The sequence below is a fragment of the Oryctolagus cuniculus genome, chromosome 19, assembly GCF_051225735.1.
Source record: "Oryctolagus cuniculus isolate XC-2025 breed Fujian yellow rabbit chromosome 19, ASM5122573v1, whole genome shotgun sequence".
Lineage (NCBI taxonomy): Eukaryota > Metazoa > Chordata > Mammalia > Lagomorpha > Leporidae > Oryctolagus > Oryctolagus cuniculus.
The window spans coordinates 69,991,274-70,225,936 of record NC_142885.1 but is presented as its reverse complement, the minus strand read 5'-3'; the positions used below and the strand labels follow the sequence as shown (position 1 = coordinate 70,225,936).

The following is a 234,663-nucleotide window of genomic DNA, read 5'->3' as shown; positions in this document are numbered from 1 at the left end:
GCTCTAGGTTGGACACACAACCAAGGGGCAGCTGAGGGTGTGAGGTCTCTGGGGAGGCCGATACTCTGCCCACCTTACCCTGTGGACGGGCCCAGGGCCGACAGCCAGTCCTGGAGGAGACACCGGCTCCCTGCCCTCACCCCTCTCGGCAGTGTTGGGGGTTGTCCGCCACGGGCGCCCTGACCGGCCTTTAGCATTAGCCTGCTCTAGGGCGGGGCTGCTCGCCCTCACACCCACGTGTGTCTCCCGGCACAGCTGACGCAGGAGCATGTCTGCCCAGGTGGCTGGAAACACACTGGCTCCCTTGGCTGTCCATCCCGCACCCACGCAGCCGCAGACACGCTGGGGGCCCAGGCCTCGTGGCCAGGGCCTCGGGCAGAGGCGGGAGGGCAGGCTGGAGTCCGCGGCTCTCTGCTCCCCCAGCCTGTGTGCCCACCTCCAGAGCCCCCTGAGCAGCTGTGGGTCGAGGTGGGAGACCCGCCATGGGCAGCCGCCCGCCCGGCTTTCTGACCCAGGGCCTGCCCGTCTGCTTCTGTCTCCTAGCTGTGGGTGGCGTCCTGGCTCTGGGCTTGGCCAGCTGTGGGAACCAGCCCCTCCCCTCGATGTCTAGTCCTGGGATTCAAACCCTGTGTAGGCCCCTCCCACATTCCAGCAGGATGGGGCATTCTCTGTGACGCAAGGCAATTTTAGAAGGGACGGCATAGCCTCCCGGGGTTGGGTACAAGAGACACTGGTTTGGGGCACGGGTGTGTGCTGTGTGTCTCCCCTTGCCCCCTCCCCCCATCACTAGGGGCTAGGGGGCGGTAGTGGTGGCGTGCAGACAGACCACCCTGAAGGAGAGGCCCACGGGCAGGAATGGAGGCCTCCAGCCCTCAGCCTAAAATGAGCCATGGTGGCAGCTGCCCCTCCAGATGCCACCCCTGGAGCCCTGATGGCAGCTGCCCGCGCCTCGTGCTGGTCCACCCAGCCCAGCTACTGGCCCCAGAAGCCGGGAGAGGATGCGTGTTGCCGGTTTCGTGCGTCTGAGTTCAGGATGGTTTGTTCTACACCAGCAGATGCCCGGTACCTGGCGGTGTGGCGCGAGGCCTGCTCCCCAGCCTCGGGGTCCCGCTTTCCTCTTGTGTGGGGAGAGGCAGCGGCCAGCCCCTCCTGGGGTGCCTGTCCCTCCTGCCCTGCCCTGGGAGGAGTGTGACCTCACAATGTCAGGCCAAGTCACTGGTCCACCCTTGGGCCGTGGGCAGGGGCTCTGGGCCGGTGAGAGCTGGGTGCCGTCCGTGTGACCGTCCAGGTCGGCTGCCAGTGAGCCGTGCAGGGCCAGGTGAGCCCGTGTCCCGGTGCCCTTCGTCCTGGCCCGGGGCGGCGGTGGGGGGTCTGCCTGGCCTGAGGGCCCCTGCCCGCCCCTCCCCGCCCCTCCTCCTCCTCCTCGGGCTGCCCCGGCCCTGCTGCCCACACAGCTGCCATCCTCGGAATGAGGGGCTCCTCCACCGCTGCTCCCTGGGCTCTGGCCTTGGCCACCTACTGTCCTCAAGCTTGGTCTCTGAATGGTTCTTTGTCAAGAACTACCCGGCGTGCTACTCAGCTTGTCATCGCCATAGCGAGACAGCTGACAGGCTCCTGCCGAAGCGGACAGGTCTGTGTCGGCTCTGGGTTCTGAGGTTCAAAGTCCGAGGGCTGGGGGGTGGGCGCAGGGTCAGCCTCTGATGAGAGGTGGGGGAAGCGGAGTGGTGGTCCCTGCTCTGTTTCCGTGACCGCCCCTCTCCTGAGGGCAGTGGCTCCAGAGGCTGGGCCCTCACACTAGGGCCGTGTCCCAAACCCTGAAGTAGGGTTCGGATCCTTCCCTCCCGGTACCCCTGGTGATAACAGCCGTGCAGGGGCAGGTGTCTGGGACAGCTGCGTCCCGGCTCAGAGCGCCGGCTCTCGGGGCTGCTCCACTCCCTCTGCAGCTTGCTGCTGGTGCACACCGTGGGCGTCTACACCTGCTGGGGCCCTGCGCCCACAGGGGACACCTGGATGGAGCTGCAGGCTCCTGGCTTCAGCCTGGCCCAGCCCCAGCTGTTGTGGACCTTCACATCTCTCTCTGCTTTTCAAGTGAAAAGTAAACAAGTAGAAACTTAGAGAAATCCCTTGGGGCATCTGCAGCCCACACCAGAGTCTCGGTGTGAGTCTCTGCTCCTGATTCCACTTCCTGCGGATGCAGAACCTGGAAGGCAGTAGGTCCCCGCACTCACACGGGAGACCTGGATTGGGTTCCAGGATCCTGGTCTCAGCCTGGCCCAGCTAGGCTGTTGCAGGCATTTGAGTGGTGAACCAGTAGGATGGAAAGTATCTGTCTCTACCTTTTAAATAAAAAATGAAAATAAAAATGTAAAAAAACTCTCAAGAGCCCAGTCCGTGTGATGGGCATTTAGCTTCGTGGTTACGATTGCCATGTCCTGGTCCCGCATTGTGGCGCAGCCGGTGAAGCCACTGCCTGTGGCACTGGTGTCCCATATGGGCGCCGGCTCATGTCCTGGCTGCTCCACTTCCGATCCAGCTCCCTGCTAATGGCCTGGGAAAGCACTGGAGGGTGGCCTAAGTGCTTGGGCCCCAGCACCCATGTGGGAGACCTGGAAAAAGCTGGCCCCGTCCTGGCCGATGTGGCCATCTGGGAAGTGAACTGGTGGGTAGAAGATTTCTGTCTGCAACTCTTTCAAATAAATGAATGTCACAAGAACAACAAGGAAGGAGCCCCAGGTTGCACGCTGGAGCGCCTGGGTGTGGCCCCCGCTCCAGCTCCGGCCTCCAGCCCCCTGCTGGAGCTGACCCTGGCAAGCAGCAGCGATGGCTCAGGATTTGGGTCCCTGCCGCCCGTGTGGGAGACCCAGATTAATTACCTGGCCCGGCCCTGCCTGTTGTGGATATTTGGGGAGCAAGCAGATGGGGTTCCCCCGCCTCCAAAACCCAAAACAAAAGCAGCGCACCCGCAGTGGGAACGTGGTCGCTGTGTGGCGCGTCCTTCTGCCAGCCTCGGGTGCGCGTGGGGTTATCTGAAGCCATTCACTTGGCCTCTCGCTGCCTCCTGCACTCCCCAGTGCTGCAGCGCTGCCTCTTCTCTCACGCTCGTCCTCACGCTGGCTCCGTGGTAAAGCTGTGCGGCCTTGGCCGTCCTTGCCTTCTCGCTTTCCACTCAGGAGTGAGAGCCGAGACTGCCAGGAAGACCGGCCCTGGTCCCTGCTCTTCATCGGTCACGGAGGAGGGCAGGCGGCTCTGAGGCTCTGAGAGGCTGTAAGGGAAGGCGTGGTTCAGCCTTGCCCCTTTATTTTTTTATTTTTTATTTAATTTTTTTTTTTGACAGGCAGAGTGGACAGTGAGGGAGAGAGACAGAGAGAAAGGTCTTCCCTTACTGTTGATTCACCCTCCAATGGCCACCGCGGCCAGCCCGCTGCAGCCGGTGCACCGCGCTGATCCGAAGCCAGGAACCAGGTGCTTCTCCTGGTCTCCCATGGGGTGCAGGGCCCAAGCACTTGGGCCATCCTCCACTGCACTCCCGGGCCACAGCAGAGAGCTGGCCTGGAAGAGGAACAACCGGGACAGAATCCGGAGCTCCGACCAGGACTAGAACCCGGGGTGCCAGTGCCACAGGCAGAGGATTAACCTAGTGAGTCACAGCGCCGGCCAGCCTTGCCCCTTTATACCCACACCCCCGTGCCACAGCCGACAGCCTGGTCCCTGCACGCCCACACCCCCGTGCCACAGCCGACAGCCCTGTCCCTGCATGCCCACACCCCCGTGCCACAGCAGAAGACGGCCCGGTCCATGCACACCCACACCCCCGTGCCACAGCAGAAGGCCCGGTCCCTGCACGCCCACACCCCCGTGCCACAGCAGAAGATGGCCCGGTCCATGCACGCCCACACCCCCGTGCCACAGCAGAAGACGGGCTGGGCCGGGCTGAAGCCAGGAGCCAGGAACGTCACTGGGTCTCTCACTGGTGCCAGGGACCCACATCTGTGCCGTCACCTGCTCCTCCCAGATGCACTATCAGGAAGCTGGAGCAGAAGCACAGAGCAGCCGGGACTTGAACCAGGCACTCAGTCTAGGACGCAGGAGCCCCTCACGGCGACGTCACCCACCGTGCCGCGTGCCCGCCCTATATCCTGGACGCCATCACCGTTTGTGGTCCTTACCTGTTGCCTGGCTGGCGGAAGAGGTGAGGATCCGGCTTTGCCAGCCCATCTCCCCGGTGGCTGCCGCTGATGGCTGCCGACGTCACTCAGAGCTGAGACACGGAGCTGGGTGGCGGGCGGGGAGCCTGCGTCGTTCCCGGCACAGCTGTTTTCTGGAGTTTTCCCGTCTCCTCTGTCAGCTTCCCGGTTCAACTCTGGCGAGAATCCGGCGAGACATCCCCTGGAAGTCTGCTCTGCTTGGGCCTGGTGCTCCCTGCTGAAGCGCTGACCTGGGTGGCTCTCCCATCAATCTAAACTTGTGCCCCTTCCCGGCACCCCGGGACCCCACTTCCCAGACTTCCTCCCTTCCTTTCGATTCATTTATTTACTTGAAAGAATTGCAGAGAGAAAAGAGAGCTCTTCCACCCACTGGTCCACTCCAGACGGCGCAGCCGCCAGGGCTGGGCCGGGCTGAAGCCAGGAGCCAGGAGCTCCCTCCGGCCTCCCCCAGGAGTGGCAGGGGCCCAGGCGTGTGGGCTGCCTTCCACCACCTTTCCCAGGCCATTGGCAGGGAGTTGGATTGGAAGCGGTGCAGCCAGGACACAGACCAGCGCCCATAAAGGATTCTGGCATTGAAGGCAAGTGACTTCCTGCGAAGCCACAGGCCGCGCCTGGTCGTCTTTCTCCTGCGGCTTGGTGATGCCCTACCGCTGGAAGATTTGCTCTCTTCCTGCACTGCTGCCGGCGTGCTGGGCTTCTACGAGGGTGGAGACTTTGGTGTTCCGTCCACTGATGAATCGCCAGCGTGCACGCCAGTGCTTGCAGCCGAGGGGATGCAGGGAATGTGTTGCATGGGCAAGTCCTGGGACCTGTCCCCACTCCTGGGCCGCCTTCGTGTCTCCCTGTCCCTTGGACCTGTGTCTCCGTTCTTGGGTCACGTCCTCACGTGGTGAAGCACACTCTGCAGTGACTTTCTGAGACAGGGTTGCGAGATACAGATCTGTCTGTCTATTGATTTACCTATCTGTATCGATAGAGATCTTTTTACAGATTTGTTTTATTTATTTGAAAGAGAGAGAGCAAGACAGAGAGACAGAGAGACAGAGAGAGAGAGAGAGAGATCTTCCATCTGCTGGTTCACATCCCAAGTGGCTGCAATGGCCAGAGCTGGGCCAATCTGGAGCCAGGAGCTGCTTCTGCATCTCCCACGTGGGTGCAGGGCCCAAGGAGCTGGGCCTCCTCCGCCGCTTTCCCAGGTGCATTAGCAGGGAGCTGGATCTGAAGTGGAGCAGCCGGGACTCAAACTGGTGTCCATATGGGGTCCGGCGCCACAGGTGGCAGCTTTACCTGCTGCGCCACAGCACTGGCCCATATAGAGATGTCTGTATCGTGCAATTTCACATGATTTATTTATTTATTTTTTCAAGAGCTGGAGAGCAAGAATGAGAGAGAAAGAGCGTTGCCCTGCAGAAATGCACTAGTGAGATGCCCACAGGCTCCAGGGCTGGGCCAGGCTGAAGCTGGGAGCACTGACTCCATCCAGGTCTCCCACGAGCGTGGCAGGGCCCCACCTACTGCTTCCAGGGTGTGCACCAGCAGCGAGCTGGAGCCAAGGGCCAGAGCAGGGCTAGCGCCCATATTCTGACGTGCGCCTCGCTGCCTGAGTCCCGTGTACGTGTTTGTCCCACGGGCAACGTGTTGTCTGGCAAACGTCTTCACATGTAAGACGCAGCAGAGACGGCACCTATGGCAGAAAGCCGCAACGAGAAGTAAGAGGCCGGCATTCGCAGGACAAACGAGAGGGTCGTGGGAGGCAGTCGAGTGTGGAGGTGGAGAGGGGCAGCGGCGTGGGGCAGGGTCTGGTTTTGAGTCCCGTGCGCTGGGACCTACAAATTTGATGACTGAAGATACACAAGTCACTGAAGCCTCGGTTTCCTGCTGCAACAACGGGAATGAGGAGCTGGCGCGGTGGCGTAGTGGGCTGAGCCTCCGCCTGTGGCACCGCCATCCCGTGTGGGCACTGGTTTGAGTCCCGGTCGATCCACGTCTGACCCAGCTCCCTGTTAATGTGCCTAGGAAAGCAGCAGAGGATGGCCCAAGTCCCTGGGCCCCTGCACCCATGTGGGAGACCCGGGAGAGGCTCCTGGCTTCGTCCTGGCCCAGCCCCAGCTATAGTGGTCATTTCGGGGGGTGAACCAGTGGATGGAATTTCTCTCTCCCTGTCTCTCCGTCTCTAATTCTGCCTTTCATGTAAATAAATCAATCTTTTTAAAAGATTGATTTATTTATTCAGAAGTCAGAGTTACACAGAGAAAGGAGAGGCAGAGAGAGAGAGAGAGAGAGAGAGAGAGAGAGAGAGGTCTTCCACCCGCTCGCTCACTCCCCAGTTGACCGCAGCCCCAGCGGTGCGTCTGAGTTCCAGTTCTGACTGCTCCCACTTCCCGCTTCCTGCACGTGCACACTGGGAGGCGGCAGCTGCTGGCTCAGGTAGTTGGGTCCCCGGCGTACATGGGAGACCTGACTGAATTCTAGGTTGCTGGCTTTGGCCTGGCCCAGAGTTCTCCATCTCTGTCTGTCTCTCTCAGCCTCTGTAAAAGCAAATGGGGGCCGGCACCGCAGCTCACTAGGCTAATCCTCCGCCTGCGGCACCAGCACCCCGGGTTCTAGTCCCGGTCGGGGCGCCGGATTCTGTCCCGGTTGCCCCTCTTCCAGGCCAGCTCTCTGGGCCTTTGTTCACGAGGAAACAAAACAAACGCGGGAATCATTTCAGTGTTTCTGGGTGGGAGCTTGACCCGGGCGAGGATCCGTAAACATCCGTCCCGTCCTTGGGTGTTCCTCCAGTGTACTCCCCTGGCGCCCTCGGCGCTGAGGAGGACAGGGAGCCGACGTCAGGGCAGGCACGAGAGACACGGGGCGGGAGGAGCTCCTGGGCTAGGAGGGGTCACACCTGCCTTGCTGTTGCAGCTGTTTGAGAGCAGCATCTATGTACAGGAGGCCGGAGGACGCATGGCGGGCAAGTTCAGGACTGTCCCCTGCTTCGGTTTCCTATCTGAAATGCAGGGAACGGTATCAGCTGCGTCTGTGTGAAGAGATTAGGCCTGGAGCTGGCGCCGTGCCACAGTAGGTTAAGCCACCACCTGCAGCACCGTGTCCCATGTGTGCGCCGGTTCCAGTCCTGGCTGCTCCACTTCCGACCCAGCTCTCTGCTGTGGCCTGGGAAAGCAGCAGAAGATGGCCAAGTCCTTGGGCCCCTGCACCCGCGTGGGAGACCCGGATGGAGCTCCTGGCTCCTGGCTTCAGATGGGCACAGCTCTGGCTGTTGCAGCCAACTGGGCAGTGAACCAGCAGATGGTTCTCTCTCTCTCTCTCTCTCTCCCTCTGTCTCTCTCTCTCTGCTTCCTTGTAATTCTGCCTTTCAAATAAATAAATAAATCTTAAAAAAAAAAAAAAAGAGAGAGGCGTTAGGCCTGCCCATTCCTCACGCAGAGAAACGTGGGTAAATGTTAGTGCCTGTTATTTTCTCTGGTGTTCAGCAGTTCATTCTGCCCACACAGATCCATGTATCATCTTATTCTTCTTTCTCTGTGTTATCTACATTTTTATTTCATTTATTTATTTTTATGTTTTAAATTTGAAAGACAGTTGCAGAGAGACATAGAAACAGAAAGAGGGGTCTTCCATCTGCTGGTTCACTCTCCAAATGGCTGCAACAGCTGAAGCTAGGCCAATCCGAAGCCAGGAGCCAGGAGCTTCTTCCGGGTCTCCCATGCAGGTGCCGGGGTCCAAGGACTTGGACCATCTTCTATGGCTTTCCCAGGCGCATTAGCAGGGAACTGGATCAGAAGTGGAGCAGCTGGGACTCAAACTGGTGCCCGTGTGGGACCACAGCACTGCAGGCTGGGGCTTTAACCTGCTGTGCCACAGTGCCAGCTGCTCATTTATTTATTTTTAAGGATTTATTTGGAAGGGGGAGAGAGAGAGAGAAACAGAGAGCTCTTCTATCCGTTCACTCCCCAAATGGCTGCAACAGCTGGATCTGGTCCAGGTGAAGCCAGGAGCCAGGAACTCCGTTCAGGTTTCCCACGCGGGTGCAGGGACTCAAGCAGTTGGGCCGTCTTCCACTGCCTTCCCAGGTGCATTAGCAGGGAGCTGGTTGGGAAGGGGAGCAGCTGGGTCTCTGACCGGCACTGTGATATGGGATGCTGTGCCACAGCCTCTGCCCCCTAAATTTTTATTTTAAAAAATAAAGATGGGGGGGCAGTGCTGTGGTGTAGCAGGTAAAGCCACTGCCTGCAGTGCCGGCATCCCGTATGGACACTGGTTTGAGTCCTGGATGCTCCACTTCGATCCAGCTTCCTGTAGCCGCAGCGCCGGCCATCTGGGGACTAAACCAGTGATGGGGAGTTCTCTCTGTCTCTGCCTCCCAAATAAATAAAGAAAAATTGAACTGTGTCGCTTTTGGAAATAGAAAAAAGGGGCCAGTGCCGTGGCTCAATAGGCTAATCCTCTGCCTGCGGCGCCAGCACACTGGGTTCTAGTCCCAGTCGGGGTGCCGGATTCTGTCCCGGTAACCCCTCTTCCAGGCCAGCTCTCTGCTGTGGCCCGGGAAGGCAGTGGAGGATGGCCCAAGTGCTTGGGCCCTGCACCCGCATGGGGACCAGGAGAAGCACCTGGCTCCTGGCTTTGGATCAGCGCAGCGCGCCGGCCGTGGCAGCCATTGGAGGGTGAACCAACGGCAAAAAGGAAGACCTTTCTCTCTGTCTCTCTCTCTCACTGTCCACTCTGCCTGTCAAAAAAAAAAAAAAAAAAAAGGTTATTTACAAATATGCAAACCAGGGGTGTGTTAAGCCCCTGCCCGTGGCTGGCATCCCATACGAACACTGGTTCAAGTCCTGGCTGCTCCACTTCAGCTCCAGCTTCCTGCTAAAGGGCCTGGGCCCGAGTGCTTGGGCCCCTGCCACCTGTGTGGGACCCAGATGAAGCTGCTGGGTCCTGCGTTTGGTCTGGCCCAAGCTTGGTCACTGCAGCCATTTGGGTCAGCCCAGGAAGATCTCTCTGTCTCTGTCTCCCTCTCTGACTGCATGTGGCCGGTGCTGTGGCATAGCGGCAAAGCCACCGCCTGTGCCGCCCGCATCCCATACGGGCGTTAGTTTGTATCCCAGCTGCTCCTCTTCTGCTCCTGCTCCCCGCTATGGCCTGGGGAGGCAGCAGAAGATGTCCTGGTGCTTGAGTCCCTGCACCCACAGGGGAGACCCGGATGGAGCTCCTGGCTGCTGGCTTTGGCCTGGCTTGGCTCCAGGCGGTGTGGCCATGTGGGAGAGAGCCAGGGGATGGAAGGGAGATCTCCCTCTCTGTTTCAAATAAATAAGTAAATTTTTTTTTTTTTTTTAAGAAACGCACACACCCACACAGCGAACCTTCAGTAAAAAGAGGAAGGTGGGATCGTGGCGCGCCAGCGTGAAGGTACTTACTGTAGCCGAACTGTGCACCTGACGGGGTCACATGGTCAGCTTCGTGTGTACCTGCCCCCGTAAAAACCCCTCCTGCCCCGCATGAGCGCCTGCAGCGAGCAGAGGAGCCCAGGACACGCTCAGGCGTGGGTGTTCGGAGGGTGGCCCCGGGGTGCCCGGGCGACGCGGGCCTGTTCCCTTCCGCAAACGCTTAGCACCTGGGAAACCAGTGCCGGAGCAGGCTGCAGCCCAGCCCCGCTGCCGCCTGGGGCCTGACTCTGGGCCCGAGCCCCCGGGCCTCAGTTTCCCCGTCTGGGAGCTGGGGATGACAGCTAGCCATGCCCCGCCCCGCTAGCTCCAGGATTGGCTGGCGCGGCGTCGCCCTTCCCTAGCGGGGCAGGGCCGCTCCCGTCAGTCGAGCCCTAACCCGGAAATGCGGCTCCGGGGGTCGGGGCGGGGTCCGCCCGGGAGCCGCGGAGCGACGACCGGCTCAGCCAATGGGCGTGGGCGGCGGCGGCGGCGCGGCGGAAGTCCTGCCCGGCGTCGCGCGGGGGCGGGGCGGTGCCGGGGGCGGCGGGCGGCGGGGCGGGCGCAGGATGAGGGCGGCCATTGCTGGGGCTCCGCCGCGGGGAAGAGGACGGCGAGGAGGCGCCGAGTAGCGCAGCGGGGCGGAGGAGGCTCCCGCGCCGACGGGGGCCCATGGCCAGGACCACCAGCCACTTGGTGAGTGCGCCGCGGCGGGCGGGGCGCTCCGGCCCGTTACACCGCGGAGCGCGGCGGCCTCCCGGGACCGGCGAGGCGGGGCGGCCCGGGGTCCCGAGGGCCGGGCGGCGCCTTCACTGCGACGGCCGGCCGGGCCGGGGCGGTCGGTTCCAGCCGGGCTCTCTCCTCGGCCGCCGCGGGCAGCCCTGGCCCTGGCGGCGGCGGACGCCGGCCCGGCCGGGGGCGCTGACAGGCGCGGAGGGCGGGGGAGGCCTGGAGGTGTCACCTGGCCGGGCGGGGTGGAAGTGCCTGGAAAGTTTGTTTTCGAGTCGGCGCAGCCTGGAGCGAGCCTCTGGGGCCACCTTTCCGCTCGGTCTCCCGAGGAGCCGCCCTAGGCCTCCGCCTGGAACGGCTTCCCAGCGCCTCCGCCTGCAGAAGGGGGCTCGTTCTTGGGCCGGGCACCTGATGCTCGCGGCCCCGCCAGCGAATTCTCGACCCGGGGCGGGGAGTGCGGAGGGTCTGGTCGCCCCTGCTTTCGCGGCCCTGCGGGAGGCATTTGGATGCTTTTGCGGCCGGTGGCCGTGTTCCGTGCGGGGGGGAGCTGCTGGGAGGCGGGCCTCGAAGCATCGCCGAGGGGAAGTGAGCCTGACAGGTAGAGGGGACCCCGGGGCAGCAGAGCGGAGCAGGCCACTTGTTTGTCGAGCGTCTCTGTTTTCCCCGCGTTCCTGGTGTCTGGATGTGCTCTGAGGTCTTGGGACGTGCGTGGCGATTTAGCCCTGTGTGCGGTGGTGATGGTCGGACGTCACTCGCAGAGGAAGTCCTGGGCATGAAGGCAGGCCCGGGGCGCAGCTGGACGCTCGTCTGCCAGGCTAGGCCGTCGCGGCTGCAGTCGCAGTCCCGGGGGGCCGGGGCCTGGCAGGGCCCCTTGGCGTGGCCGAGGTGGGAGCCCGTGGCTGAGAAAGCGCGCGGCTGCACTGGATTCTGCGACTGTGTCAGGAGGCCCTTGGACCTTCCGCAGCTGCTCCTTGGTGATCATTAAACCGAAACCTGCAGGCTGAGAACGGGGTGGGGGTGTCCGCGTGTTGGGGGTGTGGCTGCACCCCGGCGCCCGGCAGAGTGAGCTTCCGCACGGTCTGTGCAGGCTAGAAAGGGGTGGGGGTGTCCGCGTGTTGGGGGTGTGGCTGCACCCCGGCACGGTCTGTGCAGACTGAGAACGGGGTGGGGGTGTCCGCGTGTTGGGGGTGTGGCTGCACCCCGGCGCCCGGCAGAGTGAGCTTCCGCACGGTCTGTGCAGCGCCGGGTGTGTATGAGGCTCTGTGGAACAGGGAGCTCGGGGTTTCGCGGTCTTGTCATCCACACGATGGACTCTGACATGCAGTGTCTTCATGCGAGGCAGCGTGGCATCCCGTGAGCAGAAGTGGCCTTCCCGGGGAGGGAGTGAGTGGCAGGCCCCGCGGCTTTGGCAGCTGGAGTCCCTGTGGCCCCGTGTGGAGGAGGCCGTGTTTCCTGTCAGTGGTGCCGCAGACCGCCTGCCCCAGAGGCACCTGATGGGTCTAAGGGGTCTGCACGCAGACTTCAGGGTGGCACTGCAGGCGTGTGGGAGATGCCTCTGCCAGTGGGAAACCAGCAGGGGGAGCAGTCTGCGCTCTGGCCTCTCCTGCCGGCAGTCCCAGGTGGGCCAGAGTCCGATGAGGGCAGGTGCCTTGCCAGGTACCTCCTGTGGTGGTGTGGGCAGTGTTGCTCCCTTGCACTGATGCCTTGAGGTGCAGAGGGGTTTGGCAGGGACCCCAGTGTGAGGGCCGCCAGGGAGGGAGGGAGGGTGGGCAGCTCAGCCCGGCTCTGTGTGTGGGGTGTGAGGAGTCCTCAGTGCGTCTACCCAGGATGTCTTCCCGGGAATGGAGCCCCATGGAGGCAGAGAGAGTGTCTTGGCCTGCAGGGACAGCGCACGTGTGTCTCTGGGCAGATGGCTGAACTCTGTGACCCCTGGGGCCTGTAGCGGCCTCCTGCTGTCAGCAGCTGTTTGGAGAGCGGCTCCGGCTCCGCACTGAGGGCTGATAGTCTGGGTGAGGCTTGGGGTCCCTCTGGAAGAAGGACATGTCTCTGTGGGGTTAAGGGTGGAATTGGGGGTTCGGCGGGCCTTTTGCGAGGCTGGCTGTGTCTGTCGGGAAAGGCTGGGGAAAGCAGAGAGCGTCAGAAAAAGCGGCTTGTGGTTTTCTGGCTGCGCTCCGCCTGCCGCCTGCCGTGGCTGGTGTGTGTGGAGCAGGGTGACCCCGCCCGGTGACACCCGGGAGGCAGCAGTCTGCAAGCGAGTGGAGAGCGGCAGGGTGAGTGCTGATGCCCCAGCTGGGGCTGAGGTCTGCTCTGCTCTTGGGTGTGTGTCGTGGGGAGGCCACAGGGCATCCTGTGGAGAGGAGGAGCGGACAGCTCCTTTTCTGTGGCCTCAGCCTCTCAGCTGCCTCGGCTGGGTTTGGGTGCTTGTGGGTGGCTGACGGACACTGGTGAGAGATGGGGTTGGGCACGGGTGCTGGCCTGGGAGGTGTTGTAGGAATGAGGGGTGAACGTGGCCAGTTCCTTCTGAGGTGATGCCTTTGAGGAGGGTGGCTCCCCAGCACGGCACTTTGTTTTGCATGGGATCGGATTAGGGCAGAGCCCACCTGCTTTTTCAGCTCAGCGGTGGCTGTTGCTCCCAGGAACGCTGGTGCGGGAATGCCTCTCCCTTGGCAGCTGTGTGCTCCAGGCCTGCTGGTGGATGGCCGGTGGCGACGGGGGCCCATTGCCCGCCGTGTGGCAGACAGGTTCAAGGGGCGTTTCGCCAGGGAGGAAGTGCTGCTGTGGCTCTGGACAAGTGGCGCTCAGGTCCCTTCAGTTTTTCACTTGTTCAGTGTGAACCAGGCCCTTTAAAAATCGTTTGGATATTGAGAACAGGCGATGTGTTCAGTATCTACTGTGAGATCACAGGCAGGGTGTGTGTTTTCAGGGAATGTGGGGAAAGCGTTCTGATGTGTTCTCAAGAGAGGAGAAGGCTGTCTGGGTTCCCAGTGGTTGTTGGGGTGTGACGTGGATGACACGTACGTGGTTTCCAACCTCTCAGTCTAGAACATTTTCTTCTTTTATTTATTTATTTTTTTATTTTTTTGACAGGCAGAGTGGACAGAGAGAGAGAGAGAAAGGTCTTCCTTTGCCGTTGGTTCACCCTCCAATGGCCACCGCGGCCGGCGTGCTGTGGCTGGTGCACCGCACAGATCCGATGGCAGGAGCCAGGAGCCAGGTGCTTCTTCCTGGTCTCCCATGGGGTGCAGGGCCCAAGCACTTGGGCCATCCTCCACTGCACTCCCTGGCCACAGCAGAGAGCTGGCCTGGAAGAGGGGCAACCGGGACAGAATCTGGCACCCCGACCGGGACTAGAACCTGGTGTGCCGGCGCCGCTAGGCAGAGGATTAGCCTAGTGAGCCGCGGCGCCGGCCCTAACATTTTCTTCTTAATCCAAGAGATTCCAGGTGGTTTTGAATGTGTTAGGAGAACTAGCTCATTGCAAAGAAAGGACTTGTCCAGGCACTAAATTTCTTACCAGCGCACTTGATTGAGAATTCTGTTTGAACGGAGATGTTAGTATACAGAAGCTCAGGACGTCCAGAGCTGACAGGATATAAAGGTGGGCCTTGGTGGCCCCTGCGGAAGAGATGAGTGTGTGCTTTCCATCTGGAGTTTGCCCAGGGGCCTGGTGAAGGAGGGTGTGTGGTGGTGTCCTTTCTCCCCCAGACAGGATCAGGTACCCTCTGTACCGGCAGCTAGGCTGGGGCTGACCCGTGTGCATTTCAGATCAGCCTGCAGCCCGCAGGGAGTGGGAGTGTTGAAGGCCCGTCTGGGGGTCAGGGAGGTGCCTTGTGCAGGGCTGTATCCTCCCGGTGTTTGTGGAGCTGCAGGCCTCTGTGTCTGCCCTCTCTCCCAGAACTCACCTGTGCGCCATCGTTGTTACAGGCCCGCTCTCCAGCCGGTTTTTCTCTCGAATTGATTTTCTCGCAGTCAGGAGTGTTGCAGCTCCTGGTGACAGCTGTGTGTTTTGGAGTCTGTCAGAGGCCGATGTGGTTGGCAGGGAAGGCTTGAAGCCTCACCGACGTTCTCTGAGCTCGCTCTCCACTTCTCCCTTTGTGTTCCTGGTGCTGGGGACAGGACCTGCAAATGGCCCTCGGACCCTCTGACCTTGCTGCTGAGCCTGCGAGCCGCCTGGCTGCGGTCTCGGTCTAGCGTGGCCAGGGCCTCTGTCGCTGGCTCTGCTGGGAGCTGGGAGCTGGGCACTGTGGACTCGCCATCCTCATCCCTGCACTCTGGCCCTGCCCTTCCCCCTTTCTTGGGTCCCGGGTGCCTCACCCCTTCTCCTAAGCCTGTCACTTTGTCCCTCCTCTGTGGAGGCCCTGCCTCAGGTGCTCTGCCCTCCTGGGCTCTCCTGTCCAGGCTGTCCACGCTGCCCTGTTCTCAGTGACTCTGTTTTCTCCCGCTCTTCCTCTTTGCCTGAAGAAACTTCCCTGGGTGGAAACCCCCAGAGGTCGTACAGCCTTTTCTGACCAACCCACTTCTTGGTGGCTGCCTTCCCCCTGGCCTTTGGTCTGCGCCGATTCTGTTGCGTGGTGCGTGTTCTCTACCTTGCTGTGTCCTTATCTTTCTCAGCCTGCAGTCTCTAGTGACTTCGGTTATTTTTCATGTTTTCTGCTCAAAGTTCTCATACCTGGGCTTCCTGTGGTATATTGGTCACACATCTGCTTGTCTTACCATTTTGAGTATTCAAAAACATGTCTGCATCCTGCATCTGGCTTTCCCTAGATCTTTTTTCTTAAATTAGTCCCCCCCCCCCTTTTTTTTTTTAAGATTTATTTATTTATTTGGCTAGAGCTGCGGCTCACTAGGCTAATCCTCCCCCTGCGGCGCCGGCACACTGGGTTCTAGTCCCGGTCGGGGTGCCGGATTCTGTCCTGGTTGCCCCTCTTCCAGGCCAGCTCTCTGCTGTGGCCCGGGAGTGCAGTGGAGGATGGCCCAAGTGCTTGGGCCCTGCACCCCATGGGAGACCAGGAGAAGCACCTGGCTCCTGGCTTCAGATCAGTGCAGTGCGGCAGCCATTGGAGGGTGAACCAACGGCAAAGGAAAACCTTTCTCTCTCTTACTGTCCACTCTGCCTGTCAAAAAAAATAATAAAAAATAAAAAAAAGATTTATTTATTTATTTGAAGGAAAGATTGACGGAAGAAGAGGTAGAGCTTCCATCTGCTGGTTCACTCCCCAAGTGGCCACAGCAGCCAGAAGCCCAGAACTGCAGACGAGTGTCCCGTGTGAGTGGGAGCAGGAAGCTGGAGGAGAAGCAGCGCACCTGGGACTCAGACTGGCACTCTGACGAGGAGTGCTGGTGTTGCCGCAATGCCTGCCGCAGCTGTTTTTTTAAAAGTTTTGTTTATTTTATTTGAAAGGCATAACAGGGAGATACAGACATCTGTCTTCCCTCTGCTGGTTCATTCCCCAGATGTCTACAGTAGCCAGGGCTGGGCCGGCTGAAGCCAGGTTCCCGGAGCTCTACCCAGGTCTCCAGTGTTTTTGGCAGGGACTCAACTACTTGTGCCGTCACCGCTGCTTTCCAGGGTGCACAGTAGCAGGGAGTTGGGTCTGAAACAGAGCAGAAATTTGCATCCATGTCACCTAAAATGAGATGCGGGTGTCCCAAGCAGTATCTTGACTGTTATGCCACAATACCAATCCCTGTTGCCTATTTATTTGACAGGCAGAGAGAGGGAGAGGAGAGGAGGGGGGGGGATAGAAAACACACTCTGATCCATTCACCAAATGCCTGCAGCAGCTGGGACTGAGTTGGGGCCAAAGCTGGGAGCTGGAAACCCAAACGAGGCTTTCCCTGTGGGTGTGGGTGGCAGACACTCAGCCGCTAGATCATCACTGCTGCCTCTCGGGCTTGGTATCAGCAGGAAGCTGGATTGAGGCGCCACAGCTGGGCCTCCAGCCTGAACTCTGATACGGGATGCAAACATCTGTAACCACTAGGCCAAACCCTGCCTCTGGTGCTTGGTTAGTGCCAACATGCAGGCCTTCCTTTACTTTTTTTTTTTTTTTTTTTTTTTTTATCTTTTATTTTATTTTTGACAGGCAGAGTGGACAGTGAGAGAGAAAGACAGAGAGAAAGGTCTTCCTTTTTGCCGTTGGTTCACCCTCCAATGGCCGCCGTGGCCGGCGTGCTGCGGCCGGCGCATCGTGCTGATCCGATGGCAGGAGCCAGGAGCCAGGAGCCAGGTACTTATCCTGGTCTCCCATGGGGTGCAGGGCCCAAGCACTTGGGCCATCCTCCACTGCACTCCCGGGCCACAGCAGAGGGCTGGCCTGGAAGAGGGGCAACCGGGACAGAATCTGGCGCCCCGACTGGACTAGAATCTGGTGTGCCGGCGCTGCAAGTGGAGGATTAGCCTAGTGAGCCGAGGCACCGGCCTTTGTTTTTGTTTTAAATATTGATTCATTTATTTGAAAGGCAGGATTACAGAGAGACAGAGTGAGAGATCTTCCATTGCTGGTTCACTCCTCCCATGGCCAGGGCTGGGCCAGGCTGAAGCCAGGGGCCTGGAACTCCATCTAGGGACCCAAATACTTGGGCCATCTTCGGCTGCCTTTGCTGGCACATTGGAAGTGCAGCAGCCGAGACTTGAACTGGCACTCATATAGGATGCTGGTGTTGCAGGCAGTGGCTGCATAACCTCCTGTGCCACAGCACCTGCCCTGTGAATCTGTCTTGAAGCAGGAGGTGTCTTGTTCGGGGCCCTGACTGAAGGGTGATCTCAGGTGTGGGGAGGGCAGTGCTGGGCTGGCTGGACCAGCTTGCGGCCCCAGGAAGCTTGCCCAGAGCTGGCTGTTGCTGTGGTGCCGGCGCCTGCCCCTGTGTGAGCACTTCGCAGCCCAGCTTCTGTGCCTGAGAGAGCTGTATCTTTGCACAGGCCCTGTCCTTGCGAGAGTGAGTGCGTGGCCTGGGCTTATAGTTTTGGAGCTGCAGCTGGGGAAAAGTGAGTCAGACAGTCAGTCCTGAGCCCGGCAGATGAATGGGGGTGTTCCTACGCCTCTCAATCTGGAAATTTTTCTTTTTGCTCTTTAGGACCTACCTGGCCCTTGACAGGTTTTATTTCAGTCATTGATTTTACCTAAGGTCCTTCTAGGGAAGTTTTGAGTCTTAAATGTTGGGTCAAATCGGGGGTGCAGAATTGGGTGTTGTGTGTCTAGTGTCTTGAGCTGAGGCTCCCTGCATTGGTGGTGAGGCCTGCCTAAACCACTGTCTGTACAGGACCCTACCTGAGTCCCTAACCTGTACAGGAGCCTTGTCTGGGAGGCGCCTTTGCAGGCAGCCACCCTGGGGATGTGGGAGCGCCGTTACTTTGAACACTCTGTGGGGGAGATCGCTCTAGTGGCCCCCCTCCCCCAAAGCTGCTTTACTCCCTTGGAGAACCCTACTCTGGTGGTCTCTGCTGCTTTGGGCAACGTCTAACTAGCAGGGCTCTTCTGAGGCCTTGACTGTACTCTTCATTGCTAAGGTATCCCATGGTGGCTCCAGGGCACGTGTTCTGCACAACCACGACCAAGTGGGCCTTGCCCCATGGACCTCAGCCCTTGGGCTCCATACAGCTCAGTGAGAGAATCCACCATCCTAGGGATGGGGAGGGAAGGGGTAGGTCAGACCCCATGTGTGGGGGGGCACTTCAGCAGGTGGTGCAACCTGGGCTTCCCCTTCGGGAACCGTGGGAGGGTGGTCTTTGGGAGAGATACCACAGTGCTGGCCTCGGAGCTTGTCTCTGGAGAGCCCCAGCAGCCGGACCCTGGGGGGCGGGGACGTTACCAAGCTTCGAAGCTTGACAGCTGCTCCTTGCCGGCTGAGCCATGGTGGCCCTGCGTCCTTTCTTGAAGATGAGCACAGCCGGTTTACACTTCTCCTCTAGTGCGTGAGAGCCACGCTGCGCCAGGCCAAGGGAGACACTGCGCCTCAGTGCAGCCTCAGAAGCTCCTGGCACTGGCCGCTTGCTTTTTCCATCGTGAACTCATTTTCCTTCCTGCACTTTCTTTTCCTTGCATGCGACTTTTTTTTCCATTGCTTAAAATTATAGTCTTCTACTGATTACATGTACATAGCTGGTTATTATCAGATACAGTTTTTAAAATGTACACCTAAATATAGATTTATTTGTGAATACATTTTATTCTCATTAAAAAAAATCTTGTGATCTAAATTATGTTTTCTTGGTTTGTTTGTTTGGTAAATCTTGCCATACTGTCCTGTAGGGACATGGCTGGTTGGGGCAGAAGGGGTGAGGATGGCTATTGGGTGGGTGATTGAGGAGAGGCAACCACTAGTAGATCTAGTTCTGTGCTCCTTGCCTGAAGACTTTGTTGGGTAGAAAAAGACTTGTGTGGCTTGGTCGGGGGCCGCTGTCTGGTGTTCAGCCCCTCTGTGAGCCCTGAGGGCTGATGGGAAACAGTGATCTGCTCAGCTGTGATAGGTGGTTCCCAGGGGGAGGGTTGTGCCTAGCAGAGGGGGCCCTTTGTGGGGATGCTCCAGGGGGACCCCAGGGCTGACCAGAGAGAGAAGAGCTCTCCTGAAGGGGAGGCCAGGGAGGCGGGGTGTGGAGGGTGCTGCCTGCCACTTCACAGGGCCCAGCAGGCCCCGCTGGCTTAGGCAGGGTGCGCTCACCAACTGCAGCTGGATTTTGCATGGTGCCAGGTTTGTCTGCAAGCTTTGAAACCTTTTGGGTGATATAAACTACAAAAGCTGGTGGTATAAGTATTAGGAAATTCATATTATACTTTCCCTATGTTATTTTTTTCCTTCAGTAGTTCAGTATTTTTCAGTGTTTTAATGTTGAACATTGACTCTGAGTCTTCTATTTATTTGAAAGGCAGAATTATGCAGAGACGGAAAGAGATCTTTCATCCACTGGATCATGCCCCAAATGGCCACAGTGGTTGGGGCTGGGCCAGGCTGAAGTCAGGAATCTGGAACTTTGTCAGGGTCTCCAGTGTGGGTGCAGGGACCCAGGCACTTGGGCCATCTTCCCTTGCCTTCCCTAGTGCATTAGCAGGGAGCTGGATCAGAAGTGGTGCAGCCAGGACTCAAACTGGTGCCCTGATACAGGATGCTGGCGTTGCAGGCAATGACTTTTTTTTTTTTTTTTTTTTTTTTTTTGGACAGGTAGAGTTAGACAGTGAGAGAGAGCGAGAGAAAGGTCTTCCTTCCGTTGGTTCATTCCCCAAATGGCCGCCACAGCTAGCGCTACGCCGATCCGAAGCCAGGAGCCAGGTGCTTCTTCCTGGTCTCCCATGTGGGTGCAGGGGCCCAAGCACTTGGGCCATCCTCCACTGCCTTCCCAGGCCATAGCAGAGAGCTGGACTGGAAAAGGAGCACCTGGGACTAGAACCTGGCACCCATATGGGGTGCAGGTGGAGGATTAACCAAGTGCGCCATGGTGCCGGCCCGCAGGCAGTGACTTAATCTGCGCCACAGCGCTGGCCCGTGAACCAGAAGCAAGCCTGCTGCCCTGCTCTGCTCCCCGATTTCTGCAGTTGGTGAGCCATATTTCATAGGTTTTAATACTTTGGAAGGAACTTTCCTGCCTACCCACTTGGAGACAGTGGAAACTGGGAGGGCTTCTTACGTATATACAGGGTCAGAGCTGGTGTGCTGTCTCACCACCTTCCTGCTCAGACCACTGTCTGCAGGCACAGACACATTCTCTCTCTCTCTTAAAGATTTTTAAATTTATTTTAAAGGCAGAGTTACAGAGAGAGAGAGAGAAAATCTTCTTTCTGTTGGTTCACTCCCCAAATGGCTGAAATAGCCGGAGCTGGGACAGTCTGAAGCCAGGAGCCAGGAGCTTCTTCCAGGTCTCCCCCTTGGGTGCAAGGGCCCAAGTACTTGAGCCATCCTCTACTGCTTCCCCAGGCTCATTAGCAGGGAGTTGGATCAGGACTGGAGCAGGCGGGATTTAAAACAGTGCCAATATGGGATGCCAGCTCTGCAAGGCCTTGGCTTTAACCTGCTGTGCCACAGTGCCCGGGCCTGCCTGCCTCTCTCTCTCTCTCTCTCTCTCTCTCTCTCTCTCTCTTTCTCGTTAAGACTCGCTTTATTTGGGGCTGGCACTGTGGCACAGCAGCTTAACACCCTGGCCTGAAGCACCGGCATCCCACATGGATGCCAGTTCGAGACCTGGCTGCCCCATTTCCAATGCAGCTCTGTGCTATGGCCTGGAAAAGCAGTAGAGGATGGCCCAAGTCCTTGGGCTCCTGCACCCATGTGGGAGACCTGGAGGAGGCTCCTGGCTCCTGGCTTCGGATTGGCGCAGCTTTGGCCATTGTGGCCGACTGGGGAGTGAACCATCGGATGGAAGACACCCCCCTCCCCTTCTCTCTCTCTCTGCCTCTCTTCTCTCTGTGTAACTCTTTCAAATAAATCAATATTTAAAAAAAAATATTTGCTTTATTTGTTTGGAAGGTAGAGTTACAGGGTGGGGTGAGGGAGGGGATCTTTCATCCTCTGGTTCACTCCCCAAATACCCTCAATGGTTAAGGCTGGGCTCAACCAGAGCCAGGAGCCAGGAGCTGCTTCTAGACCTCCCATGTGGGTGCAGGGGCCCAAGGACTTGGGCTTTCCCAGGAGCATCAGTAGGGAGCTGGATTGGATGTGGAGCAGCCAGGACTCGAATCGATGCCCATTTGGGATGCTGGCATTGCAGGAGGCAGCCTAACCCATTGTGCCACAGTGCTGGCCTCAAGCATGGATATGCTGAAGACAGTGCAGAGACGATGACAGTGACAAGAACTGGTTTCGTTTTCTTTCTTTTCTTTTTTCTCCCCCCCCTTCTCCCTCCCTCCCTCCCTCCCTTGAAAGGCAGAGAGAGAATAGAGAGATCTGCATCTGCTGGGGTTTACTCCGCAGACGGCCGCAGTAGCCAGGGGCGGGTCAGTCCAGACAGGAGCCAGGAACTCCACCCGGGTCTCCCGTGTGGGTGCAGGGACTCAAGCGCTTGGCCATCATCTGCTGCCTCCCTGGTGCTTTAGCAGGGAGCTGGATCAGAAGCAGAAGCAGCGGGGAGTTGGGCGAGCACTCCAGTGTGGAGCATCGGCATCCAGGTGCTGCTTAGCCTGACGCGGCACAGCCCTGTCCTTCCTTGTTTTGGAGGGGTGAGGGGAGATCTTAATCTTCAGTATGTGTTCGTTGCCCAGGTGCCCCTGACAGTGGGAGCCAGGGCAAGCCGAAACCAGGAGCTCTGATCTCAGTCTGTTTCTCCCGCAGATGACTGGGACCCAAGTACTCGAGCCGTCCTCTGCTGCCTGCTAGGGTGTGCATTATCTGGAAGCTGGGGTTGGTAGCAGAGCTGGGACTGGAACTCAGGCGCCCTGCAACAGAGCGCAGGCATCCTAAGTGGCACCCTAACTGCTGTACCATAGGCCAACCCCGACAGAACTGGTTTCTGGTGAGAGGCAGGCTCAGCTCTCTCGGCAGGATTTGGAGGTGGCCTCTGTGGCCAGTCTCCTTTGCCATTTGCTGGGTCTCCTCAGCTTTATTGGCAGTGCAGAGCATGGATTTGTGTCAGTTACCTGGCCTTTGTGAAAGTGGGTGGTCAGTTTTGATACCTTCTGTAGCTTTTTTCCCTTCAGGCAAAGCTACAGTGTTGTTGATGGTCTGGAGATCTTTGGAGTCACAGACTGACTGCGGTGCTGTTACTTTGTTTGTGCTTTTAGATGGAACCGATAGCCGGCTTTGTGCTTAGGTGTCTGAGAAAGTCCTGAGCCTGCCCTGCCCCAGCATCCCTGAGTTGGTGTTGTGCTCTCCTTTCCAGCAGAGAGGGGGACAGTTAGGAAGGCAGGGCTGGGTGGAGCAGGAAGACACCTTTAGGGACCTGTCGTCATTGTCCTCTTTTTTTTTTTTAAAGATTTATTCTATTTTTTGAAAGAGTTACAGAGAGAGGTAGAGACAGAGAGAGAGGTAGGTCTTCCATCCACTGGTTCACTCCCCAGATGGCCGCAACGACTGGAGCTGTGCCAATCTGAAGCCAGGAGCCAGGAGCTTCCTCTAGGTCTCCCATGCAGGTGCAGGGGCCCAAGCACTTGGGCCATCCTCTACTACTTTCCCAGGCCATAGCAGAGAGCTGGATTGGAAGAGGAGCAGCCGGGGCTCGAACCGGCACCCTTATGGGCTGCCGGCACTGCAAGCCAGGGCTTTAACCCACTGCGCCACAGTTCTGGCGCCACGGGACATGTCTTCTGACAGTTGATATTTGGGGCTGTGGGCTCATGTGCCCTAAAGCCTGGAGCCCACCCTGGGCCCCTGGCCTGGAAATGTGTGGTTAGGTGCTTGGAGCTCGTGATAAGAAGTAAAATCCCAGACTGGCCTAGCACCCTCCCTCTCCTTGTTTCTGATAACTAAGTTAGTGACTGGCGCAGATGCAGGTGAATCATCCTCTGATAGGCGTGCTGTGTGGCGTTCTCAGTCAGCCACTGAAGTTGGGAGAGTCTCTGTGTCTCCTAAGAAACTGTTCCAGATGTGCAGGTTGGGAGCCCAGGAAGGGAGAACGTCTGCTTCTGGAGCCTCTTCACACGTGAGGCAGCCTCATGGGGAGCCTGCGGCGGAGGCGGTCCAGCCAGATGCCTCATTCATACTGCTAGCGGTATTTTTTTATTTACTGGAAAATCAGTTACACAGAGAGGGAGAGACAGAGTGCTCTGTCTTCCCTAATTCACTCCCAAGATGGCGGCAGTGGTCTGGCCAACGCCGGGAACTTCTGGGTCTCCCTTGCTGGTGGCAGGGCCCAAGCGTGTGGGCCATCCTCCACTGCCTGTCCCTGGCCATTAGCAGGGATCTGAGTTAGAAGTGGGGCAGGCAGGACTTGAACTGGCACTCTGAGGGGATGCGTCACGCTTTGCCAGCTATGCCACAGTGCTGGTCCTGGAGTAAGGCTTCGAAGTGCCGTGTGCATTCATTCTGAGAAATCTGTGAAAACAGCTTTTTTTTTTTTAAAGATTTGTTTGAAAGGTAGCGTGACAGAGGGGAAGGGAGGGAGACGCAGAGAGAGAGAGAGAGAGAGAGAGAGAGATCAATCTTGCGTTGTTGGTTTATTCCCCAAATGGCCAGAAAAACTGGGTCTTGGGCCACGCCGAAGCCAGGGGCTTGGAACTCCACTGAGTCTTCGTGGGTGGTGGGGGCCCAAATACTTGAGCTGTGACCTTCTGGCTCCCAAGAGCATTTGCAGGTAGCTGAATCAGAAGTGGGGCATCCGGGACACCAAGTTGTGCCCATTTGGGAAGCCCCCCTGCTTTGTGGGAACACCTGCCCCCCAGTAGCTTCAGTTGTAATTCTTTCTGCCCTCCTGTTCTCAGGTAGCTCTCATCCTGATTTCAATGTTAGTCGAATTAATGGTACAGCTTTAGGCCCTTCCAGAGTTCAGGAAGCGAGCACAGGCCCTGCTGGGGCCTTGGGAACCTGCCTGGAAGCTGCCCATCCTCTCACCTTCCCGGGCCTCACAGACAGCTGACTCCCCTTTCCACGCAGGGTGGGACAAGTGGCTGCCAGTCTTCTGTGAGCCAGGTCCCTGAGGTCAGTGGTCAAGAGCCGCTGTGGATAGAGTGTTGGGAGCATGACGACCTGGGATCCTCTCCTGCCATGAGGTCTGTGTGTGAGCTGCACGCTAGACTCCACAAAGCGAGCTCTCCAAGGCGCACTCGTTGTCCTGGTGGATGGTGTCCAGCAGTTCTCTCAGGGTGGGCCCATGCTGTCAGTCCCACTTAGTGGAAGACTAAGTTATGGCTTGGAGAGCCTGACTTCCCCGTGGATAAACTGCAAACTTGGAATTTAGGTCTGGTTTGTTACTTTGCTGTTACTTCCTGGTGCAAGCCTCTGGCTGAGGAAGTAGTGGTGCTCCCCTGATAAGCTCTGCCTCTGTCTGGCTTTGTGGGACTTTCTGGGGTGAGAGTTCTTGTTGAGTGGCACAGGTGACCTGAGAGCAGTGTCCTTTTGAGGATGAGCTGGTTGGATTGGGTGGCAGCCTCCCACAACTTTTGTGCAGGGGCCTAGAGGGAGGTGGTCCTGCTTGCTGGATTTGTGTGTGTGTGTGTGTGTGTGTGTGTGTGTGTGTGTGTGGTGTATCTGTTGCAGCATATTCCCATGCTCCAGGGCTCCAGAGCACACTTGGACACAAAAACCTATATAGTATTTTGGGTTTGGGATCCTTGCCTTGCTGAAATGTTGAGCTGTGTGACAGCATCTTGGCATAGAAAGCTCTGGTTTCCATTTGAGTTCTTTCCCGCGTCAGGGACCCCTTCCTGCAGGTTTCTGTTCTGGTTAGAGCCGAGCCTCCTGCTTCAGTAGGTGGTTGGGGGAAGCTCTGCTCGGAGGTGAGTCAGCAGTGCGGGGGGCATGGCGGGCTTCAGTGTGGTCCGGAAGGCTCATTTTATGGTATGACGCTCCTTGGTTGGAAACAGCTGGTGTGTCTTGTGTGTGATTAGTCGTAGAAGCAACTGTAGCGCGCTCTGCAGATGAGCTCACTCAGTCCTCAGGCGAGGCTGGGTGGAACGTTCTTGTCCCTGGCTTTCAGATGAGGAGTCTGAGTCACAGACAGGCGACAGAGCCGTCAGGTGAGCCCTGGCGAGCGGCAGAGTGGGGGTTTTCGGTGGAACCTGTACCCCATCTGTGCTGTGGCCAAGTTTACAGTTCAGTAACTGATGGGTAAGCTGTTGGGTCTGTGCGCTCTGGTGACTTAGTGGACTTAGATTCTTCCTCGGTAGATTTGTAGGGGGAAAAAGCCACTGGAGAGCTAAGCCAGTTGGGCTCCGTGGCGCAGTGAGTTAAGTTCCTGCTTGTGGTGCTGAGTGCCCTGTGCCAGCATCGCATATTGGAGTACTGGTTTGAGTCCTAACCGTTCCTCTTCTGACCCAGCAGAGAATGCTGGCTCCAGTGCTTGGGTTCCTCTGCCCATGTGGGAAACCCTCATGGAGTTCCTGTCTGCTGGCTTCTACCTGGCCCAGTCTCAGCTGTTAAAGGCATTTGGGAGTTGAACCAGCAGATGGAAGAGTCTCCCTCTTTCTCTGTCCCCTCTCTTTGTCACTCTGCCTTTGAGTAAATACATAAATCTCAACGTAGAAAGCAGTAGGACCCAGCACTAAGGCCCAGCGGGTTAAGCAGCTGCCTGTGACAGTACCAGCATCCCACACAAGAGTGCCCGTTTGAGTTCCAGCTACTCTGCTTCCTGTCCAGCTTCCTGCGCTGGCCTGGGAAAGCAGCAGAGGACGGCCGCGTGGCCTGGGCCTCCGCCAGCGCCGTTGCAGACCTGGGCGTGGCGCTCCTGCCTTCAGCCTGGCTCTGTCCTGCCTGTTGCAGCCACCTGGGGAGTGAACCAGCAGATGGAAGATTCGTCCACTTATTCTCCCCTCCCCCCTCAGATGTCTCTCCCTGTCTCTGACGCTGTCCATCTCAAACAAACAAATAAATGCTTAAAGGAAAAAGAGCCAGGACACATTTATGTAATCTAGTTGCAGTTGCTCCAATATTTAAGTGTGTAGAGGGCAGCAGCCTCCCCCTGGGGGTCAGTGACCTTCTTGTTGTACGGACCCCGAGTCTCTAGCCTCCAGCTTCCCTAGGTCACTCTTTATATAACATCTTTGCTTAACTTGTATTCTTTCCTTCTTAGTGAGACAAAGATATACAGGATCTGAGAACCCCCTTTCTCCACATCTGAGCCCCTTGCCTTCCTGGTATTGACCTATGGGTCTTGTGTTTAGTTCTAGGCCTAGAAGTTTTGGAGTAGGTTCTCAGTTGGCATCTGCTAGGAGAAACGTGGATCAACCACTTGTTACTGTCGCAGTCCTTTAAACTACACTCTAAAGTAAAGGAGAAGAAACCCACGATTCCTCTGAAGCATTCTGGAGAAGAAAGTGCCTCTTCTGAAAAGTCCCATCCCCTGTATAGGCCTGACTACCCGGGGCATCGGGCTGCAGCCTCTCTCTCTCTCTCTCTCAAGATTTATTTATTTACTTGAAAGTCAGAGTTACACACAGACAGAAGGAGAGACAGAGAGCGAGGGAGAGTGAGAGGTCTTCCATCTGCTGGTTCACTCCCCAGATGGCTGCAACAGCCGGAGCTGCACCGATCCGGAGCCAGGAGCCAGGAGCCAGGATCATCTTCTGGGTCTCCCATGCGGGTGCAAGGGCCCAAGACTTGGGCCATCTTCTGCTTTCCCAGGCCATAGCAGAGAGCTGGATTGGAAGTGGAGCAGCCTGGTCTCAAACTGGCGCCCATATGGGAAGCCGGCACTGCAGGTGGCAGCTTTACCCGCTACGCCACCGCGCCGGCCCCTGCAGCTTCTCTTTAGGATGCTTGCAGCGTCCTCCTGAAGCTGGTGAGTCACAAGTCCTCTCTATCTCCCCATCTGGCCCATGCAAGGCTGGCCTGACCAGGTGATTAAGGACTGTGGGGTGTGCCTCAAAAACACAGGGCTCTGCGTTTTAAAAAAATAAGCTTCAGTCTACCTGGAAATTAGTCCCAAAGAGTTAGTGAAAGTGTTGTGTGTGGCTTTGGAAGACCTGAGGCAATTGCTGTGCCAGACTTTATGGGAGGTGGGAAGGAACTCTGTGGGCCATTTGTTTTGTTTTGACCCTAAATCCATTTGTCAATCAAATGTTTGTTGCATTTAGTTTCGAATGTTGGACACTGGCCATGTGGATACTGGCATTTTTCTAAACACTCTCATCAGTGACTGAGAAATGTCATCAGATCAGAAAATAATTTTCCCTTGAGAGTTTCGAACAGCAGGAGGAGACTGCTGAACTTGAAGTCAAAGAAGTTGAAGCTCTTACATTCTATTTTTTTTTTTTTTTGACAGGCAGAGTGGACAGTGAGAGAGAGAGACAGAGAGAAAGGTCCTCCTTTGCCGTTGGTTCACCCTCCAATGGCCGCCGCGGCCTGCGCACCGCGCTGATCCGATGGCAGGAGCCAGGTGCTCCTCCTGGTCTCCCATGCGGGTGCAGGGCCCAAGCACTTGGGCCATCCTCCACTGCACTCCCGGGCCACAGCAGAGGGCTGGCCTGGAAGAGGGGCAACCGGGACAGAATCCGGCGCCCCGACCGGGACTAGAACCTGGTGTGCTGGCGCCGCAAGGCGGAGGATTAGCCTAGCGAGCCGCGGCGCCGGCCCAGCTCTTACATTCTTAAATGGAAATTACATGAGGGCTGGCACCGCGGCTCACTAGGCTAATCCTTGCGGCGCCGGCACACCAGGTTCTAGTCCCTGTCGGGGCGCCGGATTCTGTCCCGGTTGCCCCTCTTCCAGGCCAGCCCTCTGCTGTGGCCAGGGAGTGCAGTGGAGGATGGCCCAAGTGCTTGGGCCCTGCACCCACATGGGAGACTAGGAGGAGCACCTGGCTCCTGCCATCGGATCAGCGCGGTGCGCAGGCCACGGTGGCCATTGGAGGGTGAACCAACGGCAAAGGAGGACCTTTCTCTCTCTCTCACTGTCCACTCTGCCTGTAAAACAAACAAACAAGCAAAAAAAGAAGGCAGTCATTTAAATCTCAGATGCGGAGCAGTGATGGGATTCTTGCTAGAACCCCCAGCACCTGCCCTGGAACAGCACGTGGCCCTCCCACTCATGCAGTTGGCAGGAAACTGAAAGCAGGAGCAGAGTCCTGTTAGGAGGGTCTAGTGAACACATACACACACACACACACACACACACACGCAGGAGCAGAGTCCTGTTAGGAGGGTCTAGTGAACACACACACACACACACACGCAGGAGCAGAGTCCTGTTAGGAGGGTCTAGTGAACACACACACACACACACACACACGCAGGAGCAGAGTCCTGTTAGGAGGGTCTAGTGAACACACACACACACACACACATACACACGCAGGAGCAGAGTCCTGTTAGGAGGGTCTAGTGAACACACACACACACACACACGCAGGAGCAGAGTCCTGTTAGGAGGGTCTAGTGAACACACACACACACACACACACACGCAGGAGCAGAGTCCTGTTAGGAGGGTCTAGTGAACACACACACACACACACACACGCAGGAGCAGAGTCCTGTTAGGAGGGTCTAGTGAACACACACACACACACACACACACGCAGGAGCAGAGTCCTGTTAGGAGGGTCTAGTGAACACACACACACACACGCAGGAGCAGAGTCCTGTTAGGAGGGTCTAGTGAACACACACACACACACACACACGCAGGAGCAGAGTCCTGTTAGGAGGGTCTAGTGAACACACACACACACACACACACGCAGGAGCAGAGTCCTGTTAGGAGGGTCTAGTGAACACACACACACACACACACACACGCAGGAGCAGAGTCCTGTTAGGAGGGTAGTGGTGAACACACACACACACACACACACACGCAGGAGCAGAGTCCTGTTAGGAGGCTAGTGGTGAACACACACACACACGCACACACACGCAGGAGCAGATTCCTGTTAAGAGGCTAGTGGTGAACACACACACACACACACGCACACGCAGGAGCAGATTCCTGTTAAGAGGCTAGTGGTGAACACACACACACACACACACACACACGCAGGAGCAGAGTCCTGTTAGGAGGGTAGTGGTGAACACACACACACACACACACACGCAGGAGCAGATTCCTGTTTTTTTTTTTTTTTTTTTTTTTTTTTTTGACAGGCAGAGTGGACAGTGAGAGAGAGAGAGACAGAGAGAAAGGTCTTCCTTTGCCGTTGGTTCACCCTCCAATGGCCGCCGCGGCCAGCGCGCTGCGGCCGGCGCACCGCGCTGATCCGATGGCAGGAGCCAGGAGCCAGGTGCTTTTCCTGGTCTCCCATGGGGTGCAGGGCCCAAGCACCTGGGCCATCCTCCACTGCACTCCCTGGCCACAGCAGAGGGCTGGCCTGGAAGAGGGGCAACCGGGACAGAATCCGGCGCCCCGACCGGGACTAGAACCCGGTGTGCCGGCGCCGCAAGGCGGAGGATTAGCCTAGTGAGCCGCGGCGCCGGCCCTCCTGTTAAGAGGCTAGTGGTGAACACACACACACACGCACACGCAGGAGCAGATTCCTGTTAAGAGGCTAGTGGTGAACACACACACACACACACGCACACGCAGGAGCAGATTCCTGTTAAGAGGCTAGTGGTGAACACACACACACACACACACACACACGCAGGAGCAGATTCCTGTTAAGAGGCTAGTGGTGAACACACACACACACACACACACGCAGGAGCAGAGTCCTGTTAGGAGGGTAGTGGTGAACACACACACACACACACACACACAGGAGCAGAGTCCTGTTAGGAGGGTAGTGGTGAACACACACACACACACACACACACGCAGGAGCAGAGTCCTGTTAGGAGGGTCTAGTGAACACACACACACACACACACACACACGCAGGAGCAGAGTCCTGTTAGGAGGGTCTAGTGAACACACACACACACACACACGCAGGAGCAGAGTCCTGTTAGGAGGCTAGTGGTGAACACACACACACACGCACACACACGCAGGAGCAGATTCCTGTTAAGAGGCTAGTGGTGAACACACACACACACACACACACACGCAGGAGCAGATTCCTGTTAAGAGGCTAGTGGTGAACACACACACACACACACACGCAGGAGCAGATTCCTGTTAAGAGGCTAGTGGTGAACACACACACACACACACACGCACGCGCGCGCAGGCTTTGCGTGTGGACGGTGCGCATTCTCCTAGGCGAATCAGCACCCTTGGGTCCTCCCTCATTCTCGTACAAGAGGGCCTTGGGCAGGCCGTCACCCTCCTCAGCAGCGCTGCACTTAAGCTGCACAGGAGACAGAGGCGAGGACAGCAGGGCCCCAGCCATGGAGGGATGGGGATGGGTATGGAAAGGCGGGTTTTGGACCTGGAGGGTGGAAGGCTGCTGGAGAGACGGAGCCCTATTCTGGGCAGGCTTTGGCCAGAGCCACAGGTGGCCATGGGTATGAGGCTTGGCAGGCCACTGCCCCCAGTCCCACAGGTGAGATCGTCACTGGGGGGTTTCAGGGTAATGCTGCACCTGTGGGATGGGCGGAGGGTGGGACTCTATTCTGTTAGGGAGGGAGTGGGTGGTAGACCAGCGCATGCAGGGTTTTGTTGATTTATATTTCTCCAGGGATTTCAATTCAGAAGCTGTCGAGTAACCAGAAGTATTTACTTATCATAGTTTTGGGTCACCAAGAGCACGACAAACTGATTGGGCTGTGGAGTGAATGACTCCCTGGCCTGGAGTAGGCTGGGCTCTCTGGCAGCCTCCATGGGCCAGCAGCTGAGCACTCAGAGCCTGCAGGACCCCCTCCCAGCGTCTGGGCCTCCAGGCAGCACGTGTCCTCCACATCATGGCACCGTTTCAGAGTGCTGTTTACACAGTTTAATCACCACCTAAAAATGCCACAAAGGGTGTTTTACCAGCTGTAGTACAAAACATTTTAGATTTTTTCACTGGAAGAAGGCTTTCTTAAACTCAGGCTTCTTATTTCACAACTGGTGCCTAAAAATACTGTAAGGGTCATATTGCAATCATAATTCTCTTAAACTGCAAAATTCAGTTACTCTTTAAAATATGGCAGCAGCTCTGTGTGGGTCCTTGGGCAGCTTATCCCTGGCTTCACAGCAGCCTGAGGTCTGCCGTGGGTCCTCCCAGCACTCACCCGCGTCTGCACTCCCCTCTAGGAGGTTCTCTGATGGGACGTGAGCTGTCATGGCCAGGGGCCCACATCTCCCAGCCTCACCAGCAGACCAAGCATTTTGGATGAGGAATGGGTGAAGGAGCAGTTAATTTACCTCCGTTAAGAAACTTTGATGAGGGGCCAGTGCTGTGGCGTAGCAGGTAAAGCCACCACCTGCAGTGCCGGCATCCCACATGGGCATTGCTGGTTCAAGTCTTGGCTGCTCCACTTCCGATCCAGCTCTCTGCTGTGGCTTGGGAAAGCAGTAGAAGATGGCCCAAATCATTGGGCCCCCGCACCCGCATGGGAGACCCAGAAGAAGCTCCTGGCTTCGGATCAGCGCAGCTCTGGCCATTGCAGCCAATTGGGGAGTGAACCAGCAGGTGGAAGACCTCTCTCTGTGCCTCTGCCTCTCTCTCTCTGTAACTCTGCCTTTCAAATAAATAAATCTTTAAAAAAAAAAAAAAAAAAGAAATTTGATGAGCAAAATGAGTGAATGTGTTGTGGTAACAGAAACACTGGCTTTGCAGAGTGCGGTGTGCTCACAGCGATCGCTCTGTGCTTAGTTGTATGCAGTGGACAAGCTCAGGGTTCCAGGCTTCCCCAACCCCTCTCGGACCCTGGACACAGGGTTGCTAGGTGAGTGGCATAACCGTGGCTGTGGACAGGCTGAAGAGGTTCCTTAGGGGGAAGGCAGACGGAGTCAGTGGCCATGTCCTTGAGGTGCTGCCCCCGCAGGTGTCTTCTCCCCGTCCATCCTGCTTGGCATAGGCCACTTCAGACACCCTGCGTCTCATTGGTTTGCACTGTCGAGGACAGTGATGTTACTGGCTTTTTTCTTTTTAAAGATTTATTTATTTTCTTTGAAAGAGAGAGAGCTGCTCTCCCATCCGCTGGTTCACTCCCCAAATGCTCGCAACAGCTAGGGCTGGATCAGGCCAAAACCAGGAGCAGGTGTTTTCGTCCAGGTCTCCCGTGTGGGTGCAGGAGCCCAGGGAGTTGGATCAGAATCGGAGCAGTGGGACTTGAACCGGTGCCCATATTGGGTGCTGGGATTGCAGCCAGTGGTTAGCCTGCTATGCCACAATGCCAGCCCCACCGACCATTTTTAAAGATGAGTTAGCAGTAGGTGCATTCATGTTCACAGACGGTAGACCTGGCTGAAACAGTCCTCTCTGCCAGGCTCTGGGAAGCGTGTGAAGCACAGGGTTCCTCTAACTTTTGTCTTGGTCGTAGTTCATAGATGCCCTTGAATACTTGGAGTCTAAGAACATAACCATGGCATTAACTGGAGCTTTCCTGTCCCTTTCCCTGCTGCTGGGGGCTGGGGTCCTCCTGGGAAAGGTGATTCCCTTGCAGCAGACAGCTGGACACTCCCCGGCTGCGGGCCAGGTGGCCTCAGCCTGCACTTCTGGCGTTGCAGTTTTTTGTCTGGTCCTGTTCCCATTCTGCAGCAGCTTGCTGTACCATGAAGAAACAGCAGTCAGACCAGGTTCCTACGTGAGCTTTTCATCACTGCTCAGTGTTTGAGTTTGTTAGGGAAAAAAAAATCTTTTTTTTAAAATAAAGATTTATTTCCTTATTTGAAAGTCGGAGTTATACAGAGAGAGGAGAGGCAGAGAGAGAGAGAGGTCTTCCATCCGATGGTTCACTCCCCAATAGGCTGCAACGGCTGGAGCTGCGCTGATCCTAAGTAGGAGCCAGGAGCTTTTTCTGGGTCTCCCACGTGGGTGCAGGGGCCCCAGGACCTGGGCCATCTTCCACTGTTTTCCCAGGCCATAGCAGAGAGCTGGATCAGAAGTGGAGCAGCCAGGTCTCAAACCGGTGCCCATATGGGATGCCGGCACTTCTGGCCAGGGCATGAACCCACTGCACCACAGTGCTGGGCCTGAAAAAAGAATCTTAAATCAGAAATTATTGAGTATAACTGTGCAGCAAGCAATGTCAAAGGCTGCCATTTGGAAACAGCATTGTCCAGCAGAGTCCAGCCAAAGCCAGTGTTGTGGCCAGCTGAGCCAGCAGTCCTGCACACTGAGAAGGAAGGGCTGGTGCCTGGCGGTGTTTCCTGGCTGTGGGTCCTGTGCGTCTTGCGGTGGCGACTGCTCTCCTGCAGGCATGGCATCCTGGGCAGCCTCGCAGAGGGGCGTTTGGAGCAGGGGCTCGCTGCTGACGACCCTGGAGCGCTGTGCTCTCCCTCTTATCCGAACATGCCCTCAGTGTTTGCAGCTCTGCTTCCTCCAGCTGCCCATGTCCTCTCTTCCTGGATCCTGCCAGGGTCTCCCAGGGTTTGAGTCTGTGCAGGGTTGAGTTGGGTTCTGCCCTGGCTCAGTATTTCTCAACTTAAATCGCAGGCCTGTGTTTGGGGCGTTGCAGACTGCCTAAACTGTGGGTCTTGGTGCTTGGTTTTCCCAGACCAGCAGTAGGATTTTCTTCTTCCCACCGTTTTCAGACTGGTTAGTAGTTCACCCTCCCTGTGGACCCCAGCTTCCCATGCTCCTGCCTTGGGGGACCACATCCTTCCTTGTGGGGGCGTCCTGCTGACTGGAGGGTGCTTAGCAGAGCCCTGTCTTGGCCCACTTGATGCCAACAGCACTTCTCCCTTCCCCAGTTGGGACAAAAAAGAGCATCTTGGGACATTGTCTGGCGTACTGGGGAGCGGGTAAAGTTGTCCTGACTGAGGGCCTGTGTGTGTCAGGCCCTAAGTTCCTGGCCCTGGGAGCTTGCTGGCAGTGGTGGTGGTTGTGCTGCATCCCTGCTGGCTGAGTCTTGGTGGTCCTGTGCCTGGGACCCCCAGGAGGAGCTCCATGTGGAAGCTGTCACTGAGCTGCACTGTGACTGACTGGCCAGTTGTGGGCCTCACACTTAACCACTCGCGGACTGGATACATGCCCTCGCCTTCGGGAGGATCTGCAGTGAAGCATCTGGGTTGACCGGATGTTTGGGACTGGATCTGGCATGCTCCGGGCTGACACGCTGGATGCTTCAGTCCTGTGGTGAAGGTGGCCAGCTGAACTGCCATCTCAGTGGCTATTTTTTGACTGGATTGTGTCTCACTCTGCTACCCCTAACAGATAGCACAAGTAACAACGAAACACACTCTGCCTGTCCTCCCATGCGTGTGCTCTGCTGACCTGGGCATTTTCTCCGGCCTTCACCCTCTCCATATGCGGATGGGTGCTGAAGAGACAGTGGGCAGGCTTTGTCCACAGGGACGCTCCGCTTCCTCCCGGGTTGGTGTATCCCAGGGGCTGCCCGGTAATAGGGGTTCTGTTGGGTCAGGTTGAGCTCTGTTGAGATCCCAGTAGTTTCCAGTGAGCCCACAGACTGGCCAGCAGCTGCCACAGTCTGGGAGCTGAGACCATGTGGCTGGGTTGGTGCCTGGACAGGAGCTCACACGTCTGGAGCCAGTGCTCTCTTTGGAGGAACATTTCGGGAGATGTTTGTTGTAATCGTGAAAGCAACTTTGATAGAAAGAAAAGAATACTCCCTACGACACCAAAACCTTGTCATACTTGGTCTTACAGTTGTCTGGTTAGGAAGTTTGAAGTGAGAGAAAAACTTGAATTTTTCTTTGTGAGCTCCTGAATTCAGCCTGAGCATTCCTTGCTGTTTTATGTCCTTTCAAGGGTTATTTGATATCAGGGTTGTCTGTCCCCAGAATACCCAATTTGATGATGGACGTGTGACCCATTTCTTCAGTGCACCTTGGCCTCCTGATGACGTGGGTGCCTGCTGCCTGTGGGCCCTGTCTGACCCTGTGGGAATGTCCTTGTTGCGCTTGGACAATGCTTACACTGCAGACAGCGCTGAGGTCCTGTCTGCCACAAAGAAGCCCAGCATGTCTGTGTGACAGCTGAGCAGGCACCTCTGCCCACCGGCGTTGGTGGAGAAGCCGGTGGGTGTACAGTTGTGCCAGGTTTGTGAATCAGCCTGCTGCGTTCTGCTACTTCAAAAGTTGATGTGTGTTTGCAATTTTGCTTAGTAGCTTGCTTTTCAGTGTTGAAGGGGCAGCAGCACATTCCTTTGGATCTTTGATTACATGGAAGCTTCTTTGGCCAGCTGAGCCCTGCACATCCCTGGGTGCTGTTCTGCAGGGCCTGTGCTTGGGCCTGGCTGTGACTGTGAGGTCAGGGTCACCTGGTGGAGAAGCAGTATCTGCCACTGTCCTGTGTGCTCCTGCACTGTCTCCCTGAGTCTTGCCTGGCAGGCAGGTGGGTGGGTGCACAGTGAATTTAGGAGTGCCTGGAGGCCGGTGCCGCGGCTCAGTAGACTAATCCTCCGCCTTGCGGCGCCGGCACCAGATTCTGTCCCGGTTGCCCCTCTTCCAGGCCAGCTCTCTGCTGTGGCCCAGGAGTGCAGTGGAGGATGGCCCAAGTGCTTGGGCCCTGCACCCCATGGGAGACCAGGAAAAGCACCTGCCTCCTGCCTTCGGATCAGCGCGGTGCGCCGGCCGCAGCGTGCCGGCCATGGCAGCCATTGGAGGGTGAACCAACGGCATAGGAAGACCTTTCTTTTTTATTTATTTTTTTATTTTTATTTATTTATTTATTTTTTTGACAGGCAGAGTGGACAGTGAGAGAGAGACAGAGAGAAAGGTCTTCCTTTGTCATTGGTTCACCCTCCAATGGCTGCCGCGGCCGGTGCGCTGCGGCCGGCGCACCGCGCTGATCCGATGGCAGGAGCCAGGAGCCAGGTGCTTTTCCTGGTCTCCCATGGGGTGCAGGGCCCAAGCACCTGGGCCATCCTCCACTGCACTCCCTGGCCACAGCAGAGAGCTGGCCTGGAAGAGGGGCAACCGGGACAGAATCCGGCGCCCCAACCGGGACTAGAACCCGGTGTGCCGGCGCCGCTAGGTGGAGGATTAGCCTAGTGGCGTCGGCCAAAAGGAAGACCTTTCTCTCTGTCTCTCTCTCTCACTGTCCACTCTGCCTATTAAAAAAAAAAAAATGAGAACTTCTTAAAAAAAAAAAAAAAAAAAAAAAAAAGGAGTGCCTGGAAACACGACCGAATTGGTCTTTGTTCCACATGTGGTGGGGATGGGCATGACCAAGACAGGTGCTGTCCTCCCCTCTACAGGTGTGGCCAGGTCAGTGTGCAGCCATGCTGTGGTACCTGGGTCTGCTCAGGATGAAGTGTTGGCTCCGCTGCCTCCTGTCCCTCAGTTGTGTCCTTGCAGGCTGGAGGTCTGCTCCCTACATGGCGCTAGAGGCCCCTGATGCTCTGTCCAGCAGCCTTGTACGATGCGCACAGGGCTGCACTCTGCAAGCCCACTCCTCATGTTCTGTCCAGGAGCCTTGTACGATGCGCACAGGGCTGCACTCTGCAAGCCCACTCCTCATGTTCTGTCCAGGAGCCTTGTACGATGCGCACAGGGCTGCACTCTGCAAGCCCACTCCTCATGTTCTGTCCAGGAGCCTTGTACGATGCGCACAGGGCTGCACTCTGCAAGCCCACTCCTCATGTTCTGTCCAGGAGCCTTGTACGATGCGCACAGGGCTGCACTCTGCAAGCCCACTCCTCATGTTCTGACGGGTCCTAGGAGGATGGTCCAGGCTGATTGCAGAACTAGCTGGCCTCAGGTGATGGTCACGCCTTCTTCCTGTTCACCACTGCCTCTGAAGACGGAAAGTTCTTGCTCGTCTCCAGGGGAGAGTTGTTGTGTTACGTCCTAGCTTTGGTTGTAGGGACACATCACTGAGATACTGACTGGGCCCAGGATTCTGGGGACCCTTAGTTCCTCTTGTGACGTGGAGCACTTGTGGATTCTCTAGGGAGCACCTGCCTTAGTGCTGGGCATTAGGAACTTCCGGAGACCAACAGCTTCCTGAGATTAATGGAGCATCTTGGGTGCCTGCTCCAGCTGCACGTTCTGTGTTGCTGCCACATTTGCCCCACGTGCCGGCGGCCCTGGGAGCTCACTCAGGAAGTTTTTAGTCACTGAGCATGCAGGCTGATTGGAGGCCATGGCCTTCCCACTGCGTCCTTGAGGCCTAGTGCTCCAGGACCAAGCGCAGCTACTGCCCTGCCTGCCGAGCCAGCGCCGGGGCGCCTGAGTGGGATTTCCCCCAAAGCTGACTCAGCCCACCTTTTCACCTGCACACAGCTTGCACCCTTTGCCTTCAAACTGTATTTAGCTTGGGTTCTTTTTTGGGAGGGTGAGGTGGTGGTGTGGAATGCTAAGATTCTAGTAAATATGTGGCCGGACGGACAAATCCATGATCCTGCTGTTTGAACACTCAGTTTTCATTGTGTCATTTTCTTCTCATTCTCTGTGTAGGTATAGTGTTTGTAACATTCCTCCACTCTTAGTTTTTTGTGTTTTTTTTTTTTTTTTTTTTTTTTTTTTGATAGGCAGAGTGGACAGTGAGAGAGAGAGACAGAGAGAAAGGTCTTCCTTTTGCCGTTGGTTCACCCTCCAAAGGCCGCCGCGGCCGGCGCATTGCGCTGATCCGAAGCCAGGAGTCAGCTGCTTCTCCTGGTCTCCCATGCGGGTGCAGGGCCCAAGCACTTGGGCCATCCTCCACTGCACTGCCGGGCCACAGCAGAGAGCTGGCCTGGAAGAGGGGCAACCGGGACAGAATCCGGCGCCCCGACCGGGACTAGAACCTGGTGTGCCGGTGCCGCAGGCAGAGGATTAGCCTATTGAGCCGTGGTGCCGGCCCACTGTTAGTATTCATTTCATCTTGCACTTGTTGTACATGTATCTCTCTCTCTGTCTCTCTCTCTTTTTTTTTTTTTTTTGAAAAACTACTTATTTGAAAGGCAGGTTAGAGAGAGACAGAGACAGAGACAGAGATCGACCGACCTTGCATCCACTGGTTTACTCCCCAAATGGCCCAAAACAGCCAGGGCTGGGTCAGCCCAAGCCAGGACCATGGAGTTCCATCTGGGTCTCCCACAAGGGTGTAGGCACCCAAGCACTGGGGCCATCTTCTGCTGCTTTCCCAGGCGCACTAGCAGAGAGCTGGATTGGAAGTGGAGCAGTGGGTGCTTAAACTGGTGCTGATGCAAGATGCCAGCATTGCAGATGGCCTAATGCACAGTGCCGCAATGCCAGCCCCATGTTTCACCTTATAATCAGAAGTAATTTCGAATTGATAGAAGCTATAAGAAGAGTCCAGAAAATTCCAGCATACCCTCAAGCCCTGCATCAGCAGTTGCCTTAACTTTGTGACCTTTTTTTCACGGCCCTTTGGTCTGTCTTGAAGGGCTGCACAGTATTCCTGTACATGAAATAGCCTGGTTTGCTTAGATCTCTGCAGCGAGCGTCTCCAATCTGTTCTAAGCGTTTGCTGTAATCCTCAAACCGCAGTGAGTGTTGTAAGTGTGGCTTTAAATACAATTGAACCATTCTCTCAACTGAGTTTCTAGGAGTAATTATTCTGTGTCCGAGGGTCTTTCTGTATGGGGCACACCTGCTAGAATTTGAGTTTTCCTTTATATTTAGCTTATTAAACTTTTCTACCTGCTAAAGATTTTATTGAGCATTTAATTAGAAAACAAACACTTGCACATTTTGTTGATCAGATCTTTGAGGTATTTATTACAAAGTCAATTGGTCATATTTCATTGACACTGTTTCATTGCCTATTTATTTATAAGAGACCTATTTATTTATTTGAAGGAGCAACAGAGGGAGAGGGAGAGACAAAGATCTTCTGTCAGCTGGCTTATTCCCCAGATGTAACATGCAGGTTTGGCCAGACTGAAGCCAGGATCCAGGAACTCCATACTGTTCTCCCACATGGTGGCATGGGCCCGAGTACTTGGTCCATCGTCTCCTGCCTTTGCAAGTGGCAGCTCTGCCTGCTGCACTACCACTGTGGCCCTGTTTTTATGCATTTGAAAAATGTTTATTTTAAAATATATTTTCACCTACTTGAAAGGCAGGACCCACAAACATAGATAGAAACAGAAAGATCTTGCATCTGCCACATCATTCCCCAGACGCCCTCCACAGCTGGGCTGGGCCAGGCTGAGCCTAGCAGGCTGTAACTCCCGCTGGGTCTGCCCCAAGTGGTGGTCACACTCTGGCTCCTGGGATGCCTCAGCAGGAAGCTGCGTTGAAAGCGGAGTAGCTGGGACTCCCGGAGCTCTGATAAGGATGTCAGCATTGCAGGTGACAGTTTACCTCAGTGAGCTGCAAGGCCTGTCCCTGTATGTGTCTTTATTCCTTGCCTGGAGTTAGTTAACAGACTTGTAAGAAATAGAGGCCTGCGTTCTCCAGCTGTGGTTCAGGTGCAGGGTTATTTGATGCTGGCTCCTTGGTTGGAAGAGGAGATGAGGTGTATCTTCTGGGGTGACCCTGCCCGAGACTGCCTGCTGGGCTGGTCCTGCCTGCAGCCAGGGCTCGCTCCACACTCTGGGGCTCCCAGCTGTCTGCCGGTTCTTGCTGCCTCCCCTTTCCATCCCTGTGTTTGTCTTGTTTGGGTCTCAGGATGTGTTTCCAGATGAGCTTTTGTCTTTGTTACACATTTTGCCATCTCGAGATGAGTATCTCTTAGCTCTGCGTCGGAGCTGTCATCCGCCGCACACCCTCGGTTCTGTGTGCCCACCCTTCTTTTCTCTTAGCTTAGCGTCTGAGCCATCATCCACTGCACACTATCGGTTGCTGTGTGTCCACCTTTTTTTTTTTTTGTAAAGGTTTATTTATTTATTTGAAAGAGTTACACAGGGTGTGTGGGGGAGTCTTCCATCTGCTGGTTCACTCCCCAGTTGGCCGCAATGGTCAGAGCTGTGCCAAACCGGAGCCAGGAGCCAGGAGCTTCTTCCAGGTCTCCCACGTGGGTGCAGGGGCCCAAGACTTGGGCCATCTTCTGCTTCCCCAGGTCATAGCAGAGAGCTGGATTGGAAGTGGAGCAGCTGAGTCTTGAACCGGCATCAGCGTCCAGAGCGTTAACCCGCTGCTCCACAGTGCCGGCCCCACCCACCTTTCTTTTCCTGGTATAGTTTCTTTTTTTCCAAAATTCTGACTTCTTCCTAGTTCTCTATGTGCATCCTTCCCTGTTTACGTGGAGAAGGAACATCCTTATCTATGCTTTTAACATGTACAGCAGGATACATGTACAGCAGCTCTTCGGAGCCACACTCTGTTGTTTATTTGAATGAATAATTTGAATTTGAATTAATAAAATTAAGCATTCCATTGTGTTCTACTTTTCATTTATGTATATGTGTATATTTTCTTGCTACCCTTGGGTATCATTGCAGATTCTTGAGTTTTCCCTTTTTCACGTATCTAATGACTGTACTTTTAGTGTTTGAAAGGGCACAACTTGACTGCTGACGGCCCCTTAAAGCCAGTGGAGGGAGCTCCTTCTTTTCCGACCACCGTGGCCCCAGGGCCATACTGAGACGCGGGCCGGGTGCCCTTCTGTGTTCTTTAGCGGAGGTAGTGTTGCACACCAGCAGCTTGGGTGCCCCAGGTTTATTTTTGTTGTTCTACCGCAGTGTTAGTGGGTGAGCCGGGCTGCTGAGAGCGTGCAAGGGCAGAGCTGGAGAGTGGTTGTGGAGGCTGTGGCACAACTCTGACAAGTGGCAGTTCAGCTTGGAGTACTGTGCTGTCCTTTCCTGGTGCCACTTGTTGTCTGTGTTTCACAGAACCTCATCTCTGTTGTGTTCCTGTGCATCTCATTGACAGCTGCTCTGCAGTCACCTTGTTGACATTGCCAAACTGCTCTCCAGAAACATTTTAACAGCAGTACCGGTGTTTGGTGCCAGCTGCATCGTATCGTGTGCTTGCTTTACCCGACCTTGCCAGCATTGAGTGTCTCTGTGTGTTGTAAACACACTTAATCATCGCTCTTATCGATTCATCCCCATAATTAAACATGTGCACTGCTGCCTCATTGCTTTAATTTGGCCTGACGGGGGGAGGAGGGCAGGAGTTGGTTGGAGACTTGTGTGGAGTGAGGAGCAGGGTGGGGGCAGTGGAAGCTGTGGTATGCAGGGCACAGGAGCAGGGTGCACGGGCGGGCACCTGCACTTGGCAGTGCCCGTTCAGTGTGAGTCTTACCTCTCTTCTTCTGTGTCCACCAGTATGACGCCGTCCCCATCCAGTCCAGCGTGGTGTTATGTTCCTGCCCATCCCCATCCATGGTGAGAACCCAGACTGAGTCCAGCGCAGCCCCTGGCATCCCCAGCGGTGGCAGCAGGCAGAGCCCCACCATGGAGGGCACCACAGCCGAGGCCCGGCCCAGTGCCAACGCCCTGCAGCATGCTCCCCAGCCACCGCCACAGCCTCGGAAGAAACGGCCTGAAGACTTCAAATTTGGGAAGATTCTGGGCGAAGGCTCCTTCTCAACCGTAAGTACTCGCTGCTGCCATCGAACCTGCCGCGGTACGTGGAGCAGAAGACCAGACCCACCTGTGCTCGTCCTGCGGGGGTCCCAGGCCCTCCTGGAAGCTCCTGCCGTGAAGGCTCTGAGTGCGAGAAAACAGCGCAGCCTGACTTTGGAGATGAAGCCTTGAGAAGCATTTCTTAGTATTTTATGGTTTTTTTAAAAAATGTGATGGATTCCATTCCAAGCTGGCATCAGCACGTCACCTGCAGTATCTTTGGGTCCCGCTGGCTAGGCCCTAGGAAGCTTTCTGTTCCTTAGGTTAAAAGTTAGTGCCTGCACTCGTGTCTCCTCAGAGGTGCTGGTAACATCTAATGATGGTTTTCATTTCTTTTTATGCCTGGGCGTCTGCCAGTCTTGAAGCCTGCACACTCTGTGTCTTCAGTTTCGTGTCATCACAGCGCTGTCGGCTCACACGCGTGAGACTTCCCCATCTTGGGTTGTTTCCTCTTGAGGCAAAGGAGTGAAGGCTCCCCGCAGCAGCCCCTGCTGAGGCAGAGCCACGCAGCCGAGGTGGCCGTGGCCACGTCTCCACCGGCTCTGAGGGCTGCAGCACGCGTCCTCCCACACTGGCCCAGGGCGGCAGTCCCAGTCTGCCTCTGTGAAACAGCAGATTCCTGCTGTGGCCTGGGCTGGGGCTGCTCTGGTGGCCCTGGAGGCACCTCCCTGGCAGAGTTCCTGAATAACCAGGCTCTCTTGCCTGGCCTTTGTGAAGAAACCACGTGTGAAAGTTGTATTCCTTTTCTCTTTTTTACATTTATGAAATATTTATTTCTTAAAGATTTATTTGAAAGGCAAAGTGACAGTGAGAGAGGGAAAGACAGACGCAGAGAGAGATCTTTAATCTGTTGGTTCACTCTCCAAAATGGCTGTAATAGCTGGGCCTGGGAGCTGAAGCCAGGAGCCAGGAGCTCAGTTGCAGTCTCCCACGTGGGTGGCAGGGTCCCAAGGACTTGAGCCATCATCTGCTGCTTCCCAGGCACACGAGCAGGAAGCTGGGTCAGAAGTGGAGAGCGCCTGTGACTCAAACTGGGCACTCAGTCTGGAATGTGGGTATGCCACGCAGCCCATGAGATACTGTAAGACACGAAGAACCCAAAACATTGTGGTTCACCTGTATTCTCAACGTCTTCTTTAATGTTAACTTTTGCTGCCCTTAAACCTTTAAAAAAAACTTTTTTTGGTTATGTGTTTGAGAGGCAGAGTGACAGAGATAGATTGCTTCCATCGGCTGGTTTACTCCCCAGATGCCCACAGCAGGTTGAAAGCGGGATCCAGGGCTCCCGTGTGGCTGGTGGAACCTAATTACTTGAGCCCTCACTGCTGTCTCCCAGGGTCTGTCTGCGTTAGTAGGAAGCTGGAGTCGAGCCCGAACCGGGGATCCCACCCACGTGCCTCAGCAGCGTTAATTGCTGGGCCAGATTCCTACCCCCTGGATTTTGTGTAGCAGCAACTTTTATGAAAGAATTTTGTATAAACAAAAGGATTGTACCCTCGTTTTAAAAAACCTTCTCTCTCTCTTTTTTTTTTTTTTTTTTTTTTTTGGACAGGCAGAGTGGACAGTGAGAGAGAGAGACAGACAGAAAGGTCTTCCTTTGCCGTTGGTTCAACCTCCAATGGCTGCCGCGGCTGGCGTGCTGTGGCCAGCGCACCGCACTGATCCGATGGCAGGAGCCAGGTACTTATCCTGGTCTCCCATGGGGTGCAGGGCCCAAGCACTTGGGCCATCCTCCACTGTACTCCCTGGCCACAGCAGAGAGCTGGCCTGGAAGAGGGGCAACCGGGACAGAGTCCGGTGTGCCGGTGCCGCAGGCGGAAAATTAGCCTATTGAGCCGCGGCGCCGGCCTAAAAAGCCTTGTACCGTGAGGTTAGCCCCTAGTAGTTCTGGTACTCACAAATCCTTCCAGAAGGAAGAAACTTCTCTTGAAAGAAGCCTGGGTGTGCTGTGCTGTTACTGAGCGTAGTCTAGTCTAGGAATAACTCTCTTTTAACCGACTGGTAAGCGAGGGCTGATTCGTGACATGGCAGGTAGATGATGCAGCTGTTATTCTCATCAGCCCCTGCTTTTTTGAACCTAGACACAGAGCCACCAGCTCCTTCCTGGGCCTTGGGAATTCGCAGCCCTGGTCTCGGGTTCTGTGTGGTACTCAGTTCTTTCTCATCATTCCTGAGATGGGAACCACATGGCATGAGGTTTGCAGGGCTGGGGAAAAAACACAGTGCAGCTACAAGGCTGTGCAGGGTCTCGACTTGGCAGAGCCTGACGCTGGTGCGTGAGAGCTGGAGGATGGGTGAGGTCCAGCGTAGCCTGGCCGGTGCCTGGGTGATAGGAAGACAGACACCTGCATTGGGATAGCACAAGGGTGATGGAAGTGTCTCCTTAGAGAAGATTCCAGGACACATCAGCACTTGGGAACGGTTCTTCCTCACCTGCCCTACTTAAGTAGTGAGCGTTGCAGAAGGACTAAGTGCCTTGCCACTGCCCCTCACACCCCTGCAGCTGAGAGCCATCCTCGGGAAAGGTCTCTGGGGTCTTTCCACTGGAGTGTGTGTGATCTGACGTTGTTCTTGATAACTGCAATGCTAGTCCGGGTTTACCTCTGGTGAGTTCTGTGAAGAATCCTTCATGGGGCTAACTCCCAGCCCCGGCCAGCTGATCCCGGCACTTTGGCCTCCTGAGATCTTCCCACCAGGTCCAAGATTTCCCAGGAACAAGTCACGGTGGTCCCGTGCAGGTTTCTTCCAAGATGCCTTGGCCTGCACTGGGAGATGGGGCCTTCCCGCGTCAGGGCTGCCCGCAGCATGTCCTGTGCTCAGCTGGGAGACCTTTGGGTGTTTTCAGTTTGGTGCTCAGTATGCCAGGGTTTGCTTGTGCAGAATGGTCTTTCCCATGTTGGCGGTGCCACTCTGGAGGGCCCTGTCCCTGAAGGGAGTCTCAGTCCGACGCTCGGATGTGCTGTGGGAGGGCCTCCAGGGAAGGTGGCTGGCTCCTTTGCGTGGGGCTCCGGGAGGCTTTATTGCAAGGACGTTCACAGTCATGACTGTATTTATGGTGTCTGACTTTGTCTGAAAGTGAAATGTGTGGTAACAGTTAGCCCAATCCAGGGCAGCTTTGTGCAGTGGCCGTATCCTAGAAGGGTGTGCTCTTGAGGTTATTTTTTAAAGAAGTTCCTAGGGGCTGGTGCTGTGGCGTAGCAGGTAAAGCCGCTGCCTGCAGTGCCGGCATCCCATATGGGTGCTAGTTCATGTCCTGGCTGCTCTTCTTCCGATCCAGCTCTCTTCTCTGGCCTGGGAAAGCAGTAGAAGATGGCCTAAGTCCTTGGGCCCCTCCACTGGCATGGGAGACCTGGAGGAAGCTCCTGGCTCCTGGCTTCGGATCTGCCCAGCTCCGGCCCTTGCAGCCATTTGGGGAGTGAACCAGCGTGGATGGAAGTCGTCTCTCTCTCTCTCTGCCTCTGTGTCTCTGTGGCTCTGCCTTTCAAATAAATAAATAAAAATCTTAAAAAAAAAAAAAAAAGGTCCTAGCACCCACATGTGGTGGTGTTTGCCGTCACTCTGCTCTCCATGATGGGTGTGTTAGTCTGCAGGGCTCCTGGATTTGCACTTCCACTGCGTCATGAGCACTATTGGCAGCTGATGAAGAACCTTCTAGAAACAAGAGACTTTCATGTTTGCTGTTAACGATTGGAGCACATTAACATGCGTGTTGGATTTTTGTCAGTGTAACTGCACACTGCAAGTGGGCTGGGGGGCCTGCATGGTGTTACGGTGGGACCTGTGAGACGGTGCCTGGTTATTACAGTGTCTTTTTTCCTTTCTGTCCTCCCTAACCCCCCAAACCAGGTTGTCCTGGCTCGAGAACTGGCAACCTCCAGAGAATATGCTAGTAAGTACTGACTCAAGTGAGCTGTGTCTGGGGTGAGGGCAGCACAGCTGTGCGTGAGCAGCCTGGGTGGCAGGCCCCGAGGTGTCTGTGCCGCCTCGAGGGGTCGGAACACTTCTGGGCTCAGGTGCCACGAAGCTGGGATGTGCGATGTCTAAGAACTTCGGTTGGTACCAGTTCCCTTTATGAGCTGTGTGTGTGTAGTATTATTGCCTTTTCCGATTGTAGTAACTCACTTCTCTCTCGCCTTAAGTTAAAATCCTGGAGAAGCGGCATATTATAAAAGAGAACAAGGTTCCGTATGTGACCAGAGAGCGGGATGTGATGTCGCGCCTGGATCACCCCTTCTTTGTTAAGCTTTACTTCACTTTTCAGGACGACGAAAAGCTCTGTATCCTTTGTGTGGTCAGCGCCGTCTGCGTCACATGGATCACCCTCTTGCTTGGAGGAAAAGGCACAGTGCGATTCCCGTCCCTGCTTCCCTGGGACTCCTTGGGCTGCTGACATCCTCAGAGGCAGGAGCCAGCGGTGCCAGTGCAGGGCTGAGGCTTGCGAACCTCAGGGGAGGTTAAGGGGAGCCCACAGGACAGCGTTGAGACGCTTTTGATAGGCGGTGCATCTAGGGGGTTGCTGTTTATGATTCTGGCCCTCCCCTAACCAGTGTCCTTGGAGGACTGGTTACTGCCAAATCCCGTGCTCAGAGGCAGTAGGGCCCTGACACTGCAGGAGTGGTCGTGGGCCCCCGGAGGGTCCTAGGTTCCTTCTGGCCTCTTCGGCCCTGGGTGTGTGATCTGGTGGGGAAGGATGTGTCCAGAGAGTGACTCGGGGGAGCCTGAACTGGCGGCTGTCCACCCCTCCTCTGGAGCTCGTTCAGCTCCTTGCTGCCCAGAACTGTCCAAGCTGCTTGTCCAGCAGAGGCTGTGGCCATCCCTTGCTCCGCTGATCTTGCATGGAGCCCTTGTGGCGTTGTCTTGTTGCCTTTTGAACTGAGGAGACAGGGCCCGGTGGAAGTTGGCGTGGGCCGTAACTTGCGTGTCTAGCTTACCTCAGGCCTTTAGCCTGGCTGGTGAGCCGGGGTTCTTGACCCGCTGCTCTTTCCTCCCACCTTCTCCCTCCCTGTACCTTCCAGGGAGGGTGCCTGTCGCTCTCTGTGACAGCTTTGCTTCTTCACCCCTACCCTTTTATCTCCCCTCCCCTCCCCTCCCCTCCCACCTCTCTCCCTCCCTCTCCCTCTCTCCCTCCCTCCCTCCCTCCCTCTCCCTCCCTCCCTCCCTCTCCCTCTCTCCCTCTCTCTCTTTCTTTCCTTCTTTCCTTCTTTCCTTCTTTCTTTCTTTCTTTCTTTCTTTCTTTCTTTCTTTCTTTCTTTCTTTCTTTCTTTCTTTCTTTCTTTCTTTTCTTTCTTTCTTTCTTTCTTTCCTTCTTTCTTTCTCTCTTTCTTTCTTTCTTTCTTTCTTCCTCTCCTTCTTTCCTTCTCTCCTTCTCTCCTTCTTTCTTTCTTTCTTTCTTTCTCTCTTTCTTTCCTTCTCTCTTTCTCTCTTTCTTTCTTTCTCTCTTTCCCTCCTTCTTTCCTTCTTTCCTTCTTTCTTTCTCTCTTTCTCTCTCTCTTTCTTTCTTTCCTTCTCTCTTTCTCTCCTCTCCTTCTCTCCTTTCCTTCTTTCCTTCTTTCCTTCTCTCTTTCTTTCTTTCTTTCTTTCTTTCTTTCTTTCTTTCTTTCTTTCTTTCCTTCTCTCTTTCTCTCTCTCTTTCTCTCTCTCTCTTTCTCTCTTTCTCTCTCTCTTTCTCTCTTTCTTTCTTTCTCTGATTTATTTGTTTGTTTGGCCAGGCCGAAGCCAGGAGTCAGAACTCCATCCCGGTCTCCCACATGAGAGTCAGAGGCCCAAGCATTCCACTGCCTTCCCAGGCACATTAACAAGGAGCTGGCTTAGGAATGGAACTTGAATTGGTGCTCTTATGGGATACCAGTGTCGCAGGTGGTAGCTTAACCCACTGTAGCACAGTGCCAGCTCCCCAGCCTCCGCTCTCAGCGCCTTCCCCGCAGGGCAGGGCAGAGCTGAGGGGTAGGGAGACTGTCTGCTTGGAGCTCACCCTTCAGTGTGGGAGTTAGAGGTGCACGGGTATCCTGAAGCACAGCAGACTGCAAGAGGCACCTCCCACAGTGGGAAGGCTGGAGCAACGTGTCTGGACACGGGGAAGGGACTGCTGGGTGGGAGCCTGCATGGTGGAGTGTGAGGGCCAGCTGGAAGTCCTCATCTGGAGCCATGGGCCTGACCCCAGCTCTGTTTTCACAGAGCATGGTGGGAGAATGGGGCCCCCGCTGCCTTTTGCTACCATGTTCCTAGCTGGGACCAGAATGCGGCAGTGGGGCTGGACAGAAGAGGGCAGTGGGGCCACTCCAGGGTGCTCACTGTCCCTCAGAGGCTGGGGTACAGCGGTGTTTGTTACTGAGCTGGGGTGGCATTTAAGGTCCCTGCTGGTGCTGGCTGTGCAAGGCCACTGCCGGCGAGGCTCCAGTTTGTCGGGGTCTGGCTGCCCTCCTGTGCCCCCCTCCCACCCTGAGGTTAGAGCCTGAGCTCCCCACACACAAAGCTGGCACAAGCAGGGGCCACTTCAGCACTGTGGGGTGTTGCCAGAGAGCTTGGAGGATGTGGACCTGGAGACTGGGATCGCGTGGTTTCAGAGGGAGGGTGCTAATGCCCAGCCAGACACCACACAGCCTGGGGTTGGCCAGAGGATCTGTCCCTTGCAAGCTCTTGAAGTGGCCAGTTACCCAGGGACAAGGGTCAAGCAGGAGGGAGAGGTGAGAAAGCATGGGCAGAGCCACCCTTCCTGGAGGTTTGGTTTGGAGAGGAGCACAGGGGCGTCAGAGCTGTGGGCAGGTAGTCTGGGGTGAGGATTTGTTTTTTATCTGACACGTTCTTCAGGGCCCTGCCTGCTGTATTCCAGTGTCATTCTGTGTCCATTCCTTTGTCCCCACCTGTCTGCTGGTGTGGCTCATTCAGCAGCCATCAGTGCCCCTTGATGCTGTGTTCTGTGTCTTCCTTCTCCCAGGCTGCCTCTGCCTCCATTGTCATGCCCTGGGGCCCTGTGACCGTGAGCCTGTTTGTGCCCATGGGGTCTGGCCTGTGCTTCCTGCAGAGCTATTGGCTTGACTTCATGTTTTCCCAGGGCCACGGGTGGGAGTGGCCATAGCCAGGCAGGGAGAGAGACTGTGGGTATTCATTGGGTAGCCCGTTGCCCTTGATTACGAATACACATTCCAAAGTGCTACTCACCTGCCACAGGAGTGGGACCCAGGACTCCTGCCCCACTCAGAATCTTTGGTGTACGTTGTGTTGAGAAACAGGAGGAGGAACCCTTTGCATGCAGGGTGCCCAGCTGTGTGCTGTCCTCCTCTCAGCTGTCACTGCAGTGCAGCAGGGGGAGTGGATGGTCACGTGCGTTCATTGACCTGTCACTGCCCTCCAGGGACTACAGGCAAACCATGGGGACATCCCCGCAGCAGCCTGAGAACAGGCACCAGGCTCAGTGCCTGCTCCCAGGACGGGAGCTGAGCGGGGTGAGGCCAAACGCAGGCCCACCTCCCTTCCTGGGATGCATTGCTGATTGGACCACCGGAGCCTCAGCAGCCAGGGGCCTTCTCCTCTGGCCTGGGGAAGGCAGCTGTGGTAGCTTGGCGGTTTGGTGGTCTTCCTTCTCTTCCCACTGAGGCCAGCGTATGCCTGCTTGTCCGTGGAGAGCACAGGGATGGAATCACCACTGCGTGCTTCAGGAGGCTGGGCCTGGGCCTGTCCTGCCTTGGCTTAGTCTTTCTGGGCAGGTTGGTTGTGTGCTTCCTCCCTGGAACTCCTGGTCTGTGGGAGTGTGCAGCCTGCCCTTTTCACTGGCCCACAGGGAGGTGGAGAGCATTGAGAACTCAGAGGGCACCGATGCAGTCGGACAAGTTCATCCGGGACGCGCGAGCCAGTAGGCTAGAGCAGTAATGGAGCAGTGATCCTGGGCATCCCCTGTGCTCAGTCCTACAGCCAGGCAGAGAGCTGTGTGTCTGCTGAGGAAGGCAGGAGCCGGGGAACGGGGAGATACGGAGTGAGACACCTCCCCGCGTCTGTGACGGTCAGATCTTCACAGCCCGGCTCCTTGTGGTGAGGCTCTGGCCGGGGTAAGGGCCTGTACTGGCAGCTCCATGGCCTATGCCAGCAAGGTGCTCATGATGGAGATGCTGGGTGAAGAGCTCGTGGACACTGGGATGGGGTAAGGTGAGGAAGGCCTGGCTGAGACCCCGTGCATTCTCTAAGGAGAGGACTGGTTTTTGTTTCAGGTTCCTCAAACAAATGTTGAACTTTGTCCAGAGTGAGAGGACCTTGCATTCCTTTTCCCTCTGGGTTTGTCCTCACTGTCCTGAGGCTTCCGCTCCACCCTTGGTGGTAGGAGGCAGTGTTTTGAGATAGCACAGAGTGGAGCAGCCTGACGCCCAGGCATGAACTGCCCTCCCCGTCCCGAGAGCTGCTGCTCAGGGCCTGTGTCCTGGGCTGCTGGGACAGATACGTACCTGGAGACAGCTGATAACAGGCACAGGTGTTCCGTGTTCCTGGGAGAAAGCATTGCATGGGGTCCGTTCCTTGTCTTAAATCCTCTCGGTAAAAAACAAACTCAGTGCAGTGTAGTGGTCCTGGGAGGGAGGAGAAGAGGTTGTCCTTGCTGTCTCTCCCCAGTGAGTGCCTTACAAATAGATGAGTTGAGGAGTTGGTAAAATGGCTTTTTGTGTCACTTGTCTATGGAAGGAGCGCTCATATAAGGAGTAGGTGGGCCGTGAGCATGCATGGAGGGTGTGGAGAGCCTTGGGCAAGTTTAGCAGTGGCTCTGGTGCGGTCCCAGCACTTGCAGTGTGTTGGAGGCCTCCTGTCTGCCCTCCTGAGGCCACTGCTTTGCAGCCTACACGCATGTGTCTGCTGTCTGTGCACTTGCAGCCGCACAAGTGTGTGTTGTGCACTGGTGGCCTGGGCTGCAGGCCTGATAGTCGTCTCGTGATGCCCTCTGTTGATGCCTTTGCTGTGGTCCAGGGGCAATCCAAGCTGGGAGTTGCTGTCCACTCTTCCAGGGACTGAGTCATTGTGGTCCTGGTCAGGAGCCCCATCCTGGCACCAGGTCTCAGAGCCGGCCTGGGATTCCTGTCCTGACTCCAAAAAGGGTGACTGTCTTGGGACACTAGTACCTACCCTTTGCATTTATTTGGAAAAACAATTTTTGTTGGGTTGTTAAGGCTAGTGTTTAAAATGGCTTTTATACTCTTCCTTAACTGTATAATAATCAGATTTTGGTCTTAGTTATGCCAAAAATGGAGAACTACTTAAATACATTCGCAAAATCGGTTCCTTTGATGAGACCTGTACGCGATTTTACACTGCCGAGATTGTGTGTGCTTTAGAGTACTTGCATGGCAAGGGCGTCATCCACAGGTAACCGGGGACGCCGTGGGCGGCCTTGGCAAGAGTCACTTCAGTAACTAGGCAGGACTGTTGGGCTTGTTGCTGCCATCGATGTCGTCACTGGGGTTGGCTCCCTCTGGGGTCTGTTCTGGTTGACTTCATGGAAGGTGCAACTGAGATGCCAGGTGGTGGTGCCTCGCTATGAGAGCCGAGGAGGGAGATGCCAGCCCCTTGCAGGCTCCTGGCTGAGCCGAAACTCAACTATAAATGTCAAAGCAGATGGGCCAAGTGTCTTTCCTGCCGAGCGAACAGGTCCTTCAGCTTCTTGACTGATACTTTTATTTTGTCACTTGTAGCTTTTGTGTGTACTTATTTCTGGTCTTTTTTTTTCTGAGAAAGCCAAATTGGAAATGTGTATGAGCCCTTTGTTTTATGAGCTAAAAGTGACAGATTGTACTTCTGTGTGAAGTTCACGAGATGGTAGGTGTGGTCGTGAAGTGACGCGACTTGACCGTCCTTTTGTTCTGTGGACTTGAGACTGTGCTCTCGGTGGTGCGGTATGGAGATGCACCGCTCATCAGATTGCTTCGCTTCCAGCCAAGTTTAGAGCATGTAGTGAGCCTCCTCTTCAAGTGTTTCATTTCCAGTGTCAACTTCTTTTGCAGGGACCTGAAACCGGAGAACATCCTGTTGAATGAAGACATGCACATCCAGATCACAGACTTCGGAACAGCAAAGGTGTTGTCTCCGGCGAGCAAGCAAGGTGCGTGAGTGCTGTGGACCGCGCGTGGCCCCGTGGAAGTGTTCTGCTTGGCTGTCTTCCTTGCTGAAGGGTCTGTGAGGCCTTGGCTGCGATCAGACAGGTGTTGGGCCCTGCTGTGGCTGTGGATTCTGCTTAGGGATCCCAGACTCTGTGTGCTTGGCCTTGTGGGTGGAGGGAGGGAGGTCTCTGAGTGCCGTGAGCGCCCCGTGGCTCTTCCTGCCCCGTCTGCTTCCTAGATGGTCGGGCTGCCACGTTGTACCCAGCTACAAGTGCACGGGGCATGGGGTTGGTGTGGTCAGCTCCCGCTGCAGTCCCCAGGGGGAGCTTGTTCCTGAACCTTAGTGCCATCTGGTGTGTGCAGCCTCTGTGCTGGCCCAAGCACTCTGATTGTAGGGAGGTTTTGGAAAACGGCAGAATGAATGTGAGTCTGCTGTTGGCCAAGTGCATGCGGACAGTCACAAAAGCCCCGGCCCCTGCCCCTTTGCAGCGTGTCCTGTCTTGGCTTGTGCTGTGGTGAATCCATTGGCGGCCTGGCTGTCTTAGCAGCTGGGGAGATCTTACTGCCGGGAATCATGGACTCTGAGGATGTGGAGTGGCGTTTTAACGTGGGAAGAGGCGGCCTAGGGAAGGGAAGCTGGTGTGTAGTTACTAAGCAGTCTTGAAAGCGCATGGAGGTCCTGAGCTGTGTGAGGCCTCTGTGCAGTGCTCTGGGCTCTGGGCCTGCATCGGGGCGCCTGTGAGAGAAAGCCTCTGATAGAAGGTACCAGCCAGACGAGTCTGTACTCCGGCTGGGAGTGAGTGTGAGTTTGTTGATGGAAGAAGGGTTCAGACAGATGTTTCTCATGCTGCAGCTGTTCATGCAAGGAAGGGAACCAGGAGCACAGGGCATCGGCTCTGGCTCGGACCCTGCACCCTCAGCGAGTGGGTTCATGACAGCTAGAGAGGAGTATGGTTGGGATGGGTAGATGGGAGTTGATCTCAGGCAAGTGAGTTATGTCTACACAGTGTGCTGTCAGGTCGCTGGCCGGCACCTGACTGGGTCCTCCTGACACCTCCCAATGCTTGTTTCACTGTACTGAGCCTTCCTCTCCTTCCCTAGGGTCTTGCCAGCCCTGAGTTTTATTTTTAGTGTTTGCTTCTTTATTTTACTTGAAAGGCGGAGTGTGTGTGAGAGAGATCTTCCATCTGCTAGTTTACTTCCCAGATGCCTGCAGCAGCCAGGCCGTGCCAGCTTGAAACCAGGAGCACAGGATCTCATTTGGGTCTCCCACATGGGTGGCAGGGACCCAGGTATTTGGACCATCATTCGCTGCCTTTGCAGGCCCAGTAACAGGAAGCTGCGTAGGAAGTGGAGCAGCTGGGACTGGAACTGGCCCTCTGATATGGGATGCCAGCCTTGCACATGGTGGCTTCGCCTGCTACACTGTGTTGCCAGCCCTGTGTACTGTTTGAAGTCGTCCAGAGTCTTAGAATTTATTCGTGCTTAGGTATGGTTGCCCCAGGAGATCTTGAGAACTTAAAGAAGAACAAGGCCCAACAGGTGCACTGAACGTCACACCACCCTCCTGAGGAGGCTCAGTCCTGTTGTCGTGAACCTGTCCCAGTGAGTCAGGCAGTCCCCCAATCTGAGGGACATGATGGCTGGATTGGGACATCTGCTGAGGGACTTGGTACCAGAGAGGGTTCTGAGTCCTTGCCTCACCCAAGGTGCCCCTAGCTGTGTCCTTCCCGGGGCAGCTGGATCCTAGGGATGGTGGATCCCAGGGATAGTGCGTCCTGGGGACTGCGAGTCCCAGGGATGGTGGCTCCTAGGGACGGTGGCTCCTAGGGACGGTGGGTCCCAGGGATGGTGGCTCCTAGGAACACTGGGTCCTAGGGATGGTGGCTCCTAGGGACGGTGGGTCCTAGGGATGGCAGTTCCTAGGGATGGTGGCTCCTAGGAACGCTGGGTCCTAGGGATGGCAGATCCTAGGGATGGTGGCTCCTAGGGACGGTGGCTCCTAGGGACGGTGCCCTCATCTTTGGCTATGGCCCTGGTTTTGCCCTCTTTTTGAGACTCTTGGTGGAACTTGGGGTGACTTGGAGGTTCATATTTGGGGTTTGTTTCTGGAAACTGCTAAACTGTGCAGGCTTTCTGGAGTGTGGAGACTCCAGCAGTTAAACAGGAGGAGGAAGAGGGCCTGAGGTGTGGGTGGGCAGCCGGCGGAGGGAGAGGGCTCCGACTGCAGCACACTGCAGAGAGCTGCCATGTCCCTCCTGCAGTGCTGTGGAATTTTTTTTTTAAAGATTTATTTATTTTATTTGAAAAGCAGAATTAGGGAGAGGAGAGATGAGAGAGAGATCTTCCACCTGCTGGTTCACTTTCCACGGAGCTACAGTGGCCGGGGGCTGGACCAGGCCAAAGCAAAGAACTCAAAGCTTCTTCCAGGTCTCTCACGTGGGTGTAGAACCCCAAGCACTTGGGCCATCTTCTATTACTTTCCCAGGCGCACTAGTGGCGAGCTGAAACAGAAGTGGAGCAGCCGGATCTGGAACCAGCACCCATATGGGTTGTTGGCAGTGCAGGTGGAGGCTTAACCTGCTACACCACAGTGTCAATCCCAGTGCTGTGGATTGAACCTTGTCACCACTGGTTGTTTGTTTTTTTTTTTTTTTTTTTTTTTTAAGATTTATTTATTTGAAAGTCAGAGTTACACAGAAAGAGAAGGAGAGGCAGAGAGAGAGAGAGAGGTCCTCCATCCACTTGTTCACTCCTCAGCTGGCTGCAGTGGCCGGAGCAGCGCCAATCCGAAGCCAGGAGCCAAGAGCTTCTTCTGTGTTTCCCATGTGGGTGCAGGGGCCCAAGGACTAGGGCCATCTTCTGCTTTCCCAGGCCATAGCAGAGAGCTGGATCAGAAGTGGAGAAGCCGCGTCTGGAACTGGCGCCCATATGGGATGCCAGCACTGCAGGCAGCGGCCCAGCCCACTACGCCACAGTGCCGGCCCCCCTTGCCACCACTCTTGCAGGGACAGGGCCGCCCACCGCCAGGACAGAGAGGGCCATCTTCCATCTTTCACGTGGCTCCTGCTGTGCTGTGAAAGTGGAGTTTGTGTGGCAGAGTGCTTGCGCTCAGCACCACATGAGTCTCCCTCCCTGATGGGACATCACTGGTCTTGTTCTTCCGGTTTAGGCATGGCTTTGATGCACCAATGGTTTTTATTTATTTATTTTTTTTTCATACAGAATAACTGCTGATTATTTTTTCAATTTACACCAAACCTGTGACCTGATTCAAAACACCATCAGTTTGCTTTTCCCTGTAAATATTTCTATACATGTTGTGAAAATATAAAGTTTCGGGGCCGGCACTGTGGTGTAGCAGGTGGGGCCGCCCCCTGCAGTGCTGGCATCCCATATGGACACCAGTTCAGGACCCGGCTGCTCTTCTTCCGATCCAGCTCTCTGCTGTGGCCTGGGAGAGCAGTAGAAGACGGCCTAAGTCCTTGGGCCCCTGCACGTACGTGGGAGACCGGAGGAGGCTCTTGACTTCTGGCTTCAGATCAGCCCAGCTCTGGCTGTTGTGGCCATCTGGGGAGCGGACCAGTGGATGGAAGACCTCTCTGTCTCTGCCTCTGGCTCTCTGTGGCTCTGCCTTTCAAATAAATTTAAAAAATATATTAAAGTTTCTTTTGAAAAACATAACCACAATACCATATGATTTCACATAAAAATTAACAGTAATTGCTTGATACCTGAAAATACTTGGTATTTTTCTTTCTTTCTTTTTTTTAATTTATTTATTTGAGAGGTAGAGTTAAGACAGAGGGAGAGAGAGAGAGAAAGGTCTTCCATCCTCTGCTTCACTCCTCAAATGGCTGTAGTGCCTGGAGCTGGGCCAGTCTGAAGTCAGCAGCTTTTTCCAGGTGTCTCACATGGGTGCACAAGCACTTGGGCCATCTTCCACTGCTTCCCCGGGCGCATTAGCAGGGAACAGAGTCGGAACTGGAGCAGCCAGGACTGGACTGTCACTCTGATGGGGGAACCAGCCTCGGCGGTGGCGCCAGCCTTCAGTCAGTGCTAGCCTTCTAGCTGTCTCACGCACAGGTGTCTGCTGCTGTTTACCTGACTCCGCGTCCACATAAGGTTCACACAGATTTCTTGTAGTATGTCGCTTCCCCTCATCTTTATTTTTTCCCTTGCAACACCAGGTCATTTGCCCTTTAGTGTTCTGTCTGTTTTTTGTTTATGTTTTTGTATCTTTTATTGTTTCTCTCCTTTTTTGTCCTGGGGAGTGTACCAGAGTTTTCTGAATGCGTCTCTGTGTGGAATCACGTGGCTTTCTTCTCTCCCCTGTATTTCTGGGGAGTCCCATCTGGCTACCAGGTCACACTCAGATCTGATGCCCTCCTCCCTCATGAGGACGTGCATGGTATCCAGGCTTCTCTGTGATGTTAACAGCCACTTAGAGGCCAAATAGCCTACAGTAATCCATTGGAGAATGCAGAGTGCTTATTGTAAAACTCTTTCATTCATGATGTATTTTTGTTTCTGTAAGGATTTATTTATTTGAAAGGCAGATGTTGGAGATGTGGAAAAAAGGGGAAAGAGATCTTCCATCCACTGGTTCACTCCCCAAATGGTCACAGTGATTTAGCTGAGCTGATCCAAAGCCGCGATCCAGGAGCTTCCTCCAGGTCTCTCTGGTGGGTGCAGGGGCCCAAGGACTTGGGCCATCTTCTGCTGCTTTTCCAAGCACATTATCAGGGAGCTGGATTGGAAGTGGAGCAGCCAGGACTCAAACCGTTGCTCTTAAGGGATGCCAACACTGCAGCCGATGGCTTTACTCACTAAGCCACACACCGGCCCCTAAAGAGAATTTTTTTTTTAAGATTTATTTTATGTATTTGAAAGACAGGGTTACAGAGAGAGGTACAGACAGAGAGAGAGGTCTTCCATCGGCTGGTTCACTCCCTAGATGGCCTCAACGGCTGAAGCTGCACCTATCTGAAGCCAGGAGCCAAGAGCTTCTTCCGGGTCTCCCACGTGGGTGCAGGGGCCCAAAGACTTGGGCCATCTTCCACTGCCATCCCAGGCCATAGCAGAGAGCTGGATCAGAAGAGGAACAGCCGGGACTAGAACCAGCGCCCATATGGGATGCTGGCGCTTCAGGCAGGGCTTTAACACATTGTGCCACAGCGCTAGCCCCTAAAGAGTATTCTTTAAAGAGAAATTTCCCCTTGGTGTTTTTGGTTAACCGGTGGTATCATTTTTATTTATTTATTTATTTATTTATTTATTTTTGACAGGTAGTTACAGACAGTGAGAGAGAGAGACAGAGAGAAAGGTCTTCCTTCCATTGGTTCACTCCCCAAATGGCCACTACGGCTCATCTGAAGCCAGGAGCTAGGTGCTTCTTCCTGGTCTCCCATGCGGGTGCAGGGCCCAAGCACTTGGACTATCCTCCACTGCCCTCCCAGGCCACAGCAGACAGCTGGACTGGAAGAGGAGTAACTGGGACAGAATCTAGCGCCCCAACCGGGACTAGAACCTGGCACCCATATGGGATGCCAGCACCGCAGGCAAAGGATTAACCAAGTGAGCCACGGCGCTGGCCCCAGTGGTATCATTTGTAAAGGACAAACAGGATAAATAGCTTGCCAGTTTTCCCTTTATTTGCCATTTTTGAGCCATGAATTGGTTTAGTATCCTATTCCATCGAAGACCAATGCATTTAAAAAATTATTACCCCTAGCTTATAGGAAACGCAAACATAACTCAAAACACATCAGATATCTGAATATAAGAGCAAAACCTTAACATTCTTAAATGATAATATAGAAGTAAATAAATATTCATGACCTTGGATCTGATGATGGTTTCTTATATGTAATTCCAAAAACACAAGTAGCAAAAACATAGATGTCAGTCTACATCAAGCTCAAGAACTCTTCTGCTGTAAGTAATAGTAAAAAATAAAAAGGAGGCGGCCAGTGCTGTTGCGTAGTGGGTTAAAGCCGCTATCTGCAGGGCCGCCATCCCATATGAACTCTGGTTCAAGTCCCGGCTGTTTCACTTCTGATCCAGCTCTCTGCTGTGGCCTGGAATGGCAGTGGAAGATGGCCCAATTCCTTGGGCCCCTGCACCCACGTGGGAGACCTGGAAGAAGCTCCTGTCTCCTGACTTCAGATCGGCGCAGCTCCAGCCGTTGCAGCCATCTGGGGCATGAACCAGTGGATGGAAGACCTCCCTCTCTCCCTCCCTCCTTCCCTCTCTCCCTCCTCTCCCTCCTTTCTCTGTGTAACTCTGACTTGAAAATAAATAAATAAATCTTAAAAAACAACACGCCGGCGCTAGGTGTCAGGAGGTGGAGGAACTGGACGCTCACACGTGGAGGTGGGCTTGTCGAGTGCGTTGCTGCTGTGGAAGATAGCCTTGCAGTCCCTCAGTAGAAAACGTAGTTGATGTAAGGCTCAGCGTCCGCACTCCTTGGCTTATACAGGAAGTAAATGAAGAGAGATGTTCACACCAAAATTTGTCTAAGGATGTTGATAGGACTGTTTGCAATAGCTAAAAAGTTTATCCGTTCAGCAGATGAGAATGGATAACAAATTGTGGTCAGCCATAGACCTGTGTGACAAGGTGGGTGGACCTACAGTACGGGTGCTTGGTGACAGCTGAGATGTGAATGTGGATTGCTGTCAGGGTTCCCCACGGAGAACAAGTAGGAGATGTGTAGACGGGTGAATTAATACAGGTATAGGTGTAAGCGCAGGGGATTTACTAGAGCCGTTGACTCCCCCGGTTTTGGAGCCTGAGCCGTCCCAGACAGGCTGCCTGCAAGCTGCACACCTGGTGTGTAACTAGTGTGCCTCAGCCCACATGGGAACCAGGGAAGGCGATGCCAGAGCCCTCACTCTAGGCTGAGGCGGAAGGCCTGAGAACCTGGAGTGGGTGCTGGTACGTGCGCTGGATCCCTGAGAGTCTGGGGTTCTGACACCCAGAGCAGGAGGTCATCTGCAGAGAGAGGGAGCGAAGTCTGCCTTCGCTCTGCTGGTTTGTTCACACGGCCTCAGCGGTCAATCTGCCTACACCGAGAGCGAAGTCTTCCCCGCTCAGGCCAGCTCATTCGTCAGGCTCCTCTTGGAACCCTCACAGACGCACCCAGAACGCTTCCATCATTCTCCCGGCATTCGTTGCTCCAGTCAAACTGACAACTAAAATTAACCACAACTGAGTGGAGGGTGTAGATCATTGAAGGATCTGCTGCCCCACAACTTGAGCACGCATCTGTTGATTCAAATCTTTAATTTCTGTCAAAAATGTCCTACAGTTTTTAGAATGGTTTATATTTCTTTTTTTATTTTTTATTATTATTATTTTTTTTGACAGGCAGAGTGGACAGTGAGAGAGAGAGAGACAAAGATCTTCCTTTTCAGTTGGCTCACCCTCCAATGGCTGCTGCAGCTGGCGCACCGCGCTGATCCGATGGCAGCAGCCAGGTGCTTCTCCTGGTCTCCCATGGGGTGCAGGGCCCAAGCACTTGGGCCATCCTCCACTGCACTCCCAGGACACAGCAGAGAGCTGGACTGGAAGAGGGGCAACCAGGACTAGAACCCAGTGTGCCAGCGCCGCAGGCGGAGGATTAGCCTAGTGAGCCGCGGCGCCGGCCAGAATGGTTTATATTTCTTTTGTTAAATTTATTTCTAAATACTTTTATTATATTGTCCATAGGATTTTTCTTAATTGCGTTTTCAGATTGTTCATGGGGAGTGTGTAGAATCCACACTTGTGGAGTTGGTTCAGGGGTTGCAGCAATGAGTTCTCAGTGGATTCCTCAACACTGCTTACACAGAGGATCGTGCTGTGGTCAGAACTAGTGTTAGCTTTTCTTTTCCAATCTGGATGCCTTTTATTTTGTTTTCTTGCTTAATTGCCCTGGCTAAGACCTCTAGTATGATGCTGAACAGGGTAGCAAGAGTGAGCATCCTTACCTTGTGCCTGGTCTTTGGGAAAGCTCTAGGTCTTCACTGTTGGGTATGATGTTGGCTGTGAGTTTAGTACATTCCCTGTGTCAGACTGAGGGTCGTGATGTTGGCTGTGGGCTTATTTTTATTTTATTTTATTATTTGATTTTATTTATTATTTGAAAATCAGGGTTACACAGAGAGAGGAGAGGCAGAGAGAGTGAGAGAGAGAGAGAGAGAGAGAGAGAGAGGTCTTCCATCTGATTCACTCCCCAGTTGGCTGCAATAGCCAGAGCTGCACTGATTTAAGCCAGGAGCCAGGAGCTTCCTCCAGGTCTCCCACGCGGGTGCAGGGGCCCAATGACTTGGGCCATCTTCTACTGCTTTCCCAGGCCGTAGCAGAGAGCTGGATCGGAAGTGGCGCAGCCAGGTCTTGAACTGGCGCCCATATGGGATGCCAGGGCGTTAACAGCGCCGGCCCTGGCTGTGGGTTTACTACATTCCCTGTGTCAGACTAAGGGTCATGATATTGGCTATGGGTTTAGTACATAACTTGTGTCAGACTGAGGGTATTTCCTTCTGTGCCTTGTTCTTTAATTATTTTTATCATACAGAAAGATTGAATTTTTGCTCTCTTATGATGAATTCTGCATCTGTTGTGATGATCATGCAAATTTTTTTGCCCTTTAGTCTAATGATGTGGTATCATACATTGACTTTTTTTAAAAAGACAAAAGATTTATTTATTTATTTTTATTAATTTATTTTTTTTCACAGGCAGAGTGGACAGTGAGAGAGAGAGACAGAGAGAAAGGTCTTCCTTTGCCGTTGGTTCACCCTCCAATGGCCGCCGCGGCCGGCGCGCTGCGGCCGGCGCACCGCGCTGATCCGATGGCAGGAGCCAGGAGCCAGGTGCTTTTCCTGGTCTCCCATGGGGTGCAGGGCCCAAGCACCTGGGCCATCCTCCACTGCACTCCCTGGCCACAGCAGAGGGCTGGCCTGGAAGAGGGGCAACTGGGACAGAATCCGGCGCCCCAACCGGGACTAGAACCCGGTGTGCCGGCGCCGCTAGGCGGAGGATTAGCCTAGTGAGCCACGTCGCCGGCCTTATTTATTTATTTGAAAGTCAGAGTTACGGGGCGGGGGTAGGGGGATGTCTTCCATACAGTGTTTCACTCCCCAAATGTCCACAATGGCCAGGGCTAGGCCAAGCTGAAGCCAGGAGCTTTTTCCAGATCTCCCACATAGGTGCATCCTGTGTGGGTCATCCTCCACTGCTTTCCCAGGAACATGGTCAGGGAGCTGGATGGGAAGTGGAGAAGCTGGGACTCGAACCAGTGCCCATATGGGATGCTGGCACTGGAGGTGGCAGCCTAACCCACCTGCCATACGCCAGCCCCCATGAATTGACTTTTTTTTTTTTTTTTTTTTTTTTTTTACAGGCAGAGTGGACAGTGAGAGAGAGAGACAGAGAGAAAGGTCTTCCTTTGCCGTTGGTTCACCCTCCAATGGCCGCCGCGGCTGGCGCGCTGCGGCCAGCGCACCGCGCTGATCTGATGGCAGGAGCCAGGAGCCAGGTGCTTTTCCTGGTCTCCCATGGGGTGCAGGGCCCAAGCACCTGGGCCATCCTCCACTGCACTCCCTGGCCACAGCAGAGGGCTGGCCTGGAAGAGGGGCAACCGGGACAGAATCCGGCGCCCCAACCGGGACTAGAACCCGGTGTGCCGGCGCCGCTAGGCAGAGGATTAGCCTAGTGAGCCGCGGCGCCGGCAGATGAATTGACTTTTGTGATCCAACCTTGCAGTCATGGGACCAGTCCTGCTCGAGGCGCCTGCTGCTTTGAGCAAGTTACTGCACAGGGTTCGCAAGTCCTGTGTGCTTGGCAGTCCTGTGTTGTGGAGTGCATTCTGTGCTTCAGCTGTGGGTCTGGGGGTAACGCGGCAGTCTGTACCCTTGACACTTGAGGAACGTGAGTGTCTGGAGAGTCAGGGTCATGTCTTCAGCTGCTACCTTGCAGATGAGGTTGGTGATACCAGGGTGGTCCTTGATCCAGGACACAGTGCCGTTTCTATGAACCACTGGTTTAGTTTTTTGACACTATGCCAAAGTGTCTCAGAGAAGCTGCTCACTAAAGATGGAAGCTTTGGGCGCACAGCTGTAGAGGGTCACAGTCCATGGGTAGGCAGGCCCCGTCGGTTTGGACTTCGCATGGTGAGGCTGGAGGATGGCTTGGTGGAGGGCGTGTGGAAGAGGGGTTACAGGAAACCCAGGAAGCAGAGAGCTCTTGGCTGAGCCCAGTTCAGGTTCTGTGACCGGTCCCTCAGCAGGACTGCCTTCTGAGGGCAGTGCCTCCAAGGAGCTAAGGACCTCTGCTTAGGCACACTTCCGCAATACCTTGTGGATTGTTTGCGCGCTCTCTCGCTTGCTTTCTAAAGATTTATTTATTTGAAAGGCAGAGTAACAGAGACATAGATAGACACACACACACACACACACAGATCAATTCATACATTGATCTTAAATGCACACAACAGGCTGGCGCTGTGGCATAGTGGGTAAAGCCGCAGCCTGCAGTGCTGGCATCCCATATGGGTACCAGTTTGAGACCTGGCTGCTCTGCTTCCGATCCAGCTCTCTGCTATAGCTGGGAAGGCAGTGGAGGATGGCCCAAGTCATTGGGCCCCTGCACCCACATGGGAGACCCAGAGGAGACTCCTGGCTCCTGGCTTTGGATCGGCGCAGCTCCAGCCGTTGTGGCCAATTGGGGAATGAACCAGAGGATGGAAGACCTCTCTCTCTCTCTCTCTCTCTCTCTGCTTCTCCTCTCTTTCAGTAACTCTGACTTTCAAATAAATGAATAAATCTTTAAAACAAAATGCTCACAACAGTCATGCTGGATCAGGCTGAAGCCAGGAGCTGGAACTCCTACATGAGTGGCAGGAGTCCAAATACTTGAGCTAACACTGCTGCCTCCTGGGTTTATCAGCAGGACGCTGGAGCAGAAGTAGTTCAGCTGGGACTCTACCTGGCACTTGGGTATGTGATGCGGGGTCACAAGTGGCGGCTTAACCTGCTTTGTCACAACACCTGCCCCAGTTTCCACTGTCTTGGACTATCGAGAATTTGGGATTTCGCCGTCTAAACAGGTTTCGTAGCCAATTTTTTTTTAAAGATTTATTTATTTATTTGAAAGAGTCAAAAAGAGAAGGAGAGTCAGAGAGAGAGAGAGAGAGCACTCCCCCATCACTCTGCAATGGCACAGAGCGTGTCCAAGTGCCCCCCCCATCACTCTGCAATGGCACTGTGTCCAAGCGCTCCCCCCCCCATCACTCTGCAATGGCACAGAGCGTGTCCGTGTGCCCCCTCATCACTCTGCAATGGCACTGAGTGTGTCCGTGTGCCCCCTCATCACTCTGCAATGGCACTGAGCGTGTCCAAGTGCCCCCCCCCATCACTCTGCAATGACACAGAGCGTGTCCGTGTGCCCCCCCCCATCACTCTGCAATGGCACAGAGCGTGTCCAAGTGCCCCCCCCATCACTCTGCAATGGCACTGAGCGTGTCCATGTGCCCCCCCATCACTCTGCAATGACACAGAGCGTGTCCAAGTGCCCCCCCCCCCCATCACTCTGCAATGGCACAGAGCGTGTCCAAGTGCCCCCCCCCATCACTCTGCAATGGCACTGAGCGTGTCCAAGCACTCTCCCCCCCATCACTCTGCAATGGCACTGAGTGTGTCCGTGTGCCCCCCCATCACTCTGCAATGACACAGAGCGTGTCCGTGTGCCCCCTCATCACTCTGCAATGGCACTGAGTGTGTCCGTGTGCCCCCCCATCACTCTGCAATGACACAGAGCGTGTCCAAGTGCCCCCCCCATCACTCTGCAATGGCACAGAGCGTGTCCAAGTGCCCCCCCCCATCACTCTGCAATGGCACTGAGCGTGTCCAAGTGCCCCCCCCCATCACTCTGCAATGGCACTGAGTGTGTCCAAGCACTCTCCCCCCCATCACTCTGCAATGGCACTGAGTGTGTCCGTGTGCCCCCCCCATCACTCTGCAATGGCACTGAGTGTGTCCGTGTGCCCCCCCATCACTCTGCAATGACACAGAGCGTGTCCGTGTGCCCCCTCATCACTCTGCAATGGCACTGAGTGTGTCCGTGTGACCCCCCATCACTCTACAATGGCACTGAGTGTGTCCGAGCACTCCCCCCCCCATTTCTCTGCATTGGCAGTGAGCTCAAATTGGTCGAGAGAGAGAGAGAGAGAAAGCCCTCCATCTGCTGGTTCACTCCCAAATTGGCCACAATGGCCAGAGCTGAGCTGCTCAGGAGCCAGGTGCCTCCTCCAGGTTTCCCGTGCGAGTGCAGGGCCCAAGGACTTGGGCCATCTTCCACTGCTTTCCCAGGCCGTAGCAGAGAGCTGGATTCGAAGTGGAGCAGCTGGTACTAAAACCAGCACCAACATGGGATGCCGGCACTGCAGGCAGCGGCTTTATCTGCTAAGCCACGGACTGGCCCCTCGGAGCCAAATCTTGTTCAAACTGCCGCAGCCACCTTGAGCGTGGAGGCAGCAGTGCAGCCTGAGACCCCAAGCTCTGAGTAGTCCTGTCATCTGGGCAGCAGCCTGGAGGAGCGCGGGCAATGATGGTTCGGGGCCTGAGCTGTCAGTGGGTGGAGAAGTTTGACCTTCTGCTGATCCCCAGGCTTCCAGGGAGAGGGTCTGGGTCATGTCCGTGGTTTTCAGTTAAACCGTCTGGGGCCCCAAACACAGGTGTCTCAGGTGGAAGTTGGCATTTGTGACCTTGGACAAAAGGAAATGGCTGATTTTCACTGAGTTGTCAACAAGTATCTCCCCAGGAGCCATCACAGGTGCGTTGGGGTTCTCCTGTGGCCATTAGAGAAATGGGGGGGCACTTGGACAGTGCTCAGTGCTATTGCAGAGTGATGGGGGGGCACACAGACACGCTCAGTGCCATTGCAGAGTGATGGGGGGGGGCGCTTGACATGCTCAGTGTCATTGCAGAGTGATGGGGGGGGCACACGGACACGCTCAGTGTCATTGCAGAGTGATGGGGGGGCACTTGGACACGCTCTGTGCCATTGCAGAGTGATGGGGGGGCACTTGGACACGCTCTGTGTCATTGCAGAGTGATGGGGGGGCACACGGACACGCTCAGTGTCATTGCAGAGTGATGGGGGGCACTTGGACACGCTCTGTGCCATTGCAGAGTGATGGGGGGGGAGTGCTTGGACACACTCAGTGCCATTGCAGAGTGATGGGGGAGGCACATGGACACGCTCAGTGCCATTGCAGAGTGATGGGGGGGGGCGCTTGACATGCTCAGTGCCATTGCAGAGTGATGGGGGGGGCACTTGGACACACTCTGTGCCATTGCAGAGTGATGGGGGGGCACTTGGACACACTCAGTGCCATTGCAGAGTGATGGGGGGGCACTTGGACACGCTCAGTGCCATTGCAGAGTGATGGGGGGGCACACGGACACACTCAGTGCCATTGCAGAGTGATGGGGGGGGAGTGCTTGGACACACTCAGTGCCATTGCAGAGTGATGGGGGGGGCGCTTGACATGCTCAGTGCCATTGCAGAGTGACCTAGACCAGCCCTGCTGGAGCCGGTCACCAGTGCCTCCAGTATTACTGTAATACTTTGGTCCTTCATTTCTTTATATTTGCTTTCCTCTTGGTTGTGTTTAGTTGTGTGCATCAAGGACATTACTCGAGAGGAGTCGTTTGTCTCTAGAGTAGCTAATGGGAGGGTGACTGCTCATCTTCGGGGAGGTGAGCAGAGGGAGCCCAGGCAGGCAGCCACTGAGAGGAGGGAGAGCTCAGACCACAGCAGCAGTCGTCACGCTCCATGGCCCCTGGCCAAGCACGAACATGAGGTGGGTGTGAGTATCCGTGTGTCACGTGGCTCTGCATATTGTTTGACAGCCTCAGTTAGTTATGCAAATACGGGAAAGTACTACACATTTTTGTGAGAAAATGATACAGAGAGGTAAATTAACTTTGGTGCAGGACAATTTTGAAATGCGTAGTTTTTTAATAAAATGCTTTTTCCATGAACTTAAAAAGTTTATTTATTTTGCGGAGATACAGCTCCCATCCACTGGTTAACGTCCCAAATGACTACAAAGGTTGGCTGGGCCAGGCCAAAGCCAGGAGCCAGGAGCTCAATTCAGGTCTCCCCTGTGAGAGGACCGAGTCACTGGAGTCCTCACCACAGCCTCGCGGGGTCTGCGTCAACAGGAAGCTGAATCCCGGCTCCTGAATGGGCCGCAGGCATCTCAGCTGTGTCCGAGATGGTAGCTACATGCCTGCCCCTCCATAAACTTTTTGAAGACCCTTTGTATCGGGGCCAGTGCTGTGGTACACCAGGTTAGTCCTCCACCTGCGGTGCCAGCATCCCATATGGGCGCCGGTTCTAGTCCTCATTGCTCGTCTTCCAGTCCAGCTCTCTGCTGTGGCCTGGGAGTGCAATGGAGGATGGTCCAGGTTCTTGGGCCCTGCACCTGTATGGGAGACCAGAAAGAAGCACCTGGCTCCTGTTTTAAGATTGGTGTAGCTCCAGCCATTGCAGCCATTTGGGGAGTGAACCAACGGAAGGAAGACCTTTCTCTCTGTCTCTCTCTCTCACTGTCTGTAACTCTACCTGTCAAAAACAGGTAGTAAAACAACAAAAAAACACTCTTTGTACATCTTTCCATATGAAAATGTATTTCAGGGCCATTGCCATGGCGTAGCAGGTAAGGCCACCGCCTGCAGTGCCACATCCCATATGGGTGCCTGTTCAAGTCCTGGCTGGTCTACTACTACTTTTTTTTTTTAATATTATTATTATTATTATTATTATTATTATTATTATTTTTGACAGGCAGAGTGGACGGTGAGAGAGAGAAACAGAAAGGTCTTCCTTTGCCGTTGGTTCACCCTCCAATGGCCGCCGCGGCCAGTGCACCACACTGATCCTAAGCCAGGAGCCAGGTGCTTCTGGTCTCCCATGCGGGTGCAGGGCCCACTGCACTCCCGGGCCACAGCAGAGAGCTGGACTGGAAGAGGGGCAACAGGGACAGAATCCGGTGCCCCAACCGGGACTAGAACCCTGGGTGCAGGCGCCGCAGGCGGAGGATTAGCCTAGTGAGCCGCGACGCCGGCCCAATATTATTTATTTTATTTGAAAAAGAGAAAGAGATAGATATTCCATCTGCCTGTTCACTTCCCAATTGGCTGCAATGGCCAGATCTTTGCCGATCTGACACCAGGAGCCAGGAGCTTCTTCCGGGTCTCCCATGTGGGTGCAGGGGCCCTAGCACCTGGGTCATCTTCTCCTGTTTTCCTGGCCATAGCAGAGAGCTGGATCAGAAGTGGAGCAGCCAGGACTCGAACCAGCACCCATAAGGGATGCTGGCACTGCAGGAGGCAGCTTTACCTGCTACTCCACAGTGCCAGCCCCCCAGCTGGTCTAGTTCTTTTTTTTTTTTTTTTAAGATTTTATTTATTTGAGAGGTGGAGTTACAGATAGTGAGAGGAAGAGACAGAGAGAAAGGTCTTCATTCTGCTGGTTCACTCCCCAAATGGCTGCAACGGCCAGAGCTGCGCCGATCTGAAGCCAGGAGCCAGGTGCTTCCTTTCGGTCTCCCATGCAGGTGCAGGGGCCCAAGGTCTTGGGCCATCTTCTACTGCTTTCCCAGGCCATAGCAGAGAGCTGGACTGGAAGAGGAGCAGCCAGGACTAGTACCGGCGCCCATATGGGATACGCACCCATATGGGATACCGGTGCCACAGGCGGAGGATTAACCTACTGCTCCATGGCGCTAGCCCCTGGTCTACTTCTGATCTAGCTCTCTGCTATGGCCTGGTAAAGCAAAAGTAGATGGTCCAAGTCCTTGGGCCCCTGCATTCACATGGGAGACCTGGAAGAAGCTCCAGGCTCTTGGCTTTGGATCGCCCAGCTCTGGCTGTTGTGGCCATCTGGGGAGTGAACCAGCAGATGATAGACCTCTCTCTCCCTCTCTTTCTGCTTCTCTGTAACTCTTTCAAATAAATGAAAAGTCTAAAAAGAGGAAATGTACTTCTAGAAATTTTTAGTAACGCCATTACAAAATGGAAGTCATCAAAGTCACTGAGCAGCAGAGAGCAGCACTGGAGGCAGGCGAGCACCAGTGGCAGTGCTGTTGGACCGTGTTGTGGTGACCGTGTCCTGCTGTTGTCCTGGTCGTCTCCTCACTGTCTTGTGTTAGTCCCTTAGGACCAGGGTCACTGTGTGGAAACGGAGTGTCTGAGGCAGGGCATCTCCATTGCATGTGACTTGATGATCGTGAGAAAGCCGCTCCCTGGAAGTCAGCCGTTCTCTGTCCCTGTCAGAAGTCCTGCGTCTGTGTCCCCAATCCCTGCTACACTGTTTTCTTCATTTTCTCATTGCCGGTTTGATGGGCTGTCATATTTTAATTTGCATTTCTTTGGTTCTTTGTGTGGTCGAATGACTTCAGTTGTTTTTGGTTCTTGGTTTGGTTTCTTGTCTCTCAGGAGTCTCCTTTTTGGTAGCATCGTTCAGGGTCCTGACTAGCTCCAAATGCAGCCATGCCCCCCCCCCCCTTTAAAAAAAAAGATTTGTCTGTCTGTCTACCTACCTATCTACCTATTTATTTATTTATTTTTGAAAGAATACAAAAAGATTTCCCATCCACTGGTTCACTCCTCATATGGTAGCAACATCCAGCTCTAGGCCAGGCCAAAGCCATGAGCTTCATTCGGTTCTCTCATGTGGGTGGTAGGGGCCCAGACACTTGGGCCATCCCCCGTTGCTTTTCCCAGACCATTAACAGGGAACTGGATCGGAAGTAGAGCAGCTGGGACAAAAGTTGGGCCCATATGGGATGCCGGCATCGTAGGTGGCAGCTTTACCTGCTACCCCACAGCGCCATGTCCACTGGTGGTCTTTACATGAAAATGGTTTACTGAAGGGAGCATTTACAGGCCTGGGTCTTTGCAGTGGGTTTGTGAGCATCCCTCGTCCCAACCCTTGGGAGCAGGCGGGACAGGCAGTACAGGGTGCCCATGGCTGCTGTGTAGAGGCCTGGGCAGCCTGTGCTGTTGGGCTGCTCCATCCATCAGGCTGTGTGGCAGCTGATAGATTTATTGGGGCCGTGGGCTGACATGGGTATTAGATTTATTGGGGCCGTGGGCTGACATGGGTATGTCCAAGGATGAGGGGGTCCAGAGGGTCTTGGCCCTCAATCTTGTGTCTCCTGGGAACTGTGGGGCCCTTGTGTAGCGTAAGTCAGGACTGGAGGCAGCATACCTGGGGGAGACTTTTTGGGTGCGGTGCCTGAGTCTTGCTCCCTTTGTGGGCTTGTAGTTCCTGAGGGTCATCTCTGGCCAGCGGCTGTTGCTAGTATGTCTGTGGCCTGTAGTGTGAGTTTTGAAGCACAAGTCTTAACAGACACGCCTTTGTCCTTTGCTCCATCCTGGCTGACGATAGGGGAGTGTGGTGAGCTGTGCGGCAGGCACGTGACAGGTGGGAAGGGCCAGGAAGGAGGAGCACAGTGCACAGGGCCAGGCAGGTGTCCTTGAGCAGAGGCCCTTGGAGGCAGCCACTGTGGGTGACCAACTGAGCGGAGAGGCCCGGCCCAGCTGTGTTGAGGCCATGTCTGTGGGACCACTGCGGGTGACCAGCTGAGCGGAGAGGTCTGGCCCAGCTGTGTTGAGGCCATGTCTGTGGGACCACTGCGGGTGACCAGCTGAGCGGAGAGGTCTGGCCCAGCTGTGTTGAGGCCATGTCTGTGGGACCACTGCGGGTGACCAGCTGAGCGGAGAGGTCTGGCCCAGCTGTGTTGAGGCCATGTCTGTGGGATGAGCCAGCGCCGGGCTGCTCTGCTGGTCCGGGAGGGCATCTCTGAGCGTGACCGTCTGTCCCCTCTGCTGGCCCGGGAGGGCATCTCTGAGCGTGACCTGTCCCTCTCTCCTCAGCCAGGGCCAACTCGTTCGTGGGAACGGCGCAGTATGTCTCTCCAGAGCTGCTCACGGAGAAGTCGGCCTGCAAAAGGTAACCAGCTCCGTCCGATACGAACCTCTCTCTTCTCCAGCATGCCTCGGGAGTTTTTGCATAAGAGAGAAATATTTGAAGGAGTAACTTTGGGGGCTTTTAAAATAGCCATGCATACTTTGTAAGAAGTTAGCGTTTTGCTTTTACCCTGTTTCCCTCTGACACACATGCTTGTTACTTCATTGTTGTATTTTATACTTCCTGGGTTGGTGGTTGCCTGTTGGTTACAGATTTGATCCTCTTCTTTAGTGGGGAGGAGTGTTTCTGCCATGTGCACGGAGCTGGGCCCCTCTGCCTGCTATGGGTCGCAGGGCAGAATTGGCTGGGCTGTAGGCACGGAGCTGGGCCCCTCTGCCTGCTATGGGTCGCAGGGCAGAATTGGCTGGGCTGTAGGCACGGAGCTGGGCCCCTCTGCCTGCTATGGGTCGCAGGGCAGAATTGGCTGGGCTGTAGGCACGGAGCTGGGCCCCTCTGCCTGCTATGGGTCGCAGGGCAGAATTGGCTGGGCTGTAGGGCTGTGGCAGCTGCAGCATCATGGGCTCTGCAGAATGGGAGAGGAACCTGGGGGCGGGAGGGGGGAGTGTCAGGCAAGGCTGAGTCAGCCCTGGGGAGGCCTGGGGAGGCTCTAGGTCTGCGGCTCTTGGAGAGAGACAGCTGTGCCTTGGTGTTGGTCCCAGTGGAGAAAATCAGAAGTGCTGGGTTGGGGTGGGGGTTGCAGGGGCTGGTGCTGGCCCAGGAGTGGGTTCTGTTTGTGAAATCAGAGGTTGGGAGACTGGAGGAGGGGTTAGTCCTTGGGGCATCTGAGGAGTACAAGAAGGAAGCTTGTTAAGTCCATGGCCAGGTGTGGGGAGAGGTAGAAGGGACTGTGTTGGGTGCATGTGATGCAGGAGAGGGACAAAAAGGTGATATTCGGATGTGGAATTAAAAAATGTGGGGAGCCGGGGTCAGCACTGTGGCCTAAGGGGTAAAGCTGCCACCTACAGTGCCAGCATCCCATCTGGCTGCCGGTTCATGTCCTGGCTGCCCCGCATCTGATCTAGCTCCTTGCCCATGTGTTTGGGAAAGCACAGAGGATGGCCCAAGTGTTTGGGCCCCTGCCACCCACACGGGAGATGCGGATGAAGCTCCTGCCTTTGGCCTGCTCCAGTCTTGGCCACTGTGGCAATTTGGAGGGTGAACCAGCAGATGGAGGATCTCTCTGTTTCTCTCTCCCTCTCTCTCTGACTTTTAAATAAATAGATCAAAAAAAAAAAAGTAAAGGTGTGGGGAGCACCTCCAGGATGACAGAGCCTGGCAGAAGGGATGACTTGGGCTCTTGTCCTGCGCCTGCTTCACCCAGCCTCTTGACCCATGGGCACCCTCTCCTGAGCTGACAGGGCCCACACGAGTCCCATGCTGTCAGCATCCTGCTCTGCCAGGTCCTCGCGTGTAATGGGCCACCTTGGAGTGAGTGAGAGAGTGTTTCTGGGTACAGTGGCTCGTTTTCACGCCTGAAAGCTTCAAAAAGAACCCAGGGGCAGGGAGCCCTGGGCAGAGACCTGGGGGCAGGACAACAGAGAATGCACAGCTGGGCTTGATGGCCTGAGCAGTCTCCGGGCTTTTAAATGTTTATTTTATTTTGATATTTGAATGGCAGGCAGACAGGGTAAGGCAGATCTTCTAGCGCTGGTTCACTCCCCAAATGGCCGCAATGACTGGAGTTGGGCCTGGGTGAAGGTAGGAGACTAGAGTTCTGTCCGGGTCTCCCTTGGGGCTGACAGGGGCCCAACCACTTGGGCAGTCTTCCACTGCCTTCCCAGAGCCAGCCCACTAGCCAGGAACAAGATCAGAAGCGGAACAGCTGGAACTTGAACTGGCTGTCATGTGGGATGCAGCATTGCAGGCCGTGGTATAACCCCACACATCACAGTGCTGACCCCTGGTTTTTAATTTTTAATCATATGATATTCATTTAGATACTTGAGCATTTTCTTCTTCTGATTTTCAAGACTTCATAATTGGCTGGTATACAGTGTGTTGGGTCAAGCTGCTACCTGTCATGCCGGCATCCCATGTGGACGCCAGTTCTTGTCTTGGCACACCACTTCTGATCCAGCTCCCTGCTAATGGCGTAGGAAAGCAGCCGAAGGTGACCCAAGTGCTGGGGCCCTGCCACGCACACAGGCGACCCAGAGGAAGCTCGTGCTTCCTGGCTTTAGCCTGGCCCAGCACTGGCCATCTGGTGAGTGAACTAGCATATGGGAGATCTGTCTCTTCCCCTTCCTCTAACTCTTTTGAATAAAGAAATACCTTAAAAAAAAAAGAATTCTTAGAAAATGAATCTCCATACTCATTCAGCAATTAGAGACATTTTGGTAGATTTGCTTCTGGTCATTTTGTTCCCTCCATTTTCTGTATTTTTAAGTAATTTTTATGCAGTTTTTGATTTTGAATCTGGCCATTGGCATTATATGATGAATATTTTCCCATGTGATTGAGATTATCAGCTATATGATTTTCTTTTCTTTTTTTTAAGATTTATTTATTTGAAAGGCAGAGTAACAGAGAAATGGAAGGAGAAAGAAAAAGAGATCTTTCATCTGCTGATGTACTCCCCACACGTCTGGGCCTGGGCCAGGCTGAAGCCTGAAGCCTGGAGCCTGGAATTCCGTCTGGGTCTACCCTGTGGGTGGCAGGGGCCTAAGCACTGGGAACATCTTTCCCTGCTTTCCCAGACACGATAACAAGGAGTAGATCAGAGCAGTTGGAAGTCAGATTGGCACTCCAGTATGGGATGCCGGCATTGCAGGTTTGGCGTAACCCATAGTGCCACCAACAACGCCTCTCATTGAATTGTTCCTTGCTGTTGGACACTGAGCAGCTTTCGTTTATCCCCCACGTGCCAGTGCATCTGTGCCAGCAGGCTGGGTGTTGCGGGAGAAGGGCTCTCTGCCCTGGCGCCTGGATACTGGGAAAAGGCTGGGGCTACCCTGAGTTTCAAGAGCTGACACAGCTTCTGACTGGGCACTTAGAGAATGCTCTGCACCTAGTGATTCCCGCACTTCTCCCCCGTTACCGTGTGAGATCATCTCTGGTACGTGTGTGTGGTGGAAATGCGGAGCACTGGGAGGCTGCCCCAGGTCCCTTCTGCCCGAATTCCCAGTCCTAGAGACGCTGTGGCCGCCATTGCCACCCACCGCCCCACCCCAGAGCAGAGGCTCTTTCTCTTGGCTTGTGTCCTTATCAGCGAGATGGAAACAGGAGTGGCGTCCACTCCTCACATCCCTGCTGCCTCCCAGGATACATTACTCGGAAGCTGGGTGGGAAGTGTGCATTAGCCGGGACTAGAACCAAAACCGATATGGGACGTGGTGACGCAGGTGGTGGCGTAACCTGCTGTGCCACAAGGCCTGCACCACAGTCTGCTGCAGCTGCTACCAGGCCTTGCAGGTGCTGGTGACCTGCGGAATGAGGGCATAGCCTTCCCCAGGATGCCGGACACTGTGCCGGTTTGTTGTTTGAGGAGTGGTTTTCCCACACCCTATGATTCATCTTCCAGAACCTGTGTTGGCAGCCCCTGAGCCCTGCGTAATCCCTGATGCTCAGAGGGAGGGGCCGGGAATGCAGGGAAACTCACAGCACAGATGTACCCATAAAGCCATCTCAGCCATGTCTGTCTCTCAGCAGGTGCTCTGAGCCTGGCACTGAGGGTAAAGAGGGGGAGTGGGAGTGAGTGAGTGTGAGAGGGAGAGCCACTGATGGTGGGTGAGGGTCTGCGGCAGCTGAAAGGAAATCCTGTATACCTAGCCACGTTCTGGAAGTGACTCACAGAAATCGATGAATGTGTTATATTTTAAAATAGATAACAGCAGTGTTTACAGAGGAGGAGCGGGTTTTTACACAGCTGAGGGTGGTCCTCCTCGTCCTGGGTGCTCTGGCACCTTCTAGAAGGGAGCCTGGCATGGTCAGGAGAGAATCTGACTTCAGTCTGAACTGTTCCAACTGCTATGGGTGGGGCAAGCCCGCCCTCCAACCCGCCTACCCCTTTTTGCCTCTCCCTCCCCCATTCCTCTCTCTTCCCCCTCTGCCTCCACAGAAGGGAAGGTGCTGTTCTGTCAGGTTCCCCCTGGAAACCACGTTAGGTCCTGTCTGTAACCTCCCATCCCATGCCTGATCGCAGCAGCCCAGCTCTTTACCTTCATGGACGTTTTCACACACCTTGGAGGCCATGGGACTTGGAGGGCAGTGGACGACCAGCCCTGGCCAGGTCCCCAGCTGACCCTAAAGGATGGAAGCAGTTTGGAGGCTACAGTTTGGGGTGCAGATGGAGGGAAGGGAACGTGAGCTGACTTGCTGCGTACATGTTACCAATGCCGTTTTTCTGTTTTTTCCCTACCTTAAAGTTCAGACCTTTGGGCTCTGGGATGCATAATATACCAGCTCGTGGCAGGACTACCACCGTTCCGAGCCGGGTAAGGAGATAGCCATCCCCAGGCTCCAGGCCTGGCACACGCACTGGCCACTGCTGTGCTGACTGTCCCTGCTGGAGTAGTGGGCTGTGGCTGGGCGCTGGGTGCTCCGGGGAGAGTGCTTGCAGCATGGTGAGGCGTGTGGGCTCCGCTCGAAATAACTGCTCTGTTTCTTTTTGAATTTCACAGAAATGAATATCTTATATTTCAGAAGATCATTAAATTGGAATATGACTTTCCAGAAAAATTCTTCCCTAAGGCAAGAGACCTTGTGGAAAAACTTTTGGTAAATATTTTGAGTTTTCTTCCAGAAGAGTGATCCGGGGCACACCTGAGCCCCACCAGCTCTGTGTACTAACGTGCTTTAGGATTGGTGGTGACTGTGACAGGCCCATCTTGCATTCTGTTTAATTCTAAGTCCCTTTCACTTCCCAACTCTCTGACTCTTGACTTTATTTTTTCTGAATTTGACTTTTGGTGAGGCTTTAACAGATTTAATATAGTTCCCGGATACAGACTATAATGATGCACCCCCCCCCGACTTCTGACTTCAGTAAGATGGATTGTTGTGTTGTGTGCGCTTGGTCCTTAGCATCGTAAGTGGCACCTGGAGTCACTGATGCCAGTAACTTGGGGTTTATCGAGGTGCCAGTGGCTCTGGACCCAGATCTGTGGAGGTCAGTTTTTGTTTTCAAAGACTTACTCGCTTACGTGGAAAGTGGACAACCAGAGGGAGAGAAGGAATAGACAGGGAGGCCTTCTGTCCATTGCTCACTCCCCAGAGGAGCTGGCCGGGCTAAAACCAGGAGCCAGGTACTCCATCCGCGTCTCCCAAGTGGTAGGGACTCAAGCACTTGGGCCTTCTTCCCTTGCCGTCTTAGGTGGATTAGCAGAGAGCTGGATCAGGAGCAGAGCAGCAGGGACTCGAACTGGCACTCTGGTATGGGATACCTGCATTGTGGATGGTGGCCTAATCTGTAGTGCTCATTTTTTCTTTCCTTCCTTCCTTCCTTCCTTCCTTCCTTCCTTCCTTCCTTCCTTCCTTCCTTCCTGAGTGGACAGTGAGAGAGAGAGAGACAGAGAGAGAAAGGTCTTCCTTTGCCGTTGGTTCACCCTCCAATGGCTGCCACACCGTGCTGATCCGAAGGCAGGAGCCAGGTGCTTCTCCTGGTCTCCCATGTGGGTGCAGAGCCCAAGCACTTGGGCCATCCTCTACTGCACTCCCTGGCCACAGCAGAGAGCTGGCCTCTGTAATTCTTTCAAATACGAAAATTAATCTTTAAAGAAAAAATGAGGCCCGCGCCCTGGCTCAACAGGCTAATTCTCGACCTGCGGCGCCGGCACACCGGGTTCTAGTCCCAGTCGGGGTGCCGGATTCTGTCCCGGTTGCCCCTCTTCCAGGCCAGCTCTCTGCTGTGGCCTGGGAGTGCAGTGGAGGATGGCCCAAGTGCTTGGGCCCTGCACCCCATGGGAGACCAGGAGAAGCACCTGGCTCCTGGCTTTGGATCAGCGCGGTGCACCAGCCGCAGCGCGCCGGCCATTGGAGGGTGAACCAATGGCAAAGGAAGATCTTTCTCTCTGTCTCTCTCTCTCACAGTCCACTCTGCCTGTAAAAAAAAAAAAAAAAAAAAAAAAAAAGAATTACAGAGAGATAGAAGAGGAGAGAGAGATCTCCATCTTGGGTTCACTCCCCAAATGGCCACAGTCGCCAGTGCTGGGCCACGGCTAAGCAGGGCTGGAACTTGATCTGGGTCTCTCGTGTGGGTGGCAGGAAGCACTTGGGCCTCTTCTGCTGCCTTCTCGGGTGTCTTAGCAAGAAGCTGGATTGGAAGTGGAGCAGCTGAGATTTGAACCAACATAGCAGGATGGCATACAAACGGTGCAAGCATTGGTTTAACCCACTATGCCACAGTGCTGACCCCTCTTTTTTTTTTTTTTTTTTTTTTAAAGATTTATTTACTTATTTGAAACACAGAGTACAGGAGAGACAGTGACAATGTCAATTTTAAGCAGAATAGGGGCTGGTATCGTGAAGTAGCAGGGTGAGCTGCCGCCTGTGATGCTGGCATCCCATATGAGTGTCTGTTCAAGTCTCGGCTTGATTTGCTGTTAGTCATTGTATTTTGAGATTGAGTTGGTATTTACCTGTGGGAGGAAAGGGTGGAGATGAGAGAGATGTGGAGCCCCAGGGTGGGCTTGGGGACAGCCATGGTGCTCTACTGTCTCTGGGAGAGAGTGAAGATTGAAGAGAGTTATTCAGAAAGGAATTTGGGAATCAGAATTACGTTTTAACCCTGATAGTGACTTTGTCTTGACTATTGCTTAAGGTTTTAGATGCCACAAAGCGGTTAGGCTGTGAAGAGATGGAAGGGTATGGCCCTCTCAAAGCTCATCCATTCTTCGAGTCCATCACGTGGGAGAATCTGCACCAGCAGACGCCTCCGAAGCTCACGGCCTACCTACCGGCCATGTCTGAGGATGACGAGGACTGCTATGGCAATGTAAGTGGCTCCTGTGGGGCACAGCCTTGTGGGGAGTTGTGTTTGAGCAAGACGCCTGCCTGCCGCCCCCAGTCTCTGCAGTCAGTGGGAATGGGGTGCGTCTGAGCCCGTGGTAGGGTAGACACCTTGCTGTATCACACAGTAGCTTCCAGCGGTCTTTGAAGGGTCAGTTCAGCCTTCTGCCCTCAGCAGAGGGTAGTGTGCTGAGTTTTCACCCTGGGGGATCGGACTGAAGCTGGCTGCTGGACGGGGGTCAGGCCAGTGGAATATTGCCTGCACCCACAGCTGGGCATGGCACAGTGCCGGCTGCCTCTACTCAGGGCTTTGCCAGTGTGTGTCCTGAGATCCTCCCAATCGCCACGGAGCTCTCCATTTGGTCTTTTTTTTTGACCGGCATAGTGGACAGTGAGAGAGAGACAGAGAGAAAGGTCTTCCTTTGCTGTTGGTTCACCCTCCAATGGCTGCCGTGGCTGGCGCGCTGCGGCTGTCGCACCGCGCTGATCCAAAGGCAGGAGCCAGGTGCTTCTCCTGGTCTCCCATGGGGTGCAGGGCCCAAGCACTTGGGCCATCCTCCGCTGCACTCCCTGGCCACAGCAGAGAGCTGGCCTGGAAGAGGGGCAACCAGGACAGAATCCGGCGCCCCGACTGGGACTAGAACCCGGTGTGCCGGCGCCGCAGGTGGAGGATTAGCCTAGTGAGCCGCGGCACCGGCCTCTGCCACGGAGCTCTCGAAGAGCGTCCCAGAGTGCTGCTGCTCGGGACGTCTGGACGCGTGATGTTGGAGGGCGCCCGCTGCTCCGTCACCTCCAGGCTCAGGGGGCCGAGGCCTGTAGGGCCCTGCGCTGAAGCACACCACTCCAGGACACTGGCGCTCCTCCGTCCTCCACTGCAGCCCCCCAAAGCACATGTGCTGTGGAAACTGTGTGTCGTCAGTGTGAATCTGTTCTGGTAGACTTCGGTCGTGTGGCCGTGTGTGGAGTTCACTGTAGCTGATGGAATAATTCTAGAGAGCGTTTGAAAATCTGCCAAAGCCAAGCTAAAATTGCTGGTTTCAGCTCTTGCAGAATAGGGTTTCTTTTCTTTTCTGTTCTGTTCTGTTCTTTTCTTTTTTAGATTTTATTTATTTATTTGAGAGGTAGAGTTTGTCAGTGAAAGGGAGAGGCAGAAAGATCTTCCTTCCATTGGTTCACTCCCCAGATGGCTGCAACGGCCAGAGCTGTGCCCATCCGAAGCCAGGAGCCAAGTGTTTCCTCCAGGTCTCCACAGAGGCCCAAGGACTTGGGCCATCTTCTACTGCTTTCCCAGGCCATAGCAGAGAGCTGTATTGGAAGAGGAGCAGCTGGGGCTAGACCTGGTGCCCATATGGGATGCTGGCGCCGCAGGTGGAGGGTTAACCCACTGTGCCACGGTGCCAGCCCCAGAGCAGGGTTTCTTATATCTCCGACCTGCAGTCTGGCACGGCCTCTGTCCTCTGTGCACAGTGCCCTTTGTGTCCAGACTCAGAGAGCTGGACCTGGAGAGCATCTTCCCCGCTCGGAGCTATCTTGATGCTCACCTGATGTTACCCTTATACGGCAGCTGGAGCCTGTGGGCCCCACTGGATCTTGTCATCCCTGCAAAAGGGTCACTGGGACTGGCAGGTGCATCTTGGTCTTTGGGTTCCGTGCCCTGTACCTAGTCACTCTGCAGCTGAGCTCTGAGAGAGCGCAGTGGGCTCAGGGGCTGGGAGTCTGTCTTTGTGGAGCAAGTGTGTGGGAATTCGCAGACTCCCACCCACGCCGAGCCTCCCTGCAGGCTTGTCTAAACGCCTGGCCTCACTGACTTCAGTCGCCCTCTGGAATCAGACTCCCCATGTTGCTGGCTTGCTGTTAGTTAGGTGGTTTGTGCTCAGCGTGTGGGCACGGTGGAAAATCTCTGGGCAGAGAGCTCCGTGTAGCAGACTTCTCATCGAGACAGGCTGGCAGAAGATGCCACCTTGGAAAGTGTCTCGCTGCGTGGGAGGGGTTGACCGTGCCCTCTGCAGCAGGAAGGAGCTTGGCCTAGCAGGTGAGTGTGAGGAAAGCAGGCACTTCTGTGTCTCCCGGTGTGCTGAGTGTGTGCTCACTACTAGTGTGGCATCTGTCCCTGGACTCGGGCTGGAGCGCCTTGGGGGAAGGGTCAGTGTTGGTCTAGGAGAATGGAATGTTTCCTCTCTGCACTGTGGAAACCTTGCTCCAGCCTCGGGCTCCGTCAGACCCACACCCCGCCTGGCCTTGGTGTGACCTGAGTGCCACTGAGGGAGGGCACAAGGAGCAGGACAGAGTGCAGGGAGCTTTCCAGGTGGAGGGGTGGTTAGCAGGACAGTGGCTATGGCTGTGAGGGAGGGAGGTGGCCCTGCGTGGTCCTGAAGTTAGCACTGACTGATGGGATGTGACCTTGGGCCAATTTCTCAGCCTCAGTTTCCCCGTGTTAGAAATGGAGACAGTAGTGACAGCCACTTCGGTGGCTTTGCAAGCCAGGGCCTGTGCAGACAGTCTTATGCCAGCAGAGCATAAGTACTCTCTGGCAGCAGAGAGTGGCTGGGGACTGTCTGGAGTTTCTGCCGGTGGGAACAGCAAGGTAGAGCAGACTGGGGCTGGGCAGCGTGAGCTGTTGGGGGACCTGTATGGGTGAGGCTGGCCTTGCTGGAGTACAGCAGCTAGGACAGGTGCACTGTATTCTCATCTCCGCCTTTGCTAGTGGCATCTTGTCTTCTCCTTTGTCCCTGGCTCTGGCAAGGCTCAGGCTTGGGGCCTGCACCTGTCCAGGAGTCAGTGCTGGTGGTTCTTCAACCCTGTTGCCTGCCAGCAGTCCCAAAGTGACTGGCACATCTATAAGATTCCATTTTCTTTTTCGTTAAGGTTTGTCTTACTTATTTGACAGGCATAGTGACTTAGAGAGAGGGAGAATTCCATCAGGGTCTCCCACGTGGGTGCAGGGGCTCAAGGACTCAGGCACCCTCTACTGCTTTCCCAGGAGCATCAGCAGGGAGCTGGATCGGAAGTGGAGCAGCCGGGACTCGAACCCAGTGCGGCTTACCCTGCTGCACCACAGCACTGGCCCTGAGCGATTGCATTTTCTGTGTCCATGCTGGTTTGCAGTTTTCTTGAGTATAACAGGCAACTTGTGTTCATATCAAGTCCGGTCTTTGCTGAGATAAGAAGGAAGACTTTTTTCAAACTTGACTACAGGTGATAACTTTGGGATTCATAGTGCTGGCCGGCGCCGTGGCTCAATAGGCCAATTCTCCACCTTGCGGTACCGGCACCCCGGGTTCTAGTCCCAGTCGGGGCGCCGGATTCTGTCCCGGTTGCCCCTCTTCCAGGCCAGCTCTCTGCTGTGGCCAGGGAGTGCAGTGGAGGATGGCCCAAGTGCTTGGGCCCTGCACCCCATGGGAGACCAGGAGAAGCACCTGGTTCCTGGCTTCGGATCAGCACGGTGCTCCGGCCGCGGCGGCCTTTGGAGGGTGAACCAACGGCAAAAGGAAGACCTTTCTCTCTGTCTCTCTCTCTCACTGTCCACTCTGCCTGTCTAAAAAAAAAAAAAAAAAAAAGATTCGTAGTGCCTCCCATAGAGTCAGGAGCGGGGGCTGCAGGACCCATAGCTCACTCATGCCAAGTGTGATTGTCCTGCTGGCCTGGCCTGAGCTGTGGTCATCCCTCTGCACTGACACATTGGACACGCTCTGGTCGCTTCTCTCTCTAGCAAGTCCCACTCCATGGGAGCAGCATGAGGACTTGCAAGACTGGCAGGTCTCATGCTACTCTTGTCCTGTTGGTGCCACACTTACTGAGGGTCCTAGGCCCCCTCTGGGAGTGAAAACTGGAGCTTAGCTCCTCTTTTGCCCCTCTTTCCACTGGAAAGGGGCCTAGACTAGGCAGGACCCAGGCCTGCCTCAGTTTGGTGGCCAGATACCCAGAGGAGCGGGGTCAGAGCGGCCCCACCCTCCCCAGGGAGAAATAGCATGAGCACCCTGGGTGTGTGAGGGCAGGGGGAGGAGTGTGTGTGTGGCCTGTGGAGGCACAGTGTGTGGGGCAGGGGGAGGAGTGTGTGTGTGGCCTGTGGAGGCACAGTGTGGGGCAGTGGGAGGAGTGTGTGTGTGGCCTGTGGAGGCACAGTGTGGGGCAGGGGGAGGAGTGTGTGTGTGGCCTGTGGAGGCACAGTGTGGGGCAGGGGGAGGAGTGTGTGTGTGGCCTGTGGAGGCACAGTGTGGGGCAGGGGGAGGAGTGTGTGTGTGGCCTGTGGAGGCACAGTGTGGGGCAGGGGGAGGAGTGTGTGTGTGGCCTGTGGAGGCACAGTGTGGGGCAGGGGGAGGAGTGTGTGTGTGGCCTGTGGAGGCACAGTGTGGGGCAGGGGGAGGAGTGTGTGTGCCTGTGGAGGCACAGTGTGGGGCAGGGGGAGGAGTGTGTGTGTGGCCTGTGGAGGCACAGTGTGGGGCAGTGGGAGGAGTGTGTGTGTGGCCTGTGGAGGCACAGTGTGGGGCAGGGGGAGGAGTGTGTGTGCCTGTGGAGGCACAGTGTGGGGCAGGGGGAGGAGTGTGTGTGTGGCCTGTGGAGGCACAGTGTGGGGCAGGGGGAGGAGTGTGTGTGCCTGTGGAGGCACAGTGTGGGGCTGGGGGAGGAGTGTGTGTGTGGCCTGTGGAGGCACAGTGTGGGGCAGGGGGAGGAGTGTGTGTGTGGCCTGTGGAGGCACAGTGTGGGGCAGGGGGAGGAGTGTGTGTGTGGCCTGTGGAGGCACAGTGTGGGGCAGTGGGAGGAGTGTGTGTGTGGCCTGTGGAGGCACAGTGTGTGGGCAGGGGGAGGAGTGTGTGTGTGGCCTGTGGAGGCACAGTGTGGGGGCAGGGGGAGGAGTGTGTGTGTGGCCTGTGGAGGCACAGTGTGGGGGCAGGGAGAGCAGTGTGTGTGTGGCCTGTGGAGGCACAGTGTGGGGCAGGGGGAGGAGTGTGTGTGTGGCCTGTGGAGGCACAGTGTGGGGCAGTGGGAGGAGTGTGTGTGGCCTGTGGAGGCACAGTGTGTGGGCAGGGAGAGCAGTGTGTGTGTGGCCTGTGGAGGCACAGTGTGGGGCAGGGGGAGGAGTGTGTGTGCCTGTGGAGGCACAGTGTGGGGCAGGGGGAGGAGTGTGTGTGTGGCCTGTGGAGGCACAGTGTGGGGCAGGGGGAGGAGTGTGTGTGTGGCCTGTGGAGGCACAGTGTGGGGGCAGGGGGAGAGTGTGTGTGTGGCCTGTGGAGGCACAGTGTGGGGCAGGGGGAGGAGTGTGTGTGCCTGTGGAGGCACAGTGTGGGGCAGGGGGAGCAGTGTGTGTGTGGCCTGTGGAGGCACAGTGTGGGGCAGGGGGAGGAGTGTGTGTGTGGCCTGTGGAGGCACAGTGTGGGGCAGGGGGAGGAGTGTGCCTGTGGCTCACATCGAGGTGCTCTGTGCTCTCTCTCACATCGAGGTGCTCTGTGCTCTCTCTCACATCGAGGTGCTCTGTGCTCTCTCTCACATTGAGGTGCTCTGTGCTCTCTCTCACATCGGGGTGCTCTGTGCTCTCTCTCACATCGAGGTGCTCTGTGCTCTCTCTGCAGTATGACAACCTCCTGAGCCAGTTTGGCTGCTTGCAGGTGTCGGCGTCGTCCTCCTCGCACTCCCTGTCCGCAGCAGATGCCGGCCCGCCCCAGAGGTCAGGCAGCAACATAGAGCAGTACATCCACGACTTGGACACTAATTCTTTTGAACTGGACCTGCAGTTTTCTGAAGATGAGAAGAAGTTGTTACTGGAGAAGCAGGCTGGTGGAAACCCCTGGTAAGGCCCCCAGACCTCAGCAGCAGTCTGTTTAGGAAGGTGTGGCCTGTGGGACAGTGGGACAGCCCAGTGCCTGTGGGTCAGCCCTGCTCCCACTTCCCCCGCTGCCTCCAGTGCTCCAGAAGGAAGTGGGTGTTGAGGGCAGTGGCCCCGGGCTTGAGGGCTCTGGGAACTTTCTGCTCCGCTCACAGACCAGGTGACTGGGCGTTCCCAGTGAGCGTGCAGAGCCACTGCTGGCACCTCGGAGACACCGGGCTTCCCTGAGGTCTGTGCCGGGAGTCATCATCTTCACCTCACCTCTCCCGCAGCCCTGGGGTGTCCCGTGTCTGGGCACGTGCCCCTCAGGAAGGCTGGTGATCTGGACCAGCAGTGCCGGGAATCTGTGTTTCTTGGTGGGCTTGGCTGCCCCTCAGTGTTTTGATGCCCTAAAAAGGGGCTCTTACAAATTTTCATTTTTGTTTATTATTTGAATGATTGAGTGGTGGAGAGACAGAGGTCTTCCATCTGCTGGTTCACTCCCAAAATGCCTGCAGCGGCGGGGCTGGGCCAGGAGCTGCAGCTGGGTCTCGATGTGGGTGGCAGGGACCGGCGCGCTTGAGGAGCTGCTGCCGCCTCTCAAGCTACATGTGAGCGGGCGCCGGCTCAGACTCAGGCAGCATCCAAGCCCAGGCGCTGCGGCGCGCGACCGGCGGTCACGGCACTCACCCCGTGTTCGTCCTTCCTGGGAAGACATCTTGTATGGTCGTTGGCTATTTGTGTAATTTTGCTTGTATTAATCATCTATTTTAGAGGCATAGACACACGCACAATCTTCTGTCTACTGGTTCACATCCTGAATGCTTGAAACAGCTGGGCCTGGGACAGGCTGAAGCAGGGAGGCCGGCACTCACATTGGGTCACCTCTGTGAGCGGCAGGAACCCAAGTACTTCAGCCACCACTTGCTGCCTTCCAGGGTGTGCAGGAAGCTGGACTTGGGAGCCAGGACTCGGGTCAGGTGCTCTAATAAGGGGTGGAGGCATTTCACAGGGCATCGCAAATGCTGGACCTGGTGCCCACCCCTTGTGTTACATCCTCTTTCCATGGAATTTAGGAGACATACATAGGTGTATAGAAGACGTTTTCTTTAGTGTGCTGCGCTTCTCCTGGGGAGGCGCAGGTTCTGGCGCACCCTACTCCATCCCTGTTCCTGCTGCAGGTCTTCCATCTCTGCTAGTTGGCGAGGGCGTCTCCACTGCGGCCTTCGTGCCTGAAGCTGCGTGTGTTCTGTGCTTCCACCCTCTGTGTAGCAGGGAAGCACCAGGGTTCTGGGGTTCTGTGTATAGATGGAATAAGGCAGGAGGGACAACACACAGGACTCAGGGAACTTAGTGGGGAGGGGATGAGCACTCAGCTACGCCCCCGCTGAGGATGGAGAAGGAAGTCACATGTGGAGATTAGCATTTCATGTAGAAAAAGTGAGCATTAGCCGGCGCCGCGGCTCAGTAGGCTAATCCTCCGCCTAGCGGCGCCGGCACACCGGGTTCTAGTCCCGGTCGGGGCGCCGGATTCTGTCCCGGTTGCCCCTCTTCCAGGCCAGCCCTCTGCTGTGGCCAGGGAGTGCAGTGGAGGATGGCCCAGGTGCTTGGGCCCTGCACCCCATGGGAGACCAGGAAAAGCACCTGGCTCCTGGCTCCTGCCATCGGATCAGCGCGGTGCGCCGGCCGCAGCGCGCCGGCCGCGGCGGCCGTTGGAGGGTGAACCAACGGCAAAGGAAGACCTTTCTCTCTGTCTCTCTCTCTCACTGTCCACTCTGCCTGTCAAAAAAAAAAAAAAAAAAAAAAAGAAAAAGTGAGCATTATTTTACGATTCTGGGAGTTTGTTTGTCCTTGAACTTATGTTTCCTAATGTGAGTACATACTGAGCAGGAAGAAAGGATTTTGGTCAAAACAGATGGAGCAGTGCGGGGCGCAGCTTCCGGGGCCGTGTGCACAGTGGGGCAGCTGTCAGTCTAGTGTGGGGCTGCAGCCCTTCTGAAGGCACCAGTGCCTCTCTGGCCTGCACTGGTGCTGAGTGGGCAGAGAACGTGGGCATCCAGTCAGGACACGCTTCTGCGATGGGACCCAGTCAGGACACGCTTCTACGATGGGACCCAGTCAGAACACGCTTCTACGATGGGACCCAGTCAGGACACGCTTCTACGATGGGACCCAGTCAGGACACGCTTCTACGATGGGACCCAGTCAGGACACGCTTCTACGATGGGACCCAGTCAGGACACGCTTCTACGATGGGACCCAGTCAGGACACGCTTCTACGATGAGATCCAGTCAGGACACGCTTCTACGATGAGACCCAGTCAGGAGTGTGTGTGACAGTGCTGAGCTGTGGCTCTAGTGCTCCCTGTCTGTCTCCTAGTACACAGGGGTTGTCCAGCAGTGTGTGTGACAGTGCTGAGCTGTGGCTCTAGTGCTCCCTGTCTCTCTCCTAGTACACAGGGGTTGTCCAGCAGTGTGTGTGACAGTGCTGAGCTGTGGCTCTAGTGCTCCCTGTCTGTCTCCTAGTACACAGGGGTTGTCCAGCAGTGTGTGTGACAGTGCTGAGCTGTGGCTCTAGTGCTCCCTGTCTCTCTCCTAGTACACAGGGGTTGTCCAGCAGTGTGTGTGACAGTGCTGAGCTGTGGCTCTAGTGCTCCCTGTCTGTCTCCTAGTACACAGGGGTTGTCCAGCAGTGTGTGTGACAGTGCTGAGCTGTGGCTCTAGTGCTCCCTGTCTGTCTCCTAGTACACAGGGGTTGTCCAGCAGTGTGTGTGACAGTACTGAGCTGTGGCTCTAGTGCTCCCTGTCTGTCTCCTAGTACACAGGGGTTGTCCAGCAGTGTGTGTGACAGTGCTGAGCTGTGGCTCTAGTGCTCCCTGTCTGTCTCCTAGTACACAGGGGTTGTCCAGGAGTGTGTGTGACAGTGCTGAGCTGTGGCTCTAGTGCTCCCTGTCTGTCTCCTAGTACACAGGGGTTGTCCAGCAGTGTGTGTGACAGTACTGAGCTGTGGCTCTAGTGCTCCCTGTCTGTCTCCTAGTACACAGGGGTTGTCCAGCAGTGTGTGTGACAGTGCTGAGCTGTGGCTCTTGTACTTCCTGTCTGTCTCCTAGTACACAGGGGTTGTCCAGCAGTGTGTGTGACAGTGCTGAGCTGTGGCTCTAGTGCTCCCTGTCTGTCTCCTAGTACACAGGGGTTGTCCACCAGCTACTTGCTGCAGTGTGGGCCCTGTCATTTTCACATCTGATGGGATATGTCTTCTCCTGTCGTTTCTAGAATTTTCTCAAGTTGGTTTATGGTATGAAAATGTGAATTTCTGGGAATTAATAAGTTTGTTCTCAGTATTGCTACACACTCCAGCGATCAATTCTCAGTGAAACCTGCTGTGATCTCTGTGACTTTGTCTAGTCAGTCACTGTATTGAAATCTTGATGTTTTCTTGGCCTGTGTGGAAATAGGAGCACAACAAGAGTCTGTGCATCTGTGGGCTTGCTTTGCAATCATTTTTTTTTTTTAAGATTTATTTTTTATTTATTTGAAAGGCACAGTTACATAGAGAGAGAGGGAGAGACAGAGATCTTCCATTCACTGGTTTATTTCTTTTTGAAAGGGAGAGTGACAGAGGGAGAGATTGATCTTTTTATTATTTTTTTTTTGTAAGATTTTATTTATTAGGCTGGCGCCACGGCTCAGTAGGTTAATCCTCCGCCTTGCGGCGCCGGCACCCCGGGTTCTAGTCCCGGTCGGGGCGCCGGATTCTGTCCCGGTTGCTCCTCTTCCAGGCCAGCTCTCTGCTGTGGCCAGGGAGTGCAGTGGAGGATGGCCCAGGTGCTTGGGCCCTGCACCCCATGGGAGACCAGGAAAAGCACCTGGCTCCTGGCTCCTGCCATCGGATAAGCGCAGTGCGCCGGCCGCGGCGGCCATTGGAGGGTGAACCAATGGCAAAGGAAGACCTTTCTCTCTGTCTCTCTCTCTCACTGTTCACTCTGCCTGTCAAAAAATAAATAAATAAATAAAATATTTTATTTATTTATTTGAGAGGTAGAGTTACACACAGTGAGAGGGAGAAACTGAGAGAAAGGTCTTCCATCCATTGGTTCATTCCCCAAATGGCCCAACGGTTGGAGCTGCGCTGATCTGAAGCCAGGAGCCAGTTGCTTCTTCCGAGTCTCCCATGTGGGTGCAGGGCCCAAGCACTTGGGCCATCTTCTACTGCTTTCCCAGGCCACAGCAGAGAGTTTGATCGGAAGAGGAGCAGCCGAGACTAGAACCGGCGCCCATATGGGATGATATGGCCGCAAGTGGAGGATTAACCTACTGCGCCACAGCGCTGGCCCCAGATTGATCTGTCATTTCCTGCTTCATCCCCTGAATGCCTGCAATAGCCTGGCCATGGAGCTGGCCCTGTGATGCGTGAGCCAGGGCCCATCGTGGTGTCTTAACCTTTGCACCAATGGCCACCCTGGAGCACTGTTTGAGTCTCATGGACTCTTGTTCTTGTTTGGAGCCATGTGGCAGAGGTGCTGTGTCGGAACACGTTGGGGAGGTGGCGCTGTGCCATAGCAGGTGAGGCTGCCACTTGCAGTGCTGGCATCCCATATGGGTGCCGGTTTGAGTCCCGGCTGCTCCACTTCTGATGCAGCTCTATGCTGTGACCTGGGAAAGCAGTGGAAGATGGCCCAAGTCCTTGGGCCCCTGCACCCACGTGGGAGACCTGGAAGAAGCTCCTGGCTCCTGGCTTCAAATCAGCACATCTCTGGCCATTGCGACCAATTGGGGAGTGAACCAGCAGATGGAAGACCTCTCTCTGCCTCTCCTTCTCTGTAACTCTGCCTTTCAAATAAATAAATCAATCTTTAAAAAAAAATAACACAGTTGGAGCCAATGGCACCAAGTAGAGCCAGGTGACCTGAGTTCTGTGAAGCCGTGTGCTTGTCAGAAGTGATGGCTTTTATTGACGTCTGTGTGGTGGTACGGGAGTTGTGGGTGGGCACTGGGGCTGCTAGCCCCGGTGTTGCTGACTGCTCGCCCTGCTCAGGGAACCCCAGACTGCGTGGCCGTATGGCCAGCACTTCTCTTGAACGTGCTAGGAACGAGCTTGTCACTTGGTCACTTCCAGGCAGACAACGGGTGGTATGTACATCATCACTACAATTGAAATCTGGAGGTGAAAATGGGGATTTTGGTAGATAGCACCCATCACTGTGAGCTTGACGTCTCCCCAGGGCTCGTCCTTGAGCAAGGCAGTGACAGCGGTGACGATCTTTCACAGGACAGGTGAGCCTCTTCCAGGTGGCGTGTGCGAGGCTGTGAACTGTGGCGAGTAGAGTGCAGGTGGCCTGAGCTCAGTGTCACTGCATCTGAGGCTCCAGTTCTGCATCACAGCTCATCTCCTTGAAGCTGCTGCTTAGTCTCGGTGCTTGTTAAAGATCGTTCGCAGAATCCCCTCACGCTAGTGAGCCGCGGCGCCGGCCAAGGTCTTCCTTTTGCTGTTGGTTCACCCTCCAGTGGGCGTGGTGGCCGGCGCACCGTGCTGATCCGAAGGCAGGAGCCAGGTGCTTCTCCTGGTCTCCCATGGGGTGCAGGGCCCAAGCACTTGGGCCATCCTCCACTGCACTCCTGGGCCACAGCAGAGAGCTGGACTGGAAGAGGGGCAACCGAGACAGAATCCGGTGCCCTGACTGGGACTAGAACCCGGTGTGCCAGTACCACAAGGTGGAGAATTAGCCTAGTGAGCCGCGGCGCCGGCCCCTGCTCCACTTCTGATCCAGCTCTCTGCTATGGCCTGGGAAAGCAGTAGAAGATGGCCCAAGTCTTTGGGCCCCTGCACCCACGTGGGAGACCTGGAAGAAGCTCCTGGCTCCTGGCTTCAAATAACCTCAGCTCTGGCAGTTGCTGCCATCTGGGGAGTGAACCAGCAGATGGAAGCCCTCTCTCTCTCTCTCTCTCTGCCTCTGTGTAGCTCTGCCTTTCAAATAAATAAATAAATGTTTAAAAATAGCAGAATGCTCAACAGTGCCATACTCTGTGTTAAATAATTGTCTTTGGAAAATACTGTTTTTTCTTAATATGTAATGGGTTTACTTTTTAAAAAAGTTTTATCTGTTTTAATTATTTGACCAGCAGAGACACAGATACCCTCCAACTGCTGGTTCTCTCCCCAGAAGCCTGCTGCAGCTGGCGCTGGGTCAGTCCAAGGCCAGAATCTTGGAATGCAGTCTGGGTCTCACACCTGGCGGCCGGGATCCAAATACTCGAGCCATCACATGCCACCTCCCAGGGTGTGCACTAGCAGGAAGCTGGAACTGGGAGTGGAGCCAGGACTCGAACCCAGGCTCTCGGATATGAGATGCAGTCGTCCCAAGTAACATCTTAACCACTGTGCCAAATGCTTCCCCCTATTTTTTTTTTTTTAATTTATTTGACAGGTAAAGTTATAGACTGAGAGACAGAAAGGTCTTCCTTCTGTTGGTTCATTCCTCAAATGGCCGCTATGGCTGGCGCTGTGCCAATCTGAAGCCAGGATCCAGGAGCCTCCTCCTGGTCTCCCATGCAGGTGCAGGGGCCCAAGCACTTGGGCCATCCTCCACTGCCCTCCCAGGCCACAACAGAGAGCTGGACTGGAAGAGAAACAACTGGGACTAGAACCCGGCACCCACACGGGATGCCAGTGCCGCAGGTGGAGGATTAACCAAGTGAGCCACGCACCCCGGTATTGTTTGTTAATGAATTAGATATCTGGAAATGTCTCTCTCAGCGTTCCATGTGGTGTCTGTCAATGGTTGTAGCCCAGAGAAGGGAAAGTTCTTTGGTGTCTTCCATGAAACTTGGGAGTGTGAAGGGCTCCTGAAGGTGGACAGCGGAGGGCTGGCACTGTAGAGCAGGTCAGTGGCCAGCGCCCATCCCCCACTGCACTCTGGGGTTGGGACCTTGCGTGTGGCCTGAGCTTTTTTGGGCATCTCAGGCTCAGGTACTTGAAAATGTCTTTTCAGGGTCTGGGTGGAGTAAGACAAGGGAGCACCCTGGCTTTGGACTTAGTGACAGGGATTCCACGTGGTCACCCCTCGTGAGCCATAAGGCCCTCGGCCCAGTGTCCTCGTCCACGCGGTGCCGGTGAGGAGTTGCCAGGTGGGAAGCCCTGTCTGTGCTGGCATACCAGATGTGGCTCTGAGTCTTCTACCCATGAGGAAGCCAGGACCAAGCCAGCGTGGGGCATCTCTTCAGGAGAGGACATTGACGATTTCAAAGTGAGAATGTGTGAAGTGTTTAACCTTTTGAGAGAAGATCAATAACCAGTGGCAGTTTATAAGCTAATTGGTTAATTAACCAAGCGAGTGGCCACAATGTTGGCAGCAGCATGGAGCCTATCGATCTCTCCCTGCAGCCACAGGGGAGCCGGCGAGCAGGCCGTGCCGGTCTGCCTCCCAGCGTGCAGCGAAGGCTGTGTTGCCTAATCTCTTGCGAGCTTCAGTTCTCTGTCTTGCTTTTTTCTTCCTTAGGCTGAATTTCCAGAACTGAAGCTGCCTCTGAGTACAGATTTCCAAGTCCCTGCTTTGGTGAGGCCTCACTGAGGCCCGGGGCCTGTGCAGGCGCTGCTGCCTTAGTACCCAGGCCGTAGCACTCTGAGCCCCAGGACAGCGGACAAGGGCTGGATTCCATTCCTGTGGGTTACGGCCACTGAGAGCTTCCTCGTGCCACCCATTTCTTCTTTGGAAGTTTTCCTTGCTCAGTTTTCAGTTGAGCTGCGCGACGCTGGGTGGCCCTGGCTGCCCATGCATTGTGCTGGGTCCTCTGTGGGCTGTCTGCTCAAGGTCTTTTCCCGCCTGTTCTCTGGATGATTTTGTTCTCAGCGATGGTTGTTGCTCGGTGTTTGGTGACTTGCTTTCATCTTGGAAGCTGACCCTCTCTTGAAGGTTGAGCAATACCCCATTATCTTCCTGTGGTTCCCTAGTTTGATTTAATGTCTTAAACCACTTGTGCATTGTGGAAGTGGTGACTATAACAACACCAGGAGGGTGCCTCTTTTTTTTTTTTTTTTTTAAGATTTATTTATTTATTTATTTGAAAGAGTTACAGAGAGGTCTTCCTTTTGCTGGTTCACTCCCCAAATGGCCACAATGGCTGGAGCTGGGCCGACCCAAAACCAGGAACCAGGAGCTTCCTCTGGGTCTCTCATGCGGGTGCAGGGGCCCAAGGACTTGGGCCATCTTCTACTGCTTTCCCAGGCCACAGCAGAGAGCTGGACTGGAAGTGGAGTAGCTGGGATTCAAACCAGCACCCATGTGGGATGCCAGCACTGCAGGTGGCGGCTTTCCCAGCTATGCCTCATTGCTGGGCCTGAGGGCTCCTTTTTCTGACCTGTATGGCAAATTTGCCTGGCCATTAGAATTTGGTGGCCGCAGCCCAGCAGTCAGTGAGAGCTTGAACCAGCCTATGCTTAGAGGGACCCTCTGCCTCCCATGTGGACCACCTCCCTATATGAGGTAATTCCTACATCTGCAGTTGGGTCATTTGTGATTATTTGCTTGACATTATATTCCTGTGAAACAGGGCTAATGGTTAGAATGGGCTTTTTGTTGGGCTCTGTGGTTTTATTCCACATATTTTTGTGTTTTGTACTTTCTTTAGTAAAAACCAAATTTTTGAAAACTCATTTATTTGAGAGTAGAGAGAGCATGGTCTTCCTTCTGCTGGTTTGCTCCCCAAACGCCTGCAGTGGCCGAGGGGGGCTAGAGCTGGGAGCCAGGAAATCATTCCAGGTCTCCCAGGTGGGTGGCAGGAGCCTGGCTCCTGGGACCATCGCTTCTGCCTCCTGGCACGTACGTGATGGGTGTTGAGACCTGACCAGGCAAGCCCAGTTGGTTCTGCAGCTCAGGCCCTGGGCGGGTCAGGTTAAGCTTGGTGGGCGGATCTGGTTCTACCAGCTGAGCTAGTCTTGGGCTAAGTGCCCTGACCCCTCAGGGTGTGCGGTAGCAGGAAGCTGGAGCCGGAGCAGGGGATTGAACTTGGGAGCTGTGATGGGAGAGGAGGCCCCACCCAGCCCTGCTTTGTGCTTCTGCTATTCAGCGTGTCCTCATCCTTCTTGGCACAAATCTCCTTGCTGGGTTTCCCTCACGGTCAGCGTTGTGTGAATGAGCGAGCATGTGCGCACGTATGCCTTCAGCACCGCTAAGAGGTGAACCGTGTTTGTCCTCCTGTGGGCCACAGTGCTTTTCTTGTTCAGAACCTCGGCTTGTGTCCTGCAGGCAGGTGCTGATGCTGAGGCCGTGGCGGGGGGGGGGGGGGGGGGGGTCCGGCTGAGCTGGTCCTGTGGCCAGCGCTGGCGGACACATGGGCTGTGCACAGGCGTTTGCAGGTGCTCACGCTGCCTCTCATGCCTTTTTGGATTCAAACGCAGGTTTCCCTAGTAGAGCCTCAGATCAGGAATTTCAGTCAAAGGAGACAGGACACAAGCCAGTAACTTAATTTTAGTCAGATGAGCTGATGCAGCCTATTAACTCTTAGCATTTGCTGGTAACATGTGTAAGCCAGAGTCTCTTCCAAATTCCTCCACACAAGCCAAGTCCAACTCAGCTCTCCCAGAGGGTTGTGACTTTGAACTGCCCTGAGCACTATACCAGTCTTGGCCTCGGGAAGTAACTCAAGGACTGTGATGTGCGTGTTGCCTGTTCCACTCTGCGGCGCCGTCTCCCACCACCTACTCCTGCCATGGAGGCACCGCCCGCAGAGAGGTGCCAGCAGGCACTGTTCCACTCTCTGTAGACTCTGGCCCCACTGCAGATGAGAAGCTCTGTAGGGGGCTGGGGGCTTGGACTGGGCTCCCTTTGGGGTTTTCCCTGCTGTGAAAGGGGGGGAGGGCAAGGGACTCGGGCAGGGGTGCAGTTTCTGAAGGCAGAGCTTTGGAGCCCATCTGCCTGTGGCTCTTGACACTCAATGATTCTTGTTTTCTTCTTTTCATAGGCATCAATTTGTAGAAAATAATTTAATACTAAAAATGGGTCCAGTGGATAAGCGAAAGGTGAGTTGGGGCCCTGCCCCTGGCAAAGGAACCTGTCTTCCTGCAGGCTGGGCCTGGGGTCCCTCCCTCCTTGGGCTCTGGGCGGACTTGCTGCCTGCGCTGCCCTTCCTCTGGAGAGCCTGGAGCCAGCGAGGCGGGGCAGGTTGGGACGACACCGGGCGCGAGTACAGCCAGGCTGCGGCCCTGTGGCTGGCCCAGCAGCCCGGCTGGTGATTTCTACACAAGGCTGGGCCCATTTTCGCAGTTCCTGCTGTGTTGAGGAGGCCGTGTCTCATTGCAAGTGGGGTTTGTTTTTGTTTTTATTTAAACACCTTAGTTTTGTTTCTTGTTAGGTTTTGTGTGTTAGGTGGGTTACTCATGTCAGAACACATGAGACTCAGCTGACACAGGCCCTGTCCAGGCCTGGGCGCCTCGCTGCCCGCTAGAACCCCTGTGACCTTACCTGGCCAAGCAGCAGGCCCGAGCCTCTGTGTCTGTCCACAGTTGCTCACGGGAGCTACGCTGGGCCTGGGTGAGAGGACAGCGACTCGGGGACCATCGAGGCCCGAGGACTGCCGCAGACGCTGCCAGGCCACTCCCGTGCCTTCCTAAAGCAGGGCCTTTCTTTCATGTCAGGGCTTATTTGCGCGACGAAGACAGTTGCTGCTCACAGAAGGGCCACATTTATATTACGTGGATCCTGTCAACAAAGTCCTGAAAGGTGAAATTCCATGGTCGCAGGAGCTCCGGCCAGAGGCCAAGAATTTTAAAACCTTCTTTGTGCACACGGTGAGTCACTCCCGAGGGACGGCAGTCGAGGCCTTGGCGCCTGCGCTGCCGTCACCCCGGGCTTTGGCTCGGGCCAGTCGTCTGCCCTTTCCCCACGTGCCCACGTCCCTGCATTCACAGCCTGGCTCAGGGGAGCTGCCCCGTGCCTCCACCTGGGGAGCCGGGCGGTGAGTCACTTGCCTGTGTGTGGTTTTTGCCCAGATAGGGGTAAAGAGCAGTGCCCTGCTCGTGTGCTTCCGCAAGGCTCTTGCGGTGGCTGGCGGCAGGCCAGGGCTGTCCCTCCCAGGCTGGGTGGGGATGTGGTGAGGCTGCCGAGGACACCGACCGGCTCTTTGTTTGCAGCCTAACAGGACGTATTACCTGATGGACCCGAGCGGCAACGCACATAAGTGGTGCAGGAAGATCCAGGAGGTCTGGAGGCAGCGGTACCAGAGCCACCCGGACGCCGCTGTGCAGTGACAGGGCCTGCGGCCGGGCTGCCCTTCGCTGCCAGGACACGTGCCCCAGCGCGGCTCGGCCGCCTCCCGGGACGCTTCCAGACCACCTGCCAGCCATCTCAAGGGAACGCAGACGGCGGGAACCTTGCAGCTTTTTTATTTAAAAGAAAAGAAGAAAAAAAATATCCAACCACACAAAGAACAAAATCAACAACTAAAAAGGAATTCAGGGTCGCTTCGCTTGCTCTCTGTGCATTATGGAGGCTCCCACGTGCCCTCATGGCCGTGGGGACCCAGCTCCGTGCACGGCAGCCACGTTCCTGGCCGGATTAGTGAACAGACGCAGCGCCTCCAGCTTCTCTTAGCGGCAGTCAGAGTGCACACCGCACCCCCTCTTCCCACGCCAGCCCCGGGCTGCTGCTGCTGTGGCTGAGGGCACAGATGTGTCATTGGTTCTTTCTGCCCCTCCCAGATCATCACAGAACCCCTCACCTGGGAGCTGCCCCGTGCCTCTGCTAGGTGGTCCCCAGCCCTCTGTGGGCTGCAGGGTTCTTTGCTTTTGTGCGTGTGCTCAGTTTCTTGCGTCCCTCGCATGTGGCCCTAGAGGTGTTGTTGGGCTCCTCTCGTGCCCCTGGCATAGCTCTGATGGCAGGATCTCTGTGGTTCCTGCTGTCTGTTGGGCAGGCAGGTTCTTGAGGTAACGTCTAGAGCAGGCTGCTCCAGGTGGGTGGTACTGAGAGTGCCCATTTTCCTCATCCTGTGGCATGGTGTCGGACTCTAGGGCTAGAGAGGGTGCTGTCCCATGTGGGCCTGACTAGTGTCCAGCTGGGTCACTGCACACGAGGTGCAAGCCTGTCCCTTGTGCAGGGGAGGCCAGCAGGTTCTGCAGAGGGTTCAACCAGAGTAGATGACCCAGTGCCTGGTATGGAGGGGCCTTCCTGGGAGTCTCTGGGAAGGCTTAATGAGCAGGCCTCCTGGACTGGCCACAGGAGGCCAAGAGAGAACCCTAGTGTTGGCCCGGGGTGCTTCACAGTCCCCTGCAGATGGCGCTGGGGAGCCAGGCACCCAGCATCACGCGCACCCTGTTACTGCTGTGGTTAAGTATTTGTCAGCTCGCTCAGTTTTTACATCTCCACGTTGAAAATGCAGAAACCTGCTTGTGCTGCCAGGCCATCTAGTCCCATCAGGGGAGACTTGCCCGGAACATTGTTCCTCCCCATCGCACAGGAGGCAAGAACGGCACACTTCGCCCAGGTGTGCCCAGCCTGGCGTCCCCTGCCGGCTTTAGGGCCACCCCCGTGGGGCCTTTGGTGAGGGGACTGCTCTGACACTGAGGCCTTGGGCGCCTCGGTCCTGTGCTTCCTGGCAGGGAGAGCTGCTGAGGTCCTGGCGTGGCTTGGTTGTCTCTCTCCTTCTCTAGGTTGTCCTGGAGGGCAGCCCTGAGTTGCCGAGGAGGGCAGCAGGTGCCGCTCATGGAAGCGCTGACTCATGGGTCCCCCGGGAGCGCCCGGCCTCGTTTCTCACTTCCACAGAGGCAGCCGCAGGGGTCTTCACGGAAGGTTCTCCCCTGACTCCCACCTCTTGTCTGTCGGGCCCAAGTTGAGAGGAAAGTTTATTCTCAAGCTGTTTACCAAGGGTGGCTTCTTGAAAACTGGGGGCTTGGGGGGGAGCCGAGGCGCCCCCAGGCTTCCCAGCCGTTTCTGCCTGGGTCTTGTCCACACTGTGTGTGAGCTGTGCGCCAGCTGGATTGTGTGGAAGCCTCACCTGCCCTTGGCGTGCCCCTGGGAGCAGGCCACCGAGAGGGCCTGTGGCTGGAGGCCCAGCTTCTCTCCTGGCTCTTGGAAAGGCTGTCCTGTGCTGGGTGAGTCTCCTTAGGAGTCTCTGTTCAAGCGCACTGCCCTGTCGTTTTGCTGTCTCAGAATGCCCTGTGTCTGTGTGCAGTGGCGGTGTTCCCACAGGCGCAGGAAGCTGCCGCCCCCGGGCCTCTGCTCGCAGAGCAGGCAGTGCCGGGAAGGCCACGGCTTTCACGAGAGCACTTGGCCAGCTCCTCGGGGGAAATCTGGTCGCATCCTTCCCTCTGGATAGCGCCACTACCTCCTGCGCTTCACCTCGGAAACCACAGACGTAGAGTTCAGGGGCGAGCTGACAGCTGAAGCGACCAGCCCTGCCTGTGCCGACGACGGCTGAGCCCTCCTCCGGCCGCTCTTCCTCAGAACCCCTCTCCCCAGCTTCTGTTTGAGTGTGCAAGGCCCACGCACATGTTCTTTCCCAGCTCTTCTCACTTTCACCCAGCCACCCGTAAGGCCTTGGCGGCACACAGGTGCCTTACACTATGAGTAGACACGGACGTGTGGACATACGAGTATGGATCAGTCCAAGATGAGAACGCAGTGCCCTGTAGTCTGATGGGTCAGGAGCCGGCAAGGACAGGTGTCCAGGCGAGAGCACACCCTCCCGGCCCCTCCTCAGAGGAGACTGGTCGCGGCGGCTGTAACAGCCCACTGTGCCTTGCCTTTCCCCAGGGACACAGAGGAAGCCGGGGTGGGAGTTGCTTCCTCCCCTCTTTCTGTGGTCCGGCCAGGGCGGTGACGCCCGTGTGGAGCACGGAGCTGCTCGGCCCCTGGAAGGGTGTGTGTGCTGCTGGAGTTTGTCCCACACTTGTTAAATGTGTGCTCTGAGAAAGAGGGCTCGTGTTGCCATGCCAAAGCTGATGGGGACTTCACCTCTGCCTGCCCCTTTGGGCCGCTTCTGTGGTATTTGTGGCCTGTGCCTGAAGGAATTGTGGAAATAGCCCCAGCCAGCACACGGGCTAATTCTGTGCTTTCTTAAAAGTGACATCTGTTTTTGCTTTTGTTTTTTGATCCACTGTGGGCTGTGCACCCAGGGAAGACCCCTGTGGATGCTGGTCTGCAGCCTGCCCCTCCCTGCCCCCACACGTTTGTCTGCTGAACTGAACTGGGGACACACAGCGCGTACCCTTTGTGTCCGGCTTCTCTCACAAGCTTGTCTCCAGCGTCTTCCCGCGGCAGGACCCATTCTCGGAAGACGGCTTCTGATTCCCGTGGAGCTGATGGCTGTCCATCTTACCCTGGCCGCTGCCCGCTCCCCTGTGAAACACTCAGATGGTTCCTTGTTGAAATAACGCTGTGACGAATGTGCTTACAGACCTTGGGTTTCCACTCCGCTTTCCCTCCCCTCGGTGCCTAGAAGTGGTATTTTTGGGTCAAAGAGTTCGTTCATTTCAAAGATGCTGCTCTCTCCTTGGACGCTTAGATGCCCAGAGTTCAGGAATAGAACCCCTTAGTTGTGTCCGACAGATTCTGAGCAGATGCTTTCTCATCAGCTGTGTGTTCCAAAGACCGCGTTTCGTTCATGCTCGGGCGCACCTGGGACAGGTTTTCCTGGAGCCGGCCCTTCTCAGTGCAGACCCCGTTAGGCGTGCATGCTGGTTCTCTTCCACCCTTGCTGCTGTGGCTTCCCAGGGCGTGGCGGTGTCTCCCATCCTGCACTTTGTGTCCACAACGGTACTGAATTTGCATCTGCACGGTCAGCAGAGATAACAAGTGTTGACCTGACCTCGCCGTGTGCTTGGTGGGTGACTTGTAATGGAGTTTATAGCCTCAGACAGTACACTGGGCCGTTTGGAACCCGTAGCAGAGCCAAGGCCCCCCTGGAAACCGTGCGGATGATGGGGCCTTACAAATGTGCATTTGTGTCCCCTCCCCCCGGAAGGTCCCTGGTCAGGCTTTCTCCAGCAGGTGCGGCTTCCGGGCCGCCTCCCCGCCCCCTGCCCACGGTGTTGCAGGCTGCCCCGTCGTCTTCAAGTCAAAACCACCCCAGTTTGGTTGCATCGGTTATTTCTCCGCATTAGCTGAGGCCCGTTGATTGCGTGAGATTCTTGAAGGCACCATGCTCAGTGCTGGTCGACTCCCTTGGCGCCTGGAGCCCCTTTTGCCGCTGGCCCACAGACCTCAGAGCCTGCAGCTGCTCAGAGAGTGGTGTGCAGACGCTGTGTCCTTGGAGAAGTCACCACACTTTGCATTGTGTCCTTTCACAGACGCTGACTCTACACACAAGCCCAGCATCAGGGCAGGCGGCACTCCCCAGCCTCTGGGGAGGGGACGGATTCCAGCAGGGAGCAGAGGAGCACGGTGGGGAGCGGGATGGGCCCGGCCTGCATGGTGCCTGCAGAACACACACACAGGGCAAACCGTGCGCCCAGGCTGTCCCAGCTTCTGGCTCAGCGTGAACAGGCCGTTCTGCTGGTGAAAGTTCTATGACGTTGGCAACAACTTAGCAACGTGGCGGGATGACCAGTGGCCTGCGAGCGGTCCCTCCGGTCAAGTGGCAGGCGGTCAGAACACGTGTAATATTCTCTACCTGGTCTGTAGCTGTAACTGTGATGTACAGGCAAAGCAAAAATTTTTAAAAAGTATGAAACAAATAATGCAATGATATTAGGATTTACACTTTTGTATTTTTATTCTTATATAAGGTTATTTGCCGGCTAGTGTTGGCCTCTAGTTCAGTCTGTTATTTAAATTCTAATATATGAATTATTTGGATTGAATTCATGTTCGGGGCCACGTTGTTGTATGTATTGATGTACAGCCTTGAATGTGAATAATTATTGTAAACTATATTTTACAATCTTTTTTTTCCTGGCTTTATTATATAAATTTTCTATTTGGTCATTGATTTAATCATCATAATTTAATGAGTCTGTTTATTCTTTCTTTCAAATATTTGTGCTGTAGATGTAGTTACTGGATGATGAATTTTCCTCGTATGCTCGGTAGTCTTGTAATAAAAAGCATGTAGCGTGTAGCCGTCCGCTGGCGTGCCTCTTCCTTGGGGCGGGGGCCGGGCCCCGACCCGCAGCCTGCGGCCGCGCGAGCCCGCCGCGAACTCGCCTCCGGACCACGCGCGCGCCGCGGCCGGAAGCGGGTACGGCCGGCTGCTTTTCCGGACCGGAACTTCCGCCTCCTGCGTGACGCCGCGGAGGGCGCTTTAGGAAGGCGGACCTGTGGGCGGGACGGAGCGCGGAGGACACTATTAAAGGCGGAACGCTTCCGGTGGAGGTGCGCTGTGGCGGGGCTTGCTGGGATCATGGCGGAGAATCACTGTGAGCTGCTGCCGCCGGCCCCGGGCGGCCTCGGGGCGGGGCTGGGAGGCGGCCTGTGCCGCCGCTGCAGCGCGGGGCTCGGCCCCCTAGCTCAGCGGCCCAGCTGCGTGTCCAAGTGGGTCCGGCTCAACGTCGGCGGCACCTATTTCCTCACCACCCGGCAGACGCTGTGCCGGGACCCGAAGTCCTTCCTGTACCGCCTGTGCCAGGCCGACCCCGACCTGGACTCGGACAAGGTGAGGGCCCGCGGGCCAGGGCGGCCGGGCCCCGCCTCACACCGCCACCCCACCCCCGCCCGGGCGGGCGCGGCCCGGAGCCCCCAGACCCGCCGCCCGGGAGCCTCTCCCTTTCCGGGTCTCGCACTCTGCGTGGATCTGCCTGGGGGGGGGGGGGCGCGGAGCCCTCGCGTTCGTCTCGTTTTCTCGCGTCCCGGACGCTCTGCCGGCGCGGGAGTGGACACGCGTGGCCTGCCCTCCCTGGTGACTTGCATTTAGCGAGTTGCGCCCCAGCTCTCGATGCGCGGCGCGCGCCCACTCGGCGGCCGGAGGCGACGGTGCTGCGGCTGAGGGCCGGGGGCTGTCGCGGGCGGGGGGAGCCTTTGCCAGAGCGGCTTCCCGAGCCGGCTGTCGTCTGCCTGCCCGCGCAGGGGGCCCGCGCCCGGCATAGTCGGCGGCTTCTTGTCCCTGCTGGGTTTGAACGCGCACGGTGCTGTGCAGGTGGCGCTGGACGCGGGCCGTGGGAGACACCTGGGGAGCTGTGCAGGGCTGAAGAGGGGTCGCCTGCCTCTTGCTAGGCAGCGCCCGGGTCTCCTGTGCCTTGCCAGCCTGGCGCTCGCCACGCGGGTGGCTTCCCAGAAACACGGGGACCCCTCTGAAGGTGCAGGAGCCTGGCAGAGACCGGGGCTAGCGTGGCGCCGCCGGACATCAGCAGACCCTCGGCCGTGGGTGCGGGTTCGGGCGAGACCCTGCTGCGACCAAGCCCTGTGCTCGGAGAAGTGGCCTCGCAGACGCCCGGCGGCTCCTCCACGGTGTGGGCGCGCGTTCTACTCCTGGTTTCTCTCGAAGCAGTCGCGTTCCGGGCTCATTCACTGGCCTTCCTGCGAGTGCTCCTGTGTGGTGAAGTTAGTCGGATTTTAAATTGCTCTTGGGGGCGGTGCCTGTCCAGTCCGCGCTGCCCATGTGTCTATTTCTTAAGACTGTGTAAAAATCACGCTGAACTCTGAGAGGAGCCCTCCGTGGGGCGGTCCTTGGTCTGCAAGGTTGTATCTCTGTTAGAGTTGCCCCCGCCCCATTCTTGTCCGTTTAACCAATTTGGTTTCCAGATTGTAAAACCGAAGTTCAGGACAAGGTGGCACTGTGGCGGCCGCAGCGGCCGGCGGCTGGGCGGTGGTCAGGAAGGGTCAGTCTCCCTGGCGGTGATGTTTGGAGGGAGCAGGGTGCTGAGGTGAGGAGACGCGGCTGTGATTAAGCCTCCCCGAGGTCCTGCAGGGTCATTAGATCCCGCGTGGGCAGAGGTGGAGTGGGAGGCCGTCAATGACAGCGCAGAAGGCAAACAGGATGTTGAATCAGGCCCGCGCTAATGGAAGGATGCCTGGCAGGTGTGTGGACCAGGCCTGCGATCGGGGGCAGGGAACTGGGTGCAGATTTGAGGGGGAGCCCCGCGAAGGCCGGGGTCACCGTAGGAGAGCTGGGTGGGGAGCCTGCAGACCCCCACTCTCCCACGCACACCCTGGGCCCGCTCCGGGCCACGCGGCCTTGATGCTCGCTCTGGATGGCTGGCGTGTGGCTTCTCGCTTCCTCCCGGCCTTCCTGCGGCGGGGACCGTGGCTCCTCCCAAGCTGCCCAGCACACTTTGTCAAGGCCTGGGACTGGTCTTGCTGGGGCCAGGCGTCGGGAGCGGGGCAGCTGGTTCTGGGAGCACCGCCCTGCTGCCCTGTGCTGCGCGTGAGGGGCGCAAGGGAAACGCGAGTGCCGCTCCTGCTGGGGCTCTCCTGCCTGGGGGTCGTGTCTGAGCCGGCTCTGCGGAACACGAACAGGGCCGCGGGCCCAGCTCCGGGCTGCAGCTGCAGCGGCGCCCTGGGTCTGGAGGATGGCGTGGGCACGGGTGGTGGTGGCAGGTGTAGAGGCAGCTTGGCTAGAGGACGGGTGGTGACCGAGGAAGGAAGTGGCACGTCCTGCTCCGTGTCGCCGACTCGGAAGTGACAAGCGCGCTTGTCCCCTGCCTGCCAGCGCCCTGCGTGCCAGGGAGAGTTGCGTGGGCCCAGTGTGCATCTGCGAGTGGGTGTCGGGCACGGATGCAAGGATGTGGCTGTCCCTGTGTCCTGGGCCTGCTTGGGGTCGGGCTGGTTTTCCCAGGGCCCGTGGTCGCCGTGGTGTCGGGCGCCTCCTGGGAAAGCCTCAAGACCTGAGCCAGGCCAGCGCGTGAGAAACTGGGCCTTTCTGGGACGTGGGGCTTGGCCTGAAGCAGTCTCCCCGCGTGTCTGAGGCACACGGTTCCCTTCTGCCTTGGGCCACGTGTGTCCAGCGGTGCCCGCGGCGGGCGTGTGGCTGACGCTGCTCTGCACGGGGAACCCAGACAGTGAGGTTCAAGCAGCAGAAATGGGTGAAAAGGTAGTGGACGTGTGCCGCGTGCCCCCAGAGTGCCCTCAGAGGGCCGTGGTGCTGGCGTCAGGGCAGGGAGGGAGCTGCCGGGTGCCTCACCTTGGCTGCACACTCAGCCAGGAGTCGTGGCTGCCATCCTGGGAGTCGACTCTGCCTGGCGCTGTTGGGGTGGGTGTCTGGGCCAGGGTGCCCACAGGCTGCCCCCGTCCTGTGGCTGCCATCCTGGGAGTCGACTCTGCCTGGCGCTGTTGGGGTGGGTGTCTGGGCCAGGGTGCCCAGAGGCTGCCCTGTCCTGTGCTTGAGTGGACAGTTCTCCGTGGACTGCAGCAGGCCCGGAAGAGTCCATGCCGAGTTCGGTGGGGTGGAGCCTTTTCCTGGTAGTGGATTAGACTTGGGGCTCGAGAAGCCTAGTTGAACTCTGCTGTGTGGCGTGGGGTGGGTGGATGGGCCTGTCTGAGCTTCAGCTTCTAAAGCTAAGGCGGTGCCCCCTCGCGGAGCGGTCGCCATAGCTGAGGAAGGAGGAGAGTGTCCACCCTCGTGCCCAGTGCCTGGCGCCGCGCGAGTGCAGCAGGGCCTGTGGGTGTCGGTTATGCGCACTCATCTCTGTAGACCTGGTGCTGGCGGCAGCTGCATCGTGTGTGGCAGAGTCGTCCCCCTTGCTTTACCTGCTGCCCCTCCCCTCCCTGGAGTCGCTGGACACCAGAGGGACAGCCCCCAAGGTGGACGCTTTGGGCCTCCGGGCCGCGGTTGCTGTGCGTGTTGGGGCAGTCACAGGTGTCTGGGAGGCGTCCCTGTCTGCGCAGTCTCATTCTGGTGGCATCTCGCTGCCCAGCAGCGGGGCCTCCCTGATCCTTGGCCGGCTGGGGAGGGGTCTGGAGGCGCTGTGCTGTGCACTCCGCGCTGCCGTTGGCCATGCCGGGTTTCTCGAACAGGAGGGGAGCGGCAGGAGTGCTGGGAAGTCCTGCGAGGGACGAGGGCTGGTGCTGTGGGGCTGCCATGAGGACAGCTGGTGGCGAGTGCCTGGGCACTGCTCGGCACCGGCGAGCACCCTGGCTGGGGCATCGTGCCAGCGTGGAGGGACTCAGACCTGGGCCAGGAGGAGCCTCACCGCGAGGCGGAGGCGTGTTTCTTGGATGCCGGCAGTCTGTGGTGCCGCACCCTCACACCAGCACCATGGGGTGCACCTTGAGTGTCCCTAGGGACAGAGCCACTGAGACGTTCAGCAGATGGACATCCCCTTGCCTTGTGACGGCAGCCTGCGCAGGTGGCCTGTGGCCCTGCCTGCGACATCCCCTCTCAGAGGCAGGCCCGGGGGCTGCCTCGGGGTGCGGTGCAGCTGAAGTCTCCTGCAAAGCAAGCAGTGTGCTGTGGGGCAGACCTCGGCGCTGCTGGGAGCCCTGGGAGCACGTCTGAGAAGCCCCGTGTCCCGGCATGAGCCCACTCCACGCTGTGCCCTGTTGAGCTTTGTCTGAGTCACGGAGACCACTCCTGCCGAAATTCTAGTTTTTCAGCTGCACCCAGTGGGGCGCCGGGGCCGCGGGAGGGCTGTGTGATCTGGAGCCCCTGCTGCCCTTCATTCCTCGTGCGCTGGGCAGGGCCGGTGTCTGGGTGCACACGGGCAGTGTGGACGCTCCCTCAGGAAGAGGCAGGAGGCCTGGGTGAGGCCAACGTGGTTGGGAGGAGGCGTAGGGCTGGGAGCTGCAGCCGGGGTCCCGGGGCCTGGAGTTCCGGCCCCGTCCGGCCCCGCTCTGCAGATCCAGGAGCTGGCCCGTGGGGCTCAGTGACCTCATTTATAATTGGAGACGTCTGAGGCCTCTTCTGGGTCAGGGAGATGACAGATCGGTACAAAGTGGAGGTGAAGGTTTAAGTGCAAATTAGAAATCAAGTGACTTGAAGTGGATCATTCCAGAATAACAACTGTTTTAATAGGGGTGACGACAGATTTTTTTTTTTTTTGAATTTTTGACAGGCAGAGTGGACAGAGAGAGACAGAGAGAGAAAGGTCTTCCTTTGCCGTTGGTTCACCCTCCAATGGCCGCCGCTGCAGCCGGCGCACCGTGCTGATCCGAAGGCAGGAGCCAGGATCCAGGTGCTTTTCCTGGTCTCCCATGGGGTGCAGGGCCCAAGCACCTGGGCCATCCTCCACTGCACTCCCTGGCCATAGCAGAGAGCTGGCCTGGAAGAGGGGCAACCGGGACAGAATCCGGCGCCCCAACTGGGACTAGAACCCGGTGTGCCGGCGCCGCAAGGTGGAGGATTAGCCTATTGAGCCACAGCGCCGGCTCGGGGTGACGACAGATTTTGACACAGAAAGTTGGTGCGTTTGGGTTTCAGCGGGGAGCTTGCTTGCAGAATGCATTTCCTCTGGGCTGGGCTCAGGCCTTGTCTCCTGCGGCCCACGGGCCTGATGTTTCTGGGCACAGGTGTCCCTGAAGCGTGTGTGGCCCCAGTGAGACGTGTCCAGTCGCTCCCCTGTAGGACCTTGCCCGAGAGCCCGGCTCCACACCCTCATTCTCAAGACCCTGGGGGGAACGGGCGGCCACGTGGGGTGGGGAGAGCTGTTGCCCAGAGGCTGATGGGGGGCGGGGGGGCACAGTGGCCCAGCCCTTACCTCTGAGTGATCCTGTGTTAGCCACGAACACGGACTCGGGAGGCTGGCTCGGCGGCTGCTGGTCAGGGTTCCTTGCGCCCCACCCTTGCCCACTAGCTACCCTCGAGGCACATCTGCAGGCCCCTCTTCTGTGTGACCAGGCTGCTAGCTGCGGCCTGGAAGTGGCCCTCCCCACCTGCTGACTCAGGGCCCTCCGTCGGCTTCCCGAAGACTGGTGCCCCCATGGGCCCAGGCGTCCCGCCCTTCCGGCATGTGGGTTGATAAGGGCGCAGGTGGTGGGGCTTGGCTCTCATTAAACGCTCAAGAGCTGAGTCCAGTAAGTCCTTTTCTTATGCCTTTGAGGGGAGGTGTGGTTTTCAAAGCCAGCACCACCACAAGTAGGTCAGATGCCAGTTCAGCGAGCGGCGGGCACAGCCAGGGAGGGAAAGGGATTGTCGAGACAGCGGTCTTCACTCCGGCTCTTTGACAAGACCCAGTTTGCCCCTCTGCAGACGCGGAGCACATGTTTGTTACATAAATCACAGGAAGGGCGGCGGAGACAGGGAGGGCTGTGGTCTGCCTGGGCACAGGAGCCCCGTGAGCTCGTCCTCCACGTGGCAGACTCTTGGAACACGGTGAGTCGGGGGCTGTGCCCCAGCTGGCCCTGTGTCCCGGGAGAGTCCTCTGGCAGCGTCTGTGTAAGCAGGAGACCCTCGTCCCGAGTGGCGATGCTTTCCGAGTTCTGTGTTTTTCTTCATCTGTGCATTAAGATGGCGGCCCCCCAGCTCCGTCCCTCACACCAGGACCCGAAGTGTCGAGGCCCCGGCTCCTGTGCCCAGTGTGCCCTGCAGCTCCGTCCTAGAGGGCAAGGCAGGGTGCAAGTGAGCGTCAGCCGTGGGGCGCGGTGCCCACTCCGGGCACATCTTGTGGATGTGCAGCCTCAGGAAGAGCCTGGTGAGGACAGGCGCTTCAGAAGGCCCCGCGGTCCCCTCCAGGCCCCACTGTCCCCTCCAGGCCCCGCTGTCCCCTCCAGGCCCCACTGTCCCCTCCAGGCCCCGCTCTCCCCTCCAGGCCCCGCTCTCCCCTCCAGGCCCCACTGTCCCCTCCAGGCCCCGCTGTCCCCTCCAGGCCCCACTGTCCCCTCCAGGCCCCGCTCTCCCCTCCAGGCCCCACTGTCCCCTCCAGGCCCCGCTCTCCCCTCCAGGCCCCGCTCTCCCCTCCAGGCCCCACTGTCCCCTCCAGGCCCCACTGTCCCGTCCAGGCCCCACTCTCCCCTCCAGGCCCCGCTGTCCCCTCCAGGCCCCGCTCTCCCCTCCAGGCCCCACTGTCCCCTCCAGGCCCCGCTCTCCCCTCCAGGCCCCACTCTCCCCTCCAGGCCCCACTGTCCCGTCCAGGCCCCACTGTCCCCTCCAGGCCCCGCTCTTCCCTCCAGGCCCCGCTCTCCCCTCCAGGCCCCGCGGTCCCCTCCAGGCCCCGCTGTCCCCTCCAGGCCCCGCTCTCCCCTCCAGGCCCCGCTCTCCCCTCCAGGCCCCACTGTCCCCTCCAGGCCTCCTGTCCCCTCCAGGCCCCGCTCTCCCCTCCAGGCCCCGCTGTCCCCTCCAGGCCCCGCTCTCCCCTCCGGGCCCCGCTCTCCCCTCCGGGCCCCACTGTCCCCTCCGGGCCCCACTGTCCCCTCCGGGCCCCGCTCTCCCCTCCGGGCCCCACTGTCCCCTCCAGGCCCCGCTGTCCCCTCCAGGCCCCGCTCTCCCCTCCAGGCCCCACTGTCCCCTCCAGGCCCGACTCTCCCCTCCAGGCCCCGCTGTCCCGTCCAGGCCTCGCTCTCCCCTCCAGGCCCCGCTCTCCCCTCCAGGCCCCGCTCTCCCCTCCAGGCCCCGCTGTCCCCTCCAGGCCCCACTGTCCCCTCCAGGCCCCGCTCTCCCCTCCAGGCCCCACTGTCCCCTCCAGGCCCCGCTGTCTCCTCCAGGCCCCGCTGTCTCCTCCAGGCCCCGCTGTCCCCTCCAGGCCTCCTGTCCCCTCCAGGCCCCGCTCTCCCCTCCAGGCCCCACTGTCCCCTCCGGGCCCCACTGTCCCCTCCGGGCCCCGCTCTCCCCTCCGGGCCCCGCTGTCCCCTCCAGGCCCCGCTGTCCCCTCCAGGCCCCGCTGTCCCCTCCAGGCCCCGCTGTCCCGTCCAGGCCCCGCGGTCCCCTCCAGGCCCCGCTCTCCCCTCCAGGCCCCGCTGTCCCCTCCAGGCCTCGCTGTCCCCTCCAGGCCCCGCTCTCCCCTCCAGGCCCCGCGGTCCCCTCCAGGCCTCGCTGTCCCCTCCAGGCCCCGCTCTCCTGTCCAGGCCCCACTGTCCCCTCCAGGCACCGCTGTCCCCTCCAGGCCCCACTGTCCCCTCCAGGCCCCGCTCTCCCCTCCAGGCCCCGCTGTCCCCTCCAGGCCTCGCTGTCCCCTCCAGGCCCCGCTCTCCTGTCCAGGCCCCACTGTCCCCTCCAGGCACCGCTGTCCCCTCCAGGCCCCACTGTCCCCTCCAGGGCCCGCTCTCCCGTCCAGGCCTCCTGTCCCCTCCAGGCCCCGCTGTCTCCTCCAGGCCCCGCTCTCCCGTCCAGGCCTCGCTCTCCCCTCCAGGCCCCGCTCTCCCCTCCAGGCCCCGCTCTCCCGTCCAGGCCCCACTGTCCCTTCCGGGCCCCGCTGTCCCTTCCAGGCCCCACTCTCCCATCCAGGCCTCCTGTCCCCTCCAGGCCCCGCTGTCCCGTCCAGGCCCCACGGTCCTGTTCAGGCCCCACTGTCCCCTCCAGGCCTCGCTGTCCCCTCTAGGCCCCACTGTCCCCTCCAGGCCCTGCTGTCCCGCTGTCCCCTCCAGGCCCCACTCTCCCGTCCAGACTCCGCTGTGCCCTCCAGGCCCTGCTGTCCAGGCCTGCTGCCCTGCTTAGGAAACCAGCCTACATTTGTAGAAATCTTCCTTTATTTTCATTTTATTTGGAAGACAGAGAGAGGGAGAAAGAGAAGGAAGGCAGGAGGGAAGAGGAGAGAGGGTCTACTGAGTCACTCACCAAATGGCCACCTGGCCTGGGCTGGACCAGGTCAAAGGCAGGAGCCTGGAGCTTCTCCCAGGAACTTAGACCATCGCCCTGGCCTCCCAGGCTGTAGAAGCTGGAGTTGGGAGCGGAGCCAGGAACTCTGATATGGGATGTAGGCATCCCAAGCATCACCTTAACTGCTACACTCAACACGCCATCCCCACCCCCACTCCCTGGGCCTGGTTTAAAAAAAATCTGTTTTACTTTTTGAAAAAATAGTTACTGATTCGAAAGGCGGAATGACAGAGAGGGAGACAGAAATCTTGCATCTGTTGGTTCACTCTCCACATGGCTGCAGCAGCCACATCTGGGCCAGGCTGCAGCTGGGGAACTGCATCCTGGCCCAAGCCCTGGCCCATCTGCCGCCGTCCCAGGCAGGTCAGCGGGAGCCGGGACTGAGGCGGGCACTGCCGGAGCGGCCAGTTTCACGAGCAGCAGTTTAACCTGCTGTGCCGCGATGTGCTTGTTTAAGAGGCGGCGAGACCAGAGTGAGCGCCTGTCAGCTGCTCGGCTCCTCAGATGCCCGCAGTGGCTAGGACCGCACTGGGGCCGGAGCCTGGAGCCGAGAACTCAGCCCGGGTCTCCCACAGGGTGGCGGGGACCCCGCTGCTTGAGCTGTCTCGTACTGCCTCCCGGGGTGCGCGTTAGCAGGAAGTGCAGCCAGGAGCCGCACTGGGAGCTGAACGCAGGCTCCGATGTAGGCTGCTGCTCGGCCTAGTTTCTGATGGAGCCCATCTGATGGCAAGGACTCCTCGAGAATCAGGCCAGAGGTGCCGCAGAGGGAGCAGCCTGCCAGAGGCCTTTTGCAGCCCAGCCTCCCTTGGCTCCCTCCGCTGGGTCCATCAGCTCCGGAGGCCTCGGGGCAGGCCCGGGGAAGCAGCGCCAGCCTCAGGCTCGGGAGTTGTGCCGTGTGGGAGGAGCGTGGTGTGGTGGGGGTCCAAGCTGAGGCCCACTCGTGGAGGTTGGGCAGAGCAGTGGTCAGTCTGGAGTGGCCCATTGAGCTGGGTTGGGTCTTGGGGTGGCTTCCTGGGAGGGTCTTTTTTGTGTCAAGATGGGTTTTTCAGGCAAGCCATGAACTGTTGGAGCTTATCTGAGGTGGGCTGGGAGCCTGGCTCTGGGCTTTGGAGCTGTCCTGATCCCCTCTTGGACAGAGGCCGGGCACGCTGACTGCTGGCTTTGGCTCCCTCTGCCAGCTCTGCGGCCAGGGTGTGTGCCTTCCTATCCCTTGGAATCTTTTAAAAATATTTATTTTTGTTTGAATGGTAGACAGAGGAAATCTTCCATCCACTGGTTCACTCCTTAAATTCCTGCAACAGCTGCAAAGCCAGGAGCCCAGCACTCAGCCTGGGTCTCCCATGTTGTAGCAGACACCCAAGCACTCGAGCTGTGACCTGCTGTCCCCTAGGAGTGTGTTAGCCGAAGGCTGGCACTCAGGCAGGGACTCTGGCATGGGGTGTGCACATCCCCAGTGGCACCTGGGCTGCTGCTCCATGCAACCCCTCGAGATGAATGTCTGCAGGTGAATGGGGGAGTGGAGGCCCAGCCAGGCCTGCGCCCCTGCCCAGTGCTGCCCTGGGTGGCGGGGGGAGCCGGTCCTCCCCTCTTCCACAGTGCCCTCACAGCGGATTGAGGTATCTGTGGGCCCCACACGCTGTCACTCTGGGCAGTGTCAGCAGAGGCGTTCTGAGGCTGCCTTGCTCTTCCCACCGCCAGGCCTGGCTCCCAGTGGGGCTAGCGGAGAGCATTGTGGACTCTTAGGAGTCTCTGGGAGGCTGCGTCTCAACTGGGTGCAGGTGGGAGTTCCCATGAGGTGACTGGGCTTTGGGCTTCCAAGCCACTGGTTGCAGGTTGAACCCTGCGGGAAGGCTGCAGGGTCGCTTCCCCACGCCCCGCCTTGGCTGTTGGCCGGTCTTAGGCACGGGGTCTGATCCCTCTGTGGGGCCCCAGCCCTGGGGATGAGAGAACGCAGGGCAGGGTCCAGGCCACCATGGTGAGAAGCTCGTGGTATGGCCGAGGCCTCACTTTGGGCTCTGTGTGTCCAGCGTCAGCTGTGTCCTGGGCTCAGAGGCCAGGTGGAGCAAGGGTTTCTGCGAAGCAGCCGGTGGGAAGGCCAGCTCCCAGAGCTGCCCGCAGCCTGTGAGCACCCTGGCGTGTCTGCGGGAGGCCACAGCCAGGGTCCTGCCTTGCAGCTGCCATTCCGTGCCTGCTTCCCTGTCACCTGCCCTGTACCTGTCCTGGAAAAGCCGTGTCCTCCCAGCAGGGTGCCTGGCTTGTGGTCATTGCAGAGGTCTTTGCTTGCCCAGGCTGTGCCGCAGGGGTGCAGCACCGCTGGCCGTTAGACGTGGGCCAGGGGAAAGGCCTGCCTCCAGCCGGGAGCTGACCGCACCCCTCCGCCTAAGGACTGAGGCTAGACCCTTAGGTCTCAGCGTGCGTATGGAGGGAGACTTCCTGGGCGGAGAAGAGCCCCGGCCCGCTATTCTTTCCTTCTTGACCCTCTCTGGTCCATGGGGAAGCAGCTGTGAGTAGCTCCGGTGCTTGGCTGCATACAGGTGCTTCAGGCTGTGGGCAGGGGTGCCAGGCCTTCCCTCTGACTTCAGCCTGGTGGGCACATGGAGGCTGCCTGCGCAGGGCAGGGCTGCTGCAGAAGCTGGCCTTGGAGTCCACGGGGTTGGGAGAAAGGGCGGGGGCAGGGCAGGAGGGCCCTTCGGGAACAGGTGGTGCTGGGGAGGGGCCGCCTGATGGCCTGGAAGGTACTTGCTCAGATGGGGATGTCTGGGGCTGGGACTCTGTCCTGGGGTGGAGCAGGGCGTGGGGGCCCTGCAGAGGGCAAAGCGGAGGTGCTGGCAGCCAGCAGCCCTGTGGTGTCATGAGCTGGGCTTGTCTTTTTTGATCCAAGAGCTCGAAGCAGGTTCTTGGAGCTCTTCAGCGAGGACTTTGGGCAGAGCCCTGGGCAGCGGCAGGCTGTCCTCCTCACAGTGCGGCCAGGGCTGCTGCCGGTGGCACCTGTGGCCGTGGGGCCAGGGCTGCTTCGCTGCTGAGGGCCTCGCGGAACTGTCTTCTGGTCAGGGACGTGGTGTCAGCCCGGCTGGAGTCAGCGTCCCCTCCTTGCTGAGGCAGCTGCGACCTTGGCACTCACTGCCCCCCGGGCACGCATGAGTGAGAGGCCAGGTGGGGGGCTGCCCACTCCTCATCAGTGTGTCAGCTGCTCACACGGAGGTCCCGGGGCCTGTCGGGCTCAGCCTTCATCAGGTGGACAGCCAGTCGGGGAGCCCCAGGCTTCTCCAGTGCCCCGTACCCCTGTGACTCCTCCCACTCACGTTGCCTGCCGCGGGCGCCTCCCTCTCCACAGTTGGGGTGGGCGGCTGTGGCCTGAGACATGGAGGAGCTGGGGTCACCCCAGGCCTGCAGCACACCCTAAAAATGGTTGGACCTGTGAACGGCTCAGCCCCTGAGAACTGCTGACCACGTGGCGAGGATTCCCCTGGTGGTGAGCAGGCCCAGGACGCCCTACATACACCAGAGCCCAGGTGCCTGCTGTCGGGTGTGCTGACGCAGCTCCACCCCGGGTGTGGGCCTGTTGGCTGGGTGGGCTCAGAGCCAGTGAGCAGGGTGGCATGCTTCGCCCCCCAAGAGGGCCCAGGGAGGGGTCTGTGTTAGCCCACTTGTGGGCTTCCTCAAATTCCCAGAGCTATGAGGGGAGTGGCCTGTATGTCGACGTCTCACCTCAGAGTAAATGAGGTTGTCTTGGTACAGACGACACCGGGACAGCTGGTAGGGCTCCCTGAGGGGCCGCAGGGTGGCCTGGTGTCGGTCCAGAGGCGGCTCTCGCTGCCTCAGCCGTCACAGGCCACAGGGCCCGGGGTCTCCTGTCCGGGACTCAGCTGTTGTGTTCTTTGCAGGATGAAACAGGTGCCTATTTAATCGACAGAGACCCCACCTACTTCGGGCCTGTGCTGAACTACTTGAGGCACGGGAAGCTGGTCATCAACAAGGACCTTGCGGAGGAAGGTGAGCTGATGCGGTGTGGACGGGGCACTGGGGCCGCAGGGCTGGGCTGCGGTCCTGGGTGCAGGGACCCTTGTCCCCCTGCTTCCTCAGAGACCTGCAAGCCTCTGGGAGACCAAGCCCATCACCGCGCTCCCTGGCACGGGCTGCTAGGTGGGCTTCCTGTTTCAGGAGGAGCCGGCGTATTTGGGGCTTCTCCCGTGGGAGACCGCTTCACGACCGCTTGGGCCCCAGAGTTGTGGGTGCGCCGTGGTATCTCACAGATCTGGGAGTCTGCTGTATTTCACAGACGGCTTGAGGGAGGCGGGCACCTGGGCACCCTCCCTGGGCTGTGCCCTTCACGCCTTTCCCACGAGCCACCTGTGTCCTGGAATTGTCTGTCAGGGAGGCCCAGGCAGGCTCCGGGCACCTTCGTGCGGGCAAGGCTCTGTCTGTGTGAGTGATGTTGCCTCTCTCCAGGCGTGTCCTCGTCTCCTGGCTTCACACGGGCCCTGGTCCCAGCTCAGAGATGGAGACGCGGGCTCTGCTCCACACCCTGAGCAGCCGCCCACCTAGCGGCAGCGTCTGCCCTACCTAGAGCAGTCTGTCACACACACCCACACGCGCCACACACGTTGCTGGGAACAGCCTTCCTCTGTCATCTGGGGCTGGACATTCGGGAAACACCTCATGCCACTGCCTGTTGCCTGTGTGATTTGCCTAGAAATGAGTACCAGGCACAGACCAGGCCCCTCTGCCGCTCGGTGCCGCCGCCACCACCGGGAGCTGGAAGTGTCTTGGCAGGAGCAGGTCGCTGGAGGGAGGGTGTGCCCTGTGGCCTGTGCGCTGGGCCAAAGCTCTTGGTGCTGTGCTCACCGGCAGGCGCCGGAGTGGCAGGCACCTGGTGATGTTCTCCATGTCACCGTGCCCTGAGCTGTCACCTCCTAGACAGATCTCCCCTGGGGGCTGAAGACTTGAGTTGTGCTCATGCGGCAAAGCCCTGAGAACCTGTTGTCTGGAATTCTGAGAGGCTTGGAGTCAGACTGTGACCCGTTACCGGTGCCCATCCTCAGGAGGAGCCTGGAGCTGGGGGCGACCCCTCTCCCCACCCCCCAGTCTTTGAATAGAGGCACAGAGGTGCACGTGGACTCAGCAGCTGTTCCGCACCCCCGGGTCCCCTGGAGGGACGCTGCTGACCCTCACTGTCAGGCCACTGGCCTCATCTGGGGCATGGATGAGCTCTGAGGACAGCAGTGGGACAGGCTGCGTGGCCACGTCGGGTGCGGGCCAGGAGGGAGGCGTTGGCCTCAGGAAAGTCACAGTTCCTTTTCTGTGTTGCAGGGGTGTTGGAGGAAGCAGAATTCTACAATATCACCTCACTAATAAAGCTTGTAAAGGATAAAATTAGAGAACGAGACAGCAAAACATCACAGGTGAGACGAATGGCTGATCTGCAGAAGGTTCCTAGGCCTGGGGGTGTGCAGGTGCAGCCCACCCGGGAGGCCTCTGGACGGGAGCTCTCCGCCTCGCCTAGCGCCTGCTGTCAGGCTGCTCCTGGGGGGCCCGTTCCAGTGAGCGGAGGGGTGCTTCTCACGGAAGGCAGTGAGGGCCGAGGAGGCTCTCTGATGGGAGGACTGTTCCAGGCCAGGTGTAGCCAGTGCGTAAGACCTGCGGGGGCGGGGGGGGGGGGGTTGGAAGGGGGAGGGGCAGGCGGGGCCGGGAAGGACCCTGTGCAGGTGTGGGAGGACCCTGTGCAGGTGCGGGAGGACCCTGTGCAGGTAGAGGAGGACCCTGTGCAGGTGTGGGAGGACCCTGTGCAGGTAGAGGAGGACCCTGTGCAGGTGCAGGGAGGACCCTGTGTAGGTAGAGGAGGACCCTGTGTAGGTGCAGGAGGACCCTGTGCAGGTGGGGGAGGACCCTGTGCAGGTGTGGGAGGACCCTGTGCAGGTGTGGGAGGACGCTGTGCAGGTGGGGGAGGACCGTGTTTAGGTAGAGGAGGACCCTGTGCGGCTGCAGGGAGGACCCTGTGCAGGTATGAGGAGGACCCTGTGTGGGTGCAGGGAGAACCCTGTGTGGGTGCGGGAGGACCCTGTGCAGGTGGGGGAGGACCTGGGTCTGCTCCAGGCGGCATGAGGAAGCTCTCTGTGGTGCCTGTGCCCTGGTCAGCAGTGGGACTGGCCATGGCTGGTACTGGCCCCGAGGGCTCCAGAGCATTGTTCTCGGCCCTGTGCTGGCACAGCCAGGCCCTCTTCAGGTCTCAGACCCCCTCCCCCGTCCTTGCCAGGCGCCTGACAGCCCCAAGCCCAAGCCCTTTCCATGTGCGGGGGCTCGTGGAGAGCTAGCCACGTCCACAGCTGGAGCAGCCCCAGCCCTCCCCTTCCTGCTGGAGGCTTCACTGCCTCCTCTGTGTGCTCTTGGTTGCACATTGGTTTGCCTGTCCCCGCCGCCTCAGTGACAGCTGTGACCCTCCCTCCCTGCCTCCGTCTGACCCCCAGTGCAGACGGAGGTTGGGGAGACGTGGCCCCATGGGAAGAGTCGCAGCGTGGGCTTCCTGCGACACGTCCCTGTAGCGCGCCCTGTCGCCCTGTGTCTGGTGGGAGCCAGGTGTTCTGGTTCCGCCCCGGGGCAGGGGCTGTCTGAGCTGCTGTGCCCAGTGACAGGTTTGGCCTGTCTGCCCTCTTGGGGCCGGGGCCAGTCCTTTCCCGGGCAGTGCACTGCACGATGTCCACGTTCGCATCAGCCACAGGTGCTCTGGGATTTCAGGAGCGTGAGTCATTTTATTTGGGAATTTAGAAATAGAAATATTTTGGAGGCGGAGATGGAGCAGTAACAGCAGCTGTTCCAGGCGGTGTGTTTGCTGGTGGGTGGCTCAAGGTTGTTCCCGACCTGAGCTGCCAGACGGGGTGGACACGGCAGGGCCGCTCGGGCTGCGCGTGCGGGGCGGGGGTGCAGCCAGTCTCACCGGTGGCCACTGTTGCAGGTGCCTGTGAAGCACGTGTACCGCGTGCTCCAGTGTCAGGAGGAGGAGCTCACGCAGATGGTGTCCACCATGTCTGACGGCTGGAAGTTTGAGCAGGTGAGGGGCCGGCCACCCCCGTGCTGACAGAGGCCTGCCTGTCACGCAGCTGAACTTCAATCACAAGGGATCTGGGTTCTCGGGGCTGGGCCCCCAGGGGTCAGGGAGGAGGCTCCTGCTGTGGGGCAGGGTTCGCGCAGTGCTGAGACTTCCCCAGACAGCACCTGTGCCCCACTCCGGCCCTCCCCCGCCTCCCTGACCCATTCTGCGCGGCGGCGGCTGGTCTCCTGTTTCGTCTGTCGTGTGTGCGTGTGTTTATGTGCATGTGTGTTGGGATGGACGTTCCAGGCCTATCCTTGCCTGGCCGGCGCAGGGCTGGTGGCCTGCTGGTCTCTGCAGCTCCCAGGGGCTGAGGGGCAGCTAACGAGTGCCCAGGGGTCAGCTGAGGTCTTGTCTGAGCTCCGGTGTTCTCGCGCTCTGACCCTGTCCTTCTTCCCGCTGATGACAGGAAACTGCCACTGCCAGTTCTGGATCTGCGAACTGGGTCATCTTTGTTTGGAGTTTAGTGCCTTGTGGCTTTTCTAGCCGGGGCTGAGGGTGGAGGGGTGGAAGAGAGCCTTCTGCCACGCATAGGTGTCCCCTCCCAGGACTGGCGTTGGGCTGCCCCAGCCCCCTGGGTGGGTCCCAAGTCGTCAGAGCGAATGGGCTTCCCCCCTCGACTCTGGCCTGCCTGGCACATCCTCCCTAGGGACCTCCCCGCCGCAGAGCCTGTCGTGCTGCGCCAGGAGGACGCACTCGCCTTCCTTGCGGGCCCGGCTGACCCATGCCTGGCTGCTGGGCCTGCAGAGACCTGGCTGAGCCCACAGTCCCCTCGCGGTCAGGATGGCCTTGAGAGAACACAGGACCTTGGCACCTGTCCCGCCCCTCCTCTGCCCAAGGCCAGCACCCCTCCATCTTCCGTACTGGTGGGACCACTCCCCGCCACTACACGCGACAGTGGTCTCTAGTGCTGCCCTCTGTCCTGACTCCTTATCCCCTGCGTCGGGGGGCGAAGGGAGCAGTTTTCTTTGGTTAGTTCTGTTTTACATTTAAAGGCACGGAAGAATCCAGTGGCTCCCGTGGTGTGCCTGATGACCCCGGGCCCTCTTGGAACAGCTGCGTGTATGCCTGTGGTCATTTCAGCTCTGTTTCTCCATCAGATGCTATTCAGACCACGGCGGGGCCCCCAGCCTCCCTTCCACTGCCCCGGGCCTGGCCCTTGAGTCAACCTGAGCCCTGCAGGGGTCCTGCTCCCCTCTGCTGACAGCCAGTACGGACGAGCTGAGCATCGGGCGGCCCCGCCCTCCCCCTCCCCCTCCCCCGGGGCACAGAGCCTGTCCTGGCATGTCGTGCGTGCGATCAGAGCACACAGGTGTGCGAGCGCATGCTCCTCTGGGGTTCTGGGGCTTGTTTTCTGCCAGTTCGTTAAAGTCCCTTGGCTGGAGCCTCCTCAGCCTCCTCCTCCTCCTCCTCCTCCTCCCCGGTGGGCAGGGCAGGCCCATGCACCTGTCACTCAGAGGTGGCTTCTTTCCAGCTGGTCAGCATCGGCTCCTCTTACAACTACGGAAATGAGGACCAGGCCGAGTTCCTCTGTGTGGTGTCCAAGGAGCTGCACAACACCCCGTACGGCACAGCCAGCGAGCCCAGCGAGAAGGCCAAGGTGAGTGATGGACGAGGCCGAGCTTGCCGGGGCAGCTGGGGCAGCGCTGTCTGCAGGGTGTGGAGACTTCTCTTCCCGGACTCACCCCCACCACCACCCCCTTTCCACGTATTTATTTGAAAGGCAGAGTGGCAGGGGAAGATCTTCATCTACTGGTTCGCTCCCCACATGACCATGGCAGCAGGGGCTGGACCGTGCTGAAGCCAGGAGCCAAGAGCTCCATCTGGGCTGCCCGTGTGAGCGGCAGGTGCTCGGGTGCTGGGCCGTCTGCTGCTGCCTAGGATGCATCAGCAGGGAGTCAGATCAGAAGTGGAGTAGCCAGGCCGCCGCTGTGGCATAGCGAGTAAAGCTGCCCCTGTGCCACCGGCCTCCCATATGGGCGCCAGTTCGAGTCCCAGATGCCCCCACTTCTGATCCAGCTCCCTGCTAATGTGCCTGAGAAAGCAGTGGAAGATGGTCCAAGTGCTTGGGCCCCTGCACCCGTGTGGGAGACTCGAAGAAGCTCCTGGCTCCTGGCTTCAGCCTGGCCCAGCTCTGTTGTGACCATTTGGGGAGTGAACCAGTGAGTGAAAGGTTCTCTGTCTCTCTCTCTCTTCACTCTGCCTTGCAAATAAATAAATAAATCTTAAGAAAAAAATAGTAGCTGGGACATGAATCCCCTCACTGATGTGGGATGTGCTAAACCCACTGAATCACCATACGCCCCCCCCCCCCCCGGTCTCATCACTCCTTGCCTGTGCTGTCAAGCCCCGCGCTGTCCAGGTCCCTGGGTGCCTGCCTGACTCGGGACAGTCTCCCAGACCACACAGCACGGTTCTCCGAAGTGTCCTCCAGGCTTCCGGTGTTAAGGAACCCACGGTTCCCAGGCAGCTGCTCATGCGTGGAGAGTTCAGGATGGGAGGCATCGGTGGCAAGCTTCAAGCACTTGACCTGTGCCACTGTGGCCTGGCCTGGGAGTCTTGCCTGCCACGTAGAGGGTGGCCACAGCGTGTGGTCAGCCTCCCAGGGGCCACACAGATCCGTGGCATGCCAGTCTTGACCGAGTGTAGGGAGCCGTGTTTACCCCAGATCAACTGTGTGGCCTGTGGGGTCAAGACCCAGATGGCATCTCCTCTGGCATGTTAAGGACAGGCATGTCCACTGTTGGCTGCGGCTGCTTCTGTCCAGCAGCACTCCCAGACCTTAGAGCTACGACTAGGGACCCCTGGACTCACGGTTCTTCAAGAATCAGGAAGGTGGGGACAGGGCCTGGGACAGCCAGCACTGGGAGTGGCCCTGGAGAAGTGCTAGGGCACGGCCACAGGGTGTTTTGGGAGGGTGTAGGAGGTCAGGACGGGGCCAGGGGGAGTTTAATGACAGCACTGTCCAGAGACTCCTGCTGGACCTCCCTCTTGGACAGTGGCCTCCAGTTGGCCACCAGCCCATGTCGTCTTTGGAGACGTGGCTTGGGAAGAGAGGCGTGGCCAGGCTCACTTGGGGTGTTACCATGCTGTGAGGTCATTCGTGCCTTTGCCAGGGCGCAGAGCCCCTTGCGTCCAGGTCCTGATCCCCACAGGGCACAGGATGGCATGGGGCAGGTGATGCCATGATGCTGGCAGCAGGCAGGGAAGCCAGGGTCTGTGTGCCGGGCTGCGCGTGCCTCCCCTTGAGTGTGGGGTCTAGAAGGCAGCTCTGCCTCCCTGAGAGCCCCTGAGCCAGTCCCAAGGAGGCCCCGTTTCTCTCCCTTGGAACAAGGCTCTCGTTTGAATTGTTTATTCTTAAAAAAAAAAGAGAACGATTTATTTATTTGTTTGAAAGGCGAGTTAGAGAGGCAGAGAGAAAGCGGTTTTTCCATCTGCTGGTTCACTCCCCGGTGGCCAGAGCTGTGCCGATCTGAAGCCAGGAGCTTCTTCCGGGTCTCCCACAAGGGTGTGGGGGCCCAAGCACTTGGTCAGTCTTCCACTGCTTTCCCGGGCCATAGCAGAGAGCTAGATCAAAAGAGGAGCAGCTGGGTCTTGAACCGGTGCCCATATGGGATACCGGCACTGTAGGCGGCAGCTTTACCCACTTTGCCACAGCGCTGGCCCCCAAACTGTTTATTCTTAAAATTTTGTTTTTTATTTTATTTATTTATTTTTTTTTTTTTTTTAATTTTTTTTTTTTGACAGGCAGAGTGGACAGTGAGAGAGAGAGACAGAGAGAAAGGTCTTCCTTTGCCGTTGGTTCACCCTCCAATGGCCGCCGCGGCCGGCTGCGGCCGGTGCACCGCGCTGATCCGATGGCAGGAGCCAGGAGCCAGGTGCTTTTCCTGGTCTCCCATGGGGTGCAGGGCCCAAGCACCTGGGCCATCCTCCACTGCACTCCCTGGCCACAGCAGAGAGCTGGCCTGGAAGAGGGGCAACCGGGACAGAATCCGGCGCCCCGACCAGGACTAGAACCCGGTGTGCCGGCGCTGCTAGGCAGAGGATTAGCCTAGTGAGCTGCGGCGCCGGCCCTGTTTTTTATTTTATTTTCTTAAAGACTTATTTACTGAAAGGGATAGTTACAGCGAGGCAGAGAGAGAAGTCTGCTGGTTCACTCCCCAGATGGCCACAGTGGCCGGAGCTGGGTCAAACCAAAGCCAGGAGCCAAGGACTTGGGCCACCTTCCCAGGCCGTAGCAGAGAGCTGGATCAGAAGTAGCGCAGCCAGGACTCGAACCGCGCCCATATGCCGGCTCTGCAGGCGGAGGCTTTAGCCACTACACCACAGGGCCAGCCCCCTTAAAAGTTTTCATTCAGTTTTCGTGAGCGCACTCTCCTTACTGGTTTCTCTCGGGGGCTTTACTGCCGCAAGAAACATGCACGCTGCGGCCAGGCGGCTGGAATGGGCCCCAGGGTTGCTTTGCTGTGGAAAATACTGCCCTGCCTCTCCAGAACACCTGGCTGTGAAGTGGGGTGGCCCGGGCCCTGCAGCCACAGGAGCGCGTGGGGCCCTGGCACCGCCTGGCTTGAGCAGGGCCGCCTGTGAGGGCCCCATCCGTGCTGAACCTTGATCCCTGTGTCCCTTGACCACTGGCTGGTCCCCTGGGAGTGAGGGAAGTCGAGGCCCCCGCAGCTGCAGTGGGTGCGGTGGGTGCTCCCGGGCCTGCCTCGCGGCACTCCAGCACTTGCTGTGAGGACTCGGGCCCCCGGGCAGTGGTGCTGCAGGGTCCCTGGTTATTCCATAGCGGTGAAGGTGGCTAGCGGTGAGCGTGGCGGGCACAGGTGCAGGGGCCAGGAGGCTCCTCTGCACGGAGGCCGGCTCTCCGTCCTGGCTCTGTGCGGCAGCACGTCAGGGAGGCCCGCTCAGGTGCCCAGAGGTTGCATCCCGGGAGCCCAGGCAGAGGCTGGGCCCCTTTTGGGTGGGACCAGCTCGGGAACTGTAGATCAGGCTGCCTGCCACAGGGGCCCCACGCCTTTAGGAGGTAATCAGAGCATCCCCCAGCCCGTGTTTTCCTTCCCGGGTGACCCTGTGGGCGTCCCTCACGCCTGCACGAGGCTGACGGCCATGTCTTCTTCTCCCCTCGCTGCACCTGCACTCCGGCCAGAGTGACGACGAGGAGACGGGGCACCAAGGGAATGCCTCAGATTAAGTGTAAAGGTCATGGTGAGCTCTCAGCCTTGAGATTGACCCACGCACCTTCATCTCCTCGACCCCGCGACCTTAGCCTCCTTGACCCTGTGACCTTAGTTGGCCCCACCCTCGGCCTTCCCCATGTGTCCGTCCATCCTGTGTCCATGGTTGATGAGAGGCCTGTGTGCTCAGTGCCAGCTGTGGGTCCCCGGAGGGCAGGGCACTGCTGCGCATCAGGTCCCCTCCACAGATGCCACAGGCAGGAGTGTGGGGCACTTGCACGAGTGTCCCAGAGCGTCCAGCAGGTGGACGTGCGGGCAGCTCCCGGGGCCAGGCATGGTGCGCACTCGAGCGCTCCCCGTGTCCACTGTGGGTAGGCTGCGGGCTCAGCGGTGGTCAGGGCCGTGCAGCAGATGCTGGGCCCGATCTTGGGCACCAGAGCCCTGCTCTGCTTTCGGCAGGCTGGGGCCTCCTTCCAACTGTCCTGCCAGACGGCCCCTCAGCTCCCAGCATCCCTCAGTCCCTGCCTCAGCTGGCCCAGGGCTCAGGTTGTCTGTGCTAGAACCTGGCCGTGTCTGTGGTAGCTGGGGTCGCCTGGCCAGCCCTCGTGAGGAAGTGGCCAGGCCACCGCAGGTGCACTTGCAGTCTTCTGGGGTGGGAGCCCCGCCTCTGCCCCGGGAGGAGCGCCCAGCTTAGAGGGGAACAGGAGGCACCCGGCCAGCAAAGAGCAGGGAGGAGCTGGCACCGCAGGCTGTGTGGCCTGGGGGCCAGCTGCCTGTTTGTCCACACCTGCGCGGAGTGGCTTTGCTTGTTTGCTGGTCAGTTGTTCTGCTGATTCTGTTAACACCTTCAGTTTTGCCTCTTGACCCGCAAAGCCTAAAGTACCTAATACCTGATCCTAGAAACAAAGTGCGGAAGAGCTCCATTGGCCTCTTAAATTCCCCAGCAGCTGTGTTGCAGTGTAAAAGAAAGGTGGAGCCTGATCCCGCAGCCTTCACCCTGTGCACGCAGGGCACAGCTGACACCCAGCCGCCTGCCCCTCCCTTCCCCTGAGGCCCGACTCGGGCGTGGGGTTGGTTTCCTGGCCACCTTGGTCAGGACCGCCTGGACAGGCTCTGCAGCCAGGTGGGCTGTGAGCGGACCCCACCCAGAGCCTTGTGGGATCCCTGGGGATACAGGAGAGCCACACCTGCCACCGGGGTGGGGTGCTCAGCTGCAGATGCCAGGAGCTGGGCCAGAAGGTGCCACCTGGGCCCCCCCCCCCGCCCCCGTGATGGGGTCTGGGCTGAGGGAGATCAGCGACACCGTGTTCACAAGGGCAGCTCTGGACTTCCCGGGTGGTGGCCTTGCCGGCCCTTCAGCTGGTCCCTGGTTGGATCCAGGCCTCCCTGTGGAAGGTGCCGGCCCTTCAGCTAGTCTCTGGTTGGATTCAGGCCCCCCCACCCCCGGCCCCCGTGATGGGGTCTGGGCTGAGGGAGATCGGCAACACCGTGTCACCGTGTTCACAAGGGCAGCTCTGGACTTCCTGGGTGGTGGCCTTGCCGGCCCTTCAGCTGGTCCCTGGTTGGATCCAGGCCTCCCTGTGGCAGGTGCCGGCCCTTCAGCTGGTCTCTGGTTGGATCCAGGCCTCCCTGTGGCAGGTGCCTGGATGGCACACACCCCAAGCTTGGTCTGGGGCCAGCGGTGCTGCCCAGCCTCTGGGACAGAGGAGAATGCTATCAGGAGAGGTCGCCACGCTCTCGCTCCCCCAGGATGGACATGGAGCTGGGTCTGTGACAGCTCCACGACTTAGCTCTGCCTGTGACCCCCTCCCTACGCTGCTGGCCCACAGCTCAGCGGTCACAGGACCCCGCCTGGAGAGGCCTCCTGAAACCCTGCATTGTGGGCAGGTGCTGTGGGCGGCTCTGCCTGTGGACGGGGGACTCCGGTGAACGTGGCTGTCCCATGGGCAACTGAACAGCCTCAGGGCCAGCTCTCCCCCACCAGCAAGGGGCCTTGGGCAGGGTGCCCACCGCGGTGCCCTCACCGGCCAGTGGCAGGCCCTCACCTGGTGCTGGGCAGCCCGTGTGCAGGGTCATGGAGGTCACTGCTGGATGACCCCAGAGAGACCTGCCAGCCCCAGGCTCCCAGCCAGGAGAGGCAGAGCTGTCGCCTGGCCCTCGGGCTGCCCCAGGCTCACTGGGGTTCAGCTTAGTGGTTTACCAGGGTTTGTCTGGGGGTGCACAGGTGATTCTGGGGAGTGCCAGGGAGGGTGCCCTGAGGGTGGACTCCAGAGCAGGGTGGGCACAGTGGCCAAGGGGCGGCACTGGCGAGGATCTGAGTCCATGCTGGCTACAGTGGGGAGGGACTGGCGGAGGTGCAGGACCTGGGGCAGCTGAGGACTATGGCTGGCCCTCTAGGCCCCAGCTGCACCTGCCTATCTGAGAAATTCTGGGGCTGGCGCCTGCCAGTGGGCCCTACCACCCGGGGAGAGCAGCAGGACAAGGTGGGGGACTCGAGGAGGAGAGTGGGATCCTGGGCCTCACCGGGAGGTCCCAGGGAACAGAGGCCGGACGGTGCTGCGTGGGAGCCTGGCAGGGCTGGTGGCTGCTCTGCTGGGCCTCGGATGGGGCTGGAGTGGGAAACAACACCCTGCCTGGGCCCTGCAGCTGGGCCCTGTCCTTGGACCCCGGCCTGCAGCTGGGGCCCTCAGGGCTGTGCCTTTGTCTCTGGGGCCAGGCGTTTGGTCAGGGCCTCCTGTCCAGCACCGGAGTCCTCATTCTGTGCATTTGGTGTTTTTCAGATTTTGCAAGAACGAGGTTCAAGGATGTGAGACTCTGCATTGACAGCTGAAGACATGATTTCCTTTTTCCCAAGACGCAGCGAGCCGCCATGTCCAGGAAGCTTGGCCGTGAGAAGAAATCTGCTTTTGATCATTTTTCTAGAGATCTGGGTGTGAATCCTTTTTTGCCTCTGAGGTGGGTGGTGAGAGACGGCCCAGCTGTCCAAGGCCGGGCCTCACCGCAGGGAGGAGGCACGGTGGCCGTCTGCTGGGGCCTCGCTCTGGTCCACGTGCCGGGTGGCACTGAGGCAGAGTGCTCCTGACCAGCCGTGTGACCCTGGAGACCCTGTCGAGGACGGCGTTCTTGGTGCTACACACAGTCTGGGTAAACAGCCTGGGCCTCGCGGCAGGACGTGGTGGCGGCCGTGGGGGTCTGGGTGCCGGCTCGCACTGCTGGGGCGCTGGGGCTCGTCCCGGCGCCATCCGTCTCCACCTCGGCAGAGACTCCTGACAGGAGGTGGCCTCCGTATCGTCACTGCTTCTGGGTGTGCGCCCTGCGCCCGGCTCCCCCAGCCAGGCCCGAGCGGCCCCAGGCTTCTCAGTTGAGTTTCCCCGGCGGGAGAACTCAGCATCCCTTCTTTGCAGCTGTGGACAGACCGCCCAGGGTTTGTGCTCTTCAGAGATGCCTGAGGCTGTGGCCCCTTGTGGACTGATGTGTGGAGCGCTGGGATGGGAGGCGGGAGTTTGGCCTGGCCGCCCCACCCGTGGGCTCCGGGGGAGCCGGCGCCCGCCAGTGCCTTTGTCGCCTGGGAGGGAGGCTGGGGGGCTGCTGGAGCCGGGGCTCCGGTCACGTTTACAGCGCGTCCCCGTCTCGCGCCCACTCTCGTTTCTTGGTGTAACTATGCAGTTCTCATGTTTCTGGGACGTTCGCAACTTCACACAGCCCGCACGGGCTCCGCCCACCCGACGTGCCGGTGCAGCCGCTGGGACTCTGCAGGCTGCTCCGCGTGCTTTGAAGACAGCCCTCCCCCGGCTCGCTCTGCTGCTCGCCCGCGGCTCCCGGCGGGCTGTGCACCCTGGCCCTGGGCAGGTGGGAGCGCGGACCCCGCCCTGGAGCCTGCCCCCCACTCCTTTGCCAGCAGCCTCGCCCCACGTCTCCAGCATCTGGGACTGACCTGCTCCCGTTCTAAGGTCTCTTGAATGGTGTTGAATGTTCGGCTTTAACCATTTATAATGGTCTTTTAGAGGGTGGACTAGACCCCTGTCTGGCCGCGTCCTGCCGGGGGAGCCCCGGGAGGAAGCTGGCCCTGGTGGGGGGGGCGTCCTGCCTGGAGATGCTGGCTGCCTAGCATTGTTTGATTTGTGACCCTGACATAATAGATAATAGGCTTGTGGTGGTGTTTTTTTTTTTTTTTTTTTTTAATTTAAAGACATTAAGACTTAATTCACTAAAATTTATTCTAAGGGGATATTTATACTTTTGTACTTTTTTAGGTATCCGTATTTTATCAGCTTACCGTTTAATGCCTAAGTTTCCCCTGAAAATAGCAAATAAATTGTGTATTTATGAAAGAGCACCGCGGCTGTTGGTGGCGTCCACTGCACGGAGAGGCCCTGCCTGGCCTGGGGCTGCTGCTTGTTTGGGACCGCCTCTTAGCTTGGACAGGGGCCGGGATGGAGCCAGTGTCCTTGTGTGTCCAGCAGGGGCTGGGGGCCTGGTGAATTAGAGCTCCCATGCCCCCTGCCGCTCTGGGCAGTCCCCATGGACACCTGCCAGCCTCCTGCTGCCATCACACTCCCTCTCCTGGAGGCAGGAGACCTCATAAAGAGTCACTGTCTGCCTCTCAGGCCTCTGCCTTGGCCCGAAGCGCCTGCCTTGAACTCAGGGCAGTGCCCCGGCTCGGGCCCCCCCGGCTGCTGCTCTGTGGAAGCCCAGGCCCTGGCTCCCTGCCTTGTCCCCGCGGCTTCCAGGTGTGGCCCCAGGGCCCTGGTGTGGGCTCAGAGCCAGTGGGAGCTGCCCGTGCAGGGACCGTGCTCAGCCTGGGGCACGGAGGGGGGACCCCAGATTCTGTTCTGCTCCAAAGGAACAGGGTCTTCAGCTGCCTAGTGCCAGCCAGGGGCTTAGATGCGTCTCGGGTTCCTTGGCCAAGCAGAGCTGCAGGCACGCAGAGGCCTCCATGTGGTGCCCCTGGCCAAGCCCGTAGCCCTTCTGTCTGCAAAGATCGGGAGGGAGTCAGCGTCCAGTCCAGACCCTGAGGCTGAGGCCCACAAGGAGCCCTGCCTGCCCGTGAGCTCCAGCAGACCTGTGCTCTGCGGTGTCTGGGGAGGGGCCGGGTGCGGCGTCAGAGCGGCTCTTGGCTCCCAGACAGGGCTCGAGCAGAGCAGGTTCCCCACGTGGGCCCCCAGCTGCTGGGCTTTGTGCAGAACCCATGGCTGGAACCTCCCAGGGGGCCACAGGAGCCTCTCTCCCCTTCCCACCAGCAGGGGCTCACAGAGGTGGGGGCAGGGGCTGACTGGTGCCCAGTGCCCCTCTGTTTCCAGGGTGCCAAGGCGCTGGCTGTCAGCACATGGGTGGGCATCCATGATGGGAACAGGCCACCCAGCACCTCTGGGCAGAAAGAAACCACAGACGGCAGTGCTGGCTCACCACCGCACAGGGCAGTGGGGGGTCCCTGGGTTTGGGGGCTCCTCTTCTCACACCTCCCACCTGTCTCACCTTTGAGCACCTGGGGCGTGCCATGGCATCAGGTAAGGGCCATTCGGTCCTGAGACCTTGCCCCGTCCCCCTGGCAGATGGCTCTGAGCTGCGTCCTCGGCCGGGGCGGGAGAGGGAGCCTGGCTACCTTGGCCGTCTTCACCCTCCCCACACTGAGCTCCGCGTGAACTGACAGCTGCTCGGGACAAGCCGGTCTCCCTTTACATGCTTGTCTTGGGGGAACGCTCCTCTTGTCTGCTTGTTCAGTGTCTGTCCTGGGGCTGGGGTGGGGCCATGTGCCCTGCGGCCCTGCGCTGTGACAGCAGCCAGTGTCACTGCCGGGGAGGCCTCCCGTGCTGGATGAGCCCTGTGTGTACCTGGGCACCCCCTTCCCTGGTGACCCCAGTGGACCCTCAGCAGACCTGTGCCCTGTAGAAAGGCCTCCCACCAAGAGCAAGGCCCAGTCCCTGCGGTCTCCAGGAGCAGCTTCGTCCTGGCTTCCCACCACACGGGTGACAGGCCAGCCTTCGGAAGGCACAGGGCTGTCCAGTGCCTGTCAGGGTGGCCTGGAGCTTTTCCTGGGACAGCCCTCAGGACCCACGACCTGGCCTGGGGAAGGTCCCTGGGATAGGGCTGGTCCTGAAAAGGCAGAGAGCACCAGGGGCAGGGAGTGGAGAGGACCCAGTGTCCCCTCCTTGCTGTCCCCAGCGGTCCCAGCAGGTGCCTGCATCTCCCTGGCCTGTGCATGCTCACACGTGGGCATGGGTGATACCAGTGCCTGCATGCCCAGACCCCCACGCTGCTGTGGACTCCCTGGGGTGCTGCTCCTGGCTGGGGCTGAGGCCCCAGCACAGCACGGACTGTGTGCAGGGTGGTTCCTGTGCTTTGTAGAGGAGTCTGGGGCGAGTGGGGGGACCTGCAGAGGAGGCCGTGCCCCTGACCCACGGCCATGCACAGCCCTGCTGCCTCCTGTGTGGGGCTTGTCTGTGGCCATGCCAGCATGGGGTGGCAGCAGGGATCTGGGGTGGTGATGGCCTGGCCTGGATGTGCCTCCACAGTTCCCTGCCCCCGCCATGGCGCCTTCCCCCACCCTGAGCCTCAGCCGCCACCCCCCAGATCTCCCAAGGGTCGCAGCCGGCCGCTGATCCTGAGCTGGGCTTTATACTGGAGGTGGACATAAATAAAAAGAACGGTCTGGGAGAGGGGAGGGCAGGAGCTATGTACAAACATACACCATGGGCCTGGCCCCAGCCTGGGCGGCTCAGAGGGCGGCCAGCAGTGCCGTGAGGCCCAGCAGGACTGCGTGGGCCGCCAGGCAGGGCGCGACGTTCCGGCCCGCAGGCTGCTGGCCCCGGCGGTCTCCCTTCTGGCCGCCCGACCTCGCCGGCTGGAACTGCAGATCCGGAATGATCCGACGGATCCAGGCGTGGTGGGAAGTGACCCGCACGTAGACGCCTGGGCGGTTCCGGCGGGCGCAGCCCTCGCCCCAGCTGATAACCCCGGCCTGCAGCCACGACTGGCCCACGAGGCACACCAGGGGGCCTCCTGAGTCGCCCTGTTGGGGGAGAGTGGGGAGCAGGGCCCCGTCAGTCCCCGGAGCCCAGGTGACCCACAGCTGGCTGCTGCAGGTGCCTCGTCTGCACTCCTTGCTGCCCCGCCCGGCACCCCGCTCACGCTGGCCCCTCTTCTCGATGGGGTCAGGCTGCCCACCCCCACCCCCTGCCGACCCGCCCGGCCCCCCGCTCACGCTGGCCCCTCTTGGCGGGGCCAGGCTGCCCACCCCCACCCCCTGCCGACCCGCCCGGCCCCCTGCTCACGCTGGCCCCTCTTCTCGGCGGGGCCAGGCTGCCCACCCCCACCCCCTGCCGACCCGCCCGGCCCCCCGCTCACGCTGGCCCCTCTTCTCGGCGGGGCCAGGCTGCCCACCCCCACCCCCTGCCGACCCGCCCGGCCCCCCGCTCACGCTGGCCCCTCTTCTCGGCGGGGCCAGGCTGCCCACCCCCACCCCCTGCCGACCCGCCCGGCCCCTCGCTCACGCTGGCCCCTCTTCTCGGCGGGGCCAGGCTGCCTACCCCCACCCCAGCCCACCAGCCGCTGGGGCTGTGCCTTTTCAAGCCAGATCCCTGGCAGAGTGCAGCGCCCGCACACCGGGGCCCTGGGTCAGGACCGGGCTCCCCGCCGGCCGTGCCCAGCCTACCTTGCAGGCGTCCTTCTTCCCCTCGGCAAAGCCGGCACAAAGCATGTCGGCCTCGATGGTCTTGGGCTGGAAGCCAGCCTCGGCGTCCTTGCTGTACAGCAGGTTGCACTTGGGGGTGTCGATGATGGGCACCGCAAGCTTCTGCAGGACCCGGGGGTTGGGCAGGCGGTCTGGGGGAGGGCGGAGCGGCCTGCAGCCAGCACAGCTCGGCCACAGAGCCATGGCTCTGTCCCGGCCAGGGTGTGCGTGTCCCGACCTCTTCTGGCTCGGGGCTTCGTGGGACCAAATCCCTTCTTCCCGCCTCCCGAGCGCCAGGCTGGGTCCCCATGGCCCGTGCCCCGCCGTGCGTGCCGACGTCGACTGAGAGACGTAATTGGTCAGCACACAGCCCCTGAGCTGCTGGGACTTGGGCGTGCCCCCCGTCCTCTGCTGACCCTGTCCCCTTACCTTGCTCACTGGGGCTGCCCCAGCCGGTGACCCAGCAGTTCGTCCCCGTCTCAAAGACCACCGAGGAGTCGGGCACACACACGGGAAGGATGTAGTTGGTGAAGGTCACGGGCTCCGCCAGCTCCACAAGGGCCAGGTCGGCACTGGAGGCCATGCCCTGGTACAGGGGGTTGCTCTCCACCCGCCGCACCCGGGCGTACTGGGCATGGGGCCCCGGCCGCACTAGCTGCCGTGCACCCAGCAGCACCCAGTAGAGGGATGTGTCCGAGGTGCTGGTGGGAGAAGGCAGAGGGTTGGCCTGGGGGGGGCCCAGCTCCGTGCAGAGGGGGGAGGGGTGTGTGCTCCCTGGCCCGGGGCCACTCCTAGGGGTGTGGAAGGCCTGACTACCTGCCTTCAGTGCCCAGCCCCTCCCAGGCAAGTCCCCCAGCACGTTCTCTGTGACTCAGTTTTGTCATCTGTGAAATGGAACAGTAACGCCTCCCACCCCCACAGGCCTGCGGGGAGAAGGGAGTTCTTGTGGACATGAGGGGTGGGATTTGAAAGAACCCAGCTGTGGTGAGGCAAGAGGGCCTCAGGCCACGTGGCTCAGAACCCGTGGTGGGTGACCTCCAAGCTCCTAACAGCACAGAGCTGCTACTTGGAGGCGTGCGTGGCAGGAGCCCACGGCGTGAGCAGGGCAGGGCCGAGGCGGGCCCCTCCTGGCTGGCAGGAGCAGTGACGGCAGCCGGAACTGCCCAGGGGAGGCTCTGGCCGGGCAGGCTGCCCGCAGGTCGGCCTGCCTGCGGGCGCTGTCCACAGTGCTGACCGGGCCGACTCACTCGGGGAAGCAGTGCGCGGCCGTCAGGACCCACTGCTCTGAGATGAGGCTGCCGCCGCAGAAGTGGCTCCCGTTGCGCTGGATGCTGACCTGCCAGGGCCACTCGCCCGCCAGGGCGTCCTGGCCGCCCACCATCCTGTTCAGCATCCTGGGGCGCCCACAGGCTGGAGGAACACAGTGGGGGGCGCTCGCTGAGGCCTGGCCGCACACACCGGCTCCCACTTCCTACTCCGTGCCTGGGCTCCCGCACCTGAGAGCGCGGAGGCCTGGGCCCGGGGTCAGTGTCCAATGCAGGCCCTGGCACAGGAGGGCTCCTGGGGAGGGTGGCTGCTGTGTCAGGCCCCCCCATGAGAGAGTTGACCCCGGGGGCACTGTCACTGAATGGGGGACGGGCTCAGACCCTGCCCTCCCTGCTTCTCCCAGCTCCTCCCTGGCTTCCCTGGTGACCTGCGCGTCCCCTCTGGCTCTCGGCCAGTCCTGCAGCTCGGAAGCTGAGCTGTCCCCACCCTGCCCAGGGCCCAGCTTACCTCTGGATGCCTTGGCCTCCTGAGTCCCTGGGAGGGAGAGGGTTGATCAGGGAATCATGCCGAAGCCCAGAGCTGCCATTCTCTCCCACCCTGCTGGTCAGTGCAGCTCCCCACCCCGGCCTCTGCCTCCTGGCAGGAGAGGCCAGTGACCACCGGCTCCCCCGGGCCTGGCTCTGCAACGTCCACAGGCCCAGGCCCGTGGGCAGGAGTTGGTCTGCTAGGACAGGTGGGTGGGCAGACTCCTGGGGAGGGGGCTTGGGGCAGGCGACTCCCTCCCCGGCCCTGCAGGCCTCTGCCTCCTCACCCCTCCCACACCCCTGACTGGAAGCTTTGGGGGAGTTGGCAGGGTCCAGGCTGAGCCGTGCACCGCCGTGGGGCCCAGGGACCCTGAGATCCTCCCTGCCGGACATCCGGGCCCAGGGACAGCTCCCAGAGCCACCTGGGGGAGGATGGGGGGGTTAGTGAGGTGGGGGCAGGAAGAGGAGGCTGAGAAGGCTCAGGGCTTGCCCAGGACTGCATCGGTGGTCGGGTGACAGGAGGCTCTTCCCGGCGCCACCTGGGCCAGTGTCCTGCAGCCCCGCTCAGTCGCACCCGTGACCTGGGCTGCTTGCAAATGCAGCTCCTGTTCCCACACAGGGCACACAGCACATGGTACACACTGCACACGTGCTACACGCCACCTACACATACAGTACACACAGCACACACCACCTGTATATACTAAACACATGGCACACAGCACACGGAACACACTGCACACATGCTACACACACAGCACACGCCACCTACACATACAGTACACACAGGGCACACAGCACACGGTACACACTGCACACATGCTACACGCCACCTACACATACAGTACACACAGGGCACACACCACCTATATATACTAAACACATGGCACACAGCACACGGAACACTGCACACGTGCTACACAGCACACACCACCTACACACACAGGGCACACGGTACACACTGCACACGTGCTACACAGCACACACCACCTACACATACAGTACACACAGGGCACACACCACCTACACATACTAAACACATGGCACACTGCACACGGTACACACTGCACACATGCTACACAGCACACACCACCTACACATACAGTACACACAGGGCACACACCACCTCTATATACTAAACACATGGCACACAGCACACGGTACACACTGCACACGTGCTACACAGCACACACCACCTACACATATAGTACACACAGGGCACACAGCACCTGTATATACTAGACACATGGCACACAGCACACGGAACACTGCACACGTGCTACACAGCACACACCACCTACACATACAGTACACACAGGGCACACACCACCTATATAGACTAGACACATAGCACACAGAACACTGTACAACACTACACACATGGCACACACCACTTACATGCCACGCATCACCTACATGCTACATAGATGGCACACACCAGCTACACATACTAAACACAACATGGCACACAGCACATGGTACATACTGCACACATGCTACATGCACAGCACACACCACCTACATGCTACATACCATGCACACTACATGCATGGCACACACCACCAATACATACTAGACACAGCACATGGTACACACTGCACACGTGCTACATGCACAGCACACAACACCTACACGCACTAAATACATGGCACACAGCACATACCACGTGCACGTAACTACACACAGCACAAACACAGGACACGGCACACACACGTGTGCCTGCATACCCTTTGCTCCAGTCTCAGACCCTAATCCAGATCAAGGCCTGATGGCAATGTTGTCACCCCTGGGAAGTCCTCCCGGCTGGCACGTCCACCTTGGGTGCCTCCTCGTCCCTCCTGAGCCCAGTCCACCTCACAGGCCGGGCGCTGTTTAAAGACCTGGCGCCCAAGGTCAGGGAGTGTGTGGGGGACGGCGTGCGCAGGGCTGTGGGCTGATCCCGATGGGCGTGCAGAGCTGGGACCCCGGGGAGACTTCCTGTCGGAGGCTGGCCCTGGCTAAGCCTCAGGTTCTAGGCGGGAGCAGCCCGGGCTGGGCCTCCCTGGGAGGTGGTGAGCGTGGCCTCCGGCAGTCCAGGCTCTGCTCACGGCCATCTGTGGCCCCAAGCAGGTCACCCTGGGCACTGTGGCAGGGACCTGTGGGAAGCCGGCCAGGGACAGCCGCGCGGGGCTGGGGCCCTGCACCCGCCTACCTCCCAGATGGAGAATGAGGAAGCCTGCAGCCCTGGCCCGGCCCCGGCCGAGGGTGACCTGGCCCGGCCCTGGGAGGTGCCCTGAGGACAGGGAAGTGCAGTGGCTGCCAGGCTGGCCAGGCTGGCCCAGGAATGCGGGAGGGCGTCCCTGGCAGAGGGCACCTGCTTTGCAGGGAGGGGCCGGGCACCTGCTGTCCCTGGGCTAGGCCCCTGTAGCCTGCACCCCTCGCCCTTTGCTCTGCTGGGCCCCACCAGCCCCTCAGGGCTCCCGGGTGTATCCCTGGCCCAGCTGACTGCCGTCCAGGTGTCCAGAGCCCAGGCCAGGTTCACAGCCTGCGCCCTCGGAGCCCTGGGTTTGGGTCCGGGAGCTGGCAGCAGGTGTGATGAGACCATTGAGGAGTCTGGGCCCCAAGCTTGGCTGTGATGCTGAGTTCTGTGCCGCGGGGTCCTCTCAGGCCTGCGCCCTCCCCAGGCTGGGCCACCAGGTGGGACACGTGACCCTTCCTCCCTGCCCTGGGGACCCCACCACCTGCAGCCAGGAGCCTGGTCCAGGGAGGAGGGGCCCCTCCAGGGAGGCGCCGGCAGCTCCTGCACCTGCCTCGGCCGGGACTCACCGAACAGCAGCAGCAGCAGGAGCAGCGCCGTGGCCGGGGGCTGCCTCATGTCCATGGGCCTAGCTGGGGGCACCGGGTCGGGGGCGGCGGCGGCGGCTTGGGAAGCACTGGCGAGGTGCAGGGCTCCATGAAGTGGGTTTTATCCCGGAGGTGGGTGTCGGCTCGGCTATGCCGCCCAACCCGTCAGCCCGGCCTGCCCAGCTCCTTTCCAGTGGGAAGGAGGCTCCCCAGAACCCCAGCTCCTCGGTGACCTGGCCCTGAACCCCCACACTGCCGGGAGGCTGGTGCCAGGACGCAGGTACCCCCGCAGGGCCGCGCGCGGGGTCCTTCGCTGAGTGCCCACAGCGCCTGCTCGCGCCTGGTTTCAGTGACCTAGACCCTGGGGGGCGTCGGGCGGGGCCGAGGGTCCCGCAGGCCCCGGCGCCTCGCAGCCCTCGTCCAGCAGAAGACCCCGGCCCTCCGACCGCGCGCCCAGGTGGACCCGAGCCCCGCTGAGCCGGGGCGGGCGGGGCGGAAGCCGGTTCCGGGAAGGCCCTGGGCGCGGCCGCGCGGAAGCAGCTCCGGCTGCGGGAAGAAGTTATTTGGGACACGGGACTGACGTCAGAGTCGGGGTCGGGGCGCGGGACCTGCAGCCCCCACAGAGCCCAGGTGGGCGCACGCTACTCCGGTTGCCGGACGCTCGGGGCGCGCCGTCCTGCCCCCTGGCGGCCGCGGAGAGCAGCGAGGGGCGGCGGGGACCCGGAGGGGGCGGGGCGTCCCGGCCCAGGCCCCGCCCCCCGGCTGGGGTCCGGTCGGCGGAGGGGGGGGGGGTCCCGCGAGGGCTGGCGGCAGGCGAAGGGCGGCCCCCGAGGGCTGGACGGGGCGAATGGCCGGGGCTCGGCACCTGGCTCCGCTCCTGCCTCCGGCTTTCTGCCCCTCCAGGCCCTGGGAGCCGGGATGGCGGCTCAGGCAGTGGGGTTCCTGCCACCCGCCTGCCAGACCTGGAGGGACGCCCAGCTCCGGGCTTTGGCCCAGTCGTTGGAGGTATTGGGGGAGTGAACCAGCGACGGGGAGCTCTCTCTTTCTCTCAAATCAATTAAAAATAAAATAGGAAGAAATTCTGCAGGAAATGTGGCCTAAAACGCTACTGGATCAGGAAGACAGCCCGGCCCTGCAGATGGGGCGGAGAAGTTCACAGACCAGTGGCCCGGGAGGGAACAGGTTGGGGGAGGCTAGCGGCTGGGCCCAGGGGGCAGCCCCCGGTGGGCCCAGCACCGGCCCCTCGTGCAGTCCGCCAGTCTGTGGCCTCAACTCCGGGAACCCCCACGGGAAGCCTCTCCAGTCCTAAATATGGAAAAGCATTTTGGCGCAAAGTGTTAGTGACCCGGCTCTGTTTGTAAAAATCAATTACGCGGGAGGGGCCTGTGTGGGGGCACAGGGGGCGAAGCTGCTGCCTGTGACGCCCCCACCCACTCGTGGTCCCAGCCCCAGCCACTCCACTGACGCAGCTCCCTGCTGTGGCCTGGGAGGGCAGCGGAGGACGGCCCAGTGCCTGGCCCCTCACCCACGTGGGAGGCCCAGATGGCTTTGGCCTGGCCCAGACCCTACTGTTGCGGCCATCAGGGGAGTGAACCAGTGGGTGGAAGATCTCTCTGTGTCTGTCTCCCCTCTCCCTGTAACTCTGCCTTCCAAATAAATTATTTAAAAAAATTATTTTATTTATTTGAAAGACAGAGTTACAGAGAGAGAGGTCTTCCATCCGCTGGTTCACTCCCCAGATGGCCACAACGGCCGGAGCTGCGCTGATCCGAAGCCAGGAGCCAGGAGCTTCTTCTGGGTCTCCCATGTGGGTGCAGGGGCCCGAGGGCTTGGGCCACTTTCTAATGCTTTCCCAGGCCACAGCAGAGAGCTGGATGAGAAGAGGAGCAGGTGGGACTAGAACCAGCACCCATATGGGATGCTGGCGCTTCAGGCAGGGCTTTAACACATCACACCACAGCGCTGGCCCCTCAAATAAATTATTATTATTTTTTTTTAATTAGCAGGGCAGAGGAAAGACAGCTCATCTGTGGAAGACGTTTTTACTTCCTGAGGAGGTCGGCCATGGCCGTTTGGCCTCGGCCGGTACGGACAGACTTTGTCACCGGCGCCGGGGCCGCCACCAGCGGCTACACCGTCCCCTCTGCTGGCAGGTCCCTGGGGCTTCCTCACCTCCCCGCCAGGGGCTGCCCGTCTGGCCCGGCTCACGGCGATGCCAGCTCCAAGTCTGCAGAGGTGTGTGTTTTGTGCCCATTCCTGTGTCCCCAGCATCTCAACCCGGTCCTGCAGAGTACAAGACGGACTCTGCGCCCCTGCGCGCCACCCTGCCCGGGGATCGGCCAGGAGAAGTGCTTCGACAGTGGAACCGTAACCACCTTGGAAACGCTCGTCTCCAAACAGCCCAGGAGCGGCTGGGCCACAAACCTGTGCGTTTCCTTCAAGGGCAGGTGGCAGGCTGCAGCCTGCCTTGGTGGTGGTGACTCCGTGTGCCAGGCACGCGGGCGCCGGCTGCTCTTCCTGGAGGAGTTCCCACTAGGAGGACCGGGGCTCCTCCCTGCCCTGATTCGCTCGGGCTGGTCACGTGGCCTCCCACGGGGCCACAGGACTGTTTGGTAACAACGGGGGGAGGGGCCCTGGCCGCGAGGAGCAGTCGCCACCGCAGTCCCGGTAGATAGGTCTCGCCAGACGCCTGCGCCGCCCCTGCACCCCGCACTGAGGGATGCCAGGGACTGACGGTCCTGGGAGGGAGGGACGCCCAGACCCCAACCTCCCGGCCTCCTCCTAACCTGAGGCGTCCCCTTAGGGGCGTCCACCAGGACAAGCCACAAGCGGAGAGCGAGGGAGCGGACCCAGGACCGACCGAGGACTCAAATGGGAGAAAGCAAAGGCGTTCCCAGGGCAGCGGTGGGGACTTGGGGGCAGCTGGCCCGGCTGTGGGGAAAGGGGGCAGCGAAGGAGAAAGCAAGAGGGGTGAGGGGCCCCGCCGGGGCAGCCTCAGGAACCAGCCGCAGTGCCCCACGAGGCCTGGCCAGGACCCCCGAGGGCTCCGTCCTGTGGCGCCAGGATCATGTGGTGGACGTGGTGCCCGTGGCACAGCGGTGGGAGCCACAGCAGCCACAGCCCCACGCGCAGTCGCGGCTCCAGATGCTGCCGATTCCTGCCGTGCGGTGAGCGGAGCTCAGCCTCCCTGCGCCCAGCCCCACTCCCCGGGCTCTCGGCTCTGCTGAGTCACCCATCCTTTGCCGGTAGCTTTCTCAGCTGCTTCCTGTCTGTGGAAAGTTGGAGCAGGCCTTGTGGCTCAGCAGGCTAAGCCACCCCTTAAACACAAGCATCCATGCCAGAGCGCTGGTTCAAGTCCCAGCGGCTCTACTTCCAGTCCAGCTTCCTGCTAACGCGCCCGGGAAGGCAGTGGAAGACGGCCCAAGTGCGTGGGCCCCTGCACCCTCGTGGGAGACCCGGAGGAAGTCCCAGGCGCCTGCTTCAGCCTGGCCCAGCTCTGGGCTGTTGTTGTGGCCATCTGGGGAGTGAACCAGTGGTTGAAACATCTCTCTCTCTCTCTCTTAAAAGGAGTATTTATTTATTTATTTATTTGAAAGGCAGAGACAGAGAGAGAGGTCTTCCATCTGCTGGCTCACTCCCCAGATGGCTGCAATGGCCGGAGCTGATCTGAAGCCAGGAGTTCTCTGTGCCTTCCCAGGCCACAGCAGAGAGCTGGATCAGAAGTGGAGCAGCTGGGACTAGAGCTGGCGCCCATATGGGATGCCAGTACTGCAGGCAGCGGCTTTACCCGCTGAGCCACAGTGCCGGCCCCAAAATATCTCTTTGTCTATGTCTGTCTCTGTCTATGTCTCATGTCTGTCTATGTCTATATGTCTATAATGTCTACGTCCATGTCTGTCTATGTCTGTCTTTATATCTCCCTCCCGGTCACCCTGCCTTTCAAATAAATAAATACTAAAGCTTTCCAAAGTGGAAATCCTCACATGTGTGTGTATGTGTGTGCATGTGTGTGCATATGTGTATGTGTGTATGTGTGTGTATGTGTATGTATACATGTGTATGTATGTGCATGTGTGTATGTGTATGTGTGTGTATGTGTATATATGTGTGTGTATGTGTGTATGTGTGTATGTGTGTGCATGTGTATGTGAGTATGTATATGTGTGTATGTGTGTGTATGTGCATGTGTGTATGTGTATGTGTGTTTATGTGTATATATGTGTGTGTGTGCATGTGTATGTGTGTGTGCATGTGTATATGTGTGTATGTGCATGTGTGTTTGTGTGTGTGCATGTGTTTGTGTGTGTGCATGTGTATGTGTGTTTATGTGCATGTGTGTATGTGTGTATTGCGTGTATGTGCGTGTGTATGTGTATGCGTATGTGTATGTGTATGTATGTGTGTATGTGTATGTGTGTTTGTGTGTGTGCATGTATGTGTATGTGTGTGTGTGAGAGAGAGAGAGAGAGAGACAGGGAGGGAGGGAGGGAGGGAGGGGCAGGGGAGGTGAGTCTGAGCGGGGCACGCAGGTCAGCGAGGCCTGGGGACAGGATGGGGAGACCTCAGCCGCCGGGGGACGCGGCATCCTTCCTGACCGCATGGCTGACAGGGGGGACAGTTGGGACTCGGCGTCGCTAGAGACATGGAGCTCAAGCCGGCAGGGGAGTGGACACTGGCCAAGTCCCCGTGGCCCAGGCTCTCGGGGGCGCACAGCTGAGCACCCCGGCTGTCCCGGTGGTGAGAGTCCCAGCACCCCCAGCCCCCCAGTGGCCTTTCCCAGACCCCGCCCTCCCGGGGGTCCCCGCTGAGCTCGCGGGGCTGGGATCCGGCTTCCTTGCTGCTGCCTGGCAGGATGAGTCACCCACACCCGCAGCTGCCTCCTTCCCAACGTGTCCATCTCAGTCCAGGCTCCCTGTTGACCGTCTCCTGCCCCAGAAGCCTGAGCGCCCTGGGGCCTGTCAGCCCCGCCCTTCCCTAACCAGCACCCACGTGGGTAGGTGCTGCACCAGCTCCTGGTCCCCCGGTGTCTGTCTGTCCCCGCCCGCATCCTGTCCCCCACACAGACGCCTGCCTCTCAACCACAGATGAGCTGGACCCCCTCACCCTCACCCTCCGCCCACAGGAGCGAGAGCGAGAAACAGCGCAGGCCAGGGGCACCGCCGGGGCAGCTGCGTGAGCACCGGGCAGGCCCTTTCCTTTCCTGTCCGTACTTGGCCGACAGGGGCCGGGTGAGTGCTGTCTGCACGGTGGTTCCCGGAGCCCGTGGAAGGAGGGGGCTTGGAGAGGCCGACCTCACACCCAGCTGAGGGGCGGAGACGCAGCCTCCACCTGCAGCCACTCCGTCCCTCTAAAAGCCTCTCTTGCTGGCTTCCTGGGAGGCAACGAGCTTATTTCAGATCCAGAGGTCACTCTCTCCCCCACGACTGCCGCCGGCAGCTTCTTGAAACGAACCCTTGCCTCTTACCGACTGGTGAATCGGCTGTCCGGTGGCGAGTGACAAGGGCCCGATGATTTTTCCGGTAAGTTGGGCAACATGACTTGAACCTGAGAGCCCAGTTTAGCCCCTAATTTGCCGCGTCCCTCCTGTGCTGGCCCTGGACAAACAGGGAGACAGGTGCTCCCCGGGCTCCCCGGGGCCCGCTCTCTCCCTCTGTGGCTGCCGTGACTCCGGGGTGTGCGGGGAGGCACAGCCCTGGTTCTTGCCTTTGCCAGGGCCGGTGGGGTAATGTTCCCGCCACGGCCGACTGCAGGCCAACGTGACGCCACGGAGCGGGGCTGGATCGATGCAGCCGTGTAATAACGGACACAGTGCACGTTACAACTCCCAGCCCACAGGAAGGGATGAGTGTGCTGCATCTTCTACTGTTGCTTTTAATGTTCTTGTCCGTTTACTGAGTCGTGTCCGATGCTGCCTGTGATATTCCTCTCGGGAAAAATTCCTGAAAACCTAGTGTCAGCTTAGCGGCTCCACCGCACCCCTGCGTCCGAGCGCGCACACTGCACGCGCCATCCCTCGCACGGCCGCGAGGGGGCGGCAGACCCAAGCCAATACTCGGCGGGGACCCGAGGGGAGACCCCGGGCGCAGCCGCCCGGCCTCTCGGCGCCAAGGACAACGGGGCCACGCTTCCTCCTCTCCCGGGTGTTGCTCGGCAGAGGGGCGGCGGAAGGGGTCTGGGGGCGCAGAGAAGCCCCGCTCCACCAGGGTCCAGCTCTGATCTGGAAAACCCAAACCCGGACCGCAGGGCCCGCAGACCGCGCAGGCGCACACCAGAGACAGCGCGACCTCCTGCCCGGCAGCCTCTGCGGGCCGGAAGCGGCCCAGTCGACTTCCCGGCGTCCCCCGCGCAGCCACGAGACTTCCGGGTATCCCGAGCCGGAGCGGGCACGGGTTGGTCAGCGGGCGGTCGGGTTGTTTCCCCTCGCACGGAGCCCAGCGGGACCAGGACGGAGACTTCCCCCCGAGTCAGCCGGAGGCCCCGGCGCCTGGGGCGGTGCAGGCAGGGAGCCAGGCCGGGCTTCCTGCGCGGTCGGCCCCGGGGCAGGCGCCCGGTCGGCCGCAGCCGCGTCGGCCTGGCCGAGGCGAAGCTGGCGGGTCGTGAGGCCCCGTCCTGTGGGGGCCTCAGCCGGGGCGGGGGGCAGAGCGGAAGCCCTGCGGCTTGGGGGTCCCGTTGGAGGGGCGTCCTTGGGTGCGGAGCGTGGCTGGGCGGGGCCGTGGTGGTTTTGGAAGAAGCTGTGAGCAGAGGCCGGCGTTGTGCTGAGGGGCAGCGGGTTACAGCTGCTGCGGTCAGGCCTCCGCCCCGTGCAGTGGCGCTGGTTCGAGCCCCGGCTGCCCCAGTGCTGGTGCAGCAGCGAAGGCCCACGTGCTTGGGCCCCTGCCCCGCAGTGGGGGACGGAGTGCCGGCCTCTGGTTCCGGCCTGGCCCATTTCGCTCTGTCTCCGTGTCGAGCTGTGTGCATGAAGCTCAGCTCAGCGTAAAGCCGCAGCTCCGCCGCGCGGCCGCGTGTGGACGTCGGTGCTGGGCACTGGAGCGCCGAAGCTGCGTCAGGCTCATCAGGGCCTTAGAACGGCCGCGTGGGGCTGCCCCGGCGCAGTGGGCTCATCCCCTACGAGCGTTCGAGTCCCGGCTGCTCCACTTCCGGTCCAGCTCCTGCTAATGCGCCGGGGGAGGCAGCAGAGGGCGCCCCAGGTGCCGGAGCCCTGCACCCACGTTGGAGGCCTGGATGGAGCTCCTGGCTTAGGCCTGGCCAGTGCAGCCTCTTGTGGGGTGTGTGTGCGTGTGTGTGTGTGTGTGTCTGTCTGTGTGTCTCAAGATCTCTCTCCCTCTCTCTGTAACTGCCTTTGAAACAAGCGAGTCCTTAGAAAGTACTGGCGGTTTGTGAGGCGGGGCCAGCTGCACCGTCCTGTCCCGCGGCAGGATGATGTCTTGGGAAGGGTGAGGGGTGAATGGAGGGGCCGTTAGAACCGCAGACCACACGAGGGACACCTGCGGGGGCCACCCCCGCAGGCTGGGAAAGCAGCAGAGAGGAGGGCGAGGTTCACAAGCGCCAGCCAGGGGCTGTCCAGACCGCTTCTGCCCTGACCTTCCTCATTAGCCCCAGTTTTGTGTTTTCAAATACATGACATTTGTCTCTCTCTTTTTTAAAGATTTATGTATTTATTTGGGGCCGGCGCTGTGGTGCAGCAGGTTAACACCCTGGCCAGAAGCGCTGGCATCCCATATGGGTGCCAGTTCGAGACCTGGCTGCTCCACTTCCGATCCAGCTCTCTGCTGTGGCCTGGGAAAGCAGTGGAAGATGGCCCAAGTGCTTGGGCCCCTGCACCCAAGTGGGAGACCCGGAAGAAGCTCCTGGCTCCTGGCTTCAGATCACAGCTCCAGCCATTGCCGCTATGTGGGGAGTGAACCAACGGATGGAAGACTTTCTCTCTCTGCTTCTCCTCTCTGTGTAACTTTGACTTTCAAATGAATAAATCTTTTTAAAAAAAAAAGATTTATGTATTTATTTGAAAGTCAGAGTCACAGAGAGAGGAGAGGCAGAGAGAGGTCTTGCATCCACTGGTTCACTCCCCAATTGGCCGCAGTGGCCGGAGCTGTGCTGATCTGAAGCCGGGAGCCAGGTCTTTCTCGTGGGTGCAAGGGCTCAAGTACTTGGGCATCTTCTGCTCTCCCAGGCCACAGCAGAGAGCTGGACCAGAAGTAGAGCAGCCGGGACTCCAACTGGTGCCCACATGGGATGCCAGCACAGCCTGCGGTGGCTTTACCTGCTACGCCACAGCGCTGGCCCCGGTGAGATCTTCCACCTACTTGGTCACTCCCACAGTGGCTGCAATGGCCAGGGCTGGGCCAGTCTGGAGCCAGGAGCTTCTGGTTCTCCTGTGTGAGTACAGGGGTGCACAGATGTGGGCCATTTCCCACTGCCGTCCCAGGTGTGTTAGCAGGGAGCTGGAGTGGACGTGGAGCAGCCGGGACTTGAACTGGCGCCCGTAGGGGATGCGGGTGTCAGAGGCGGTGGCTTTACCTGCTGCACCACGTTGGCCCTTGAAATCAGTGCTACGACAAGATGGCGGGGGGGACTTTGAAAACATCCCAAAGACAAAGGCGCAGAGAGCCCCAGGAGTCAGGTCTGCTGGCCAGGCACCCTCTCCCCAGGAAGGGCTCCCCCAGCAGGCCGTGGGCCTGGCAGGGGAGCCTCAGGGGCTCCCACATGCCGCCTTCATACGCACGTGTTGCCCTGGGAGGCCGTGGTGATGCTCGGGACCTGGGGCCCTGCCACTCCCATAGGAAACCTGGACGGAGCTCCCGGCTTTGGCCTGGCACAGCCCCGGCTGTTGGCGTTTTCAGAATGAGCCAGTGTGCGGAAGACCTCTCCCTCTCTCCCGCCCCCTCTCCCTCACCCTCTCCCCTTCCCCACTCCCATCTACCTTCAAATAAATATATAATTAAAATTAAGAAACACAGTAAAATGTTTCTATTAAAAAAACAAACCCAGAAACCCCACAATTGCTGTATCTCCGAAGTGGAGACTGCTCAGCCAGTTCTGAGCCGTCAGACATTGGAATAAAAACCTGAGCGGGAGAAATGGCATCCTGAGGTGGCTCCGACACAGTTTCCCCGTTCCCAGCAAGCGAACGGTCCGGTCCTGCACGCGTGCGGGCTCCAGGACCCCGCGGGAGGATGCGGTGGGACAGGACAGCGCTCTGCGGGGACGCGGAACCGCGCAGCCGAGGGCCGGTGGTCTGGTGGTCGCTCAGCCCGAGGGCCGGCGCGCGGGAGGCGGCGGGGAGGATCTCCGGAGCCCGGCCCCTGGGGAGGTGCGGGGCTGATGGCCGTCAGGGTTTGTGCAGGAAGCCGGTGGCGGGGCCGGCGTCTGCTCCGAGAGGGATGTGGGTGGGAGTGGACGGAGGAGCCAGCGCCGCTCCTGGGCTTGTGCTGTTTTCCGAGGTGGGGAAGCCCCAGGGGTGTCCGGATCAGGGGGATCCCCTAGGAGCCCTAGCGGGAAATGCAGATCGCCCCAGCTCCCAGGTCGTGGCTGGAAGAGCCGCGGGAGCGGGGCACGCAGGGGCGACCGCCGGGGCCCCAGCAGGCCCTCCCCACAGGACTCCGCCTCTCCGCCCCGGGCTGGAGAAACCCGGCCGCTCGGACTTCCCCGCAGCAAGGAGGAGGGACGTGGGGGACGTGGCCGCCCTGCGGGGGAGGCCAGAGCTGGTCTCGCGGCTGCCTCTCCCAGCAGACCTGACGCAGCTGCCCCGGGCACCGGGGGCTGGGCCACGGAGCGCAGATGCCCACGACGGCCGATTCGGGCTCCGGACAGCGCCCACCTCCGGAGCCCAACTGTGGCCCCTGCCTCCGCAGCCCCCCGAGGCAGCTACTTCCGCCCGGTGCCCCTCAGACCCCAGGGGCAGGTGGACAGCCGGGCTGTGACCTCTGACGTGAGGGCTCCCAGGTCCTGCCCCCTGGTCTGAGTCACGGCTGAGTCACCGAGGGCAGGAGGAGCTGCCCGGGCTGGCGGTGGCGTCCAGGGAGCCGGCTCACCCTGCCGCCTCTTCCCGCTGGCCGCCTCCCCAGCCCCACTCTTCCCAGCAGGCGGCTCTGGCTCCGTCCTGCCCTTCCCACCAGAGGCCCCGCCCTGCTTCCGGGTGGCCAGGGAAGCAGGTGTCGCAGCCCTGCTCTGGGCTGGGGTGTGCCTGGGGGCTCCGGGATGCTGCCCTGTAGCCTTTGCTACGCTATTTCACAGGGGGCTGCGGCTCCCTCCCCTCGTCGGAGGTGGCCGGGCCCCAGCAGGCGGTAGAACAGTCTGTCCACCAACCGGAGGAAGCCCCGGGCAGCCAGCGGAGGTCCTGCCCCCATGGCCAGCCCAGGGATGTTGCTGTGGGGTTGCCTGCTTCCCTCCAGACTCCCAATCCAGGGCCGAGAGGGCGTTTTCCCAGGAGAGCAGCAGTCCCCGGGGAGAGTGGGACTCCGGGGACCCAGCCCCAGCGTTGCTTCCGGGGAGGGAGAGGCTGCAGAGGAACCCGGAGCAGCTGGGAGGCAGGGAGGCAGGAAGTCCCCAGGAAGCCGCTGCAGGGAAGACACTCAGAAGGGCCAGGGCCTCGGGGCAGGAAGAAGTGCCCGAGGGTCTCGGTGGGCAAGATCCCTGCGGCCCTGTCCTTTGTACCTGGGTCCTGGACAGCAGCACTGGCCGGGCTGAATCCGGCAGGTGCAGGTTAGAAAAGGAGCCAGGGTGGGGGCGGGCCCTAGGAGGAGCAAGGAGGACTGGGCCGGTCCCGGCTCAACCTTTTCTTTTCTTTTCTTTTCTCTTCTTTTCTTTCTTTTTTTTTTTTTGACAGGCAGAGTTAGAGACAGAAAGGTCCTCCTTCCGTTGGTTCACCCCCCAAATGGCCACCATGGCCGGTGCATTGCGCCGATCCGAAGCTGGGAGCCAGGTACTTCTCCTGGTCTCCCATGGGGTGCAGGGCCCAAGCACTTGGACCATCCTCCACTGCACTCCCGGGCCACAGCAGAGAGCTGGACTGGAAGAGGATCAGCCGGACAGAACCTGGGGTGCTGGCGCCGCCGGTGGAGGATTAGCCTAGTGAGCCGCGGCATTGGCCTCAACCTTCCTTTGAGGGCGAGGTTGTTGTAAGAGGAAACCTGGGGCCCCGGGGCAGCAGTGAAGCCGCCCACCAGGAAGCTGGCACCCCACTCGAGAGTGCCTGGTTCAAGTCTCAGTGAACACCCTGGGGGGCGGCGGTGATGGCTGGAGCACTTGGGCCCCTGGCGCACACGTGGGACACCCGGGAGGCATTCCAGGCTCCTGGCTTTGGTCTGGCCCAGCCCCAGCTGTTGTGGGCATTTGGGGAGTGAACCACTGGATGGGAGATACATTCATTTTCTCTCCCCCTCCTCCCTCCTCTTTCTCAGAAATAAAATTATAAATTTTTATTAAGGTGGTGAAAACAATTCCTCAGGATTCCGGTGCTGGGGTGGGGATGGGTCCAGACTGGCCTGGGGAGGGCTGCTCCTAGCTAAGAAGCGAGGAGAGGGCTGGGGTGGGCCAGCAGTGAGGTCTCTGCTGGCCTCCCTAAGCTCTAGAAAGCAAGGCTTCTCTGGAAACAGCGGGCGTAGCTTTGGGCAGCACTGAGAGGGGTGCAATGGAGACAGCCTCCCAGGGCCCCTGGCGGGTGGAGGTCAGGCGGGTTCCCGCTGGGGCAGCTGGGAGAGGAGGGGTGACCCTGGGGGGCCAGGCAGGTGCTCTTGTGTCCCCAGGACAACCCGGCCAGGTTCCTCGGTGCCTGCAGATAAATACGGCCCGGCCGGTGGCTCCCTGCTCCCCAGCCGCCTCCCACGCCACCAGGACCGGTGACTGGAGGCCCAGGGTGGAGGAGGGGTTGCTACTGTGCCCCAGCCCCGCCCTCGGAGAGCAGGGCCACCCACTCAGGCCCCGGGTCTCTGGCGTGGGCCCAGGGCAGTGACCAGTGACATGGGGGGGCGGGGAGATGCTGGTGTTTCATAAAAACACGGGAATCCAGATTTTTTTCCTTTTTGGTTGTAAAACGTATGTGACAATGTTTATCGTTTTAACCATTTTTTAAAAATTAAAACTTTTAAGATGTACTTTATTTGAAAGAGTTAGGGAGAAACAGATCTTTCATCACCTGCTTCCCTCCCCAGATGGCCGCAACAGCCGGGGATGGACCAGGCCTGAGCCAGGAGCCAGGAGCTTCTTCCGGGTCTCCCACGTGGGTGCAGGGACCCAAGCACTTGGGCCATCCTCCACTGCTTTCCCAGGAGCGTCAGCAGGGAGCTGGATCAGAAGTGGAGCAGCTGGGACTCAATCCAGTGCCCAGATGGGACGCCGGCGCTGCAGGCCAGGGCGTTAACCCACTGCACCGCAGCGTCAGCCCCGATGTCAGCATTTTTACTGTTTATTTGATAGGCAGAGGGGCAGACAAAGACAGGGAGGGAGCTTCCATCACTGGTTCACTGTCCAGATGCCCACAACAGTCAGCGCTGGGCCAGACAGAAGCCAGGAGCCCAGCACTCACTCCGGGCCATTGTCTGCTGCCTGCCAGGGTGTGCGTTAGCAAGAAGCTGGATCGGAAGCGGAGCAGGAACTGAAACCAGGCGCTTTGATACAGGGTGGGGGTGTCTGAACTGCTAGGCCCCACCACCATTTTCCAGTGTGCTGGTCAGTGGTCAGTGAGGGTGTTAAAATGGTTGTGGAATAGTGGATTAAAAGATACGTTTTTTGTTGTTGTTTTTTAAGATTTGTTTGAAAGCCAGAGTGACAGGAAGAGAGAGAGAAAGAGTCAGTCTTCCACCTGCCGGTTCACTCCCCGATGCCTGTAGCAGCCAAGGCCGGACCTGGCTGAGGCCATGAGCAAGGAACTTGAGACGTTCCCGGGACAAGGGATGTCCACATCGGGTGTCTTTGGCCCTGCCTGGGGAGACCCTCCCCACCCCGGGTTAAGTTTGCTTCGCAGTGTCCAGGGTCTAGAATTGAGAGTCCCGGTCCCACCAGTGCCCCGGTCACTTTACCATCTGCCAGCTGCAGCCACGCGGCTCCAGGACTTCTCCCGCCTGCTGCACCTGCGGGGGCCTCTCCGCACCGGAGGGCCCCCTGGCGGTCCCCGTGTCCCACAGGCCTCAGCTCTGGGAGCCGCTGGCCTGTTTGCAGCCCCTCCCCAGCCCTTCCCGCTGAGGCCTTCCCCAGAGACCACATCCCCCGCCAGACTGCGAGGGGCTTTGTGTCACCTGGGTCTCAGCCAAGGCGCACAGCAGCAGGGCAGGCGGTGCTCCTGGTGTGTCCACCCCGGGCCAGCGCTGACCCAGGGCCAGGGTCTTGTTTTCTTTGGTCCCTCTGGGGCTCGGCCCGGCCCTCAGCGCCAAGCCCACGGTTGCCCGGGAACGGCCGCCCCCTTCTGAACGTGTGGGCCCCTCCCAGGCCCACGTGGGAGTTGGCACCACCGCTGCTGCTGAGTCACTTGGCTCTGGCTCCGTGCACGTGGACGGCAGGGCCGCGGTGCCGTGGGTGGCGGGGTGGGCAGCTTGCCGGGTCTTGCACAGGTGTCCGCTGCAGGTCTGGCGTGTGGGAGGCCCTCGGTAAACATTCGGTCATGCCAGGGTCTCCGCCCCCTGCCCTCCACACCCTGGGCCCCTCCCCAGGCCTTCACAGGGTCACCTCTTCTCCCTGGGGCGCCCTCCTGGGTGACATCCCAGGGAAGCGAGCCAGGTCCTGGGAAAGGCGGGGAGAGCAGGGACACAGGAAACTGGCCGGAGCCCAGGGGAGAGCCTGGGGGACTTGGGCGCCCTCTGCCATGTTTGGTTATTCGTTCAGCAAACCCCAGACTCGACCCCGAGAGCTCCTGTCTCCATACCCACCCTCCCGCAGGCAGCACCTTGTCCCCCGCCTCCCACCCCCAGGGAGGTGCCTGGCACACAGCAGGCGCTCAATAAGTGAGGAAGGGAGGGGGCTGCTGTCAGGGCCGCCCTGCGTGGGTGCCTTCCGCAGCGACACCGCGTCCCTGGGTGGGGAGGAAGGGGGTCTTGGTGCAGGCCCAGGCCGGGACACACATGACTCTCTCCACGTCTCTGCCCAGAGGCCGCCTGCAGGTACGTGGACTCTGACCTAGAGCCGGGCACCCGTGTACCAGCAGGTCCTGCTACCACCCCCTGGCCTGAGCAGCTGGGCCACTGGGGGCCCGGGCAGGCTCTGCACAGCTCGCAGGGGCAGCGCACGGAGCGGCCGAGGGGAGGATGCCGTGGCCCGCGCTGTCCTCCCTCGGCAGGGTGTGCGGCGTGGCTCACTGGCCGCCCTCCCCTCCCGTCGTCCGCGTGTGGCCGTGGCTCCTTTCCTGGGCAGTCTCTCCTGGGCAATGAGGACAATGACGCGTCCCCTGCCTGAGCCGATAGCTTGTAGCCAGGAGCAGGGCTGTGGGTGCTCCGCCAGCTGGGGCCCGGGCAGAGTGGGAGCAGCGGGAGAGCCGCCGTCGTCACCCCGAGGCCGCAGCAAGGGCCACCTTGCATTTGCAGGTGGAAGGACAGGGCCCCAGGGCCCCTGAGTGTGCAAGGATCCCGCTCCACACCCAGCAAGGGCGCCCACCGTGCCCACCCCTGGGCTCCCCACGAGGGACTCGCAGCCCCAGCCTCCCCCAGCTGCCGGCAGGCACCTCCCAACCCGAGCCCAGGTGAGGAGGTGGCCTCGTGGCCTTGTGTCCGAGCAATGGGCACAGGCGGAGCCCCGCCTATAGGGACAGCAGGAAGGTGGCCAGAGGCCTCTGTGGCCCTGACGCCGGCTTCTGGGGCCGGGGGTTAATGGAAGCCCATCCTGGGCCAGCCCGCCGCCCTCCACCCTGCACCCCAGACTTGAGGCCTCTCAAGGCCGCAGCCAGAACGCTGGCCCCAGTCCTCTGCCCACCCCCCCCCCCCCCGCCGCCAGAGCCCAGGCCGGGGTCTCAGCCCCCATAACGGCTCATTTCCTCCCCACGGCCCCGCCCCCTCCCGTGACCCACGGCCTGGGTGGCCCTGACTGAGCCACCCGGGGGACTGGTCCGACGGCATTCCGCCTCCCGGATAAAACCCGAGGCCACCGTGGGGAACCCTACAACCTTGCCACCTGCCAGGCCTGTCCCAGCCGGCACAGCCCCCAGGTCCCGGCTGGGCCTGCATCCCCGCCGGCCATGGCGGTTTCTAGAAGCCTCCGAGCCCTGGCTGGGGGCTGTCTCGGGCTCTTCGCGTCTCTGCTGCTCCTGATGTCCGCTGGTGAGTCCCGGGAGCCCGTGCCCTCCCTCCTCGCGCCCGGCCTGGCGTCCGGGCTCGGCTGTGCCCGCGGCCTGCTTGCCTTTTCGTTCTCTCTCGGTGTCTCTGTGTCCTCCACAGCAGGTGAGCCCTCAGCACCTCTGGGTGCCGGCACCCAGCTGTCCTCATGCCTGTCCCTGACCCCTGCCCCAGCACGGGCAGCTGGGGCCACACGTCCAGTGCTGGGGCCAAAGGTCACAGGGAGGGTGCAACCCGGGGCTAGGATCCAGGGGAAGAACCCCCACTTCCCACCCCTGCCCTCTCAGGAGGGACAGAGTGGGGTACGGGCTGGACAGAGGCTGGCGGACTGCCCGGGGCTCCAGGAAGCGGTGCCCAGGGACTGAAGGGGGCCCAGGAGTGAGCCCCCTGGGGAGGACCCCTGGGTGCTGGGGCGGGGGGCTCCTCCCCACCGCTGGCCTGACCCTCTGCCCTCCTCCTGCCCTCAGCTGCCCTCCAGGCCACAGGGATCCCTGGTGAGTGGGCTTTGGCCTGGCTGCCTGGGGTGGGGGCAGCAGCGGTGCAGGTCAGGGAGGGAGGGAGGCCGAGTGGGGCGGGGGATGAGGGCAAGAAGGCGGGGGAGGGCAGCGGGGTGGACAGGGCTGCTGGCTCAGGCTGGAGGGTGGAGGGCAGGCTGCGGCGCAGGAGGCTGGAGGAGGGTGCTGTGCCTCCCCCGCCAGAGCCCCCCGCCTGTGGCAAGCGCCAGCAGCTGAACCGGATCGTGGGCGGCCAGGACAGCGTGGACGCGGAGTGGCCGTGGGTCGTGAGCATCCAGAGAAACGGCACCCACCACTGCGCGGGCTCCCTGCTCAGCAGCCGCTGGGTGGTCACCGCCGCCCACTGCTTCAAGGGGTACGTGCGGCCATGGCTCCCAGACCCGGGCCTTCTGGGCCTCTGGCCAGTCTTGTGTCCCCTCCACCCCAGGCCTCCGGCCAGAGACCCTTCCTGGCTGACCGCCCGCTCCCTTGCAGCCATCTGAGCAAGCTGTCCCTGTTCTCCGTGCTGCTGGGGGCCTGGCAGCTGGGGAACCCCGGCCCGCGGTCCCAGAAGGTGGGCGTGGCCTGGGCGCTGCCCCACCCCGTGTACTCCTGGAAGGAAGGGGCCCGAGCGGACATCGCGCTGGTGCGCCTGGAGCGGCCCGTGCAGTTCTCCGAGCGAGTGCTGCCCATCTGCTTGCCGGACTCCTCCGTGCACCTCCCCGCCGGCACCGACTGCTGGATCGCAGGCTGGGGGAGCATCCACGAAGGAGGTGGGGCTTCCCCGGGGGGCTGGCCGGGGCGGGGCCGGGGGCGGGGCTCTGAGACTCAGACTCCCCGGGCAGCAGAAGGCAGAGGCCCAGTGAGGCAAAGCAGAGCAGTGGCAGGCGTGAGGTCACAGGTGCCCAGGGGGCTGACCGCAGGTCGTTCTGAGGCGACAGCAGGAGAATCAGGGACTGGCGGGGGGAGGCACCTGTGGGGGCCAAGCTGGGTAAGGGTGAATAGGAAAACAGCCCCAAGATTGCCGAGTGGGAACGGGCACCCCCTGGTGGCAGAAGGCCACAATTGCAGGCAAAGTTCCCAGGAGCGTCTCAGGCCTGGAGGCTTGGGACCACGATCCGGAGCACAGGCCAGCTTAAATCAGGCGGGAGGCTGACGGGCAGCAGGAGAAAGATGACAGACAGAGACTGAGCCGCGGACAAGCAGCAAAGACCTTCCCCGGGATCGGACACTGACGGAGGCGTGCCCTGTCGCTGTCCCATGCTGGGTACAGTAGCACCAGTGGCAGGAAAGGCTGGGCGTGGGTCCTCACCGTGGTGGGCGTCGGAGAGCCTGCTCGGGACGCAGAGGCGCAGGCCACCCTCCTCTCTGCACCTGGCGCGTCCTGAGGCGACCAGGGATTCAGGTTTTCTTAAAGCATCTTGGGAGAACCCAGATGGACTCTGTCCACTGGCCGTGCAGAAGTGCTGCTACGGGGAGCCGAGGGCAGCAGCCCCCTGAGGGGCACCCAGGACGGGAGACCCCCGGCCTGACCCGCTCCTCCTGGCTCCCAGTGCCCCTGCCCCACCCGCAGACCCTGCAGAAGCTGAAGGTGCCCATCATCGACTCAGACGTCTGCAGCCGCCTGTACTGGCGGGGAGCCGGGCAGGGCGCCATCACGGAGGACATGCTGTGTGCAGGCTACCTGGAGGGGGAGAGGGACGCCTGCCTGGTGAGCACCCCCTCTGCCCACGCCCCGGAAGCTCTGAGCCTGCGTGCCCTCGGGAGGGGTCCTCACGTCTGAGTTCCCAGGGCATCTCTGTGGTGCTCAGCACCCCACTCCGCTGGCCCCGCTTGGACAAGCCCTCCCCCTGCAGCCCAACCCATCTGTCAGAGAGCGCCCGCACCGGCGCTCCTCGCTGCTTGCCAGGCCAGCCTGGGAGGCGCGGGCCTCGCGGTGTGCCCGGGGGCTTCGAGTCAGGAAGGAGAAATGGGCTCCCGGGAAGGGGGCCGTCTGCCCACTGCCTTCCCGCCTTGGGTCCCTGATCACGCCCGCTCCAACCCCACAGGGTGACTCCGGGGGCCCCCTGATGTGCCAGGTGGACGACGCCTGGCTGCTCGCCGGCATCATCAGCTGGGGAGAGGGCTGCGCGGAGCGCGACCGGCCGGGCGTCTACACCAGCCTCCCTGCCCACCGCTCCTGGGTGCAGAGGTTCGTGCAGCGGGCGCAGCTCCGCGGGCCCAGGGACTCGCCAGTCCGCGCTCGGCGGTAACCACTCCGTCCGCCTCCGGGGGCGCCCACGAGCCGGCTCGGAACCGTGTCGGGGCGGAGCCTTCGCCGGCCCCGCCCCTGGCTCCAGGCCCCGCCCCGAACCGGGCGGGCCTTTGTGTATATAGATGTTTATGATTTTTATAGTTATTTGTAACCCTGCGCACATATCTTATTTATTCCTCCTATTGCAATAGATTATTTATTCTCCACTCCTTGTCTTTTCTCATGCCTCTTGGGTCCAGTTAGGGGAAAAACGGGGACTCTGAGGTTGGCCTGGCCAGGGACCCAGGTGTCCCGCACAATGGGGGGCTGCGGCTCACCCCTGGCTGCCCCTGGGCTCTCTTCTTCCTGACCCCTGACCCCTGGTTTCCGGCCTTGGGCTTGCCCCGTGTTCCATACCCGCTCCCCGCACGGTGCTGCTGGAGCCCCTGCCCGGTGGATTCCCCCTGGCCGCCTCCCCCCCAGGCCGGGTCCCGGCTTCCCCATGCCCACCGCTGGGGTGCAGGGGCCGTGGCTGGTGGCCACCGTCGGGTTCCGAGCCTGGTCCCCCGGGGAGCCGACTCCTGATTCACGGTGACTCGCTGCTGACTCCGCCCCTTCTCCCTGCAGAGGAAAAGGCAAAGCAGTGGGGCGCAGGCCCCAGTTACCACCTGCGCCCCAGGTGATGTGTACCAGGCTGGGAGGGGGGTCTGCCCGGCCTCCTGCTGGCTTGGGGATCCAGGCGAATCCCCAGCCGTCTCCTTCAGCTCTGCCTGGCCCAGCTGCGCCCATGTGCAGCCGGCCCCATCATCCAGCAGCCCTGGCCCAGCCGCCCCGGGGGCCCGAGCTTCCAGCTGCCGCGATGGTGACCAGGCAGCGGGCTGCTGTGCCAGGAGCCCGGGAGATTCACCCAAGGCAGCCAGGAGCACAGCCCTGGTGCTGCCACACGGGCGAGTGTGGCCCCTTGGGCCGCCGAGGGAGGCAGGGCGGTGTGTGCTCCGTGTGGGACACAGCTCCGAAACACTAGTCCGTGTCGTTTCCCTCACCTCTGCGTTGTTCTCAGGTCGCGGTAAACGTGGCGAGTTGTTTTTACTAAAAAATAAACAAACAACCCGAGCCGGCCTGCTCATCCCGGAAGCGGCCTGGGAGTGACCGGTGACTCAGCTGTGTCTGCCGCAGCTGCCCGGCGCAGTCTCCACGGGGATCCGCCCTCGTGACCCAGCACCCTGTCTCCCCGCCGCTCCCCTCGGCCCCCGGCCCCTCTCTGTCCCCTCCCTCTCTCCCCTCCCTCCTCTGTCCTGGGGTCTCTCCATCTCCTCAACTCCCCCCCCCCCCAACCAACGGTGGCTGAGACCACAGGTGTCCGTCTCTTCACACACACACACACACACACAAATGGCGGCTGGGACCACACGTGTTCATCTCTACACACACACACACACACACACACACGGCAGCTGGGACCACACGTGTTCATCTCTACACACACACACACACACACAAATGGCGGCTGGGACCACATGTGTCTGTCTCTTCACACACACACACACACACACACACGGCAGCTGGGACCACACGTGTTCATCTCTACACACACACACACACACACACAAATGGCGGCTGGGACCACACGTGTTCATCTCTACACACACACACATGGCGGCTGGGACCACACGTGTTCATCTACACACACACACACACACCCCTGCAAAAGGCGGCTGGGACTGGGCGACGTCCGCCTCCAGGTGACCCCAAGCCTGGGTGGGCTGAAGGACAGGCTGGGGTGTGGCGAGCGGCGCTGGCACCCGCACCCAAGTGCAACAGGCCTTCCAGCTGCCCCAGCCCCCCCGGGGGCGGGCGGCCCGGAGTGGAGTCGCCTCCCCAGGGAGGGAGCCTTTCTCTGTGGAGAGGGCGCAGCCCACTCAGAGAGAGCCTCGTGGCCACCCCAGCCCCAAGCTTTGCCCCCGGTCGCAGCCTGGCAGGCATTCGGCCCAGATGTAGCTTCTTCAGGCCCCAGCGAGCCCCCCTCGGGCAGCAGGTGGAGGTCCCGGGCGGGGAGCCTGCCAGCCGTGCTCCGGCCAGCGCTGTGGGCAGACCTCTGACTCAGCGGCACCCTCCCAGCCCAGCAGAGCGCTGCTGGCCTCCCAGGGCAGGGTGGGGGCCCGCAGCCTTCGTGACGATGTCCTCCCCGCTGTCTTCGCTGCAGGCTGCGAGGTCTGGCCTCTGCTGCCCACTCCTTCCTCACATCACTAACCCTGGGGGGACTTTCCCTCCCGCCCGCCCTACTCCTCCGCACGCTGCACCTGGACTAACCGGACAAACACGTACGGGCGCGCGCGCATGACTCCCCTTGGGGACAGGCTAAGCCAAGGCCTATTCCAGCCCCTCTGCTGGAACACACTCCACCGTCCTCGCCCCAGGTAGCAGAGGGCGAGCGATGGGGAGCCGGCGGCACCAACAGCACACTGCAGCCACGGGTCTGCACCTGCCAGCACCGCTCCCCCTCCAGCACAGAGCTGGCTGCAGGCTCCAGACGCCAGGTTCCAACGTGCGCCAGGCACCACGACGTTTGGGGGGGTTCCAAAACAGGGGGTACGGGCGGAAGTGGCTGGTCCTCCAGCCCCGCCCGAGCTCCGCCCCCACCCCAGAAAAGACAACCCTGGCTCTTGCACAGCGTGGGGAATGGGCGCCACTGGCTGGTTCTGCGCGAGAAGATTCTGGTCGGGACGGCGTTCCTCAGCGCGGCAGCCCACGGGCAGAGTTGGGGTGCTCCTTCCAAGGGGCGAGGGGTGGTGCAGGGCCGGAGTGAATGTCCCCAGGAGGCGGGGTTGGGGTGGGGCTGCAGCGCACCTGTGGTCTCCAGGAAGGTGTGGTGGCGCCGGCTGCCGGCTGCCAGGTGTGGTTCAGCTGCAGGGGCGTGGGTGTGCGGAGCCTGGCCTCCCGGGGCTGCCTGGGTGGGGCCGGTGGCGGCTCGAAGCCCCGCAGCTCCCCGTCTGCACTTCCTCTCCCGTGGACACACCGAGTCCAGCTGGGGGTCTCTCCCACAACGACACCGCCCCACTTTGCGCCCCCTACTGGCAGTATTGAGTAGGAAGCTGTGTGTGCGCACGGCTGCTGTGGGCAGGAGCGGGCAGCCGGCATCCTCACGTCTGCACGGCTGGTCCCAGCTTCCCCCAGGAAGGCTCTCTGGGGAATCCTCTCTGCCGGTTTTGTCCGGGTGGGGGGGGGTAGGAAGACCTGCATCCCATGCCCTTATGAGCCCCAGGGTGAATGCAGCTGCGAGCTCGGTGCCTGAGACGCCCACCAGCCTATCGGGGGCAGGGGCATTTCTCTGGGCTCGGCTCTCTCCGTTCTGTCCTGAGTCGCCCGCCAGGCCAGTCGGTGCGTTCTCTCCATCAAACAATGTGAGCTCGCTTTCCTGGTCTGGAGAGGCGCCCGTTGGTTCTGACGGATGCCCTACCCATTAAGCCTTGCCGGCTTGCTTTCCACTACTCTCCTTCTTTCTTGCATGAAGGCGAGAACCTGTTGCACCGCATCTGCTAACACACATAGATGAGTAAAACCCTGTCCAGGCCACCCGCAGGAGTTGGCGGGGACCCAACCATGTGGACCATCACCTGCTGCCTCCCAGGGTGTAGTTAGCAGGAAGCCGGATCAGAAGCAGAGGAGCCGGGAGCCAGCGTGGATGTCTCAAGTGGCGCCTTAACCAGTGCCCCAGCCACTTGCCACTCTTCTTTGGGGCCATTTGTCGTTTATTCCCAACGTCTGGATTTACTGATGGATCCCCGCACTTTCTCAGTAGGAGGCGCTGTCTTGGTTTCTTATAGACCAGTAGTTATTTCTGGAGAGACATTCAGGGTTGATTTTTCCAGAAAAGTCTCCCATCGGAGGCACACACGCGTGACGGCTCGTCACCCTCGGCGGATGAAGAGTGACGACTGCACGCACTCACGAGCTGATTCTCCCTCATTTATGAGCTGGGATTCTTCCTTAAAGGAGTTTTCACCACAGAGTTGATAATCTTCGACATAAGGGGTCACGGCCACGACCTCTTCCCTGTAGGGTCTTCATGCACTCGGGCTTGTGCTTATGTGATGCACTTCAGTCGAGTGGAGCCAGGGGAGGTCCTTCCAGGAGCGGGGACATACCTGAGCCCAGGGCGGCTCCAGGCTGGGCTTCAAGCCCAGGGGGGTGCACTGGGGTCCAGTTCACAGAAACCCTGTCTTATCTGAACAGTGGGGGTTTCATACAAAGAATGGTTAACCAGGTCTAAAGGTGTTCACGGTAACCCAAAAAGGGAAAAGAGGGTTTTTCATTGCCAGCGAGCCAGCAACTACAGGAAGAAGCTACGACCCCACAGGCTGGGCCACCCTGGGAAGAGGCCAGCATTGCCCAGATGTGGAGACCGTGGCCCTGCGGGGCACCTGGGACTTCAGATGGAAGCTGGCTGTGCTGCCTTTTTTTTTTTTTTTAATATTTATTTATTTATTTATTTACTTGAGAAGTAGAATTACAGAGAGAAGGAGAGACAGAGAGAAAAGTCTTCCATCCGCTGGTTCACTCCCCAAATGGTCACAACGGCTGGAGCTTTGCCTATCTGATGCCAGGAGCCAGGAAGGAGCCTCTTCAGGGTCTCCCCCCGGGGTGCAGGGGCCCAGGGACTTGGGCCGTCCTCCGCTGTTTTCCCAGGTGCATTAGAAGGGAGCTGGATTGGAAGTGGAGCAGCCGGGACTCGAACCGGCAACCACATGGGATGCCAGCGCCACAGGCCCCAGCAGCTTCTTGTCCTAGTTATAGGAGCTAGGGCAGGGCGAAGTTTGTTCTGCAACTGTTGTATTCAAACTGCACACTGGATTCAGGGGCTGCAGAGGTCAGTGCCAGGGTCAGAGGACTTCCACAGGAATGGAGACCGGCCGGAACTCCCGGGAGGCGCACCGGAAGTCCGCGGGAAGCCTGCAGGAAGCCCACCGGAAGCCCACCGGAAGTCTGTGGGAAGCCTGCAGGAAGCCCACCGGAAGTCCACCGGAAGCCCACCGGAAGTCTGCGGGAAGCCTGCAGGAAGCCCACAGGAAGTCCACCGGAAGCCCACCGGAAGTCCGCCGGAGCTGCCCTGGAAGGGGTGGAAGGAGGCCCGTGGCCTCCCTGACCCCTGACCACGCAGCCAGGTGGCCGAGCCTGCGTGCTGGGCTGCGGGCTGCGCATGATGGCCATTGGTCCACGACTTGTCCACCCCTCCCCTGGGCGCCACGCGAGGACTGTGACCCCTGAGCCAAGTCTGCCCTCATTAGTGATGATGACCAGAGGGGGGCAGCCCGCAGCCACGCTGGGCTCTTTGGCCTGCACTGGGAGCTGTGGTTTTCTGCGGTGTCCTCGCTGCCGCCATCATCGGCGTCCTCCCCGCCAGCCCGCCGTGCTGCCGGCGGCCACCCAGGGCCAGCCGGTGTCGGTGCCACTGAGCTCCAGAGTCTGAGAGGCCGGCAGGCGGGGTTCCGGAGCACCGCCCAGCCGTGGAGTAGGGCCTGCTGCTGCCTTAGGGAGACAGTGTTGCCCCGGGACTTTCCTGCCATTGGCAGCTTCGCGGGGAAGGGAGAAGTAGGAAGTCGGTCAGCTGGGCATGCCGCAGCCGCGACTCTGTCACCCCAGCAAACGCAGCCTCTGAGGCTAAGCCCGAGGCCGCCGTGCAGCTCCCCGGGGTGGGCGGTTAGCCCCGGGGTTTGGGGACACCGGGGAAGGTGTCCCTCAGGTCCAGGGCTGTGGCCACGTGCCGCCTTCCAGGCACCCGGCCGGGGTGACACAGGCGAAGAGACGCGACAGCCTCATTGCGGCCTGAGATCCTGAACCGCCGGGGGTCCCCGTTTGGGGTAAAACTGGCAAAATGGGGGTGCGTCCAGGGGGCTGGCGGGGAGCCAGGCCTCTGGGACTGAGCATCCGCCAGTTAAGGCTGGAGTCTCTACCTGGCTTCTGGTGTTGGCACTGATGTGGAAACGTTGTCTTTTAGGATGGTGAAGGGGGCAGTGTGTGGCCACCCGGCTCTGCCTGGCCCCGGGTCCGAGGGTCTACTGCGTTTCAGGAGCTCAGCACCATCATAATAGAGGTGGTTGTTGTCTTAAAGATTTACTTGTTACTCGACAGGCAGAGTGACACAGAGGGAGGGAGAGGGAGAGAGGGAGGGAGAGGGAGAGGGAGGAAGAGAGAGGGAGGGAGAGGGAGAGGGAGGGAGAGAGAGGGGGAGAGAGAGGGAGAGAGGGGAGAGGGGGAGGGAGAGGGGGGAGAGGGGGAGAGAGGGGGAGAGAGGGGGGAGAGGGGCAGAGGGAAGGGGAGAGGGAGAGAGGTCTTCCATCTGCTGGTTCACTACCCAAGTGGCTTCAGCGGCTGGAGCTGGGCCAGTCCCAAGTCAGGAGCCATGGGCTTCTTCTTGGTCTCCCACATGGCTGCAGGGGCCCAAGGGCTTGGGCCATCCTCTGCTGCTTTCCCAGGTGCATTAGCAGGGAGCGGGATCAGAAATGGAACAGCCGGGACTTGAACTGGCGGCCATATGGGACGCTGGTGTTGGAGGCGGCAGCATTACCCGCTATGCCACAGCGCCGGGCCCTAGTAGAGGATTTAGGTTTGGGGATGGTTAACCCAGAAGTGTCCAGGGAGGACAGCACATCCCTGCCCACTAAGGGGATGGACCCCCCGGCGTCACCGGCAGCTGGAGGGTGACTAGGACGCCTCCTCCCCGGCAGGCCGCAGGCTGGGTGAGTTGTCGGGAGCGGAAGCTGCCGTCAGCCCCTGTGCTGACACGAGTCTAGTCTCCGAGGAGAGTGGGTGACTCCGCACCCTGTAGACAGTGTTCTGCTGCAGCTCCGGGGCTGTGCTGGGTGCTGGGTGCTGGAGCTGCCTCAGTGCTTGGGTGAGGTCGCGGGGGACCGGGAGCCGCCCTCCCTGCGGCGCTGGGGACATGGCACTGCAGTGCCCGGCTTGCTTGCATCAGGGCAGGGGCCAGGCGGGCTTTTCAGGTGGGGACGTCCCTTGTGCTGATGTCACAGCGTCCCGCCCTTGGGCCTGACGGCGTCCCGGGGCCCTGGCACGACCGCTGGCAGCGTGAGCCTGCTGCTCCTGCACAGGTGCTCCGTGGCCTCCTCAGCTCCGTCTGCGCTGTTTATTTATTTATTTATAAACAGATTTTATTTATAAACAGAGCAGCCGGGACTAGAACCGCCGCCCGTGTGGGGTGCCGGCGCCTCAGGCGGAGGATTAACCTGCGCCACAGTGCCGGCCTCTGTCTGTGTTGTTAATCCCCAACGGCCACTCCCGGCACCTGGTTCAGGGGGTTTTGGGTCCCACGGCCATCTTCTGGCGTTTCCTCCGATACCTGGGGCTGGCTGAGGAAGTGGGCGGGGAGTGGGAGCGTCCTGTGTGGGTCTGTGTTAGTGACTCGTCCAGGCCTCTGCCCGTCATCCCTGGAAGAAGGCACATTCGTGTGCTCCTGTCACCTCTGACTGTCGTCATTACAGCCCGCGCGGGGCCCCGCGCACTGTCGGCTCCCTCCGTCCTCATGGCCTCTCTCACGGTTCCAACCAGGGTCTGTCGGGGGACTTCAGGGGCTTTGGGCTTTGGAATCACCGTAGGTCAGCTCGAGCTTGGGGTCAGCCTAGACCCGCTGTTTCTCGCCGGATGCTTCAGGTGGACGGGGCGATACAGGTTGTGCCAGAGGCCAGAGTGCGAGCCTGAAGCTCCTCGGCACATTTGGGGTCTCCTGGAAACCGCTGACATCGATTTCAGTCGGTGGCAAAGAAAGGGACAGGTGCTCAGTGGTCCCCGCGTCTCCAGAGGACGGAGCTCACTCGTGCCCAGGTGGTAGCAGGCCCCGCTGCACGAGGTTCCGGCCAGGCCGTCCCTGGTGGAGGGGACAGGTCAGTTGTAGGCCGTGAGCCTTGGGCAGTAGGAGGTGAAAGAGAATTAGGGCTTGAGGGAGGAAGGGGGACCCAGTGTCCCCGGGAATGGTTCTGTGCTGGGACCCCTGAGCTCCGGGTGCGGGAGCCCTGGGTGCGGGACAGTCAGCAGCGGGAGCCCCACCGTGTCGGTCGCTGCCCTGTGTCTCGCGTCCCTGGGAGGGCATGAGCCTAGCAGCGTGGAGTCTGGAAAGAGCGCCTCGCAGGCCTGGCTCTGCTGTTTCACAGAAGCGGTCAGACTGGAGGCGGCGTCACGGCCGATGACCTGTGCACTGGCTCTGTCCGCTCTCTGGCTCGTGTCATGGCCAGGCAGAGTCCACAGGAAAACACGCTTCTAGTTTAGAATGTGTCGTCTAAGCTTCCAGACTTTAAGGAGGCAGTCAAGGGGCGAGTCTGGGCTGGAGTTACCGCAGCTGTGACCCAGGGAGAGAGATGGAGAGGGCAGAAGGGGGTCATGGCTCAGTGAGAGTCCTGTCCGTGCACCGGATGAGATCCGATGTCCCACGATCTCAGCCGTGTCCTTTGGCGCCCCAGGAGTCTCCAGGGCTCCCCTTAGGGCCCAAGCCAGGCCTGGATGTGGTCCGTGGTGCCCCTTCCTTTTCCCCAGGCGTCTGTGGCCCTGGGCCCCCCGTGAGGTGGAGGAGGGGTCGGTCAGGAGACCTGGGCCTCGGCTGGACTGTCTTAGCGAGGCGGTGGGCTGGTTGGCAGTGCAGGGGCAGCCAGCAGCAGTCCAGCGCGACTGCTGACACAGTCCTGAATGTGGCCAGCTGACGGGAGGGCCGAGGGCCTTCTTGTAGAGTGTGGAGGACTTCCAGCACACGTGTCCGTTAGGGCTCAGGACCGCCTCCAGGCCCCACATCCCGGGGCGATGACAGCCTGTCACGGATGCTGAAAACAGAACCCTGCAGTGGACGGGGGAGGCGGCAGTCGGAGCCGGGACGTGAACCTGGGCAGTTGCAGAGAGGGTGCGTGGAGTCGGGGACGACAGAATTTCTTTGCTGTACGCAGGCAGGTGCTTCCTGCGAGGCGACCACGTGCCGTTTCCTGAGATGTCAGAGTGCGCAGTGGGGCACGCATCCCCAAGCAGCGCAGAGCTGGAGGTCCAGAGGCACCGGTGGACAGTCCACGCCCACGGGGGAAAACAAGGAGGCCCTCCGGGCATGAACCTTCCTCACGAGGGGCCACAGCTGTCTGGTCTGCACGGTGCTAGCTCCCAGCCTCCTCTCTTCAGAAGTTGCTGGAGGGGACACACGTGCATGGGCTGAGAGGAGCTGGCCTTGGTCAGTCGTGCATGGGCTGAGAGGAGCTGGCCTTGGTCAGTCATGTGTGGGCTGAGAGGAGCTGGCCTTGGTCAGTCGTGCATGGGCTGAGAGGAGCTGGGCTGTGGTCAGTCGTGTATGAGTTGAGAGGAACTGGGCTGTGGTCAGTCATGCATGGGCTGAGAGGAGCTGGCCTTGGTCAGTCGTGTGTGGGCTGAGAGGAGCTGGCCTTGGTCAGTCGTGCATGGGCTGAGAGGAGCTGGGCTGTGGTCAGTCGTGTATGAGTTGAGAGGAACTGGGCTGTGGTCAGTCGTGCATGGGCTGAGAGGAGCTGGCCTTGGTCAGTCGTGTGTGGGCTGAGAGGAGCTGGCCTTGGTCAGTCGTGCATGGGCTGAGAGGAGCTGGGCTGTGGTCAGTCGTGTATGAGTTGAGAGGAGCTGGGCTGTGGTCAGTCGTGCATGGGCTGAGAGGAGCTGGCCTTGGTCAGTCACGCATGGGCTGAGAGGAGCTGGGCTGTGGTCAGTCGTGTATGAGTTGAGAGGAGCTGGGCTGTGGTCAGTCGTGCATGGGTGGAGAGGAGCTGGCCGTGGTCAGAGTGGAGAGAAGGAGAGAAAGTAGAACACAGGCCCTCGAGCATGAGCGAAGTGAGAGTGAGACTCACCGTGTGACGTCTGCACGGGCCTCCTCCTCTTTCCTCCGGGCTGGCTCAGTGTCTCAGGATGGCCGGGGCCAAGTTCTCGTCTGCAATGCCAGGAAGAAGTGTGAGTGAGTGTGAGCAAGTGTGAGTGTGTGAGTGTGAGCCTCAGTGTGAGCGTGTGAGGTGAGTGAGTGTGAGCGTGTGAGTGGGTGTGAGGTGAGTGTGAGCCTCAGTGTGAGAGTGTGAGTGTGTGAATGGGTGTGAGGCGAGTGTGAGGTGAGTGGGTGTGAGCGAGTGTGAGGTGAGTGAGTGTGGGTGTGAGTGTGAGCCTCAGTGTGAGTGAGAGTGTGAGTGGGTGTGAGGTGAGTGTGAGCGTGAGTGTGAGGTGAGCGGGTGTGAGCGAGTGTGAGTGTGAGCGTGTGTGAGTGAGTGTGAGCGTGAGCAGAGGGGCAGCAGAGCCGCACGCACAGCGGGAGTGCGCCCTCAGAGAGCTGCACTCCGCAGGGTGGGCCCCTCCCTGAAGTGGACTGGCGCCTCCAGGGTGGTGTCTGGACAGGACCTACGGGGTGGGGGTGGGGCTGCCCATTGGCTTCCCTTTCCGGGGAATCTCGGAAGTGTCATGGCATCGGGGTCACGGTGGGGCTCGGAGTGGTGGCCCCGACGATTGCACTGTAATGACCGTGTTAGCCAGAGGTCGTCGCAGGGGGCGGTCGGCAGCCGTGCCGTGCCGTTGGCTTCGGTGGCTCAGGGTCTAAGCAGCGAGTCCGTGGAAGGGTGGCTCCCTGTTGTCCGGAAGCGGGCGTTCAGGTGGGGCTGCAGGGAGGGGCCGCTGTACGACGGGGCCGTGATTTCCAGGAAGAACAGTGGCCATGGCGGGTCAGCCTGTGCTTGACTGAGAAGTACAGACTGGGGACCCCTCGATGTCCTGGCCAGGCTCTCAGAGACGCCTGCCACCACAGCTCCCTTGCCTCCCCTCCGTCAGCACCTGGCCGCCACTCCTGGGTGACTGGGTGCCGGGCTGTGCTGTGTGGCCGACCCCTCCGTTTCAGAAGCCCGTGTTCCCCTGTGGCCATGCGGAGGCTCCTTGTTTGCGCCATGGACCGCAGGCTGAGAGGGCCAGGGGACATCGCCCTGGCCTAGCTGACCGCTCCCCCAGGCAGTTCACCTAGCTCACCCTCGTCTGCCTCCTGGTGCCTCCGGACCCCTCGCCACGGGGACCCTGTGCGGGGTGAGGGGCTGCAGTCCCCTAGGAGAGAAAAGGCGCTGTGTACTCACCGAGCCCCGCTCCTGGCCAAGGAGGATGGGTCCTGGACACGCTGAGCCCTTCACGCCACCCAGGAAGCTCAGTGCTTGGGGCAAGAACCCTGCTGCCCAGATGTGGGGCTCCTTTTAGCCAAGGCGAGCGCACGTGTTGGACTTGGGGACCTCGTGCCGACATCCAGGGTTCTGCCTGTTGTTGGGGTGAGTTCATGAGGCTGACGGGCCATGAGATTACCTAGGATTGCATGGCTTCCAGGTGAGGGACCCTGCTCCCTGACAGCGCCTGCCACCCACCTTCTGGCTCTGGGAGGTGGGAAGAGGGCAGGAGACCAGGTGGGGGAGAGGGGCCTTACCTGATAGGAATGAGGCTCCGCCCTCCGTTAGGCCCAGTCCTGGTGGCCTCTTTCGGGAGGTGGCTGTGGCCCTCGTGGGCTCCACGACGTGCGGCCTGCTGGCCTCAGCCACAGTGGCTCTTCTGTCTCTGTTGAGGGTGAGAAGGGCTCCTGCCAGTGCCGGCAGCTCTGGTCCTCCTTCCTGCCCGGGCTCTACTCGGGCTCTCAGGGCCGCTGCTGTCCTGGGCACCTCTCCGTCACAGCTGTGCTGGTCGGGACGCACAAGTGTCTGGCCGCTCAGGCCGCCATGGCGAGCGTCCCTTAAATGGCATAATTCACAGCGACAGGAGCATGGCGCTCGTGGCTCTGAGTCAGGAAGGCTGAAATCAAGGGGCTGGCAGGGGCAGCGTGGGGCGGGCCGCCCTGCCTCATAGCTGGAGCCTCGCAGCTGTGTCCTCGCGGTGGGAGGGGAAACCGGCCGCTAGGCCTCCCTGCCCGGAGCGCTGCCCGCTGCGCCCACTGGCTGATGCCTTCTGAGGGCCCTGCTCCCTCCCGCTCAGCAGGGCGCCCAGGTGTTTTAGGGACCAGGGCAAGGAGCACATCGCTGCCACTTGTCTGATGGCGACGGCACCCAGGACCCGCAGCCACTCACCCCTGCATTTTCTTGTCTGCTGTGATGTGTCTCTTCAGCTCTCTGCCCGTTAGAAAACACTGGTCTTGGGCATTTGACAGCAGGGAAGGCCTGCGTGGCCTGTCGTGGTGCTGGGTCCAGGTGTTGGCTGTCTCTGTTTCCAGCTTCCGGCGAAGGCACACCCCGGAAGACAATGGGTGATGGCTCCGGTGGTTGGGCCCCTGCCGCCCACGCAGGAGGCCCGGCAGGAGTTCCACACTGCTCCGTGCCGTGGCCTGGCGCAGCCCTGGCGTCGCAGGCATCGGGGAGTGAAGCCGTGGGTGGAGGACCTCTGCCCGTCTCTGCTCTCTCCCTTTCAGGTCGATGACGCTGCGAGCCCTGCTCCAGGTGTGCGTCAGTGTTGTTGTGGTAACAGTCACGCTGGTGGAGAATCTTACATTTATGCAGTCTTACAATAAAAAATGTAGATTTGTATTTTTTGAGTATTTTATTTATTTATTTGAAAGGTAGCGTTAGAGAGAGAAGGAGAGAGAGAGAGGGGTCTTCCGTCTGCTGGTTCACTCCCCACGTGGCTGCAACGGCCAGGGCTGGGCCAGGCTGAAGCCAGGAGCCAGGAGCGCCATCCGGGCCTCCCGGGTGGGTGCCAGGACCAGGCGCTTCAGCCGTGCTCTGCTGCTCTCCCAGGTGCGTTAGCAGGGAGCTGGGTCCAGCTGGGAGTCCAGCCAGTGCCCCCGTGGGATGCTGGCACTGCCAGTGCTCCACAACGCTGGCCCCTGGCTTTTTTCTGTCTTTGATTTTCTCTCTCGTTTTTCTGGTAGGTCATTTGTGTTGTGTTTTTGGAAACAGGTGACCATAGATCAGGAACAATGGTCGTCACCACAGAGAGCTGGCGAAGCACTGCCTGGCCCATCGGGCTTGCGTTTCATTTGTACATTTCACGGGAGAGGAAGATTAGGGAACAATTCCGCGGATGTTGAAATGGTTGTGCGCCAGAATAAACTTACCTTTTATGCCCGTTTTCCCGTGAACTTGCTGCCAGGGTCCTGCCTGTTCCCTGCCCCCTCTGGTGACACCTGCCCTGTGTGCTCACTGGAGCTCGCTCCCCTCACCGGAGGTCTCAAATGTCGCGAGCCGAGCCACTGGCGGTCATCATGACGGCACCAGGTCCCTGAGGCCCACGGCGTTTCCAGTCTCAGGCGTGGTGTGTCGCTGCTATGGCCATCGAATGGCCAGTGGTAGGCCTTGTTCTCCCAGCTCTGGCCAGCTTTGCAGGTGGCAAAGGGGCAGGCAGCAGAGGCGGTGGGGGATGTCCCCAGCCTGGTGGCCAGCGCCTTCTGGCTTTGCCGTAGAAGCCTGGGCTAAGGCAGAGCTGGGTACGTCTGGAAATCTACATCCTCCTGGTCAAAGTTTCGAACAATCCTGGTACCTTTGAGAGACAAGGTGTTTGGGCCACAGGGCTGGGGGGAGGACCAGCGACTCGTGTGGGGCGTGGTCCTGGGTTCAGGGGTCCTGCCCTCAGCGAGTCTCCCTCTGTGTCCTGGGCCAGCTCCCACCCTGGGGCGCAGTGCTCTGAGAGCAGCCCAAGCTCAAAGCCAGGAGCAGCGGCACGGACTGGGGGTCTGCTTTGGGCTGGGCGGGGGTGGGGGGCTGTGGTTCTTCAGCCCAGAAACCTCTGGCAGGTGCACTGGACGCCCCTCAGCCTTGGCTGAGCGGGAATGTAGGGCATTCCGCTGCCTGAGGAGATGGGGGAGCCCCGGGCTCACTCGTTCCCTGTCCTGTGAGCCCCCTTTACAGAGCCCTCCTCCTCCTCCCAGGAGGCACAGGCTGGGGCCTTGTTGGGCCTGTGGGGACGCAGGGCCTGACTCCTGGTCTTGTCTCTGAAGTCCCCGCCGTACGTAACCTGCCCGCGTGGTTTTGCTGATGGAGTCCAGGCGCCACGAGGAGTGAGGGTGGAAGAAGTAAGTCAGTCCTCGGGGCTGGGCTCCTCCGCTGAGTGTTTTGTGGTTGGTAAGCCTCCGCCGCAGCGCCCTGGACCGCCGGGAGGTCTCAGAACTCCCGCCCTCCCTCTGCCACAGCTCCAATCCCCAGCAGCCGCCTGCTGCAGCTGCCCCAGGGTGGGCTGCGTGCCTGTGCACCCTCAGACCCCCCAGCCGCAGGCAGCAGGAGCGCTACTGGACCCCCAGCCTCTCCGGGGGGGGGGGTGCCCCTTTCCTCCGGCCGTGAGTGCTACGGGAGGGGCCGAAGCAGGAGAAAAGCCGCTGGGGGCACACGCAAGCCCCCCTTTCCTTCCCTCCCCCGGGGTGCCCCTGCGGGTGGCGTCTGTGGAAGGCTGGCGGCCCTGCCTCCCCCGCACGCGGGTGCCTGGTGTGCGTAGGTGTGTACGGAGCAGGTAGCTGGGGGTGGGTGGGGTGCTGGGGTTACTCCTCTCTGCACCTGCTGCCCATCCTGACTGCACAGGGACACACCTGGTGGGCCGCCAGCATGCCCTGGGCTGGTGACAGTCTGAGGACAAGTTGGGGCCGGAGTAGACAGCTCAGGGCTGTGTCAGAGGAAGCAGCCTGTCACTGGCACACAGATGTCCCTCCGGGGATGTGCAGCGCGTGGACAGGAAGTGGTTGTGACTTACTCAGTGTTCCGGGAGGCTCACAGCTGCCTTCTGCCCACAGGGCAGCATCGCCCCAGGCCGGGGATGGGAGGCAGGGGCAGAGGCAGGAGCCGCGTGCGGGCTGAGCTTTCACTTCCTCAGCCCAGAGCCCCGGGCTCCAGGTGGGCGGGTGTCGGGCACCCAGGTGCAGGGACTCTCCGGAGTGGACGTGCGCCGTGAGGCTGGGGCTGTGCTGACACCAGAGCGGGGGGTGGCATCCATTCCCATGACTCACCTGCTAGGTTGCTCCAAGTGTCTCAGCCCCGGCTTCCTCGTCTGCAGAAATGGGAGGCTGAGACCCACCCCAAGGGTTTTGTGATGATTAAATGTGTGACAATTATGCGAGTGCCTCGGATCACCCTGGTGAGAAATTGCTGCACGATGAATGCTGGCGTGTTGTTCTGTCCGTCCTTCCGCTCGTCCATCATGTCATCCTTTTCATCTGTCCATCTGGCATCCTCTGTTCATCTGTCCATCCACTTATCCGTCTGTCCATTTATGCACCCAGCCATCCAGCTCTCATTTAAAAAAATTTTTAATTTTTAATTATTTATTTTTTTATTTGACAGAGATACACAGTGAGAGAGAGAGACAGAGAGAAAGGTCTTCCTTCTGTTGGTTCACTCCCCAAATGGACGCTACGGCTGGCACCACACCGATCTGAAGCCAGGAGCCAGGTGCTTCCTCCTGGTCTCCCATGTGGGTGCAGGGCCCAAGCACTTGGGCCATCCTCCACTGCACTCCCGGGCCACAGCAGAGAGCTGGCCTGGAAGAGGAGCAACTAGGACTAGAACCCGGCGCCCATATGGGATGCCGGCGCCGCAGGCAGAGGATTAACCAAGTGAGCCATGGCGCCAGCCCCCATCTATCATTTTTTAAAAACAAGTTTTATTTATTTGAAAGGCAGAGTTACAGAGAGCAAGGCAGAGACAGACAGAGAGAAGTCTTCCGTCTGCTGATTCACTCCCCAAATGGCTGCCAAGTGGCCGGCGCCATGGCTCAATAGGCTAATCCTCCGCCTTGTGGTGCTGGCACACCGGGTTCTAGTCCCGGTTGGGGCGCTGGATTCTGTCCCGGTTGCCCCTCTTCCAGGGCAGCTCTCTGCTGTGGCCAGGGAGTGCAGTGGAGGATGGCCCAAGTGCTTGGGCCCTGCACCCCATGGGAGACCAGGAGAAGCACCTGGCTCCTGCCATTGGATCAGCGCGGTGCACCGGTCACAGCGTGCCGGCCACGGCGGCCATTGGAGGGTGAACCAACGGCAAAGGAAGACCTTTCTCTCTGTCTCTCTCTCTCACTGTCCACTCTTCCTGTCAAAAAAAAAAAAAAAAAAAAAAAAAAAAAAAAAAAAAAAAAGGCTGCCAAGAGCCAGGGGCTTCCTCTGGGTCTCCCACATGGATGCAGGGGCCTGAACACTTGGGCCGTCCTCCATTGCTTCCCCTGGCACACTAGCAGGGAGCTGGATCAGAAGTAGAGCAGCCAGGACCCAAACCAGTGCCCATGTGGCATGCTGGCGTTCCAAGTATTGGCTCTACCTGCTGTGCCACGTGCCAGCCCCATCCATCATTCTTCTCTTCATCTGTACTTCCTATGTCCACAGGGATACAACCACCGTCTGTCCATCCGCCCCTCTGTCCATCGCTCCTCTGTCTTTCCATCCACCCACCCGTCCCCTCATTCCAGAAAAAGACCCTGCTCACGGGAGACTTCCTTGCCCAGTGGTGAGACCAGCTCGAGTTCTCCAGGCCCTGCAGCAGGCCCCACTTCACTTCATCACAGTTTCCCGCACACATTGAAGCCCCGCCCCGCCCCCTCCCTGCTCTCAACCCTCAGACACTGCCCTGCACACACTGCCTGTTGGTGTCTTGTTCTTTTTTTTTTTTCCTGAAGATGTATTTATTTATTTGAAAGGCGGAGTTACAGAGAGGCAGAGGCAGAGAGAGAGAGAGAGAGAGAGAGAGAGAGGGAGGTCTTCTATCTGCTGGTTCACTCCTCAGAAGGCTGCAATGGCTGGAGCTGTGCTGATCCAAAGCCAGGAGCCAGGAGCTTCTTCCGGGTCTCCCACGCAGGTGCAGGAGCCCAAAACTTGGGCCATACTCCACTGCTATCCCTAGGCCACAGCAGAGAGCTGGATCAGAAGAGGAGCAGCTGGGACTAGAACCGGTGCCCATATGGGATGCCGGCACTGCAGGCAGTGGCTTTACCCGCTACGCCACAGCGTAGCCTCTTGTTCATGTGTCCATCAAGTTGCCCCAACAAGTTTTCTCTCCGGACTCCTTTTGTCCTCAGAAAGACTCTTTACTTCCTGAAGCCAACTTCAAGGGCTGGATGTTGTGTTTATCAACCTTAAATTCTTTATATTTATGTTTTCTTAAGGATTTATTATTTATTTGAAAGGCAGAGTTACAGAAAGGGAGGGAGGGAGGGAAGGAGGGAGAGAGAGAGGTCTTCCATCCACCAATTCATTCCAATTGGCTACAACAGCCGGGTCTGGGCCAGTACAAAGCCAGGAACCAGAGACTCCATCCAGGTCTCCCACCTGGGTGACAGGGCCCAAACACTTGGGCCGTCCTCCGCTGCTTTCCCGAGGACATCAGCAGGGACCTGGATTGGAGGCGGAGCAATGGGGAGACTCCACCTGGCACTCATATGGGATGCTGGTGTCGCTGCCCCACAACGCTGGCCCCAAACTCCACATTTCTAAAGTGCATTTTACAATCCTGGCGGTGCACATGCCACGGTGCCGACAGTGCGTGTCTCTGGGCAGTGACCCGGCGGCGGCGCCCTGCGCAGCACACACAAGCAGTCTTCAAGAAATTGGTAAAAATGCCTATCGTGAAAAGTCTGTGTCTTTTAGTTGCATTCCCACAAATGTTCTCCCCAGGGTGAGAAGCTCACACGCTCTGTGGGAGTCATGACTTCCACTCTTAGATGTTTATCCAGGGAAGGAAGACTTGTGTCCCACAAGGACACCAGCAAGGGTCCCGGTCACAGCAGCCTGAAGCAGACTGCCCACGGCCGTCCCCTGGAGAATGCCCAGGCGTGGACGCAGTGGAGCAGGCCTGGGTGACTGCCGAGCTGCTCAGCGCCGCTGGAGGAAGCCAGACGCCGGGGGTGGGGCCTGACTCCATAGAAAGGGAATTCCGGAAAAACGCGAGGAGCTGGCGGTGACACAGCAGGGACTGAGTGTGGCAAGGAGACCGAAGGCCAAGGAGGAACGTTTGGGGTGATGGAAACTGTGTGGAAGGCACAGCAGTTATGCAGGTGTATACATTGGGCAAAATGTGTCTGAGCACTCGGCGTTCATGAGAAGCGCAGGTCTAGGAGAGGGTCAGCGGCAGGGGTCAGCGGAGTGCCCGGGTCCAGCCCTGCCCCGCTCGCAGCACAGCCGCCTGCCAGTGTGCCAGGAGATGGCCTTCGCCTCGGTTTCCTGACACCGTGTGGGAGACCAGGCTGGAGCTGGCTCCTCACTGTGTCCTGGCCCAGCCCTGGCCGTTGGAGTCCTTTAGGGAGTGAACCAGCAAATGGGAGATCTCTGTCTCTGTTGCTCTGCCTTCCAAATAAATAACCTTAAGAATAAAAAGATAGGTTTATTTTGGGGCGCAAAGTGAAGTTTACATAGTTTCCACGATACATGTTTTCCGGGGACCTTGGAAGACCCCTTGGGTGCATGGGAATCACATGGAGTGAGTGAGTGGGAGAAGAGGGTGCAGCTGGGACACGTGACTCCGACTCGAAGCCGCAGGCTTGCTGCTGGGGCCTGCCCTGTCCTGGGGGCTGCACCGCCCTCTTGTCACATCCCATCTCCTAGGCCAAGGTGCTGGTGAAGTTGGGGGCCGTGTAGTTCTTTATGGGGGGGCAATGTTCTGTGCATGGCATCTCTGACCTCTGCCACCAGGGGCCAGTCACCCCCAGGTGACCAGCAGATCCGTCAGGGTTGGCCCAGTGGCCCCCTGGGGCTTTGACCCACTCCAACGGAGCGTGGCTGCTGCAAGCCAAGCGGGCTGGTCTCAGCCTGGGGGAGATCCGGGGCTCCCTCAGCAGAACCAAGTTCCCACGTCTCTTGTTCCCCACAGGAGTCCCTGGTTGGTCAGGGGCCCAAGCCCGCCCATACTCCCAACCCCTGGGGAGGAGCTGGCCCAGCCGGGGAGGGAAGCGGCAGAGGCAGCCATCCAGGCGCTCTCTGGCCAGTTTCTCAGGCTTTTGAGGGCAACCAGGCCCTGGAAACATTGGGCAGAGCCCCTGTCTGAGGACACAGCCGCTGGACAGGAGGAGGCCCCTTCAGGGCTCTGGCTCTCTCCTCGGGGAAGAAGGCACTGGTGTGCCCGCCCCGTCCCTGCTGCCCAGGCGGCCCACGGCCACCCTCCAGTCCCCTGGGCGAACAGAGACAATGGTGCCCACTCTTAGTGAGCCAGTGGGTCACTCGAGGGAACGGTCGGATTCCGGGCCGCCGTGAGGCCTCTGGGTCCCCAGCCAGACATCCCCTCCCCTGTCAGGAAGCCACCTCGGGCAGGTAGAAGGAAGGAAGCTGAAATGGCAGCAAAACCTACAAATGCGCGTGCTAGCCTCAGGCTTGACTGAGCCTGGATCACCGGCCCTTTGTCTGCCTCTTCCCACTGCCCTTTTCTCGCCCTGGCTGCTGTTTGCCGAGGGCTTAGGCTGACAGTTCCGTCTCAGAGCTGCCTCTTCCTGCCACCTCCATCCCAGCATCCCAGAGGGCGACTCTCCCAGGCTGCCCACCCGCCAGGGCTCGCGCCTCCTTCCCCCATGTCGGGCGTGCCGGCGGCTGTGGGGCAGGGCAGTGGCACGGCTCAGGGCTAGACTGCCTGGGCTGGGGCTGGGGTCTGGCCTCAGTTACCACCCACTCTGTGGCACTGGACCTCTGGGCGTCTCCATCTCAGCAGCTATAGAATGGGGACAGTAGCAGTGCCAGCCTCAAAGGTTGTCTGAGCTGGGACCGTGGAGTGTGTGGCCTGTGGGTGCCCAGATGAGATCCTGCCAGGCACATAGGCAACCTCGGCAGCGGGGAGAGTGGGACGCTGCCTGGGTGGTCTCCAGGCTGGCCTTCCGCTGCGGGAGGGTCTCCAGCCCCTCCCTTCCACGGTCATTGCAGGCGGATTTCTCCTCCACGTGTCCAGGCCTCTGCACGTCTCGGGTGCTCGGACCAGACCATCCTTTGGCTTTGGACCTGTGCTTGGCCCTGGTTGGCTGCCATCACAGGGTGACCAACCCCCTTTCCAGCTCTGAGACCTGCCTGTGTCCTGGCCAGGAGTTCACAGAGCATAGCCCGGATGCTGAGGCTCACTTGTCTGGGGTCTATGGACAGGAACACAAACAGTGTCCCAGGCCACCTGGACAGGAGGGCTTCCGGGTTCCTGCCGGAGCTCCTGCCAGGGCCCCACTTGAGGTGGACGTGGCCAAGCAGGGCCCGGGTATAAGTGGGCAGGCTGAAGGGCTCAGACACTTGGCACAGGTGAGGAGGAGCCAGGGACGGGTGCATGGCGTTGCGGGGAGTGTGTGTGTATCCACACGAGCCTGAATCGGGGAGCAGGGCAGACGGGGTCCTTATGGTACGGGCTCTCTTCCAGGACTAGTTCAGACTTTGGGGTGCTCAGGCTTAAATGACAGTGCAGGTCCCTTGTTCAAAACTGATGAAGAATTTCACAGGAGCGACACGAGCCCTTCTGAGCCCCTGGGCAGGTTGCCTGCCCTCGAAACCAGCCCTGGCCCCTTCTCCTAAGCCCTCGAAACCAGCCCTGGCCCCTTCTCCTAAGCCCTCGAAACCTGCTTAAAGGAGGGTGCCGCTGCTCTCCCCCACCCCCGACGGACGCGTCCTCCCAGAGCTTCTGGAGTTCTACGCGGCTCCCGTGGCCACGAGGCCTGATCCGGCACCTTGAACCATGCTGCTGCTCCTCACCCTGCCCCTCCTGGCTGGCTCTGCCTGCAGCGCCCAGGGTAGGCCCCACCCCCGGCCCCTGGGCCTTCCTCCGGTCCTGTGGTGTGGGGAAGTTGCCCGGAGGGGCTGGAGGTGGGGACCTCGCCCGGAGCCCTGCGGCCCACTCTGCGGCCCCTGTCCAGAGATGCAGGGCCCTGGCGGCGGTTCCTACTTCTACATCCAGGACGGAGGGCAGGGTGAGATCCAGGGCATCCGGGTCTTCGTGGGGCTCCTGGGCCTCATTAAGGGGTGAGTAGCACTCGGCTGGGCTTGTCCCCTGCCGTGCCCACGCCTCGCTGCCCTCATGACCCTGACCTTCCCAGCCTCTGTGGCCTGCCCTGGACATGGCACCAGAGCCTGGGATGGTGGCCAGCTGGGGTACAGGGGGTGCCTCTGCGGGAGGGCCCTGCCCTGGGGCGCCTGGGTTGAGAGTGACGGGAACCTGCTCACTGGCACAGGCTGCGGGGCCTCCCGCTGGCTTCACTGGGTTCTGAATGTGCAGTGGACTGCCCGCCCTGGTCCTTGGCTCCCCACGGAGGGCAGGCTCTGCCGCTCCGGAGCCGGCTTCTCCAGCATGCTGCCTTCTTGGGGGTGGCAGTGCCGTGCCTAGCAAATAACCAGGTCAGCAGCTGAATTCCAGTTAAACGGGGAACCATCTTTTAAAATTATTTATTTAGGGGGCCAGTGCCGTGGCTCACTTGGTTAATCCTCCGCCTGTGGCGCCGGCACCCATATGTGTACCAGGTTCATGTCCCGGTTGCCCCTCTTCCAGTCCAGCTCTCTGCTGTGGCCCGGGAGGGCAGTGGAGGATGGCCCAAGTGCTTGGGCCCTACACCTACATGAGAGACCGGGAGGAAGCACCTGGCTTCTGGCTTCGGATTAGCGTAGCTCTGGCCATAGTGGCCATTTGGGGGGTGAACCAATGGAGGGAAGACCTTTCTCTCTCTCTCTCTCTCTCATTGTCTAATTCTGTCAAATGAATTAAAAAAATTATTTAAAAACACCGGTGGATGGCATCTGGGTCTCCCAGATGGGTGGCAGGGGCCCAAGTACTTGGGTCATCTCCCACTGCTTTCCCAGGCCGTTAGCAGGAGCTGAACTGGAAGTGGAGCAGCCGGGAGAGGCACTGTGCCCCTCTGGGGTGCCGGCGTGATTCAACCGGCTGTGCCACAGTGCTGCCCCCAGGGAATCCCTGGTGAGCGTGTGCACGTCCTCTGCAGGTGTGGGACATGCGTGCACTTTACTCGTCTGCAGCATGACAGTGTCCAGGGGCTGTGTAACACGTGATTCACTGTTCCTCTGAAATTCAAGTTAAACCGACGCCCAGCATGTTATCTGCTTCCGCGCTCGGGGTGCAGCCTAGAATGGAAGAGCAGGGCCAGGCTGCGGTCAGTAGGCTGCAAGACCGCAGGGCCATTGCTGTCTCCTGGACTCAGGACCCTGGCCCAGCCCCCACGGGTCACGAGTGTCCGCACCAGCAGAGCCCAGCTTGAGGCAGGGTCCGTCTCCGGTCCGCCTGGCTCAGCTCCGCGCTCGCGGGGCTCAGTGCGGCCGCGGCGGCCCCACGCTAGGTGCCCTGGGAAAAAGCTGCGGCGTCGGGAAACCGAGCTGCGCAGCGAAGCGGGACGCGCGTGCGGGAGCGGCCCGGTGGCCGCGCGGGATACAGGGCCGGGGGACCCAGTGGGTGTGTCCCGAAGAGGCGGTGGCTCCGGATACCCGGATTCCGGCGGCCGCTGACCCCGCCCCCACCCCTAGCGTGCAGCTGCGGTTCGGCACCCACTGGAGCGCGCGCTACGGAGCGCCCGGCGGCCACGCGCGCGAGTTCCTGCTGCAGGCGGGCGAGCACGTGACTGCGGTGGACGGCAGCGCGCTCGCCTGCATTCGACACCTGCGCTGGACAACCAGCAGGGGGCGTGAGGCTACCTTTGGGAGGCCGGCTGGCAGGCGCTTCAGCTCCCGCGCTCCCGCCCCGGGGCAGCAGCTGCTGACCACCAACGGCCAGCACCGGCTCCTGTGCCTTTCGGGAATCGGCTTCAAGTGGGGATTCGCCCCGGAGAGGGCGTCCACCCCTGCGTCCACTGTGGCCTTCACCCAGGTGTCCACCTTGTCCACCGTGGCCCCCACCCCGTTGTCCACCCCAGCCCCCACCTCAGCATCTATCCCTGCATCTACTGTGGCCCCCACCTTGGCATCCACCCTGCTGTCCACTGTGGCCCCCACCTCGGCATCCACCCTGCTGTCCACTGTGGCCCCCACCTTGGCATCCACCCTGCAGTCCACCCTGGCCCCTACCTTGGTGTCCACCCTGGCTCCCACCTCGGCATCCACCCTGTGGTCCACTGCGGCCCCCAACCCAGCCCCCACCTCGGCGTCCACTTTGCCATCCACCATGGCCCTCGACCCAGTGCCCACCCCGTCGTCCACCTTGTCCAACCTGTCCCCCACTTTGGCCGCCACCCTGCCACCCAACCTGGCCCCCAACCCTGTGCCAGTCCCATCTGGTCTTCGACTGAGTTGCCCATTCCAGTGCCCACCTGGGCACCCACCCAGAGAGCTGCCGACTGGGTCCCTGGGCGCACCCTGAGAACAGACACTCCAGTCGGCCCTCCGCCTGGGGCCACTATGTGCAGCCCGGCCTGCTCCGGCGGATCTGGGAGCCTGGGCGACCGTGGGCAGGAGGCTGCGATCCCCACATTGAATAAAGCGTCTGCATCCAATCTGGCGTGCGTGGTGCTTGTCAGCAAGGGGCGTGGGCTCCAGGTCTCCTCTTTGGGCGGTTACCCCCCACCGCTCCCAAAAGGCGCGGGGCTGTGCCGTCCGACTCAGGTGCCTCAGGAGCACTGCCTCCCGTCCAGCGCGGGGCTGGTCACAGAGGGTGCCCTCCAGGCTTGCCGGGGGGAACAAGGGAGGGATTCCAGGGACCCTGGGGACTCAGACGCCAGTCCTGAGCCGGGGTGGGCCGCCCTCTCCCTCCCCTTGCTCTCCTCCATCCCCTCAGGAGCACTGGGACCAGGCCCAGGTCCTCGCCCCTCCCTACAGGGGATAGAAGGGCTCTCTCCCTGCACTTGTGCTTTGATTGTCAACACAGTGAAGGGTGGGTGTGAGGACGGCCCACACTCTGAAGTGTGTGACGAGCCCTAAACGCAGCCTGTCTGTGTCAGATTCGCAGGGTGTTGGCAGGTGTGTGAGGTCACGGTTTCTGGTACAGAACAACAGAGGCGAAGAGATGCATTTCCCCACCCCAGTCTGTGCAGGTCCTGGAATTTTGTGCACAGACCCCATGTTAAGTGACTCTCAGCTTTGAAAAGCAAACCAGGGGCCGGCGCTGTGGCACAGCAGGTTAAAGCCCTGGCCTGAAGCGCCGGCATCCCATATGGGCACCGGTTCTTGTCCCGGCTGCTCTTCTTCTGATCCAGCTCTCTGCTATGGCCTGGGAAAGCAGCAGAAGATGGCCCAAGTCCTTGGGCCCCTGCACCCACGTGGGAGACCCAGAAGAAGCTCCTGGCTCCTGGCTTCAGATCGACTCAGCTCCTGCCATTGCTGCCATCTGGGGAGTGAACCAGCGGGTGGGAGACCTCGTTCTCTGTCTCTACCTCACTCAGTAATTCTTTCAAATAAATAAAATAAATCTTTTTTAAAAAAGAAAAGAAAACCAAGGGGCGGGCGCTGTGGCAAGGCTGGCGCTGTGGTGTAGCAGGTAAAGCCGCCTGCAAAGCCAGCATCCCATATGGTTCAAGTCCCAACTGCTCCACTTCCCATCCAGCTCCCTGCTAGTAGTCTGGGAAAGTGGCTGAGGACGGCCCAACTGGCTGGGCCCCTGCACCCGTGTGGGAGACCTGGAGGGAGCTCCTGGCTCCTGGCTTCAGCCTGGCCCAGCGCTGGCTGATGCAGCTATCTGGGGAGTGAACCAGTGGAGGGAAGGTTTCTCTCTCTCTGTAAATAATCTCTTTCAAGTAAATAATCTTTTTTTGTTTGTGAAAGTAAACTAAGCTAAAATGACAGTGGGGATGAGGGCTGCCCGGTGCGTCTGAGGCAGAGCGCCAGGGGCCGGCTGTGAGACCTGGGGTTCGCGGCCACATTTTGCAGCTGGGCCCCTTCGGCTTGGACCCAGCACTGCTACTCAGCAAGTGCAGGGCCCGGGACCGGTCGCTTCGCCTCAGTGCCTCAGGCTTCTCATCCTGCCGCTGGGGACCATGGGGGTCCCGGCCCTAGGCCATTGCGAGCAGCCCCCACCTCAGCCACCTCTGGCTCTTGCCCGTGTCGACCCCTTGCCCCGGAGTGCACTCATTCCGTGGCCTCCACTTAGCCAACTCTCCCTCGTCCTTCAAGACTTAGCTGGGTGTCACTTCGCTTCCTCCACGGCTGCACCCCCGAGCAGGTGCCCACACGCAGTGAACTGAGCCCGTGCCTGCCAACGTCGCCTCACAGTGAGCGGCCACCCTCCGCTTCTGCATCTGTCCCACGGATCTCTCCCCTCCTCTGCTGCATGGCTGACCTCTACTCTCTAACCTCAGGGCCCCAGGGAGCTGGGTGTGGACAAGGCCTTGGCTAGGTGAGTGAATGAATGAGTGGCTTCCCCGAGACCCCCAGCACCCTCAGAGACCTCTGGAATGGAGCCTGGCCAGGGAGGCCAGTGGACGGGCCTGGGGCTGGGAACGGGAGTGGTGGCCATTAGCCGTGGAGCCTGACTCCTCGAAGGTCGAAGGTCGTGGGACCGGTCCTGGGTCGTCCGCAGACCCTCTTCTGCCCACTTCCCAGCTCAGGTCACTGAGTTCCCAGCCCGGGGGTTGCGTCCTGCCCAGACCCAAGGACCACACCTGCGTATGCTGTTCCTGCAAAAGCTTTATTGCCTGGTGGGGTCCAGTTACCCCAGGACCAGCCGCCCCTGCGTCCCCATGCCGTGGCTCCGCGACGCTCACTTGGTGCCGTTACAGGCTGGGCCAGGGAGCGACTCTGCCAGCAGAGGGCCCCATCGAAAGCCGAGGCCCTTAAAGCCGGGGGACGCCAGGAAGCCGAAGATGCCCTTGAGCACCTGCCCGTCCTCGGTGGGGAGGGCAGAGAAGGGCTTGCCGGCCGCCTTCCCGAACTCCACGCAGCGGCTGTGGTTGGTGCACAGGGTCAGCCTCCAGATTTTGAGGAGGTACTGGCCTTGCACGGACGTGATGTGCTCTTCCGGCTGCAGGATGAGCTCCTGGGTCTTCCAGCCGGTGGTTCCGTACACAGCGTCCCAGACCCAGCCGACCTTCACCTGGATACTGGGAGAGAGGAAGTCTCCCAGGGCCGGGCCCGGGGCAGGGCGAGCAGCACAGGGCCCAGCCTCTCGGGGCTCAGCTTCCCCATCTGCGAAGAGGGCATTGTGCCGGGAGCTCCAGGCGGTGCCGGGTCACCGCGACCTTCGGGAGCCAGCGCCGCTGTTGTGGCCCAGGGCCGCTGCCCCTGGCGAAGCCTGACCTCCTCAGCCTGAGTCGCAGGAGCAGGTCACAGGCCTGAGAAACAGGTGTCTCCCGGGGCACAGCTCTGGTTGGCTGTGTCCTTCGCCTCACCTTGGGGCCGTCCTCAGCTCACCCCAACACACTCTGTCCTCCCTCCCCCGGCCCCCAGTGTCTCCTAAGTGCAGAGCAAAGACCCAGGCCTGGCCTCGAGCCGGGACACCCCCATCCGAGGGCAACAGAACACTTGTGGAGACTCGTCTTCACTTGACAGTCCACCCTGTCACCTGCCTTCCTTCTTGACCCTAACTGGACAGACCGCCACCCCACCCCCCCGACTTCCCCAGTGGGCCTTTGGCCAACTTTGGTGCTGAGTTTGGGTTGGAAGGCGATGGGGAGAATTCTGCTCATCCCACCCGCTGGCCGCCCAGGAAACAGCGGGGCTTTCAAGGGGCGTCTGCAAGGCCGGGGAGTGGAAGCTCGGTGACCCCATGGCGCCCGGCAGCTGCCCAGAGCCCGCGGGAGCTGCCGTCAAAGAGTGGCCCCGATCCCGCTCACCTCTGAATCTGGCCCAGAAGATTCGTGGTTATCCGAACCGCCCTGATGTCATAGTCTTCGTCCACATAGGTGCTGAAAAACTTCTCTCCTTGGAGTCCATACATGGCTACGAGGACAAGAACCAGGGAGCCCACCAGGTCACCTGGGGGCTCTCACTGCCCTGGGGCCATGGACGCTGGCTCTGCAGGCGGGGGTGGTCCTGCGACCATGTGGTCACTGGGCATCCCAGACGGACAGATGGGAGGGTGCCCACCAGGAGGACGGGCCAGAGGAGGCAGACCGGCCACACTCACTCTCGGCCCAGGAGGCAGGGGTCCCCAGGAGAGCGAGGGCCAGCAGCAGCAGTAGCATGGCGTCCAGGTGTCCCAGCCGGCACGGCACAAGGCTCTGGGGAGAGGAGAAGCCACCTGAGTCCAGCGCGTGGCCCAGCCCCTCTCGCCGGCCTGCCCGTGCGCACTGCGCGCCTCACCTGGCCAGGAGTGCTTCCTCAGCCTGTGTGCCCTCCGCCTGCCCCTTTATACCGCCCCCCCGGGCTCCTGGCCCTCGTCCAGAAGGAAGGAACAAGGGGCCACCAGGGAACAGGAAGGAGCTGGGTGGTGGGGGCTCTTCTGGGGGAATCCCCAGAGCCATCCTGGGGGAGGCTCCCGGACACGCTGTGTTTGCTGTCTTGGCCCTGCATCTGGGCCGGTGACAGGCACCTCACCATCACCTCCAGGTCTGCTCGTCAGCGCCTGGGCCGACTTTGACTCTAGAGGTCAGGGGAGGTTTGCTCAGAGCCCTTGCCCAGCCCAGGAGACGGTCAGAGCTGCAGGAGCTCCGTGGGAACCTTGGCGGAGCTGGGCTCAGGACCTCACTCAGCCTCCGGGTGTGATCTGGGGCCGCCTGTGTCACCACTCAGGGCTCCAGTGGCTACCCTGTCACCCGTGGAGAATCGTGGGAGCCACAGAGCCGTGGGGCTGCTGTGAGGGTCTTCCCACAGATGGCTAAGGTGACGCTCGGGGAAGCCTGGAAGCTGAGAGGTGCCAGCCTTGTGTGTGTGGAGGGGCGGAGGACCCTGGCGGCAGAGTTGTGGCTGCAGTGGGCACCTCGCGGCCATGCAGCGGGAGCCCAGGAGCTGGCAGTCACAGGCCCAGGGCAAGCAGTCAGCCCCTGCTTCACGAGAGCGGCCTCATGTGTGGCAGAGCAGGGCGACGCGGCCCCACCGGGCGGCAGTGTGGGCCGTGCAGAGTGCTCTGTCCTGTTGCAGTGTCAGGAAACATTACAGAAAAGAACCATTTTTTGGTGGCACATGAAAATGCTATGAAATCCCAATGTTATCGTCCACACACCAAGTGCCACGGGTGTCCAGCTTGCCCACTCATGTGCGTGTCTCCTGTAATGGCCGTGCTGAGACCCAGTAGCCCTCGGGCCTGAAATTGTACTACCCAGACCCCTGGGGACACCACCCCACCACCCCCCCTCCCACAGAGGCAGCCCTGCCCAAGGTGCTGGCGAAAGGCATTGTGGGCAGGGAGGGCATTCAGAGGCTGGAGGACAGGCTGGCCCAGGCTCAGGCACCCACAGGCTCGTGGGCCAACGTGCGCCCCCACCTCAGCCCTCCTCCCAGCTCTGCTCCCTGTCCCAGCCACTCTCCGGCCCGGGAGGACGAGGCAGATGGGCGGGCAGCAGAGCCTTCCTGGGCCCCAGGAGGAAGCTCCTTCCAGAAGGTGGAGCCCAGCTGTGCCCTTGGCCCTGTGGCTACACAAAGGGGGCTTCTGTTCCCGCGCCTGCTCAGCCTGAGGGCCCTGTCCTGGGTGTTTTCTAACTCGAGGCTGGCAAGGTTTGGGGCCCAAAAGGAGGAGGGTCTGTCTGGGCTGGGACTCCAGGAAGCAGCAGCACCTGGTGTGGGCGGGCAGCTGGGAGACAGTTGCCAGCCTGGCCAGAGGCGACGGTGGCCCGGCCAGGATGCGCACGTGAGGCGTGTGTCCACAGAGCACACGTGTGCGGTGACAGTGGGTGCACGTTCACACACATGAACGTGTGAACAGGTGTGCACACACACGCATGTCCCCACATTGGCCAGCTGCTGCTCCACACGGCAGCACGCTTACACTCACGCACACCTGCACGGCACCTGTCAGCTGCACAGCTGGGGGAAGTCCCGAGAGCTGGCCCGGAGCCCGCGATCCAGGAGGCTCGACACAGGCCCTTTGTCTCCCAGGAACAGAGCTCCCCAAGAGGCCGGGTCAGCCTTTGTTCCCTGCCGGGCTGCGCCCCAGCGCCCGCTGCCAGGAGGCCAAACAAGGCCGCCTTTCCTCCTGGCAGCGGTGGCCCACGCCCTGCTGTGCCCGCCTTCCAGATGTGAGGCTTGGGAAGCCTGTGTCTTAGCCTCTTGTGGCTGGCGGAGGCCCCCCCGCAGCCCGAGTGCCAGGCTGCCCCAGCCTCATCTGGAGGCAGGAGCTGAGGCTCACGGGTGGAGAGGGAGGTGCCTCCTGCCGGTGGCCCCTGCGGACGCTGGGGACCTCAGGGGTCAGTGGCAAGAGGCTGCCCAAGGGGAGGGGGGCGGCCAGAAGCGAAGGGGCCACAGGCTGGCTTGCCCAAGGTCCATGGGTGGCTGCTGCCGGGGGGAGCCCCAGGGGAGCCCCGTGGTGGCGGGAGGCAGCTCTCCCCTTACTGTGTAAGCGTTGTCTCCATTTTCCCCGGAGAGGATTCGTGCTTTCATCAGAGAACCAGGGCGCTTGGGGGCGCCGCTGTTAAGCTGCCAACTGAGACGCTGGCATCCGATGTGAGTGCCGGTTCAAGTCCCGGCTGCTCCACTTCCGATCCAGCTCTCTGCGGTAGCCTGGGAAAGCAGCAGAGGATGACCCAAGTGCTTGGGCCCCTGTACCCACATGGGAGACTGGGAAGACGCTCCTGGCTCCTGGCTTTGCCTTGGCCCAGCTCCGGCGGTTGCAGCCATTTGGGGATTGAATCAGCAGAAGGAAGATTCTCTCTCTCTCTCTCTTTCTCTGTAACTCAGCCCTGCAAACAAATATTCAAAAAAGAGAACCAGGGCACTCAGCCTCACATTCCGCCTGACCTTTTATGTAGTTAAAATTTCATCAGCGCCAGTGTTGAAGGTTACCGGCACCCAATTTTGTTTTGGTCAGAGCAAGTTGGTGAAATAAAATTCCGTTTATTGCTGGACAACGTGATAGCACTTCACACACTTCACACAGGCCAAAAATTAGAGAGCGGCAACAAAAGGGAGAGGGGAAACGTGCCGCGGCTCAGCAGCTCCTGCAGACCAACCGCCGCTGCAGCGCTGGGGGCCGGGCCGCTCCGTGCTGCGCCTGCTTCCTCCTTGGAGAAAATTAGCAGGGCCTGGGAGCCTTGGTTCCTATGTCCTCGCCTGTTGCTAATTCCCCTTGATTCTGGCAGCGGTGGAGGGAGCGCGGGGCGCCGGCGGGGACAGCCGGCCTCTCCGGGGCGACCATGCTCCGTTCCCCGTGGAGGGACCGGGTCGCGGCAGCCTTTTATTTTATTTTTTAAGGTTCGCTTTACCTTTCCTGCAGCTCAGCCATCCTCACCTGTCCTCTCGACATTATCACGTCCATCAGGTTCAGCCGCCCGCCCACCTCTGCCTCCTCCACCTGTTTGTCCACCTGCTGCTCCCCATCTCCTCCGCCACTTCCTGCTTCTCCCGGAAGTTCTTGGTGGTGACCTGGGAGCCGCGTGCAGGGCCGTGGCAGGGCCCCGGGCCACGAAGTTAAGGTGGTGTTTCTGGGGGGGGGGGCGGGATTCTTGGGCTCTGGGCTCCCCAGGCTGCTCCGACCGGGTGTTTGTGACAGCGTCCCGGTGGGCTCTGGCCGCTCCGACAGAACCCTCCTCCCACACCCTATGGCTGCACCACAGGCGGTGCACAACCAGGATCGGGTGTGGGCAGATGGCATTCTGGGTTAGGCGTCAGCATGTGGAGGGCGCAGGGCCCACGCCGCTGAAATCCAGGAACCTGGGCAGGAGCTGCCCAAGAGCCAGTGTCCGGTAGGGGAGGGGCTGGCTTCCAGGCCTGGCCGCGGTCCCGATTCCAGCTTCCCGCTAACGCACCCGGGGGCAGCGGGGGGTGGCACAAGCACTGGATCCCGGCCACTCACGTGGGAGACCCGGATGGAGTGCTTGGCTCCTGGCCCAGTCCTGGCTGTTGCAGGCATTTGAGGAGTGGACCAACAGGTGACAGTGGAGACTCGTGTTCTCTCTGTCTCTCTCTCTGTCTCTCTCTCTCTGTCTCTGTCTCCCTCGCCCTCCCCCTGTCTCCCTCTCCCCCTCCCCCCTTCCCCAATGAATGAATGAATACATCAGTAACATAAAGACTGGGCTGCACTTCCACTCGAGATCTGGGGACACAAGCGTTCTGAACGTGGCCCCTCCCCGCGCCCCTCCCCGCGCTCTCCTGGGGGCCAGGAACCCCCCTGATGGGGCAGAATGCCCTGCTCAGCCCCTGGCCTGCTGAAAGGAGCCCTGCACGTGGAAACCTCAGCCTGAGACTCTGCCCCAGGCCTCCTTTTATTTTTCTTTTGTAAATTCTAAAATTTGTTTCAAAAGCAGAGAGAGGGTGCGAGCTCCCCCCCGCCCCCCCCCCCCCCCCCCGCCATCCACTGGTTCACAAATGTCCAGGACAGGCAGGGCTGGGCCCAGCTGGAGCCTGGAACCCGAACCACCCCCTATCTGTGCGCTGAGGAGGGAAGCGGTGTGGGGGGTGGGGCACCGAGCACCGGCCCCAGGCAGGTGTGGCTGCAGCATGGCCGAGCCCTGCTGTGTGGCTGCAGAGCCCCATGCGGACGGCCTCGGGCTGGGAGGCCAGCTGTTGACCCCAGTGCCAGCTGTGTTGGGGGCCTGGAAGTTTGCAGACCACAGCGCCACGGCAGGGCACAAAGGGACGAGACGGACCACAAGGGTGGCGGTGGGGGCTGGACTCAGGGACAGAGGGACGAGACGGACCACAAGGGTGGCGGTGGGGGCTGGACTCAGGGACAGAGGGACGAGACAGACCACAAGGGTGGCGGTGGGGGCTGGGCTCAGGGACAGAGGGACGAGACGGTCCACAAGGGTGGCGGTGGGGGCTGGGCTCGGGCACAGAGGGACGAAACAGACCACAAGGGTGGCAGTGGGGGCTGGACTCAGGGACAGAGGGACCAGACAGACCACAAGGGTGGCAGTGGGGGCTGGGCTCAGGGACAGAGGGACCAGACAGACCACAAGGGTGGCGGTGGGGGCTGGGCTCAGGGACAGAGGGACGAGACAGACCACAAGGGTGGCGGTGGGGGCTGGGCTCAGGGACAGAGGGACGAGACGGTCCACAAGGGTGGCGGTGGGGGCTGGGCTCGGCGGAGCTGTCTTCCAAGTAGGGTCAGAGAACATGGCTATTAAATCTTCCAGCAGCGAAGCTGAGAGGTTGCCAAACCCGGCGTTGCCCCTGCGTGCTGTACTGCGCGTCCATCCGTGTTCCCAGCCATTCCTTGTCTTCGGTCCATTTAAATAAACTTTTAAATGATTTATTTATTGGAAAGGCAGAGCCAGGGAGAGAGAGAGAGAGATCTTGGGAAATTCTACGTGCCCACACAAGGCAGAATCCAGGCGCTCCATCCAGGTCTCCCACGTGGGTGCAGGGACCCAAGCACTTGGGACACCTTCTGCTGCCTTCCCAGGTGCCTAAGCAGGGAGCTGGATCGGAAGTGGAGCAGCCGGGACCCGGAACCAGGCACTGTGGGTAGGAGACGCTGGCCTCACACGTGGTGGCTTGTCCCACCGTCCCACAACCCCAGCCCTTTGCTGCCTTTCCCCTCAAACAGCCCAGCATGCCAGCCCTCAGCTACACACGTGCCCTCAGCTCGATGGTTCCACATTTTGAAGTCGAATTTGCCTGCGATAAAAGCACAGATCTGGAGGTAATTGTATGTATCACGGCCATTGTGTTCTGTTTTATTTTATTATTATTATTTTATTATTATGTCGACCCGTGGTGAAACACGCCCGGCAGGCGTCACCGTGTTTCTTGGTTTCAAGGCATGAACAGCGTTAGGACACCCAGCAGCGCTCTACTCAGCTCCGGAACCCCCCACCCCCCCAACCGCCGCGAAGCGAGCAGGGTGCCGTCCACTCCCGTGTCCACCTGACTCTGCCCAGCTCCGGAACCCCTCCCCCCGCAAAGCGAGCAGGGCGCCGTCCACTGCCGCGCCCACCTGTCCGAGCTCGTGCGGGCTCAGCTCCCGCCTGTGCCCGCCGCCGCCTGCTGCTCGCTGTCGATGCCGTGGTGTGTAGTGACCATGCTGAGGGCATGAGGCGCGCCTCGCGCTAGCTTTGTGCTCTTTCCCATGGCTCTCATGAGCTCACTGGCCGTCGGTGTGCAGCTTTCCCGGTTTGGAATAAGCTCCCGTCGAGTTGTTCTAGCTAGTCCTCGTCAGCTCGATGACTGGCAAGGCTGGGCTGCCATTGTCACTCAGCAGAGTGTCTTCTATTGGACAAATTTGAAGCTTGTTAAGAAGTCCAGTTTGCCAGACTTCTCTTTTGCTTGACCTGGTGGCTAAGACGCTGGCGCCCCACACAGCGGTGCCTGGGCTGGGTACCAACCGGCCTCTGCTGCTGCGCGCCGGTCACCCACGTGGCAGACCAGGGCTTGGGCTAGCAGCCCCCGGCTGCTGCCCAGCCCAGCCCCGGCTGCTAGGAGCAAACCAGTCGGTGGCAGGGCTTCCTCTCTCTCCTCTTTTTTCAAATAAATAAATGATTTTTAAAATGATTTTATTTGTTTATCTGAGAGGCAGTGTTACAGAGACAGGGAGAGAGAGAGGTCTTCCATCTGCTGGTTTATTCCCCACAAATGGCCACAGTGGCCAGAGCTGGGCTGATCTGGAGCCGGGAGTCGGGAGCTTCCTCGGGGTCTCCCACAGATGCAGGAGCCCGAGCGCTTGGGCCATCTTCCATGGCTTTCCCAGATGATCAGCAGGCAGCTGGATCAGAAGTGGAGCAGCCAAGTCTTGAACCAGCGCCCATATAGGATGCCAGCCTGCAGGCGGAGGCTCAGCCTACTAAGCCATGGCAGCAGCCCCAATAAATACATTTTAAAAATAAATCATTGCTAAATCCAATTTGTGAAGCTTTTACCATATATTTTCCTCTAAGAGTTTTATACTTTTGGGTCTTACATTTATGTGTGACCCATTTTAGAATTTATTTGAGATGGAGAGAGAAAGAGAGCGGGAGAGAGAGAGAAAGCAAGTGCCCTCCGATCTACTGATCTACTCCTCAGATGACCACAGTGGCCGGGGCTGGGCCAGGCCACGCAGGAGCTGGGAACTCAACCCAGGTCTCCCATGTGAGTGGGAGGGACCGACTACTCGAGCCATCACTTGCTGCTCCCAGGGTGCACATCAGCAGGGAGCTGGAACTGGGAATGGAGCCGGGACTCAAACCCAGGCCCTTCTATCTCAGACTTGGGTGTCCCAAACCAGCGCCTTACGCAGTGGACCACGGTTCTGCCCCTTTGGTCCATTTGAGCTAATCTTTGTGTGTGGAGTGTGCGGCGCGTGCGGTTTCGTTGTTTTGCGTGTGGATTTCTGGTTTGCTCAGCAGCATGTGTGGAAAATGCACCCCTTCCCCACCGAGGGGCATTGGTCTCGTGAGGGCGTTCCTGGGCCCTGCACGATTCCGTTGGTCTGTGTGTCTCCTGCCGGCGCCACACCGTTTGATGACTGTAGCTTTGCAGTATGTTTCGGAGGCAGGAATTGTTGGCCCTCCAGGGTGGTTCTGGATGTTTGGGGTCCCTCGAGATTGCAGATGAAGTTCCGGACGGGCTTCTCATCGAGACTGTAGGTTGCTTTGAGCAGTACCAGCACCACAAACGTGAGGCGTCTTCCTGCCTGTTTATGTCTTTCACTCTATGCAGCCAAGTTTTATGCCCAGCATTGTCCAGTCTTCCACCTCCCTGGCAGGGTGCTGCCTAAGTGAGGTGTTTGTGCCGTGCTGCCCCAGTGGAACTCCCTCGTCACGGAATCCCAGCCGTCTTCACAGGCAGTCAGTGGCCTGGGCGGGATTCAGTCCTTATTCTAACATGTTTTCATCTATAGTTTTTTTTTTTTTTAAGATTTACTTATGTATTTGAAACTCAGAGTTACAGAGAGAGAGACTGAGAGATTGCACATCAGCTGGATCACTTCCCAGAGGGCTGCAATGGCTGTGGCTGAGCCAGTCCGAAGCCAGGAGCCAGGAAATCCATCCGGGTCTTCCACACGGGCGCAGGGACCTGGGTACTCGGGCTGTCCTCCGCTGCTTTCCCAGGAACATTAGCAGGGAGCTGGATTGGCAGTGCAGCAGCCGGGAATCAAACATGTCGGGTGCCGGTCCTGCGGGCAGTGGGTTCCCCTGCTGTGCCACAGCACCGGGCCCTAACAGTTCTTTGTGTGTGGAATTTTAAGGGTTTTCTACACAAAAGTGTATCATTGGGGAACAGAGATAATTGTCCTTCTTCTCTTGCAATTTGAGTTCCTCTATTTTTCTTGACTCAGTACTCTGCCTAGAACTTCCAGTGCCGCGTCACAGGAGCAGGGAGTGGGCACCACGGGCTTCCTGGGCGGGACCAGTGCCTGCACCCATGGGACCCCAACTCCTTTCACAACAGGAGCACAACTTGCAGCTGGGGAAAGCTGTCCCCACCTGCCTCCCGCCCAGTCCCCGCCTGCCAGCTGCCCTGCTACTGGTGGACAGTCTTTTTTTTTTTTTTTTAAATGTATTTATTTACTTCAAAGAGAGAGGGAGAGAAAGAGAGAGGGAGAGAGAAAGGGAGGGAGGGAGGGATCTTCCTTCGGCTGGCTCACTCCCCAGGTGCCCCAAGGTGGGCAGGTCTGATGCCAGGAGCCAGGAGCTTCATCCAGGTCTCCCACCCGGGTGCAGGGCCCAAGGACCAGGCCATCCTCCACTGCTTTCCCAGGCCATTAGCCAGGAGGTAGATTGGAAGTGGAGCAGCTGGGACTCGAACCAGCACCCATACGGGACGCCAGTGTCATAAGAGGTGGCTTCACCCACTGCACCACAGCACCAGTCGGGCTGCACTGAACCCTGGGGTGGTGAAAGATGTGTAATAACCGGAAACCCCTTGAGCGGAAGTGGATCATGAAATTAATCCCACCCAGACGAGAGTCAAAATAAAGCCCCTGCATGGGAGAATGAGACTGTTTGTTTATTTATTTATTTATTTATTTGACAGGCAGAGTTAGACAGTGAGAGAGAGAGACAGAGAGAAAGGTCTCCCTTCCGTTGGATCACCCCCCAAATGGCCACCATGGCTGGCGCTGCACTGATCCTAAGCCAGGAGCCAGGTGCTTCCTCCTGGTCTCCCATGCGGGTGCAGGGCCCAAGGACCTGGGCCATCCTCCACTGCCCTCCCAGGCCACAGCAGAGAGCTGGACTGGAAGAGGAGCAACCAGGAACCTGGCGCCCATATGGGGTGCCGGCACCGCAGGCGGATGATTACCCAAGTGAGCCACGGCGCCGGCCCCGAGACTGTTTAAACACAGAACGTGTCTGTGCTGGGGGGCTGGTATGGCGCAACAGGTTAAGCTGACACCTGCCCTGCTGGCATCCCCTATGCGCACTGGTGCAAGTCCCAGCGGCTGCAGCTCCCTGCTGATGCGCCTGGGAAAGCAGTGGAAGATGGGCCAAGTGCCTGCGTCCTGCACCCGTGTGGGAGACCCGGATGGAGTTCCAGGCCCTGGCCTCAGCCTGGCCCAGCCCTGGCTGTTTTTGCCATTTGGGGAGTAAACCAGCGGATGGAAGATCTCTCTCTCTCTCTCTCTCTCTCTCTCTCTCTCTGTCTGTCTCTCCGGCTCCACAGTTCAAATAAATGAATAAAAGTCTTCAGCACAGAAATTTTCCCACTCATAATTCTGGAAGCCAGAAGCCGATGGTGAAGGAGTCAGAGCTGTGCCCCCTCAACCCCAGGAACCCCCAGGGGCCTCCTGCCTCACCCCTGCAGGTTTTCATGGCTCCTGGTAACCCCCTACCTCCCCCCGCCGGCTTGCACTGGGGATCCCACTACCCTGGGGGAGCCCACCCCGGAGTGACAGTCATGCAGGAAACAGGACGGCAGGGGGCGCTGCCCAAGGGAGCGGCAACCCCAGCCTTGGAGCCAACCCCCTCCCACGTCTCCCCAGACCCCCAGGGTAGCTGGAGGGTCTTCGGCCAGTTGCATTTTCCATGCAGCAGGGGCTGTGGCTGGGGTGGGAGGGAGAGGCATTCCCACCAGAGCTGCCCCCACCTTGTGGCCAGAGCAGAACACGCTCCTGGCAAGAATGTCCACTGCCTCAGGCCCCGCTGGACGGGTCCTGCCCAGAAGGAGCCTGCAGCCCAGGACCCTCACGGGGAGCCAGGCAGGGAGGACACAGACCTGCCGCCCCCAAGTGGCGCCGAGCGGCTCCCAGGCTCCCACAGCCTCCCCTGCCATCTGCTCCAGCTCTGCACCTTCCCGGGCCCTGGGACCACCCTCAGCACGAGCAGGGCGGGATTCCAGAGAGAGCCAACCGCCCCACCTGCTCTGTCCTGGGGGAGCCAAGGCCGAGGGCCCAGCAGGACGGCAACTCAGTCGGCCACGGGGGGACCTCCTCGTCCCTGCAAACGCATCAGCATTGCTGCCTCCCCTGCCTCTTCCTCCCCGTGATTCCCGGGAACCACCTCCCACTGCACACCTGCACCCCGTCCTGAGCCAGGCCAGCCTCTGGGGCCCATGGCAGGAGCAGCGGTGTCCGGGGCTTGTGTGGTGGGGACAGGGGAATGGGGCCTCGGGAGCATGTGCCCCCGCCCCCAGCCACCTGGAGCCAGGCCTGCGCTGCCATCTTTAGCTTCCTGCCTGCACACACTGGAGGGGGCTCTCCTGGTTCAACCAGAGCGTGACTGTCGGGGGACAGAGGTTTGGCAGTGGGGGGACTGTCTTGGGCTGGATGGACTTGGCTGAACAGAGGGAGTTGCTCATGAAGACGCTGGCTCTGCACAAACCTTAGAGTGACAGCTGGGGTGCCCACACAGGTTTATTAGCAAATGAGACACAGAGGATAGGAGCCAGGTCCACAGGCAGTCCCCACCCCAGCCCTGGGTGCCTACAGCCCCGGGGAAGGGGCTGGCGCTGGGGCACCCAGCACACCCTCATAGGTGTGGGGGGTGGGGTGGGCGGCTCATGCTGCCCACAGAACCCAGGAAGCACAGCGCAGAGCCAGCAGCAGCAGAGTAGGGGAGGGGTCCGGCTTGGGCGCACCAGCCACCAACTTTATCCACTTGAAGTACTGGCTGACATTGGTATAGACACCGGGCCGGGTGCGTAGCCCACAGCCCACTCCCCAGTTCACGATTCCGAGCTGGTACCAGATTCCATCGCTGTCACAGACCAAGGGTCCCCCTGAGTCGCCCTGGGGAGCAACGTGGTGAGCATGGCCTGGGGCAGGGAGGAGGGGCAGGAGAGCAGGAGGGTGCAAGTTCCCCTCCCATGCAGCGGGCACGCCTCAGCTTCTGCATCTGCAAAGTGGGCCAGCAGCACCCGGGGCTGGCGTGAGGAGGAGGAGAGGACTGTGGAAGGAGGTGGTTTGCCCCCTGCCACCTGCACTGCAGGTGGGGGCGGGGAGGGGGCTGGGAGTCCGCCATTTGGGAGGGAGCGAGGTTTACTCACACCGCAGGCGTCTGCACCGCCCTCTTCCCTGCCGGCACAGATCCAGCTGTCGTGGATAGCGCCCTTGTCTGTGCGCTCGGCGGGCAGTGTGTAGAGGTGGTTGCACCAGGTGTTGTTGATGACGGCGAGCTTCACTTCCCGGAGGTTGTATGGAGGGGGTATTCCAGCTGGGGGAAGACAGAGAAGGACAGCACCCTTAGCCTGTCCTGTGCCATCAGGGGCAGGGGAGCGCGGGAGCCACAGTGCGGTCCTGGGGGATTCCCACGAGGCTGACCATCAGCAGCACGGAAGGGCCCGATGGGTGGACCTGCTGCTGGGCCCCCCCGCCCCCGTCTCCGTTCCCCATTGACACGATGATGACGGCCCTTCCTGAGGGCGCCTAGGTCTGGGTCTCATCTCTGCTTCCATTGCAGCTTCCTGCGAATGTGCACACGGACGGTGCAAGCCCTGGAGTCCCTGCCACTCAGTGGGAAACCTGGATCGGGTTCTGGGCTCTCGCCTTTGTCCTGGCCCAGCCCAGCTGTTGTGAGCATTTCTGAGTGAACCAGTGGGTTGGGGCGTCTGTCTCTCTGTCTCTGTTTCTCTCTTTTTCTCAGACTCTGTGTGCCTTTCAAATCAAATGAAAGAAAGAAAAGATCAGAACTCCAACACAGCTGTGGAATCCAGGACGGATCTTCCAGAATGTGATGAAAGACACGAATTCCCAGAAGCCAGAGGCGGATCAAACAGGAATACGAGAGGTCGCGAGGACGCAGCGTAACCCATAACCCGAGACACAGAGGACCTTGCACACAGCGGAGGGAGGCGTCTGCTCACGCGCACGGGGACTTGAGCGAGAGCAGCAGCGGTTCCTCTCCCTCATTACGCATTTTCTGAAGGCAGAGTTGTCCTGTACAGCAGGACAGGAAATCGACAACGGGAAGCCCTCCCCCTCATCCTCAGAGCCGTCTAAACGTTGCCAGATGCCCCACTCACGTCAGAAAACAACACCACAGTGCAGAACCGCACTGGGTGCTCCCCCGTCACGTCTCCCCCTCTCGGCAGCCTGGGACATTGCCTCAGGCTTCCCGAGCTGGTACGCGCCACCATCCATTGGAAAAATTACAGGTGAGTTATCTTTTGGAATCCTTCCCCTTGGGCTTTGAATTACGCGTATTTGACTGGACGATCACAGAAAGCAATGCTTTAAATTTATTTATTTATTATCTGACAGTTAGAGTTACAGACGGAGGAAGAGACGGGGAGGGTCTCCCACGCACTGGCTCACTCCGCAAATGCCTGCAGCCGACCAGAACCGGGCCAGCAGCAGCTGATTTCTGGCAGAGACCATGGGGGCCACCGGCAGTCGGGGGAGTGGCCAGGGAGGACTGCGCTAAGAGCAGGAGCCTCGGGGGTCTGCACAGACCCCGGCTGAGGGGCTCCCACTGCCCCGCTGAAGTGGAAAATGGAGTCTTGCAGGTGGCAAGGAGAAGCATAGTGTGTAAAGAAAGAGAAGTGGTAAAGGAAACCGTCCAGATAGGCAGAAGAGCAGTCTGGCTCGCCTCTCGGTCTGTAACTGCTCTCTTTGTCCTCCGTGAGTTACACGAGACACAGAAAGCAAGCAGCAGGCCAGCGTTGTGGTGCAGCAAGTTAACCCACCACCGCCCTGTGTAAGCCCTGGCTCTGGTCCCAGCTGCTCCACTTAGGATCCAGCTCCCTGCTGACTGGCCCGGGAAGGCAGCAAAAGAGGGCCCAAGTACTTGGACCTCTGCCACCCACATGGGACTCCAGAAGCAGCTCCTGGCTCCTGGGCTTGCCCTGTGCTAGCTGTTGCAGCCATTTGGGGAGTGAGTCGGTGGATGGAAGATCTCTGCCTAGCTCCCTCTCTCTGTAACTCATAATAAATAAATGTTTTTTAAAGATTTATCTATTTATTTGAAAGTCAGAGTTACATAGAAAGAGGCAGAGAGAGAGAGAGAGAGAGAGAGAGGTCTTCCATCTGCTGGTTCACTCCCCAAAGGCCACAACAGCCAGAGCTGTGCCCATCCAAAGCCTGGGGCCAGGAGCCTCTTCCTGGTCTCCTAGCCGGGTGCAGGGCCCAAGGACTTGGGCCATCTTCTACTGCTTTCCCAGGCCATAGCAGAGAGCTGGATCGGAAGTGGAGCAGCTGGGACTTGAACCTGAGCCCATATAGGATACTGGCACTGCAGGTGGCAGCTTTACCTGCTACACCACAGTGCCAGCCCCAAATAAGTATTTTTAAAAAATCAAGCCTGAGTAGTCTACATTAACGCATGGTTTTTGCCATGCGTTGTGATGTCAGCTGTGGGGCCAGTGCTGTGGCATAGCGGGTAAAGCAGCTGCCATGTTCCAGCACCAGCCCGACTGCCGGACAACTGGCTGGGGCTACATCGTATAAAACCAGAGTGAGGCCGGCGCCGCAGCTCACTAGGCTAATCTTCTGCCTTGCGGCGCTGGCACACTGGGTTCTAGTCCCGGTTGGGGCGCCGGATTCTGTCCCGGTTGCCCCTCTGCCAGGCCAGCCCTCTGCTGTGGCCAGGGAGTGCAGTGGAGGATGGCCCAGGTGCTTGGGCCCTGCACCCCATGGGAAACCAGGAGAAGCACCTGGCTCCTGGCTCCTGCCATCAGATCAGCGTGGTGCGCCGGCCGCAGCGCGCCGGCCGCGGCAGCCATTGGAGGGTGAACCAACAGCAAAAGGAAGACCTTTCTCTCTGTCTCTCTCTCTCACTGTCCCCTCTGCCTGTCAAAAAAACAAAACAAAACAAAACAAAACAAAAAAAAAAACAGAGTGAGCCAGGGGCACACGTGGAGGGGAGGGGGTGGCACTGTTCTGGACACCCTGTTCAGAAGGCAGAAGACGGCCCAAGTCCTTGGGCCCCTGCACCCACGTGGGAGACCCAGAGGAAGCTCCTGGCCCCTGGCTTTGGATCTGGCCTTTGAGGCTATTTGGTGAGTGAACCAGCAGGTGGAAGGCCTCTCTCTCTCTCTCTCTCTCTCTCTCTCTCTCTGCTGCTGCTGCTGCCTCTGCCTCTGCCTCTCTGTAACTCTGACTTTCAAGAAAATAAATAAATCTATAAAAATAAAAGACGTGAGTTGAGGGGCAGAAACACACAGTGGAGGGTGCAGCTCTAGGGCACGGAGCACACGTGTGCTGCTGGGGAGGACCCGGAACCATCTCCAAGTGGACGGCGCACGGCTGGGGGGGGGGGGTTGGAGGGCCTGGGTGATCCTGCTCTTCTTCCAGGCCCACGTCCTGCTAAGGCACCCTGGGAGCCAGAGCTGAGGGCGCCAGCACCTGGACGCAGCTCTGGGCCCCTGGTTTGAGCCCAGCCCAGCCCGGGGTGCTGTGGGCATTTGAGGAGAGAATCCGCAGACTGAAGACCTCCCTTGGTCTACCGTCCTGTCTCTGTCATACAAAGAAGAAAAACGAATAAGTAATTTTTTTTTTTTTTGACAGGCAGAGCGGACAGTGAGAGAGACAGAGAGAAAGGTCTTCCTTTGCCGTTGGTTCACCCTCCAATGGCCGCTGTGGCTGGCGTGCTGCAGCCAGCGCACCGCGCTGATCCGATGGCAGGAGCCAGGTGCTTCTCCTGGTCTCCCATGGGGTGCAGGGCCCAAGCACTTGGGCCATTCTCCACTGCACTCCCTGGCCACAGCAGAGAGCTGGAAGAGGGACAACCGGGACAGAATCCGGCGCCCCAACAGGGACTAGAACCCGGTGTGCCGGCGCCGCAAGATTAGCCTAGTGAGCTACGGCGCCAGCCGAATAAGTACTTTTTAAAGGGCCACTTGTTGGGGTTTTGAACAAAAGCCAAGCAAGGAAGCAGAGGGCAATGGCAGGACGACGGCAACAGTGATCTGGGGGCAGTCGGAGCCGCTCTGTTGTGACTCCTCTGTGACCCTGCACAACGCACTCAGAGCGAGAGCAGAATCCGTCCAGGTGATTTCACACTGCATGAGGATTCAAACTGGGACCCTGCGACGGACGGAGACCGGGGCTGTCCAGGAGCAAAGATTTGTGTCCTCTTGAGGCTGAGGAGGTATTTGATTTAAAATGGACTGTTGAACATGCAGAAGGCGACGTGTCAGGGGCCAGCGCTGTGGCGCGGTGGGCTAAGCAGCCATCCCGGAGGGGCGCCAGTTCCCGGCCGCCCTCTTTCCAGTGCAGCTCCCTGCTAGTGCGCGGGAGAGCAGCGGAGTGCGGCTCTGTTACGGCCCTGCGCCCGTGCTGCAGGCCCAGAGGCAGCTCAGGCTCCTGGCCTGAGCCCGACCCAGCCCTGTGCCTGGCCATCTGCAGAGAGAACCAGCGGAGGGAAGATCTCTGTCTGTCTGTTTCTACCTTTTTCCTCTGTAACTCTTTCAAATAATAAACATTTTTAAAAAGATTTTTGAATTCTTATTTATTTGAAAATTTTTATTTATTTGAAAGGCAGAGTTAACAGAGAGAGGTAGAGAGAGAGAGGTCTTCCATCCACTGGTTTACTCCCCAGATGGCTGTAACAGCTGGAGATGTGCTGATCCAAAGCCAGGAGTCTGGAGCTTCTTCCAGGTCTCCCATGTGGGTGCAGGGGCCCAAAGACTTGGGCCATCTTCTACTGCTTTCCCAGGCCATAGCAGAGAGCTGGGTCAGAAGAGGAGCAGCCGGGACTAGAACCAGAGCCCATGTGGGATGCCGGTGCTTCAGGCCAGGGCGTTAACCTGCTGTGCTACATGCTGGTCCCAAATAATAAACAGTTTAAAAAGAAAAGAAGCTAACTGAAATCCACAGAACAGCAACTAAGAAAATAAGTAAAGACCTGGATAAAGCTCCTGGCTTCAGCCTGGCCCAGCCCCGCTATTGGAGCCATCTGGGGAGTGAACCAGAGGTTGGAAGACCTCTCCTCTCTCTAACTCTGACTTTCAAATAAATAAATAGTATTCAAAAATTTTAAAAAGTCTAAGACAAGACATCAGGGGTCTCCAAGAAGCCCATGGAAAACATTAAGAAAGAAGCTATGTATGGAGGGACTGGCACTGTGGCACAGTGTGTCAACACCCTGGCCTGCAGTGCCGGCATCCCATATGGGCGCTGGTTCATGGGAGACCCAGAAGAAGCTCCTGGCTCCAGACTTTGGATCAACTGGGGAGTGAACCAGCAGATGGAAGACCTCTCTCTCTCTCTCTTTGTGCCTCTCCTCTCTCTATGTAACTCTGACATTCAAAAAATTAATTCATCTTTTTTGAAAAAAACTATGGATTTCAATGTTTTGCACAAAAATATAGCTATCTTTTAATTCCATTTTTGATGCACTTTTTGTACTACCCTTGATGCTACAAAAAAATAAGAAACAAGCCACAAGATAGTATAATTTTTGCTAGCTGGTAATGCTTCTAACATAAGTGGATTAAATGCTACTCAAAACAGGCAGAGATTGGCAAAATGGCTTAAAACACAGGCTCTCGCCATCTGCCACCAGCAAGAGACACTTTGATCCCAAGGCACCAGAGGCCGAAAGGGACCGAGTGGGAAAGGGTCCACGCGGGCAGGACCCACAGAGGCCCAGGTTGCTGAAATGACTCCACGCCGATCGACTTTAAATCAGTGCTTGTAACAAACACCAAAGAAGGGCACCTTACGTGGAGGCGACTCCCTGCGCAGACGGAGCACCTAGAAATATCTGGGTACACAACAGGCCTGCGACACAAAATCTGGTCAGAGTCACTGGTCTTCCCGGGCCACAGCAGAGAGCACACTCTTAAATGGCCGAGGCCTCGCAAAGAGTTCCCTGGCACAACTAGAAAATCCGTGGAGATGAAGGAAAAGGAGCCGCCGAGGGCAGCCGTGGCTGTCTCGGAAGGAAACCCGCAGCCGTGCAGGGCGCCACGCCTGAGGAGGGAATCGCCCGTCACGTCCCAGGGAACCGGGGAGCAACAGCGGGGCCTGGCACTGGCAGAAAGGAGGGCAGGTGGGCCGGAACCCACGGCCAGAGCACAGATTAGGGTGACCCGGCGGACACAGGGCAGGGGGAGGGGACCTTCAGAACGACTGCACACCCACAAGTGACGAGCACAGAGGAAAAGGAAATGCCACACAGACCCACGGATGGCCACGGACGGCCACGGACGGCCACGGCCCGCGCAGAAGCACAGGCTCTGCAGGAGCCCACGGTGGGGGAGAGTGGAATCAGTGCTCCGAGCGCCTCCCGGCTAAGGGCAGCTCGGGGCTCAGGCGTCGTGGAGCAGCTGCCTGGGCCTGCGTTCCTACACACGGGGAGTGAGCCGGGAAGCTCTCTCTGTCACTGTGCCTTTCCCGTAGGTGAACAACCTTTTACAAAAACTCAACATTGCTCCAGAGGAAGACGCAACAAACCAGGACTGGAGGGATCCCAACTGAGCATCTTCAAGCCCACGTAGGAAAAGCCCACAGCCAGATCACGCTCACGCGTGAGCCCGAGAGCTCTCCGTCTGCCCTCAGGAGCAGGCCGTGGCGCTTGGTCTCGTCCCGTTATTCAACACGGAACCGAGGTGCCAGCCAGGACTGGCGGACAAGAAACAGGAAAACCCCGACTGCTGGCGGATGACAGGATCCCACCGAGCAAACCCTGGGATGCAACAAAACCTGCCAGAGCTGATCAACCAGGCCGCGCCACGGTCCCGCGCTGCCCAGCAGGCTTCCAGCCAGCGCTGTGTCTGGAGGGCAGCGGCAGCCACGTGTGTGGGAGCCAGTGGAGAGACGCAGCAGGGGGGCAGAGGGCTCCACGGCCCCCAGAGCCACAGAGGGGCTGCTGGCCGTGTGCGGCGGGAACAGGGTGTCCAGGACAGTGCCCGCCCCTCCCCCCCACGGCTGTCCCGGCTCACTGCCGTTGTCTGCGATGAAGCCCCAGCCAGTGGCCCAGCAGTTGGGCTGGTTCAGGAACATGAAGGTGGAGGAGAGCACGCAGATGGGCTGGATGTAGGTGCTGTAGGTCACGTGGGAGGCCAGCTCCACCAGGGCCACGTCGTTGGACGTGCCCAGGTGGAGAGGGAAGATGACGATTTTGTTCACTCGGAATCGTGTCATCCAGGCACGGATGTTGTAGAACGGCGGCCTGTTACTCAGCTCACCCAGCTGGACTCGCCACCGCTTCACATTCTGGGTCCTGGTGCCAAACACAGCAGTCAGGCCTGGGCAGCAGCGCCACCCCCTGGGCACATGGGGCCATGCAGGGAGGTGACACTGACTGGGGGTTGCCACACCGCCCTTCCCACAAGCCACCAGCAAGTCCAGCTCACAGACTGCCACCACCACGTCCAGAGCCTGGGGACCCGGAGGGGACGGGGCTTCCTCCCCTCCCCCTCATCTCGTCACCGCACAGAGCTGTCCTAGGACAGGGACACTGCGCCCAGCCCCCAAGTGAGCCTCTGTGCAGCCAAAAAGGAGCTGGCAGAGGAGGCCACCAGGGTGGGCACTGGGCAGGGTGGAGGCAGCTGGGTGCCCAGCCCCCAGCCCACCTCAGCTCATGCCTCCCCCACCTTGGTCCACACCTGCTGAGGGGGAATCGGGGTGGAAGCCCACCTTGCGTTGGTAAGGCAAAAGGACTGCTGGTGCATGGGATTGTTCTGAAAGAACATTCTGGAACAACATGCCCGGGGTTCCCTCCAGGGGCAGCAACAGGACCTTGAGTGGGCGTTAGAGTGCACCCCCATGACGATTCAGTATGCCTGGCCTGCACCACCTCTGCGGTGGAGATGAAAATTCAACGCCCCCCTCCACCAGAGCCCCCACTCACTTTCTGAAGCAGTGCGCGGCTGTGAGCACCCAGCGGTGGTTCAGCAAGGTGCCCCCACACACAGGGATGCTATCCCTGCGCATACTGGCCATCCACGGCCAGCGCCCACGGACCGACTCTCCCCCGCCCACGATCAGCGGTTTAATATCCTGGTGGCCACAGGGCTCTGGATGGAGAGAGAGACGCGCACTGAGGGCAGCCACAGCCCAGCCCGCCCACCCTCGCCCCGGGTTGTGGAGACCCGGGATCCCGGTAGAAGCGCGCGCCCCCGGGTCGCCCCGCTGGGGAAGGAGGTGACACGGGACCCTCCCCGCACAGCCCGCCCCGCCCCCGGGCCCGTCGGTTACTTGAGAACAGCTCGGTGTTCATGGGACCTGCAGCGGAGGAGAGGAGGGTGAGGCGTCCCGCGCACCCGCACCCCCGCACCCCCGCACCCGGCCCGGCGGCTCCGCGCAGCGCGTCCTGCGCGCCCTACCTGGCAGGAAGTCCTCTGCCCCCGATTCTGCGCGGAGAAGAGCAGGTGAGCTCCCTGGCGTCCACGCTCCCCGGCCTCCCCCCATGCCCTCGGGTCCCCCCGCGGCGACCCCAGCTCACCCGGCTCCTGGGGTGCGCCCCGCGCCAGCAGCAGCGCCAGCAGCAGCGTCCCAGCCCCCGCGCCCATGGCTGCTCTGCACCTGGGCGCCCCCTCCGCTTCCTCCCGCTCTGGCCGGGCCAGGCGCCCCCTGGGGGGAGAACAGGGGTGGGAGCCGCCAAGGCACCCCAGGAGACCCTGTCCTCCCTGGGCCTCGCAGGACCAAGGGCTGGCTGGGGACCTCAGGCCTCCCAGCTCCCGGGGTCCCCGCCACACTCCCTGAGACTGCCCAGAACCCGGGGACCCCAACAAGCCCCTTATCACCTGCACCCCAGCGTGCTGTCCAGAGCCCCAGGAGGAAGCTGGCCTCACTTTGTCAACTGGAGGGCTCTCAGCCTCCACAGCTGCCCTCATGGGGCCCACAGGTCACGCCGCCTTCCTGGGGGGTCTAGGGGACCCACACACCCAAGGCGGCCCCTGAAGCCAGGCTGGGAATGCACAGGTGAGTCGGGCCCACCACACGGCCCAGACCTCAGAGGCTGTGGCTCAGGGTCACGGTCGCCCAGTGTAAGGACTCACGTGCTCGTCAGAGGACAGGGGGCCAGTAGAGTCCGGGAGCCCCGGCGGGGCTGTGGCTGCACACAGAGGTCCACGCTCTCGGGGTGTGGGGAGCAGTCGGCCCCCAGCACGGTGCTCAAAGGAAAGTTGTCCCTGCGCAGGCAACGGCGACCGTGGGAGGGGTCGTTCCATCCCAGGAAGCTGCTGGGCTTGAAGCAGGGTGCAGGGTTCCAGACCAGGGTGAGGGCAGTGTCCAGGGTGTAGGGAGAGGGGAAGGCGCCTCCTGCTGGCCGTGGAAGCCCAGGCATGGCCGCAGGGGCATGGGCAGAGAATGGCCGCCATCGCTGACGCGCGCCCCTGAAAAGCAGCTGGCGGCGCTGGCAGCAGGAGGCAGGAAGCGCCCGCAGAGAGGCGGGAAGGAGGCGGGTGTCGCTCACGCACAATCCTGTGGTTGGAATAAATCACTGTGGTGCAGGGGCTGAACAGTAAGATGGACAGAGCTGGGGGCTGGGCTGGTGACCGGGGACGAAGGAGGAGACGTGATCACGGGCAGTGCAAGTGAAGGGGCCGAGAACACGGCGGAGGCTCGCCGTGGAGGGCGGGCAGAGGGGCCGGGGCCGCCGCTGCTGGCGCTGGGGGCAGGCGGGGGAGCTCTGTCCCTGTCCACACCTGAGGGACTCACGGACGTTTCTGCATGATGAAACGTGCTTTCGTGAAAGAAACGGAGAGCAACCCGGCTCTGGGATTCCCCCGACAGAGCAGGGGCCCTGGGACAGGACCCCAGGGAGCCCGGGTGCCCCGGGGCCAGTGCACACCTGCACCCCGTCCTGAGCCAGGCCAGCCTCTGGGGCCCATGGCAGGAGCAGCGGTGTCCGGGGCTTATGTGGTGGGGACAGGGGAATGGGGCCTCGGGAGCATGTGCCCCCGCCCCCAGCCACCTGGAGCCAGGCCTGCGCTGCCATCTTTATCTTCCTGCCTGCACGCACTGGAGGGGGCTCTCCTGTTTCAACCAGAGCGTGACTGTCGGGGGACAGAGGTTTGGGAGTGGGGGGACTGTCTTGGGCTGGATGGACCTGGCTGAACAGAGGGAGCTGCTCATGAAGACGCTGGCTCTGCACAAACCTTAGAGTGACAGCTGAGGCGCCCACACAGGTTTATTAGCAAATGAGACACAGCGGATAGGAGCCAGGTCCACAGGCAGTCCCCACCCCAGCCCTGGGTGCCTACAGCCCCGGGGAAGGGGCTGGCGCTGGGGCACCCAGCACACCCTCATAGGTGTGTGGGGTGGGGTGGGCGGCTCATGCTGCCCACAGAACCCAGGAAGCACAGCGCAGAGCCAGCAGCAGCAGAGTAGGGGAGGGGTCCGGCTTGGGCGCACCAGCCACCAGCTTTATCCACTTGAAGTACTGGCTGACGTTGGCGTAGCCAGAGGGGCGGTTGGGCAGCCCACAGCCAATTGCCCAGCTGATAATTGCAACCTGGTACCAGATTCCATCGATGTCGCAGACCAAGGGTCCCCCTGAGTCGCCCTGGGGAGCAACGTGGTGAGCATGGCCTGGGGCAGGGAGGAGGGGCGGGAGAGCAGGAGGGTGCAAGTTCCCCTCCCATGCAGCGGGCACGCCTCAGCTTCTGCATCTGCAAAGTGGGCCAGCAGCACCCGGGGCTGGCGTGAGGAGGAGGAGAGGACTGTGGAAGGAGGTGGTTTGCCCCCTGCCACTGCTCTCACGCAGGCACTGCAGGTGGGGGCGGGGAGGGGACTGGGACGGCAGGGGTCTGCCCCAGTCGGGTAGGGTCACTCACACTGCAGACCACCCCGCCTTCCTGTCTGGCGGCGCAGACCATGTACTCCTCCACTAGGTGGCGCTCAGAGGGCAGGCTGAAGAGGTGATTGCACCAGGTGGTGTTCAGAATGGTGACCTGCACTTCCCGGAGGTTGAATGGAGCGGGGATGCCTGGGGTAGAAGACAGAGGACACGACCTTAGCCTGTGCTCTGCCACCAGGGGCTGGGGAGTGCGAGGGCCACACTGCAGTGCCGGGGGTGGTGTCCTGTGGTTTGCCCCTCCTGGCCGCCCAGCAATACCACAGAAGGACCTAAAACCATGCTCATGGGAGAAGTCGCAGAGCCTCCCTGTGTCGTCAGGAGAGAGCGGGGGGGGGGGGGGGGGGCGCTTGCCCTGGCCCCTGTGTTCAGCACAGACTGAAGGTTCACGCCGCATCTGCTGGAGGAGGATCAGCTGTGCACACGACAAGAGTGCGTCAGGAGGGACCCGCAGAGGCCTCGGAACCCTGCTGGACTCCTCAGCGAACGCAGCAAGTGCACGGCGCAGGATCGGTCTCCACAGAGCCGTTTCTGGGCAGAATGAACACTCCAAGAAGGAAAGAGAGACGATGCCAGGATAAAGTGGACTAAGTTCCATTGTGGCGGAGCAAGGTTTGTGCACACAGACAGCCACAGACGTCGCCGGCACGCTCGCTCGCTATCCAGCCGAGCTGGGTGAAGGCAGCACCGCCCCGCCTGCATCGGCGCTCTGTGCCGCCTGCCTCGGCAACTCTGCAGTTTGTGTGGAGCACGCACGGCCCGACGCGGAGCCCGCCCGAGAGTGTTGGGAAGGAGAACCAGGTGGGAGGTCTCAGGATCGCTGAGGCGGAACACACTGCTTAGCTCCCGGAATCCGACCGTGTGGCGCTGGCGCGAGTGGGAAGCAGAGACCCACGAGTGGAGCGTGCATCTAGAAACCGCCCCGCAGCCCCGCGGCCAGTCCATCCTCGGCCAGGCTGGAGGGGTCAGAGTGGGGGAGGCAGGATCCCGGTGCCGGCACAACAGAGAGAGCTGAGCAGGCGGGCAGAGGGCTCCACGGCCCCGAGACCACAGAGGGGCTGCTGGGCCGGCTGTGGCGGGAACAGGGTGTTCAGGAAGTGCCCGCCCCTCCCCACCACGTGTGCCCCCGGCTCACTCTGGTTTTGTAGGATGAAGCCCCAGCCAGTTGTCCAGCAGTCAGGCCGGTGCTGGAACATGAAGGTGGAGGAGAGCACGCAGATGGGCTGGACGTAGGCGCTGTAGGTCACGGGGGAGGCCAGCTCCACCAGGGCCACGTCGTGGTGCATGTGGTGTGCCCTGGGGTTCACAATGATTCTGCTCACTCGGTAGCGGCTCAGGTAAGCGCTGATGCTCCACTGATCGGGCCTGCTGCTCAGCTCGCCCAGCTGCACCTGCCACCGGGAGGGATCCGGGTTCCTGCCCAATGAGGGCAGTCGTTGTGCTGGGCAGCAGCGCCACCCCCTGGGCACAGCGGGGCCATGCAGGGACGTGACACTGACTGGGGGTTGCCACACCGGCCTTCCCACAAGCCACCAGCAAGTCCAGCTCACAGACTGCCACCACCACGTCCAGAGCCTGGGGACCCGGAGGGGACAGGGCTTCCTCCCCTCCCCCTCATCTCGTCACCGCACAGAGCTGTCCTAGGACAGGGACACTGCGCCCAGCCCCCAAGTGAGCCTCTGTGCAGCCAAAAAGGAGCTGGCAGAGGAGGCCACCAGGGTGGGCACTGGGCAGGGTGGAGGCAGCTGGGTGCCCAGCCCCCAGCCCACCTCAGCTCATGCCTCCCCCACCTTGGTCCACACCTGCTGAGGGGGAATCGGGGTGGAAGCCCACCTTGCGTTGGTAAGGCAAAAGGACGATGCCCCCAAGGTGCATGGGATTGTTCTGAAAGAACATTCTGGAACAACATGCCCGGGGTTCCCTCCAGGGGCAGCAGTGATGCAAGGGGCCCAGATCCAGCGGCAGAGCACGGGCCTCCTCCTGCCCTCTGCCCCCAGACTCACGTTCCGAAGCAGTGGGCGGCCGACAGCACCCAGCGGCGGTTCAGCAGGGTACCCCCACAGAAGTGACTATTCGGCAGCGACAAGTGGGCCATCCAGGGCCAGCGCCCGCGGGCCGACTCCACCCCGCCCACGATCAGCGGCTTATTTTCCCGCTCTCCGCAGGGCTCTGGGATGGAGAGAGAGACGCGCACTGAGGGCAGCCACAGCCCAGCCCGCCCACCCTCGCCCCGGGTTGTGAAGACCCGGGATCCCGGTAGAAGCGCGCGCCCCCGGGTCGCCCCGCTGGGGAAGGAGGTGACACCGGACCCTCCCCGCACAGCCCGCCCCGCCCCGGGGCCCGTCGGTTACTTGAGAACAGCTCGGTGTTCATGGGACCTGCAGCGGAGGAGAGGAGGGTGAGGCGTCCCGCGCACCCGCACCCCCGCACCCGGCCCGGCGGCTCCGCGCAGCGCGTCCTGCGCGCCCTACCTGGCAGGAAGTCCTCTGCCCCCGATTCTGCGCGGAGAAGAGCAGGTGAGCTCCCTGGCGTCCACGCTCCCCGGCCTCCCCCCATGCCCTCGGGTCCCCCCGCGGCGACCCCAGCTCACCCGGCTCCTGGGGCTCGCCCCGCGCCAGCAGCAGCGCCAGCAGCAGCGTCCCAGCCCCCGCGCCCATGGCTGCTCTGCACCTGGGCGCCCCCTCCGCTTCCTCCCGCTCTGGCCGGGCCAGGCGCCCCCTGGGGGGAGAACAAGGGTGGGAGCCGCCAAGGCACCCCAGGAGACCCTGTCCTCCCTGGCCCTAGCAGGACCAAGGGCTGGCTGGGGACCTCAGGCCTCCCAGCTCCCGGGGTCCCCAGCACACTCCCTGACACCGCCCAGAACCGGGGGACCCCAACAAGCCCCTTATCACCTGCACCCCAGCCTGCTGTCCTGAGCCCCAGGAGGAAGCTGGCCTCACTTTGTCAACTGGAGGGCTCTCAGCCTCCACAGCTGCCCTCATGGGGCCCACGGGTCACGCCGCCTTCCTCGGGGGGTCTAGGGGACCCACACACCCAAGGCGGCCCCTGAAGCCAGGCTGGGAATGCACAGGTGAGTCGGGCCCACCACACGGCCCAGACCTCAGAGGCTGTGGCTCAGGGTCACGGTCGCCCAGTGTAAGGACGCACGTGCTCGTCAGAGGACAGGGGGCCAGTAGAGTCCGGGAGCCCCGGCGGGGCTGTGGCTGCACACAGAGGTCCACGCTCTCGGGGTGTGGGGAGCAGTCGGCCCCCAGCACGGTGCTCAAAGGAAAGTTGTCCCTGCGCAGGCAACGGCGACCGTGGGAGGGGTCGTTCGATCCCAGGAAGCTGCCGGCCCCGAAGCAGGGTGCAGGTTCCAGACCAGGGTGAGGGCAGTGTCCAGGGTGTAGGGAGAGGGGAAGGCGCCTCCTGCTGGCCGTGGAAGCCCAGGCTTGGCCGCAGGGGCATGGTTGGGCCAGGGGAAGGCAGGCACAGAATGACAGAGCATGGGGACCGTCAGGGAGTTGCTGTCACAGAAACAGTAGCACAGGGTTCCCTCCCCGGGGCTGGGAAAGGTGGGGGAGGGTCAGTGGGCACCGGGTGAGGTTGGATGTGTGGACAATGTCCTTTTCCAAAAACATCATTCTTATTTCAAAGTTAGAGACAGGGGAATTCCATCCACTGGGCACTTCCCCAGTATCCTGCAATACCCAGGTCTGGGCCAGACCGCAGCCAGCAGCCAGGAAGTGAGTCCAGGTCTCCCGTGTGGGCAGTAGCGATGCCACTACTGAGCCCTCACTCGCTGCCTCCTGGGTGTGCAGTCCGGGAAGCTGGAAGTGGGGTGGACTTGACCCCAGGCACTCTGATAGGCGGTGCAGGCGTCCCAAGCAGCGGCTTAACCACTGTGTTACGGTGTCTGGCCTGAGGAATAGTTCCTTTCTTTCTTCTTTTTTTTTTATTTTTTTATTTTATTATTTTTTTTTTTTTGACAGGCAGAGTGGACAGTGAGAGAGAGAGACAGAGAGAAAGGTCTTCCTTTTGCCGTTGGTTCACCCTCCAATGGCCGCCACGGCCGGTGCGCTGAGGCCGGCGCACCGCGCTGATCCGATGGCAGGAGCCAGGAGCCAGGTGCTTTTCCTGGTCTCCCATGGGGTGCAGGGCCCAAGCACCTGGGCCATCCTCCACTGCACTCCCTGGCTACAGCAGAGAGCTGGCCTGGAAGAGGGGCAACCGGGACAGAATCCGGCGCCCCGACCGGGACTAGAACTCAGTGTGCCGGCGCCGCTAGGCGGAGGATTAGCCTAGTGAGCCGCGGCGCCGGCCTCTTCTTTTTTTTTAAGATTTATTTTATTTATTTGAAAGACAGTTACAGAGAGATGTAGAGCCAGAGAGAGAAGTCTTCCATCTGCTTATTCACTCACCAAATGGCTACAAAGACCAGACCTGAGCTGATCAGGGGCCAGGAGCCTCTTCTGGGTCTCCCATGCAGGTCCAGCGGCCCAAGCACTTGGGCCCTCTTCTGCTGCTTTCCCAGGCCACAGCAGAGAGCTGGGTCAGAAGTGGAGCAGCTGGGACTCGAACTGGTGTTCATATGGGATGTCGGTGCTGCAGGCCAGGGCGTTAACCCTCTGTGCCACAGTGCTGGACCCAAGATTGATTTAGTTGACAGGCAAAGTTACAGAGAGAGGGAGAGAGCTAGAGAGTGTCTGTTCACTGGTCCGCTCCCAAAATGGCTGCAATGTCTGTGGCTGGGTCAGACCAAAGGCAGGAACCAGGAGCTTCATCCGGGTCTCCCATGCGGGTGCAGGGGCCCACACACTTAGGTCATCCTCTGCTGCTTTCTTAGGCCATTGGCAGGGAGCTGGATCAGAGGTGGAGCAGCCGGGACTCCATCTAGCACCCACTGGGATGCCGGTCTGCCACAGCACCAGCCCCAGGGAATAACTGTTAATAGTCACAGCACAGTAGGCTAACTGCATTGGACAACTAATTGTATATTTCAAAATAGGCAATAAAGAGAATTTTGAGTATTCCCAATACAAAGAAATAAATGAGAGGACAGAATTTCCAATACCTGATCCAGTCATTATACCTATGTATTGAAATATCATGCTGGGACCAGTGCTGTGGCTCAGCAGATTAACACCCTGGCCTGAAGCGCTGGCATCCCATATGGGTGCCGATTCGAGTCCCAGCTGCTCCACTTCTGATCCAGCCCCCTGCTATGGCCTGGGAAAGCAGCAGAAGATGGCCCAAGTACTTGAGCCCCTGCACCCATGTGGGAGGCCCAGAGGAAGCTCCTGGCTCCTGGCTTTGGATCGGCGCAGCTCCAGCTGTTGCAGCTATTTGGGGAGTGAACCAGTGGATGGAAGGCCTCTTTCTCCCTCCCTCTCTCTCTCTCCCTCTCTCTCTCTCTGCCTCTCCTTCTCTTTCTGTGTGTAACTCTGACTTTCAAATAAATAAATATTTTTTAAAAAGGAATATAGCATTTTTTAAAAGATTTATTTATTTGAAAGTCAGAGTTGCACAGAGAGAGGAAAGGCCAGACCAAAGCCAGGAGCTTCCTCTGGGTCTCCCACATGGGTGCAGGGGCCCAAGGACTTGGGCCATCTTCTACTGCTTCCCCAGGCCACAGCAGAGAGCTGGATCAGAAGTGGAGCATCCAGGACTCGAACCGGCACCCATATGGGATGCAGGCGCTTCAGGCCAGGGCGTTAACCCGCTGAGCCACAGCGCCGGCCCCTCGTGCTGTATTTCTTAAACACGTATAATGAATATTGATTAAGTAAAAGGTCATCTAATGGTACCTGTATGCGCCCTTGATAGGAAAGAAAAGATCCTGAGCCGGGCGATGCGCGCAGTACCGGCGCCTGCCGCCAGGGGGCAGTCGGCGCCCAGCGCCCCTCCCGTGAAGTCCTGCGAGGGAGTTTGCGCCCGGCAGCGCCAGGCCCCGGGCGCCACACAGGGGAGGTTTCCTAATGTGCTTTAATGGGCGCCTCCTGGTTGAACATCAGGTCTTTGGTCCTGGATGGAGGCAGAGCGGCCCCCGGCGGGACGGCCAAGACCCCAGGGTGCAGACGAGAGCGTGGCCGGGGAGGCCTTCGGGCGCCCACCCTGCGCCCTCGCCCCCAGGGGGCGCCTGCCCGCGCCCGGGGCGGGAGGAAGCAGAGGGGGCGCCACGGTGCGGAGGAGGTGGCGGCGGAGGTGGCCATGGGCGCGCGAGGCCGGACGCTGCTGCTGGCGCTGGCGCTGCTGTTGGCGAGCGTGGGGCCCAAGCAGCCTGGTGAGCTCGGGGGTCGCCGCCAGCTGGACCCGAGGTGGTGAGGGGAGGGTGGGGGCTAGACGCCAAGGACACTCTTCCTTCTCGCCCCCACCCAGAGCCGCCGGAAGCGAACCTGTTGTCAGGTAAGGCGCTCGCGTGAGGGGCACGGGGGCGCCTCGCCCTTTGCTCTCCCTCGCCTCAGGGCCGGCATTTGCCCAAAGTGACTCGCCCTGGGGGAAGGGGCGGGCGCCGTCGGACCCCGTGGGGACGCGCGGGACCCCCCCTCCGCCCCCGGGGACGAGCCGAGGTGGGGTGAGCCCTCGTGCAGCTCATCCGTGGGTCTCTGGCCGTCCCAGGGCCGTGTGGCCACCAGACCATCCCCACGCGCATAGTGGGCGGAGAAGACGCGGTGCTGGGTCGCTGGCCCTGGCAAGGGAGCCTGCGCCTGTGGGGCACGCACATCTGTGGAGCGAGCCTGCTCAGCCGCCGCTGGGCGCTCACCGCGGCCCACTGCTTTCAGTCGTGAGTGGGGCGCCGGGGCGCGGGAGGGTGGGGCGCACCCGCAGGGCTGGACCCGGGCCTGCCCGTGCCTGGGGCTTGCTCCAGGCTGCGGCTGTCCCTAGAGGGAACCCTGTTCACGTTCTTCCAGAATGTTCTCCCAGACCACCCCCATACACCTTTGGGTACATTGTCCTTTTTGTTTGCCGATGAAAACAGCTTCACCTGCTGCCACCCTGATTCTGCCTCTCAGCAGTGTGGCTCCCAGGTGTGGAGGGCTGGTGTGTGCTGGTGCCCACCTCAGTGCAAGCCCTCTCGAAGGCTGGGCTCAGAGGTGCAGGACCACTGGGGGCAGCCCCAGGCTGTGGCAGTGGGTGACAGTGGGCCCGCAGGGCTTGCTGGGGGCTTCTGCGCCCCCGCAGTCAGTCTTATGTCCAGGAGCGGCCCCGCCGTGCCCTCCCGTGCAGCGCCTGACTGCGGGCTCCTCCCCTGGCAGGTCCAACGATGCCTTCGAGTTCACAGTCCAGTTTGGCGAGCTGTCTGCCAGGCCGTCCTTCTGGAACCTGCAGGCCTACTACAACCGTTACGGGGTGGACAGCATCTTCCTGAGCCCTGGCTTCAAGGGCGAGTCCCCCTATGACATCGCCTTGCTGAAGCTGTCTAGTTCCGTGGGCTATACCGACAACATCCAGCCCGTCTGCCTGCTGCCCTCCTCGGCGCAGTTCGTGAACCGGACCGACTGCTGGGTGACCGGCTGGGGCGATGTGGAAGAGGAAGAGAGTGAGGCCGGGCACGGGCAGGGCAGGGTGGGCACGGTCCAGCCGCAGAAGGCCCGGCAACACCTCCTTGGTCGGGTGTCACCGGGGCCTCTGCCCGCCTGCTGGCAGGAAGCTCACACCTGCCTTCCAGACACCGTGTGGGCCAAAGCCGTGGAAGGGAGAGGGGCCGACCTGGCCTGGCTCCGTTGCCCAGCCTGGGGGGCGGTGGGCTGGGGAGGAGGGGCATCTTCCACTCTGCCCCCCTCCCCCCACTGCGGCTCCTCCTAACCTCGGCGTCTGCCGCGGCCTGGATCCGTTGCCCAGCCTGGGAGCGGTGGGCTGGGGAAGGGGGGCAGCTCGGGTGGGGTTCCTTTCACACATCTTCCACTCTGCCCCCCTCCCCCCACTGCGGCTCCTCCTAACCTCTGCGTCTGCCCTGGCTCCGCCGACCCCCAGGAGTGCTGCGCCCACCTCTGCCTGGTGTCCAGAGCGCTCTCCCCAGAGCAGCTCCTGGTGCCCTGTGGTCCTTGGGGGTCGGGTGGTGCTAGAGAGCCACACTGAGGGGTTGCACAGGTGTGGGTCCCCGGCAGGCTCTGACACTGCCTGGTGCCTCGTGCGCTCCTTTCTTACTTGGGAGTGGGTCCTGAGGCTGCTGGCTCCACACCCAGGGGCTGCTTGGGAGACAGCCCAACAGGTGCCGCTCTGGTCTGCCAGCTTCTGCTGCCACTGAGGGGTCCCAGGTAGAGCCTGTCTCAGGGAGCTCTCGTAGCTCCCCCACCCCGGTCCCCCCGTGACACTGCTGAGCCCCTGTGATGTGGCCCCTGAGAGGAGGAGTGGGCAACAGCATGCCCTGGGACCCCCCAGCCCGACAGGTGCTGGCATCACGGCTCAGAGAAGGGTAAGGTTGCATCTCCCGCTGTCTCCCACCCTCCGACAGTCCTGCCGTATCCCTACACCCTCCAGGAAGTGCAGGTCGCCATCATCAACACCTCCATGTGTAATCACCTGTACCAGAGGACTGACTTCCGCTGGACCATCTGGGGAGACATGGTCTGCGCTGGCGATCCCCAAGGGGGCAAGGACGCCTGTTTTGTAAGTGTCACCCGCCCCCTGCCCTCCCTCGGCCCCCCAGGGCTCCTGGCGCTGAGTCCCTGCAGACCCTCACTCCATCCCCGGAGAGGCCGAGGCGGATGTGGAAGCCGAGGCTTGGCTGCTGTAGGGGGAGAGGCAGGATTTGACCCGGCCCACCCCACTCTACGCCCCGCCTCATCTCCCAGTCACTCTGCTGGCCCCAGGCTGGGCTCACCCACCGTGCTCCCCAGGGTGACTCGGGCGGACCCCTGGTGTGTGACACGGACGGCCTGTGGTATCAGATTGGAGTTGTGAGCTGGGGAATAGGCTGTGGTCGGCCCAACCGGCCCGGCGTCTACACCAACGTCACTCCCCACTTCCACTGGATCCAGCACGTGATGAACCAAAACCACACGCCCAGGCCCGGCCACTGCTCCTCGCTGCTGCTCCTGGCCCTGCTGTGTGCTCTGGGAATCCAGTAGCCCATGGGACCCTGGGCCAGCTGTGGAGTCAGGAGCTCCCCCACCCATCCCATTTCCTAATAAATGCCTTAAGTCAGGGCCTGGCAAAGCATTCCTTTGGCAGGGAGCTGTCCTGACAGCCTCATCTCCCCCTAGAGGCCCCACCCCGCCACCAACTCCCGAACTAAGCGCCAGTCCCTTTCACAGCCCACACGTTCCACGCTCTGGTTGAAACAGGAGAGCCCCCTCCAGTGCGTGCAGGCAGGAAGATAAAGATGGCAGCGCAGGCCTGGCTCCAGGTGGCTGGGGGCAGGGGCACATGCTCCCGAGGCCCCATTCCCCTGTCCCCACCACAGAAGCCCCGGACACCGCTGCTCCTGCCATGGGCCCCAGAGGCTGGCCTGGCTCAGGACGGGGTGCAGGTGTGCACTGGCCCCGGGGCACCCGGGCTCCCTGGGGTCCTGTCCCAGGGCCCCTGCTCTGTCGGGGGAATCCCAGAGCCGGGTTGCTCTCCGTTTCTTTCACGAAAGCACGTTTCATCATGCAGAAACGTCCGTGAGTCCCTCAGGTGTGGACAGGGACAGAGCTCCCCCGCCTGCCCCCAGCGCCAGCAGCGACGGCCCCGGCCCGTCTGCCCGCCCTCCACGGCGAGCCTCCGCCGTGTTCTCGGCCCCTTCACTTGCACTGCCCGTGATCACGTCTCCTCCTTCGTCCCCGGTCACCAGCCCAGCCCCCAGCTCTGTCCATCTTACTGTTCAGCCCCTGCACCACAGTGATTTATTCCAACCACAGGATTGTGTGTGAGCGACACCCGCCTCCTTCCCGCCTCTCTGCGGGCGCTTCCTGCCTCCTGCCGCCGGTGCCCTCAGCTGCTTCTCAGGGGCGCACGTCAGCGATGGCGGCCATTCTCTGCCCATGCCCCTGCGGCCATGCCTGGGCTTCCACGGCCAGCAGGAGGCGCCTTCCCCTCTCCCTACACCCTGGACACTGCCCTCACCCTGGTCTGGAACCCTGCACCCTGCTTCGGGGCCGGCAGCTTCCTGGGATCGAACGACCCCTCCCACGGTCGCCGTTGCCTGCGCAGGGACAACTTTCCTTTGAGCACCGTGCTGGGGGCCGACTGCTCCCCACACCCCGAGAGCGTGGACCTCTGTGTGCAGCCACAGCCCCGCCGGGGCTCCCGGACTCTACTGGCCCCCTGTCCTCTGACGAGCACGTGCGTCCTTACACTGGGCGACCGTGACCCTGAGCCACAGCCTCTGAGGTCTGGGCCGTGTGGTGGGCCCGACTCACCTGTGCATTCCCAGCCTGGCTTCAGGGGCCGCCTTGGGTGTGTGGGTCCCCTAGACCCCCCAGGAAGGCGGCGTGACCTGTGGGCCCCATGAGGGCAGCTGTGGAGGCTGAGAGCCCTCCAGTTGACAAAGTGAGGCCAGCTTCCTCCTGGGGCTCAGGACAGCACGCTGGGGTGCAGGTGATAAGGGGCTTGTTGGGGTCCCCCGGTTCTGGGCGGTGTCAGGGAGTGTGCTGGGGACCCCGGGAGCTGGGAGGCCTGAGGTCCCCAGCCAGCCCTTGGTCCTGCGAGGTCCAGGGAGGACAGGGTCTCCTGGGGTGCCTTGGCGGCTCCCACCCCTGTTCTCCCCCCAGGGGGCGCCTGGCCCGGCCAGAGCGGGAGGAAGCGGAGGGGGCGCCCAGGTGCAGAGCAGCCATGGGCGCGGGGGCTGGGACGCTGCTGCTGGCGCTGCTGCTGGCGCGGGGCGCACCCCAGGAGCCGGGTGAGCTGGGGTCGCCGCGGGGGGACCCGAGGGCATGGGGGGAGGCCGGGGAGCGTGGACGCCAGGGAGCTCACCTGCTCTTCTCCGCGCAGAATCGCGGATTTGGGACCCGCTGGCAGGTAGGGCGCGCAGGACGCGCTGCGCGGAGCCGCCGGGCCGGGTGCGGGGGTGCGGGGGTGCGGGTGCGCGGGACGCCTCACCCTCCTCTCCTCCGCTGCAGGTCCCATGAACACCAGGCTGTTCTCAAGTAACCGACGGGCCCGGGGGCGGGGCGGGCTGTGCGGGGAGGGTCCCGTGTCACCTCCTTCCCCAGCGGGACGACCCGGGGCCGCGCGCTTCTACCGGGATCCCGGGTCTCCACACACCCGGGGCGAGGGTGGGCGGGCTGGGCTGTGGCTGCCCTCAGTGCGCGTCGCTCTCTCCATCCCAGAGCCCTGCGGAGAGCGGGAAAATAAGCCGCTGATCGTGGGCGGGGTGGAGTCGGTCCGCGGGCGCTGGCCCTGGATGGTCAGCCTGATTAGGGAGAAGAAACAAGTCTGTGGCGGGTCCTTGCTGAACCGCCGCTGGGTGATGTCAGCCGCGCACTGCTTCGCAAAGTGAGTGGGGGGCGCGCTGGGGGCGGGGCGAGGAAGTGCTCAGGCTGGGGCCCCCGCAGCTGGCCTCTCCTCTGGCACCAGGGCCATGGAGACCTGGAGTTCCCCACAGCCTCAAGGAGGGCCTGCACGCTCACACCCACAAGAGATTCCCTGGAGGGAACCCCGGGCATGTTGTTCCAGAATGTTCTTTCAGAACAATCCCATGCACCTTGGGGGCATCGTCCTTTTGCCTTACCAACGCAAGGTGGGCTTCCACCCCGATTCCCCCTCAACAGGTGTGGACCAAGGTGGGGGAGGCATGAGCTGAGGTGGGCTGGGGGCTGGGCACCCAGCTGCCTCCACCCTGCCCAGTGCCCACCCTGGTGGCCTCCTCTGCCAGCTCCTTTTTGGCTGCACAGAGGCTCACTGGAGGGCTGGGCGCAGTGTCCCTGTCCTAGGACAGCTCTGTGCGGTGACGAGATGAGGGGGAGGGGAGGAAGCCCTGTCCCCTCCGGGTCCCCAGGCTCTGGACGTGGTGGTGGCAGTGTGTGAGCTGGACTTGCTGGTGGCTTGTGGGAAGGCCGGTGTGGCAACCCCCAGTCAGTGTCACGTCCCTGCATAGCCCCGCTGTGCCCAGGGGGTGGCGCTGCTGCGCAGGCCTGAGAGCGCTCTCCTCTGCCAGGTACGCAGATGTGGACAGCTGGCGGGTCCAGGTGGGTCAGCTGAGGACAGGCCTCCTTTCTGCAACTTGGAGCCTGGACGAGGTGATCCGAGTGAACAAAACTCTTCCATTCCCTCTCCACCTGGGCACGGCCAATGACGTCGCTGTGGTGGAGCTGGCCTCCCGCATGACCTACAGCCCGACTGCCTGTTCTCCTCCACCTTCGTGGAACCCGACTGCTGACTGCCGGCGGGGGCTACATGTTTAAAATCTGAGTGAGCCGGGGGCACACGTGGTGGGGAGGGGCAGGCACTTCCTGAACACCCTGTTCCCGCCACAGCTGGCCCAGCAGCCCCTCTGTGGTCTCTGGGGGCCCGTGGAGCCCTCTGCCTGCCTGCTCAGCTCTCTCTGCACCTGCTTTCCTCCTCCGGCCCCCACCTGCAGGCAGGTCCTGCCTGGGGCTCCCACTGCCCTCTGCAGACCATGGCACCTGAAGCCAGGGTGGAGGGCAGCCTGGCCAGGCCTGCCGTCCCGAGCCGAGTGGCCAGGGAGGAAGTCTGGCTCTCGTGGTGCAGCAGGGATCAGAACCTCAGCACACGCAGGGAACACAGAATCAAAACCTGCACGTCCTAGGATCCGCCACATAAACGAGAAGAAAGAGCAAAGGACAGAGACAGTGGGAGAGTCCCAGAGGGGTGAGGGTCTCGCATCCGGAGGAGGACGTGGGCGGCGACTCTCTAGGAAGGCGCCCAATGGCTGAGACCCGGCTGCCAGGCAGGGCCGTGGAGAGGACCCCTATGTCATTGGGAAGAGTCGGGTAGTTCTGGTGCTGACCTCCAGGACTAGGAGCTGTGAGCTGAGCCCTGCCTGTCGTGAGGTCCCCTCCCACCTGCCCTCGAGAGTGCAAATCCCCAGTTGTGCCGGCACCGGGAGCCTGCCTCCCCCACTCTGACCCCTCCAGCCTGGCCGAGGATGGACTGGCCGCGGGGCTGCGGGGCGGTTTCTAGATGCACGCTCCACTCGTGGGTCTCTGCTTCCCACTCGCGCCAGCGCCACACGGTCGGATTCCGGGAGCTAAGCAGTGTGTTCCGCCTCAGCGATCCTGAGACCTCCCACCTGGTTCTCCTCCCCAACACTCTCGGGCGGGCTCCGCGTCGGGCCGTGCGTGCTCCACACAAACTGCAGAGTTGCCGAGGCAGGCGGCACAGAGCGCCGATGCAGGCGGGGCGGTGCTGCCTTCACCCAGCTCGGCTGGATAGCGAGCGAGCGTGCCGGCGACGTCTGTGGCTGTCTGTGTGCACAAACCTTGCTCCGCCACAATGGAACTTAGTCCACTTTATCCTGGCATCGTCTCTCTTTCCTTCTTGGAGTGTTCATTCTGCCCAGAAACGGCTCTGTGGAGACCGATCCCGCGCCGTGCACTTGCTGGGTTCGCTGAGGAGTCCAGCAGGGTTCCGAGGCCTCTGCGGGTCCCTCCTGACGCGCTCTTGTCGTGTGCACAGCTGATCCTCCTCCAGCAGATGCGGAGTGAACCTTCAGTCTGTGCTGAACACAGGGGCCAGGGCAAGCGCCCCCCGCTCTCTCCTGACGACACAGGAGGCTCTGCGACTTCTCCCATGAGCATGGTTTTAGCTGTGGGCTTTTTTACACAGACTTTAATTTATTGGATTAGTTTCCTTCTAGTCCTAGTTTGTAGAGTCTTTGTCTGAAAGAGTGTTGAATTTGTTTAAAGATTCATGCACCTGATTGGTATAGTGGCAGACGGGTCTGAGAGAGAAAGAATGAGAAGGAGACAGTGAGAGGAGCGAGAGAGCTTCCATCTGCGCGTTCTCTCCCCAGGTGACCACACCAGCAGGTCAGCATCGGAGAGGGCTGGGTGTTGTGATACAGCCGGGTAAGCCACTGCCATCAATGCCGGCATCCCACGTGGACAGTGGTTCAAGTCTCTGCTGCTTCACTTCTGATCCAGCTTCCTGCTAATGTTCCGTGGAAAGCAGCAGAAGATGGCCCAAGTGCTGGTGCCCCTGCCACCCATGTGGGAGACCTGGATGGAATTCTGGGCTCCTGGCTTTGTCTGGTTCCGGCTCCAGCTGTTGTGGCAATTTGGGTGGGGGAGGGACTAGCCGATGGAATATCCATCTCTCTGTCTCTCTCTCTCTCTCTTCTCTCTCTCTGTAACTCTGCCTTTCAAATAAATAAAATTCAATTTAAAAAGAAGCAGAGGGGTCCGTGCTGTGGTACAGTGGGTTAAAGCCCCAACCTGCTGCACCGGCATCCCATATGGGTGCCGGTTTGAGTCCTGGATACTCCACTTCCAACCCAGCTTCCTGCTAATGCACCTGGGAAAGCAATGGAGGGCACAGGGACTTGGGCTGTCCTCCACTGCTTTTCCAGGTGCATTAGCAGGGACGTGGGTTGGAAGCGGAGCAGCTGGAACTTGAACCGGTGCCCATATGGGATGCCAGCACTGCAGGCAGCATCCTAACCCACTACGGCACAGCGCCAGCACCTTGAAGGCCTCTTGATACCTGTGTCCTACACCATTTCTATTTCCTAAATTTGTGTATCAATGATAATTATTGTAAAATATTAATTGCCTTTTCATTTTCCTTTGTAATATCTTTTATATTATCTTAGTAATAGCTCTGTGGATTATGGTTTGCTTTTTTTTGAAGAAAAGAATTATTTGATAATTTGAAAGACAGAGGTGGAGACAGAGGAGAGCGAGAATTCCTGTCTACAAGTTCATCCCCAACCAGGAATGAGGCCAAAACCAGCAGCCTGGAACTCCACCCAGGCCTCCCCCATGGATGGCAGGGGCTTTCCCGGTGCATTAGCAGGGAGCTCGGCTGGAAGTGAAGCAGCCAGGACTCCTGCTGGAGTCCATGCAAGATACCAGAGTCACCGGCAGTGGCTTAGCCCACTGTGCCACAGCGCTGGCCACGTCATTAATTTCTTGAATGTATTTAGAAGTAATACCTCCTCAGCCTCAAGAGGACACAAATCTTTGCTCCTGGACAGCCCCGGTCTCCGTCCGTCGCAGGGTCCCAGTTTGAATCCTCATGCAGTGTGAAATCACCTGGACGGATTCTGCTCTCGCTCTGAGTGCGTTGTGCAGGGTCACAGAGGAGTTACAACAGAGCGGCTCCGACTGCCCCCAGATCACTGTTGCCGTCGTCCTGCCATTGCCCTCTGCTTCCTTGCTTGGCTTTTGTTCAAAACCCCAAGTGGCCCTTTAAAAAGTACTTATTCGTTTTTCTTCTTTGCATGACAGAGACAGGATGGTAGACCAAGGGAGGTCTTCAGTCTGCGGATTCTCTCCTCAAATGCCCACAGCACCCCGGGCTGGGCTGGGCTCAAACCAGGGTCCCAGAGCTGCGTCCAGGCGCTGGCACCCTCAGCTCTGGCTCCCAGGGTGCCTTAGCAGGACGTGGGCCTGGAAGAAGAGCAGGATCACCCAGGCCCTCCAACCCCCCCCCCAGCCGTGCGCCGTCCACTTGGAGATGGTTCCGGGTCCTCCCCAGCAGCACACGCGTGCTCCGTGCCCTAGAGCTGCACCCTCCACTGTGTGTTTCTGCCCCACAACTCACGTCTTTTTTTTTTTTTTTTTTTTTAATTTGACAGGCAGAGTTAGAGAGAAAGGTCTTCCTTCTGTTGGTTCACCCCCCAAATGGCCACTACGGCTGGCGTGCTGTGCCGATCCGAAGCCAGGAGCCAGGTGCTTCCTCCTGGTCTCCCACGTGGGTGCAGGGCCCAAGCACTTGGGCCATTTTCCACTGGCTTCCCGGGCCACAGCAGAGAGCTGGACTGGAAGAGGAGCAACCGGGACAGAATCTGGCACCCATATGGGATGCCAGCACCGCAGGTGGAAGATTAACCAAGTGAGCCACGGCACCAGCCCCACGTCTTTTATTTTTATAGATTTATTTATTTTCTTGAAAGAGTTACAGAGAGGCAGAGGCAGAAGCGGAGAGAGAGAAAGGCCCTTTTTCTGCTATTTCACTCACCAAATAGCCTCAACGGCTGGAGCTGGGCTGACCCAAAGCTAGGGGACAGGAGCTTCCTCTGGGTCTCCCATGTGGGTGCAGGGGCCCAAGCACTTGGGCCATCTTCTACTGCTTTCCCAGGCCAGAGCTGGATTGGAAATGGAGCAACAGGGATTCGAACCAGTGCCCATATGTGATGCTGGCACCGCAGGCAGCTGCTTTTGCCGCGATGTCACAGTGCTGGCCCCACAACTGACATGTGAATGCATGGCAAAAACCATTAACGTAGACTACTCAGGCTTGATTTTTTAATATTTATTTGTAATCAACTTTACACGCTGCCTGCTGTACGCACATCAATCCATGATAACATGCTTTGTGCTGGCAGAAAGGAAGGCGGTGTAGACACCTGTGGTGTGAGTAACCCCGCTCCCTCCCTAATGGCATCTCCCTGCCTTCCCAGCCCCCTCCCTGCTTCGCACCCCTACATCCTAGGTTGGAGGGCCTGGCTTTGAGTCCCAGCTCCAGGACTGATTACAGCTTTCTGCTGGGAGCCAGCAGGTGATGGCCCAAGTACTTGGGTCCCTGGGCAACCTGGGTTCTGTTCCTGGCTCCTGCTTCAGCCTGGCCCAGGTGCAGCCGTTGCGGCCTTTTGGAGAGCAAACCAGCAGATAGAAGATTTCTCTGTCCCTCTTTCAAATAAATAAATCTTTTAAAAACCTATCAAGTTAGTGTTATTTTGCAAAATAAATGGCCTGTATTCTTCAAAGTGTCTCTGTCAGGAACTACAGAGAGCTCTTCCACATTAGAGGAATCTAGAAAGACATGAGAATTGAATGCAATGCACCTGTGATTTTGAAGTTTTCTTTGGCTATAAATAATGTTATTGGAACAACTGACGCTATCTTAATGAAGTCTGTAGATTATGGTATTGTTTCAAGTTACTTTCCCAATTCTGAAATTTGTACTGTGGCTATGTGATGAAATTCATTGTTCTTAGAGAACACCTACCCCTTGGGGTTGTGAATGTGCTGACTCTACAGAATGATAATTCCATAAATATTGGTAACTTGTTTACAGGAAGGGTCTCCCTGAAGGTGGTCGGGGCTTTAAAGAAACTACTGTCCCTCATTCTCCAGTCCAGAAACACCACTTCAGGCCTAGCGAGACCAAGGCCTTGCCCCTCTGCTGTGTTCCGGAGTTGTGGAGGAGTTCAAGTGGTGCTCCAGGGCGCTGGCGTGCGGCGCTAGGGCTCACATCAGCAAGCCCGGACTCTCCCTGTGTGGTCCTAGCGCTGATTTCCCTTGCGGGCTAAGTTAAAAATTCAAAATTCCGAGCTGGCATGTGGCGCAGGCGTTGAGCTGCTGGCCGCACTGCCATCATCCCAGAGAACCAGTTCCAGTCGCACTGCTCTGCGTCCCATCCAGCTCCCTGCTGATGTGCCTGGAAAAGCAACAGAAAGTGGCCCAAGCACTCAGCCCCGGCCGCTCACGTTGGAGACCCAGAGGGAGTTCCTGGCTCCGTGCTTTGGCCTGGCCATTGCGGTCACTTGGGGATTAGGGGATGGAAGACCTCCGACTCTTCCTCTGGAACTCAAATCTTTTTTTCAAGAAAATTCCTCACACACAGAGGGGCGGCAGATGCGTAATGGCGCTTCATGCCATTAGCGGCTGGGCTTCCGGAGATGACCAGTCCAAGGTCACTGTCCCTTGGCCCGGCCAGAGGTAAACCCGAGCCCGAAAAGCCCAGCCTTACAGCTCTGCTCTGAGGGGGCTTGCCGATTCTCGGGCTCAGAAAAATGGACTTTTTTTTTTTTTTTTTTTTTTTTACTTGAAAGGCAGTTAGAGAGAACGCCAGCTTTCCGTCTGCTGGGTCACTGCCCGCGGCCCAGGCCGGAGCCAGGAGCCTCATCTGGGTCTCCAGCGTGGGTGCAGGGGCGCACCCGCCGCGGCTGCTTTCCCAGGCCCACCGGCAGGGGCTGATGGAAAGTGGAGCCGCCGGCACGGGTTACCCGCCACGCCACGACGGCCGCAAAGATGGACCTGTAAAAAGGACCCGGCAATGGCACAGTGAATGATTAAGGGCGTTTCCACGAGGTATGATACATCTGGGTTCTGTATCAAACAACCGCCTTCCTGGCTGGTGCCCTCTGGTTCCAGAAAACTCTTCCTCAGGGCACCTCAAACGCCGCAGCTGCTCACGGCGGGTGAGGGCCGCCAGAACCCAACGCGGTGGGTGTTCGGCCTTTGCTTCCCGGCCTGGACCTTGTGTCGGGCTCGGGGGCGCCAGGCGTACCCGATATCTGGGGTCTGAGCACGAAAGGCTACGTGCTGTGGGGCCGCGGGCTCGCCCGGGAGGCTACGGTCACCTGGAGGCAGCAACCCTCACAAGGCTCCCGCGCTCGGCTCCCAACCTGAGGAAACAAAATGGCGACCGCGCCCCTGGACGAAGCTACATACGGGTCCCGCCGCATGCCTGAACTACAACTTCCAGAAAGCTCTGGCCGAAGGCGGGAGGCCGAGAGGCGCTAAGACGTCGCCAGGCCTTGTGCCCCGCCCCCGCCCGGGCGGTGAGCCTCGGAGACTGTCATTTCGGTCCTGCTCCCACCCCTTACTCGCGTTGGCCGACGGGACTCGTAGTCTCCCGGCAATGAAACTGACTCTCTCTTACGCCTCTAGAAACTCTACTTCCCGAAGCGAGCCCGGCGCCTGCGCACAAGGTCGCAGAGCGTACTACGGTTCCCAGCGGGCCCTGCGGCGCGGCGGCGTGCTGACGCACTTGGTCGGTCGTGCTGACGTGCAGCGCGGCCCAGGCGGGGTGCGAGTGGCGCAGTCGGAGCCCGCTGCGGCCCCTGAGGAAGCGAGGAGGCGTCGGCGTCGGGTGAGGCGGGCGGACCGGCGAGGCGCGGCGAGGCGGCGGCTCCAGGCCCCGAGGGACTCGGGCGCTCGGGCAGCGGCAAGACCTCTCCCCCTCGGAGGCGGCGGGCGGAGGCGGCGGCGGCGGCGGGTGAGAGGGCGAGGGAGCGCGCGAGCCGGGTGGGGGAGGGGCGGCGGCCGCGGCGCGAGGCCGCGGCGCGCGGAGAACGGCCCCGGCCGCCGCACGCGCACGCGCGCGCGCGCTCGCCGCCCTCAGCTCGCGCGGACGCCCTGGCTCGCTGGGCTCCCCTCCCCCTCGCGCGGTGCCCGTCGCGCGCGGGCTCCGGCGCGCCTCTCCCCGCCCCTCCCCCATAGCAACGGCGCGCGCCGCCGCCCGCGCTCGGGTTCGCGCGCGTCCTCGGCGACCGGGGAGCGCGCGCCGCTCGGCTCCTCGGCTCCCCCCACATGGGCGGCCGAGCCGGCCTCTTGGCTGCGGCTGCCCCTTTCGGCGGCGGCGACGGGAGCCCGCTCTCGGACCGTGTCCCCTGTGGCTCGTTCCGGTCGCGCCCGGGGCCCGGTGGACCGGTGTGGAGCCTTCCAGACTGCGGGGCGCCGCGCAGCCCCCTCCCCCATCCCTCCGGGCCGAAAATAGGCCTTCCTGGCCCCGGCGGCGCGGGGAGGGCCTTGACCTCGGTGGCCCGGATTTAGAGCGTTTGGACTCGCTAGTATCAGCCCTGCGGTCGGTAGGGGAGAAAAAAGCCGCCGAGCGTGGAAAGGAAAGGGAGAAGGAAAAAAATTGAGTCTACGTGAGTAAGGTAGACAACGTGGTGGGTTGGTTTGTTTTTTTCCCTTGTGGCTTTTCCACATTTCCCCAGAAGTTGCGTTAAAACTACGGAGGCTGCTTTTGGAGCCCGTGGTTGGGAGGAAAATGCCGGACTGTTTGGAGTTGCGGCTGCGCGTTTCAGGCCCCCCCGTGGCACACGACTCTGGGCGGCCTCCGTGTCCGCCTGCTCTCGCTGTGATTGCGGCTCGCACATCCCAGCTGTCGGTTCTGTCGGCTTCGCTCTTCGGACGATGGGCTCCGTCGGCTGCCGAGCTTTCTGGGTTCCCTCGCGTGTCCCCAGGCACTGCAGTGCGCCGGCGTGGAGCTGCTTCTGCTTCTGCTTCTCTGCCGCCTCCCGCAGTTCGGTCCATTTTTTAACTGAATGTCTGAATATTGTGCGATACTCTCTGATCTCATTGTTTTGGCGTTCTGATCACTGTCCAGCACAGGTAGTTCTCTTAGTCTTCCTTGGCAAAGTAACTTTGTAAGCCCTCTGTGGACCTCATTTTAAGAATAATTATTTTATCGGTTTTAGTGGTTTGCGTTGACATGGTTCCTCCTCACTGAAGTGTCTATAGCTCTGCTTTGGATGCCGTGGAGGTTTTCTTTCTTTCTTTCTTTTTCTTTTTTTATTGTTGATTCTCTACATCTTTCGAACAATGTGACAGTATCTTTGGCTTAGCAGCTACTGGTTTTCCCTCCTTAGGGAGTGGGAGGGTTTTTGTGTGAGGTGGCAGAGAAGTGTGGGTGCTTTTCTGAGGCTGAGGAATTAGTTGCAGGTCAGAAGCATTCTGCAAGGGAAGCAAAAATTCAGTGGGCTGTGCAGGTGCAAAGAGGGGCTTTTAGAGTGGGGCGAATTGGTGCTGGAAGGTGAACGCGAGGGTTGCTTTCTTGGGCTGCAGAGAAGTAGATCACTGTTCTGTTCTGCGTGTCTCCTTGCCTTTCATAGATTGAGCCTCGTGTCATCCGTTGACTCTGGTTTTGTCATCTTTTTTTGCTTTCGGTTCGTAGGACTGCTGCCTTTGGGAAGGGACCTGGTCTGTGGCTGCGCGGTGTGCAGGCTGCTGGGCTTCCTTCCCATACAGCGTCTTGGGTTTCTGTAGGCATTTGTGTTCTGCTTCTTTATTTCAGAGTTTTCTAAATGCAGCCTTCCATGCAGTGCCTCTCATTTCCCTCCGCGTTGATTAACTTCTCCATGTTGCCTTTTTCTAGGGTTTTTCCTGAGGTTAGTTTTCCCACTATCTTGGAGAGAATGGGTTGGGGAAGCTTTGTGTTTGAGAGGTCTGCAGAAGTTCATGGAAAACATAGATGATGAAAAACTTGCATGGATTTCAATTGTTTTGCGCAAAAGTTTTCAAAAAACTACTTGAGAGACAGAGCTTCCTGACAGACAGATGTTGCATTTGCTGGTTTGTTCCCCAAAGGACAGCAACAGCTGGGGCAGGGCCAGGCCAAAGCCATGGGCATGAAACTAAATCCAAGCCTCCCGGATGGGTTTCAGGGACCCAAGTGCTTGAGCCATCACCTGCTGGCTCCAGGGTGCGCATTAGCAGGGAGCTGGAACTGGAAACAGGAATTGCTGAGACTGGAACTAGGCATTCCCATACGGGATGCAGGTGTCAAAAATATGTCCCTAAGTTTTAATTTTATTTTTTGTGAACATTTGGAAGTACCCTTGTATTGCAGGAGAAAGAATCAGAGTATGTATAGCCAAGAACTGTTAACTGGAAAAACTGGGACTTGTGGGTTCTTCAGTCGTGCTGGGGTTTAGATAAGTTGAGAGAATGGAATGTGGTGAGAGGTGTGGGGTTGTTAGCACATGAGAAGGGCTTGCGAGAGAAAACAGAAGTTCAGTACAGGAGATTGGATAGGGAAAGCCAGCAGTTGGGCTTTAATAAAAGTGAGATATGGAGCGAGAAGATTTTTTAAGTTCAGAACAAGGAATCTAGAGAAATTATGGAGACAGTAGAAATAAAAGACGCTGATGTGTTTAAATAGAGCATTGAGTTAAAGACATAACATGTAACAGGAGCTAGTGAGCCTTGGAGGAGCTGCAAAGCATGTGGTAAATACTATCAGGAAGGAAATTGAAGAAGTAAACTAAGAAGATAGTTGATGGGAGCTATAAATATTTGGAATCAAGAAAATGGCTCTTTCCCTGGGAGGTGAAGTGGAGTAAGATGATGTATCCAAAGTTCGTATTTGTTTCTTATGTGCATGCTAGCTGTTAGTCTGAGTGTGAGGCTGTACCTACCACTTTGGATTTAACTAACTAGCCCCCTTTTCGGTTACCTAGGGGTTGTTTATTCCATCTTGTATTCATACGGGGTAGTCTGAAATCCTTAGGCAGGTTCACGAGGCTTTGGATGTGGATTGGAGGCCCAGTTACCAGAGTTAGGATGTCGAGTAGTTGAAAGTGTCACTTGGATTATCTGTGTGGAAGGAGAGCAAAGGGAGAATGTGGGGAGATTTGAAAGACAATAGAATCAATCCTTTGTGTAGGGTGGAGAAAAGAAAATCTAGGTGCAAGGAAGAATGGTGTAGTAGTCTGTGGAAGAGCATTAGTGGGAAAAGGCCGTGAGAACTGGGCTACGATTTTTATGGAGAGGAAGCAGTGTGGGCAGGATGAGGAGGAGTTTCTTAGACCAGGAGGATGAAGAAGCAACATGCAGTAAGAGATACAGTGTGAGAGGACAGGTGTTGAACTAGGGGTGCAGGAGAGCAGGGATGTGGGTGGTGGTAGGTGGTTAGTTTGGGGCCAGGGGCCTGACCCGTATCTCCCCGCTCCCCCCCAGGAGCGGTGGTGCCCCCCGGGCACAGGGCCATGTACAACGGGATCGGGCTGCCGACGCCCCGGGGCAGCGGCACCAACGGCTACGTCCAGCGCAACCTGTCCCTGGTGCGGGGCCGCCGGGGTGAGCGGCCTGACTACAAGGGAGAGGAGGAACTGCGGCGCCTGGAGGCTGCCCTGGTGAAGCGGCCTAATCCTGACATCCTGGACCACGAGCGCAAGCGGCGCGTGGAGCTGCGATGCCTCGAGCTGGAGGAGATGATGGAAGAGCAGGGGTGAGGGGAGGCCTGGGGGAGAGCCAAGCACTGAATGAGTGCAGAGCTGGATGCTAGGTGGGATGTAGGGAGTAGAGGCCTGGAGAGCACTCGTAGGGGAGGCGATGAATGAGCTAGAGATTGAGGAGTTAAGGGACAGTGCGAAGTGGGAAATGAGGAATTGGGCATAATTAGGAACCTGAGCGAGTCTGGATTTAGATCAAGGTACACGGGGCAATGGGGGCCGTCGAGGAACAAAATACGCTTTGAGGGAGAGTCCAGAAAGCAGAGACCAGGCAGAAGGGCTCGCTGAACTGATCGAGGTGTCATTGATAGAAGAGAGGAAGGTAAACGCTTTAAGGATTGAGGCCTTGGAAAGAGTCAAAGCCAGTAAGACACAAATTGGAAGAATACTTAAGAATTATGAATGAGAGAATTATGGGCTAAGTAGGGAAGTGGCATTTTGGAAAAGAAGCATACTTAGGCAGAAAACCTTTTAGAGCAGTGGTTTTCAAACTTCAGCAGTGGCGCTCCTTTTATATGATATATCTTACTTTGGAATCCTAGGAAATGGAAGACTTTGTTCCACTTTGTTGAAGTTGTAGATGAGCACTTGAAACTCTGCCTGCTTAACTTTCCTCTCTTGGCCCCTGAAGTCTAGTATGTTTAAAATCCACTGTTCTAGAGGGCGTAGAAATAGAGGAGAAAGATGAGAGAAAGGATCAGAAGGACTTAAGAGAAGGGAGTTTAGGGTGACAGAGAGTGAAAAGTTCTGTGTGCATGGAGAAGGAAGGGGCCCTGTGGGGAAAGAGGGAAATGGAGACCCGGGACTGGGTGAAGCGTCCTGGCAGGCTCTAACCCTGAAGGGATTTGTCCTTCAGGTACGAGGAACAACAAATTCAGGAAAAAGTGGCGACCTTTCGACTCATGTTGCTCGAGAAGGATGTGAACCCCGGGGGCAAGGAGGAGACCCCAGGGCAAAGGCCAGCGTGAGTGTTACACTCCCCTTGATTCCTCTGGACTCCATGCTGCTGCTGTCGTCCTCTCCTTCCCTGGGACTTCTGCCCTGCCTTTGTCTGCCTTTTCCAGTGCCTGTGTGGCTCCTGCTTGTTGTGTTCTCAATTTCGTTCTGCATTTCGCTTTCTGTCGCTTTATACTTCTGCCCTTTTCCTCTCTAGGGTAACTGAGACTCACCAGTTGGCAGAATTGAATGAGAAGAAGAATGAGCGACTTCGTGCTGCCTTTGGCATCAGTGATTCCTACGTGGATGGCAGCTCTTTTGATCCTCAGCGTCGTGCTCGAGAGGCTAAACAAGCAGCCCCTGAGCCTCCTAAACCTTACAGGTACTCGAGGCCACGCTAGCAGTATTAGCTCTCTCCCTGATTTCTAGACTTCCTCTCCCTTTGTGGACTGTTTCTTTCCACATTCTAAAAATATTGTTCCTCTTGAGTTAAAACGTTTAAGAAAAGCTTTTTAACATCCAGCTCTGTTTCTTTCCACCTCACCCCAGCCTTGTGCGAGAGTCTAGCAGTTCTCGCTCCCCCACTCCAAAGCAAAAGAAGAAGAAAAAGAAGAAAGACAGAGGACGGTAAGTTACTTGGGAAGTTACTCCAGTAGCCGTAGGCCTGTTCCTGTGATGTTACTTTTTCTCTGGGAGTTGAGAAATCTTGCTTCCAGTAAGCAGGAGACAGCTGTCAAGAAATTCAGAGAAGGGAATGAACCATTCAGATCTCCGCTAGCAGGAGAAATGCAGGTGGCCTCTGTGGGGATGGGTTGAGTCTGCAGCTGTGCCAATTAGGAACTGGCTTGAAGCATTTTTGATTTCTGAAATGTTCTTTTCATTTTTTGGTTTGTTGGTTTAATGAGTTAACATTTTTTAGAAATAAGTGGTGGGCTGGCTAGCGCCGTGGCTCAATAGGCTAATCTTCCGCCTATGGCGCTGGCACACCGGGTTCTAGTCCCGGTCGGGCGCCGGATTCTGTCCCGGTTGCCCCTCTTCCAGGCCAGCTCTCTGCTGTGGCCAGGGAGTGCAGTGGAGGATGGCCCAAGTGCTTGGGCCCTGCACCCCATGGGAGACCAGGAGAAGCACCTGGTTCCTGCCTTCAGATCAGCGCCGTGCGCCGGCCGCAGTGCGCCAGCCGTGGCAGCCATTGGAGGGTGAACCAACAGAAAAGGAAGACCTTTCTCTCTCTCTCTCTCTCTCACTGTCTACTCTGCCTGTCAAAAAAAAAAAAAAAAAAAAAAAGGTGGGCTTATATCTGGGGCATAGGTAGATGTTGGGGTTACTCAGATGCTTTTGAAACCTTCTTGGGGTAGATTGTCAGTGGGGCTGTCAGGAAAGAAGTCAAGCCGAATGACCTTGCTTCTGAACTCACTCCAGCAGGTCAGAGAGCAGCTCTCCACGACGGGAGAGAAAGAAGAGCTCGAAGAAGAAGAAGCACAGGTATGAGGTGGCATTCCTTCGAGTGATTGGGAGGAGTTGGCAGAGAGCAGGCGTAGGTGTTGGTTCATGTTTTTTCTCCCCTCCCCCCTTTCCCATTAGATCAGAATCTGAATCAAAGAAACGGAAGCATAGGTAAGAGCTTTTTGACTCCAAGGGACATTGAGGCAATTGGGAGTGGTGAGCCTTTGCTTGATGGTTTTGCTTGTTCTTTGTTTGGCCTTGGGGAGGCTTATTTTTCTGAGAGTAAAGCTTAGTCCTTAACCTTTATGATGTCAGCCATACTTCTGATTCTTTACTTTATTTCTTTTTTAGGAAGTACTTTTAACAACTTTGCCTTATTTCCCAGGTCTCCCACTCCAAAGAGCAAACGTAAATCTAAGGACAAGAAACGGAAGCGGTAAGTGACCTTGAGAGAACTTGCTTAGTGAGTGTGTCATGCTCCTTTATGGGGAGAGGGCATAGGGAAACATGTCCCGCACTGGGGAGGGGTGAGCGATGGGCAGGGAGAGTCCAGTGCAGGTGTGACAGCTTCCTGAGCTGTGCTTGGTCTTCATTCAGGTCTCGAAGTACAACACCAGCCCCCAAGAGTCGCCGGGCCCACCGGTCAACCTCTGCTGATTCTGCTTCTTCTTCTGATACTTCCCGTAGTCGGTAAGGGGTAGTCCAGGAGGAAGGGGGGAGAGGGAATTGCTGGGTTAATCAATTTAATATTTATTGAGCGCCCACGGTGTGCTAGGCGCTGCACAGACCATTCGGAAGACACGGTCCCTGCCCTCTAGGAGCTGACAGGCTAAAGCAACAGGATGGACAGACATATACATTTCCCCTTCTCTTTTTTTTTTTTTTTTTTTCCTTTTGTTTGTTTGTTATTTTTTTGTTTCTTTCTGATGTATATGGACTGCCAGAATAGGGGGGGTGGTGGTTTGTTCGTGGTGTCTGGGGGAGGAAGGAATCCTTGCCCTGGCTTCCTTAATCGGGGAAGGCTTCCTGAAGGAGGTGGGCTCAGAGGTGAGTTGTGGATGAAGTGGGTAGGGAATGGGCTGGGTGGAGGGATTGGGGATGTTTGGGGGAGGTGAATAAAGGGGTAGAGGGAGAACTTCCTTTGGGATTGTGTTGGGAAGAGAACGACTCAAGCTAACTGAACTTGGATTTCATTGAGTGATTTAAATCCCACGATTAAGAAGGTGTGTTTGTTTTAAAGAGGGTTGCTTAGCTAGGAAAGATGGGTGGGAGCTGGGGAGGGGGTTTTCTGTTCTCCCTTGAGCTGATTTTCTTTCCCTCCGCCCATCCTCAATTAACTCCCTCAGGTCTCGAAGTGGTGCAGCTAAAACTCATACAACTGCCTTGACTGGGCGAAGTCCTTCCCCTGCTTCAGGGCATCAAGGGGAGGGAGATGCACCTTCCAGTGAGCCAGGTACCACCAGTGTACAACGGCCTAGCAGCCCAGAGCCCTCCACGAAGCAGCCTAGTAGTCCTTTGGAAGACAAAGACAAGAAGGAGGTATGTTCCTTAGTTAATTGGTGTTTGTTGGTTTGCTAGAAGGCTTTAGCTTATTGAGAAGTGTGGTCCCGTTCTTGCTGCCTTCCTCTCAGTTACCAGGTTGTATTGTGTGCCTGCGTGTCCTTTAGTATTGGGACTGAGTTAAATCCTTTAGACTCAAACCTCACTGGCTGTTAATAGGTTTTACGTCACTGTTCTGTTTACACGTGTATATAAGATCTGCAACACAAGTTTCTTTAAACTGTTTAGGTTTACTGCTTAATGATGATTGCTCTATTTCATTAAACACTGGTTGGGCTCACTACAAATTCTCAGCCCACTGGGTTGCTGCCAGCTGTTTGAAACACTATGACCTGGTCTTTGCTGCCTATTGTTTCATACACCCTGTTGTAATTCAAGCCCCAGTCATTTCTTCTTGCTTCAGTTATAACAGTGTGAGTTGTTAACCTTTGTTATCTAGCTGTCATCTCCTAGAGTTAAGCTTTCCAATTATTTGTTCGATCACGTCAGGATGTTGATCTACTTTGCATTGCTTTTGAGTTGTATTAAGAGTTTTGTCTTTTCCTGTACTCCGGGGCCATTTGGTCTTGTTTTTTATTTTTCACACAAAGCAACTTCTCAGACTTTTGTCTTTGTTCATGCTATTTCATTTAATTTAATATAGCTATTATTTAAGGGTGAGGTTAGTTGGCATTTTGAGAAACTGCTTTATCATTCAAAACACTTATTCATGTTCTCAGAACTTGTTGTAATGATATTTGTTAAATGAAGTGTGTAAATTTTTTCATTGTGCTTGACACTACAGTATAAGACTCTTGAGGTCACAGACTGTGCATGTTTTTTCATTGTGCTTTATTGTATGATCCTGTTGTTGAATGCATGTGAGCCTGTTGTGAGGAAACTCATCAGTTCATATAACGGGGTGTATGGAAGAAAAGTTCATTGGAAGGGGTATTGGATCTACAGGTGGTATGAAGTTTTGGTGCTTAACATATCCCTATCCCTACTCTCTCTTCCACTCTCAGAAATCTGCAGCTCGACCTAGCCCTTCTCCGGAAAGGAGCAGCACAGGCCCAGAACCACCTGCTCCTACTCCGCTCCTTGCTGAGCAACATGGCAGCTCCCCACAACCTCTTGCAACAACCCCCTTGAGTCAGGAGCCAGTGAATCCCCCATCTGAGGCCTCCCCAACCCGGGGCCGTTCACCACCTAAGTCTCCTGAAAAACCTCCCCCATCTTCCTCCGAGAGCTCTCCACCGTCCCCTCAACCTGCCAAAGTCTCTCGGCACGCCAGCTCTTCTCCTGAGAGTCCTAAGCCTACACCAGCTCCTGGGGCCCGCCGAGAGCTTTCTTCCTCTCCTACATCTAAGAATCGCTCCCATGGCCGAGCAAAGAGGGAGAAGTCACATTCTCATACCCCTTCCCGGAGAGCAGCGAGGTCCCGCAGCCCTGCTACTAAGAGGGGGCGATCTCGGTCTCGAACCCCTGCCAAGAGAGGTCATTCTCGGTCCCGGTCCCCTCAGTGGCGGAGGTCCCGGTCTGCACAGAGGTGGGGAAGGTCAAGGAGTCCACAGCGGCGTGGCCGCTCTAGGTCTCCTCAGCGACCAGGCTGGTCCAGGAGCAGAAATACCCAGAGAAGAGGCAGGTCAAGGTCAGCAAGGCGAGGCAGGTCCCACTCTAGATCCCCAGCCACTAGAGGCAGATCCCGTTCTAGAACACCCGCCCGGCGGGGCAGGTCCCGCTCCAGAACACCCGCCCGGCGCCGGTCTAGATCTAGAACACCTGCCAGGCGCCGGTCTAGATCCAGAACACCCGCCCGGAGGGGCAGGTCTCGCTCTCGAACGCCTGCCAGGCGCAGATCTAGAACCCGATCTCCAGTGCGGCGGCGGTCTCGCAGTAGATCGCCGGCAAGGAGAAGCGCCCGATCACGCTCGAGAACCCCAGCCAGGCGTGCTCGCTCACGCTCGAGAACCCCAGCTAGACGTGGTGGGCGTTCACGATCCAGAACCCCAGCTAGACGTGGTGGGCGCTCACGATCCAGAACCCCAGCCAGGAGAGGACGGTCTCGATCTAGAACACCAGCAAGGCGAGGCAGGTCCCACAGTCGAAGTCTGGCTAGACGGGGGAGATCCCACTCCAGAACACCGCAAAGAAGAGGCAGGTCTGGCTCATCCTCAGAGAGGAAGAACAAATCCAGAACATCTCAGAGGAGCAGGTCCAACTCAAGCACAGAAATGAAGAAGTCTCGCATTTCCTCACGGCGGAGCAGATCTGTTTCTTCACCCCGATCCAAAGCAAAATCTCGCTTGTCTGTGAGGCGAAGCCTTTCAGGGTCCTCTCTGTGTCCTAAGCAGAAGTCACAGACGCCACCCAGGCGCAGTCGCTCTGGATCATCGCAACCTAAAGAGAAATCTGTAACCCCAACAAGGCAGAGTTGCTCTGGTTCTCCACCGCCGCCTAAACAGAAGTCTAAGACGCCATCAAGACAAAGTCATTCTAGTTTATCACCTCAGCCTCAGGTGAAGTCCGGAACACCACCCAGGCCAGGGTCTGTAACAAGTCCCCAGGCCAACGAACAGTCTGCAACACCGCTGAGACGGAGCCATTCAGAGTCATCCCCTGATGCTGAGGTGAAATCCGGGACTCCTTTGAGACCTAGTTGCTCTGGGTCTTCTCCTCAGATAAAGGCTAGCACGCCTCCAGGACGGAGCCCATCTAGGTCGTCCTCTCCACAACCAAAAGTGAAGGCTGTATTGACTGTATCCTCTCCCAGACAGGGAAGCCGTTCTGGCTCCTCTTCTCCGAGTCCTAGTAGGGTGGCATCTAGAACACCTCCAAGGCAAGGCCGATCGGTGTCTCCTTGCTCCAAGGTGGAATCTAGGTTGTTGCCAAGACACAGCCGTTCTAGGTCCTCGTCACCAGATGCCAAAGCGAAACCTGGAACGCCGTCAAGACAAAGCCACTCAGGGTGTACTTCTCCATATCCCAAAGTAAAGCCCCAAACTCCACCAGGGCAAAGTCTTACTGGATCAAAGTCACCAGGTCCCCAAGAGAAGTCTAAAGACACACCAGCACAGAGTTGCTCTGGGTCCTTTTCTCTCTGTCCAGGAGTAAAATCTAGCACACCACCAGAAGAGAGTGATTTTGACTCAGCTCTGCAACAGAAAGGACAATCTCAAATTTCACCAGATCTCAGATCTGGTACTTCAAGTCCAGAAGTGAGGCAGACTCACTCAGAATCACCATCTCTGCCGAGCAAATCTCAAACGCCTCCTAAAGGTTGCCGATCTAGGTCCTCATCTCCGGTCAGTGAGCTGGCATCCAGGTCTCCAGGAAGACACGACAGAAGTGAATTGTTAAGTCCTAGGCTGAAAGCAGGAATGTCTCCTGAACAGAGCAGGCCGCAGTCGGACTCTTTCTTATATCCTGCAGTGGACTCTAAGCCCCTTTTGGGGCAGAATAATAGATCAGAACCCTTTTTTGAATCAAAAGAGAAAGTAGCCTTACCCTCTCAGGAGGATGTTACTGCATCATCTCCTAGGCCAAGAGACAAATTTAGTCCTCTGGTGCAAGACGGGTCCGAGGCCTCACCAGTCCTTAAAGACACACCAAGAACTCCACCAGGGAGTGGCAGTGGATCACCTTCAGATGTGAAAGACCAAAATAGTCTGTTAACTAAGTCAACTCAAGATGAGGAATTAATGGAAGTGACAGAGAAATCTGAAGAGCCTTCCATCCAAGTCCTACCCCATTTGTCTCCAGAACGTAAAGAAGTGGCCGGGAGTAATTTTGGATTGTCGCCTGAAGTAGAAGAAAGGCCTGCATCTTTGGCTCTTGACCACAGCCAGTCACAGGCTGCTTTGGAAACAGTAGAAATCCCTGCAGTGGCCTCATCTTGGGGTGGACCGCAGTTTTCTCCAGAACATAAAGAACCGTCTAACTCACCTGGCAGGGAAAATAGCTTTGGATCACCTTTAGAATTTAGGAATTCAGGCCCTGTTACAGAAATGAATGCTGGGTTTTCTCCTGATGTTAAAGAAGATTTGAGTGGACCTTTCCTTAATCCGCTGGAGACAGAACCGTCTCTGGATGTGAAAGAACAATCAACAAGATCCTCTAGACGTAGCAGTTCTGAGTTGTCCCCAGACGCAATGGAAAAGGCAGGAATGTCTTCAAACCAGAGTGTCTCTTCGCCTGTTCTGGATGCTGTACCTAGGACACCCTCAAGAGAACGAAGTAGTTCTGCATCTTCCGAACCAAAAGATGGCTTACCCAGAACTCCGTCAAGGAGAAGCAGGTCTGGGTCTTCTCCAGGGCTTAGAGATAGGTCTGGGACTCCTTCAAGGCACAGCCTGTCTGGCTCCTCCCCTGGAATGAAGGATGCACCTAGAACACCCTCCAGGGGGAGGAGCGAATGTGACTCCTCGCCAGAACCCAAGGCTTTGCCTCAGACTCCTAGAGCAAGGAGTCGTTCTCCATCATCCCCAGAGCTCAACAACAAGTGTCTTACCCCTCAGAGAGAAAGAAGTGGGTCAGAATCATCCGTCGAACAGAAAACTGTGGCCAGAACTCCCCTTGGACAGAGAAGTCGATCAGGATCTTCTCAGGAGCCTGACGGGAAACCCAGCACATCCCCACAGGAAAGAAGTGAGTCCGATTCTTCTCCGGACTCTAAAGCCCAGACAAGAGTCCCACTTAGGCAGAGGAGCCGCTCGGGATCGTCTCCAGAGATGGACGACAAATCCCAGCCTTCTCGGCGCAGTAGGTCTGCTTCGTCCCCCGAAGTGAAGGAAAAGGCGAGAGTGGTGCCCAGGGCACAGAGTGGTTCCGATTCTTCTCCAGAACCCAAGACTCCTGCCCCTCGGGCTCCGCCCAGACGAAGCAGGTCCGCTTCCTCGAGCAAAGACAGAGGTCCCTCTGCTGAAGGCAGCAGCAGTTCGGAGTCCTCTCCTGAGCACCTGCCCAAATCAAGAGCTACTCGAAGAGGCTCCAGGTCCTCACCAGAACCCAAGACCAAATCTCGCACACCACCTCGACGGCGCGGTTCTCGATCATCGCCCGAGGTGACCAGGAAGGCCAGACTCTCTCGTAGAAGCCGCTCTGCCTCATCCTCACCAGAAACCCGCTCCAGGACCCCGAGACGCCGAAGAAGTCCCTCAGTGTCTTCGCCAGAGCCGGCTGAGAAGTCAAGGTCTTCACGCCGGCGGCGGTCGGCTTCATCTCCACGCACCAAGACAACGTCAAGGAGAGGCCGCTCTCCTTCACCAAAGCCTCGTGGACTCCAGAGGTCCCGTTCCCGCTCGAGGAGGGAGAAGACAAGAACAGCCCGCCGTCGAGACAGGTCTGGCTCGTCTCAGTCAACCTCGCGGAGAAGGCAGCGCAGCCGGTCGAGGTCTCGGGTTACTCGTCGTCGGAGGGGAGGCTCTGGTTACCACTCCAGGTCACCTGCCAGGCAGGAGAGTTCTCGAACCTCCTCCCGGCGTCGAAGAGGTCGTTCTCGGACACCCCCAACTAGCCGGAAGCGTTCTCGCTCACGCACGTCACCAGCCTTGTGGAAACGCTCCAGATCTCGAGCCTCTCCAGCGACTCACCGGCGATCCAGGTCCAGAACACCCCTGATCAGCCGGCGGAGGTCCAGATCTCGGACCTCACCAGTTAGTCGGAGACGGTCGAGGTCCAGGACATCCGTGACTCGGCGAAGATCTCGGTCAAGAGCATCTCCAGTGAGTCGAAGGCGGTCCCGGTCCAGAACACCACCAGTGACCCGCCGCCGTTCAAGGTCCAGGACACCGACAACACGCCGGCGCTCCCGGTCCAGAACTCCACCAGTGACTCGCCGGAGATCCAGATCAAGGACTCCCCCGGTAACCCGGAGGCGGTCTCGGAGCAGAACCTCGCCCATTACTCGCAGAAGATCAAGATCCAGAACCTCCCCCGTCACTCGCAGGAGGTCTCGGTCTCGCACATCTCCAGTCACTCGGAGGAGGTCTCGCTCCCGAACCTCCCCCGTGACACGCCGCCGCTCGAGGTCTCGGACACCTCCAGCTATCCGGCGCCGTTCTAGGTCTCGCACACCGCTGCTGCCTCGCAAGCGGTCCCGCAGTCGCTCACCACTTGCTATCCGCCGCCGTTCTAGGTCCCGTACTCCACGAACAACTCGAGGCAAGCGTTCCTTAACACGGTCTCCTCCAGCCATTCGCAGGCGCTCGGCGTCTGGAAGTAGTTCAGATCGTTCACGTTCTGCTACTCCTCCGGCAACGAGAAATCATTCTGGTTCTCGGACACCTCCAGTAGCACTCAACAGCTCCAGAATGAGCTGCTTCAGTCGCCCTAGCATGTCACCAACTCCTCTCGACCGCTGTCGGTCACCTGGAATGCTTGAACCCCTCGGCAGCTCTAGAACACCCATGTCTGTCCTGCAGCAGGCGGGTGGCTCCATGATGGACGGTCCCGGCCCGCGGATACCTGATCATCCCAGAGCATCTGTGCCAGAAAATCATGCCCAGTCTAGGATTGCACTTGCCCTGACAGCCATCAGTCTTGGCACTGCCCGACCACCTCCGTCCATGTCTGCTGCTGGCCTTGCTGCAAGAATGTCCCAGGTTCCAGCTCCAGTGCCTCTCATGAGTCTCAGAACGGCCCCAGCTGCCAACCTTGCGAGCAGGATTCCTGCAGCCTCTGCAGCAGCCATGAACCTGGCCAGTGCCAGGACACCTGCCATTCCAACAGCAGTGAACCTGGCTGACTCACGAACACCAGCTGCCGCAGCAGCTATGAACTTGGCCAGTCCCAGAACGGCGGTGGCACCATCAGCTGTGAACCTTGCTGATCCTCGCACCCCTGCAGCCTCAGCGGTGAACCTAGCAGGAGCCAGAACCCCCGCAGCCTTGGCAGCTTTGAGCCTCACAGGCTCGGGCACGCCCCCAGCTGCTGCAAATTACCCCTCCAGCTCCAGAACACCCCAGGCTCCAGCCCCTGCAAATCTGGTGGGTCCCCGGTCTGCACATAGTGCGGCTCCTGTGAATATTGCCAGCTCCAGGACCCCTGCAGCCTTGGCTCCTGGAGGTCTTACCAGTGCTAGGATGGCTCCAGCATTGTCCGGTGCAAACCTCACCAGTCCCAGGGTGCCTCTTTCTGCTTATGAGCGAGTCAGTGGGCGAACCTCACCACAGCTCCTCGACCGAGCTAGGTCCAGAACACCGCCATCTGTCCCTAGCCAATCTAGAATGACCTCTGAGCGGGCCCCGTCCCCTGTCTCGAGAATGGTCCAGACCTCCTCACAGTCTCTTCTCCCTCCAGCGCAGGATAGGCCTAGGTCCCCTGTGCCGTCTGCTTTTTCAGACCAGTCTCGTTCTTTGATGGCCCAGACCACCTCTGTAGCAGGCCCTCAGCCCCTTTCCTCTGGGGCAGTGGCAAAGACCATGTCCTCCGCTGGTGACCACAATGGCATGCTCTCTGGCCCTGCCCCAGGGGTGTCGCACCCCGAGGGTGGGGAATCACCTCCTGGGTCCCAGCAGTCTGCATTGGCCGCCCTGCAGCCAGCAAAGGAGCGGCGGAGCTCCTCCTCCTCCTCCTCCTCCTCCAGCTCCTCCTCTTCCTCCTCCTCGTCATCGTCGTCATCATCCTCTTCTGGCTCCAGTTCTAGCGACTCGGAGGGCTCTAGCCTTCCCCCTCAACCTGAGGTGGCACTAAAGAGGTGAGGGGACTTGACTAAGAAATTTTCTAGGGGAAGGTGTTGGGGTTGGGTGGGGGAGTGGGGAGGGAGATAACCGTGTCACAGAGGTTCTTGGCTCTTTGAGGAGGTATGGGGGACCTTGACTTTGAAGCTTGGGGTAGAAGAAAATGTTTGGGTGGGGGCTGAGGGGGGAGGAATGGGACAGATGAAAGTCTCCGAAGGTTGATTCTCTAGAGGATAATGATAAGTTTTCCGTCTCTACAGAGGACAGAACTAGAGGAAATGGACTTAATTTTACAGCAGGAGGGATGGCAGTTAGACCTCAAGAGGAACTCCCTGGGCTGGAAGGATCTTCAGAGGTCATCCCATCCCTCTCCCTGCCTCCAGGCAGGACGGCCCCTCCCAAGCCACCCTGCACTCACAGGGGCCTCCCCAAGCTGCGGCTCTCCCAGGAAGGAGACCACCTAGCTTCAGCTGCCGCACGCGAACCCAGGGCCTTATTCCTGCATCAGGGACATTCTTGAGGTTTAGCCTTGACTCCCTAGTGCTGCGGGCCCCAGCCTGTTGCTTGTGTTAGCAGAGGTTGGGCTAGCTCTGGCCACTGCTCTCCAGAGAACGTGCTCACTGGCTCGTGTCCTCAAGGCTGGGAGAGCTCCCAGGGCCTTCTTCAGGCACCCCTCCCCCACTGCCATTCCTCCAGACCAAGGAGGGTAGGGTGGGGGCTGGGGCAGCTTGTCTCCTTGTGACACTCCTCTTCTCCTGCAGGGTCCCCAGCCCCACCCCGGCCCCAAAGGAGGCTGTTCGAGAGGGACGTCCCCAAGAGCCAACCCCAGCCAAACGGAAGAGGCGTTCTAGCAGTTCCAGTTCTAGCTCCTCCTCCTCGTCATCTTCCTCCTCCTCCTCCTCTTCCTCCTCCTCCTCCTCCTCCTCTTCCTCCTCTTCCTCCTCATCTTCTTCCTCCTCTTCCTCCTCCTCCTCCCCTGCTAAGCCTGGCCCTCAGGCCTTGCCCAAACCTGCAAGCCCCAAGAAGCCACCCCCTGGCGAGCGGAGGTGAGTACTGCCTTGCCTGAAATAGAAGGGGTGGGGGGTGACTTATCCAGAGAAGGGACCCTGGGGTGAGGTCCCTGCTGGGTGTCTCATGTGGATGTTGGTGTTTGGTCATATCTGAGGAGTTGGGGCACTCTTCCTGCCCCACCTGCTCTGTGTAACCCCTGGTCTGGCAAAGGCTGCAGGATCAGAGTACATCCTCAGGCCAGAGCCGGGGAGTCCTAAGTCTCTTCCTTTCCTTCCCCCACCATGCAGCCTGCTCCCAGGGATTCTAGCTTTAAGTCTCCCCATTGTTACTGCCAGGGCTCTGGTCTGGCCACCGTCGTCATCTCCCGACTCTGTCCACAGCCTCCTCCCTGTCTCCCTGCCTCCACGCCATTCTCTTCCACACGTAGCCAGAGGGATCTTTCTAAAACGCACATCTGGTTACTTCCCTCCACTCCACAAATCCTTCCGGGACGCCCTGTGGCCTGCAGGACAAAGCCCCGCCTCTGCAGGAATGGCGTGTGAGGCTCTTCACCAGCTGGCCTTGCCCGCCCTGTGTGCTCCTCCTGCCCGCCCCCACACATGCCCTGTGCTCCAGCATACTCAGCGCCTTGCAGTCTAAGGAGAGCCCCATACCTTTGGACATGCTGTTCCTTCTGCCTGGAATTCCTTGTCCGCCTGGTGAACTCCTCGTTCTGCAAGACTCCGCTCAAACAGCACCTCCGAGAAGACTGCCCTGCCCCTGCCCCACCCCACCCCTGGGCCCCCAGATGTGTGCACATCCACTACCCTGGGCCTGCTTCCTACACAGGGGGCCATGTGTGCCTGACCTGTTGGCCTCCGTCCACCACCAGACTGAGTTCCTCCAAGTGCAGGGACTGTCTTTATCTTTGCATCCCCCGCTGCCCCCTGTGGCCTGCCCACTGGGGACACTCGGTGGATGG

At 59.2% G+C, this 234,663-nt stretch overlaps 10 protein-coding genes and 3 long non-coding RNA genes across 31 annotated transcripts; 7 read left to right on the top strand and 6 right to left on the bottom strand.

Moving 5' to 3' along the window:
* Positions 1 to 3,248: 3,248 nt before the first annotated feature.
* LOC103346205 (uncharacterized) lies at positions 3,249 to 10,022 on the bottom strand. Its single transcript, XR_011384463.2, has 3 exons — positions 9,617 to 10,022; positions 4,167 to 4,360; positions 3,249 to 3,549 (listed from the first exon to the last, which is right to left on the bottom strand). It is a non-coding gene; the product is annotated as an uncharacterized LOC103346205 (long non-coding RNA).
* Positions 10,023 to 10,144: 122 nt separating this feature from the next.
* On the top strand, positions 10,145 to 98,265 carry PDPK1 (3-phosphoinositide dependent protein kinase 1). 2 transcript variants are annotated; one of them, XM_051836225.3, is made up of 14 exons: positions 10,145 to 10,318; positions 41,077 to 41,343; positions 45,223 to 45,265; positions 45,516 to 45,653; positions 50,571 to 50,715; positions 51,351 to 51,448; positions 69,380 to 69,455; positions 73,838 to 73,906; positions 74,093 to 74,189; positions 76,231 to 76,404; positions 81,986 to 82,203; positions 92,176 to 92,233; positions 92,849 to 93,001; positions 93,344 to 98,265. In XM_051836225.3, exons 1-14 carry the CDS (start codon positions 10,295 to 10,297, stop codon positions 93,458 to 93,460), a joined length of 1,677 nt encoding a protein of 558 aa, XP_051692185.2. In that variant the 5' UTR covers positions 10,145 to 10,294; the 3' UTR covers positions 93,461 to 98,265. The 2 variants fall into 2 exon arrangements, with proteins under 2 accessions (XP_051692185.2, XP_089177544.1); XM_089321418.1 differs by lacking the exons at positions 45,516 to 45,653; positions 50,571 to 50,715 and having other exon boundaries at positions 10,151 to 10,318.
* A 210-nt stretch (positions 98,266 to 98,475) lies between these two features.
* On the top strand, positions 98,476 to 123,421 carry KCTD5 (potassium channel tetramerization domain containing 5). The gene is made up of 6 exons (XM_051836234.3): positions 98,476 to 98,799; positions 110,712 to 110,820; positions 112,138 to 112,229; positions 113,777 to 113,872; positions 115,386 to 115,511; positions 121,866 to 123,421. Exons 1-6 carry the CDS (start codon positions 98,548 to 98,550, stop codon positions 121,893 to 121,895), a joined length of 705 nt encoding a protein of 234 aa, XP_051692194.1. The 5' UTR covers positions 98,476 to 98,547; the 3' UTR covers positions 121,896 to 123,421.
* Positions 123,422 to 125,684: 2,263 nt separating this feature from the next.
* PRSS27 (serine protease 27) lies at positions 125,685 to 131,850 on the bottom strand. Of its 2 annotated transcripts, none has more exons than XM_051836228.3 (6): positions 131,350 to 131,850; positions 128,528 to 128,554; positions 128,002 to 128,164; positions 127,184 to 127,455; positions 126,737 to 126,906; positions 125,685 to 126,094 (listed from the first exon to the last, which is right to left on the bottom strand). In XM_051836228.3, exons 1-6 carry the CDS (start codon positions 131,402 to 131,404, stop codon positions 125,801 to 125,803), a joined length of 981 nt encoding a protein of 326 aa, XP_051692188.3. In that variant the 5' UTR covers positions 131,405 to 131,850; the 3' UTR covers positions 125,685 to 125,800. The 2 variants fall into 2 exon arrangements, with proteins under 2 accessions (XP_051692188.3, XP_051692191.3); XM_051836231.3 differs by lacking the exon at positions 131,350 to 131,850 and adding an exon at positions 130,272 to 130,390.
* A 14,539-nt stretch (positions 131,851 to 146,389) lies between these two features.
* PRSS22 (serine protease 22) lies at positions 146,390 to 149,575 on the top strand. The gene is made up of 6 exons (XM_051836233.3): positions 146,390 to 146,606; positions 147,089 to 147,115; positions 147,320 to 147,491; positions 147,611 to 147,888; positions 148,669 to 148,826; positions 149,164 to 149,575. Exons 1-6 carry the CDS (start codon positions 146,525 to 146,527, stop codon positions 149,365 to 149,367), a joined length of 921 nt encoding a protein of 306 aa, XP_051692193.3. The 5' UTR covers positions 146,390 to 146,524; the 3' UTR covers positions 149,368 to 149,575.
* A 9,449-nt stretch (positions 149,576 to 159,024) lies between these two features.
* On the bottom strand, positions 159,025 to 161,732 carry LOC149120657 (uncharacterized). Its single transcript, XR_016226050.1, has 3 exons — positions 160,792 to 161,732; positions 160,454 to 160,628; positions 159,025 to 159,282 (listed from the first exon to the last, which is right to left on the bottom strand). It is a non-coding gene; the product is annotated as an uncharacterized LOC149120657 (long non-coding RNA).
* Positions 161,733 to 169,498: 7,766 nt separating this feature from the next.
* Positions 169,499 to 172,688, top strand: LOC103345676 (uncharacterized). The gene is made up of 3 exons (XM_089320650.1): positions 169,499 to 169,997; positions 170,121 to 170,226; positions 171,733 to 172,688. The coding sequence occupies exons 1-3, from the start codon at positions 169,943 to 169,945 to the stop codon at positions 172,559 to 172,561; spliced, it is 990 nt and encodes a 329-aa protein (XP_089176776.1). The 5' UTR covers positions 169,499 to 169,942; the 3' UTR covers positions 172,562 to 172,688.
* A 2,113-nt stretch (positions 172,689 to 174,801) lies between these two features.
* On the bottom strand, positions 174,802 to 176,451 carry ZG16B (zymogen granule protein 16B). The gene is made up of 3 exons (XM_002722772.6): positions 176,258 to 176,451; positions 175,965 to 176,070; positions 174,802 to 175,232 (listed from the first exon to the last, which is right to left on the bottom strand). The coding sequence occupies exons 1-3, from the start codon at positions 176,313 to 176,315 to the stop codon at positions 174,893 to 174,895; spliced, it is 504 nt and encodes a 167-aa protein (XP_002722818.4). The 5' UTR covers positions 176,316 to 176,451; the 3' UTR covers positions 174,802 to 174,892.
* Positions 176,452 to 178,974: 2,523 nt separating this feature from the next.
* LOC149120656 (uncharacterized) lies at positions 178,975 to 182,103 on the top strand. Of its 2 annotated transcripts, none has more exons than XR_016225642.1 (3): positions 178,975 to 179,696; positions 181,772 to 181,867; positions 181,986 to 182,103. It is a non-coding gene; the product is annotated as an uncharacterized LOC149120656 (long non-coding RNA). The 2 variants fall into 2 exon arrangements; XR_016225643.1 differs by having other exon boundaries at positions 181,772 to 181,873; positions 181,986 to 182,050.
* A 4,873-nt stretch (positions 182,104 to 186,976) lies between these two features.
* LOC149120655 (serine protease 41-like) lies at positions 186,977 to 196,110 on the bottom strand. 4 transcript variants are annotated; one of them, XM_089321413.1, is made up of 7 exons: positions 195,969 to 196,110; positions 195,850 to 195,876; positions 195,722 to 195,748; positions 195,375 to 195,540; positions 194,464 to 194,744; positions 187,627 to 187,793; positions 186,977 to 187,369 (listed from the first exon to the last, which is right to left on the bottom strand). In XM_089321413.1, exons 1-7 carry the CDS (start codon positions 196,033 to 196,035, stop codon positions 187,139 to 187,141), a joined length of 966 nt encoding a protein of 321 aa, XP_089177539.1. In that variant the 5' UTR covers positions 196,036 to 196,110; the 3' UTR covers positions 186,977 to 187,138. The 4 variants fall into 4 exon arrangements, with proteins under 4 accessions (XP_089177539.1, XP_089177540.1, XP_089177541.1 ...); XM_089321414.1 differs by having other exon boundaries at positions 194,464 to 195,262; positions 195,969 to 196,035; XM_089321415.1 differs by lacking the exons at positions 194,464 to 194,744; positions 195,375 to 195,540 and having other exon boundaries at positions 195,969 to 196,098.
* A 1,532-nt stretch (positions 196,111 to 197,642) lies between these two features.
* Positions 197,643 to 201,029, bottom strand: LOC100340108 (serine protease 41). Of its 4 annotated transcripts, XM_070064095.2 has the most exons (7): positions 200,914 to 201,014; positions 200,795 to 200,821; positions 200,675 to 200,701; positions 200,327 to 200,492; positions 199,459 to 199,739; positions 198,304 to 198,455; positions 197,643 to 198,032 (listed from the first exon to the last, which is right to left on the bottom strand). In XM_070064095.2, exons 1-7 carry the CDS (start codon positions 200,978 to 200,980, stop codon positions 197,802 to 197,804), a joined length of 951 nt encoding a protein of 316 aa, XP_069920196.2. In that variant the 5' UTR covers positions 200,981 to 201,014; the 3' UTR covers positions 197,643 to 197,801. The 4 variants fall into 4 exon arrangements, with proteins under 4 accessions (XP_069920196.2, XP_089177508.1, XP_089177510.1 ...); XM_089321382.1 differs by having other exon boundaries at positions 200,675 to 200,821; positions 200,914 to 201,029; XM_089321384.1 differs by having other exon boundaries at positions 199,459 to 199,619; positions 200,675 to 200,821; positions 200,914 to 201,029.
* Positions 201,030 to 204,218: 3,189 nt separating this feature from the next.
* On the top strand, positions 204,219 to 216,442 carry LOC100340360 (testisin). 6 transcript variants are annotated; one of them, XM_089321376.1, is made up of 8 exons: positions 204,223 to 204,585; positions 204,681 to 204,707; positions 204,921 to 205,086; positions 205,559 to 205,842; positions 206,758 to 206,912; positions 207,143 to 209,124; positions 209,217 to 209,243; positions 209,345 to 209,466. In XM_089321376.1, the coding sequence occupies exons 1-6, from the start codon at positions 204,291 to 204,293 to the stop codon at positions 207,371 to 207,373; spliced, it is 1,158 nt and encodes a 385-aa protein (XP_089177502.1). In that variant the 5' UTR covers positions 204,223 to 204,290; the 3' UTR covers positions 207,374 to 209,124; positions 209,217 to 209,243; positions 209,345 to 209,466. The 6 variants fall into 6 exon arrangements, with proteins under 6 accessions (XP_089177503.1, XP_089177506.1, XP_089177502.1 ...); XM_089321377.1 differs by having other exon boundaries at positions 204,219 to 204,585; positions 205,559 to 205,808; positions 206,784 to 206,912; positions 209,217 to 209,468; XM_008250617.5 differs by having other exon boundaries at positions 209,217 to 209,463.
* A 675-nt stretch (positions 216,443 to 217,117) lies between these two features.
* Positions 217,118 to 229,569, top strand: SRRM2 (serine/arginine repetitive matrix 2). 5 transcript variants are annotated; one of them, XM_070064077.2, is made up of 12 exons: positions 217,118 to 217,352; positions 220,820 to 221,090; positions 221,951 to 222,058; positions 222,248 to 222,412; positions 222,580 to 222,657; positions 223,450 to 223,512; positions 223,612 to 223,644; positions 223,859 to 223,909; positions 224,071 to 224,163; positions 224,249 to 224,520; positions 224,820 to 225,012; positions 226,038 to 229,569. In XM_070064077.2, exons 2-10 carry the CDS (start codon positions 220,849 to 220,851, stop codon positions 224,289 to 224,291), a joined length of 876 nt encoding a protein of 291 aa, XP_069920178.1. In that variant the 5' UTR covers positions 217,118 to 217,352; positions 220,820 to 220,848; the 3' UTR covers positions 224,292 to 224,520; positions 224,820 to 225,012; positions 226,038 to 229,569. The 5 variants fall into 5 exon arrangements, with proteins under 5 accessions (XP_069920178.1, XP_089177519.1, XP_069920180.1 ...); XM_070064079.1 differs by having other exon boundaries at positions 217,135 to 217,352; positions 223,453 to 223,512; XM_070064080.2 differs by lacking the exon at positions 217,118 to 217,352 and adding an exon at positions 217,482 to 218,016 and having other exon boundaries at positions 223,453 to 223,512.
* Positions 229,570 to 234,663: the final 5,094 nt, after the last annotated feature.

Bases quoted from the DNA above. Each gene is read 5' to 3' on its own strand.
- LOC100340108 (XM_089321382.1), bottom strand. From the start codon at position 200,980: ATGGGCGCGGGGGCTGGGACGCTGCTGCTGGCGCTGCTGCTGGCGCGG. The intron at 200,493-200,674 runs GTAACCGACGGG...TCTCCATCCCAG, and splicing joins GAACACCGAGCTGTTCTCAA to AGCCCTGCGGAGAGCGGGAA. The intron at 198,456-199,458 runs GTGAGCCGGGGG...CTTCTACCCCAG, and splicing joins CTTCATCCTACAAAACCAGA to GCATCCCCGCTCCATTCAAC.
- SRRM2 (XM_070064077.2), top strand. From the start codon at position 220,849: ATGTACAACGGGATCGGGCTGCCGACGCCCCGGGGCAGCGGCACCAAC. The intron at 222,413-222,579 runs GTACTCGAGGCC...ACCTCACCCCAG, and splicing joins GAGCCTCCTAAACCTTACAG to CCTTGTGCGAGAGTCTAGCA. The intron at 223,645-223,858 runs GTAAGAGCTTTT...CTTATTTCCCAG, and splicing joins TCAAAGAAACGGAAGCATAG to GTCTCCCACTCCAAAGAGCA.
- KCTD5 (XM_051836234.3), top strand. From the start codon at position 98,548: ATGGCGGAGAATCACTGTGAGCTGCTGCCGCCGGCCCCGGGCGGCCTC. The intron at 110,821-112,137 runs GTGAGCTGATGC...TCTGTGTTGCAG, and splicing joins CAAGGACCTTGCGGAGGAAG to GGGTGTTGGAGGAAGCAGAA. The intron at 112,230-113,776 runs GTGAGACGAATG...CCACTGTTGCAG, and splicing joins GAGACAGCAAAACATCACAG to GTGCCTGTGAAGCACGTGTA.
- PRSS27 (XM_051836228.3), bottom strand. From the start codon at position 131,404: ATGGACATGAGGCAGCCCCCGGCCACGGCGCTGCTCCTGCTGCTGCTG. The intron at 128,165-128,527 runs GTAAGCTGGGCC...GTGTTCCTCCAG, and splicing joins GGAGGCCAAGGCATCCAGAG to CCTGTGGGCGCCCCAGGATG. The intron at 126,907-127,183 runs GTAAGGGGACAG...GCCCTCCCCCAG, and splicing joins GGGCAGCCCCAGTGAGCAAG to ACCGCCTGCCCAACCCCCGG.
- ZG16B (XM_002722772.6), bottom strand. From the start codon at position 176,315: ATGCTACTGCTGCTGCTGGCCCTCGCTCTCCTGGGGACCCCTGCCTCC. The intron at 176,071-176,257 runs GTGAGTGTGGCC...TTGTCCTCGTAG, and splicing joins CCCTGCCTCCTGGGCCGAGA to CCATGTATGGACTCCAAGGA. The intron at 175,233-175,964 runs GTGAGCGGGATC...CCTCTCTCCCAG, and splicing joins CTTCTGGGCCAGATTCAGAG to TATCCAGGTGAAGGTCGGCT.
- LOC100340360 (XM_089321376.1), top strand. From the start codon at position 204,291: ATGGGCGCCTCCTGGTTGAACATCAGGTCTTTGGTCCTGGATGGAGGC. The intron at 204,586-204,680 runs GTGAGCTCGGGG...GCCCCCACCCAG, and splicing joins CGTGGGGCCCAAGCAGCCTG to AGCCGCCGGAAGCGAACCTG. The intron at 205,087-205,558 runs GTGAGTGGGGCG...CTCCCCTGGCAG, and splicing joins GCGGCCCACTGCTTTCAGTC to GTCCAACGATGCCTTCGAGT.
- LOC149120655 (XM_089321413.1), bottom strand. From the start codon at position 196,035: ATGGGCGCGGGGGCTGGGACGCTGCTGCTGGCGCTGCTGCTGGCGCGG. The intron at 195,541-195,721 runs GTAACCGACGGG...CTCTCCATCCAG, and splicing joins GAACACCGAGCTGTTCTCAA to AGCCCTGTGGCCACCAGGAT. The intron at 187,370-187,626 runs GTGAGTAAACCT...GTTGCTCCCCAG, and splicing joins GCGGTGCAGACGCCTGCGGT to GGCGACTCAGGGGGACCCTT.
- LOC103345676 (XM_089320650.1), top strand. From the start codon at position 169,943: ATGCTGCTGCTCCTCACCCTGCCCCTCCTGGCTGGCTCTGCCTGCAGC. The intron at 169,998-170,120 runs GTAGGCCCCACC...GCCCCTGTCCAG, and splicing joins CTCTGCCTGCAGCGCCCAGG to AGATGCAGGGCCCTGGCGGC. The intron at 170,227-171,732 runs GTGAGTAGCACT...CCCCACCCCTAG, and splicing joins CTCCTGGGCCTCATTAAGGG to CGTGCAGCTGCGGTTCGGCA.
- PRSS22 (XM_051836233.3), top strand. From the start codon at position 146,525: ATGGCGGTTTCTAGAAGCCTCCGAGCCCTGGCTGGGGGCTGTCTCGGG. The intron at 146,607-147,088 runs GTGAGTCCCGGG...TCCTGCCCTCAG, and splicing joins GCTGCTCCTGATGTCCGCTG to CTGCCCTCCAGGCCACAGGG. The intron at 147,492-147,610 runs GTACGTGCGGCC...GCTCCCTTGCAG, and splicing joins GCCGCCCACTGCTTCAAGGG to CCATCTGAGCAAGCTGTCCC.
- PDPK1 (XM_051836225.3), top strand. From the start codon at position 10,295: ATGGCCAGGACCACCAGCCACTTG. The intron at 10,319-41,076 runs GTGAGTGCGCCG...TGTGTCCACCAG, and splicing joins CCAGGACCACCAGCCACTTG to TATGACGCCGTCCCCATCCA. The intron at 50,716-51,350 runs GTAACCGGGGAC...CTTCTTTTGCAG, and splicing joins GGCAAGGGCGTCATCCACAG to GGACCTGAAACCGGAGAACA.